The sequence below is a fragment of the Schistocerca americana genome, chromosome 7 (genome assembly GCF_021461395.2).
Source record: "Schistocerca americana isolate TAMUIC-IGC-003095 chromosome 7, iqSchAmer2.1, whole genome shotgun sequence".
NCBI lineage: Eukaryota > Metazoa > Arthropoda > Insecta > Orthoptera > Acrididae > Schistocerca > Schistocerca americana.
In genome coordinates this window covers 401,437,679-401,726,036 of record NC_060125.1, presented here as the reverse complement: position 1 = coordinate 401,726,036, position 288,358 = coordinate 401,437,679, and the positions used below count along the sequence as shown (strand labels likewise).

The window sequence follows — 288,358 nt, the reverse complement described above, 5'->3', positions numbered from 1 at the left end:
TCTGGTCGAGTTGGTTATGCTCTTACTCATTGCCGGCTGGCTGCAGTGTTTTCACTGGAGAGCTGGTCGCCATCTCTTGTACCCTAGAGTATATCTGCTCCTGCTCAGGTGAGTCCTTCGTTATCTGTAGTGACTCCCCGAGCGGTTTACGAGCTATAGAGCAGTGTTTCCCTCGCTCTTGTCTGGTGATAGCTATCCAGGAGTTCGTCAGTACTCTTGCCCGTTGTGGCTGCTCCGTGGTTTTTCTGTGGACCCCGGGTCATGTCGGCATCCCTGGTAATGAACGTGTTGACACGCTGGCCAAACAGGCTGTCAGTACATCAGCCTTGGAGATTGGCCTTTCGGAGTGCGATCTCAGGTCACTTTTGCAGCTGAATGTACTTGGTACCTGGGGTGACGAATGGCGTACCCTGCCTTCAACCAATGAACTTTGGGTCGTCAAGGAGACTACCAGTGCATGGCGATACTCCTTGCGGGTCTCTCGCAAGGACTCTGTTGTCATCTGCCGGCTGCGCGTTGGCCACACCTGGATGGCACACAGTTATTTATTGCGCCTCGAGGACCCACCTCTGTGTCGCTGCGGTTCAGTGTAGACAGTGGTCCACATTTTGTTGGCTTGTACGTTTTTAACTGCGCCCAGGCAGATGTCTGCGCTGCATGAAACGTTCCCTGAACTTTTAACAGATGATGCTGCCATGCCAGGTATAGTTCGGCGCTTTATTCGGGCAGGGGGCTTTTATCGCTCAATCTGAGGGTTTGTTTCTTTTGTGTGTTGCGTCTGGCCTTTGGCCTACGGTTTTAGATCGGCGTTTTTGTGTTTCTCTTGGAGGTTAGGCTTTCCTTTTTGTTTCTGTGGTCGGCCAACCACTGTACTGCTCTATGTGCTTTTATTTCCTTGTTTTCTGGTCTTTGTCTGTGTCTTTCTTGTTCTGTGCCATCCGTTGTTACCTCTTTTACTTGTTTTTATTCCTTACAGGTTTTTATGGTTGTGGAACAAGGGACCGATGGCCTTTGCAGTCTGGTCCCTTCAACCCCCACAAACCAACCAACCAACCAATCAGCATCTCCCCATTGGTAGCAGAGAACCCATCAGTTTAGGAATGGTTTTCACATGAAAACTATATGTACTACAGCCACAATTAAAACCTGATGATAGACATTTATTGTAAGCTTTCCGTTTCAGATATATCGCAAGCATGAATCGAAAATTAGTTTGTCAAGAACACTTCAATACATTTTTATATGATTTAGTAATCTGTTTATACATTGTTGTGGTCACAGACATGACCTACAATGAGAAATATATATAGATATATTAAGTAAAATTTGTGAAGAGCAGCAATTGGCAGCTTCAGAAAAGAAGAAAAATTCAAAGGCTTTTCAAGGGGAACTCCATGTACGGAAAAAAATTTATAGGAAGTAACACTGGTAATTGAACAGGTTGAACATTTCAGCTATTTAGGACGTGACGTCAGATATGACTATGACGAAGTTTAGTAGAACAATAAAAATATATCTACGACATAAAACGAAGAAAGATTGAAATTTTGTTTGAGGATGTGAATCACGGATAGTAAATAAATATCAAGAAATTTGTGTGCACAAGAGCTGATATTTCAAAATTCAGAAATTAGCCAAGAATTGAATATGTTTAATATCCTCTAGAATTAAAAATAGGAGAAACGGTAACGAACACCTCGAAAACGAGGAAAGATTAAATTTCCAGGAAATAAGTCTTAAGCGGCTTCAAAGAAATATCGAAGAAGCGATGGTTACCGCAACAAAAGAAAGGTCTTTAATGCTTGAACTGAGGATGGTGATGATTATTATTGTAGTCCTATTGTAATTCATTCTTAAGACTACTTTGAAATTTACTCTTCTTAGGCTCATGCATTTCATATTGAAGTTTATTGGTACTAGAAACAAATAGAATCAGTTGATTATCGAAACTTACATGATTAAGATGTTCTAATAACGTGAATTAAACCCTTGTTTTCCAAATTATACGTGTCATATTCCATTAGGGCGTAAGAAAATAGTTAGGTATTATTAAATTCTTTGCATGTGTTCTCATTCAACTCATTTTCTGCCATGATTAACAGGCATTGTGGCACTCATGCATACACTTCTCAGTAGTCACATGTATTTAATCAATGCCCTTTTTTTTAAAAAAAGAAAAAAAAACATGGTTGAACAGATGTCGTTGGAACAGAGACGCTTACGGAATGTCACTGGAAAACTTTGGAACGGAGGTGATATCGACTTCGAGAAACCGTTTGAATTAGGGTGTGGATTTTACATGAGACGTCTTTTCGTCTTAAGTGAATTCTGATAAAGCGGGGCAAGGTCAAATTGCATCTGGTACCATAGATTGCGGTGGAAGTAATAGCGCTGCAGTAATTCCTGCGAAAACAACCTTCAGAGTGCAAATACAAGTATGACGGCTGGCATCCCCCAATGAAACCTTCTCCAAGAAGCCGTTGAGGCACATCAGTAACAGTATTAAGACTTCACTCGGAGAGATACCGTGGATACGGCGTCGAGCTCACGCGGCTAATCCAATAAAGAACTCGCAGAGCAAGAAGTTCTGCCTGCGTGGCTATCATCACACGCGCCCGGGGTGGCCATTTCACGCTCCGTCACGAATTACTGAAAGTCGCTTCCTCCAGTCGGAAGGCGCCCACATCACGGACGAAAGAAATCGAAGACATTCGTGTAAAAGCCTCGTGCCTGGATTTTATTTTGCGACATATCACTGGAGGTCGTTAAAGGCCTCAGTACGTCTGTGAATCTTATGGTATTATCCCGTGTGACATGGTTGACAGCGATCTGTCCGTCGGATAGGAAAGTTAGACACGGTAGGTCCCTTTAGTAATATTCGAGAAGAAGATCCACATGCTGGTCTGTTTTCAACCTGTCGTGTCCTGTCCTTTTATCGTGGGAACATGGCGACACAATCCAGCTGCAACCCCGAAACCGTAGGCACCACAGGCAGAATATGTACAGTCTCCTGCAGAATTGCCATAGTGTTTCTGAAATAATCCAGCACGATTTCGCAAGGACGTCATCACATGCTTTGCAAAAATTTCGAGATAAGTTACATAATCGTCTCTGTTTCAACGAAATCTGCTCGCACAATGTAGAAAGAACCAAGGAACTGTTACAACTTTTGTGAGTAGTCAAGAATGTATACACGTTCCAGTCCATAATATGACCACCTTCTATGTTCGAAGAAAACGTGGAATCTTCAAGCACAGACCTCAGGTGACACCACTAGCAGTAAAGGGTAAGTAGTGTCGCACGGATGCGGTAGATGGTGCAGTCGTCATCGGAACGCTGAAACCGAATGATTTGTCTGACGTGCATAAGAAGATGATGATTGGCTTTTGGTGCAGAGACTGAAGTATCTCCGGAACGGTTGAGTTTCTAGTCTGGTTGCGTGCCGCCATGATTAAAGTATACCGCGCAAGACAAAATGGCGCTATCCAAAATCGGTGCCGAGGTACTGTGGTATACCAGGGCCCAAAGATGACGGGTGTGAACGGCGGCTGCGGACATGTGTACGGGAGAACAGACGTGCAACTGTTGAGCAAGTGACCTCCCAGATGAACGAAGAGGCTGCCAACAGCGTAGGGGCCCCGCAGCAGGCGTTTGGTTCATGCACTAGTCTGTTATTCATCGTCAGTGAAGGCCTGAATTTGGACTCCAATACAGCAACTGGACGTCTACCGAGTGGCGACAGTTGACGTTCTCAGATGACTCAGTTTTTATGCTCAGTCGGAAAGATGGTCGTTGGCGTGTAGGGGTTGCGAAGCAACTCAAATCGCTTGATACGGGCAAGTCTTCAGGTTCAGATTGTATACCGATTAGGTTCCTTTCAGATTACGCTGATACAATAGCTCCCTACTTAGCAATCATATACAACCGCTCGCTCACCGATAGATCTGTACCTACAGACTGGAAAATTGCTCAGGTCGCACCAGTGTTTAAGAAGGGTAGTAGGAGTAATCCATCGAACTACAGACCTATATCATTGACGTCGGTTTGCAGTAGGGTTTTGGAGCATATACTGTATTCAAACATTATGAATCACCTCGAAGGGAACGATCTATTGATACGTAATCAGCATGGCTTCAGAAAACATCGTTCTTTTGCAACGCAGCTAGCTCTTTATTCGCACTAATTAATGGCCGCTATCGACAGGGGATCTCAAGTTGATTCCGTATTTCTAGATTTCCGGAAAGCTTTTGACACCGTTCCTCACAAGCGACTTCTAATCAAGCTGCAGGCCTATGGGGTATCGTCTCAGTTGTGCGACTGGATTCGTGATTTCTGTCAGGAAGGTCGCACTTCGTAGTAATAGACGGCAAATCATCAAGTAAAACTGAAGTGATATCAGGTGTTCCCCAGGGAAGCGTCCTGGGACCTCTGCTGTTCCTGATCTATATAAATGACCTGGGTGACAATCTGAGCAGTTCTCTTAGGTTGTTCGCAGATGATGCTGTAATTTACCGTCTAGTAAGGTCATCCGAAGACCAGTATCAGTTGCAAAGCGATTTAGAAAAGATTGCTGTATGGTGTGGCAGGTGGCAGTTGACGCTTAATAACGAAAAGTGTGAGGTGATCCACATGAGTTCCAAAAGAAATCCGTTGGAATTCGATTACTCGATAAATAGTACAATTCTCAAGGCTGTCAATGCAACTAAGTACCTGGGTGTAAAAATTACGAACAACTTCAGTTGGAAAGGCCACATAGATAATATTGTGGGTAAGGCGAGCCAAAGGTTGCGTTTCATTGGGAGGACACTTAGAATATGCAACAAGTCCACTAAAGAGACAGCTTACACTACACTCGTCCGTCCTCTGTTAGAATAATGCTGAGCGGTGTGGGATCCTTACCAGGTGGAATTGACGGAGGACATCGAAAGGGTGCAAAAAAGGGCAGCTCGTTTTGTATTATCACATAATAGGGGTGAGTGTGTGGCAGATATTATACGCGAGTTGGGATGGAAGTCATTAAAGCAAAGACGTTTTTCGTCGCGGCGGGATCTATTTACGAAATTTCAGTCACCAACTTTCTCTTCCGAATGCGAAAATATTTTGTTGAGCCCAACCTACATAGGTAGGAATGATCATCAAAATAAAATAAGAGAAATCAGAGCTCGAACAGAAACGTTTAGGTGTTCGTTTTTCCCGCGCGCTGTTCGGGAGTGGAACCCTCCGCCAAGCACTTAAATGTGAATTGCAGAGTAATCATGTAGATGTAGATGTAAATGTAGCGTGAAACGTCTGAAAACAAATACCGTTCAACCAGGAGGAGGCATTATGGTCTGGGGAATGTTTTCGTGGAATTCCGTAGGCGATCTGCTCGTTCTGGAAGGCGCATTGGTTTAACACATGAATTCATCTATTTTTGAGAACCATGTGCACCTCCACACTTGGCACGAGCCGCGCGCAGTGGCCGCGCGGTTTAGGGCGCCGTGTCACGGGTTACGCCGCCCCTCTCACCAGAGGTTCGATTCCTCTCTCGGGCATGGGTCTGTGTGATGTTCTTTGCATAAGTTAGTTTAAGTGGACCGATGACCTCAGCAGTTTGGTCCCCTAGGAATACATATACATTTTTTTTCCCCTCGGCACGATAGAATCTATCAGCAGAACCGTCCAAACTGTCACACAACTCTTGATGTACGAAGGCGGTCTGAAAAGTAGCATGATGGGTCTACCGTACTCACCTGAGCGCCAAACTCCGCAGATATCAATCCGGTCCAGAATCTGTGTGACCAACTCGATTAGGCTGCTCGCGCCACGGTTCGTCAACCGAGAAACCAAGAGCAGTTGGTCGCGGCAGTGGGGTTGGCATAGCTTCACAACCCTGTCGGTACCTTATAGACTCTCACTGAGTCTCATCCTATACTGGGTGGTTATTCAGGCTTTTGACACGGGGTCACATTAATGCAACTGGACAGTGTACGAGACTGTCACCACACCCTTTAAAAGCGACACAAAAATTTAAAACTGACTGACAACTCGGGCAACAAGATTGCACAACACCAAAACTATTCCCTGAAACCCTACTGGAATTGAGAAAACGAGGAGGTAATACTTGTTCTCAGCTCATAATGATTTAATTTTTGTTTGTCGAATGATTCTGTTTGCTTCTCTGGCAAATAAGCTTCAGCAACAAATATTGAATTTCAATACAGTAAATTTCGAAGAAGTCTTAAAAATGAATTACACCGAGACTAAACTGATGTATAAACAAATTACTAAAACATGAAAAAAATCATTGGAACCTTCTTGGTAAACTAAGTAGAGTTTTCAAAAGAAAGGTTGAAATGTATCTCAGACAGTAAGCTTCAAATAGGAATCTATCATGAGTCGGCTGTGGGATATGGAATTTTAAAGGGAAAACTAAATTCATTTATAACAAAGAAGCAACAGCGCAGTGCACAAGGCTGACAACCGCCTCTCGTACGACGGTTGAAATGTATCTCAGACAGTGAGCTTCAAATAGCTGTGGGATATGGAATTTTAAAGGGAAAACTAAATTAATTTATAACAGAGAAGCAACAGCGCAGTGCACAAGGCTGACAACCGCCTCTCGTACGACACAGTCACGCTCGTGACACACCACAACAAACTGTCCTGGCAATATTCTGTGCCTTTTGAGACAGTCCGCAGCTCGTGGTCGTGCGGTAGCGTTCTCGCTTCCCGCGCCCGGGTTCCCGGGTTCGATTCCCGGCGGGGTCAGGGATTTTCTCTGCTTCGTGATGACTGGGTGTTGTGTGATGTCCTTAGGTTAGTTAGATTTAAATAGTTCTAAGTTCTGGGGTACTGATGACCATAGATGTTAAGTCCCATAGTGCTCAGAGCCATTTGAACCATTTGAGACAGCTTGTTGGAGACGCGTTGGCGTAAACTCCTTAAGATAGCTAGCGGAAAGTTTCGCTTATCAGCCAGTTAAGGCGGAAGTAATAATTATTACGATCGTCCATCTACGCACTGATGAGCCTGAACGCTATGACTACAGTCGACAGCAAGGTGGTGTTATGATCACTTGAAGCGGTGCAGAGACGAATGGGGAATCATTTTAGCGACGGTATGGGTCGCAATTGGGGACGAAAACTGTCGTAAATGATTTCGGTATGACCCGACGCCTAGGAACCAGCATCTCGGAAACGGCATCTATGGAGTATCGATACAGGGCCCGCACTAGGGCCTGAAAGCTCGGACATTTGTCCTGGGCGCCAAAAATTAGGGGAATATTTTGGCTGTAAGTGTGAGAAAAGTATTGACGTGTTAAATATTCGGTAACAGAAAAATATTATTGCCTGTAAACATAACATGTAAGCTTTAATTATAAGAGTGGTAAATTTTTTGAAATTTGTGGTATGGTGTTATGGGACAAAACTGATGAGGTCATCATTCCATAAGCTTACACACTACTTAATCTAACTTAAACTAACGTATGCTAAGGACGAGACACACACCCATGCCCGAGGGAGCACTCGAACCCCCGATGGGGGAGCCTCGTGGACAGTGACAAGACGCTTGAGACCGCGCGGCTACTCTGTGCGGCGTAAGACTGTTTTCCGTCGAGTCGCTTACCTAACTTTTGATTATTATGATGATGTCTTCCGCTACGCGGCCCGTTGCTACGCGATCGAGATCGTCTGTTTGATCTTCGCCGTTCTCTGAGGTGCCGAAAGTTATGTGCCAGCTCCGACACACCGTTGGAACGGTTGTGTGACGTATTGTGGCTGACGGTACGGCTAGCGGCAGCAATGCGCCATTCCTTTAAGAATTCGCCATAAGAATAAAAAGAAAGTTCTCACACGGAGCACGAAACCTGAAAGAAAAATACAAAATACATTTTTTTAAATTTTACTTTCAGTCAAGCACTAAATTCAGTAGATGATACATCTGAACAACTTAGTAAACATACAAATTGTTTTCAATATTTATGTAAAGTAATTGTATGATTTAACTATTATATCGAAAGAAATGCTACCAAAACGCTACAAACATTTAGAACGTACACTATGTGATCAAAAGTATCTGCACGGCCCCAAAAACATACGTTTTTCATGTTAGGAGCATTGTGCTGCCACCTACTGCCAGGTACTCCGTATCAGCGACATCATTAGTCATTAGACACCATGAGAGAGCAGAATGGGACGATCCGCGGGACTCACTGACTTCGAACGTGGTCAGGTGATTGGGAGATACTTGTGTCTTACGTCTGTACGTGAGATTTCCACACTCCTAAACATCCTTGGGTCCACTGTTTCCGATGTGATAGTGAAGCGAAAACGTGGACAAGTATAGCACAAAAGCGTAAAGGCCGACTTCACCTGTTGACTGACAGAGATCGCCGACAGTTGAAGAGGGTCATAATGTATAATAAGCAGACCTGTCCAGACCATCACACAGGAATTCCAAACTGTTTCAGGATCCACTGCAAGTACTATGACAATAAGGCGGGAGGTGATAAAACTGGGATTTCATGGTCGAGCGGCTGCTCATAAGCCACACATCACGCTGGTAAATGCCAAAGGACGCGTCGCTTCGTGTAGGAAGCGTGAAATTGGACGATTGAACTGTGGAAAAACGTTGTGTGGAGTGACGAATCACGGTACACAATGAGACGATCCGATAGCAGGATGTGGGTATGGCGAATGCCTGTGAACGTCGTCTGCCAGCGTGTGTAGTGCCAACAGTAAAATTCAGAAGCGATGGTGTTATGGTGTGGTCGTGTTTTTCATAGAGGGGCTTGCACCCCTTGTTGTATTGCCTGGAACTATCATAGCACAGGCCGACATTGATGGTTTAAGCACTTTCTTGCTTCCCGCTGCTGAAGAGCAATTCTGGGATGGCAACTGCATCTTGCAGCATGATCGAGCGCCTGTTCATAATGCACGGGCTGTGGCCGAGTGGTTGCACTACAATAACATCCCTGTAATGGACTGGCCTGCACAGAGTCCTGACCTGAATCCTTTAGAACACCTTTGAGATGTTTTGGAAGGCCGACTTAGTACCAGCCCTCACAGACGGACATCGATACCTCTCTTCAGTGCAGCACTCCGTGAAGAATAAGCTGCCATTCCTCAAGTATTCTTACAGCACCTGATTGAAAGTATGCCTGCCAGAGTGGAAGCTATCATCAAGGCTAAGGGTGGGCCAACACCATATTGAACTTCAGCATTACTGATGAAGGGCGCCAAGAACTTGTAAGTCATTTTCAGCGAGATGTCCGGATACTTTTGATCAGATAGTGTTTTTAACTGATAGTGGTTTTGGAGACATAGTTGGGATGAATTAGCGGAGGAAACTTCAGCAGTATCAGCGCTTTTGGTCAGAAAAACGTTTAAACAATGCACCGAGTTAAATTACAAAATTAAATTTTACCCAATCGTACTAGTGCTTTAAGAACATTGGTAACAAATAACTGTTACAAATGGCGTTATGTTTTTCTGTAAGTTGAACCTAATTAAAAAACTTTTACTTTGAGTACAGTAAATCCGTCTTGTGGTTTAACCATTTAGGCAAATTGAGAAATTGAGCATGAATCTGCTGATTAAATAATTTTAAAGTATGTAGTATGGAAGTTAACAGAACTGAAAGTAAGGGAAAAACGTCTTCTATGAATTTAGTGTAGTTGATGTTGCCTACTTTTATTTTCAAAATATGGCATTTGAAAATGTAAAAATTATATGGTTAACAATTTTCGGATAGGTGTAGATATTCCTTAACTAACTTCTAGTGATACTGATTCATTGTCAGTGTTATCATATGTTATATATTCCTTTCTGAAAGTACACTTTTATTAAAATTTTAACGTAAAATTATTTGAATTTTATTGGAAATTGTATACATAGGAGGGGCAATTTGTCTATTTGTCCGGAGCGACGTAACCGCTAGAGCGAGTTCTGCATCCACGCCGAAATTGATTGAAAGGAGTTGAAACCTTCAAAAGATGACAAGGTGTCGGCCGTCCCAGCCTCATCACAGAAAGTGGACTTCTGAAGTTCTCCTGCTCTGTAAATCTGAATAGATGACAGTCTGAGGCAGTTCTGATGAAAGAGTACAACACTGGTGGATGCCCAAGAGTTCCGGAACACATCGTCGAGGATGTTGTTAATCATGGGATGAGCTATACCTAGTCCCATGCGGGTCCAGTGTCATCGTCAATTACGATTGCATTGGGCACAGGATCAACGAAATTTGAGCTCAGAGTAATGGAAATGTGTCACCTGATCTGATGAATGAAGTTTATTGTTACGACAGGTAGATGGCCGTATCCAAATACGTTGTTATCCAGGCGAACGGCCTCTCGAAACGTGCACCGCGCCAAGGGAGGAGCTGGTTAGGACAGTAGAATGCTACGGATTTCATTCACCTCGGAATCCGCTAGCGCTGCTTTGCCATGCACGTTGTGCTTTAACCACGGTGTTACGCGCACAGTGTACAGACTTAACTGTTTCGAAATGCTTCTTCGAAAACCAGTGATCATGTCCTTTTGAATATTAGATAAATCACTTAGTGTCTGCATTATGACGACTCCACTGTCATCCGTATCTCCCCGGAGAAGCTTTATACTCGTACACCCTCAACTACTAGTTGTATCGCGTTTCAAGATCTTGTGCTGAAACTGATTGCTGTTATCTTCAAAGTATGAATAATCCGGACTGCCTCTGAAACTAACAGAGGAAGGTTTGTGTGCTCCACTTATTTTTATTCTGCCCACTACGATGTATTTTGCGGCAGTCCTGCGAGCTCACCGAGAAAATTCTTGGGCCAGACAAGAATGATTGGAACGTTGAATTGATCCGCGTAGTCACTTCACGAGCACTTTGTGGCCGTTTTTCTGGTCTCCCGAAATTCTTTCTCTGCCATTCCTGCACATGTTTGTTGTTTATGATGTTGACTCATTCAGGGGAACCTAACATTTATTCAGCTAACAACAGACGCAAAATATTATGTATTTCCTTAAGCGTTCTACAGAAAAATATACCCTGTTAGCAGATTTCATTTTCCGTCGGCTTCCAGCACCACTGAAAAAATTGAGTAATCAACTCCCAGATATTTATATCTATGTTGATAGGTTTCCTCGTGGCACGCTACTGCTCTACAGGATTTCTCAAATCTTTTGGGTCAAATTGAAACAGATGATAGTGGTTCCACAGTTATACTGAGATAGGAAGCAATGGTCGGCTTCCCCCCCCCCCCCCAATCTCTCTCTCTCCCTCTCTCTCTCTCTCTCTCTCTCTCTCTCTCTCTCTCTCTCTCTCTCTCTCTCTCTCTCTTTCGGTCTCAAGGATCCCTGGTGTCCATCATACCAGGAGACAGGCATGTTTGACTCTAGCAAACAGGTCTTAGTCCGTTTCTATGGGGGTTTGATACGTCAACCCTAGGCGAAACATTCTAGAGGTGTGAGGCCCGGTGAGGGTGCTGGCTGTGGGACAGGACCTCACCTCCAAATCCAACGATGAGGCTATGTGTTGTTCAGGTGCTCGTGGACCTTAGCATGGAAGTGGATTGGTGCACTGTCGTGTTAAAACCACATTCTTTTACTAGTAACATGGGTTCAAAAATCGTTCAAATGGCTCTGAGCACTATGGGACTTAACATCTGTGGTCATCAGTCCCCTAGAACTACTTAAACCTAACTAACCTACGGACATCACACACATCCATGCCTGAGGCAGGATTCGAACCTGCGACCGTAGCGGTCACGCAGTTCCAGACTGAAGCGCCTAGAACCGCACGGCCACACCGGCCGGCTGGGAACAGGGGGTACAGTCTTCAAGAAATGTGGCAGCACATCTCGCAGTAACATGGTTTAACGTGGACCATTCGGACGGGGACGCAGTAAATAAGATCCTACTCGGCGACCTTGGATAATGCCTGTCCATACATTGACAGCGCATCGTTTCTGATGGCCACAGATGTCGATGGCATGGGGATTTTCCTCCATCTAGACATGACTTGCTGCTACTGGATACACCATTACGGGTAAATGAGGCCTCATCCGTGAACAATACAAACAGCGCGAAGCTCGACACCACAGCACTGCGGTGGCTAAGCCACAGAGAGAAGTGAACGTGGGGCTCAGAATCCGTTGCTTACCCACGTCACTTATGATAAGGGTGTAATACCTGTTCCACCGGTACTCTCCACATTCTATCCTTCGAAGTGTGCGTCTCACGGACAGGATGGTGGATGCTTATTTCGGGTGGTCGGCCGCACGATCCATCTCAAAGTCAGGTATTCGGACATATCAGGAACCTTGGCCGGCTCTCTGTTGTGAGTACGATCCTGTTTCTAGTAAACTGGTATTTACTTCTTCCAGTTCGGATGACGCCTGCCGGGAAAGCGTTGCTGTACTTTCATGCTGCTTTACGGCAACACGTCCTGCCGCACTGTACATTAAATACACGTCTGCCAAATTTAGTGGCAAATAACGTTCGATCTTTGACTACGCGTCACGCCCTGTATACAGTAATACATCTCAGTATGAACATATCACAAGCTGTCTGATGCAATGGACAGCTGACACCATGGATTATGATGTGAGTGTGGTGTAGGAATGAGCCACTGTGATGCAAACTGTCGTTACGTGACACACGTGGCGTCACTATGAGTTAAGTTGTGTGCAATATGCCTGTTTGGTGGTAAGGGGTAATCGCTGTTTATCTCCCGCTGCCTGTTCCATGTACAACAGACATCTGCGATCTTCGCGAGAGTGCGCCAGAACTGCATGCGCCGTTGCAATACATACACTGAGACAGGCGATCGTCTCGCTGAACAGTTACTATGAGTTATGCTGTTGTTATGCAGTGTGCGCTGAGTGTGTCCATAACACAATAAATATGCAATGCGATCATTGGTTTCCTACCTCAATGTAATAGCATGTGAACCCAAATATCAACTTTTTCAATTTCACCTCAAACGGTTTGAGGTACCATGTAAACAGCAGTTCCTCGCAGTAGCATACGAGTAGCGTTCTTCCTCGCCATTTCTGTCTTGTTTCATTGATTCCTTAATTCTTCTGTTTACAAATATTGTAATCATCGTTCTGTACAGTATACACTGTCTCGTTCTGTGACCATGTACCTTTTTTCCGCTTGGTGCTACGCAACCTAGAAAACAAACCAATAAATAGAAGTGCTGTTGCTTTTCATATCTGTGTACTCCTGTCAGTACAGTTACGACTGGTTGTTGCGAGAATGTGTTGATGGTGTATATTCCTGTGGTCTTTGATAAAAAGGTCAGAATGAAGATCAAACACTGGCAGCTGTGCTTTGGTCGCGTGCAGCGCCACGCGCGTCAGAGTACTGAACCGCGGCGCTGTTACTTAATTACCGCGATAGACCTGTTGTCAGCGATTATAGATTCAAACCCCACTCGTCGCTCACTGATGGGCGAATAGTGTTAGAGGCGACGTGTCACATAAACCGAGCGAGTGGTCTAGAATATCTTATCGAGGGTTCGGTAATGTGATTTGGTAACATCACTTCTACTACAGTGGAGTTGCGCACCGCAGCGATGCAGACGCGCTATGCAACAAGCCACGTGGCCCGCATTTGAATCAACAGTTCTCTGAGCGGATAGAGTACCGGCCGGAGTGTGTGCAGAGTACACAGCTACAGCTCATCATTTGTCCCATGTCACACGGCTTTTTTATGTATCACAAATTCGTTAAGCATTTTAGTTCCATTTCTTTTATTAATTTTATGTTTTGCATTAATTTGACGTACGTTACATCGATCCAACTGTAAAATATTTAGCGACAAACAGTAACAAAAGGACCGCGTCAGTGAATATCTAAGGAAGGAGATGCAGCTAATCAACATTATCGTTTAACTCGTATGTCGACTGAACAAGATGGGAACAAACAACTAACGAAAGTTGTGAAAAATTCTCGTCGCTACCAAGTTAAATTATGCAGGATAACCGAAGTAAGGAAGATATGAAATGTGAATTGGTACATGGGCCAAAGCCTTCCTCGATAAAAGAGACCTACAGGAATCAGATATTGATATGGAAATTATTAGACATCTTTTCTTCCTCTCACCAACTCAAATACAAATCAGTTTGTCCGTCTAGGAAGGGACAAAGCCTTCTTCAATAAAAGAGGCCTACAGGAGTCAGATATTGATATGGAAATTTGTACACATATTTTTTCCTCTCACCAACTCAATTACAAATCAGTTTGTCCGTCTAGGAAGCTGCGAATTAGTCGGTGTCTTTCATTACATCTTTTTCCTGTCTGTAACACTTTAAGGGTTTAAATCTATAAATATGAACTACATTGCTCTCAAAAGCATTAATATTTTGCATACGCCGCCTATATTATCCGTTATTTTCTCACTGTTAATTCATTAGATAGGATTCGCTATGATAAAAATGGCGATGGTAATTCAAAAAATGCGACTTAACACAGTTCCATACAATAGATAGCTGTCTCCTTGCGATTCCGTGATCTTCATATTCCTCATAGCTTGACGCTTGAAAATGAAATCAGTGGCACTGATTGCGACACAAACGAGGTTTCTGAAGGATTGAATAAAAGAAAAAGTGGCTCCTCCCGTCGGAGGTTTGAGTCCTCCATCGGGCATGGGTGTGTGTGTTGTCCTTGGTATAAGGTAGTTTAAATTAGATTAGGTAGTGTGTAAGCTAAGGGACCGGTGACTTCAGCAGTTTGGCCATATATTACTTACCGCAAATTTTTTAAAAGAAAAGGTATCCCAGTACAAGTGAAGATAATCAATGATGTAATTTGCGACAGGGAGAAGCGTGCCATTAGCGGTCTAAAGGCGCTGCAGTCATAGACTGTGCGGCTGGTCCCGGCGGAGGTTCGAGTCCTCCCTCGCGTATGAGCGTGTGTGTTTGTCCTTAGGATAATGTAGATTAAGTAGTGTGTAAGCTTAGGGACTGATGACCTTAGCAGTTAAGTCCCATAAGATTTAAAAAGAAAAAAGTGTGCCATTCAGAAAGAGGAAAAAGTGCCTGAGTGCTGCTCATGCTTGTTAGTTAAACAAAGTCCTTTGGACGAAATTTAGCGATAAACACGGTTGGGGGACACGTAACTCTGTTTCAAACTGTGGCTCCATTTAGTAGAAGGATCGAGCCATTTTTAAATTCCGATCGTTTTAATACTAGCCGAATTAACTTTTACTTAAATTAATCAGAAAACAAAATTCAAGGCAAATTCAACATAACCCGCCCAGACCAAATGCCGGGAACAATGACGAACAAAATGAGTGGGGGTGGGGGGGATGAGGGAAGTCGCTAAAGCACGGTACTGCAGTGACGCTGCACTCGGCGGTGAGCCGGTTTGAATCCTGATGGTGGACGAAATTTTCGCTGCCAGTATTTGGCCGGCAAGGGAGGGTAGGTGGTGGCGTAAGGTTCCTGTTCACCAATTCATGCGCCAGTGTCCTGGGTTCAGTTCCAAACCTATCTGCAGAGTATCATTAAGTGACGGCGTGCGACACTGTTGATGGTGATCCGTCCACCGGATGGGGACGTTAAGCTAGGCGTCCCCCTTGCTGTCATTCACGAGGAATTGGCTATGTGTGGGTTTCGCTCTCTCCCTTCCTTTCATCCATAGCAACACTAGTCCAACGCTATACTGTACACAATACTGATCACAGTCATGCTCACGACGCAGATACACACTTATCTCTGCACATGAGGTCGGAGGAAGGCAAATGCTACCTCCCCCCCCCCCCCCCCCCCCCCCGTCACCCCATAGGACGTTGCCATGAGCGGCGGTTTAGGGTTCCTGCATCTGCTCCCCTATGCACATAGCCTGAGTATGGGACTTCTAGGTTGCACAGAAAAATATAAGAAATGCCATACTGCATTTATTTGTTTTATGACTGTCGAGAGAATGAAGATCTGACACATTTACATAATTAAAATATTTAAAATATGTAATAATGGAAGAAGTAAAAATTTGTAGTATTGTGTAATTATAGCTGTAGTGCTACGCTATCATAAAATATCTAGTTTGTCACGGTCGTATGGATTGTTGTATAATTTCCAGTAATTTTAGTAAGTTCATTGATCTCCTAACTTCTATAGTTCTTGCGGTTATTGTAATGTTAGCAACTTAATAAACGCACCTAAGTGCCGCAGGTATGTTGATATGATTGGAGTGCTATTGAATTATAAGGTATTTCAAATGATCCATTTCTGCCCTGTTGGAAATGCACTGACGCACCAGACCAAGTATGCTGCCGACCTGCGGTTACCTCAACTCCTACTTTCTCTGGAATGACTGGAACAGGCTATTCCCTTCAAACTCTGAGGAACTTACATATGCCTTACACAACAAATTGAATTCCAAACGGGATAGCTAAATTTGTTTACCTAGGCTTACCGATACGATGATTTGACAGTCGTTTCGACTGTAAAGGTACGAATAATTTTTGAAAAGTTATGTTTCTAATGAAAGGGGCGCAAATCTTTCTTATTAAAGTCCTATTTATTTATGTATTTATTTCACCCTCTGATATTTAGGTATTCAGGCTGTCTCTGAGAGTTGACACTGATTGTGCTTAGTACGTAGACTGTTCGTAATTATAATAACTCTAATACTTATAGTAGTGAATATGGATATTACGATAATGTTTGTCCTATTAGCATTGTTATAACTAGTTTTCCATATTATTAAGCTCCTGTCGAATGGAATAGGCGACATTCGAACAGAAATGTAATTCAGCAGTACTACTGTATAACGTAATTTGTGTAGGGAAGAGCGAGAATTTTGCATTGATCCTTGATTAAGACTTCTAGTTGATGGACGTTTCTAAATGTACTCCGTGCAATGAAGATTCTCTCTATGAGTATGGTGACATAATAAGTGTTTGCCCGGATCATGTTTTGTGTAAGCAAAGGTGTGAAAACAGATAGTAGTGAAATGTGTAGAAAACAATGTACACAATCGCAACAGAAAAAGAAAATCCATCAGAGACAGAAAACGGGCGAAACACATGACAAGTTATAAAAAGGATAAAAAGAGATACAAATAAGTCGTTTACGTAAGTAAAGTAATTTCAGAAATAAATCGAGACCCACAGAAGATGGCACATAGTTGCCGAAACACGTTTGGGTAAATAGCAGAAGAAATACATTGTGCTCTGCGTAAGGTGGAGTTTAAAACAAACCCAAACACGGAGAACACGAACTTGCAAACCGAGCAAAATGGTTCTCGGATGTAAATGTTTCTGGTGATGTGTGGAGATACCTGCTAAAGCGTTGAATTGTTGTTTTATGAATAAGAATGCTTTTTCTTGCTGCAAACAAATATTTCTGAACTTGCTGCGGAGGATTGCCACGCAAACAAACTCCTTAAATCATTGATTGGACATTTTGTGTAGCTGAGGTTTCGTTTTAATTTAGAAGTTTTCTAGAGCGAGAAATAATGAAGGTAGCACATGAGGCGGATGAAAAGAACGGAAAATAATATGGATGAAAAGAACGGAAAATAATATGGATGAAAAGAACGGAAAATAATATGGATAAAAAAAAAAACAGAAAATTTTGACATTGTGACGAAAGCAGCGGTTGGCATTTGGTCAGAAGAAAGGTTGTAATAAACTGAGAGGGAAGCCACACCAGTGGCAACAATTAAAACTACATTATCCTCTTGCAAGAAGCGCGGCTTTAAATAACTCAGAGTTTACTGGCTCCTTTGTTCGTCAGTCGTATGATTGAACGCAGAAGGCTGTGCAGAAAGAGTCAGTGCTACGCTCTGGTACAGTTAACAAAGTTCTAGGGGTATCAGGTGTCATATTGCAGTTACGGAACGATGATAGGTACTTGATGTACGAGAATAGGTACTGAGGATAATACGAAATAAGAAATCTGTCAAGAAAATAGCGTGAGAAAATTACATCCCCTCCCCCATCGCATCCACCCAGACCTTAAGAAGAACTGATAGGATCAAATATATATCTTAATATATCATTCACGTTTAGCTCGAATAATCTAGAATTTTCCTATTTGTGCCTTACCCAACAACGTCACAGTACTACAGATTCTTTAGTACCAATGAATGGGCTAGTTTTTGTCTTACTTTAGGCGGAAATATTTCTCTAAATTTTTGTAAGAAATGTCGACTACTGAGACGAAACTTCAACTTTGTTTGCAGGATATACGTTTCAGTTATTTATTGAAATCAAACGTAATATTAAAAGAATCGGGGAAAGAGCTTTTTACCCAAAATTTCAAGCGTGGTGTTATTTATCAGACTGAGGGACCTGAGGTAACAGTTGCTGTTCAGTCCGGATGAAACTTTCGTGAACTTCCAGGAACAGTTGCTCTTCTCGAACAGCGCTAAGAGTTTCGGCGCCTGTGAATTACACTCGGTAAGGGGGCTGCTGTCAGACGCAGGAACCCTACCGCCGTTTGCAGCGGGGTGGAAGAACAAATACTCGGCCGTCGCACAATTGAGTCAGGTTCAAAGTTCGGAATTGTGTGAAATGCCTGTTGTGGGCGCCAAGCGCATTTGTGACGACGGCGAATTCGGACTGGCTTCCTGTGTGGTTAGCGGTTTCCTGCTACCTGCAAAGGACTCCGATGCCGCATATACTGTTCCCCACCATCTGGCGAATACTCGTATACCTTGTAGTTTATGTTTGGAAGCTGAGTCTATTCGCTTTAATTCCTCTCTACCGACAAACTGCAGTCTATTACCCGCATACTGGTTTGTAAACGCATGGTATGGCTTCGTCACCTTATCAGTCTGATGGCTCGTGATGTTGGGAGGCATGATGGAAAACGAAACTGAAAGATAATCGAACTGGTGATCCTTCTGACTTACAAATAATCTTGAATATATATGGTGAGTGAGGAGGAAAGGTACGTGCTTTAAGGGGTTATAGTTTTAGTGATTCTGAACAAAAAACTTCATTTGACATACTCCTTATTCCGAATGGTTTCCGAGCAAAAAAAAATTAATATCACTTTTGCACGTTTTTCTTGAATCTCTAAACGCCTCAGCGAAAACGTGTCACTAAAAAACCAAACAACATTAAATTTTGTACAAAAAAGATCCTGTCATTTTTTCGCGAAGAGAGCGCGAGAATACAGAAAATTTCGCACGACGCGCATGCGCGTTAGCATAGGTGCACTACTCGCCATTAAAATTGCTACACCACGAAGATGACGTGCTACAGATGCGAAATTTAACCAAAGAAGGATGAAGATTCTGTGATATGCAAATGATTAGCTTTTCAGAGTATTCACACAAGGTTGGCGGCGGTGGCGACACCTACAACGTGCTGACATGAGGAAAGTTTACAACCGATTTCTCATACACAAACAGCAGTTGACCGGCGTTGCCTGGTGAAACGTTGTTGTTATGCCTCGTGTAAGGAGGAGAAATGCGTACCATCACATTTACGACTTTGATAAAGGTCGGATTGTAGCCTATCGCGATTGCGGTTTATCGTATCGCGACATTGCTACTCGCGTTGGTCGAGATCCAATAACTGCTTGCAGAATATTGAATCGTTGGGTTCAGGAGGGTAATACGGAACGCCGTGCTGGATCCCAACGGCCTCGTATCACTAGAAGTCGAGATGAGAGGCATCTTATCCGCATGGCTGTAACGGATGCTGCAGCCACTTCTCGATCCCTGAGACAATAGATGGGGACGTTTGCAGGACAACAACCATCTGCACGGACAGTTTGACGACGTTTGCAGCAGCATGGACTATCAACTCGGAGACCATGGCTGCCGCTACCCTTCATGCTGCATCACAGACAGGAGTGCCTGCGATGGTGCACTCAACGACGAACCTAGGGTCTGTTTACAGCATCATGATGGTCGCATCCGTGTTTGACGACATCACGGTGAACGCACATTGGAAACTTGTATTCGTCATCGCCATACTTTCGTATCACCCGGCATCATGGTATGGTGTCCCATTTGTTACACGTCTCGGTCACCTCTTGTTCGCTTTGACGGCACTTTGAACAGTGGACGTTACATTTCAGATGTGTTGCGACCCGTGGCTCTGCCCTTCATTCGATCCCTTCGAAACCCTACATTTCTGTAGGATAATGCACGACCGCATGTAGCAGGTCCTGTACCGGCCTTTCTGGATACAAAAAAGGTTCGACTGCTGCCCTGGCCAGCACAGTCTCCAGATCTCTCACCAATTGAAAACGTCTGGTCAATGGTGGCCGAGGAACTGGCTCGTCACAATAAGCCAGTCTCTACTCTTGATGAACTGTGGTATCGTGTTGAAGCTGCATGGGCAGCTGTACCTGCACACGCCATCCAAGCTCTGTTTGACTCAATGCCCAGGCGTATGAAGGCCGTTATTACGGCCAGAGGTGGTTGTTCTGGGTACACAATTCTCAGGATCTATGCACCCAAATTGCGTGAAAATATAATCACATGTTAGTTCTAGTATAATATATTTGTCCAATGAATTCCCGTTTATCATCTGGATTTCTTCTTAGTGTAGCAATTTTAATGGCCAGTAGTGTAGTTTTTAGGCCAATTTGAAGTAGTTTCCTGACTTGATAGACGACAAGTGTCCTGTATCAAACAGTTCGTCTCATCTTCCTCTACGCTATTGTAGTACGTTGTAAATAATGATAGAGTTCGTAATACCGGTAATAAATGACAGTGTACATAAAAAGTTTTCTATCTCGGAAATCATAGTAGCTTTTTGTTCAGACTCACTAATACTATCAGTTCTCGAAGCATCTACCTTCCCCCCTGACACACCCTGTTTTCTACGCGCTTTGGTGTTGGTATTGGTAAGCATCGCAAGAAGTCTGCGAAGCAGCATCGTAGCAAAAAGCCAGCCACAGTACCTTGCAAATACGACTTAGAAATCATACACTGTCCAACGACATTAGTACGCCCACCCGTCAAAACTCTTAACAGCCACCTTTTGCAGTGTTGACCATTGTGAAAAGTGCAGGGAGGAAGTTAGTGAGGTTCTGGGAGGTACGTACAGGGATGTGGAGCCATGGGACACAAGCGCCGTGAAACGATTCTCGCTTGAGGAGCCATGGCATGTACAGCCCGATGAAGGTGGTCCCACAGACTCTCGATTCGACTTAAATCGGGGAAGTTTGGTGGCCAGAGGAGTTCGGTAGACTCACCCTGCTGCTCGTCGAACGATGGACATACACTGCGAACTGCGTGACGCGTTGCATTGTCCTGCTGATAGATGCCATCTTGCCAATGGAAAAATGATTGCTTGTAGGGATGGAAATGGTCTTCAAGGATAGATGCTTACTTGCATTTTACACTGTGCCTTCCAGATTGACGTGATCATCCAGGTAGTGCCACGAAAACACTCCTCAGATTATAACGCTCTGTCCTCCAGTGTTCACCCTTCCGATGATTGTTGCAGAGAGTTTCATTTCAGACAAATCACACAGTACACGTCAAAGGCCGTCTGTCCGATAGCAATGCTACTGAGCGGTCGTTGGCGAGACAGACTTGGTAGCCACTTGGCTCACCTGGGCGGTCAGTCTCAACACTTGCACATCTATTCGTCCGTAGACGTCTTCTCAACCGTCGTTCAGCGCTATCTGCTATGGCCCGTGGGGGACTAACGTTCCCCACGGTATTGAGTAGTGCCGTTTTGGCATTCACGATATACTTCAACCACGGCGGCACACGAACTGTTTACAAACGTTGCCGTTTTGGGAATGCTTCCACCCCTGGCCCGAAAGCCAATGGTCATGCTCTTTCTAGGCGATACTGTCTGGAACCGCGCGACCGGAGCACCAAAACCAAAGATGACGAAACAACTCTCCGAAGAGACTCAAAAAAGGCCTTTATCAAGACCATCACTAGTGACAACTTTCTGCAATACTGAAGGCTTATCTGTAAATAAAGAAATTTTATTATCTGACATGTGCAAACGAAACAACTGTGATGTTTTAGTGATACAAGAAACACACAGAGCACCAACTAGCCATAGACCAAAAATACAGGGCATGAAATTAGTTCTTGAGAGACCACACGAAAGGTACGGAAGTGCTATATTTGTGAAACCGAAGTTAGACGTATGCTCCTGTGCTCTGACCTGCGAAGAAAATATAGAAATTTTAACTATTGAGCTAGATTCATGTACTGTAACATTTGTGTACAAACCACCCAGTGTGAGGTTCAAATTTACGGAGCCTGGAAATTTCCATTCAAAAAACATTAAAGTTGTACTAGGAGATTTTAACTGTCACGGTCTCGCATGGGGTTATAAAGAGACAAATGACGATGGCGAAATGCTGGAGATCTGGGCAGACCAGGCTAAACTGAAATTGATACATGACCCAAAGTTGCCTGCATCATTTAACAGCGGAAGATGGAAACGAGGATATAATCCAGATAACATCTTTGTCTCCGAAAAGGTATCCCTGCAAACTGTAAAGCAAATCGAGGACCCAATTCCAAGATCGCAACACAGAGCAATAACTTGCTGCATCACTGCAGTAATCAAATCAGATGTAATGCCCTTCAAGAGACGCTTCAATTTCAAAAAAGCTTATTGGAAACTTTTCACAGAAGACCTTGATAAGGAGATCTTGGAAATTAAACCAGAGATACAATCATATGAAACTTTTATAGACCTTGTCAAGAACATCTCTCGACGGCGCATACCTAGAGGGTGCCGCACCCAGTATATCGCTGGACTCAATGGTAGCAGCAAGGAAACTCTGAAAAAGTATGAAGAACTGTACAATAAGGACCCCTTCTCAGAGGAAACGATTCAGGCAGGTGAGGTACTGATGCCTGGTATCTCCGAAGCGAGAAAGGAAAAGTGGTGTAACCTCTTACAAGAGACGGACATGAAGCACAGCAGTAGGAAGGCATGGAAACTGGTCAAAAGTCTCAACAACGACCCAACAGAACCACAACCAACTTACAGTGAAGTTACACCTGACCAGATAGCCCACCAACTACTCATGAACGGAAAAACTAAAAGGAAGATCAGGAATGGCAAAATTAAAAGAAAATTGAACGAGCAGATTAGCTTCCTAGCTCGCCCGTTCTTCATTCAGGAGCTACAAGATGCGATCAACGATTTGAAAAACAATAAGGCCGCTGCCCTCGACCATCTGAGATCTGAGCAAATTAAACATTTTGGACCGGGAGTACAAGCATGGATGCTAGAGCTAATGAATAACTGTATTACAACAATACAAATTCCTAAACTGTGGAGGAAAGCTCGGGTAATTGCGTTACTAAAACCAGGGAAAGACCCAGCAAAAGCTAAAAATTTCCGGCCTGTCTCACTGCTTTGTCATTTATTTAAAGTGCTGGAGCGAATGATCTTCAAACGCATAGCTGATTATGTGGACAAAGCCCTCATTAACGAACAAGCTGGCTTTCGACCAGGAAAATCATGCTCTGGCCAAATCCTTAATCTCACACAGTACATCGAAGACGGCTATCAGAGGAGAAGTAACTGGGGTCGCATTCCTGGATCTCAGTGCTGCATATGACACAGTTAACCATAAGTTGCTTACCCAGAAAGTGTATAATGTCACTAAGGACTACACCCTTTCTATGTTCGTGCAATGCATGCTACAGAACAGACGCTACTATGTAACCTTACAATCTAAACACAGTCAATGGAGGACACAGAAAAATAGACTTGCACAGGGTAGTGTCTTGGCTCCAATATTATTTAACATCTATACCAATGATCTTCCCATCAGCCACCAGACACGAATGTTCATATATGCTGGTGATGCAGCAGTGGCCACACAGGATAAAACCTTTGAACAAGTGGAGGAGAATCTCACAGGAGCCTTAACAGAACTTGCTACCTATTACGACGGCAATAATCTCAAACCAAACCCTAGTAAATCTTAAGTATCCGCCTTCCGCCTTAGGAACAAACAAGCCAAACGGAAACTCCGAGTCATGTGGCAAGGGGAAGAGCTGAAACATACAAACAGCCCAAAATACCTGGGAGTAACATTGGACAGAGCACTTACTTTTAAGCAGCACTGTCACAACACTAAAAAAAAAGGTCTGTGCCAGGAACAACATACTGCGGAAGCTAAAAGGTTCATCGTGGGGAGCTAAACCACATGTTTTGCGCACCAGGAGTCTGGTGCTGAGTATCTCAGCAGCGGAATATGCGGCGCCAGTTTGGAGGAACTCTGCTCACACTAAGCAAGTTGACGTCGCCGTAAACGAAACTGTACGTATTGAGACAGGATGCCTCAAACCAACTCCCACAGACATCATTTATCCCATCATAGGCATAGCACCACCCACTATCCGCAGACAAGTAGCCGCCAAGATCGAAAGATCAAAACAAAAGAATGATCCTCGACACCCGATGCATATGCACCGAAAATAACGTGTCCGGCTGAAATCCCGCAGGAGTTTCATTGAAACTACTGAAGAGCTCGCCACCAAGCCCGTCGCAAGGCGGCTATCTCTTTGGGAAGAAATGGTGCCACACTCCACAATGGAACTACTTGAGGAGGGATCTGCAGGATTTCAACTATCTTTTACAACTTGGAGGTCATTAAACCGGCTGCGCACTGGAGTAACTGGGTGCAAATCAAACCTATTTAAATGGGGTTACAGTGATAGCGATAGGTGTGAATGCGGAGCAATACAGGACTTGGACCACCTACTGATCTGCCCAGATATGTCTATAACATGCACTAAAGATGATATTTTGAAAGTCAATGGCAAAGCAAACTACGCTGCTAATTACTGGGAAGGGAAGATATAATTGGTGCAACCGGATGCGGAAGAAGAGGAAACCGCTACTGTCGCAGGTTCGAATTCTGCCTATGGCATGGATGTGTGTAATGCCCTTTGGTTAGTTAGTTTTAAGTAGTTCTAAGTTATAGAGGACTGATGACCTCAGAAGTTAAGTCCCATAGTACTCAGAGCCATTTCAACCATTTTCATGCTCTTCCGGGCGTCAGATAATTCGCTCCGTTTCCGCATTACGACAACGGCTCTACTGTTTTCCTCCGTCCACTTGACTCGCTTTATACACCCTCCACTACTAGCCTTGCGACCTGCTTGCACGTTGCACGCTGACGTCGAACATAGCCGTGGCCACACTAATGTTTCTGGACATTGTACAACGGTCACAATTAATCTCTTCATAATTCCTGTGGAAAAACAATACAAGGATCGAAACGCATAAATGCAACGTGGAATAATGAAGCAGTAGAACTCTCGGTGTTGTTATACGTGTGATCTGGTACAGAAGCAAGTGCTTAATTTAATAAGTGACCATAATAACAGTAATATGAAATGGAAAATGAAGAAAAATTGCGAAATATATTTTCTTCAACAACAAAGATGGCCATTCGTCGCTAGTATCAAACACAACATTCAATGAGGAATAGATTCCTGAGTATGTACACTTGGAGCACAGATGCGGACACGGAAGTGGTAAATGGTTCAAATGGCTCTGAGCACTATGGGACTTAACATCTATGGTCATCAGTCCCCTAGAACTTAGAACTACTTAAACCTAACTAACCTAAGGACATCACACAACACCCAGCCATCACGAGGCAGAGAAAATCCCTGACCCCGCCGGGAATCTAACCCGGGAACCCGGGCGTGGGAAGCGAGAACGCTACCGCACGACCACGAGATGCGGGCACGGAAGTGGTAAAACCATAGTCTAGTGTACATCGCTGACGTCAAGTTGTTGTAGAATTTTGCTCGTATAGTATGACGTATTTGTAGAATGAATATCTACTGCTTAAGTATCAGTATGGGTTCCGCAAATATAGTTCTCTCCAAAGCTCGCTCAGTTCATCCATGAGATCCAGAGCGCATTAGGCAAATGCTCTCAGATTCAAGTCGTATTTCTTCAGAACTGGAACACATTAGACAGAGCTCCGAAATGTCATTTAATGAACAAAATTCGAGATTACTGAATATCGGACCAGATTCGTGATTGTGTAGAGGATTTCCTTGCATACAGAACCCAACTCGTCGTTCTTAACGGGATAAGATCGACAATTGTAAAGGTAATTTAGGAAGCGTCCCAACGAGTGTTATTGGCCTGCTGCTACTTACAATATTTATATTAATGGTCGACTACAGAGAAGAACAGACCTCAGCTCCTGGGTCGCACGCGGCGCACCATTGATCCAATGGCCATTCGTCCCTCACTGTGTGTTGTAAGTTTTCGGTTTCTTAGGGTTCCATAACTCAGTCAGCTAAAAAGGAACCTTTGTTGTGCGCCTGTCTGTCTTTCTGTCCGATTGTGAAAAACCCTTGTCCTCAGTAACAGGCAGACATCTTAGGTTTAAACATACGTAACCCTTTAAGGTCTACGGCCCTTTGGCAGTGTACAAAAGTGAGGCTTTTAAGTCAGTGCAGTCAAAACATGCTGTCATTTATGTCACGCATTTGGATTCTCGTAAATTTGCGACATTAGAACCTACAGAGTACTTCCCCTTGGACTAGAATCATGAAATTTGGGAACAAGTAAAGTTTAACTGTACAAGTAAAAAATATCCGAAAATTGTCAACTGTATCACACGGTAAAAATCGTCGTTTTTTATCACTGTCTGTCCGTCCTTCCACTAAGTCTGCTTTTGGACTGAGGAAAGGGAAGACCTATCAACCTGCAATTTACGTCACATACTAAAGTCCACGGTCCCTTAGCGGTATAATAAACGTTAGCATCTAAGTAAATGTTAGATTCTAATTCAACGCCATCAAAAGATACGGCTATTTATGTCACATATTTGGATACATGCAGACTCACTAATTAATGTCTGTCAGAGACAGCAGAGGACTTGGAAGAGCAGTTGAATGGAATGGACAGTGTCTTGAAAGGAGGATGTAAGATGAACACCAACAAAAGGGAAACAAGGATAATGGAATGTAGTCGAATTAAGTCGGGTGATGCTGAGGGAATTAGATTAGGAAATGAAACACTTAGAGTAGTAAAGGAGTTTCGCTATTTGAGGAGCAAAATAACTAATGATGGTCGAAGTAGAGAAGATATAAAATGTAGACTGGCAATGGCAAGGAAAGCGTTTCTGAAGAAGAGAAATTTGTTAACATCGAGTATAGGTTTAAGTGTCAGGATGTCGTTTCTGGAAGTATTTGTATGGAGTGTAGCCATGTGTGGATGTGAAATATGGACAATAAATAGTTTGGACAAGAAGAGAATAGAAGCTTTCGAAATGTGGTGCTACAGAAGAATGTTTAAGATTAGGTGGGTAGATCACGTAACTAATGAGGAGGTATTGAATAGGATTGGGGAGAAGAGAAGCTTGTGGCACAACTTGACTAGAAGGAGGGATAGGTTGGTAGGACATGTCCTGAGGCATCAAGGGATCGCAAATTTAGCATTGGAGGGCAGCGTGGCGGGTAAAAATCGTAGAGGGAGACCAAGAGATGAATACACTAAGCTGGTTCAGAAGGATGTAGGTTGCAGTAGATATTGGGAGATGAAGGAGCTTGCACAGGATAGATTAGCATGGAGAGCTGCATCAAACCAGTCTCAGGACTGAAGACCACAACAACAACATGATACTTCCCGCTGGTCTAGGATCAGCAAACTTGACAGTTAGGAAGCTTCCACTATAAAATAAAACGAGAAAATCAGAAAATTGTTAATTTGTAGTTATATCACACGGATAAAGTAGTTATTTTGTCGCTTGTTACCGACTTCAGACTTGAAATTAAAATTTTCTCGAAAGTCTCGAAATCCGTGGGACCGATATCTCGATAGTATCAGTGTCGACAAGCGGCAAAAATCATCGATATTATCGATTTCCGGAGTGTGTGAGCTGTCGATATACCTAATTAAGTTTGTTCGGAGCCCTCGGCACCGTAGTCCTACTCCTACCTGTTCATTTGTTTTTAATTTTGTATCCACTTAGGTGTTGTACAAGCAGAAAACATGTTTCATAACGTGATAGAAGAAGAAACAGGATTCTACAGGGAAGAGATGTGGGCTTCAGTATTAGAATCAGAGTTTAAAAGAGCTTAGGGTGACTTAGACTCAAATAAGGCACAAAAGATACATAACATTCCTTTCGAATTTCTAAAATCATTGGGCGAAGTGTCAACGAATCAACTATTCACGTTCGTGTCTAGAATGTATCAGACTAATGACATATCATTAGATTTTCGGAATAACAGCATCCACACAATTCTGGAGACAGCAAAAGCCCATAGGTGCGAGAATCGTCGTACAGTCATCATGACAGCTGATGTATCCAAGCTGCTGGTAATAATAATATATAGAAGAATGGAAAACAAAATTGAGGTTGTGTTACACGACGATCAGTTTGACTTCCGGAAAGATAAAGGCAGCAGAGAGGCACTTCAGACGTTGCTGTTGATAATTAAAGCAAGACATGTCCATAGGATGCGTTCGACCAAATTTAATGGTGCAACATTCTCGAAGTTCTGAGAAAAATGTGGGTAAGCTATAGGCCAAGATGGGTTATGTACAATATGTACAAGAACCAATAGGGTACAATAACCGTGAAGATTAAGAACTAAGAATTCTGACGAAACAGTGTAGAAAGGAGGCGTGTAGTCATTCGCCCATACTGTTTAATCTATACATGGAAGAAGCAATGACAGAAATAAAGGAAAGGTTCTAGAGTGATTTAAAATCCAATATGAAAGGACACGAGTGTGAAGATTCGCTGATGACATTGCTATTCTTAGTGAAAGTAAAGAATTACAGAATATGATGAAAAGAATTAACAGTCAGATGAGTACAGACTCTGGACGTAGAGTAAATCGAAGAAGAAAAGGAAGTAATGAGAAGTAGCAGAAATGAGAATATTGAGAAACTTCACATCATAATTGGGAATCACGAAGTACGTGAAAAATAACCAATGATGGACGGATCAAGGAGGAGATAGAAAGCAGACTAGAACTGACAAAAAGGGAATTCTTGCCAAGAGCAGTCTGCTAGTACCTAACGTATGTCTTAATATGAGAAAAAAATGTCTGAGAATGTACTTTGCAGCACAGCATTGTATGCTAGCGAAATAGGGACTGTGGGAAAACCGGAAAAGAAGAGAATTAAAGCATTTGACATGTGGTGCTACAGAAGAAGGTTGAAAATTGAGTGGACTGATAACCAAGGAATTAGGAAGTTATCCGCAGAATCGGTGAGAAAAGGGATACATGGAAAACACTGATTAGAGGAAGGGACAGGTCGGTTGGATATCTATCAAAACATCACGAAATAACTTCCATGGTACTATAGGGAGCTTTAGAGGTTAAAAATTGTAGAGGAAGACAGAGGTTCGAATACTGAGGACGTAAGGTGTAAATGCTACTCTGAGATGAAGATGTTGGCACAGGATAGGAATTCGTGGCGGGCCCATCAAGCCAGTGAGAAGACTGACGACGTGAAACAAAAAAAGGGTAAGTCACCATATAAGCATCGTTTTTCAATAAATGTGTGATTAAAAGTAGCAGGTACTGGTCTCATTGTGCAACAAATTCTTCCAATAAATCTTGATGAACAGGCTAGTGTTGAGGTCGGTGGTACTAACTAGCACGTATGTTCATCCCTGAGCTAGTGGATATTGTTTGAGGCTCCGTGAGACTATTCATGGACGATGCTATTCTCTGTAAGAAGGCTGTAATGGCTGAAGACTATAACGACACGCAGATTCGACGATTAGTGCAGAGATTAGAGGTTGACACTGGACGCAAACAATATACCGTACTGCGCATTAACAGGCGATCACTGTCGTTAGAATACACTATCGGCAACTGATCCTTGGAAACAGAACACACAAGACTAATAGTGGCACAGGGTAGCCTCCACCACGCACCGTGCGGTGGTTTGCTTAGTATGTACGTAGATGTAGTTGTAAAGAACGTTAAGGAAATGTAATGCTTCCACGAATGAAGTGACTTACAAAATCGACAGGTTATTACATACTATTTACAGGGAATATTCTACGAAGGTTGGCGAATTTCGTCATTGGTTTGTTTATTTGGCGCGAGAGTGTTACGGGAATGCTCAACAAATTTTATTGGCAGCCGGTGCTGTGGATCTGTTGTGCGTCACAGATACCAGTATTGTAGAAATTTAGAAAGCGCATGGTCGTAGAACAGTCTGACAACATACCGCTTCCTCCCAGATGCGTCCCACGAAATGATCAGGAGAAGAATACCACAGAAACTATGTGTTATACCGAACCCGATCGACAGTGCCATTCGGAATGGAACAGTAATGGAGGGGCACGGTGTGGTACTGAAAATATCCTATACCACAATCTCCATAAGGTAGCTTGCGGAGTATGTCGATTTAGATATAGGAGCAACTTCAGTTGTACAGGCGACTGGAGCGTCAGACTTTAAAGAAATGAAATGTGCACCGAAAGTATTTGAGAAAAGTCTGCGCTTCCCAAATATCATAATACTAGTCTTGATATTTCCTACATTTAAATTTCCTTTGATTAATAAATTAAAAAACGTAAGAAAACGTTTGGTAGACTGCCTTGAGTACATTAGATAGCCAAAGGTAGGTAGCACAACTAGAACCGCCTGTAACTGCAGCCGAATGAAGAATTAAAGAACTTCATATTTACTTTTATCAGAAGGATTCAGTTTACCTTCCCTTGTAGACCTTTATTTTCCATGGTATACTAAAAACTAAAATGCTGACTTAGTTTTGTTGCGGCCCTGATCGTGCCATCAACATGAAGTGTTCACGAGTTCCTCCAAAGAGATAAGTTTAGCGCCACGACAAACGTTCGTGCTTCGTAAGAGGTAGGAAACTTGGCTTATACAGTATCATGGCTAGAACAGGTAATTAATTAGTCTGATGATGTAGGATTAGTGTTGGAAATTGCAACCGCTAGAGAGATTAGTTATGTAGTGGGCTACAAGCACTAGGAAACCGTTGTAAAGCGAGCCGCTTAGGTTGCACATGCTGCTGCACTGTATCACAAATATGATGCCCCTATTTGGAGCACAAAGAACGGCAATTCTGTTCTGATAAAAGTATGTTTATACAAATATATATAAAAAATAATTGTCAGTTTCATTTTTAAGTGTATTCCATATAATGCACACGTTCTCCCGTTACACAAAATTAGAGATAAACGCAAGAAAATTGAACGGTGCAGAGAAGCATACAGCGATCGGAGCTGCACTATCTTAACAAAGTGCATAGATTCACAGAGACGATGCTGATATGAAGAAAGTGCAGGAGATCAATTGTTAACATTCAAGTCTGACAAACTCTTATTGGGAGAGTTGAATAAAAAAAATTCAAGGCGTACTCGACCCAAGTGTAATTAATGAGCTCATCAAATATGGAGGATTGAAACTAAAGCTACGGTTACTGCATCTGCAGTAACTTCTTCTGAGAAAAGGAAAAATACTCAGAAAAGTCATAAGTAGGACCCTTCAATACTTTTCATAAAACGTAAAACATAAAATACGGAACAAAAAAAAATGGCTCTGAGCACTATGGGACTTAACATCTTAGTTCATCAGTCCCATAGACTTAGAACTACTTAAACCTAACTAACCTAAGGACATCACACACATCCATGCCCAAGGCAGGATTCGAACCTGCGACCGTAGCAGCCCCGCGGTTCCGGACTGCAGCGCTAGAACCGCACGGCCACCGCGGCCGGCAATACGGAACATATTCATCAACAAGAAACTGCAACGAATGCCTGCTAGAATTTATTTCGATGAGCAGTTGGATGTTTCGAGAGACAGACAGAAAATAAGGTTAGTTTAATTTAGGGAAGTATGTCACATTTACTCGCTATTAACAAAAGCTTCAGATAAAATTATCAGCTATTTGTCCTTGAAAGTAAAAAGTAAAATAGAATCCTAAATTTTCCACAGAATGAAAAGATAGAGTAGGTCGATCATAGAATGAAACTGAGGACGTACTAACAATTTTAGAGATTCATGTATTTATATTCATGCGTACATTTAAAGTAAAGCTAATAAAAATAATAAAACAAAATTATTAAGATGACATGATATGCCATTATGGGAATATTGTAACGTTCTTTAAAAAAATGATATAATAAACTTCACGATTAAGTTAATGAATTTCTGATCTGTGGAATGAGAACTGAACTCGAATTGTCGTGTTACGTGTTGTAAGTGCAAGTGGTGTGCTTACTATGTGTTATCGTTAGCAAAATTTTACACTGATTTGTTGGGCAATGCAACTCCCAATACCAATAAACAAATACAGTCACTGCAAAATACATTCAGACCTTTAGGCACTGAATCATCTGGCCCTGTTGAAAACTGATAACTTTGGTCCCTGTGCACATAACAAATAAATTAAAATGTCTTACCTCTAAAGCAGCGACGGAGTTACGCGATATATTCTGGTCTCTCATATAATAAAATATGAATGATACAGGCTTAGCAGTGTGCATGCTGGCCGTAATACATGAAATTCTTTTGGCTGATAAACGAGAACATTTAAGAAAATCCAACTTCTTTAAACAGTACATGACCTGGACAGGGAGGCGTTATTGATTATGGTTAATTACTAACACTGAGCTTTCTTTCAGCAAAATTATATTACAAGTTAAGTTTGGATTTTCAAAAACATCTCACAACTGAAGATACATTACTCACAATTGATTCACAAACAATGAAATTTCAACAGCAAGTATTATCTAAACTCATTAAACCAGTATAAATGCAAGTCATCAAATTACGTATAGCTCTGTTACCAAATCTTAGAAGCATTACAAAAGCGAAATATCTAACTAGCCTTTTCATCAACACAGTTTACATACATTCTGGGGTTACTCAACAATTACAAATTATCAGCCAACTCATCTATACTAACGTCCTGGCAAAAACAAAAATCATAATTATTTAACAACTTTACCTTGCTTGCATGAAGTCTCTTGCTTCCAAGTTCAACAGTATTGACAAATACGTAGATGAATCTAACAGTTGGTGGCTTCACACAGCGCACCACAGAAACTGCCACTCCGTCGTCTTTCCTTCGCAGACAGCTACCTACAACTGTGCGCCCAGCGCTCTCTTACTCCAATACTACAGTCTCAGACCAGAAGCAGTACCTTTGGCTCTGCGGTCGCGCGCAGTCAGCGATTCGCTTTATCGAGCCTATCAGAGACGTTCACCGATTATAGTATACTAGTTTCGTTTTAGTTTATAAATATTCTTATCTTATTCTGGTGTCACATACAAGTGTGCCCCAATAGGCTCTTTTCAATATTGGAAAATTTAAAAACTTCATTTAGTGTACTAACAGTATAATGTAGTCAGCTTTTGAGCGTTATTTCTTTGCGCATTTTTCCCACGTTAAATACACCGACTGTGTATCACACCATCAAGAACATTACGATTTGTAAACCAAATTGAACGTAAGTTCATCACGCGGATAAGTATGACACCCTTTTTAGGTATCTCTCCCTCCTGAAATTCACGTTCACGCCATTGTGTTCCCATATCGTGGCGGTAACGTAGTGCATTCTTTAAACCCTAAACACTCGAAAAAGACTTAAAAAACAAACTATTTTTGCAACGAAGAAGTAGTCCAAGTAAATACAGGCGAAGCCGAGAAATTCCATCCTCATTTAGTGTCAACACCAGCTTACCATTATGAAACATGAACAATTATCGATACTGGTAAAAAGAGAATTCGAAAAACCATAATAAAATTGAAGAAGATCAGCAGAAAATGTAGTTTTGTAGATCACATCCGAAACAAGGATATACGACACACATTGTAAGTGAAACGGAAGTGAGTCACGGTGACTACAAAGTATCGAAGAAGGCAGTTTAAATTAAGAACAACATACCGAGCCAATTCGAAAAGAGATGTGGGGAGATTGCACAAGACCCATGGTGCTGGAATCGACTCCAAGCCGGATGAAATATGATGATAATGGTGACAGAAAGAGTAACAAATATTGTGTGATATTTGTCTTGAGGCTGGATGTTCTTGTTAGACAAATTAAACCCATACATTGACGGATTTATAGTGCTTACCTTGCTCTCTCAGGATCGTATGACTGCTGTTACGATGACGTTTCCGTGCCTGAAGAAATATGAGTGACAGAGCAAGAAGATAATGACTAGTTTACGTAGAAAACGCAAACGTCACACACGAGAACAAAACACTTTTGTGAGGAGACTGATGCACTTCTGCGCTGCGACAGTCGTTCGTTACTGCCGTGAAACTAAATAGCACGGAGCTGGCCAGCTAAGCGTGGTATTAGGATCTCATCCATGAAATTGTTCCGACATAGGCGACGTAAAATGGATTGAGAGCTCAATCTAAAGCATTAAATGGCTACAAGTGCCTCCGATATTGCTGCTACATTAGGTCTCCTGAGATTAACAGAGGCGAGTGCCTTGGTTTTTGTGGCGAGACATCGTCAGTCGGGAATAGAGTGCATCTGTTCTCTGCCAGCCACCTAACGGTTTATGGCAGAGAGTGCTTGCGGCAGCACTATCGTTTCCCCCGTTGCCTTGTTACACTCGTGAACGGTGTATACGAAGAACGACTGACGATAAAACCTAGGTGCGAGTTGTAATTTCTCTGATTTTCTTGTCATGGTCAACATAAAGAGAGATGTATGGCAGCAAGTTATAACTTGTCCGATCTCCTTGTATCGTGCTCTCTCGGTGTTTCAACACTGAATATGTCCGTGATTCACAAGGCCTCTCTTGTACATCTCTCCCAATACAAAACTCGCCGCTCTTCTCGTTTTCTATTACTCCATTTGGTAAACTTCGAAAACTGACGTTCGTCACTCAAGAATTAGCATTAGAAGTTTGCAATGACTTACGCTCAACGGAGTAGTCGAACGATAAAGACTCTATAGAAAAGATAAAATAGATACGACAGTTTCTGTCTTTCCCTGTTTAGGGCTTGTAATGTGACAATGGGCATTACTAATAACTGAAACTTCTTATTAGAACTCGTATTGGATATCTACTGTCGTATTACGACTAGTGATGTGTGATGATTATCCTTATTTAGTATGTAATTGTGCTGGAAGTTGAACATCAAACATTCAGAGACATACTGAAGAAGCTGATACATCGTAAGATGGCTGTTAAAAACAAAATATTCTACTTCGATGTTGGAAAAAAAATTAAGCAACTACTTACCACTGTAAATTATTTTTTCATCATTTAAATAAATCTTTTGCTAAGTGTACCTTATAACGACATGAGTGCAGTGGTTAAAGGAGGAAAAGTAGCATTTCGAAGAAAATGTCATTCATCCTTCTGCTCAATTTACTAGCAATAAATTCTATAGAAAAGACTTACAAACTGCTGTAAGAAGAATGGTTGTGATGTGGTCTAAACAAAGCGCAGTTGCAGTGTCAGATCTCAAAATAATTCATGAACTACTTATTAGACGGAATTCAACATTTTAAGTGATAGAAATGTTCTCTGAAGGAACTAACATGGGCTCCGAAAACAAAGATCGTGTGAAACCCAAATCGCTCTGTTCGTCCTCGCGACCCAGATAATCGTGGATACAGGAGTCAAGGTAGTGGCCGTCTTCCTTGACTGCCGGAAGGCATTCCATACAGTTCCGCACGTCCGTCTAATGAACTTAGTAGAAACGTACGGAATATCAGAGCAACTGTGTGACTGGATTTCAGAGTGCCTTGCCAACTGAACAGAGAATATCGCTCCCAGTGGAAACGTCTTCAGGCGTAGAAGTAGCTTTTGGCGTACCTTGATGGAGTGTTATAGGCCGATTATTTTTCGCAATATATATAAATGACACAGTTGACAACACTGAAAGCTAAACAAGTGTTTCGCGGATGATGCTGTTGTATACAGAGAAGCAGCAACGCTAGAAAATTGTGGGGAAATCTAAGAAGATCCCCAGAAGATCGTGACTTTTGATTCTCAGTATAAAGAAATGTGACTTATTGGAATACAAAGACAGGAAGACCCAGTAGTGTATGATTCCAAGAATACAGAAAAACCGCTGGGGGAAGCTGCTTCCGTAAATTTGTAGAGGAATGCGTTTCGGAGCGATTTAAAGTGGAACGATCACATAAAACTAACCGCAGGAAAGGCAGATGTCGGAATAAGATTTATTAGAAGAATCCTAAGAGAACGTAGTCGTCAAACAATGGAGGTATCATTCAAAAACCTCGTTCAGCCATACTTTAGTATTTGCCGTCAATATGTAATCTGAATCAGACAGGACTGATAGAGAAAATAGGAAAGACCCAAAGAATAGCAGCGCATTTCATTCCAGGTCCTTATAGTAGGCGTGAAGGCATTACGGGACGATAAAATAAATCCAGTTGCAGACACTGCAGAACAGGCGTTCTTCATCGCGGTGTGGTTTATTGTTAAAGTTCCCTTAGCATGTGTTCCTAGAAGGGTCGACAAATATATTGCTTGCTCCCAGCATATCTCGCGAAAAGACCTTGTAGGCCAGAGAGATTAGAGTCCACAAGGCGGCTTATCGGCAATCGTTATTCCCGCGAACTGCTCGCGGCTGAAATATGAAAGGGGGGCGGGGGTGAGAAGTGATACTGGTACACAAGGGGGCCTCCACCACACACAGCAAGGTGCCTTGTGAAATAGAGATGCAGATTCAATTGCAGAAAGATTTTTGCGTCTGCTTCCAGTGATTAATATCACCAGTAACTGCCTTACTGCTGGAGCACCACCCATGCTAACAGCTCCAGGTATGAAAGACCTCGCAGATTGTCTTGCTATTCTGCGCTCGACAGAAGTGGCTACTCGATCATTTGCAGAGAACAGCACACTTAAAGCTTTAAAGTAATCCCAGTAAATAGTACGTTGAGTATCTACATCTACATGATTACTCTGCTATTCACAATAAAGTGCCTGGCAGAGGATTCAATGAACCACCTTGAAGCTGCCTCTAGCGTTCCATTCTCGAAGGGCACGCGGGAAAAACGAGCACTTAAATTTTCTGAATTCTCTTTTTTTATTGTGATGATCATTTTCCCTATGTATCTGGGAGCCAATAGAATGTTTCGCAATTGGAGGAGAAAACTGGTGTTGAAATTGCATAAGAAGATCCAGTCAGAACGAAAACCGCCTTTGTTCTAATGATTTCCACTCCAATCCACATATCATGTCTGTGGCAGTATCTACCCTATTTCACGATAATACTTCCGGCCGTCCTTCTTTGAACTTTTTCGTTGTCATCCGTCAGTCCCACCTGATGCGGATCCCACACCGATCTGCAATACTCCAGAATAGGGCGGACAAGTGTAGTGTAAGCAATTTCCTTAGTAAATCTGTGGCTCCTTCTAAGAGTTCTGAAAATGAATCGCAGTATTTTGTTTGCTCTACCCACAACAGTATCCATCTGATCGTTCCAGTTTAGGTTATTTGTAATTGTAATCGCTAGTTATTTAGTTGAAATTACAGCCTTCAGATTTGTGTGACTTATCGCGTAATCGAAATTTAGCGGATTTATTTTAGTACTCATGTGAATAACTCCACACTTTTCTTCATTCAGGGTCAACTGTCACTGTTCACACCATACAGATATCGAAATCATTTTTGCAATCCGTTTTGATCATCTGATGACTTTACAAGACGGTAAATGACAGCATCATCTAAGAGGGCTATTCAGCTTGTCTCCTACATCGTTAATATAGATCAGGAATAATAGAGGGCCTGTAACACTTCCTTGGGGAAAGCTGGATATGTGTTTTACTCGATAACTTCCTGTCTATTACTACGAACTGTGACTTTTCTGGCAGGACATCACGCATCCAGTCGCACAATTGAGGTGATATTCCATAGGCATGCAGTTTGGTTAGAAGACGCTTGTGAGGAACGGTGTCAAAACCCTTCTGGAAATCTATAAATATGGAATTAATTTGACATTCCCTTTCAATATCACTCATTACTTCATGAGGTTAATGAGCTAGATGAATTTCGCAAGAAGGATATTTTCAGAATTCGTGCTGACTAGGTGTCAATAAATGGTTTTCTTCGAGGTACTTCATAATGTTCGAATATAGTGTATGTTCCAAAACCGTACTGCAAATCGACGTTAGTGATATGGGCCTGTAGCTCAGAAATTTTCCAGTCTGTAGGTACGGATCTTTATTGTCAGCTAGCGGTTGTATATAATTGCTAAATATGGAGCTATTGTATTAGCATCCTGTGAGAGGAACCTGACAGACGAGCGACGTGGCACAGTGGGCTAGCACACTGGACTCGCCTTCGGGGGGGCGGGGGGGGGGGGGGGGGGCGGGCGGTCGGCGGTTCAATCCCGTGTCTGTCCATCCTGATTTAGGTTTTCCGTGATGTCCCTAAATCACTCTAGGCAAATGCTGGAATGGTTCCTTCGAAAGGGCACGGCCAACTTCTGTTCCTAATCCGATGAGACCGGTGACCTCGCTGTCTGGTCTCCTCCCCCGAAGCAACCCAACCCAACCTGACAGGTATACAATCTGGATTGGAGGCCTTGCCTTTATTAAGTGATTTAAGATGGTTTGCTATACCGAGGATATCCACTTCTATGTTTCTCATTTTGGCAGTTATTCTTGATTGGAATTCAGGAATATTTACTTCGTCTTCTTTGGTGAAGGAGTTTCGGAAAACCGTGTTTAATAACTTTGCTTCAGTGGCACTATCATCAATAACTTCACCGTTGTTATCGCGCAGTGAAGGTACTGACTGCGTCTTGCCACTGGTGTGCTTTATATATGACCAGAATGTTATTGTGTTTTCTGCCAAATCCGAAACAGAGTTTCACTGTGGAAATTATTAATAGCAATTCTCATTGAAGCACGCGCTGTATTTCGAACTTATGCAAAACTTTGCCAATCGAGGATTTTGCATTCTTTTAATTTGGCATTTTTTTCCGTTGCTTCTGCGACAGAGATCTGACGCATTTTGTGTACCATGGGAGACCAGTACCGTCACTTATTAATTTATGTGGTATACGAGTATATCTCGTAATTGCCGTTGACACTATCTTTTTGAAATCATTCCGCATGTTTTCTACGCTTACGTGATCATATCCGAAGGAATGGAGACTGTCTCTTAAAAAGGCGTTAAGAGCATTTCTATCAGCTTTTTAAATAGATGAACTTTGCGCAGCTTTTTGATGGTTGTGGGTGTCACTACATTCAGTGTAGCAGCAACTGCTTTGTGGTCGCTAATCCCTGTATTCTTCATGATACTCCCTATTTGTCCTGGATTATTTGTTGCTAAGGGGTCAAGTATGCTTTTCGCAACCATTTATGCTTCCAGTGGGCTCATGAACTAATTGTTCAAAATAATTGTCTGAGAAAGCATTCAGTACAATCAAAATACCTGAAATGCAAGCGAGAGAAGCTACTGGAGAGAATCTGAAAAGTAACATCATACCAGATGTCAATCAGCAATTGCTATCAGTTGAACACCTTAACATATTAGGCACATCGATCGTTGATGACTTCGCTCTTTAGCGTTTTACCGCGCTAATCACATCACATATTTACCAAATCAACATTCATCACCCCAGGGTTCAACCATATACTCTTTCAAGATACTTCAGCATGTTCAAAGGCACTAAAGACTATGAAACATTTTCTTTAATCTGTTATAATGGCTGTCAATTAGAACGGGCAACACATCGATAAAGAGGAACAAAATTTAATTATGGAGTGAACGTTATGAAATATCACAAGAAAAGAATAATTGGTCAACTGTAACAGGAACTGTCCAACAGTAGCAGTTCGCTTATTATCTAAAAAGCGCCCCCTAGAGGTTAAACAAGATACATTGGAAGTTTGGAATCACATGATCGGTGTTATTTACCCCAAACTACAAAAAATTGCCTATACACATTTGAGCTGTTCACCCACATCGGCAATATCTGAAGGAGTATTCCGAGAAGCAGTATATGCTCTCTGTCAGCAACGTAACAAATTTGGACGAAATGTTTCGTAAGAAAATGTTATTTATACAGTCTGTGGACAAAAAGTTGTGGAATTTATGTCAAGTATTGCTGAATTTATCGTTTTTTGTATAAGAGATTATATGTGTTTATATGTTGCTTTTTACACCTTCCGGTAAATTTACCATTTAATGTCGATGTTTTAAACATCCATTGTTAAGGTCGTGGTTATCAGGCTTCGATGTGTAGACGTCGATGATGAAATCAACAGTCTTGATTTTTCAGTCCTAATTACGACCAATCAAGGCTTACTGGGCGCACGAGCACAACCATTCACACAGGCACAAAGTAATACTTACCGAGATAGTTGTCGCTGTGATAAAATGTCTACTGACATCGTCGTCGGATGTGTGTGATGTCTTTAGGTTAGTTAGGTTTAAGTAGCTCTACGTTCTATGGGACTGATGACCATAGATGTTAAGTCCCATAGTGCTCAGAGCCATTTGAACCATTTTTTGTCAACGATGAACTTGAACGGGACTCATGGAACATCCGCCCTGAACGAACAATAACGAACAAAATGAGATCAACAAAAAAAAAAAAAAAAAAAAAAAAGGCTAGCGTTGCTGCCTCTGGATCACGTGGTCTCAGGTTCGATTCCCTGCCAGGTTGGTGATTTTGTCTGCCCGGGGAGTGAGTGTTTGTGTTCCTCTCATCATTTCATCATCATCATCATAATCATAATCATCATTCGTGACAGTAGCCAGATTGGGCTGTGTAAAAATTGAGATTTGTACGGGCACTGATTACCGTGCAGTTGAGCTCCTCACATCTACATCTACATCAAAATGGTTACTCTGCAATTCACACTTAAGTGCCTGGCAGAGGGTTCCCACAAACCAAACATCATCATCATCATCATCAACAACAACATAATTTTATAGAGCAGGCGAGCTTCCGAGTACCACGTTTTGAGAAGAGTTGTGGACGTCCAACCATTTAGCGCGTAGAGGTAGTTTCACTGTCTTATCTCTTTCTATAGAAGCTCACGACAGTAGCACGTGAACATTTGACCAGCTTCCACGTTTACGAGATACTCGTTCACAGGCTCTAAATAAAAATAATCTGCCCTTGGTCATAATCGCTTATCTCAATGGATTTCCTCATTTGCAGCCTATATCTTCGCTAGGGTGATCTCCCGTCCACGTCTGCACCGCTTACGTGCTTTTGCCACCAGGCAGCATCCAACGTCACAGTGGGCAGTGGTCATGACCTTTTGGCTGATCCGTGTATATACCATCTTCGCTTTGTCAGTAACGTTTCGCTGTTAACCTATGGTGCTGTTGCAAGCAAATTCCAGTAGCTAATGCAAAAACATAACAATTTTGAAGGCAAAGTCAAATGAACATTAGTCTTTACCTTCATCCGACGACGATGTCAGTAGACATTTTATCACAGCGACAACTATCTCGGTAAGTATTACTTTGTGCCTGTGTGAATGGTTGTGCTCGTGCGCCCAGTAAGCCTTGATTGGTCGTAATTAGGACTGAAAAATCAAGACTGTTGATTTCATCATCGACGTCTACACATCGAAGCCTGATAACCACGACCTTAACAATGGATGTTTAAAACATCGACATTAAATGGTAAATTTACCGGAAGGTGTAAAAAGCAACATATAAACACATATAATCTCTTATATAAAAAACAATAAATTCAGCAATACTTGACATCATAAATTCCACAACTTTTTGTCCACAGACTGTATAAATAACATTTTCTTATGAAAAATTTCGTCCAAATTTGTTACGTTGTTGACAGAGAGCATATACTGCTTCTCGGAATACTCCTTCAGATATTGCCGATGTGGGTGAACAGCTCAAATATGTATAGGCAATTTTTTGTAGTTTGGGGTAAATAACACCGATCATGTGATTCCAAACTTCCAATGTATCTTGTTTAACCTCTAGGGGGCGCTTTTTAGATAATAAGCGAACTGCTACTGTTGGACAGTTCCTGTTACAGTTGACCAATTATTCTTTTCTTGTGATATTTCATAACGTTCACTCCATAATTAAATTTTGTTCCTCTTTATCGATGTGTTGCCCGTTCTAATTGACAGCCATTATAACAGATTAAAGAAAATGTTTCATAGTCTTTAGTGCCTTTGAACATGCTGAAGTATCTTGAAAGAGTATATGGTTGAACCCTGGGGTGATGAATGTTGATTTGGTAAATATGTGATGTGATTTGCGCGGTAAAACGCTAAAGAGCGAAGTCATCAACGATCGATGTGCCTAATATGTTAAGGTGTTCAACTGATAGCAATTGCTGATTGACATCTGGTATGATGTTACTTTTCAGATTCTCTCCAGTAGCTTCTCTCGCTTGCATTTCAGGTATTTTGATTGTACTGAATGCTTTCTCAGACAATTATTTTGAACAATTAGTTCATGAGCCCACTGGAAGCATAAATGGTTGCGAAAAGCATACTTGACCACTTAGCAGCAAATAATCCAGGAAGGATACAGGGATTAGCGACCACAAAGCAGTTGCTGCTACACTGAATGTAGTGACACCCACAACCATCAAAAAGCTGCGCAAAGTTCATCTATTTAAAAAAGCTGATAGAAATGCTCTTAACGCCTTTTTAAGAGACAGTCTCCATTCCTTCGGATATGATCACGTAAGCGTAGAAAACATGCGGAATGATTTCAAAAAGATAGTGTCAACGGCAATTACGAGATTCGAACCTGCGACCGTAGCAATCGCGCGGCTCCGGACTGAGCGCCTAGAACCGCTAGACCACCGCGGCCGGCCTCATCGTTGACCATTCACTCAGGTTTTTTTATTATTACAGAGGGCAGTTAACCCTCCGTCCGAACACGTTAAGCTACCGTACCGGCGTAGTAGGAGAGGTAGTGATCTGTGGCATCTCTGCTGGAAAGCACAATGCTCGTGCACGCGCAAATGTTTTGAAGCACACCGATTTTTTTTGATTTTGACTATTGATCACACGCACCAGTTTGTAATCAGCAAAATGAACTAGCTGGCATAAAAACAGATGGGATGTGGAGATGAAGAGAACCAACTACGAGGTAATCAGTGACTCGTACAACAAACAGGTCCTGAAATTTAGTGTCATCAGATAGTGGTAAAGGCCATCGGGTCGTGTTCTCATCGCGTGTCATAACAGAGGAATATAGAACACTGCATCATACACATATTTATCACATTTTTATTAGATTGCTTTCTTGTCTGTTTGTTCGGTGGAACTTTTGTAGATGATTTGAAAGTAACATCTCAATGAGCTAGAGACGAAATTTTTTAATATAGCTCTGAACTGGATCACAATGTAATATTAACCAGCTTCCTTGACAATCTACTGGGTAGGGGTGATGATATTGGTTTAAAGGGCTGGTAACACCTGAGATCTCGGCTGCCCTACACTATCAGTATGTTGTGTGGGTAATATTGGGATATGTCCCGGCGGTATGCATGCGGATGGGCAAAGCCATGGAGAGAGAGATGGAAAGCAGGAATGGATACCGTTTTCTTGTTTGTTTGGTATATATTTTGCAATCTTCACAACGAACAAACTAGTAATCTTAGACACAGCTCAGAAGTGCACGATAACTCTATATTGATTCGCCTTCTTGTCTGATGCGTGACAGAGGGTAATTTTTCTGCCGTTGTCATTTCCTGATGACTTAGAGACTGGAAATTTTCAACATAGCTTATAACTGGATGACAGTGAAATATTAATTCGCTTTATTGTCTGGGTGTGGCGGAGGGTACTTTTTGTATCACAGCCATTTCCCCCTTTTCCTGTTCCAGTTGCAAGTGGTTGGCGAGAAACATGATTGACGACAAGCCTCCGAGAACATTCAGAACATACCTGATGCATCAATAGTTCACCTCCGTACCTTACACTATTTAGTAACTGTTGCATTAATAATTCACTTCGTCTTTGCATATACACCAGGGTTAGCATTTTACTCTTACAACTATTTTCATAGCTGTTAAAAACTTAAAATCACAAATTTTCTAAATAGATAGGTTTCTGTAGGGGCTTGGAGAAGTTATTTTACACTTTTTAGTCGAATTTCAAAAGTGCTATACTAAAAATTAATTTTTATTTCTATATATATTAATATTGTAAGTCTTCACCCTTAGTTACGTACTACATTTCATGGATATTATCGGTCACAAGTTTCACTCAGATAATCGAAATTTATTTAGCTGTGGCAGAACTTGTTTAACGGTAAAGACTCAAATGTTAAGGGCTGAGGCTATGTGCCTTAAACCGTCACGTGACGTGTTAGATTTAAATACGATTTGATAGTTATTCATTAACAATCTGAATACTCCTAAAGTAAGAAAAACGTGTACATTATATAATAAAGAGTAAGCCATATACATAAATAGACCAACGTTTTCATCTCAACATTACAAGCTCATGCGAGCAAATATTTTTCGGATACCAGCTCCACCATGGTTAATGTGGTTGGAAAAATCTACCCTTTCGCAATTCGCAAGAAATTAGTTTAAAAATCGTATATGGCATATGTCGTTTCTTTATGAATCGCATGAGCTCGATAAGTTTGACAAATTGAGCCACTTTTAACCAGAATATTACATCTACAACATTTTAGACCAGAACTCGTTGAGGGGATCTTCGACCTTGGTGCTAATGATTACACACTAGTCTTGGTCGCCAAAATTTCTTCTTTATTTAACTGCTCATGACGCGTTTTTGGTACCACTGTTGTATAAGAATACGATGTCAGACCAGACTGAGAGAGTTACGTTAAAATAAAGGTGTGAAGCCGAATAAGATACAATTAACATAGATTCGCACCTTTTTAGAATTCTATCAGCTTTCGTAATTAGGTTGACAAATAATAAGAAAAAGTTTTAACAGTTGTGTGTGGTTCTTTACAACAAATGGCTTTTATGCAAGCTGTTCTGAACAATTTTAAGGATACTGAGCACTATGCGACTTAACGTCTGAGGTCATCAGTCGCCTAGAACTTAGAACTAATTAAGTCTAACTAACCTAAGGACATCACACAAATCCATGCCCGAGGCAGGATTCCAACCTGCGACCGTAGCGGTCGCTCGGCTCCAGACTGTAGCGCGTAGAACCGCACAGCCACTCCGGCCGGCAAAATATACTCTGCCTGTGATCCAAAAAAGAAGATGATGAAGCCCTATGTTTGCCATTGTTGCAAGAAGCCAATGTGCCTTGAATACACTACAAAAATTTGCAGTGAGTGCAAAGAAATCGTCTGAGAAGGAAAATAAAACCAAATCAATAGTATCGTAATTTTCATTACTTTTAAGAATTTATTGGAATTGTTTACGTTTTTATTATTACATGTATAATAAACAATAAAATATAGCAAAAAGCAAAATTTAGAGTGCAAGGTATTTGAGTTATTACGGCATTAGCTTATCATGTAATGTTAAGTTTGTGCAGTTTTCTGTTTAAATGTAGTTTTTTTCATTAAAATAATCTCTAAAATTTATTTTAATGTATTTTGTGGGGTATTAATGTGATCTTTTACATTGAAAACTGAACGGTTTCACTGAAACTGGAGAATACAATTTTTATGTTTATTTTAGCGGTACGTCAGACCACACCTAGGACAGCGTGTGACAAAAAAACAAAATCTTCGAAGCCAAAGGTTAGCTTCCTTCCATATTTTATTCGTATATAGATATTAGCCTTTATTGAAAGTAAAGATCAACTTCTTTACGAGATGGGATAATAATGGAAATGGGCAGTATCTTTTGCTCACTGACTTTCCCATTTTGTGACAGTTGTTTGGGGGAACCAATAGATATATCAGACGGCCCACTCCCTGCAATGACTTCCCTTTCCCTTTTGATATCGTCTTTATTTGTGAACATTCCTCTCGAAACTTATGAGATTTGTTATTTTTCCTCTTTGAGAGCAGTCTGTGCCGCGTGGCGGGTATAAACGAGTGGGAAATGGAATTGGCCGGCTCCCTGTGTCTTCCGGCCGGCAGGGATTCCCGCGATAAGGACGCCCAAATGAGCTGCGCCTCACCCCCCCCCCCTTCCCCCTCACCCCCCCCCCCCCTCCATCCACCCCTGTCCGCATTCAGCCCAGGGACGCCTCATTACGCGATCCGCAGCCACAGCCGAGCGAGCGTTTATTTGCGATTCCCGCCAGCCGGTAACAAACTGCGCCGGCGATCATAGTCGGGGAATCTAACCAATTGCGAGCACATAAAATCTCTCTCTGCGGAGAAGCATCTCCTGCACTGACAAGTCAACGCATTTGTTTCAGCCGATCTGGTGTCAAACCGCAGTGCCATTTGTTACTTGAAGCTAATCAATCAGTGGAGAACGTCTTTATTATTTGATATTGGCCTATTTCGTTTGAAAATTTCCGAAGGAGTCAAATATGCCTGATCTTTCGCCGTAGTCATTCTTTACTAGAATTACGAGTAATTTTGTGACTGTAAACGGCTCAAAGATTTTCTTTCAAATCCAATATTACAGTCGCACATTGAGCCAAATGTGATTCCCTCTTAATAAAGCCGATCCATCCTGTGAAGTTTACATTACACGGCGCGTCTTTAAGTTTTACAAGATGTAAATTGCATATTAATGAATACTGTTCTTTAGCGGAAATTTATAATTTTAGAATCCCTTGAAACGAACTATTGAAGAACAACAGGGTTAATTTGCTGCACCACTAGGCGCTCTGTTTGCCTGAATAACAAGGTAGCTACAGACAAAAACAGAACGAATAAATACAGAACATCTTTACCTAGAAGGTCGACGAGATCGCGGAGGCACGTGGAGTCATTATTCTTTAACCGTCCATCACATAATAGCAAATGTCAAAACAACGCCCGAATGAATCGTAGGATTTTAAGTCACAATGAACCTTCTTTCGTAAGTTTTATGTGATTTGACATGTGATAATGATAACAGCTGAAACAACTCAATAATAATTAATAAATTTGTGAATTGATCATGACGTTTTTTTCACAGATCATCCACAGTGATCACGGCCTCGCACAACCAGTATGTTTCCTTTATTAATTTTCTGAAGGTATTTGTCTGGAGTGTATTCTTGCAAGGAAGTGAAACGTGAATAATAAACGGTTCAGACTAAATATGATTAGATACTTGTGAACTATGGTGCTATAGAATAACGCTTGAGATTAGATGAGCAATTAGACTATCTTATGAGGAGACACTGATTCTAATTAGGGAAAAAAGAAATTCGTGTAGCAACCATACTAAAAGAAGGGATCGGTTGATAGGATGCATTCTGAGGTATCAAGATACCGTCAGTTTGGTAATGGAGAGAAGTGTGTGTATGTGTGTGTGTGTGGGGGGGGGGGGGGTTGGAGGGGGGGGGTATTGGGGGTGGGATGAAATTGTAGAGGGAGCCCAAATTGGGGACAGTGAACATGTTGCTAACAGTTTGATTACCGCATTATTGTACCAAAATCAAACATTTCTATGATCGATACGTAACATTTTCTGTCGTAAATTGAGTTGAATATGACACGGCATCATTATCTAAAAAATTTTAGTCGAACTAAAATATGCCAGTAACTTTAAACGATCTTTTGAGGCAGAGGTTTTGTATACTAGGAGGTGGCCGAAAGTTTGTGACAAGAAGTTGTCAAACATCCACCATTTCGCCCAAAGCTTCATGAAACAATGGAAACGCGAGGGCCGACTGCTGTGGTCGAGCGGCTCTAGGCCTTTCAGCCCGGAACCAGGAGGCTGCTACGGTCGCAGGTTCGAATCCTGCCTCGGGCATAGATGTGTGTGACGTCCTTAGGTTAGTTATGTTTAAGCAGTTGTATGGGTAGGGAACTGATGACCTCACATGTTAAGTCGCCTAGTGCTTAGAGCCATTTTTGAAACGCCGGGAAAATTTTAAATCTGTTGAAAAACGGTGTGAAGTGATCTATCGTAGGAGACCTCAGACGTCACCTCACATTTTTATTTATAGAAATATCATTCAAAATTTTTTCATAAGTCATGTTAAATATTATAAGCCTGATGCAAAATGTACAAGCTGTATGACGTATAGCTATGTCAGTAGCAAGATGTATAGGGGAACGCTCCTACACCTCTGTAAGCCTCGCATGGCACTGACGCTGCGCATGTAGCCACACCGTGATGTGATTTGGAATAGGTTGAGAGAGGAAGGGCAGGATGCACTTCACCAGTCGTGCTTACCTGAGCAGACAGGCACTTGAGGGCAGCTGAAAGAGCGATAGCTGGCTTATACACATTCACTCATCATAACAAAACCACTGGTATGTGAGCACATCCACAGGTAGCACTTAGTTGATGTAATATTAATATAAAATACATTTCTCCCCCTGCTAGCTAACTACACAACAGCTGTATTAAAATTTAACAGTGCTACACAGCTTCAAACCTTACAGTATCTGACAGCATACGGACAGTTGTGTCGATATAAAACCTGTGTAGCAACGATATCAAGGGCTCAGTCTAACATTAAAACCAGATAACTTGTGAACGTCATCACTGGCCCACATTATGACGTGTAATTAAGACTATTGTAACATCATTGATGTAATGTTAAAAGTCAAACCTAGGAGGCATCAAAACCAAATCCTGTAGTAAGACTAATGAATAATATGACTGTTATCATATTATGATTGAAAAACATTAATGCATCCTAATCCTTATATGCGATCATTCTTCAGTCATTAAGAACATCAAAACCTTATATGACCTCTGAGACCAGAATTCGTTATCAAATAAAAACATTTGTATCACCTGTGAAGGAAGCAATACATGAAGTAGCCTTCTTCTCTCTGTAATTAACAGAGCAATTACAACTTATCGTATTCAGTTCAAGTTATCAGTGCTAACACAACTAGAAAGAAACTAATTGTTGACAAAGCAAACCAAGTTACACAAAATATTGTAATCTGAAATAGTGTGTACGAACAACTACAGAAACTGAAATTGTGTTGGAAATGTAGTCAGTGTGTAGTAACTGTCATATTATTTCAACAGTGACCTCTCATACGTTTTAACTGTTCAAATGTGTGTGAATTCCTAAGGGACAAAACAGATGGGGTCATCGGTCCCTACTTCTACACACAACTTACATTAACTTATGGTAAGAACAATGCACTCACACCCATGCCCGAGGGAGGACTCGAACCTCTGGGCGAGGGGCCATGCAATCCGTGACGTGGCGCCTCAAACCACGCGGCCACCACCCGTTTTAAGGAAGAATTGCAGTTCATAATAAATACATATGAATTTAACACCAAAAATGTAGTACGTAATCCAGCTGTCTTAGAGGACCAGTTCTTTACACAGCTTTAATACATAAATTGTGTGTTGAACTCATAAATGAATAGTTCCTTTTGTGTCTGCAGTACTCAAAAGAGTGAGAACTACGAATTTTAATCGAAACTGGTACCTTTAGACAGTTTTAATATGTATATTATGTATTGAACTCAAAAATGTAAGAATTTTTGTGTCTTCATTTCTCAAAAGGTAAAATGGAAATGTCGTGTGGCTAGGGCCTCCCGTCGGGTAGACCGTTCGCCTGGTGCAGGTCTTTCGATTTGACGCCACTTCGGCGACCTGCGTGTCGATGGGGATGAAATGATGATGATTAGGACAACACAACACCCAGTCCCTGAGCGGAGAAAATTTCCGACCCAGCCGGGAATCGAACCCGGGCCCGTAGGATTGACAGTCTGTCACGCTGACCACTCAGCTACCGGGGCAACTATTTCTCAAAAGGTTAAGAAGTATCACTTATCATCGAAACTGGTACCAAAACGAAATTATTTATACCAAAATTTGTCGTTGTTTCCAGTATTGTATTGATTTAAGGGTACCGCTATTGACCTGTATCTCGATGACTGGATGGGCATTCTCTCACATACCATCGACGAAAGAGCACTTCATTACCAATGGAGGTCATCTCTCCCGAATGCTAATGTTTATAGCTTTCATGTGTTTCCGATGCACAGGAACAGTCGTCGTAAGTCATGGACTGTTGACCGATCACAAATTTAGATTTAAAATATATCACGTTTGTTGTGAGTCCGTCCAACAACTCCCCCATATGACATCACTGCTCTACCACTCTACCTATATTACTAAATGACTATAACCCAATTCACGGTACACGGTGCGCAGTCACAGTTGCACGGTTCCTATCTAAGGACTTCCACGGTTAACAGAAATTTGATTTTCAGTTCTTCATACAACTGTTGATCGAATTAAAAAAATGAAAATGCTGATTAATAGGTAAAAACTCACTTTATTGTCTTAAAACCATCCTCAGAAGAGACGTGTTTCTCATTACAAAACATGCCAAACGTGGTATCTGTTGCGGTTGCAGCACGCTCTGAAGCGACCTGCCACATCTAACGAAACGCGCTCCTCATCGCGATTTGCTATCACAGCGCTCTCCAGCCGCAGTTCTCGGATGCGCATGCCACGTCAAACACACAGTTTCTTGACGAAAACGGGCGTGCATAAAATGGCTGCCCTAACTCTATCTACCGATTTTGAAAGTAGGGCGGAAAAATCCGCGAAGATTTTAGTTCTTGACTTGTCAAGGGTTTGGACAACGAACTGCTGGTAGAGGAACACTACTGAATGCTGTTCAAGGAAATGATGTACAGAATTACTTGTAGATCTTATTCGGTAACTCAGTTGAATCTGATTTAATTTTCGTTTTAATTTGAATGTAGTTAAATTGTCTAAAGTCAGTTTGCGCAGAACATGCATATTCTTGATTTGTACCGAATGCTATCACTCTGAAGGAACGTACTTCATCGCATAGATTTCAAGATATTAATTCGTTTCCTAATATAATTTGAACAGAAGAAGATATTTTTTTCAAGCTTCTCACTTTCAATGAAAAAGGTATTTCCCAGCACGGTACAAGAATGACACAGTCCATAAAACCAAGAGATAGGTAAGTGTATACATTTTACACGAAGTTGCGCAATAGCGAAAACTTTCAGTCTCTAACTTGTGTTTACTTTCTGACATAGAATGGTAGTCAAAAAATGGTTCAAATGGCTCCGAGCACTATGGGACTTAACATCTGATGTCATTAGTACTCTAGAACTTAGAACTACTTAAACCTAACAAACCTAAAGACTTCACACACATCCATGTCCGAGGCAGGACTCGAACCTGCGACCGTAGCAGTCGCACGGTTCCATCCTGAAGCGCCTAGAACCACTCGGCCACCGTGGCCGGCAGAATGGCAGTCACATTAAGATTTCTGGCCACTGGGAAAACATTCCAGTCACTGGTGTGTACCACGAGAATTGCTACAAATACACTATTTTTAATATATAGGGTGAGTCACTAATTATTGCCACCTACAATAACTGTGAAAGTACCATAGCTGACAAGTTTGTGGGACAAAAGTTGCATTGGACAACGGGGCCATAACATGATGTTGATCGGTGGAGTCGCTTCAGAGATATGAAGGTCAACTTTTTTTTTTTTTTTTTTTTAATGGGAAGCTTTAGTTTGGTACTTATTTTTTGATAGTGCTTATCGAGACGAATCCAATGATGTGAAACAATAAGGTCTCTGAAGGTCAACTAAGTTAAAAAAAAAGTGGCATGATCGTCCATTTACAGAAGGTGTTCCCAGTGACGAGCATCGGTATCAATGCAGTGCTGCCATCTTCTAATCATGTAATGAGTGATTCTTTATCACTTCGGCACTTCGGCACATGATCTGACAGTTCTCTCTCGTATATCGTGCAAATAGTAAATATTCGCCGAATACGGCGTATCCATCCAACGTTCCATTGACATGCAAACACCAGTGAACGTTTTCACAACACATCTCTAATAGAAACAGTAAGACCAGTATCGTCGTATCAAGCGAGTGTAAATGGTGTATTCCTTCGAAATACAAGTCGATATGCTTCTCATTTACGGAGAATGCCAACGAAATTCACTGAGAGCGAGACACTTATATGCTGAAAGATATCCTCATTGTACTCACCCTACACGTCGTACATTTAAATATGTGTATGATAAATTCGAAACAATTGGATCTTTAACTCATCGGAAACATATCCGGCAAAGGAAAGTTACTAACGAGGAAACGGAAATTGGTACTCTTGTCACTGTGGTTCGAGATCCTTGTGTGAGTTTTCGTCATATCGCAAAGGAATCTGGCATAAGCAAGAGTAGTGTTGTTCGCGTTCTGCATCGCCATAAATATCATCCTTAACATATCAGTCTCCAGCAAGAAATAACTGGTACGTATTCTATGCGTCCCGGGTTTTTCTCTGCCTCGTGATGACTGGGTGTTGTGTGATGTCCTTAGGTTAATTAGGTTTAAGTAGTTCTAAGTTCTAGGGGACTGATGACCATAGATGTTAAGTCCCACAGTGCTCAGAGCCATTTGAACCATTTTATTGTATGCGTCGCATTGAATTCTGCCGATGGGCTCAAGTTCAGATTCAGACGGATGACACACTTATTAATTTGATTTGATTTTCTTATGAGGATACATTCACAAACCAAAGAAATGTTAATTTGCATAACATACATTATTGGGCAACTGAAAATTCATGTTGGCTGTGGCAAGTTGCACACCAAAAACCGTGTTCGGTTAAGGTATGGTGTGGGATTCTGGAAGACAGATTATAGGGCCCAATTTCATAGAAGGAAATCTTCATGGCAGGAAGTACACCACATTCCTGCAAGAAAAATTAGGTGTGTTCTAAGAAATACCTTTAGGAACAAGGAACCAAATGTGGTAGCAACACGATGGGTGTCCGGCACATTTTTCGGCGATGGCTATAAATGAGTTGTGTAGACAATTCCCAAATCGTTGGATTGGGCGCGGAGGAGATGGGTCGTGGCCGGCTCGTCCACCAGACTTGACGCCTCTTGATTTTTTCTTGTGGGCATTCGTAAAAGACACTGTTTATAAAGACGTTCCGTGTACATCTGAAGATATGCAAGAGAGAATTCTCAGAGCACGTGCTTCGATAAGTGACGATTTGATAAGGAATACCATTCAGTCCATGATAAGAAAATTGCAGCACTGCATTGATACCAATGGTCATCACTTTGAACACCTTCTGTAAATGGACGTTCATGCCACCTTTTTTACCTTCGTTGATCTTCAAAGACCTTCCTGTTACACATCATTGGATTCATCTCGATAGCCACTACTAGAAAATAAGTACCAAACTACAGCATTCCATTTAAAGAAACAAAGTCGACCTTCATACCTCTGACGCGATCTCACCTCGCAACAAAAAACCGTCATATTATGGCCCTCGTTGTCCCGTGCAACCTCTATCCCAGACACTTTTCAGTTCCTATCACACTTTCGGAGTTATTCTTGGTGGCAATAGTTAGTGACTCACCCTGTATATCATTGGATAAATTGGATAATACTTCCATCAAATTAAAAAGAAAGAGTCAGAAAGACTCACGGAAGGTGAAAAAAAATTAGATGAACCTGGTTGTAAACTTGCTTCCTCCTTCTTGCCGTCTCATGACACTATCATGTACGCTACGGCTTCAACATTGTAGCCACACCTATTTGTAATGGCCGTATCTACAAATGTTACTATCTGATATTTAATTATAACAAAATGTACCCAAAACGATGCGCTTTTGATATATTATGATTGTGCCATAGCACTGAATTAGTACACTTTCATAGCATACAAGTTACATCAGAAAAATCATCAGATGTGGGAAGCATTTAACTAGCGAAATGAGTTTCCTGACATTTTACTATAACAAATCGCAGCTAAATGAAGCGATTTCGACACCTCTTCAGTTTACTCATGCATTTAAACAGCTTATCTTCATATCATGTGGCGTGTAATGAAAAAAGCACTAAATTCGGTGCTTCAATTCATACATTATGGCGGCTCCTAGGTTCCACTAGTGAAAACGTTGTCGCATCTCATTGGTCACGTTGTTCTGCGCGAGGCAAAAATCTGACATACCAGAGTCTTCATTTCGGGCTTTGCAGTGTAGTGGAACGTGAAATTCCGTGCTGTGACGTCACCAGCTCCTTGTCCACGTGCATTTTCACGAGAGGTGAGAGGACGGCTTAACGCAGTAAGACAAATGTTGCAGTTACGAACTGTGTCTGTCTCTTGAGGATGTGTAGCGCGCGGCGCGTAAATTACCGAGACTATTTTCGTCCAGTATTTGAGAATACTAAACCAAACTCCTCCCGAACAGGCCATGAAGACCCAACGGTGCCAACCGGCAGCCGTGTCATCCTCAGACCAAAGGCGTCACTGGATGCGGATATGAAGGGGCATGTGGTCAGCACACTGCAATCCCGAGACCGGAGCCGGTACTTCTCAGTCAAGTAGCTGCTCACTTTGCCTCACAAGTGCAGAGTGCACCCGGCTTGCCGACAGCGCTCGGCAGACCGGATGGTCACCCATCCAAGTGCTAGCCCAACCCGACAGCGCTTAAATTCGGTGATCTGAGGCGAACCGGTGTTACCACTGCGGGAAGGCCGTTGACAGTATTTGAGAATGAGAGGCCTTAGTGCTTCCAAATTTTTCTAACCTTTTCCTTGCTTACAGACTAAACACCAAACATTTAACATATTTATTCATGTTGAAAGTAATCAGACGTTTGAAGCTGTTTTATACATGGTAGTTCAGTTCTGTAAAGAATCGAGGGTTTACTGGTTTCTGTACTATGCGGTGATTGACTCTCTCGATTTCTTTTGTAATTATTATGAACGTGAACCGAGACAATTAGCACGGTGAGGTACCTTAACACCTTAACAGAAATTTAATATCATATGTAGCAGAGCTTAAAGTAAAAAATAACTGCCGTCGTGATGACGTACGGACTGACTCATCGCTTGTGAGTCTCGTAGTTGTGTGCTAACTGTTCTTTCACGTACAGGCGCAGTTATAATTAATTACTTAGCGGATTACTCCAAATAACAAACTTATTCATGAGACATACAGAATCAACCGGCTGCCGCCGTCTGTTATTGGCAGATGTGTTGCAACTCTAATAAATAACAAAACGTCCGTTCTGCGTGTGAGACTGCCGTTGAACATTTCAGATAGGTAATTAATTAAAAGGTAAATTAATATTCGAAAAAATCAAATTTTAAATTAATCAAGTTTTATTGCCGTGTTTGTTAAATTTACGGATAGTGCCCATATGGCCTGACCTCACGAGATGCAACAAGTACAAATAACTGCTGTAAAACTTGCATTGAAAACCAGCAGCTCATTCATGTTTCAAAACATATTTAATGTTTCATGATTTAATGCATAAAGAAATCGAATTCGAGGTGAATAATTGCAGTTGAAATGACAAATGAGTAATTTCCACTTGTGAAAGACTCATTAATTTGCACCAGTCTGATAGCTGGCGCGGCTCCTGTATAATGCACCCAATGATCATAATGTGAGCCGACTGCTGAAATCCAAATCACTAGCGTTACTGTAATTACCACGGCTGGCACAGTAGCCTACATCACAGGACGCTTACAAAGTTAAAAGAAGAGACGGTGCAATATTCACACAGCTGCCTGCAAATAGTACAAAGACTTATAACTCGCTGGCCTCGGTTGTGTAATCCTGTGCTCGTGCGTGTACCTTGGGTTTAGTCGAGGGTCGTTCCGAAAATAGTGCCTTACGTTTTCCAAATAGTCACCCCGATTCACTATACACGTATGCCAACAATACGTCTTGCACGACGCGCTTTTTTTGTTTAAAGAAAGACTATTGTATAACATGTAAGAAGGTGCTACTTTGAAGCCAGCTTCTGAGTTGGTTTCTGCGTTGGTTGGTTGGTTGATTTGGGGGGGGGGGGGGGTAGGGGGTTGAGGGTTGAGGGGAGGGAACCCAACAGCGAGGTCATCGGTCCCATCGGAGACGAAGAAAGACGGCCGTGTCCTTTCAAAGGAACCATCCCGACATTTTCCTGAATTGATTTAGGGAAATCACGGAAAACCTAAATCAGGATGGCTGGACGCGAGTTTGAACCGTCGTCCTAACGAATGAGAGTCCATGTGCTAACCACTGCGCCACATCGCTCGGTGTTGGTTTGTGGACTGAAATGTCCTAATGTGCACGTGCTAATTGAGGACTGTATCATGGATGTGGCAAGACATTGTGTCCAAATTTCGCAAAGAGTTCCAAGGTTCCCAAACTGTTGCTAGTGGAAATTTTGTTTTCCTTGCCGGCATAACTCTGGAGTTTCAGACTTTCAGTGTAGTCAGTGTCGTCTTGTAGCGTTTCCCAATTGACAGTAGTTTCAGGCTCCAAAACTTCGAAAAGAACATCACCCTGCGTGTCCTAGAACATTGTGCAAATCACTCTGCCTTAAGATGGCTGTGTCTTGGACTTCTCCTTCATTGGAGAAGTTGTGATTGGCCCAGGATGGCGGAGCGTCAGTAGTGAGACCCTAATACTTTCGCTGTTCGTTAGAATTCAGTGTGCTGAAGGTACTATAAAATGTCGTGGATGGTCCTCACTCATTTCTTTAGAGATTCACAATGCATTGATTCGAATATGATAACCGTTATCCTGTAACTTTTTCTTAAGATCTCCAAGCTACGTGAAAGTATGTTCACCATTAAATACGACGCTCAGTTTCATCAACATGGTTAAGATGCACAAATCAACAAATGTCTTGCACCGGTCCTTTATTTCAAAATTCATGACACAGAAAATGGAAATAGACACCGCAGCATGCGTGTGCATTCATTCGCAACGAGACCAGATCACCAAATCAAAAAAAAGAAAAAAAAAGACAAACTTTTGTGTACACGATAAAATCGTGTTTCCCATGGTAGTTTTTCCACAGAATATCTGAGAAACGCCAATATTTGGTGAAAAGTCCCCTCCCTCTGATTCAGGCTCCAATCTGTCGTGAGATACCATCGATGAGAGCGCGGTCGAAGTTGTTCCACTCTTCAATGGCGATCCTGCGTTGATCGCCCAGAACAAGTGGTCATCTTCGACGTCCAAAAGCATTTCGTACCAATTCAATTCATCCCACACATTTTCAAATGGTTCTGAGCACTATGGGACTTAACATGTGAGGTCATCAGTCCCATAGAACTTAGAACTACTTAAACCTAACTAACCTAAGCACATCACACACATCCATGCCCGAGGCAGGATTCGATCCTGCGACCGTAGCAGCAGCGCGGTTCCGGACTGAAGCGCCTAGAACCGCTCGGCAACAGCGGCTGGCCCCACACATTTTCGATTCGCTTCCTGCCTTGGAAACAGGAAGGACAACCCAGTCAGGTGATCCAAGCGTGCTGAGGGAACGTGAATGGAGATTGGCTTCATGCAATCGTCTAACAGTCTGATGCGACACTCCTGTAGCCTCTTCGTACGCCGAATTCAGTTCTGGAGTACTCAGCCCACGATTTCACTGACTCGAAAGTCTTAGATATCGAGCATCCTGTGTAGCTGTGGAACATGGATGGTCAGTGTGGTGCAAGGCCTCAACACTAATTGTCAGTTGGAACTGATTTCATGTCCGCACCACATCACTTTGGCTCTAGTGCATACATCGAGCAACTTTCGTGATTGACAAGCCAACTGCACGTAACATGATGATGCAAATGCGGTCATTGGTCACGACTGTCCTTTATCCACAGACATCTCGTGGGCGCCCCTACCGGTGCTTTAATTTTAACTGAAATGCTGCAAGCCATTCGATAGCGACGTTCTATATATAGGTAGCGCTCATAGTAACTGTGAGTATGTTTACGTCATGAGTGACCTTCAAATCAGCACAACAGCAGTTACAATAGCAGCCTATCTGGTATCTGGCTGCTAAGCCCCTGATACTCAATGGGTCGTTATTGGAGCAGGGCTGCTATCTTTATGGTTTGGGAATGAAAAATACCTAAAAAAAATGTCAACGTGAAGTCTACATCGAAGCCTTAAGCTATTAGTTACGGTGGCAGGTCTACACACGACATGTGAAACACTCTCATCGCATGAAGGTATTCATTTGTCATCAAAAGTAAACCCACATACCTCAACAGCTACATGAGGATGTAGAAAATTAGGTGCATTGATAACATAGGAAGTGAGGTTCCCTGGCGAATTTACGAGAAAAGGCTCACATGGTAACCACTGGACAAGAAGGAGGTACAAGATAACAGGATATGCGTCAAGACATTTAAGAATATTTTCCATGGCACTTAAGGTAGCTGTAGAGGTAGGAGTTGTAGACTGGAAACTGGAATAGTCCGAGAAATAATTGAGGACATTTGTGGCGTTCTGCATCAGATAGGTCAGAACAGTATTGAAATAATCAATGTTTACAATAATTCCAGCCGCATGTCTCTAGCACTGTTGTAATGTAAAGAAACGAGGTGGCTACTGGAGGCTCTTTCTATAGTTTGTTTCCTTTCATTTATAAGGGAAGTAGAAGACCAGTAGTCGCGATGAAACAGTGCTGTGGAATGATGTAATATATTTGAAAGAAAGCAAAAACTGTTGGGAAAAATAGAATGCGTTTGTGTCCTGGTAAAATGTAACAAGGTTTATGATGAGGTTTGCAGAGGCACCACACAACGAGTTTCGAGCAAGTATCAGCTTCGGCTCTGTCACTGAGGCACTAAATCAGTTTCGAGCAAGTATATGCTCTTATACTGTCAACCAGCTAGGTAACCATCCAAATAACGGCTTGCTATATTAACAATTGTACTAAATGCTGCAACACAAGGTAACCATGATAAAATGATTTATGCTTAACAGAAGCAGTGGAAGAAAACTCCTGACAATGCCGAAAATGTGGAAAATTATGGATGGGACTTCATCTGTATTCCAGTGAGATGCTGGATACATCATTATGGGGTTGTGAAGTGAATGAAAGTACTCTCGCTATTGTTTTTAGATAAGGGCATTCGTATCATTACAGTTTGATTTGAGTTATTGAGTTGTTCCATTATTACCATGACAAACTTTCAGAAACTAAATTACCACGCAGAATTACGAGATCCACAGGCGGAATGGATCGGGAGTTGTGATGGTTGTGTCTATGAAAGTTCCTGATGCTCTAAACTTGTGAAACGTAACGGGACATAAAACCAGTTCGCTGCTTTCCGTGGACAAATCATTGTCAGAAGAGTAGTGAAACTACCGTGAGCTGCCATAGACGATTATAAGGGAGAGCAGACTACGGCAGTTTTCGGCGTAGCTGTGGTCAATTAAGGTCGTACATGCGTTACCTGTATGTTAAGTGTGTTGCATACCTATGGGGCGTTACGTCATAAGTTGGCTCCTCCGACCCCAGGTAGGTACCTCAAATTGTTCAGTGAAGCATTTCCTATGTCCTGCTACGTTTATGCACGCTCTTACAGAGACACTGTATAGAGGATAATAGCGATTCTATCACACTTTCCTGGGACACCTCAGATGATACTCTTGTTTCTGATGAACGCTCGCCGTAGACTACAACGTACTGCATCCAATTCCGCAAGAACTCTTCGAGCCACCGACGTATTTAGGAACCTATTCGTGTGACTGTACCTTCGTTAAGTTTGTTTTACATTCCACTGACATTTAGTAATGAGTGCAGCAATACAGTTTGTATTCGATGAAGTAGTTAGATGTATCACCTTCCCCAGTAAGGAACGAAGTTTAGTTTGTGTAGTACTGGCGATGGCGAGAAATTATGTAGGGTTTCCAGAGAAGCGACTGCCAAAATGATGCATCTCCTGGGGGTGACTTTCATCTACTGTACTCATGGCATTATGTCTACACTTATTTTACTGTAACACTAATAATCTTTTGCGTAAGTTATTGGCTAAGTACTGCTTAATAATCGTTTGAGGGTGAGCTACAGCAATCACGCCTCTTTTCTGGTCTATACATAATTTAAATGTTACCATCACTGGTAGCGTGGTGTTATTTATTGTTGTTTTGACCAACAGTCTACACACAAGTGTTCTTTGGCTGCATTGTATTAAACACAAATAAATTACCCGCGGTAATTATCTCACCGTACCACGATGAGTTTCCTCCTTCCAGTGCAGCTGCGTCTATGCTGGAGGATTCTACGCTATTGTTGTAATGCAATTTTGCAAATAGACATGTTTGTGATGACCAGATTTTCAATATCGGCCTCGGCGTATCATTCCGCGAGGACGTCATTAGTTCACTGGGTTGAACTAAACAAAATCTTTTTAAAGATGAGTCGGTTGTTAACGTCCGAAAGCATCGCAGGTAAAGAGTGAAAGGAATTTCAAATTTACTTTCGTCTGGACCAAACGAGTAAACAGTAAACACGAGGACTCGCAAACAGTCTGAGATTGTTTGTTCTGGAAAAGCAGGCACGTGAGTGAAACGATGCACTCCTTTCTCTGATTAAAAATGCCCTTCTGGTTGCTGCCGGTAATTTATCGGCATAGAAATGCAGTAATGAACGTCCGTGCTTCTCGCATTTCAGCTCTCCTTTTTCACAGCAGTCGGTGCGTACGTATATGATAACACGTGGCCATACTATACACATATGCGCGTATGCCTGATAGCTTACACGCAACTCATCCATCTAACGGAGAAAGAGAGAAAAGAGAAAGAGAGAGACGGACAGCGGTATGAATGGTAATGCTGGCGCATTACGCAAATGAATTTTTATGAACATCAGCTTTTACTTCATTAGGTCGGTCTCTATATTCACATTTGCGTGCATTTTATGCGCTGCCATTTCAGGCAGGTTCCAGGTTCGCATGTACCTCTCGTCATTTTCAATCCTATGGTTCGTATCTCACATTTACAGCGTTCCTAAATATACTCAATTACTTGTTTCTAATAAGCTCTGCTCTGGTCAGGAGCAGAGAACTGTATCTGGTGGTAGAAACATCTCTTTAGTTTCATACTTTCAGATAAATTTTTAAAATAGGGTAACATTCCGGAATTTCGTCATGTAGCTGCAAAATAATGTGAAATGTTATATGAAACGGTGCATGCAACAAGCAGTTGTGTTACATAATACGAGATCTTAATGTATAGTAAAAAATAAATTTGATGAAATTTCCAGACAGAGTAAAACTATGTGCTAGGCTGAGACTCACTATTGGGACCTTTGCCTTTCGAAGGAAAGCGCTCTACTGGCCTCCTACCAGGTACTGGCCGAAGTACAACTATGAGCTGGTCGTCAGTCGTGCGTGAGTAGCTCAGTCGGCAGAACTCGAAATTGAGTCTCGGTTCGGCATACGCCGCTTCAGAGCGAAAATTCCATTATAATAAATATGATGCCTACAATATGCTATATCTCATTTCTACATGTCCATAGGAAACGAATTAGGCCAAAAACAATGTTTGCATTGCAAAAGAATGTGTTTGACAGTCTACTTGCTTAGTTGTTAGAATATCTTTCCAAAAATAATATCGCCTACATGTGACTCCTGCGGTAATATACGCTTTGTTTGCCGGGTTTCACTTCTTAATTATTTTAGGGCTCTTTGCTTTATCCGATGATGTAACGATAATTTTTGTAGGTATGTTTGTAATGTGCTATCTGCATGAAGAGCCAAGGAAACTGGTACACCTGCCTAATATTGTGTAGGTCCCCCGCGAGCATGCAGAAGTGCCGCAACAGAGCATGGCACGGACTCGACAAATTTTGTGCTGGAGGAACTGACACCACGAATCCTGCAGGGCTGTCCATAAATCCCTAAGACTACGAGGGGGTGTAGATCTCTTCTGAACAGCACGTTGCAAGGCATACCAGATACGCTCAATAATGTTCATGTCTGGGCAGTTTGGTTGCCAGCGGACGTGTTTAAACTCAGAAGAGAGTTCCTGGAGCCACTCTGTAGCAATTCTAGACGTGTGGTATATCGCATATTCCTGCTGGAATTGCCCAAGTCCGTCGAAATGCACAATGTACGTGTCGCTTCAGAGAGTCATACCTAGACATATCAGGGGTCCCATAGCACTCCAACTGCACACGCCCTACAGCATTACAGAGCCTTCACCAGCTTCAACAGTCCCCCTGCTGACACTCGGGTTCCGTGGAGTCACGAGTTTTCTCTATACCCGTACACATCCTTCCGCTCGATACAATTTGAAGCGAGACTCGTCCGACCAGGCAACATGTTTCCAGTCATCAACAGCCCAATGTCGGTGTTGACGGGCCCAGGCGAGGCGTAAAGCTTTGTGTCGTGCAGTCATCAAGAGTAAACGAGTGGGCTTTCGGAACCGAAAGCCCATATCGATTATGTTTCGTTGATTGGTTCGCACGCTGACACTTGTTAATGGCCCAGCATTGAAATCTGCAGCACTTCACGGAAGAGTTGCACTTCTGTCAAGTTGAACGATTCTCTTCAGTCGTCGTTGGTCCTGTTCTTGCATGATATTTTTCCGGCGGCAGCGATATTAAAAATTAGACGTTTTTCCAGATTCCTAGTATTCACGGTACACTCGTGAACTGGTCGTCCGGGAAAATCCCTATTTTATCGCTACCTCGGAGGTGCTGTGGCCCATTTCTCCTGCGCCGACTAAAACACCACGTTCGAACTCACTTAAATTTCATACGCTGCCTTTGAGCATCAAAAACCAATATAACAAATGCGCACACCCTTTTTGTCTTATGTAGGTGCTGTGGACCACAGTGCCGTATTCTGCCTGTTTACATACCTCTCTATCTGAATACGCTTTCGTATGTCAGTTTCTTTGGCGCTCCAGTGTACCTGGTATGGATCCCAGATTGAAGAGCAATAGTCAAGTAATAGTCGAACAAAGGCGTTGTAAGATAGATCCAGTGTGGTGCTTGAATAATGATAGCAAAACCAGAGGCTGTATTTTAATTTAGCGTCGTTTATCCTTTTCAACACATGCTACCAGTTTCGAAACCATATGGTGTTATCTTCAGGCCCCAAGGGTCACCAGCCATCCACAACCGTTTTCATGTACAGTGAACAGAATGGCACGCAGCGGATCAAAATTAACTGCATTCCGTGCCTTCCGTGGCACTAACAAGCCCAGCATGGTGAGACGACAATAGTCGAATACAGTCGCTGGTTTTGTTACCATTATTCAAGTACTTCGTCTCCGGCTGCCGTCCCACTTTCCTTGGTTCAAATGGCTCTGAGCACTATGGGACTTAACATCTATGGTCATCAGTCCCCTAGAACTTTGAACTACTTAAACCTAACTAACCTAAGGACATCACACAACACCCAGCCATCACGAGGCAGAGAAAATCCCTGACCCCGCCGGGAATCGAACCCGGGAACCCGGGCGTGGGAAGCGAGAACGCTACCGCACGACCACGAGATGCGGGCCACTTTCCTTGGTGGATTACCAGAGTTCTCACGTGGTTGGACTACTTTTGTTGGGAATCCTTCCAGTGAATCTTCGCCTGTTTTGTCAACTGCCTTACCTACGATTACTTTTGTGTGAACCTGTTTACTCTCGAGCCCTCGCCGCAACTAGTGGCAATATATGAAGAGTTGAAATAGAAAACGTTCTAAGAGCTAAATATGACATTTGTCCGGAGAATGAAAAAAAAGTATCTTTGTTTACGCGTAACACTTCTGCAACCAATAACTGAGAAGGTATTTTGATACCTCAGAATTATGCTGCTCACAGCATCAGCGCAAAAAATAGTGAAACATATTAGAAAATAAATACTTTATTAAGAACGTCCTAAGTGTCATATCAGGAAACCGACTGGTTCTCAGTAGCAACAAGAAAGTTTTCACAAGTTGATTCTTGCAAAGAATAAAACAGTAACCAGCTACTTTTAATAATCCTATTCACGTGCACAAATAGTGCCGTTACCCGTTTCGAACCGACAGGTCGTTCTTCAGAAGACTTTTGACGTTTATATTGCATTTTTCGTTGTTTACATTAGTTGTTGGTTGTTTCTTTCTAAGAAATAATGCGAATAACTACAAACGTAATATAAACGTAAAGAATCGTCTGATAATGAACCTGTCGGTTGGAAACCGGTAACGACTCTGTTTGTTTAAATAAACAGCATTAGTACCTTTGCTAGTGTGCATAGCCACGGTCTGAAAACATGAGTTTTCAACAAAAAACAAAAAGAAAGTTTTTATTACAAACGCCATTAATACTGAGGCACACCGTTTTACTTGTGATCATACAGGCACAGAAGTGCAGCATCGCGTTTTTAATTAGCAAAGCTGTAATCAACAAAAACAACTTCTAATATGTTTTAAATGTTGAAACACCTAAGAGAAGCACAGCTCGGCAGGAAGACCATGCACCATCGACTAACGTGCTTTTGGGCGACTTTATTCCTGGTTTGTCACCTGGATCAAGTTTGGGGACACGCAAAATGTACAGAGTACGAAATGGCACTACAAATACATTTTGCGAAAAATGGTTGCGCTTCTATTCTTCGTATGGCTGTCATACAAGGCAGAACAACTATTGCGCAACCATATTTACAGGAAAGATCTTATTGCTGGTTTCGTATTTCCGTGGCAGTTTTAACTTTTAATTTCGATACACCCCGAATGTTTGAAGAACTACGTTTCTTGATTCTTTTGGAAGGTGGGCTCTGGGAACTTTTTATAGTGAGCCTTCGCGTAGTTAACAATAATAAACGAGTCCGATCGAAACAGAAAGCTCTCAAACGAATCCTGTAGAAACTATCGTTCCTACGTTGAGATACTTACTATCTCATCAAAAGTATCCAGAAACCTGCTAGTGGACATTAATATGGACTATGTCTAACCTTCTTCTTTATGGTAGTTTGAACTCTCCTGGAGACACTTGTCTGTGGAGGAGTGGCAGCCCAATTTTCCTAAGGATTGGAGACCAGAGAAGGTAGTGAAGTAGGTCGTTGAGGTCTGGATCAGGGTCGACGTTCCAACTCATCCCAAAAGTATTCTGTTGGGTTTTTGTTGGGCCCTGGAAGGCTATTTCAGAAATGTTTTTGTCCACAAACTATTGCCTCACAGGTACTGCTTTTCGACATCTGCGTTTTCATGGTTATAAAGAAAATATCCAGATAAGGAAAAGTAGGATTTTCGCGCCCATGGTTCCGCAGAAACTTAATTGTGTATTTATATCGTTCATCCACCTCGCGAATCGAGAATTATGCATACTTGGCTGTTATCGATACCGATACAGGACAGTTTTGAAAATATATGACATAAATCAGTCTTTTGACTGCACTGACGTTGAATCGCCAATTTTTTTCATCGCCAAGGGACCATAGACTTTAGTATGTGACACAAATTACGACTTGATACATGTACCCATAACTGAGAAAAAGTCTGACAGAGAGACAGACGGACAAGAAACTGATCCTGTAAGGGTTCCATTTTTTTTCGATTGAGATACGGAACACTGACAGTCTTCGTCATCGAACTATTTCTCTTCTGTGTACGCGGTACTCAGTGCTACAAAATATGTTCGTATCTTTCCGCTTTTAGTGATTCCTTAAGCGCCATAAGAGGACCAAATTCTAATCACGAAAAACATTCCGTAATACTGTACCACCTAATCTGCACTTCACTGTTGGCACTACAAATGATGGCATCTAATGTTCTCCAGACATTCGACGAACCCAAAACTTTTTATCGGACTGCTATAGGATATAACGTTACTAATCACTCCAAATCAGTCGTCTCCAGTCATCCACTGTGCACTGGCATCGCTCGACTGTTGCACGGCGTTCTTTTTAACTCTCTACGCACAGTCATTGTACTAGACAGACTGCTGGCAGCACTTTCAAGCTCACGTATGATTTATTTCGCTGATTTTGCGCTATCTTGTACGTCAGTACAAGAGATCTGGCGGGTTTTGGTTGAGCTGTGGTTTTTCACGTTTCCACTTCACAATCAACAATCACATCACCAATAGTCGACTAGTGCAGCTTTACAAGGTAATCTCTGTAAACATCTTCGGCGCAGCAGCGATCACAGCGGAGAGTTATAAAATATTATATAGAACAGTCTCGATGGCATAAACACACTTTTATTTAGAAGTAGTGACCGGTTTCGATCCGAAGTGGGTCATCTTCGGACCATTCTCTGTAATGTAGAGTGCAAAACGAAAGTGGAAAACGTGATAAAATGAATACTAAGGTAAGAACAAATTATACGGGGCTAACCCAGTGGAGATAATGACGCCGGGCAGGGACTGCGGATAACACACACTGATATCGACTGCTGACTATGTGGCGGTGTCATGGAGTTAAACAGCAGATGCCCCGCCGCTTGGCTGTCACCCAGAGTTGTCTATAGCCAATGGGATACATCATGTGCGACTCATGCCACACAGCATGAATGTAAATCTTAACACTATGCTTAGTGATATCCTTACATAAAAAACTTATATGTTATATAGTTAAAATTTACGTAATATAACGCAAAAATATATATCTGAGGAGCCAACAGCACCAGATAACACGTTGGTGGACTGTCCTGTGAGGGACTTGGCGCACACCAAAGATGGGTTGCATGACGCCGCTCGTTGCCTAGGGACGCGGACAGCAATGGCATAGTATCTTTGATTGGTATCGATAAATCGTCCGTGTCGCTAGCCAACCAGCGGCGTCCTGCAGCCCATCTTCGTCGTACGCACAGTCCCACAGAGGTCAATTCACCCAAGTGTTAACTGATTCACATCTCAGTAATAATTATTTGCCTCATAATATGTTACATTTTAACTGTGTACGTATAAATTGTTATTTATGTGTAATTTACGATAATATCCAGCACAGTACTTAGGTTTACATGTCAGGTTTACACGTAGGCCTATGTCACATACCTTGTATCCAGTTGCCTAAAGATGATGTAAGGTAACAGCCAAGCGGCTTGCATGTGCTATTTAACTCCATGCCACCGCCACATAGTCAGCAGTCGATAACAGAGGGTGCTTTCAAATGGTTCAAATGGCTCTGAGCACTATGGGACTTAACATTTAAGGTCATCAGTCCCCTAGAACTTAGAATTACTTAAACCCAACTAACCTAGAGACATCACACACATCCATGCCCGAGGCAGTATTCGAACCTGCGACCGTAGCGCTCCCGCTGTTCAAGACTGTAGCGCCTAGAACCGCTCGGCCATGACGGCCGGCATCAGAGGGTGCTATCCACAGTTCCTGCTCCGTGAAATCACATGTGATAACTGGATTTAACATCGTAAAATTTATTTTTAAGTATTATTTATTGTATTACAGTCTTCCCTCTAATCTGTGTTAGTTTAAGTTACCGAGTACGGAATGAAAAAGCTCCACATCGGGTCGAAACCAGTCACCACTTATGATTAAAGGTGTCCTTCTGGGATCTGTGATCAAGACTGTTTTGTGTCCTATTTTGTTACATTTATAGGGGTTGAAACGTGCCTCATACATTTGATATTCAGGTGACATCCACTGCCTTGACCAGATTCGAAGCCACAAAACTCTCCTGTCCGACCAATTCTACTATTGGAAGATGTCAAATTAAATGCCTTGCAGCCGTCAAATTTCCAACGTTATTTTATTTGGAAACCAGTTCCAGAGTTTTACTACGCCATCTTCAGGCCCCTGACCGACGTGTAGGAAGAATCTACCTCGGTTGTGATCAAAATAAGGCCAGCAATACTGGTATTAGTAGATTTTAGCTGTGGTGATCTCTTCAACCATCACCTGCCGACTATTAGCGCTGCTCGAGGCAGACGAGAAAAACGGACTCCGCATTGAACTTGTGATATAACAGTATTCGGGTTGTACGCAACACTTCGTGTACGCTCGGATCCATGCGGAGACCACGCGAAGCCAATACGTAATTGCAAAGGTACTCACTAAAGATCTCAGCTTTGTCGTATGCATTTAAAGGCGCAGTCGAGAATTATTAAACTCGTCTGAAACAGCTACTCGCTCCCCGCCGGAGACGGTTGCTGGCACTCGTAAGACCCGCAGTGTCACCTGATGTGACTTATGCGCTGCGGCCTGTCTTTCTCGTGGGCCTCGCTGCTACTCTACTGAAAGCACCCCCCACCTTTTACACTGGTGGGTCTGCCTCTAGTGACATTAGTGGCGAATTCTGCGTTACTTAGGATTGCCCGGATACTTCTCATCACTTACTATATGTTTCTGACTCGTTTTAGAACGGGGGTTTCGAAACTTTTTTAGCTGACCTTATCCCTTACATACAGTGTGCGTCAAAAAAATGTATACACACTTTGAAGCGTCATAGAAAATTTATTTCCCGTTCTTCAATGTTAAATTCCTGGGAATGGAAAGTTTAAAGTCCAATTGGAAAAATAAATGTACTTTGCAAATGTGATTAATGTTCAAACTGGTTGCCTTCAGCATCAATATATTTCTGAGCACGAGTCACCACTGATTCTGTACATCGTACCAAAGTGTTAAAAAAAGATTTCTGCGAACACCGCCTGAATCTCATTCCGAAGTGTGTCTTGGTTACTTGGTTTACGTTTGTACACCTCATCTTGCACTGTGCCCCATAAGTAGAAATCCAGCGGCGTGAGGTCTGGAGAGCATACAGGAAACTCGATTGGTCCCCTGCGTCCTATCCACTGGCCTGGCACATTGTGATTCAGGTATGCTCGTACGTCCCTATGACAGTGCGGGGGGGGGGGGGGGGGCATCTTGTTGGAAATAAAACTCATCATTACCGTATAACGCACGAATGGCAGGGAATATGGAGTCAGCAAGCATTTTTAGGTACGTTTCTCCAGTAACAGTACCTTCAAAGCGGAAAGGCCCATTAACTCCCCTTGCAGACAAACCACACCACACATTTACACGAGGCAAATTCACAGCCTTTTCAACTGTAATGTGAGGATTATCTTCAGCCCAGTACACACAATTGTGCCTATTGACAGTTCCATTGAGTTTGAATTGGGCTTCATCCGACCAAACTATGCTACGCATATGTCCTGGTTCACGTCTCATCATCTCCTGAACCCATTCACAAAATTGTAAGCTTCGACCAGGATCGTCGTCACTAAGCTGTTGCACCAGCCTTGGAATGTACACACGAAACTTTCCTTTCTTCAGAATGCGTACCACACTACTAGCACTTACATAACTCTCACGTGCCGTTTGCCTTGAAGATTTTTGAGGCGAACGCTGAAACAGTTCCAAGACTGCAGTTGTGGAATCATCACTTGTAGCTGTACGAGATCGCCCTGATCGACCTATATGCACATCACACACTGTTCCATGAATTTCGAATTTGTCTCGTAGACGCGTAATTGTTAACCTTGAAGGTGGTTCTGTACCATACGCACTTCTCCACTGTCTTCGAACCGCAGCTACATTCTCAAACATCCAGTACCAATTAATTATCTGCTTCCGCGCTTCAAAGCTCAAATGCACGTCCACCATGTTGGAGCTACTTCCTTGCCACTGCTGCCACCCGTTGAAGAAACATAACATTACTTTCTCACAGATACAGGGTGTCCAGAAAAGGGCTCCCTGATTTCAAAATTAAATATCTCGAAAACAAAGATCGATAGAGGAATGCAGTAAACGTTATGTTTATGGTGAAAGGGAGTCAAATCCGGCGAGTATGGAGGCCAATCCATGCCTGCACCAGTAAATTTGGGATATTCCAAAGCAATTACTCGATTCCCGAAGTATTCCTCAAGAAAGCGAAACACTTGTTCGGTCAGATGTGGTTGGGCTCCATCTTGCATAAACCATTCAGTACCTGGTCGATTCTCTAACGCTTGCTGTGTGACGACAAATCGTTCCAAAATTGCAACGTAACGCGCACCAGCGACCGTTTCTCGGATAAAAAAAGGGCCAATAATGCCTCTGCTGCATACTGCAGCCCACACAGTAACTTTAGGAGAATACAGGGGTTTCGCTTTACACCAATATGGCTTTTCGGAACCCCAAAATCGCCAGTTCTGCTTATTCACGTATCCATTCAGGTGGAAGTGTGCTTCATCTGTAAACCAGATGCAGCCAACATCAAATCCTTCACCTTCAATCATTGTGAGCATCTGATTAGCAAAGGAAACCTTTTGTTGCACAGCTCGTACGGGTATGGCCTGGTGCGTTTGAATTTTGAATGGAAATATGTGTAGGCTCTTTCTCAGTATTTTCTGCGTGCTGGAACGCTTCAAACCAGTCTCAGATGCAATTCTACGGACGGATGACATTGGATTTCGCTGAATAATTCCAGAAACTGTGGCGATATTTTCAGGCGTAACTGCGGTTTGCTTGCGGCCAACATTCTCCACTAGATCATCAGTTACGCTGCCTGTTCGTTGAAATTTTGCGAAGAGCGTACGAATGATTTTCGAATCGGGTCCTTTTGGAACATTAAATCGTGCTTGAAAACTTCGCCTTGTTGCCATAGGACTCTCTTCTAACCTGTGGTACTCTAGCACCATAAAAACGCGTTGTTCAATGGAGTACATGGTTTTAATCTCTTCCTTCGGTACGCTAACCTCCTTTCACGTTTCAATAGTGGAACTGATCGCTCTGGGCTTCGGATCACTATTTATACTAGGCATTACGTATGGCGATTACAGCGTCATCTGTTAGCAGCTTTTGTAGCTTTTACTTCAAATTGCTGTATAAACTTCTTACAGCTTTCGCAATAAACATACCGTTTACTGCATTCCTCTATCGATCTTTGTTTTCGAGATATTTAATTTTGAAATCAGGAAGTCCTTTTCTGGACACCCTGTATTTAACCTTGTAGAAGGGGAAATAAATTGTCTATGACAATTCAAAGTGTGTGCACATTTTTTTTAGGCACCCTATAGTTAACGTCATTAAATAAGTTAGTCGAAACAGTATCAATGTGTACGTTGAGGTAGTAGGCCAGACGGGCCTCAGAGTGTTGTGTGTTGGTGGTGCCAACAGGTCGCGGGTGGGCGGAGCGCGCGCGGGCGCATGCGGGCCGGCCGGTCGGTGCGGGCAAGATGACGCATGGCGGGAGCGCTGCTCGTGGTGCAGCTGCGGCTGCTCGCCCTGCTGGTGCTGGCGGCGGCCGCGCCCGACTGGAGCGACTGCCCGTCCGCCTGCCAGTGCAAGTGGACCGGCGGCAAGAAGTCGGCGCTGTGCCGCGCCGCCGGCCTCTCCGCCGTGCCCAACGCGCTCAGCGCCGAGATGCAGCTGCTCGACCTCTCCGACAACCGCATTCCTTACCTGACACGGGACGCCTTCCGTTCCGTGGGGCTCATCAACCTGCAGAAGATATTCGCGCGCCAGGCCGGCGTGCGCGAGGTGCACCGCGACGCCTTCCGGGACCTCATCATACTCGTCGAGGTGAGTCCTCGTAACTCTTTCAACTTATTAGGATATACAAACTTTGCGGCTTCTAGAATGAGATTTTCACTCTGCAGCGGGGTGTGCGCTGATATGAAACTTCCTGGCATATTAAAACTGTGTGCCGGACCGACACTCGAACTCGGGACCTTTGCCTTTCGCGGTCAAGTGCTCTACCAATTGAGCAACCCAAGAACTACTCACGCTCCGTCCTCACAGCTTTACCTCTGCCAGTACCTCGTCTCCTACCTTCCAAACTTTACAGAAGCTCTCCTGCGAACCATGCAGGAGTAGCACTCCTGAAAGAAAGGATATTGCGGAGATATGGGTTAGTCACAGCGTAGAGGATCTGCCAGGAAGTTTCAAATCAGTGCACACTCCGCTGCAGAGTGAAAATCTCATTCTGGAAACATCCCCTAAGCTGTGGCTAAGCCATGTCTTCGCAATATCCTTTCTTTCGGGAGTTCTAGTTCTACAAAGTTCGCAGGAGAGGTTCTGTAAAGTTTGGAAGGTAGGAGACGAGGTGCTGGCGGAAGGAAAGCTGTGAGGACAGGGCGTGAGTCGTGCTTGGGTAGCTCAGTTGGTAGAGCACTTGCCCGTTTTCGGCTTCTATTTCAACGCGTCTCGTAAGGAGTGCTGTCAGCGACAGTGGTGCCATATCGTGGTCATCAGCAGAAATTTTGCCAAGGGCGGCTAGATTCTGACTTTAACTTTTTTCAATAACTGAACTGGTGAGTGTAAAATCGTGTCGGGTTCTAGGGTACGTCTGTCCTGCAGCCCCGTTGATGGCAGGTCGGTACTATCTGCTGGCACATCGCACCTCTCAGCTCGTAGAAAGTCCTGTTGCATTTACGTAGTAGCCTCGCTGCTAGTACATCACTGCTCGCACAGGCATCTCGCTTCTCACTGGGGAACTTACGTTTCTCAAGACAACGCAGACAGAAAACTATTTACCGAAGAGCTACCCGACTTACTAGGAATAATGTTCATTCAGATTGTGTACTGAAGGATTTGCATTGCTGGTAGAGTAGTGTTCTTGTCGTGACTTGTCTTTAAACGCAGGTACTTCTGCGGTGACGTAGGATCATATCACAGACATCAGTCGGCATTACAGTTGCAGACCGTCAACAAGGGCCTGGACAAGGTGAGCAGGACTTTATCCTAACGGTGTTTCGTCAAAGCCATAACATCAGTTCTGGTGCTCTTTACGAGTATCAACGCATTATAGGAATACAGAGAGGTCCACATTATGCACCAGGATTGAATAATATGATTCGGAAGCTAGAATTAACTGGAAATTTGTGGAATGCTTCTGGGATAGGCCGGCAGCCAGCTGCGCCACAGACGGTTGAAGAAGTTACTGTTGCCATGGCTGAGAATGGTGGACAGAACGTGCAATGATGCGGTCACTTGGGTACCCGGCAACTCATTTGGAAAAATCCAATCACTGGCCTATAGTTCCAAACTGCGTGGCCACAAAGATCACCATACTTTATCCAGTGTAATTTTAGGCTGTGTAGTTACGTTGCAGGTTGAAGATGAGCATGCCCAGTTACGTAGCCTACGTCCTACCTGAGATAGTTCTGGCAGCAGTAGAGCGATCTCTACCACGGTTTCTGGATGTCGTGGATGCAGGTGGTTGTTAGATTGAAAACCTCTGTAGCCTGTAAAGTAGGCATGGTATGCGTTTAACAAACATTACCATGTCATATGGAAATAAAAATGTGTGTCTGTCAATAGGTCATTTTTTGTTTTGTTATTTCTCTTCCGTATGTCTTACAAATGATTCCATAAAGTTTAATAGCCCAAACCACTCCTGTTTGATGGGGGCGAAAGTTTAATTATAACCACACCGTAGTTCCACCAGTTCAGACTGTTACAAATGTCGCAACAAATTCCCTTCTTATTTTGAATATTATTGGACTATAATAGTTAAAAATGTGGAGGTGGCACCCAAAATAACTAACGTAATTTCAGTGGAAGAGCGATACGTAGGCCTACTGGTTCTAATTTAATATTTAGTTAGCTTTTATCCACAACTGCGTCAGTGCTACACCTTCCACTTGTGGCTTTTGGCGCTGATTTTCTGTAAGAAAACAGAAAACGAAATAATTAGATGGACAAGGGGAACTAATTTCCGAAAATTATTGCACTTGACGCCACCCACCATAAAGGGCTTGTAATGATATGTATGCCAAGAGTCTCTGGTGGCTTTCCGTTCAAGAAAGGCTGCAATAAATGCCTGGTTAAAATTACAACCTGAAATAATCTCATAAGCTTGCAACAAATAATATCGTCTTTATATGATGGTTTCATTAGTACGATACTGTTAAAATGCAAAGGAAATTGCTTCGAAATCAGCATTTACGCAATTAATGTTTGCAGCAGCCGCACGAAATACGACTATCAAACGATATACAACGAATAAAATGAACGCCAGCACAAATTGTCGCATGTTCGGCAGATACACGAGAGAGTGCCACGGAAATGGAGGAAAACCTTATCTGGCAGATGCATCAAGTGATCGCAAAGAAAAGTTAAACTTATTACAGCTTACACAGAGGCATTTACGATGTTATTTTTTCCCCACTCCACGCATGTATGGATCGGGAAGTAACCTGTCCCAGGCACACAGTGGTTTTCAGAATATGGTTGTGGACGGAGATGTAGATGTACGCAGTGCGAGAAACCGCGCAACGAGCAGCAGCTAAATCCGGTTAGAGTGCTGTTCAAACTGTCAACCACAGCTCCAATTTCAAGACTATTGGCGGTGGTCGCAGCGTGAAATCACGAGCTTGACATCCTTCCTTAGCGAGGATGTGAGCGTTGAGCGCGGTGAGAAGTGATGGTACATGTCAAATGGGCCCGTAAGAGTCAGTGGTCTCCTCTCATTACCACAGAGCTACGCCGGTGAGTAGCGAGGGGCGATGTGGCAGCATAAACACACTGCAAAGGACTAAGTTTGACAAGAGGTAGTTATTGTATCTCGAACAACTATAGTCTTAAAAAAGATTACTTTGATAATTAGTCGGTTTACTCGTTGCTATTGTCAACACCATCTATCTTCACCGACTTCGTAATTAACTAAATCTTCGATTAGGTGTCTCCATCCACAGTGACCCTCAGTCCTTCTTAAGATATTGAGAAGAAGCTGTAATGTTCTTCTCTTGATCCATTCATCTACTTACTGCTGTTCGTCATCGTTTTCTGCCTCCTATTTTGCCTCGCAAGACGATCTTTTTGTAACTGTCCTCTTCTCTCCTCAGAATGTGCCTAGGGAACTGGACGCAAGTTTGGTTGCGACGGGAACATAAACTTGTGAAGATTACAAGTTTTTCTGTAATGGAAGCATTGGTTCCACTTTCTGTCCATACGCGCAACATCTCCTGCCAACATACCATCTCGAAGCCTTCAGTTTGACCCTTGTCACTGCCTATCACGGTCGAGGGATATAAGCCGTGCAAAAACGTAGGGAACTCCTACGAAGGGCACCTTCGTTGTTCTGGATATAGCCTGGTTCTGCTAGACTTTAGTGAGTTCAACTTTTTCGGTGTGGCTAAGGATGATTTGTCGTTTTGTTTCTTTATCACACATACCTGTATCATTGATTAGAGGTTCTCGATATAGTCTATTACTAATCACGTCAGTATCCCTTAGGCAACCTGTGAGTTTCATTTTATCTAAAACTTGGCGAATAATGACCATTAGCTTGCTCTTTACCACGTTTAAGTCTAGACCGAAACATAAACTAATAGTGCTCACCCTGGAGAACGGACAATCACTTTTTTCCTCACTTCTGAGAATGAGGGCAGCGTTGTCTCCAGAGCTAAGATTGTTGATTTTGCTACCGTCACATTGAAATTCACCATCACTGCCATCCAGCATAGATGTTAAACAACCGAGAAGGTAGTCTAAAACATCGTCCTAAGCAATGATCATAGCGGTTTGCTACATACAGATGCCACTTTCTTGATTCAAGATCTGCAGTTGCGCACATTATCCGACAAGTTACGAAATTAAAAGCAGGAAACCCTGAGATCATGCCATAAAGGTCATGCCACAGCCGAGCGTCCGCCACGTCACCTTCATCCACAAATCGGATTTATTATGAAGGGGGGGGGGGGGGGGGTATAGGATTAGTACACTGCACTCCTGGATTGGTCGTTGTCCACGTTTCTACCCAGCCGTTACCTCTAAGTCGAGATACCCCTCGACTTGGAGAAACAGGCAATACAATTTAAAAAATTGCACCATTTTCATGCCTTGTACTTTTTCCCTCCTTAAGGCGATTGAGGTTGATGACATACACGTATAATGTTGCCATGATTATGTTGTGCTCCAAATCCGCTCATGAGGGTGCTGAATCGGCCGCTTCCTACAGCTCGATAAGAGTTTTATGGGGAAGTCTTATAGAAAGTATTGAGAGGACTCTTTTGGAACTCGCCGTAAAGGTACGCATCCATCTTGACTGCAGAATAGCGCCAAAGTTGACGCCTCACGAAGAATCTCCCGTGAACAGCAAGACAACCAGATCAGCAGTGTTAAATGTTCATTTTAATAGGCTCATAGACCATCACTGCTAGACTCTAGGAAGAATTCCGTAATGAATAAAAGTCGTGTGCCCAAATCCTAAGAGGGGGTAAACGGCCCTCTTGACACCCGTTGCGGATGTCTGTCAATGACGGAGCCAATCGTGCCCTTCATACATGTGTGGTTACCTGTAACTTCGAAACTGAGTGCGCCTTTTCCGGCAAGTGGCAATTTCTTGCACTTTCGCTCAAAAATGCCCAAACGCTACCGTTCGTGTGCCTTTATGCCAGGTTAGAGAAATCGTTACTCCCGTTTCACTTGGAATGACTGTATGCAGCCGAGCCACACATGTAATTATGGGCAGTTTGCAGAGGTTGATAAAAAGAGGAGTATGACAGCTATCCGTCTAACGGCATAGCAGACACAATGATTAACCACTTTCTTCACCAAGAATGCACACGAAATCAGAGAACAAGTCAGTATCGCCGTTCTTAGCCGTGACGATTTGTAGGCGGACTGTATTACTGTTTCAGTAATTAGTAAGGCGACAGCAAACGTTACTCTTTAATACAGGGTGTTTCACGATTCCTATTGTAGTCTTCTAGGCGTTGTAGAGGGGCTTACTAGGTAAAGTTATTGGATTAACCCATGTCCAGTAATGTACCGTTTTGATGTCAAATAGTCACACTACTTCCATATCTCGTGCTTACGGTAAACACACACACACACACACACACACACACACACGCACACAACTGCATCTGCAATGCGCTCTGATCTGTGCGCTTTACAGGAGCCCATGTAACGCATAACGTTTCGAGTATTTTACATTAGAAGGCAATACTAAGGCTTCAAAAACCACTAGTAGCTCTCTTATTTCCCATATCATTATTCCTCCATCAACCATACTGCACGAATTGCGTCTGAATGCCATAATCGTATATTATTTTACTATAGTTGCTATTATTGTGTTGTTGATGGAATGTGTGGTTCATTGTAGTATTTTGACAATGGAGTATTAAGTTGTCCCATATAAACATGTACAAAATAATGCCCCTTATAAGTATGATAGTAGCTTCAACTTCTCCTTTACGTCACGAAGGACAGCCTCCAGAAAGTCGAGAGTGGGCGCGTCCGTTGAGCACCACAGTCAACCCTACTTACAGTAGCAAACGTAGCAGTTTTACGCAGTCGTTGTTGCAGTCGGACGAAAATTGTATGCGACGTCATGGTAACAAAAAGGACCGACGACTGTGCTCTCTTTTTAATTTGTGTGCATGGCATGAAGCGGGAGGCTTGAAAGTGAATTTACTTTGTGTCAAAAGAGTAAATTTCTGGACTAGTGTTCCTTATCAAAGCTTTATGTCTCCTCTGCAGCCACTAGAAAACTGTAAAGTAATTGCGAAACATCGTATGTAGAAAACTAATGCAAGAAGACAAATTTCAGTATGAAGGTAGAAATCGATTTAGCTGCTAAATGACCATTGTTGTGCCTGGCCACCGTTTGGGAGTGTGCTGCTACTCACGAACTGAATTCACGATGTAAATGATACACACCGTTCTCCTCTGAAAGCAATTTTTTAACTTAAATTGAAGAACCCATGGCTTTAGTATTCCAAAAGATAACACTTATTTGTTTAGGCAACATGGTCAGGTTCTCGCGGATCGTGTTCTCTCTTGTTACCATCCTTTACTCATCACCGACCGTTACAAAAAAAAAAAAAAAATTTATGGGAGGCAGCTTTTATCTTTCATCAAGTGATCTGAACGAAACGTTGGGACATCACTTCAAGGCATGAAGGGATGTACAATCCAGAACAATTTTATAGAAAATACTCGAGTTCTGAAACCCTCTGGCAGACTGAAACTGTGTGCCGAATCGGTACTCAATCCTTGACTACATCATACAGCGTCTTTTTTCCAAGAATGCTAGTCGCACAAGGTACGCAGGAGCAAGACTGTGAAGTCTGAAGGTTATGAGAGAGATAATTGTGCAAGTAAAGCTATGAGGGCTCGTCGTGAGTCGATCTTGGTTAGCTCAGTTGTAGTACCGTTACCTCGCGAGAAACAAAGGCTTTGAGTCCCAGACTGTATCTGGCCGACGGGTGAATAAAGGGCTCCCTTGCGGCCTTTAGTGACCCCTGATCTGAGACTTCATTTGGATACAACGTTTTACTGCAGTGTATCCCCAGTTTGTTACCATAAGATTTATAGTTCAGTAAAGGGATAGGTGCTATTGTAAAGTTACCTATACATTTAATGAGACGTCATTAGTGAGCTGACTCAGGATGTTCCTCGCCCACAGAAATTGTGGATTAGAGTCCTTTGAAAGAGGAAAGTGTCGATCGTAAAAGACATGGATAGAGAGGGAAAAGTTTAGCAAATGTAGCTTTCGTTGTGGGAGGTTGTTATTGATCTACAGCTGTGCTAATGAGCAAAAGTTATTGGGTCACCTCACTGAACGAGCTATAGCTTCCACTCCTGATAATTGTCTTGCACGTCGTAGAAATAAAAATAGACAATACTTTCGTTCAGGTAAAGGCGACTGACAGTAATATAGAGCAAAAATAGTGTCTGGCCAACACTGAAGGTTGCCTATGACAGCGTGTAAAACACTATTAGGGTCTCTGTTAAGTACGAGTATTTGGAAGTGTGAAGTCTTTGGCACTGTAATCCGTTGGGTGGACTGTATTCCTCATAGATGGAAACAGTTTCCCTACGGATAAATAATAAGGCACTTGTGTTTGTGTGTGTGTGTGTGTGTGTGTGTGTGTGTGTGTGTGTGTAGTTCCTAGTCTTAGTATAAGTTAGTTTAGGTAGTATGTAAGTCTGGGGACCGATAACCTCAGCAGATTGGTCCCTTAGGAATTCACACACATTTGAACATTTTTCTTTTTTTATATTTTCAAGCCCTCCAGTACTAGGTAAACAGTGATAAAATATTTCTACCGAGATCTGAAGCAGCGACGTCTCATGCAGAATCCTCACATCTACATCTACATCTACACTTCGCAGGCCACCTTACGTTGCGTGACAGAGTGTATTTTGTGTACCAGTGTCCGTTTCCCCTTTCCTGTTCCAGTCGCTCTCCCGGATGTTTTACAAAAGTGAGTGCTTCCACTGATTGTTTGGAGTTTTGTAATCATACAATAAAGGGCCTTTCTGTCTGTGTGCTTCCAATACGTTACATTTTTTTTACGTTGCGGTCAATTTCCACTCCTTGCACCAAGCGTCGATCATCCGCAGTTGTTCCTCCATTTCGCTACAATTTAATAGCAACGCGAATACTCTATATACAACAGCATCATCCACGAAAAGCCTCTGAACTTCCAAAGTTATCTGTTGTTGTTGTTGTGGTCTTCAGTCCTGAGACTGGTTTGATGCAGCTCTCCATGCTACTCTATCCAGTGCAAGCTTCTTCATCTCCGAGTACCTACTGCAACCTACATCCTTCTGAATCTGCTTAGTGTATTCATCTCTTGGTCTCCTTCTACGATTTCTACCCTCCACGCTGCCCTCCAATACTAAATTGGTGATGCCTTGATGCCTCAGAACATGTCCTACCAACCGATCCCTTCTTCTGGTCAAGTTGTGCCACAAAGTTCTCTTCCTCCCAATCCTATTCAATACTTCCTCATTAGTTATGTGATCTACCCATCTAATCTTCAGCATTCTTCTGTAGCACCACATTTCGAAAGCTTCTATTCTCTTCTTGTCCAAACTATTTATCGTCCATGTTTAACGTCCATACATGGCTACACTCCATACAAATACTTTCAGAAATGACTTCCTGACACTTAATCTATACTCGATGTTAACGAATTTCTCTTCTTCAGAAACGCTTTCCTTGCCATTGCCAGTCTACATTTTATATCCTCTCTACTTCGACCATCATCAGTTATTTTGCTCCCCAAATAGCAAAACTCCTTTACTACTTTAAGTGTCTCATTTCCTAATCTAATTCCCTCAGCATCACCCGACTTAATTCGACTACATTCCATTATCCTCGTTTTGCTTTTGTTGATGTTCATCTTATATCCTCATTTCAAGACACTGTCCATTCCATTCAACTGCTCTTCCAAGTCCTTCGCTGTCTCTTACAGAATTACAATGTCATCGGCGAACCTCAAAGTTTTTATTTCTTCTCCATGGCTTTTAATACCTACTCCGAATTTTTCTTTTGTTTCCTTTACTGCTTGCTCAATATACAGATTAAATAACATCGGGGAGAGGCTACAAACCTGTCTTACTCCCTTCCCAACCACTGCTTCCCTTTCATGTCCCTCGACTCTTATAACTGCCATCTGGTTTCTGTACAAATTGTAAATAGCCTTTCGCTCCCTGTATTTTACCCCTGCCACCTTTAGAATTTGAAAGAGAATATTGCCAAAAGCCTTCTCTAAGTCTACAAATGCTAGAAACGTAGGTTTGCCTTTCCTTAATCTTTCTTCTAAGATAAGTCGTAAGGTCAGTATTGCCTCACGTGTTCCAGTATTTCTACGGAATCCAAACTGATCTTCCCCGAGGTCCGCTTCTACTAGTTTTTCCATTCGCCTGTAAAGAATTCGTGTTAGTATTTTGCAGCTGTGGCTTATTAAACTGATTGTTCGGTAATTTTCACATCTGTCAACACCTGCTTTCTTTGGGATTGGAATTATTATATTCTTCTTGAAGTCTGAGGGTATTTCGCCTGTTTCATACATCTTGCTCACCAGATGGTAGAGTTTTGTCAGGACTGGCTCTCCCAAGGCCGTCAGTAGTTCCAATGGAATGTTGTCTACTCCGGGGGCCTTGTTTCGACTCAGGTCTTTCAGTGCTCCGTCAAACTCTTCACGCAGTATCGTATCTCCCATTTCATCTTCATCTACATCCTCTTCCATTTCCATAATATTGTCCTCAAGTACATCGCCCTTGTATAGACCCTCTATATACTCCTTCCACCTTTCTACTTTCCCTTCTTTGCTTAGAACTGGGTTTCCACCTGAGCTCTTGATGTTCATACAAGTGGTTCTCTTATCTCCAAAGGTCTCTTTAGTTTTCCTGTAGGCAGTATCTATCTTACCACTAGTGAGATAAACCTCTACATACTTACATTTGTCCTCTAGCCATCCCTGCTTAGCCATTTTGCACTTCCTGTCGATCTCATTTTTGAGACGTTTGTATTCCTTTTTGCCTGCTTCATTTACTGCATTTTTATATTTTCTCCTTTCATCAATTAAATTCAATATTTCTTCTGTTACCCAAGGATTTCTACTAGCCCTCGTCTGTTTACCTACTTGATCCTATGCTGCCTTCATTACTTCATCCCTCAAAGCTAACCATTCTTCTTCTACTGTATTTCTTTCCCCCATTCATGTCAATTGTTCCCGTATGCCCTCAAAACTCTGTACAACCTCTGGTTCTTTCAGTTTATCCAGGTCCCATCTCCTTTTTGCAGTTTCAAAATGGTTCAAATTGCTCTGAGCACTATGGGACTTAACTTCTAAGGTCATCAGTCCCCTAGAACTTAGAACTACTGAAACCTAACTAACCCAAGGACATCACACACATCCATGTCCGAGGCAGGATTCGAACCTGCGACCGTAGCGGTCGCGTGGTTCCAGATTTTTGCAGTTTCTTCAGTTTTAATCTACAGGTCATAACCAATAGATTCTGATCAGAGTCCACATCTGCCCCTCTAAATGTCTTACAATTTCAAACCTGGTTCCTAAATCTCTGTCTTACTATTATGTAATCTATCTGATACCTTTAAGAATCTCCTGGGTTCTTCCATGAATACAACCTTCTTTCGTGATTCTTAAACCAAGTGTTAGCTATGATTAAGTTATACTCTGTGCAAAATTCTACCAGGCGGCTTCCTATTTCATTTCTTAGCCTCAATCCATATTCACCCACTACGTTTCCTTCTCTCCCTTTTCCTACACTCGAATTCCAGTCACCCATGACTATTAAATTTTCGTCTCTGAATAACTTCTTTTCTTTCATCATACATTTCTTCAATTTCTTCGTCATCTGCAGAGCTAGTTATCATATAAACTTGTCCTACTGTAGTAGGTGTGGGTTTCGTAACTATCTTGGCCACAATATTGCGTTCACTATGCTGTTTGTAGTAGCTTACCCGCATTCCTATTCATTATTAAACCTACTCCTGCATTACCCCTATTTGATTTTGTGTTTATAACCCTGTAGTCACCTGACCAGAAGTCTTGTTCCTCCTGCCACCGAACTTCTCTAATTCCCACTATATCTAACTTTAACCTATCCATTTCCCTTGTTAAATTTTCTAACCTACCTGCCCGATTAAGGGATCTGACATTCCACGTAATCTGTTAGGTGGTTTATACATATTGCGAAGAGGAATGGTCCTTTAACACCCACCTGGAACACTCCTAAAGTGGCTTTTACGTCTGAAGTCTTCTCCCGATTGAGTATGACATGAAGTTGAGTTTAACTGGCAACTCTTCAGTCTACCTACGCAGTTCGTCTGACATTCCATACGCTTGTATTTTGTTCATTAGGGTCTGCGCAGAACTGTATCAAACGTCTTTCGGAAATGAAGGTAAGCGGTATCTATCTGGGAGCTTGTATATATTGCTTTCTGTGTCTCGTGGACTAACAGAGAGAACTGGGGGTTTCACACAATCGTTGCTTTCGGAACGTATGTTGGTTCCTACAAAGCATATCTTTCGGTCTCCATAAATATGATAATACGCGAGCGCGCAGCGTGTTAACGGGATGCATCACAAGGTGAGCTAGAGGTAGAAAAGTTGTAGGAATTCTGAAACGTAACCTCTTGGACTCGAACTCTGGATTAGTGATGTAAGCATGTTTGAAGGGTGGACAGGTGAACGCAGCACTTAGGAAGTGCGATAATGAAAATAACATTCTTGGTACGCAACCCAGTAACTTCAAGAACTATTTCGTTGGGTAAAAGTAATGAGATGCCTGTGAAAGTGTTGAAAACTCAAAGATATGTAAATGCACTAAATTTATCTCCATGCTTAGGAAGTTCGATGATGAAAATAACATTCTTGGTACGCAAGCCAGTATTCCGTTGAGTACAAGTAATGAGATGTCTGTGAAAGTGTTGAAAATTCAAAGATATGTAAATGCACTAAATTTATCTCCGTAAGCAGATGAATCCGTGACCTCTGAGGGTTAAATTCCCATGTGAGGCACTATTCGTCGTAGCTTAACAACTGTTCTTCCCGATGTTCCGGCCCCTAATAAAATCTGAAGTTACTACCAATGCACAAGGCATTATTTTTGAAATAGTTGTGTGTGACATCTTAATGGTTCCCTATCTAGATACTATGCCGACCGTACATTCCATCACTAACACAACTAACAATTTCAGTAACATAATTAAAATAATATGCGATTTGACATTCAAACCTCAATTAGTGCAAGGCGGCTTGATATTACAAAAATAGACTGAGAAATGTCAGTGCTACTAGTGGTTTGTGAAGCTTAAGTATTACTAATTAATATAAAATTAACACAGGGGCAGTAGGCTACTTTGAATTTGCCACCAAGGGGTATGCAGAGGAAAACTGAGAGCGCTGCTCTCAAAGTATGACAAGTTTGCTGAGTCGAGGTCTAATTCATTAACACGTAATTATTTTAATTCTTGCCAGTTCTGCTTTAATTACGTCGATGTGTGCTATCTTCTTGACTAATTGACATAAAATATGTAACTCGTCACTTGAAAAATGTATTAATTTTGCGAGTGCGAAATATTTTGGCAACGGGGAATATTCCGATGAGTATAACAGGCGCAGTCGGGCCAGATATGCAATTTATTTTGATTCAGATCGCGTAGCGCTTTGTACACCCTCGCATGACAAATCGTTGTTGAAATGCATTACATTCCGGGAGACATTTATCACCCAATTTGGGTCACTTAGCGCCGTCATTTAATTCACGGTAGCGATTGCATTGCGATCCAGTTTGGAGACTTGCCGAAAAGCGCTACAGTCAAAATAGATTTTGAAACTACAGCAATGCATCAGATCAATGGCTTCAGTAAACTGTCACTGGTGTGGTGCAGAGGTAATGCAGAACCCTCGACAGGGGACTTCAGTGAAGTAGCGAAATGCAGTAAGATCTGCAGTGGATAGGCATTTGGTGCAGGGAGTGGCAACTGACCCTTAACATAGACAAATGTAATGTATTGCGAATACATAGAAAGAAGGATCCTTTATTGTATGATTATATGATAGCGGAACAAACACTGGTAGCAGTAACTTCTGTAAAATATCTGGGAGTATGCGTACGGAACGATTTGAAGTGGAATGATCATATAAAATTAATTGTTGCTAAGGCGGGTACCAGGTTGAGATTCATTGGGAGAGTCCTTAGAAAATGTAGTCCATCAACAAAGGAGGTGGCTTACAAAACACTCGTTCGACCCATACTTGAGTATTGCTCATCAGTGTGGGATCCGTACCAGATCGGGTTGACGGAGGAGATAGGGAAGATCCAAAGAAGAGAGGCGCGTTTCGTCACAGGGTTATTTGGTAACCGTGGTAGCGTTACGGAGATGTTTAGCAAACTCAAGTGGCAGACTCTGCAAGAGAGGCGCTCTGCATCGCGGTGTAGCTTGCTCGCCAGGTTCCGAGAGGGTGCGTTTCTGGATGAGGTATCGAATATATTGCTTCCCCCTACTTATACCTCCAGAGGAGATCACGAATGTAAAATTAGAGAGATTCGAGCGCGCACGGAGGTTTTCTGGCAGTCGTTCGTCCCGCGAACCATACGCGACTGGAACAGAAAAGGGAGGTAATGACAGTGACACGTAAAGTGCCCTCCGCCACACACCGTTGGGTGGCTTGCGGAGTACAAATGTAGATGTAGATGTGAAGGTTTATCCTTCATTGACCCACCGTAGCCAAAGGGTTATTAAATAGTGGGATGGGTTAGTGCATGTTTTATGTGAGACTTTCTAGCTATGCGTGTTTAGCTGTAACAGATTATTCAACCCCATAGTACTCGTATTAAAACCAGTATAATTGATGTGTTGGTAAATGTGCCAACACCTTGTAGATAGAGGCGGCCTAAATGCACGCTATCTAAGGCAGACGGGCGTGAATTCTGGAACAGGATAAGTAGTGAATTCTCATAACTAAACGAAGCAGCTCCTCGAATACTTATCTTTTATTCTTTGATGTGAATTACAGCATTCTTGATGAGACATTTCATACGATAACTATCAAACTATGTAAGGCTAATGGCGCCTTGCTAGGTCGTAGCCATGGACTTAGCTGAAGGCTATTCTAACAGTCTCTCGGCAAATGAGAGAAAGGCTTCGTAAGTGTAGTCGCTAGCAAAGTCGTCGTACAACTGGGGCGAGTGCTATTCCGTATCTCGAGACCTGCCTTGTGGTGGCGCTCGGTCTGCGATCACACAGTGGCGACACGCGGGTCCGACATGTACTAAATGGACCGCGGCCGATTTAAGCTACCACCTAGCAAGTGTGGTGTCTGGCGGTGACACCACAATAATAGTTTCAAATATGCAGTGACGGAAAAAAGTTGCAACTCCAACTTATCTTCGAAGTTTAAGCCACTAATAAAATCTGCAGTTATTATCATCTCTTCAAGGCATTATTTTTTAAATATTTATTTTTGGCATCTGAATGATTCGATGTCTAGATACTATGATGGGCCTTACGTTCCATCACTACCACAACTAACGGGAGTCCGTAGTCGTGTTTTTAAATTTGTAACAAATGCCTATTAAAATTTCACGCCAGTCGCATATAAGAATGCGAATCAGGTTTGTTTCAAGTAAACGCTGTAGTGGTCGTGAGTGTTAGTTACCTTATTGAGTAACGTCGTGAGTTGATGCTAGTCAAGAATGTCATTAAGGCGACAAAAACGCGATGATCAGTACCCTTCTGTGTTCTGACGACGGCGTATAATAGCGCTACTGGAAGCTGTATGTTCTTTGTGCGGTATTTCAAAAAGACTTGGAACGAATGTTGCAACTGTACATGATTGCTGGCGGCACTGGTCACGACAATATACGGTCGCAAAAAGACCGTTCTCTGAACAGCCACATGGCACTACTGACAGGCAAGATCGTCGTTTTCGGTGCGTGGCTCTGTCGCATCGTACTGCATATGTTGCAGCAAATTGAGCAGCTGTTGACACCACAGTGACATAACGAACTGTTACAATCGGTTACTTTAAGGACAGCTCTGAGCCGGACGCCCTGAAGCTTGCATTCCACTGATCGCAAACCACCACCATTTGCGACTTCAGTGATGTCAATTCAGAGGGCAGCGTGGAGGTATGTTGTGTTTTCCGATGAAAGCTGATTCTGCCTCAGTGCCAGTGATGGCCGTGAGTTGGTTAGAAAGATCCCAGTTGAGGGTCTGCAACCATCCTGTTTGCTTGCTAGACACCCTGTTTGCTGGACATACACCAGGAGTTATCGTCTGAGACGCGATTTCTTATGACATAGGTGTACTCTCGTAGTTATCCCGCGAACCCAAACTGCAAATTTGTACGTCAGTCTGGTAATTCGACCTGTTGTGCTGCCATTCATGAACAGCATTCCTGGGGGTATTTTCCAACTGGAAAACCCAGTATTCTCTATACAGTGTCGGCTTTTCCTTCGCCCGTTCGATCACTATAACTGTATCCAATGCATCAGATATGGGACATCATTGGACGATAGCTCCAGCGTCATCAACAACCAGCGTAAGGCGTCTCTGTGTTGACCAACCAAGTGCAACAGACATCCGGCACCTACACAACAAATGCATGCACGTTCGTGTGCTTGCATTCAACATTCTGGATTTTACACGGCTGTATCAGCATTTCACATTTGCAACAGGTTATCTCGCGCTTACATTAACCTACCATCTTGTAATGTTTATCACTTAAATATGTTACCTAAAAAAGTCTTATTTCCGGGATACCAAAACCCTATATCAATTATTTTTGGTGTTACGAACCTTCTTCCGTCAGTTTATTAATGTTCCTTTAGTGAATTATACAAAGATGATCCAAACAATGATCACTGACCATCGCGAGGTTTAACGACAATTGATGGGGTTAGGGAGACATGACCTATTGAGGGGAGTATGTAAGGGGAGCAGAGACAAACACGGAATTATACTGGAGACCATATAAGCCGCAAATGGGGAAATCCGCTAACATAAATGTCAATGACAAAGAGCAGATTGTTTTGGCACGGCGTCTGCGAAAGAGCATCTCCAGACGGTGAAGCTGGTCGGCTGTTAGCATGCACTGTAGTGAGCATCGGTGGATAATGACTGACAATTAGTTGGTAAGGTGGTGAAACTACACGCATCACAGAATGTGCAGGTCGGAGACTGGCCCGTTCCTTAAGGCGGGGTATGTGGCGATCTGTGCCAGATCTGTCGACAAATACAAAATAGGCGAAAGAACAAGTTTTTCGGAGCACTCTGGACAGCGCGCAATGTTGAGCTCCGAAGCAAGCTACGTATACATGTTCCCATGCTGATCCTACGGAGCGACCGCTACGGTCGCAGGTTCGAATTCTGCCTCGGGCATGGATGTGTGTGATGCCTTTAGGTTGGTTAGGGTTAAGTAGTTCTAGGTTCTAGGGGACTGATGACCTCAGAAGTTAAGTCCCATAGAGGTAAGAGCCATTTTGATCCTACGGTATCGAGACAAATACCTGCTCGGAATAAGTATCGCGCCACAACCCTAGGGGAAGCGGGGGGCAGTATTGTGCCATGTCAGACATTCACCTGGATCTGTGTTAATAATGAAGTGACCTTGGTAGCAGTGGACTATGTGAACATGATCACCTGCAGTCCTTCATGCTTGATGTCTTCGCCGATGGCAAGACACCGACAGCAGAATAACTTGCATGTGACAAAGCCAGAATCGTGCTTTGAGGAGTTTGATAGTGAACTCACGTTGATGTCTGAGCCACCATATTTACCCGATCTCTATCCCATGGAACACATTTTGGACGCTATCTGGCGGTAGTTCCATTACCCGCAATATATTAGAATTACATGATCTGTACATAAACGTTTGGTTCACGTCCGGAATCCTAATATGGACTTGTCAATCCATGCCACACAGACTTCGTTCCAACGTAGCAACGACAGGCTATTACTCAGATTGTTATAATGTTTCGTCTCATCTGTGTGTAAGAGATGTGATTCACAAATTGATAACACTATATAAAACACAAAGTAACTCGTCAAACAATGTCAAATTCTGAGTCAGTTGTTGAACTGGAAGGAAATCGGTATGTTTTGCGAATTTTGTCTTTCATACAATCTTTCTTTGTAGGACACTGTTGATACACAGTATTTTTCATACGTCACGCGTAAGAAATAATAAAGAGCGAGTCAGATCAGATAACGACCGTGGGTCCTTTTCAATTACATCGTCACCATGTAAATGTATAATTTAAGATTCGCCTGATCAGCAAGAACATCTATGCTGGAAACTCATCTTGCTATAACCACATTAACAGCCGTGCTGTTAGTGAAACATCTTGCAATTTTGTCAGTACAACTTGAACACATTCAGTGTACTACTACTCTTTTAACTGTTCAAAAAAATAGAGTCTGGTAAGTTCATCATGGATGAGCCCACAGAGTATATTTGTGTTCCAGACCAATAGCCTTCTGATCAGTAGTAAGCTATGTGGAAGATTATCACACCAATCATGAGGTTGAAAGTTTTGATTTACATACTAGGTGCAGAAGGCAGTTCATGACTACAGATCATCTTCGCCTAAGGAGAGTTGGAACGCCCCAACCAGATAATGTTAAATTTAGTAACTTGGCTTCCCTGTATTTCAGCAACCACTGTAGCCATTGACATGAAACTTTTACGTGACATAAAATTGTATGTTCAGAGTCTACTGAACTACAATAATTGCATTTCAGCCACTGATTTCGGAAATACATTTTTTTAACTACACGGTTAAGATTTTGTGTGCTTTTTTGTACGTTGACCTAAATAATTTTAATTATACATAACATTATGTTCTTCTTTTAGTTCTGTAGACTCACGATATGTATATTATTACACCCTGAATATTTGAATATTCTACCCGAAGTGGATTCCGAGATTTAGGGAAAAATGCAACAGAAAATGTAAATTTTCAGGAATGGCTTCTAAAATTCCAAAAGACTGTAACTCAATTCAGCTTAATTTTTTATCTTTAGTCAGTTAGAAGCACCCTGCACCATACTGCATATCATCCTCTTGATCTTTTTCCAAGTTTTTTTTCTTCTTTTATACTTTATGGACTCCTTAATGGCCAACTGTGCTACATACTCTGCTTTATCAATGCGAACCTTGACCATCCCTTTGAGTTCTCTGATGCAGTTTGCTCCCGGATTAATTCCCATATGCTGTAGCAATTTCACCCTACCAATGTTGCCATCATTAAAAGCAATAACAGCATCACTGCCCCGCCCCCTCTTTTGTGTCTTCATTCCAACAAAAATATTTTTTGGCAAGCGAGTCCATATTAGATTATTGAACGACTCATTGGGATTTTGAGTCCGACCATGCAGACACTTCTTCAGTAATTCAGGATTTGCCAGGTCTTTGTAAATAGGTTTTATTATATCCATGACTGCTGCTGGGGTGGAATGTTTAAGGCTGTACTAACTGTTTGAGTACTGGGCATTTCGAATCAGGTCCAGGAGGGCAAAGGTGGTGTACTGGTTTTTCATCAGTTGACAGTCTGTGGAAGAAGGTAGCCCATAGAGCCTGCTTCATTTTCAGCAAATCCACAGTATTATTTCTAATGGCCATCCCATAATACTGCTGTAGTTCATCAATCATTGTGTCTGTCAACCTGCCACTTATGGTTTTACCATCAGAAAGTTTCGTGGTTTTAATTTCAACTCTTTCTGTAGTGCCTGATGAATCTATATGTGATATGGACCTAACAATTATCGTATAGAAATCTCCAGAAGTTACTTCTGCTTGCCTTGCAGTCTCAAAACGATGTGAATGGAAATTAGCTGCGGCAACTACACATGCATTTATAGCCTCTCTGTCACGTTCTCTGACATTTTTGTTGCAATAATTAATGGATGATTGCAGCGACTTGCCTCGAATCGCCAAAAAACTTTTCGTGGCCAACATAGACGATCAGGATCTCTCTCTGCACAGTCCCGATTTACTTCTAGATCATTCTGATGACATCCCGGGAACACCAGAAACATGTCAAAAGCCTCATTCCTAGAATATGCCTTGTTGAGTGTGTAACGTAAGTGTAGCTTAACGTTAAATTTATTTATCACACAACACACAAATATCACAAATATTCCCCGTAGTGACACGTTTTGGGAGTCAAGCTCCTATCATCTGTCTGTCTGCGGTGAATCCTTCACACATACACATTGAAAATTCGTAGAAATAGTCATAAAATAAATTCTGGAGTAGTTTAAATTTATCTTGTGTGCATTTTAGGCGCATGAATTTGTAGGGTGGAATGCAGACGGACAGATGATGGGAGCTTAACTCCCGAAATTTGTAGCTAGGGACAACAAATGGTTCAAATGGCTCTGAGCACTATGGGACTCAACTGCTAAGGTCATTAGTCCCCTAGAACTTAGAACTAGTTAAACCTAACTAACCTAAGGACATCACAAACATCCATGCCCGAGGCAGGATTCGAACCTGCGACCGTAGCGGTCTTGCGGTTCCAGACTGCAGCGCCTTTAACCGCACGGCCACTTCGGCCAGCTAGGGACAACATTTCTCATATTTGTGTGCTGTGTGCTAAAAGACTATAGCGATTATTTTCACAACCACTACAACGTTTGTTTAACGTGGATAACATCAGGACATAAACAAAATTAAAGCCACCAAAGACAACCTTGATTATTAACCACGAAACTTCTCTCGTTAGACTCGAGCAATGGCATTATCAGCGATAAGATTTAAGTTACGCTGTATGCCATCGACAGTTCCTATTGGCTGCCGTTGAGTAACTTGGCGGGGCACCAGGAGGAGTTTTTTATGACAATATCAGCGAAACGGTGCTGCGAGTGGAGCTCTTTTCTCCATCCTAATATTTTACCATGTTCTCTTTCGAAAATCCTTAGTCGAGTTCGACTTCTCCGTTTTACAGAAGCTTACTGGAAAAGTATGGCTCAAGATTCTCTTCACCGTTATCGATTTTCTGCCGCGCAATTTATCGGGAAATAATCGGAAGCAACGTTGCTGAGTCGAACTGTCTGTGATGTGCAGTGCGATTGAAGTAGGAGGAAGTAAGGAAAAACAGGGTACATTAACTTTTAGTTCATACAAATTATTTTCACTGATGAATGAGTGAGATCTGTTATGTATCCCGCAGCATGATACTAGACCACTTTCAGATTAAAGTACACTGTCTCAGCATAACGAAATATTAAGCCAGTTGCATTCCTTCCGTACTGTGGGGCAATTACGAGCAAGATAGGATGCATGTTGAAGATACATGGACTGAGAGCAATATTCCAGCCTGCCTCCAACATAAGAGATACGTTACACCCCGTTAAAGACAACGTAGGTCTCCAAGTTCCTAGCGTGTATGGTGTCCCCTGTGAATGTGGAAGTGTTTACATAAGTCAAACCATTCCAGTGTTGCCGAGCGTTGTGCAGAGCATTCACGACTTAGCAAACAAAGGGAACTTGAGAAATCGTCCGTGGCTGAACATTATCTACAGATAGGACATAAAATACAGCGTGAAAAACTGAGAGTTTTGCCTCGAACATCATCATAGCTTGATTCTGTTATCAAAGAAGCGGGCTAAATTAGAATAAACAGCATTAATTTTAACAGAGACCTGTGGCATACACCTAGTATGGCATGGGGTTGGGTTTTGGACATCGAACGAAAGTATAGAAGTAATGCCTTAGGTTTACGTATATATGGACGCGGAAGCGGCGGTTTGAAACGTGGAGCCAGCCGTTCGCGCCATGTGACGTCACTCTGTACGGTGTGAGGCCTACGAAAAAGACAGGCCGCAACGAGTACGTCGTGAAGGTAGCCCGAGCTCGCTTGCTCGCTCGCTCAGCTCAGCCAACAAGCAGCGTTTCTACACCCGTTAACTCGTAATTGGGTATATATGTACAAACGAGAATTGCATCTTCTGTTGGAATCCACTATTATGGACTTTTATTGTTTAGTTGTACAACAACAATAGGATGTCTTAGGTCTATTAATAATGTTATTTAAGTGCCCCAAATCTGACCGTGAACGGTTGGTCTTTCTGAAGACACTGCTGAGTATGGGCTACCATTTTCCTCAATCAGCTTCTTCTCTTTTGTGTACTAAAGACGTTCGTCTATATAAAGTGATAGTTAACTTCATCAAGAATACTGGTCACAATCTGTAGGTTTTAATGGTGTACGTAAATTATAAATATGTCTTGCTGATGAATATATTTCAGAATTGGTGTGAATTGTAAGCCAAGGCACTTTTAATTATTTTCCAATTCAATTCAATTCAATTCAGTTTTTAAAACATTATGTACAAGCCTGTAACAGTTAAGCCTTTTATTCTTGTAAATATGCATTTCTGTATTTTGTTATTCAATTTGGTGTACATTGTCACTATGTGTTGCCGATGGCTAAATTGAGTACATACTCAAAGGCAAAAAAAAAAATAAAATAAATAAATAAATAAATAAATAAAAATTTAAAAAAATGTTGCTGCTGTAGTGGGATACAATAAAATCAAAATCATGCCAAAATAATTATCAGTAGCATAAGGCACCATATATTGTATGAAATGAGGACTATTACGCAGACGAGACTAAATGCTGCAAAACAAATCCGTTATCATTTGCATCGAGAGTTCATCTTAAATTTTGTTGTATGACTAGTAATCAGTCAGACTTCAAAATAGCAGATTCAAGGAGAAGATGCAATTCTCATTAGCATGTACACACCCAGTCACGAGTTAACAGGTTTGGAAAAGCGTTTTATCTGCTGAGTTGACCGAGTGAGCGCAGGCCTACCTTCGTGACGTACGCGCCGCGGCCTGTCTTTCTCGTAGGCCTCGGTACGGCTGTGGGATGGAGCTGCTAGGAGCTGCCCAACTTGCCTTCCGCTCAATCGCCTCTCCGGCTCTTTCTACCAGGTTCCAGCAGCTGCCATTACATCTGTATAAGCAGAACAACTTGTCAGCCCCGGCATTCTGTGATTTCAACTCTTAATGACGATGGCAGAGACAGCTATGAAGAGCTCGAGTGTTTTATTCGAAATGACGCGGCTTGTAGACCGAGAACTTCAATTTAAGGATGCATGATCCAATACACGAATTGACGGTTCCGCGGTCATATGTGATGATAAAATTCTCTCGAACTTCCAGCCGCTTCAAGTGGCTTAAACTCCACGAGCTTTCGGCTGGGTACTCCTCAGCTATTATCAAGTGGTGACTGTCTCTTGGTTGCCGTTACATTCCATATGCAGCCTCACAGCCTTCCGTGACGTCATAGAAGCTAGTGCTGCTGTGTATGGGCGGTAGCAGCAACCAAAAGACAGTCACCCCTTGATAATGGCCGAGGAGTACGCAGCAGAAAACTCGTGGATTTTAAATCACTTTAAGCGGCTGGAAGTTAAATTTTCAGAATATTAGAGTGATATAGGCAAAGCTTGCATTAATTGGTCCTATTAAAAAAAAACACGTGTTATTAACAACAGAAATCGCATAAAAGTAGTGATTTTCTTCCACTGGAACATTGTTCATGAACCCAGCTATGACAAGATAGACACTGGATCGATCCGTCCTTCTATAATGAGACTTATTAGAAGATATGCATGCATTATGTGATGAGCTCAATTTTTCTGCGCGTACCTAGTCTTTACAATTGACTTTTTTTTGCCTACTTTATAACTTGGGCCATTTGGCTACGCCTCATAGAAAGTTTTCTTTTTGAGTTTTTCTTTTCCTTCAGCTTCAAAATAATTTTTCTACGGAGAGAAGCCGGCCGAAGTGGCCGTGCGGTTAAAGGCGCTGCAGTCTGGAACCGCAAGACCGCTACGGTCGCAGGTTCGAATTCTGCCTCGGGCATGGATGTTTGTGATGTCCTTAGGTTAGTTAGGTTTTACTAGTTCTAAGTTCTAGGGGACTAATGACCTCAGCAGTTGAGTCCCATAGTGCTCAGAGCCATTTGAACCATTTTTCTACGGAGAGAAAATCACTATTAGCGTTTCACCTATTTTCCTACTGCTGATTTTCTTCACACTTTCTTCCGAAACAACCTTAGAGAACACATTGTATTGTATTGCATTGTATTGTATGTTAACCGGAGACCTAGAAACGACGGAGAGGCTCCGTCCCCGCCGCAGCCGCAGTGGTCCACAACCCCAGGATGACTACCGCAGTCCACTTCCCCACACCGAGCCCAAGGTTATTGTGAGGTTCGGCTCCCGGTGGACCCCCCAGGGAACGTCTGACACCAGACGAGTGTAGCCCCTATGTTTTCGTGGTAGAGTAATGGTGGTGTACGCGTACGTGGAGAACTTGTTTGCGCAGCAGTCGCCGACATAGTGCAACTGAGGCGGAATGAGGAGAACCAGCCCGCATTCGCCGAAGCAGATGGAAAACCGCCTAAAACCATCCACAGACTGGCCGGCTCACCGGACCTCGACACAAATCCGCCGGCCGGATTCGTGCCGGGGACCAGGCGCTCCTTCTCGCTCGGAAAGCCGTGCGTTAGACCGCACGGCCAACCAGGCGGGCTAGAGAAGACATTAGTAGTATTTGCGACGCAGAGAAAGACGTTGGTGCTCCAGACGTTGCATGCCCATTAACAGCTAAAAATTCAGCTTATGGTTCTAGAAATTTTTCAATTGTAGAAGATGGAGAATCTTTGTAGTGGAGAACATTGGTTTCAGTGGCGTCATCTTGAATTGTCTCAGCTTCTATAACTTCCGCTTGTGGTATTTTGTCTTGTGGTTCTCTATTATTTCTTTTCTTTTCTTTACAACGCGGCATGGTTTTTTTTTTTTGCTCCACCTGGTGTACTCGGTTTTGGTTCACAGTGCAAAACTGAACAGAACATGTTGAAAAGTTACCATTCACATTATATGCAGCAAACAAAAATTGAAATACATTGAAAAATACGAATAACTGAAATAATTACTTCCCAGGTTTTATCAAGCAATGTTCCAATTAAAAAACTGCTCCAAATAGCGCGAACATCGAAAGGAATATCAGTTGAAACTTTAGAAAGTTCTAGAAGAAAAAGAAAACGTATACGCTGATGACGTTTACCTAAAATTTCCCGACATGGGGGCTGCTAGTAGTTACAAGAGCTATCAGACCAATGGCGGATGTAGTCTCAGAGATATGGAGGCAGCCGGATTGACCTACACAACCGACTTCATCCTAGTCTCCGAGACTTTGCATATGCAAACGTTGTGAAGGTGCAGTGAACGTGCATGTTTGGAGTGTAGCCCTGCAAGGATCCGAAACTTGGATATTACTCAGTTCAGATGAGAAGGCAGTAGATTGTTTGGAAAAGTGTTGGTACAGAAGAATTACAATAATCACATAGTTAGATTAGATAATTAATGAAGAGGTAGTGAATAGAACAGAAGAAAAAAAATCATTGTACCACTTAAATAAGGGCTCATGCAGAAGCATCAAGGTATCGTCAGGTGTGTGTGTGTGTGTGTGTGTGTGTGTGTGTGTGTGTGTGTGTGTGTGATGGGGAGGGGGGAAGTAAAAAATGCAATGGGAAATCGAAGATTGTCTACAGTAAGAAAGTTAAAATGTATGTAGGTTGGGCGAAGATACCTGTCCAGGGTAGACAACGTGGAGGACTGCTTCGAACCAGTCATCCGACAGAGAACCACGACAGCAACAGTGCGAGTCACTTACTTGATACACTTGTTGTAGTAGAGGGAACAGCAATCAGTCGCAAATATTGTTTGCTGCAAATCTAGATTTCGGTCACTGTGTGGCCCTCTCCAGTGCTAAAAGAGATGTAAAGTTACAACACCATAGCATACATGCCTTATTACCTAAGAAGTAAGTGTGTGTCAGTGGTAAAATGGATACCAGTAAATGTAAGTTAACACACTAAAACTACTTTTGTGTAGACATAGTCCCAACTGCACTATTCACGTCAACTACCAAGTCCACTCAGAGGCCGCTGTTTACAATTACAGCACAGCTGGCTTCAATGTACGTCGTACCAGTCTGCAGCGCCCTCTTTATATGTGTGATGTGTTGTCAACCTGTATTAACTTTATTTTACAATTCGTATGTTTTACCTTTTTATTTATTATTTCAAACGTTTGAAAATTATGTACTTGAAACAAAAGGTGGTTGTAACTAATAGAGTTTTACAATTATATAATGTCTACAATTTTGCTTCCGCCGTTTTGCAGTAGATGACAGTAGCGACAAGTGGTGGTGTAGCTGTTAGGTCGTAAGCAACAGACAGTAAGCTTAGGCTTTTATAAACATAACACAATCAAAGTACGAGTATTTATCGATTTGTGATTGCATAATAAAGTTATTCTCGAATAAATACGTCACCTTACGATCCCAGATCTCGTCAACTGCAGGAAGTCTTAATTTTCCGCTTTAATATGAATAAAACTGCGGCTGACGTACGTGAAATGCTGAGTAAGACTATCGTGAGGCACGCATTAGTGTAAGAACTAGCAGACCGACTTTGCAGTGGAAGGGAGCTTTTCGAAGCTATTCAAACCGACGGAAACAATGACAGATGATAGCTATCGAAAGCAACTGAGGCGTCTGAACCGAGTACTGAAAGATAAACGGCCGCAATACAGCGATAGAGATGATTTTGCAACATGACAGTGCTTCACCCATGTCGCAAAACCCGTAAAACCATACTTGGAAACATTGAAATGGGAAGTCCTATCTCACCCACTATATTCTCCATACATTTCTCCCTCAACCACTTTTTTCGATGAATAGTAGAGGTCCTGGCTGCCCAAAACACTAGAAGGAATTGCTTGTCATGAGCCAAAGTTATGGCGACATCAGCAACCTCTCTGACGGTGATTCAGAAATTTTTCGGAACCATTCTCTTTACTTCATTCACATTGCTAGGAAGTCGAGGGGGATCGTTATTTTCGACGTGTTTTCGACCCTCTTTGAAACACTTATACCACTCGCAAACTCTTGCCTTACTCATAGCAGATTCACCGAAAGCCTGTCAACATTTCGAATGCGGTGCTGCACTTTATTCGATTTTTAAAGCTAAATTTTATGTCAAGTCTTCGATTCATCTTTTTCGAAATAAAACTTCGGTGAGTACTCCAAAACACGTATAACCTTTTCGATAGTAAGCAATACACGAAATATTCAAGACAACTGCAAATGCAAAATACATAGGAACGTGGGTACCAACAAGATAGAAGAATTGAAAATCGGATATATAAAGCTGATGAGATTAATTTCCGTTACTTCTTGGTCACACATCGTATGAAGAAATGCAAAATTGGATCGATTTATGGGTCTCCTCAAAAGACGCCCATTTCTTCCGCCGCGTGAATCGTATGCTGCCGGTAAGGTGGGATAAACCAGGACTAGCGAAGTCCAAAACCTTGAATGGTTAATTTTTTGTTCGTTTTTCTGAACAAATTGTCGAACTTCGAGGAAAAGCGGTAGAGGCAACGTTGTAGACGTAACACATACTTGGTGGTAATTATGTGAACTAACCAGTAGCATCGGTTATTGATGTTTACTTTTATTTACTATTAATTCATTTTCAGGAAATACTATTAACTCTCTAAATACCGCGCGACAACAGAGAGTGCCGCAGCACCAGTTCAAATGGTTCAAATGGCTCTGAGCACTATGGGACTTGACTTCTGAGGTCATCAATCCCCTAGAACTTAGAACTACTTAAACCTAAATAACCTAAGGACATCATACATCCATGCCCGAGGCAGGATTCGAACCTGCGATCGTAGCGGTAGCGCGGTTCCAGTCTGTAGCGCCTACAACCGCTCGCCCACCTCGGCCGGCACAGCACCAGTGTTCGTGGAAGTACGTGTTAGTCCCAAGTCCCCTCAATTTCTGTTTAGAAGAATTCCCATGTTCTCCCTTCCCCCCGAGTATTTCACTTGCGTATCTCGTGTTTCCGAGTATAATCAGCGAGAAACTCTTCGTGGAACTGGTAACTTTGCACAGGCGGCTCTCCGTACCAAGCGCGGTCAATCGTGTACCTATTTACTTTGTCGTGTCGCCCTTTGCTTTTAGCGCTGTTTGTGCTAACCGTCGCTGCATATTGCAATAAGTGTAATTAATCCTTTGTTCCATTTTGCTTTTCTAGGAATATACGTTATACGTGGTGAAGTTATACCTCAAATACTTCGTGGGTTGCCTGTGGACGAAGATGAAGTGGTAGAGCCACCAACCAAATTAGCCGATGAAAGTGTACCGGAGGATGAAAGTATGAACAGTAGCGACGCAGAACAATCCGGGGACGAACACTCCTATCCCTTGGATGATATTCAAGCCAATGATTATCGTTTTTTCGTCAGAAAAGATGGGGAAACAGTTTGTACAAGCAATTCATTAGGTCTGTCGAATTAAAGGGAATCAACAAATATTGTAAAAGTATTGCCAGATCCGGCCCGCGCGGGCAGAAATCTTTTCTCGGAATCGAATGCGTTTGTGAGATTCATTTCTACAAATATGCTTGACAAATTTGTTGGTTACACAAACCTATATATTTCAGAACGGAGATATGCTATTCAATATACGAGGGAAAGAGATTCTAGGTTTACTACTTCTTCGGAAATGAAACATACTGACCTAAGTTTCCAGTCTGCACAGACACTTTCTGGACCAGCCCATTGACAGGAAAGTTTCTACCCTCCTATTTCTTTTCGGGACTTTAATTTCAAATAAAAGTGTAAAGTTCCAATCAAAATTATATTGCATAAAGTTTCTCCCACACAACACTTGGAAATTCGCTATTTTCAATTGAAAGCAAGTCTTTCTATTCTAACAGAATATTTAGCAGTTCAGAGGCGACATCTACGGTACGTTTCTACCCGATTGTCTTTCTCCGTGACTAAAAGTACTCAATAAAAGTTTGCAATAAATGTTCAAAATTAATGCTCGCAAAAAAAGTGGAAATAAAGTCACCAATTGCCACGCTGAATTGTAGTTCTCACGGACGGCACACTAACAATTACTTTGGCGAATTCTAAGCGATTGAGGACGGTGTACAGTCCTCGCGAGTTCACTATCCGTTTTGATCGCAAATGCACGATCCGTCATAGCCCGGCTCTGATGTCATCCGAAGCAGACTGAGACTTTTAAAAGACGTGGAGCCTACAGTGTCTGAGTGCGAAGTGAATCTTCCTACTGTCTCTCGGGCAGTATCTATATAGGTGCCGGAGCAGACGGCTAAGGGAACATCTGTTGTCTACGGCTATCTGCATACTGCAGCAGCCTCCGAACGACCGCTCTCTCGGGCACTTAATCTTGAATAACATAGTTACGAATTACTTTAGAAACTTCTTAATTTTTACTTGTATACAGTTAAGCTGTTTGAAACTACCCAAAAAGTTTCAGCTTGCCAGAATGAAAACTTTGCCTTCTAGAATTTTCATAGTGGAACTAACGGTAGATCGTTAACTTTGAACCACACCTTTACTAACACTTATGTCGGCTGTTATTAATACTATAACTCTCAAATTTGGCATAGCTTTATCATTTGGTATGTTTTATCATTAAAATTACAGGTACCTAATCTACGACGATGGGGTATACTTTAGTTACAAACTTTGTTTTTACTTAATCACTCAAAAACTGTAAGAGGTAGCTTAACGTGGTCGGTCAGTTATGATTTTTGTGGTGAACTGAAGCAGAAAACAAATTTTCACGTTTATTATTTAGTGCCTCTGGTTTTTCCTAAAAACGTGGATTCCGGCGTTAATTTTTATTATATGGTTTTGGAAACCTGCACCACTTATTTATGAGCTCTAACTGCACATTCTGACCTAATTCTGGCTTTCTAGCTTTATTATTTAGCGCCACTTTTTTTTCCCTTAAAACTTCATTTTAATGTAAGCAATTAAGTCTATAATATAAAGGCTTGGTATTTGGAACATTATAACACTAAACTACATTTTAACAAAGTTATAAACATAAATTTAAATTTGTAATTTCATACTTCATTGTGGTGCAATACTTGTGCGCTACGCGCAGACGCGTTAAGATGACGTATTGCTACTAGCAGTGAACTGGGGTAAGTCCCGGCATACTCGCTCGCCTCTGTATCTCACACAGGATACAGCGCTTGGTTTGCTTCATGTTGTCACTGCATCACACTTGAAAACAGGGCGCTGTAGACTAGTATGATGCACATTGAAACCAGCCCTGTTGGAAGTGCAAACAGCGGCCTCAGTGTGAACTTAACCTTTGACATTAGTGTCTCTGTTGATCCATTATGGAGGTGGGACAGCGGCTAGTCAAATATTTAACAAAGAAATTCGGCAAACAGCCGCATAAATTGAGAAATTATTTTATTTTCGCTAACAGTTTCGGCAATTCAATATGCCGTCTTCAGGTCCCATATGCACCTCTCAAAAATCATAAATGTTGGCATACCGGAGCCATCTGTATCTAGACGTTGTAAATTCTCAAGTGCTTCATTCGACGATTTGACTGCAAAATTGCAGTCTAGATCTGGAAGGAAGATCTTGAGAATTCACGACATCCAGAAGCAGTTGGCCCAAGTATGGCAGTATCGATAATTTTCGACATATGGATATGAGACATGAAGATGGCATATTGAATTGCCGAAACTGATAGCGAAAATGAAATAAAATAACTTCCCAATCTGCATGGCTGTTTGGCGAATTTCTTTCTTAAATACATACATCAAATAAAGTTTTGCATCACATCGGTTCCCAGAACTCCTGAAGATAGACGTTGACTCTTGATACTGTATCACAGACACAGTACCTTTGACTGTTCAGAGATGTCACTAAACCCGCCCAAAGATGTAAGCAACAATGCATGAGCAGCGCCATTAGCCGGAGGGCGTCCGACAGCCGATCAGTTCCAGTCATTCCACCAGGAAGGAGGTACGCGGCTCATGTTGTCTGTAGTTCAACCATGCCTAGACGGTCAATACAGCGGTTCTATCGCGTCCACATTGTTACTTTGTGCCAGAAAGGTCTCTTAACAAGGGAAGTGCCCAGGCGCATCGGAGTGAACCAAAGCGATGTTGTTCCGACATGGAATTGTGGATGGCATGCCTCGCTCAGGCCACCCAACTGCTACTACTGCAGTGGATGACGGCTACCTACAGATTATGGACCGGAGCAACGCCACCATGTTGAATAATGCTTTTCGTGCAGCAATAGGCTGCGTGATGTGCAACTTCACTCCCGACGTCCATGCAAAGGTCCATCTTTGCAACCATGACACCATGCAGCGCGGTACAGGTGGGCCCAACATCATGACGAATGGGCCTATCAGGATTGGTATCACGTTCTCTTCACCGATGAGTGTCACATATGCCTTCAACCAGACAATCGTCGGAGACGTGTTTGGAGGCAATCTCGTCAGGCTAAACGCGTTAGATACACTGTCCAGCGAGTGCAGCAGGATGGAGGCTCCCTTCTCTTTTGGGGTGGCATAATGTGGAGCCGACGTATGCAGATGGTGGTCACGGAATGCGCTGTAACAGTTGTACAATACGTGAATGTGATCCTCGGACTGACAGTGCAACCTACTTTGTCTCACTGTTTAGAGGCACAAAACGCGTGGGTGTTTTCAGCTCATTACTAAATGCAAATAAGTAGGAGGCCGAGTAGATAGGAGCTGAAGGAGTCCAGGTTGCACTAATATGCCGTACGGCACACTGTTAGAGAGAAGGTTTATTGTTCAAGAAACACATAGTACAATGAAAATTACTTATCTTCTGTAGTTTGTAGGACTGCAGGTACGGCTATAACTAACACAACATTTTCTCAGGGACTAAGCCTGATGGGCCCTCCTCAGAGAATCAATGCAAACTTACAGAACTGGCTGAGGGCCGATTATGAAAGTGTGTCTTCCTAGGTTGAAATCTAGCTAAGAAGTGAACGAGGCACACTCCAGTTCCGTCGAGCTGCACAGCCCGCTAGAGTGTGCTGTGCTCGGCAGACGACAGGCTGCCAACCTTGTGTTGGCGCGGCGTTGTAGTAGTATCTATGGCAATGATACTGAACAACCAATAGGCAGCACATTGTCGAGGCATTCGTCTTCATGGACGACAGGTCGTGCCCACATCGTGCACATTTTGTGAATGACTTCCTTCAGGATAATGACATCGCTTGAGTAGAGTGGTCAGCATGTTCTCCAGTCGCGAACCCTGTCGAACATGCCTGGGATAGAATGAAAAGCGCTGTTTATGGACAACGTGACCCACCAACCACGCTTAGAAATCTACGCCGAATCGCCGTTGAGGAGTGCGACAATCTGGAGCAACAGGGCCATGATGAACTTGTGGATAGTATGCCACGACAAATATACGCTTGCATCAATGCAAGAGGTAGTGCTACTGGGTATTAGAGGTAACAGTATGTACAGCAGTCTGGTCTCACCTCTGAAGGTCTTGCTGTATGGTGGTACAACATGCAATGTGTGGTTTTCTGGGCAGTGAAAAGGGTGAAAATGATGTTTATGTTGATCTCTATCCCAATTTTCTTTACAGGTTCCGCACCTCTGGGAACCATGGTGATGCAAAACCTTTTTTGATGTGCATATTGGAAATGAATAGTCTGGTTGCGACTACGTGTATATACAAGTGGTTTCCATGTTTTAACTTACATGTACTGGTATGTATTTTTATAACTAACTCAGATTTACAGCTTGTACGACTTTATCTAATTATAACTAGTTGTTTATCACGCTTTTAGCACTGAAGATGGCCCCGTAATGGCCGAAATATGTAGATGCAACAAACATTATTAGCGACTGATTGCTGTGACCTTTACTACTTGAAACAAATACAGCCACTGGCACATCTGTTTCCACGTTGAATCAAACCTGATGACACCGCTGTAGTGTTTCTTTCCCTTTAATTCTTGAACATCAGCTCCTACCGCTCGCCGGCCGAAGTCGCCGAGCGGTTCTAGGCACTACAGTCTGGAACCGCGCGACCGCTACGGGCGCAGGTTCGAACCCTGCCTCGGGGATAGATGTGTGTGATGTCCTTAGGTTAGTTAGGTTTAATTAGTTCTGATGACCTCAGCAGTTAAGTCCCATAGTGCTCAGAGCCATTCGAACCATTCATTCTTACTGCTCTCCTATTATAGTACTGATGTGTGGTGGGTGAGGACAGTCGCAGCTGGTGGTGAACAACGGCCGCCTGTCGGTGTCTGCAGGTGGACCTGTCCGGGAACGCGATAGCGGCGCTGCAGCCGGGCACGTTCTCCGGCAACGACCGGCTGCGCATGCTGTCGCTGAGCCACAACCCGCTGTCGGAGCTGGTTGAGGGCCAGTTTCCCGCGCTGCCGCACCTGCGCACGCTGGACCTCTCGCACTGCCGGCTGGCGCGCGTCCACCCGGCCGCCTTCGCCCGCCTTTCGGCGCTCGAGACGCTGCACCTCAACAACAACCGCCTCCAGCAGCTGGACGCCGCCGCGCTCAACGTCGCCGCCGCCACGCTCAAGGCGGTACGTCCAACAACCACTGTACTGCTCGATTCTGCGATCGTGAAGCGCGTTCTGACCAGACGAAACTACAGTCCTCCGGTCACAGCTGTGGATCCTTTGAGTGTTCTGAGACAGCATTCATCCTTAACTAGAACAGATGAAATATTAGTTCACTTTATTACGTAAATGAATAAAAGACTTACTTACCTTTGACACACTTCCTTACAACCGGAGAACTGGGCAATTTCTTACTATCACTGACTATCAAAACACTTCTCAATGCATACAATCAGAAACTCTTCTCTTGAAGCACATCGTTCAACTTTTATGAAATCCAGCGGAAGAATTAACTGTCACTGTCCTAAATGATTATGTTGACTGCTGCAGCTCAGATCTCGAATTACGGGCAGAGCTCGTCCTAACACACCCCTATATTGACCTCGGTACGAGGGCTCTGCAGTACTGAGATGGGAGGCGTGGTCCACAGTCGAACCTCCCATACACAGCTACGAATTGCAGCGATCCCTCGCCAGTGTATGTGATATCAAGTTATCGACTTTGGTGTGGCACCGCGATCTCTGCATGATACCACAAAGGAACTGTCAGGGATAATAGGAAAGGGCAAATGTTTCATTTGATGGAGCGTGATTACGCAGTGTTAATACACTGGATTCGGCATCGAAGTGGATGACAGTTCAAATTCACAATCAGTCAGCCAGCCTCATGCCGTCGGCACAGGCATCGTGCATTCGAACGTCATAATACCGAATTCACATGCTGCTGAACGCTCAGAAACTGCGGCCTGTGGATATGCCACGTGTGTCTCAATGTGGTAGACGCGATTGCAGTGCACTCCAGCGGCAGTTGTCGGCTGTAACTTGCTCGCAGATCACACAGTTTGTGTACGAAAGGGACGGGCATAAAATTCCTAAGTCAGCTCCCTTAAAATGCACATTCCTCGTCCATCTGTTAGTCATATCGTTCTCTCTGCAGTATACATAAATAAAAACTACAATATGCATGAACATGTTACAAGACAAAAGGAAAGTTCCACATTAAAAGAACATAAGCTTACAACAATATCATCAAAAATAGTTCAGTACAAATGTATGATAATTTTCCACATGAGACAAAAATTATTCTATCATCGCAGTCATTAGTAAAACATTGAGGTTATTCTTATTTGATCGCTGTTTCTATTCAGTAGCAGAATCTTTAGATCTTGTAAATACAAGGCTAAACAAGAAACTGCAGAAAATTTTACTGCAAGTAGTGCAAACTCATAGGTAGATGCAGCAAGTCGAGAGAGAGAGTGCACTTGCATTTACATAACATCGAATGTTATATAATATACTCAAATAAAAAATGAAGTCACAGAACCTATTATAAAACGTGAAGGTGAGTTAAAAAGAATATGAAATGCAACACTTGTCTTATCACTTCCTGGCTTCACTATATCGCACTGATTTTCCGCAACACGCGCCTTTCTTTTGTATTTTATTATCATCTGAAGGTTTTAATCGCAGATGTGTTGTTAATTGTCATTTAGGTATTAAAAATTGTACCAAGATGTGTTTTTTATCGATCTTCCATGTACCTTTTCCTTGAAACTGCATACTGTTCTAACGGGCAAGTTGCAAAGCGAAAATTACTAACCACCAGTTTGTCACAACAAATCGTAAAAACAAACAATGTGTTTTCGAGAGACCAATTTCATTTTGCTTAGAAATCTCATATAAGCAGAGGATATAAGTTATAATATGCAATAAAACCCAATATGGCGTATCCAGACTCTCTCCTGAAGAGAGATGGCGAGCATGTGACGTAGGTGGCGTTCTTCCATGTGATTGGTCTACGTTCAAACGCACGTTCAGAACATCTGTCGTGATTAATATTGCTCTACTCGCTTAGAAAGACTCCCCAACATACTTTTTCCACGCTATGGCATCAGAAACTCGACACGCTCAACGTTGACGTTTGAATACGCGGTCCCTGTGTCGACGAATTTTGGTTTCCCCAACCCGACAATGATTAATTCCGAGATGATCTCTTTGACAATGATACAACCATTTCCTTCCAAATTCTTTCCCAACCAGAGTGAGCGCCACGTCCCTAACTACTTCTTCGTCGAAAGTAGGTTAAGCCATTACCTTTTCTATTTTGCCAGTGTATCAGCTCCACCACTGAAAACAATTAATGCAGATTGGCTTTCATAGGGATGCACCAACACTGCTGCTAGTGTGTGCAAGGTCTACTGGTTGTGGGCGCGTAAATGTGTTCTCCTAGGCAACACAACTCTACTAAGAAAACAAAAATCAACTACAATCACAAATTCCTGGTATTACTATACAACAATAATAAAAAATAAAAACAACAATGTTGAAGGAAAATTTCCAGCCAACGAAATGGTTACAAAAAAGCAAGTGGGAGCAACTTATCATGTCATTAAATTCAACAGAAAATCTTATCCACCAGCAATGTAAAATGTAATAAGTGAACTAAGATACGTAATCTTTTAACATGAAACACTGCTGGACAGCACCTAGAACAAATTCCATGCAAGCTTCTATAAAGCAGTGGACTGTCAATTAAAGTGGAATGTTCCACTTTAGTAATCGTAACGGAAGTATGGTACCGGCCGCCACTTGGTCACGCCGCCGCGTTTCGCACCGCCACATGAGGGCGCTGTGATCAACTCTCACGCCACTGCCAGTGATATGCGAACATTCCCCCTCCTGAGCTGCAGCGACGGGGCTACTTACATTCAAGCATCGATGGACAGAGACCACTTTTGTGTGTTTCCATTTCATAAAATTTACAGATTTTCATGGAGGTCAGGGCTCGTCATCTACGGAAGAGTCATTGTATTGAAGACTGATTGGGTTGTAAATCATTGTATCCGTAAATATTTCTGCACTCAAACCTACTCTTAGCAAATACAGTAGACGATGTTATGTATTACTGTTACTGATAGATATTAGATGAAGAACAAATAAATATCTGAATACACTGTCCATGAACTGTATCTGCTTTTCGCTCCTGTATCCATTAGAGAAGCACAAAGAATGCAAAGGAAGTTACAAGAGGAAAAAAGACGAAAGTAATGAGAGGCAGCTGAAAGTGGATTGTCGATGATCGTGACGTCAAAATTGAGCACCATGAAGAAGACGTAGCTAAGGAATTGTTAACGCTTAACACAGACCAAGCAAGAAGGACAAAACTAGCAGATCAGCACATGCAGCGAGGGGATTCCTACCAAAGAGAAGTCTGATCCTTGATCTGAGGAAGAAATTTCTGAAATGTATGTTTGCAACACTGCGTTTAACGGTAGTAGATCATGGACTGTGGATCGTCCAGAAAAGGACAGAATCGGCATATTTGAGATGTGATCTTATGGAAGGAAGTTGAAACTTAGATGGGCTGATAAGATAAGGAATGATGATTTTCTCTGCTGAGTTGGTGAAGAAAGGAAAACTTGGAAAACATTGACAACAAGGATGGACAGGACGGCAGTACATCTACTAATAATCAGGAAATAACTTCATGGTGCTACAGGGAGCTCTAGAAGGTAAAAACTGTAGGGGAAAACCGAGACTGGGACACGTCCAGCACATAAATGTGGTCGTACGATGCAAGTGCTACGCTCAGATGAAGTGGTTGACATATGAGAGGAATTCGTGGCTGGTTGCATCGAACCGATATAAAGAAGAAACCATGAAATATTGTCTTGATGGCCCGGCGGGACACACAGCTCGAAGGTACAAACACTAGTTTTTCAAATGTGTGTGAAATCTTATGATTTAACTGCTGAGGTCATCAGTCCCTAAGCTTACACACTACTTAACCTAAATTATCCTAAGGACAAACACACACACCCATGCCCGAGGGAGGGCTCGAACCTCCGCCGGGACCAGCCGCACAGGCCATGACTGCAGCGCCCTAGACCGCTCGGCTAATCCAACGCCGCGTACAAACACTGCCCATGCACTCCAGCCATAACAATTCTGCAGACATTGGCAACGGAACCAATCGTAAAACAACCATTTGCACTCCTCTGTGGAGTCGCCACCGTGTTGTCGAGACACGACGGCCACCAGGTGGCTCCGTCATTCGCTCGCCCTCACAATACTCTGGCAGCTCCCGAGTGTCTTCCTCGCGCCGCGGCCGAAGCGCAGACGTACAATAATAATGTGGTCGCTGTAGCAACACAAGCCGCGCAGGTTACCATGCGCCGTTACTGTGGCACTCCTTTGATGTAACCGTTTCTGCTGGCGCGACAGTAGACACCAAAGTGGCGAGCGACTTGACTGCTACGCACAGCAATTACAGAAGCGATATCGCAAAGGAATGCAATCCGTTTGTTACATTTAAGGAATACTGCTGCACACGTGACTGGCTCGCCACGCGGCTTACAGCCACGCCATTGGAATCGCACATTAATTCCGTTCGCTGCTTAGATGTCCCGTTAATTCTGCTGCTTCCTGCAAGACTCCGCTCGGTCGCCCCACCTCGTGGTGGATACCTCTGACCCTAGCTGCTGCCCCTTTGATTTCTCCGACGCCATCTCACCCTCAGCCAGATAACTGCCTGCAGGGTTTGACGACTGTTGCTAAGCGTTCCGATTATCACGGCACACCTCTAGTAGGTTTTGGGCAGATAACGTAATATCAAGGTGTATCATAAGCACCGGCGTAAAGCCAAAAATTTCAAAAGACATGATACTAGAAGCAAAAACGTCACAGTAAACATACGCCCAAGAAGGAACGGTGAAACTTGGTAGTCAAGGAAGGCAGGATTCGGTTACGATTGTTGACGGGGCCGTAATCAGTTACTACTGGTTCCCTTAATTCCAGACACAGCAATAAATAAAGATATCACACGTTATTAATGAAGAAATAAACAACTATGTAATTAACAGTGCTTTCAGTGCGTTGCAATTTACCAAACGAGCATAAAATACAGACACAGCAAATAATGTTTTTTTTTTAAAAACAAGCCAATGTGATCCCAATTAGAATTTTAAGGCAAGTAACCACAGTCACGGCTGAAGTCCTTTAACACCAAGAACAGCAGTCATGAAAATATTTAACAAACATACTGTAAATCAGCAATGCAATAGCAAAGGTTAATGTAAAAGGACAGGCAAATTCTCACAAAACAGGTGAGACAAAATGATGGTAAAAATGGTTCCACAGTAATTTAAACCTGCTGTAACGCTAACAAGGGAACCTCCCCATCGCACCCCCCTCAGATTTAGTTATAAGTTGGCACAGTGGATAGGCCTTGAAAAACTGAACACAGATCAATCGAGAAAACAGGAAGAAGTTGTGTGGAGCTATGAGAAAAATAAGCAAAATATACAAACTGAGTACTCCATGTGCAAGATATGCAACATCAAGGACAAAGTGAGTTCAGGAGCGCCGTGGTCCCGTGCTAAGCGTGAGCAGCTGCGGAACGAGAGGTCCTTGGTTCAAGTCTACCCTCGAGTGAAAAGTTTAATTTCTTTATTTTCGCTAAGTTATTATCTGTCCGTTCGTTCATTGACGTCTCTGTTCACTGTAATAAGTTTAGTGTCTGTGTTTTGTGACCGCACCGCAAAACTTTGCGATTATGAGACGAAAGGACGTGCCTCTCCCATGGGAACCGAAAACATTTGATCGCAAGGTCATAGGTCAACCGATTCCTCCACAGGAAAACACGTCTGATATATTCTATACGACACTGGTCACGGCATGTGCGTTACATGACAGGAATATGTTGTCGACCCACCTAACTTGTACACTTGGCGAATGGGTAAAAAGATTCTTCTACCTTGCCCGATTTAGGTTTTCTTGTGGATGTGTTAATCACTCCCAAAAGACGGACAGATAATAATTATCTGAAAATAAAAAATTAAAATTTTCACTCGAGGGTAGACTTGAACCATGGACCCCTCGTTCCGCAGCTGCTCACGCTAACCACGGGACCACGGCGCTCCTGAGCACACATTATCCTAGAGGTTGCCTATCGTGCACATGGACTATTCTGTTTGTAAATGTTGCTTATTTTTATCATAGTTCCATACAACTTCTTCCTGTTTTTTCGATTGATCTGTGTTGTTTTTCAAGGCCTATCCACTGTGCCAACTTATAACTAAATCTGAGGGGGGTGCGATGGGGAGGTTCCCTTGTAAGAATGGCAATTATATACAAAAATTTAGAAACACCAAATAAAACAGCAAATACTAAAATAAAACACAAGGGCCAGTCACAGACGGTGCACCAGAAATCGACCTCTGAGTAGGTCCGGCAAAAAACACTTTCGCGAGCGATGAGATAGGCAGCCAAGAGTTGCATTCGCTTTACAGGGTGATAACTCAGACTAGTGGCAGTCTAGCGAATGACTAATCTTGCTGAAGCTACCTGACATCCAATAAACCAAATGCAAAGATGTAAAGAAATACGCCGAAGCCGGAACCGGTAGTCTGGACTCCACCCGCGGAATACTGTGCTTAGACAGCCGGGAACGAGAAAGGAATCACTATCACCAGAGTAGAAGGATCGCCAACCAACCTACATTCAAGGAAGCTGTCAAAACTACACGCCTCACCGGACAGCAGCGGCCAGGGGAGGAAACGTACACTGCCGTTACATACATTAACCCCCAGGGCAGGTAACTGCAGCATTAGCGGCCACGAGGCAGGAAAAAAACCGCTGATTGAACTTAACAAATAGTAACAAACAGAACGCAATAAATAGTAATTAGAAGTCCAGGAACGCTAATCAGATCCGCCTTCCCTAAGCACTCCACTCTCTGCTCTTCGACTTGACAACACAACGAGCAGCAACACGTACCCAAGTCACTGTAGAATAACAAGATCTCACAATGGTGGAGGTTTCTCTACTTTAATCCATATGCACTCAACTTTAGCTTCCAGGATCCGGTTTACGACGAGGTCGTGCACCCTTGCGACCACAGGCCTTCGATCTGGCAGTCCATGCGCGCCGCCAGCGGACCCGGAGTGTTCTTGCAATGCGCGGACCTGGCTCCTCCAGAGTCCCCAACCAAACTGCACACTGACGCGACCCGGAAGACAAACGACGTCGCCCCGAAGATAGGGCCACACTTACCACATATCGCTAACCGCCGCTGCTGTCACTAACAGACAAGCAACAATTGCGAAACCAAGTGGCGCCAGTTAAGACGAGAAGAAGACAAACAACCGCAACCATGTCAACTAAACGATACAGTCTGGCCTCGAGCAGAGGACGAAAACCTACAAACAGCACCAACGCTAGCCGCAGCACGGCTCAAACCGTACGCGAGATGATTGCGACTTTGTGGTTACCGGCCTCTGTTGGCATGATTCTGTGTGAACACCGCATGCTAGGTCGTCGTGTTATCTTTGCTTACATTTCGGAGTCATAGAGTTGTAAACAGGATGGATAGGACGCACAGTAAGCCATTAAAGTCACATTCTTGTCAGCGGTTCGCGAAGCGACAGTTGTGTTGTACGAGTGTTGGTGGTAACATGAAACATTACAGTGGAGAAGCGTATGCGGATAGGCATTCCATGTATGGCAGAGTTAACGGCAATACACAGAGGCTGCATACTTGTATCAAGAAGCATGCTCTGCCTGAAGGCACCTCGTCAGTCAAACGTTTACAAGCGTACGTCAACGCCTCTAGTAACTGGGAGATTCCCAAATGCCATATGAGGGGTACCCCTGTACGAATCACATCTGTGACTGAAGACATGGTGCTGGAAACAGTCGAACACTCTACACAACTTTGGACAAGAAGACAAAAGGACGATTTTGTGGAATTAGTAGCAGTAGTGAATGGAGAAAAAAGCATTGCAATGCAGTTCACCCGTATCACCTGTAACGAGGTCACTCTTTGTGAGGCGGACTTCGTGTTATGATGACGACGAACGAGTCTTCGCCAATGTTGACTGGTGGCCAATGTGGTTGTACAGGATTCTTCTTGGCTGCATACATATAATTATAAACAGATAGCTATTGAAGCCTCACTTAGGCCAGACGTTACTAAGCTCCTTGTTAGAGGTTGCTTCCTATCAGCTGAAGGCTCTGCTACTTTACTACTTGACGTCCCGAGCAAGAGTGGACTAGAGTTCGCTAGAAACTTGATGCAATCCGCGAAGCGGCGCTAGCGGTGCTGGTCGCGACTCGCGGGTTCAACTATACTAATGCGGACAGCGGTTGATAACTGCAACCCCTAACAAGTGTGGTATCGAACGTTGATACCACACTTTGCTCCTAGACTAACGTTCTGTCGGTGAATGCAATAACGAGTTATAGGCAACCCTATGTTTGATAATAGACTTTTTTTTTTTACTGGTGAAGCACGGTTTACCGGTGGTGATGTTTTCATTTATAACAAATCTGACGTTTGGAGTCGTTTAGGTGCATTTGTCTCCACACCAGCAACGTTTCACCTTCAATGTGTGGTTCGGAGTGCTAGGTGATCGTTTTACTGGGCAGTAAATGTTACCAGGCAAACTAAGTGAATGGAATTACCTTCAGTTTCTGCGAGCGAGGTGGCGCAGTGGTTACACACTGGACTCGCATTCGGGAGGACGACGGTTCAATCCCGCGTCCGGCCATCCTGATTTAGATTTTCCGTGATTTCCCTAAATCGCCCCAGGCAAATGCTGGGATGGTTCCTTTCAAAGGGCACGGCCGACTTCCTTCCCCGTCCTTCCCTAATCCGATGAAATCGATGACCTCGCTGTCTGGTTTCCTTCCCCAAACAACCCAACCCTCGAAGGACTTCTTGAGTATATTCCCTTAGAACAAGGTCGAAAATTGTAGTACATGCATGACGGAGCTCCGGTACATTTTTCTTCTATAATGAGACGAAACTTAACGTGGCGATATGGCCGAAGATGAACTGGGAGAGATTTTGTGGACTGGCAAGACAGCCAGTCCACTAGGACGGGAGGCCGAAGGGCACTCGTTTAAGCTCACACAGGATGGCGTGAGGTCTGGAAAATGACAAGGAATTGAGACTAGCAAAATGATACGTAGCTTCTGGAATACTTAACTTTAATCCATAATTGGTGAACATCGGTCTGACGGTACATGCATCACAAGATAAATAGCAAATGATAATGGCGCCTTGCTAGGTCGTAGCAAATGACGTAGCTGAAAGCTATGCTAACTATAGTCTCCGCAAATGAGAGCGTATTTTGTCAGTGAACCATCGCTAGCAAAGTCGACTGTACAACTGGGGCGAGTGCTAGGAAGTCTCTCTAGACCTGTCGTGTGGCGGCGCTCGGTCTGCAATCACTGAAAGTGGCGACACGCGGGTCCGACGTATACTAACGGACCGCGGCCGATTTAAAGGCTACCACCTAGCAAGTGTGGTGTCTGGCGGTGATACCACATTCCTCCCCCGCAAATCGGCATACGGTTGTGTTATAAGGCTTCCGCCCGCCGTGGGGAGGACCCCATGTTGACGTGTGTGACGAGGTGGGGAGCCTAACAACAGGCGAGGCTGTGCCACCCGCACCCTGCCATTCGGTCCGAGGGGAGCTAGGAAACGCCTGAAAACCTAGTCCAGGGTGCACGCCAACATGCGGTGTACGCGCCCGTAGAGAGACAGGAGGGGCCGAAGGGTCGACCTCCATCGGGTCGGGGCACCCGACGGGCGAAGACGCCATGTGGTCCGGAGCGGGCAAGAGTTCCATGTCTGAAGACAACGGGTCACGGGAAGCGATCGGCGGCGCGTGACCCAGGGAGGCGCCCGGCGGTTGCTGCGACGCGTCCACTGCGGGCTTCGCCGGCGGGAGAACAGGCGGCGGCGGCGGTGGTGGCGCGTCGCCATAGGGCAAAATGGAAGGCAGCGTCGGTAACACCTGGGGCTGAGGCGAGCCAGTAGATGGGTCCCCAGGGCGCTGACCGAACGGCACCGTCGCTGAAAGCAGACGGGGAGCGGCAGATCCCGTGCGAAGACAGAGGCGCAGCTGATTGAGATGCCGACGCACCTCACCAAAGGCCCCAAAACCAGGTACATAGCGTAGCCGAGGCAGCGAAGAATGCGCCCGGCGAGCCAACGCCGTGAACCTCGATAGTGGCGATAATAGACAACGTCGCCCGGAGCAAAAGCAGGTGTCTGCCGCTGCACAGGAACCTGATGCGGCGGATGTAGCAAAGACATTAAGGTTCGATGAGGACGACCGTGGAGCAACTCAGCCGGCGAGCAACCATCTCGGGGCTGAGAGCGATACGAGGACAAAAAGAGCAATAACGCGTCCTCCAGAGAATGCGACTCTCGCAACTTCAACATCTGGGACTTGAAAATCCTGACCAATCGTTCAGCGCCACCGTTTGACTGCGGCGAAAACGGAGCTGACGTCAGATGTTGAATACCATTGGCCTTGGAGAATGACAAATTCTGCAGACATGAATTGTGAGCCATTGTCGGAAACAATAGTCTGTGGAAGACCTTCAATGCAAAAGATAGCGGATAACGCTTGGATGGTGGCAGATGACGTCGTGGAAGACATCCGGACAACAAAAGGAAAATTGCTGAATGAATCTACCACAACCAACCATCGAGCATTCCAGAATGGACCAGCAAAATCGATGTGTAAGCGTTGCCAAGGGGTAGTGGTTTTCGGCCATTCAAAGAATTTCCGCGGTGGTGCGGATTGTTGTTCGGCACACGCCATGCAAGAAGAGCACATATTCGTAATCGCAGCATCGATTCCGAACTAAGTACAGTGCTGACGAGCAAGTTGTTTCGTTCGCACTATACCCCAATGTCCTTGGTGGAGAAGCCGTAAGACAGAGGACTGTAACGAACGTGGGACCACGACCCTGGACTGATCATTATCAGAACGCAACAGCAAAACACCACGTCGAACCAAAAGTCTCTCCTTGTGAGCAAAAAATCTGCGAACCAACGGATCCTCGATCCGTGGCATTGACAAGGGCCATTGCGTAGCAACAAAACGCAGAACGGGAGCAAGGACAGGGTCAGCAGCTGTGGCTGTAGTTACACGACGAAAATCAATCGGAAACGATTCGACCACGTCATCGGTTTCCGAATCAATGAACATGCAAGCAAGTTCGGAAGAATCGAATGCTCTATCCTCAGCAACAGGCAAACGGGACAACGCATCGGCGTTTCCGTGCTTGACAGTGGACCGATACAAGATATCGTAGCGGTACTGCGAAAGGAAAATTGACCAGCGAATGAATTTCTGCGCTGTACGTTGAGGTACAGGCATGGTCGGATGAAAAAGCGATGTAAAAAGTTCGTGATCTGTGATGATGGTAAAGTGACGACCATACAAGAAATCATGAATCTTTGTAACACCAAATACGAGAGCCAATGCTTCTTTCTCGATCTGTGAATAATTTCTTTGCGCAGACGAGAGCAATTTGGACGCAAAGGCAATAGGGTGATCATGCGATCCATCTTTGTGCGCATGCACAGCACCGATCCCGAAATCCGATGCATCCACCATCAACAAATGGGGTTTCTGGGGATCGAATGGCGTAAGGCAAGTATTGGAAAGCAACGCCAATTTCAACTGGCGAAAGGCGCGTTCGCTTTACGTCGTCCAGACGAACGGAACACCTTTACGGCGTTAAGTGATGAAGCGGAGCTGAAATGGAAGAGGCGTGGCGCACATAGCGATGATAATAATTTATTTTTCCCAGCACACTCTGTAGCTGCTTCAAATTCTGCTGCGAAGGCAAGTCTTGTATAGCACGGAGGTGCTCTGGACTGGGATGTATGCCTTGGGCATTGAGGACATGTCCCAGATAGGGTAAGTCCCGAGCAAAAAACACACATTTGTCCTTCCGCAAGCGAAGACCATTTTGGCGCAAGACCTGAAATAATGTTCTGAGATTGCCTAAATGTTCTGCTTCTGTCTTTCTGGAGATCACAGTATCGTCCAGATAGTTCGCTGCAGTAGGGACCGACGCACAAACAGTTTGCAGATATTGCTGAAACAATGCAGGGGCGGATGCACACCCGAATGGCAGTCTTTTGAATCGGTACAAACCAAGATGCGTGTTAACCACCAAAACGCGCTGGGATTCTTCGTCCTCCAGTATTTGCAAGTACGCATCTGCTAGGTCCAACTTCGAAAAATATTTACCCGGGCACAATTTGTCAAAAAGATCTTCCGGGTGGAGTAAAGGAAAAGTTGCAATCACTAGTTGTGGATTCACTGTTGCCTTGAAGTCCACACAGAGTCTCAATTTTCCGGAAGGTTTTTGTAAAATTACTATGGGTGACGCCCAGAGAGAAGCCTGCACACGTTCAATCACACCTTGTGTTTCCAATTCGTGTAATGTTCTTGCGACCTCATCACGCAATGCGTGGGGAGCATTGCGCGCTCTGAAAAATTTCGGTTGCGCGTTTACTTTCAGTTGCAAATGTGCTTTATAGTTCTTAGCGCAACCAAGGCCCAGTGCAAAAATGTCTGCAAACTCTTCACATAGACGAGAAACACTGTCTGAAGGCACATTCTGGTTCACTGATAGGACCTGATTGACTATAGACAAGTTAAACAACTGAAATAAATCGAAACCAATTAAGTTCACTGCAGAAGAAGAACGAAGGACGTACAATGACACAAGTTTTGTTTGTCCCTTGTATGTTGCAAGAAGGCTGCACTGTCCTAACACAGGGTTAGCTTGTCCTGAATAACTACTTAACTTAACATTTGCGGCACGCAACGGAGGTGTACCCAGCTGTTTGTATGTGTCGTGATTGATCAGTGAAACTGCAGCTCCAGTATCGAGCTGGAATGGTATCACGTTGCCGTGAATGTCCAAGTCCACAAAAAGTTAATTGTCCTGCTGACGCCAAGAGCGACTGTCTCGTGCAATGTGAACTGACACTGGTACAGAATCACTTGCGACTTGACGGGATTTCCGGCGATGTCGACGCACACTATTTTTGGGACGAACACAGTCACTGTTAGAGAGAGTGGCACTGGGCGGAGTGGAATGAACTACATGAATTTCCATGGGCGATGGTTCACGAGCCTGATTGTTCTTGGTTCGATTCCGATTCCGGCGCAAAGCAAAGGGCCTGGAATGGTTGTGAGTGTCTGATCCAAGCTTTTTCTGGCAAACACTTTGAACGTGTCCTTTTTTATTACAGAAAAAGCAAATAGCTTGGCGTGACAGGCAATTCTCACGCGAATGTCTAGTAGCACACCGCGGGCATGATTTTATCACTGCATTTGCTCGCTTGCGCGGCCCACGTGGCTGAGAGCTTTGTGGCAAGCTGCGCCGACGGGCGTGAGGGCTGTTTACTGTTCCGTGCAGCGCACCCGGCGGGCCGGTTAATGTGACACACGGCCGGTGAAGTTTCAAATGATTCCTGAGCAAAGTCAAGTGTGTCTTGCCGATCCAATATGTCTATCACTTGTTGAATGGAGGGATTGACTAGTTTCAAAATCTGTTCCTGTATACGAACATCAGAAACGCTCTGTGCAATTGCATCACGTACCATAGTATCTGAATAAGGAAGGCCACATTCACACTCAAAAGCACAGTTTCTAGTAAGGCATTACAAAGTTGCAACCCACTCCCAATTGGTCTGACCGGCCGTACGTTTTGTACGAAAGAAGGTATACCTTTTTGCATCTACATTGACTGATTCTTTGAAATAAGCATCTAATGCAGACAAAATTTCTTCGTAGGACAGAGTTGCTATGTCGCGTCGGGGAAATAATTTCACTATCACATGGTACGTCAGGACGCCTACAGATGCTAACAAAAAAGGCTGCCACTCATTACCTTGAATTCTGTAGGCGGCGAGATGGAATCCAAATTGGCGTGACCACTCCGTCCAGCTTTCCAGTGCAGCATCAAAAGGACGAAAAAGTGGTGCAACTGCGTGTTGTGGATGTGGTAGCGGTGGAGCGGCGGCTGCCACATCGTTTTGCATTGCACGTTGAAATTGGACGAGCTGTCCAAGGACATCCCATAAGGCCTGTGTCTGCTGATTCTACAAGCGATAAAATTCGGACAGTATATCTGGAGATTGTGGCGAAGCCATGACACAAGTAAATCAATATAGGTACGAACGCAGAATTCTCGTCGCCAACTTTTGTGGATTGGCAAGACAGCCAATCCACTAGGACGGGAGGCTGAAGGGCACGCGTTTAAGTTCACACAGGATGGCGTGAGGTCTGGAAAATGACAAGGAATTGAGACTAGCAAAAAAGGTACGTAGCTTCTGGAATACTTAACTTTAATCCATAATTGGTGAACATCGGTCTGACGGTACATGCATCACAAGATAAATAGCAAATGATAATGGCGCCTTGCTAGGTTGTAGCAAATGACGTAGCTGAAAGCTATGCTAACTATAGTCTCGGCAAATGAGAGCGTATTTTGTCAGTGAACCATCGCTAGCAAAGTCGACTGTACAACTGGGGCGAGTGCTAGGAAGTCTCTCTAGACCTGCCGTGTGGCGGCGCTCGGTGTGCAATCACTGAAAGTGGCGACACGCGGGTCCGACGTATACTAACGGACCGCGGCCGATTTAAAGGCTACCACCTAGCAAGTGTGGTGTCTGGCGGTGACACCACAAGAGAAGGACCTATACCACGGCCTCCAAGACCACCTGATCTGAACCGCAGGGATTTCCGTGTTTGCAGTGACATTAAAGGTTGAAGAATTACTGCAGAGACTTGTCACTGCTGGTTCAGAATTTCTAAATGGTCCAGGCATGTCTGGAAGGATTCAAAACTCTTTCCGGCGGTGGTTCGGGCCTGCACCTGGATACAAGAACGACACTTTTAACATCCTCTCAATTACGGTAAAGTCATATGACTGTTGTTATCTTCATTCAAAACACATGCACATCTGTCACAGTACCTTCAACAACTTTTCTTGCTGTTGTACGGTGCTGTAACCAATTCATAAATAAGTCGATATTTACACAGAATCAAGTCGATCGCGCAGACGTACATAAACATGATGAAAGGAAATCGGCCGCAAATGGGAAATGAAATGAACTGAACGGCAACATGTCGCAATTTGTACAGGACGGGGCTCGAACCGGGATTTCCCACTTTACGCGAGTGGTTACCGTAACTGCTTTTGCTATCCGCACACGATTCACATCACCCGAAATTCCCATATTGTCGCACACTACTGACGTTTCGCCCCCTGTCATTCACACTCATTGCTCGCCGCACCCCTTTGTATTTCCGCCAGAGTTCAGGAGAGAGAGAGAAAGAGAGCATCTGCACTAGATGGTTCAAATGGCTCTGAGCACTATGGGACTTAACATCTGAGGTCATAAGTCCCCTAGACTTAGAACTACTTAAAGCTAACTAACCTAAGGACATCACACACATCCATGCCCGAGACAGGATTCGAACTTGCGACCGTAGCAGCAGCGCGGTTCCGGACTGAAGCGCCTAGAGCCGCTCGGCCACAACGGCCGGCAACTGCGCTAGAATGACATTATTGGCCGTCGAGCCGTATATATTTGTATATGTGTTGCGTCTGTTCTTGCAAACATGTCCGAAACGACGAACGTAACACACAAATACATCTATATGGCTTGATGGCTGATAGGATCGTTTCAGTGCGGATGCACTTTCTCTCCCGCACTCTCATCTCGGACGTGAAGGAAATTTGAAATTTGTGGTAACATCCTGTGGGACCAAACTGCTGAGGTCATCGGTCCCTAGGCTCACACATTATTTAAACTAACTTACGCTAAGGACGAAACGCACACACATGCCCGAGGGAGGACTCGAACTTCCGACGAGAGTAGCCGCGCGAATCGTGGCAAGGCGCCTGAGACCGCACGGCTTCCCCGCGCGGCTCGGACATGAAGCATTTATACTTTATTGTCAGTTTAGGTAATGATACAAAGGTATGACTGACCTCGGGAAGTTAGACGTATGTTACAGAACTCGTTACATCTGATCCCTAAATCTATTTTGGAATCAGCGTGTTTCATTAGACGTCTGTAAAGTTTCCAGTATTTTCTTATCAAGCTCTTGCCCAGTGATTTTACTTTCGTGTATAAATGAAATTCTCCCCACGTCTTTTTATAGCCACGATGTTGTACCTCTTCTTTCCTGACCATGTCGCCTACAGTTTAGAATCAAAACTTTTCTTCTCAGCATTCCGTAATGAGAAGGACCAATGTTAATTTCTTTTCATTTGCAACCGTATTCTTGCTATAAGTATAGCTGCGATGCATTTACGTTGCGCTTATCACCTCCAAGATACAATAACTTTTTTGTATTATTCAGAAATGACTTTTTCTGAAGCAACTTCACTAGCACTCACGCAAAAAGTTCGAACAATTCAATACAGAGTTCATAACACTACACCTAATAATACGTTATTGATAATCAACAGCCTATAATCTAACGTAATACCTTATTTCACCATAATTATTCCTTGACACGGACGTTTATGGGTAATTCTCATTTCACAACACTTCCCACAAACGTGACGTCTTTTTGACGTCATCCGTAATATCGACAATCGCATCTATCAGCAGAGACAGTGAAAATTATGAATGTTACTGCTCGTGGATTCACTCGCTGCAATTTAAGCTGACTTCTTAGATTCCTGCCTAACCATACAACCGGAAATCGCCAGACATTTGTGAAAAGACAGAATATGAATTTTATTGTTGCTTAATTCAGTCGCATCAGTTTACTATCATCTTTTTTTCCCGCGTAATATCACACTCGGAAATTGCTGAATATTTATTTCATCCTTTGTTCTAAAATCATAACTAACATTGAATATTGAAGAATATACTTGTATTACATTCATAGGAAAGTCCCAGACTGTGTTAACAACGCTGACATAAAAAATATTTGCGTGTGGTAGCGTGCGAACCTACGCTAGCATTTAATAATGTGATTTATCGTTCCTGTCTTTACTATCATATTTTCTCTTGAAGGCTTATATCATTGATGCGTCATTTAGTAATATTTAATGCTAGTGGTGACGTGTTTGTGATAAATTATCAGTGCTCTGTTACCTCGAAACAGCATACTGAAAATTATAAAACAAGTGTGTTTCATGCTTAGTTTGTAAATTGATGACAATAATAGCCTCTCCTGAGAGAGCACCCTTATACGAAGGCATTAACCGTACATAAATCATTTTGTGACATTTTGTTATAGAAATAATTACACTCCTGGAAATGGAAAAAGAACACATTGACACCGGTGTGTCAGACCCACCATACTTGCTCCGGACACTGCGAGAGGGCTGTACAAGCAACGATCACACGCACGGCACAGCGGACACACCAGGAACCGCGGTGTTGGCCGTCGAATGGCGCTAGCTGCGCAGCATTTGTGCACCGCCGCCGTCAGTGTCAGCCAATTTGCCGTGGCATACGGAGCTCCATCGCAGTCTTTAACACTGGTAGCATGCGGCGACAGCGTGGACGTGAACCGTATGTGCAGTTGACGGACTTTGAGCGAGGGCGTATAGTGGGCATGCGGGAGGCCGGGTGGACGTACCGCCGAATTGCTCAACACGTGGGGCGTGAGGTCTCCACAGTACATCGATGTTGTCGCCAGTGGTCGGCGGAAGGTGCACGTGCCCGTCGACCTGGGACCGGACCGCAGCGACGCACGGATGCACGCCAAGACCGTAGGATCCAACGCAGTGCCCGCACCGCCACTTCCCAGCAAATTAGGGACACTGTTGCTCCTGGGGTATCGGCGAGGACCATTCGCAACCGTCTCCATGAAGCTGGGCTACGGTCCCGCACACCGTTAGGCCGTCTTCCGCTCACGCCCCAACATCGTGCAGCCCGCCTCCAGTGGTGTCGCGACAGGCGTGAATGGAGGGACGAATGGCGACGTGTCGTCTTCAGCGATGAGACTCGCTTCTGCCTTTGTGCCAATGATGGTCGTTTGCGTGTTTGGCGCCGTGCAGGTGAGCGCCACAATCAGGACTGCATACGACCGAGGCACTCAGGGCCAACACCCGGCATCATGGTGTGGGGAGCGATCTCCTACACTGGCTGTACACCACTGGTGATCGTCGAGGGGACACTGAATAGTGCACGGTACATCCAAACCGTCATCGAACCCATCGTTCTACCATTCCTAGACCGGCAAGGGAACTTGCTGTTCCAACAGGACAATGCACGTCCGCATGTATCCCGTGCCACCCAACGTGCTCTAGAAGGTGTAAGTCAACTACCCTGGCCAGCAAGATCTCCGGATCTGTCCCCCATTGAGCATGTTTGGGACTGGATGAAGCGTCGTCTCACGCGGTCTGCACGTCCAGCACGAACGCTGGTCCAAATGAGGCGCCAGGTGGAAATGGCATGGCAAGCCGTTCCACAGGACTACATCCAGCATCTCCACGATCGTCTCCATGGGAGAATAGCAGCCTGCATTGCTGCGAAAGGTGGATATACACTGTACTAGTGCCGACATTGTGCATGCTCTGTTGCCTGTGTCTATGTACCTGTGGTTCTGTCAGTGTGATCATGTGATGTATCTGACCCCAGGAATGTGTCAATAAAGTTTCCCCTTCCTGGGACAATGAATTCACGGTGTTCTTATTTCAATTTCCAGGAGTGTATGATAAATCATTCCAAGAATAACGTGTTGTTTGTAAATCTCCGTTACGCGGGCCGTAAGCTTTGTAAGAGGGCCGTACCGATGCTCACAAGAATCGATAGCCGATTATGCTGCCGTCGATACTGCGTGTGACGTCCGGTGCCAACGAGAAATACAGTCCCTGCAACGAACTTTTGATGTCACGCTACTATGCTTGTCCGCCACACTTCGGGGACGCTCGGCTCCGTGCAAGGCCCAAGGAAAATCAATATTTAACTGAAAGATACCCTTCAAAGGTCTTAGTTTTGTCGTGTGCTATCGAGGACTTGCATGCATTTAAACTCGCAATCAATAATTCTCAAGATCGTCTGAAACAGTTACTCGCTTCCTGCCTGAGACGGCTGCTGGTATTCGTAAGATCTGCAGTATCACGTGTTGTGACGTACGTACATGCTACAGCCTATATTTCTCTTGGGCCTCGTGTTACGTCAAAATGACGTCCCATTTACGGGAACTATTGAGTAACGAGCGTTACCTAACGTTTATGCTCAAGGCAAGTGTAGCTAATTTTATATTTTACAAAACCAAAACTTATAATATTATTATCTGACTTTCTTTCTCATTTCGCGGATTTTTTTATCATTTGTTAGGACGAATTCAGCAAATTTAAATGTCAGCCTATAGCAGACGTCGTACACTTCATCAATGCATTACATATGCTCGGTTAAAGCGACCACTCTTGTAATGTGGATAATCCGAGTTTGAGTCCCGGTCCGTGACAAATTCCGCTTGTCGCCATCGAATTCAGTTGCAGCCTATTTAAGAATTTATTTTCATTGTGAAACTTTGCTGTTTCCAGTGCCGTGTAGTTTCGACTGTAGATACTTACGCCGTTAATTACGATGCACCATGTATGTGAGAAGAAACACGGATTGGGTGCAAGGTTATTTGCATATCTGTTCAGTTGGTCTTGGTTGCAGCCACGCTCCCCTCACCCCACTGACTGTCAGTGTAACGGCGGCAGGTGGCGCTGGACAGCAACCCGTGGCGCTGCGACTGCGGGCTGCGCGCGCTACGCGAGTGGCTGCTGGCGCGCACCCTGCACGGCGCGCTGCCGCCCGCCTGCGCCGCCCCCGCCACCCTCGCCGGCCGCCCCTGGCCCGACGTGCCCGCACACGACTTCGCCTGCGCGCCCGAGGTCAGCCTCGCCGACCACATGATCCAGGCTGAGGTACGGAGCCCTACTCTCCACCATCTTCTCTCTACTTTACACAGTATCAACAGCAACAATAACAATTAAGTTTCTGACAGACTAAAACTGTCTGTCGAATCGCGAATCGAACCTAGGACTTTTACATTTCACAGTCAGTGCTGTACTGGCTGAGCTCTCTGAGCATGACACAAGGTCCGAGCTTCGAGGTTCGAGTCTCGATCTGGCACACAGCTTTAATTTGCCGGGAAGTTTCAAATGAGCAAACACTTCGCTGCAGAATCAAAATTTATAATTGAAGTAAGTGTAGACACATTAACAAGTGGCATAAAATATACGGGACGTAGATAAGGACACACTGAAGTGAATTTGTATTTCTTAATTATTTACAAAAACAATGAAAATCTTCTGATTATTTCACACATTTGATACCTCAATCCATTACACACACACACACACGCACACGCACACGCACACGCACACACACACACACACACACACACACTCACCTGCACACACACAAATTTCTTTCTCACTTGCACCGCTATTACATCTACAACATTTAACACAAACATTCCAAACCGACAAGAAACAGCACAAATACTCTTTAGATGGAAGATGTTAACACATCGCAAGTATATAGGCCTGTGAAGATGGTATCTGTTCTTTCTGATATGTCCGAAAGAACAGATACCACATTCATACATAGTTAAAGCTAACCGGTCATTGACCTCCTTCTTCTGTGCCGATGCACACGCATTGCCCGAACTCTTACGGGACTCGGTAAGATTGTCATCCGCAAGTAATGAGTGTAATGGGCAGGGGTACTACGAATGTAGTATGTGGACATTAATTTGGTAATGTGGGTCTCACGGGGAGTGTGCAAGGTATAAGCCCTTGCAGTCGCTCTGTCCCCTGTGCCCTCGGTGGCTCACATGGTTCAAAATGGCTCTGAGCACTATGGGACTTAACTTCTGAGGTCATCAGTCCCCTAGAGCTTAGAACTATTTAAACCTAACTAACCTAAGGACATCACACACATACATGCCCGAGGCAGGATTCGAACCTGCGACCGTAGCAGTCGTGTGGTTCCAGACTGTAGCGCCTATAACCGCTCGGCCACTCCGGCCGGCTGGCTCACATGGATAGAGCGTCTGCCATGTAAGCAGGAGTTCCCGGGTTCGAGTTAAGGTCGGGGCACACGTTTTCATCTCTCCCTGTTGATGTATATCAACGCCTTTCGATAGCTTAAGGTCTTGATTTAATTATCACATCACAAGTATTGTTGAAAAATCTCGGAGACCCGTGTGGATGTCGTTATGGGATGGCTTTTCGCAAAACCACTCCATACCCTAATTAGTAACCCAGTAATTTTAATAACACGATTAAATGAAGTTTAATCCAAACAAACACATGAGAGTATGCACGTAATTAAATACTAACTGTTACGTAATTCTTTTCTTTCTGTGGCGAGGCGAAATGTGTAATTTGTCTGTCGAGTTCGCTTGCTAATTTTAACAATACTAATGGCTGCAGGGAAGAACGGGAAGTGCGTCTTAAAAAGAGTTGCTGCTGAAAGCCACATCCGCGGCAGGAATGCTCTGTGCTGATCCAGCTGTTTTGGGCCGGTGTTCCGCTCCACGGTGCCGCACATGAACTCTAAGTGATGCAAAGCTGGTTTCAGGAAAACAGTCAAAGGGACGCATTCCAAAAGATCTGCTAAAGAGTGAGGCGTAACACCAATTTACGAGGAGATCATTTTTCGTGTCAAGGTCTTTCTAAGTATTTAATTAATGCTTAAAATTTAGTAAGAGGAGACGCAACTTGTTTACCAAAATAAGATAATGGTTGGAGAACGGGGATCATATGTGCCTAAGTGCACGTTGTCTCGTTGGTACAGACACGTGATGGGCCAGGGAGAGGGAGTAATTAGCTTGCTGCTTCTCAGCTGCTGCAGGCATTTGTGTATGGAAGGAGGAAGCTGGTTCGATAAGAAAGATTCAGTTGGTCAGAGGTCGCAAGATCTGTTGCCACTTGATAGTCTAAAGTACACTCAGGCAAAAAGAGGCAAATATGTTCTAAATATGTTCTAAATAGGGCCCGCAATGTCATGGTACAGATGCTGAGCTGCACTCATATTTTTAACTAACACCGCAGTCAGTCTCTACCTCTGATTGTGCAAAGTGCAGTAAGCATATGCGCCATTGGCGAACGATGTTTCAAGGCGGCCGCAGAGTGCATCGGTTTGAGCTAGATTCCGGTATTCTAAATCAGTTCACACAGACAGCACGTTAAGGCGATCGCTCGCGTAACGCAGGAAATCCGGTTTCGACTATTACTAATTACATTTTTGTGAGGCATGATGCCAAAATTTCGTTTATGACTCAGCTATTTCCGTTTAGCTTCAGATGTCCCATATACACTACTGCCCATTAAAATTGCTACACCACGAAGATGACGTGCTACAGACACGAAATTTAACAGACAGGAAGAAGATACTGTGATATGCAAATTATTAGCTTTTGAGAGCACTCACACAAGGTTGGCGCAGGTGGAGACGCCTACAACGTGCTGACATGAGGAAAGTTTACAACCGATTTCTCATACAAAAACAGCAGTTGACCGGCGTTGCCTGGTGAAACGTTGTTGTGATGCCTCATGTAAGGAGGAGAAATGCGTACCATCACGTTTCCGACTTTGATAAAGGTTTATCGTATCGTAACACTGCTGCTCGCGTTGGTCGAGATCCAGTGACTGTTAGCAGAATTTGGAATCGGTGGGTTCAAGAGGGTAGTACGGAACGCCGCGCTGGATCCCAACGGCCTCGTATCACTAACAGTCGAGATGACAATCATCTTATCCGCATGGCCGTAACGTATCGTGCAGCCACGTCTCGATCCCTGGGTCAACAGATGGGGACGTTTTCAAGACAACTACTATCTGCACGAACAGTTCGACTACGTTTGCAGCAGCATGGACTATCAGTTCTGAGACCATGGCTGCCCTTACCCTTGACATAGCATCACAGACAGGAGCGCCTGCGATGGTGTACTCAACGACGAACCTGGGTGCACGAATGGCAAAAGCTCATATTTTCGGATGAATCCAGGTTCTCTTTACAGCATCATGATGACACTGCGGTGAACGCACATTGGAAGCGTGTATTCGTCATCGCCATACTGCCGTATCACCTGGTGTGATGGTATGGGGTGCCATTGGGTACACGTCTCGGTCACCTCTTGTTTGCATTGACGGCACTTTGAACAGTGGACGTTACATTTCAGTTGTGTTACGACCCATGGCTCTACCCTTCATTCGATCCCTGCGAAACCCTACATTCCAGCAGGATAATGCACGAACGCATGTCGCAGGTCCTGTACTGGCCTTTCTGGATCCAGAAAATATTCGACTGCTGCTCTGGCCAGCACATTCTCCGGATCTCTCACCAATTATAAACGTCTGGGCAATGGTTGCCGAGGAATTAGCTCGTCACAATACGCCAGTCACTACTCTTGATGAACTGTGGAATCGTGTTGAAGCTGCATAGGCAGCTGTACCTGTACATGCCATCCAAGCTCTGTTTGACTCAATGCCGAATCGTATCAAGGCCGTTATTACGGCCAGAGGTGGTTGTTCTGGGTACTGATTTCTCAGGATCTATGCACCCAAACTGTGTGAAAATGTAATCACACGTCAGTTCTAGTATAATATATTTGTACAATGAATACCGGTTTATCATCTGCATTGCTTCTTGGTGTAGCAATTTTAATGGCCAGTAGTGTAGTTATCCAATTCACAACTTTTGTTTTATAAATCACGTGACCTTATTGGGCGCTTACTGTTTATCGCAGCGTTACATGAGTATACTTATAATTGAGTGCTCAAAATATTAGAGGCGTTTGTCACGTTACGATCGATGAACATACATCATAATAACTGAGCGAATAACTATACAAAAACATAGATATTTACATGCCTTTGTAAGAAAGATCTTCGGAAAGAGATAATAATCTGCCATTGTAATTTACTGACAAAGTCACAAAATGGTAGTTAGTGGCATAGCTAAGTTAACCAGCACGCGAGATGAAGTTCCACTTTGTCCCTCCCATCTGTCTGCCAAGCTCCGCATATTTATTGTTTAATTGTCAACGCAGTCTTCTTCACATCCGCCATTTGGTCTTATTGCGTTAGTAACATAAAATCGTAATGAGAATGTTTTTCGTTAAGTTTTGAGTATCTTAGGCTACAGTAGTATAGATACAGGAACTCTGGGATTACCTGTTTCAACGAGAAGTATGCAATATTCCAATTACTAAACGAACCGTCTAAAGTTACAAGTTACAGGTAAATGCAAGTGTCCTGTTTCTTAAATAATTCGAGATAATTAAGTAAAAGTAACATGTTTAAAACTGTTATACAGTACTGCTGAAAATATGGTGAACGTCATCGTAATACAATTTTTTAAACCATTCGCTATATATTAATGCAGTGTCACAATAGGCAAAAATAAAAAAAGAAAAGAAAAGAAAGAAGTAAAGAAGTAAATATACTCTTTACATTTCCGTGTACTGATTTACTTTGCACGACGACAGTGTCTCCAGCTTGCAGCCGAAACGAAGAAAAAATGTGTCTCTGCCAGGTTGATGTAGGTCTAACAAACGGGTGCTCAACACAACTTAATCCAAATCTGCTCGTAGTTTCCTCTGACACATTTCCGTTCCCTTCCACTTTAGAAGATGACAATTTTTCCCTCCTTCTTCGTCCCTTCCTCCGTCTCCTTACCGTCCTCTCTTCCTTCTCCACCTCCTCATCTACTTTTTCCTTCATCTTTCCCTATCACCTTCTCTGTTGCTCTCCCTTGCTGTTTTCATCCGTCACAAAACTGTACCTTTATGTAATCGGTGTCCAGGGGACGTGCTCTGGCTACCACACCACTGCTGGGCACTTTCCTGCTAGTGTCCTGTTTGTAAGTGGTTTGTGCTCTTGTTTCTGTGGTTCAGATGTCGGTCCGTCCAATAGCGGTACCCCTGCGATTGACATGTCTGTTCACGCAGGATTACTTAATGAGTGAAAATTTGTCTTTAAATAGAAATTGAAATTAATCACTGAAAATAAAACTATTAAAATTATCTGGAGCAGCGGTCATTGTTGATGGACGATGCATCTTCCATAGTGGCCAAACTTACTTCTAGAAAAATGCTACAAAGTTTGTAGAAGATTATACCTTTCAATACTACCATGAGCCGCCATTAGTATTGGGGGGCAGGTGTCTGTAATTTACGTGCGAAAGGGATTCATAGCTTCAAGACCGTGGCAAGATCATTTAAGGTTCAGCGCTTGCATTCAAGTTTGCAAAACGTTTCTTAATGAGTGGAAATCAATCTCAGGGACGCTGAAGCAAGTTTCAAATGGATAAATGGCAGAATACTAATTGTGTTTGGCCATTACGGCTCCATGTTACGATTCGTTAAGCTCGTATAGATCGTTGGATGTAACAAAAAAGCATTAAAACATTTCATGTAACATTTATCTGTTAGGAGAACTGTTAAACTGAGAACTCATGAGACCTAACTAATGTATATTAATGTAATTGCAAGTGGTTCTAAAGCTAATACATGAAACTTACATCACCTTTGCGTACTCAAAATAAAGATTAATTATTGATACGCAAGGAATGCAGCCAAAGGCTGACTGCTGCTATGTCTCTGAAGTATTATTTATCAAATAATAAGTACGTTTCACAAAACTAATTTGCGTAACTTATTTAGACCTGAAGTTATTTACAGTAAATAAGAAGATAAGTGCTCCCTGTGGTTTCTGTGGTGCTTTCTGTGGTTTTTGCGAAACAAAGTTTACATGAAATTACTGGGATTTGTCAACGTAAAGCTTCACGCTCTAGGTTGGCAGTACTCAGCTCCACTCGGTGAATAATGGTACATGGTGGCTTCTGTAATAGTTTCCTTGGAAGAGGTTCCCCATCCACATCTACATACACTGTCTGACAAAAAACATGTAGAAGGAAAGGAAAAAACGAAACTAAACTTCACGGTTCGGGAGGGTATGAGATGTTTTGCAGAGATTACAAAATCGATAAATATTTACAAATAAGTTGGCGGTGTAACGGCACTTGTCAGTATGACGTCCCACCACATCTGGCCTCGATGCATGTATTAATTCAGTGGTGGAAGGTGTCGGACAGCCGTTGTATCCGCTCTTGAGAAAAGTTGCCACGCAGCTGTTGTAGCTGGTCACATGACCTATCGGTTACAGATCTGGGGATCTCACTGGGTACAGGACTATCTTAACATCAGGCAGGCTGTTCCTAGAGAGACGACCAATGTGTATACAAGCATTGTATTGTTGAGAAATGGCATCACGCTACTGTCGCATGAGGACATGAGGACGCAGAACGATTGTAACGTGCTGCTGTGCAGTCAGTATTCCATCAGTGACTATGAGTTGTGACCCGCAGTCATCGCTGATGGTTCCTTACATCGTGATGCCAGTAATGAGACCCCTGTGTTGTCCACAGCATCGGAAGAATTGGACCTCTCCTCAAGTCGCCGCCATACTCTCCGACGTTGGTCATCTGGAATAGTGCAAAAGAATACGAGACTCTTCCTCAGCAGTCCATGCTTTCTAGTAGCGGCTACATTCCAAATGATTTGTGTTTCGTGACAACAGTAGTCTACGCATGGGATGGTGGATCACTAGTTCGGCTGGTGCTGGATAACCTGAATGTTGCAGGAAACCCTTTACAAGTTCTCTAATGGCGGATGAAGATTTGAAGGAGTTAATTGATTCACAAGACGCCCATACCACTTATGGTGGTCAGACGTGGTCGACAGGAACGTTGACGACGAATATATCTGTCCGCACATTCCCGAGCAGTCCGACACCGGCCTACCGTCACATCCGAATGCCCCAAAATTCTGTATATTGCATTCTTCGAGCGATCAAGGAATTGGAAACTCACAGTAAGACACCTGTCCCTCGTTGCCTGGTACTGATAACGATGTCTCACAGAAATACATGGCATTTATATGCTGCTAAGTAATCACTCAAATGCTGACGCCGTTCATGAGACTTACATTCAATATTAGGCGTTGTACCAATAGTGGAAATGAACAGTACTAACGCATTCTGATGTCCATTCTACCTGTCACAGGGAACCTTAACTGTAATCACTAACATGCCCGCTATTTCCGACCATGTCTTCTGGGTGATTCCCTTTTCTGACAGGCATTGAATACACACTATAAGATCCTCATATTATAATGGATATTTCGTTATGATCTTTCGTGCTCCAGTCGCAGATATAGTGAGGGAAACATTAGGGCGTTAATGTCTATACACGTTGACAAACTGTCTCCAGTCTTGCACCAAATGAACGCTGTAGGTACCAGAATCGCTTTGTAGCTTTTGCAAACTCTGGATTCATAACCTTCCTCGGTTACTTTTAGCAAAAGGGAGGACTTAGCGTTGCACCTTATCAATACGTAGTTTTCGTACAGTACATAAATGAAGTAGTAACTGCCGGCCGAAGTGGCCGTGCGGTTAAAGGCGCTGCAGTCTGGAACCGCAAGACCGCTACGGTCGCAGGTTCGTATCCTGCCTCGGGCATGGATGTTTGTGATGTCCTTAGGTTAGTTAGGTTTAACTAGTTCTAAGTTCTAGGGGACTAATGACCTCAGCAGTTGAGTCCCATAGTGCTCAGAGCCATTTGAACCATTTGAAGTAGTAACTGGTAGTATTATCGATAATGTTGGTAGCATTTGTAAGGAAATAAAAATGAATGTGCGAGAGAGAAAATGATAACCGAGGACTTCTCTTTGGTTTTTGTTTACTTGTAATGCATATAGTTAGAACAACACATCGTTGAGCGTTAGTCCATTGTGTATTGTATATCCTTAAAAATATAAATTGCGTTTTATGAGTGACAAAAGTCAGTTGACTGAGTAACATCTGGAACCTTATGCACCCAAAGCAATTACTTTTGGTGCAAGCTGTTTACATGAAAAAACATAAAACAAGTCTATGGAATATAGGAGGTTCGCAGGAGAGCTTCTGTAAAGATTGGAAGGTAGGAGACGAGGTACTGGCAGAAGTAAAGCTGTGAGGACGGAGCGTGAGTCGTGCTTGGGTAGCTCAGTTGGTGGAGCTCTTGCTCGCGAAAGACAAAGGACCCGAGTTCGAGTCTCGGTCCGGCACATAGTTTTAATCTGCCAGGAAGTTTCAAACCCATGGAATTATTGTTGTTAGTTTGTACTCAACAGAATGTCCTTCATGATCAACGACAACAGTGCCTTGTTATTCTTTGTAAGTGCAATAGTTGTTCATGAAATACAGAAACATGTTTTATATAAACTCCATCAAATACTGAAACGGTGTTCAAAATGTTTTCGGTTTCCGTTTTTTGATTTTTACTTTCTTTCAGGAAACTGCTTTTTCTAGCTCTATATAATAAATCTATATTATCTACACGTTTACTTCAACGTCCCTCTGTTTCACGTTAAAAATCAACTAATTTCTACAAAACCCGAATTAACCCTTCAATTTGCTATAAGTATTGTTTATTCTTGAATAACAGACAGGAGGATAACTGTCTGACAACACTGTTGCGAGAGTTACGTGTTCCTTTATACAGTTTATCCTCACTCGTTTTCTAGACGGTTCACTGCTTGGAATCTAATAACATACTGATCACAGTTGTGAACAAAAAAATCGAAATGGGGTAACGCCCGATAAGTATGCAACACACCTAATGTACGGATACGACCTTAACTGACGAAGACTGCTAGGAAAACTACCGTAGTCTTCGATTAGTAATGATAGCCTATTGTACTTCTGCAGTTCTAAGAGGGCTTATTCCCTCAAATGTTGACCCTGTAAGCTCGCAGAATACTCCCAAGGCACTGCCAGCTGACCGGAGCCCCGTGCCGTTGCAGCTGGGCGGCAACGTGACGTTCCGGTGCCACGTGACGGGCGACCCGGAGCCGACGCTGGTGTGGCTGGTGAACGGGCGCGCGCTGGGGGCGGGCAACGCCTCTGGCCCGGAGGCGGTGCCGCAGCTGGAGGAGGAGGTGGACGCCGACGGCCGCGGCCGCTGGTACAGCCTCAGCCTCTATAACGTGTCAGAGGCCGACGCCGGGGACTACGCCTGTGTCGCCACCAACATCCGTGGCCGCGCCTCGGGCAACGCGTCACTGCTGCTGCCGCAGGTAGGGCTGCGGCACGGGAAGGTCCGAGCCTTTACGCTAAGGTAAAATGTGCAACGCCAAGAATGAATCAAACACTGTAGATGGAAACATACCGGGTGGTTATAATTAAGCTTACTCTATTTAACACGTTATAGCACGGAAAGAAATTACTATACGAGTACCGAACTCGGTAGCATTAATTTCTCGTGTATGGGGTGCACGATTACCAAGCGTCACAGCGTCACCCTCCAATTCCCACCATGTCCACCAGGTGCCAAGATCAGTCATCGTAATTCATAGTCTCATCCGACCAGTTGCAGTGCACTTTTTGACGTCTCAACATGAGCTTCGACAAAAGGAGCAGGGCATTATTAGTGAAGCTCTATTATCAAAAAACAATAATGCTGCAGCTGCACTTCGAAAATATCGCCCGCTGAAACGGATCGTCTTTCTCCACACGCTGTGCGCAGCATGACGAAGAAGTTGGAATTAGCTGGAAAACTGGGCGTCGCTCCGGAAAAGAGGTCGACTACCGATAGCACCACAGGTGGTTGATGAATTTGCTGTTGCTATGGCATACAGCGCTGCGCGCAGTTCCCGATCGTAAGGCAGTGCGTGTGCTGTGTCAGACAGCTGATTATCCCGTGGTCCTCTGTACGGAAGACGCTTCAAATCATTGTCAAATGGTATCCGTAAAAGATCCAAATCGTACAGCAGCTTGGACCACAGGACGCACAACGACTTGTTGACTTAGCTCTTCACTTTCTCACAAGGATTGAAGTTGAAGAGGGCTGGCCGTGGATCATCCTATGGACAGACGAAATTCATTTTTGTCTGTCGGGTGAGGTGAACGCACAGAATAGCCAAGTGTGGTGATCTTCAGCTCCAGTCACTGTGCATGAAGTTCCTCTGAATGGTGAACGTATCACCATATGGTGTGGCTTCACGGCTACGTTCATTGTTCGCCCATTCTTTTTTGAACATGTTGGCGCTCAAGGACCAAACACATGCAGAGTTACTGGCCGGTGTTACTGCAATATGCTTCGCCAGCATGTCATACACTCCCTAGAACAGAGCCACTCATTGAACTCCACAATTTTCATGCAAGATGGGGCCTCATCCCACACTGCTCTTGAAGTTCACCTGCTTCTCCGAAACACATATGGGAACGATCGAATTATCAGCCACCATCATCATCAGTGTTCTGCGAAAAGGCAGGTTTTCACATGGTAGTTCTCAAGGCTGTCTGGTATTCTGCCATCGTCTTCAGGTCGGCATAATTTCCTCTTCCCTTTACGTCGTCTATCATCTTGTATCTCCTTGCTACTCCCTGTCTTCTCCCTCAAACCAACCCTTCCAAACATCTGCTAGCAAGCACTCCCTTCTCAATGAATGTCAAAACCAGTTCTTTTTTCTTTCTCTTACAAACTTCAGCAGACATCTTCTCTCATCAATACTTTCCAGTACTCTTTCATTACTCACTCTTTCCACCCAGCTTATTCTCTCCATTCTCCTCCATATCCACATCACAAATCCTTCTAACCTTTTTTTCATCCTCTCGTCTCAGCGTCCATGTTTCTGCCCCATATAGTGCGACACACCAGACAAAACATTTTCCAAGCCTTTTCCTCAGACCTTTATATAATTTTCCACACAAGAGTCTCATCTTCCTGTTGAATGCCTCCTTCGCTATGGAAATTCGAGTTTTCACCTCCTGGTGACATCTCAAGCCTTCAGTTATTATGCTTCCCAAATATTTAAATGCACTTACTTGGCTAATGGTAGATTGTCCTATTTTAATATTGGACAGTCTGCGTCTTGTACTGATGACCATACTGTTTGTTTTTGCTGTGTTTATTTGCATCCCATATTCCACACAAGCTTCAATCAGATCTTTCAGCATGTTATTCATTGTACGCTCACTTTCTGGCATTAATACCATGTCATGCGCAAATATTATACATTCTATTCTCTGTCCACCAATACATATTCCTCTTTTCCCATCTAAGCGTCTCGCAAAAATCTCTTCAAGGTATGCGTTAATCAACAGTGGGGAAAGGCAACAACCTTAACACCTCGTCCAATACTGCTTCCTTCTGAAATTTCATTTCCTATCCTTATCCTTACCTTCTGGTGTAAATTTAGATTCTGTATCAGTCGTCTCTATCTCCAATCTACTCTTCTCCTCTTCAAAATATCCATCAACTTGTTCCACTGAACTCTGCAAAAGCCTTTTCTAAATCTACAAAAACAGTAAAGATTTCTCTACCTTTTTCCATAGATCTTTCCCCTATAGTTCTTAACAGGCCAATAGCATATCTTGTTCCTTTTCCTCTTCTAAATCCGAACTGCTCCTCTGCGATCCCTATATCCAGCTTGACATCTAGACTTCTATTCAACACTCTCAGCAGGACTTCAGCTGCATGAGAAATTAGACTGATGGTCCTATGCTCTTCACATTTTTTAGTGTTTCTCTTTTTCTCTATTGGTTTCACAGCTGTTGCAAGGAAGTCCTCAGGCCATTCGCCTTTGTCATATATCTCGGTACAGAGGTAGACTATTTCTTTCTTGCCTTGTTTCCAGGCTCTTCAACAGTTCTGCTGCGAATAATCAATTCCACATGCATTCCTATTCTTCATGCCTTCAGCACCTTTTCTACTTCTGCTTCCAAGATGGTGAATCCCTTTCCATATTCCGGCACATATTGCTCCTCTTCCACCTTAATTTGGCTTTGAATTATCAGCCGATCGTTTCCAAATGCTTGGCCGGCACAATCACCTGATCTGACTCACTGTGATTTCTGGATATGGGCTTACTTGAAGGATAGTGTTTACCAGGGGAACATTCATACATGTGCTGATCTGAAGCGCAGCTTATCAGGAGAGGTATCCAGCATACCTGCGGGCATTCTTCGTTCTACTGTGAAGAATGCAAACCTGCGCTTTCAGCCTCTTCTGGTCACTGATGCCATTTTGCACCCCTTTCTTAGCAGTAATGCTACCGGTATGTGGTGGTATGATGTACCAGAGCAGCACATTAAAAGTGTTTCAATTGAATTGATTCTATATTATTTCTCTGCCTCATGTCTTTGACATTAATGCTACCAAGTTTGGCACTCGTACGGTAATTAGTTTCCATGTTAAATCGTGTGAAATAGGGAAAGTTTAATTGTAACTACCTGTTATTCGGAAACACCAAAACCACAACATGTTACAATACCTAATACTGTAGAGGAAATCCATTATCATTCAAAACAGCTTCCAGCCGTATCAGCATGGATAACCACGGATCTTGTATGGTTTTCAAGGGAATCTTATACCATTCCTCCTATAAATAGTGAAAAGTTCAGGTAATAATAATAATGAGCGTATGGCATTGGTGGGCGGGAGACCTCTCGCGGGGCGGTTCGGCCGCCGCTCCACAAGTTCTTTAACACCACTACGGCGAATTGCGAGTGAATGAGGATGAAATGATGATGAAAGACACACAACACCCAGTCCACTGGAGGCAGAGAAAATCCCCGACCCCGCCGGGAATCGAACCCGGGACCCCATGCGTGGGAAGCGGGAACGCTAGCGCAAGACCACGAGCAGCGGACAAAAGTTCTGGTAACTATGACGGACGTGGATAGCGATCATGCACCCTTCTCTCCAAAGTCTACCACAAATTCCAAGTAGTATTGAGACCTGGTGACTCTGGTGGCCCGTGGAGATGAGAACATTCATCCTCGTGCTTATATAAGCAGTCGTGGACAATACGAGCTGTGTTAACAGGGTCCTGTCGTTTTGGGATACAGCATTACCACTGGCGAACAAATATTGTACGAATGGATGGAAATGATTAGCCAAAATGGTCACGTAATACTCAACAGTAATGCAACCTTACAGAGCCACCATGTGGCCCGTGGTGTACACGATATGGCTACCAAAATTCTTATCGAACCCCCGCCATATTTCACTCTCGGGATGGAGTCAGAAACAAGCCCAGAAGAGTGTGAAACAAAACTCATCCGACCAAGCAATTTTCTTCCATTGCTCCATGTTCCAGGATTTATGGTTTCGGCACCAAGTTTCTCTGTTACGGGCATTTACGTGACTGACGCTTGGTTTTGGAATTTCAGCTCCACCCTGACACTCTCTGCTTATGTACGTCCTTCGTGCTATTTTGGTGGTGACAGAGTACACTAGAGCGGCATTTATCTCTGCAGTAGCTTTTGCAGCTGTCCACTTAAGTTTCGTCACAGTATTCTTCACTAACCGTGTGTCACGATCGCCCGTCACACACGCCCGCGTTGTGACTTAGCGGATGATGTTTCTCCGCTGTCCTTGTGTGCAGTGCAGATTTTTGAGACGGTGCCCCTAGAAACACGAAACCCATCGGCTAGCTTCGTTACGGAAGCATCCACCGTACGAGCGTACAAAACTTTCCCACTTTGGAATTCACTTAGCTCCGACATAGTGCACTCTCAGCTACGCAGATTGGTATTCCGACCACAAATGACATTTGCAATTTATCGAGGACATTGCTCAGGTGCCATTCGTGGTCAAATATAACAGCCAAACATGCACGCTTGGCTAGCATTTGCATCTGTGTTCAAGCATACATATCTCGCGGTCTTTCCATATTTTTGTCCAACCCCTGTGCATAGCAACAAAAATGTACTTACACTATGTGATCAAAGGTATCGGGACACCTCCAAAAACACACGTTTTTCAAATTAAGTGCATTTTGCGGCCACGTACTGCCAGGTACTCCTTATCAGCGACTTCAGAAGTCACTAGACGTCGTGTGAGAGCAGAATGGGACGCTCCGCGGAACTCACGGACTTCGAAGGTGGTCAGGTGATTGGGTGTCACTCGTGCCATACGTCTGTACGAGAGAATTCCACTCTCCTAAACATCCCTAGGTCCACTGTTTCCAATGTGATAGTGAAGTGGAAACGTGACGGCACGTGACTGACAGAGACCGCCGACAGTTGAAGAGAGTCATAATGTGTAATAGGCAGCCATCTATCACACAGGAATTACAAATTACATACGGATCCACTGCAAGTACTATGTCAGTTAGGCAGGAGGTGAGAAAACTTGGATTTCATAGCAGAGCGGCTGCTCATAAGCCACACATTACGCCGGTAAATGCCAAACGACGCCTTGCTCGGTGTAAGGAGCGTAATAGTTGTACAACTGAACAATGGAAAACCGTTGTGTGGAGTGACGAATCACTGTACACAATATGGCGATTCGAAGGCAGGGTGTGGGTACGGCGAATGGACTGTGAATGCCATCTGCCAGCGTGTGTAGTGCCAACAGTAAAATTCGGAGGCGGTGGTATTATGGTGTGGTCATGTTTATCCTGGAGGGGGAGAGCACTTCTTGTTGTTTTGCGTGACATTGTCACAGCACAGGCCTGCATCGATGTTGTAAGCACCTTCTTGTTTCCCAATGTTCGAGAGCAGTTCGGGGATGGTGATTGCATATTTCAAAACGATCAAGCACCTGTTCACAACGCACGGCCTGTGGCGGAGTGGTTACACGACAATAACATCCCTGTAATGTACTGGCCTGCACAGAGTCCTGACCTGAATCCTATAGAACACATTTGGGATGCTTTGGAAGGCCGACTTCGTGCCAGGCCTCACCGATCGACATCGATACCTCTCCTCAGTGCAGCACTCTGTGAAGAAAGGGCTGCTATTCCCCAAGAAACCTTCCAGCACCAGACTGAACGTATTCCGTCGAGTGTGGAAACTGTCATCAAAGTTAAGAGTGGACCAACACTATATTGAATTCCAGCATTACCGATGGTGGACGCCACGAACTTGTAAGTAATTTTCAGCCAGGCGTCCGGATACTTTTGATCACATAGTGCATGTGTGCAAGTTCCACATCTCCTAAACCGCGCCGGCCAGAGCGGCCGAGCGGTTCTAGGCGCTACAGTCTGGAACCGCGTGACCGCTACGGTCGCAGGTTCGAATCCTGCCTCAGGCGTGGATGTGTGTGATGTCCTTAGGTTTAAGTAGTTCTAAGTTCTATGGGACTGATGACCTCAGCAGTTAAGCCCCATAATGCTCAGAGCTCTACCTAAACCGCTGGACCGATTTCAACCAAAAGTGGTACGCATAACCTTTACAGTCCGGCAACAATTGCTTTTAATGTAAGAACTACCTACCTATAACATTTCAGGAGATATCACAAACGACAAGAAGCGTGTAAAATTGCCGACTCAAGCATTACGTTTAAATTTATTACTTATGTCCTGCCTATTGTATTCGCAATAAATATCAAGGAAAATATCCACATATGCCGCACCTACGAAGTTACATCACTATCCAGAAAATATGACGTCATAAAAACTGAGATGCTTGAAATCTGCCGCACTGTGGATGACATTCAAATTTATTCCTCATTTCCACTGACTCTATTCGCAAAATCTTTCGAAGTCAGTACCCACACATGCCGCTGTATGTACCTAAACAAGTACACCATCGTACGCCGTATAGTTCCAGAGATGTGACGCCACAAGCACTGAGATGCGATATAAAATATCGCATCATGCGTGAAGCTTTAATAGGCTTATTCTTTACTCCTAAGACAGTTTTACAGTTGAGTCACCTTAAAAACATCCCTGATCCCCGGCAGCGCTTTTTAGGGCTTTCAACTGCGAAGCGCAAAATGCCGTAGGCGAAAACAATAGCCGTCTATAGAGCTATGAAGAGGCGTTGCCATAGAGACGTTAACAAAACCGCTTTGTAGACACGCGGAGCAGCCGAACCCAGCATGCATAAACTGTCCGAGATACTGCACTTTTCCATCAGCCCTCTAAGCGTACTTCTTTCTGCGACTGTTCCATAATTTCGAAGGTGTTTTCACAACTAAATGGAAATGAATTATTTTCGATATTACACTACAAACACATTTTTTTCGTTTCTAATAGAAATATAGCGAAATGAATCCCTGGGCACTGCCGAGTTTGTTAGCTAGCAATATTATGAAAGTCCTTAAATCATCAACAGTTACAATATTCTCTTACAGATCCGGAAAGTAGTCACGTTGTCAAGTTTTGTAGGATAGAGCAGGAGCAAGATTTTATCTATTTTTCTCTATGTCTTGTCCAGTAAATGGTGGGTCATGAACTCCACCTGGTAATGATCGGTGCCTTCTTGTACCATAGCGGCATCATGTTAGCACTCACCAAATGAGACAACATATAGTCCCACTGTCTCTCTTGATCCACTGTGGATACGCGCCAGTGGCTGATCAAATATTTACCAAGGAGAATCGCCAAAGAGCCGTATGTTTTGACAAGCTACTTTATTCGCACAGAGTATCGGCATCTCAGTAATTTTTTCTTCAGGCCTCTATGCACTCTATGTATAGACAATCCGATATACCGAGACCCACATACTGGAGCCATCAATATTTGGATTTCTTAAATTGGTTTTTGGAGTGTTTACTTCGAAGACTTACGACTGTAGTCGTTGTCAAGTCTCCGACGTAGACACCGCAAAAATGAATTCGAGGAATCCAGATATTGACGGCTCCAGTATACAAATATCAATACATATCTGATTGTCTGTACATAGAGTGCATAGGGCCTTGAAGATGGTACTACAGAAATTCCGAAACTGGCTGACAAAATAAAATTACTCCGCAAACCATACGGCTGTTTATCGATTTTCCTTGGTAAAAAAAAAAAAAATAAAATAAAATAAAAAATAAATGATTCAAATGGCTCTGAGCACTATGGGACTTAACTTCTGAGTTCATCAGTCCCCTAGAACTTAGGACTACTTAAACCTAACTAGCCTAAGGACATCATACACATTCATGCCCGAGGCAGGATTCGAACCTGCGATCGTAGCGGTCGCGCGGTTCCAGACTGTAGCGCACAGAACCGCTCGGCCACTCCGGCCGGGTTTTCCTTGGTAAAGAGAGGGCCACAGCCATGCAAACATATCGGAGCAATGTCTACACCTACACCTATTTTCCGCAAGTGACCTTTCAATATGGGGCTGAAGGTACTTTGACTACCAGTATCCCTTCCCCTTTTCCTTTCCCAGTCGTGTGTGGTTCGCGCGAAGGTAGATTGCTGGTAGGCCTCTGTGTGGGCCTCAGTCCCTAATTTTATCTTCATGGTATTTTTCTGAGCTATACACAGGAGAAAGCAAAATATTGCTTGTTTCTTCTAGGAATGTACGTCGCGAAAATATAACAGTAGACACGATGCAGAATGCCTTTCTTGTAGCGTCTGCTACTGTATTTGGCTGCCGGCCGCGGTGGTCTAACGGTTCTAGGCGTGCAGACCGGAACCGCGCGACTGCTACGGTCGCAGGTTCGAATCCTGCCTCGGGCATGGATGTGTGTGATGTCCTTAGGTTAGTTACGTTTAAGTAGTTCTAAGTCCTTGGGGACTGAAGAGTACAGATGATAAGTCCCATAGAGCTCAGAGCCATTTGAACAATTTTTGTATTTGGCTGACCATCCCCGTGATGCTTTCGCGCTTACTACATGAACCTGTAATGAAACGTTCTGCTTTCCTCTATTTCCTGTATCTGTCCTACCTTGTACGAATTCCGTACTGACGGGCAATATTCAAGTATTGCACGAACGAATGCTTTGTGAACTACCAACTTCGTACCATCAAGAAACGACCAAAGTTCTCCCATTCAAGTAATTGAAATGTGCCTTCGTATTCAGCGTTAGTTCGTCGTTGATAAGTGAATACTATCTGATCCAAAGTATCCGGACACCTGTTAGTGAGTGTTGTAACTGACAATTTGAAAGTTTTTACGACAGAACTTTCCTTGAGTCCACATGGAAATGACTGAGTAACAACAAAGTCACAATCGCAAAGCCAGTAAGAATTTACTACTAGACGCAACAAAGCTAACTTCTAAGTTTCCCACAAGAGTCCGAGGTAACACACATACACTGAATTTCAAGTGGTATTCCGATGGCGAAGACGTAGTCTTCCGTGGAGAAGTCCTTGAGGTCGGTATTCGGCGTGAACTGACGTCCGGTGCTGGTTGTAGCCTTTAAATAGTATGTTGGTGTAGTAATACTTCCTGCAGGCCATCTCGACTCCCTCTGCGGAAGGTCTGTTTGCAAAATAGCCGATGTTTACCATTGCTTACGCCTTTGGCATAGACAACCTCGGTCCTGTGTGGTGTTAGAGGTGTTGCCGGCCCGCAGGGGCTACCTTGGCGACGGCGTAACGGTGGGCATTAATATGGGACTGTTCCAACCATGGCCTTTTTGACGCTTTTAACTCTGCTGGGTGCACGTGCAGAGACATAGCTGAATGTATATGGAGGATTGCCAGACCATTCTTCCTCAACAGCTCAAGTCAGAGAAAGCAGCGATGTTTCAATTCACCCAGTGTCCAATGATGTCGCTCTGCACCCCACCTCTATTCTCGTTCATCAACGACCACAGGATATTATACAAGAATTTGGAAGTTTTTACCAATGAGCGACTGTAGAACACACTTTATTCATTTTTCCAGGTTTTGTAAGCGAGTTAAGATTAGCTGATGACATTCCTATTCTCAGAGGAATTGAAAGAGACTTACTCGACCTGCTGAACGGAATGAATGGTCTAATGAACACATACTGTGGGTTGAGACTAAACGAACACACACTGTGGGTTGAGAGCAAACCTAAGAAAGAGATTATAACGACTACCATCAGAAATAAGATTAGAATAAACTTCTCAAAATTGGTGACCACGAAGAGGATGGAAATAAGAAATTTTATATAGTAAGGTGTTTTGTTACCTTAAAATCAGACCAAAATATCATAGAGGAAACGAAGAAGACGCAATAAGCAGTCCAGAGCAGGTAAATATGGCGTTTCTGGTCAAAAGAAGTCTGCTAGTATCATATTATGCCTCAATTTGAGGAAGATTTTTCTGCAAATTCTCTTCAGAAAATATGGAGATACTGATAAGAAGTAAGGAAAACTTCATAGGACATATGTTAAGCTATCAGGGAATAACTTCTCTTTTGTTCACTCCTAATATGAAAACCAAATCCGTTAACAAAGCCGGATTCGTCTTCAACTGGGCACTGAACAAAAAACAGTAGCGGGAACAAGAAACTCAATACCAATGCACGGTCGTAATACGAATAGCAGAAAGACATGACTGGAAGTAACTAAAGCGATGAACAAAGGGCGTTTAGTAAGTAATGCAATACATTTTTTTTTTCCGGAAGCAGTTTGATATTATTCAGGATTCCAGTATTTACCACTCGTCTGGCTACAAAACCGTATTTCCAATATAATCTCCGTTCAATATGATAGCCAAAAACGACACTTTACTGAGAGGATCTGTATCCCCGCGTTGTATGTCGGAGGCAATGCCTTGCTACAGCAATACGAGTAACCTCCGCATCATCCACGTACTGCTTTCCGCGAAGTGCTTCCTTCATTGGGCCAAACATATGGATATCGGCTCAGGGTGGATGAGGAAGAACAATCCAATGACGTTTCGCGAGCTCCTCTCGGGTGCGCTGGCTTTCGTGAGGCCTGGCGTTGCCATGGAGAAATAGAAGTTCGTTTGCATTATTGCGGCGGCGACCACGTTGAAATCGTTTCTGAGGATTTCGGAATATACTTTACAGTTGATCGCTGTCCTATGAGGGAGGACATCATACAGAATAATCCTTTCAGTGTCTCAGAAGACCATCGCCATGACTACTGGCTGAGGGTTCGACTTGACTTTGAATTTTTTCTTCGGGGTAGGGTGGTGTGGCGCTGTCCAAGGATTGACGTTTCGTTTCGGATTCGAAAAGATAAACCCGTGTTTCATCACCTGTGGTGATGTACGACAAAAAATTGTGACGGTTAGATTCGTAAATCGCAAGCAATTCCGCACAGATGACCCTTCGTTGCTCTTTATGGTAGTGAAATATGTGTGCGACAAAGCGGCACACGGATCGAGCAGGTTTGCTTGAACTTGTTGAAATGATGTCAGATACCTTGCCCAACAACTCACAGTGCTTTTGGTCGCTTTTATGTCTTCGCATACATTCTGCAAGCACCTATGAATATCGGCGGTGCTCTGATTTCCCGCTAAAAGAAACTGAATGACAGCTCTCTGTGCGTCTCCATTACAGACGTCACTCTGAAGGCTACGTGTAGCGACGCCACCTATCGGTACTCCTTGAAAATAGGGGGGCTGAAGGGGGAACATTCCACTGCGTCTCACATCAAATTCCCTATTTTTTCTACCTTAATTTCCCGAGAAAAAACTGTTTCATTATGTATTGAATGCCTCTGTTACTATAGAAGACAGAACTTGCAGCTGCTTGCCTGACACCGTTCTTGCAAGAGCGGGTTGTCCCATATCGTGTGTGGAATGCAGATGCAGTGCCTCTGAGCTGCGATCGATAGTCGCCGATGGCGGAGATATTAAAACATGAATCGTACTAAAGGATGTTGTTGATGGTGAGAACTGTAGTACAGGCAGAGACTGAAATACATTCAACTAGTAGTATGGGAAAATGGAGGCAAGGGCCACTTGGAGACTGAGAGTTTGGCAGAAAAGAGGAATTCGTGAAGTTCCGCACCAAACTCGTTAGAAGACTGATGGCTCATATGTGTAGTTAGTTTAAACGTATTTTGTTGACCGAGGTCTCCTACCGCACAGCGCACCCGTTAGCTAGAGTCCCGTACGGATGACGTCGCAATAAGCGACCCTGGCATAGAGGAAGAACTGAAAAAGTAGAAAACAAATAAGTCGCCAGTTCTGGATGGAATACCATTTCGGTTTTATAAAGAGTACTGTAGGTCATTTGCCCCTTACTTAGTTTGCATTCATCTCGAATCTCTCAACTAGCGCCAAGTGCCGAGCGACCGGAAAAAAGTGCAGGCAACTCCTGTAAGTAAGAATGGTGAAAGAATGGACCCGCAGAATTAAAGCCCAACATCCTTAACAACGGTTTGCTGCAGAATTCTAGAACATACTATGAGTTCAAATACAATAAATTTCCTAGAGATCGAATAGCTCCTGTTCACGAATCAGCACGGGTTTAGAAAGCGTTGCTCGTGCTAAATCCAGCTTGCCCTTTTCTCACATCATATACTACGAACTGCGGTGGCCGAGCGATCCTAGGCGCTTCAGTCCGGAACCGCGCGACTGCTATGGTCGCAGGTTCGAATACTGCCTCGAGTGTGGATGTGTGTGATGTCCTTAGGTTAGTTAGGTTTAAGTATTGCTAAGTTCTAGGGGACTGCTGACGTCAGATGTTAAGTTCCATAGTGCTCAGTGCTATTTGAACCATACTCCGAACTATGGATGACGGCCAACAAGCAGAGTCCGTATTTCAAGATTTCCGAAAAGCATTCCACACGGTACCACACTGCAGACAGTTAACGAAGATACGCGCATTCGGAATAAGCTCCAAGACATGTGACTGGCTCGATTACTCCTTTCGTAATAGAGCCCAGTGTGTTGTCCTCGACGCCGAGTGTTCATCCGAGATAGGGTAATATAAGGAGTGCCCCAGGGAAGTGTGATAGGGCCGTTTCTGTTTTCTGTATATGTAAGTGATCTGGGTGCAGAAATCTGTAATTGTTCGCTTATGACGCTGTGGTGTACAGGAAGATGTCCAAGATAAGTGACTGTAGGTTGATACAAGATGACCTAGACAGAATTGATAGTTGGCGTGATGAACGGAAGCTGGCTCTTAATATAGAAAAATGTAATTTAATGCGGACGAGTTTGAAAAAGAAACCCGTAATCTTCTGGTACAGCATTAATAGTGTCCTGTTTGGCACAGTCACGATGGTTGAATATCTGAGCATAGGGTTGCGAAGTCGTATGTAATGGAACGGGCATGTGAGGGGTTTCATAGCGAAGGCGAATGGTTGACTTTCGTTTATTGGGAGAACTTTAAGAAAGAGTGGTTCATCTGTAAAGGAGACCGCATATGGGAGGCTAGTGCTACCTGTTCTTGAGTACTGCTCGAGTGTTTGGGATCCGCACCTCGTCAAATTGAAAGAGGACATCAAAGCAATTCAGAGGGGAGCTGCTAGATTTGTTACCAGTAGGTTCAATGAGCATGCAAGTGTTACAGATATGCTTCAGGAGCTCAAGTGGGAGAAAATTTGGAGAGCCGGCATTTGAAGCTGACTGCAGAACAATCGTACTGGCGCCAACATGCATTTCGTGTAGGGACCACTGAGCTAAGAAACGATAAATTAGGGCTCACGAGGAGGCATATATACAGTCTTTATTCCCACTGTTTCTGCGAGTGGAACAATAAAGGAAACGTCTAGTTGTGGTACAGGGTACTCTCAGCCACGAACCGAATGGTGGCTTGCGGAGGATGTATGTAGATATAGATGTAGATGTAGCTTGGGGTAGTGTTTAGTGAAACGGAAGGATTTTGCGATGTTTAAATGAAATCATTAAGCTTGATTTGTTCCCACTGACAAAAGTGGTGCTTTTCGTGTGTCTTTTCACCAACTGAATTTGAACTGCTGATCTGCTTGTGGTGGCCGGCCGGAGTGGCCGAGCGGTTCTAAGCGCTATAGTCTGGAACCGCGCGACCGCTACGGTCGCAGTTTCGAATCCTGCCTCGGGCATGGATGTGTCTGATGTCCTTAGATTAGTTAGGTTTAAGTAGTTCTAAGTTCTAGGGGACTGATGACCTCAGAGGTTAAGTCCTATAGTGCTCAGAGCCATTTGAGCCTTCTGCTTGTCGATGTCATATGGGAAGTTGCTAGGAAAGAGATGAAGATGTTTTAACAGCGCTGTACGATTTCCAGTGCTCCGATCGGATAACGGAATATTTCAGAACTGACTTAGATAGCTACGGGTATTAATCGTCGGATTTGTGGCACTGACAGGTTTAACTCCATGACGCAGATCAAAGAGAGTCTGGCAACTCTTATTAAGAATACTCTGTAAGAGTACCGGTGCAGAAAATTGATCCGGCTCTGCCAATAAAAGCTCCGCAGTTCATCTCCGGAACATTAAGTCGCACAATTAGCCTCTCTCGCTAACAACGCTTTAATTGCTGTCGCAGCCGTAAATGGCACGTTAGCATGATGTCACGATCTTTCCCAAGACGACACACAGGAATGTTTTTCTACGTATTTTGTATTTTATCAAGTAGTTTTGTAATTATTGTGTCTGCCACTCAGTGCGGACTGGCTACATCGTACATATAACAAACAAGGATAAAAGAAAAAAAATATAATATTCAAACTTTGTACGGTGGTGTAATTATGTCGCCTAGTGTTATTTGGGTTATCGTGTCATGAAATTGCAGCCTACACAACGAATTACGTTACTGGGGTTGGATGTGTTCAGGATATAGCAACAAGAAATGCAAGTCTGGCTGTGGATTACGAGGGACGTCAGCTGATCTGAGTGACAGTGATTTACTTTAGAGATGAAGTGCGACTATCAGCCAGAATGTGGAGTGTAGAAGCACTCGTCCCACTTTGCGCCCCCACAGTTCTCCAGACCCTGGTAAGTCGTGGACTGCGAGGGCATATTCCTTTGTATTGAGGCACGACGACAAAAACGACACCGGAACTGTGTGTGGCAACGAATTATCTTCGTAGATCGATTTCGTGACACTATGCGAGATCGGTAAAGCTGAATATGAGTAAGATAATGAACACCGTCCGACAGTACTATATTTAAGGCCGATATATGTTAAAAGTAGCCATTGGAAGCCATCAATTACCTCTTTTGTAGGTAGTTTAAATACTCTCCACGGTGAGTTGGGGATGATTTAGGTCCTTCCTTTAAGAAATGTCTTGGTTTCCTTTCCATGTCGAAAAGAACGGGCACTACGCGTTCATATAACTGATTGGTCTCGACGGGCAATGAATCCACAACCTTCAGTGTGGGTGCACATTTCATTCGACCTCCTGCAAGAATCTGAAATTAACGAACATGGCTGCGGGTATGTGGTGATACGTGCGAATGTGTGTCGGCTGGGGGTGTGCCGAGATAGTCCGCACATTTGCTGTGAACACTGTTTGAGGATAGTGCAATGTTTTACGCAACTGCACAGTATGTAGAAGATCCGGGGATCGAGTCCTCGTCCGGCGCATTCTTTCACTCATCGCCGTTGATTCCAAGTCAAGTCCAGACAAGGCTGATAAAATAATTTCATTTCCTTTCTTTTCCTTTCTCCCCCTCCACCTTCAATTTACATAAAACACTGAAGTTAGTTGCAAAGTAATTTGCTACAGATCTTCTGCTATAAGGCGTTACCTACAAGTTTCCGAGAAAGCTCTTCCAAAGAGAGAAAATAAACCCTTAATGATTTGATTCTGCGACTGGGGGAGGCTTTGTTCTCAGCGCGCGAAGCATCCACGATATTCTTGTTACACGCAATTAACATTGCTTCTTTCATCAGACAATTTAACCGTTCGTTTCATAAATAAAAACAACATGCACATTAAATTTACCTGGCCTCTGATTTCTAGTGTGGTATTCTTCATAATCCTTAGTCTAGCATCAATGCAGGAAAATGTTTTGGGCTAAATTTGCCATAGAACTTAAGATCATAAGATTACTGGAGCCGGAGCACAACGTTGAACTCGACAAAAAAAAAAAAAAAAAAAGGAAGAAAGAGGTTTAAATGGCTCTACGCACAATGGGACTTCACATCTGAGGTCATCAGTCCCCTAGACTTAGAACTAACCAAACTAACAGCACACACATTCCTGCCCGATGCAGGATTCGAACCTACGACCGTAGCAGCAGCGCGGTTCCGGACTAAAGCGCCTAGAATCGCTCGGCCACACCGGCCGGCCAAATTCGACGAAGATACTGCCGGGAATTGAGCGTGGCGTTGCTTAAGGTATCACGCTCTTCAGTTCCCTCTCTGTCTCATAAACACACACTATGTAAACATCATGCATAGAAGTTGGTTTAGAACATATACTTCGTTAGGTTGGCAATAAGCAGATAACACGAGAAGGAGGAGGAAAGACGAAATGGAGTCGCAATATTTACGTTGTTAAAAGCACAGTGTCCAGAGAAATAGTTATATTGAGTGGCAAAAGAACAATAGTACATCATAGAAAAGAAGGAGAAACATGTTGTACAGTGGAAAAAGGTCATTTCTCGAAATTGTGCTTATGTGTCGGTGATAAAATCTCGGAGTACTGTCACACAACATTAACATAGAGGGAACAACTAGTTCCATGCTATCCCTCATGTATATACAGCAGTTCGCTAGGACAGAACACTTGTTATCAGAAAATGAGTAATCAGAGCACGGCCAGGGGCATTGCAAGAACACACAGGTTTAAATGCAGTTACAAAGTTTTCTCTAGAACAGAAGCCCACCTAAGTTCAAGTTTCGATGCCACAAGTCTAACATGTAACAGTTCAGAGCCCGCTCTTTGCAGCCACCTTGCGTGAACAGTAGTGTAGCGTACACAAGAATCAGGAGCAACTTGGGCAGAAAACATCCACCCAGTCCGACAGCTAATAGTTCACCCTACATGGTGGAGTGACGCTGCAAGTCAGGCGTTGCCGTCCTGCCGTGTGTCGATGTACTCAGAGACGCCACGCTGTACTAAACGCGAAGAAGTATGTGTCTGAGAGCGGGCACTGCCGGACCTGAATACTACCTACCACGTCCGAAGCCCTTCTCCCCGGCCAGGAAAAATATTCGTACATCGATGATAGCAAGCATCGTCTTCATAACTGAGTCGGGCAGCTCCACAGCTCAAATAAACAGCATCTTTCAGAATGATGATACGTCAGTCGGAAGCGCAGAGCTCATCAATTCAGACATTTAATACTGTGATCGCAGGGGATTGGTCACTTTATCAGACTTCACAGTCTTGGCGTCAAATGTGTTTAAAACAGTAATAACCCGTCTTGCTTTTTAGAGCTATATGAATGTAAAACACCTCACAGGTGCGTCTAGAACATTAGTTATCCTACGGATCGCTTAGAGTAATCTTACCATCACACTTTTACGTATGTGAATTTACGAGTTATAGGACTCTTACACGAGTAAACCTGACTTGTCGAGTCGTACTTATTTAAACATTTAAAAATTGGCTCCACTTTCATTAATGACAACAAGGTAAAAGGAAGAGGCACTTAATCGTCTGACAGCTAGAGTGATAAAACGCGCTGTCTCCTGATCCAGCAACGTATTTCAGATTTTTACATCACTTTCGTGATGGTTAATGGTTAAAAAGAGGCTTATGTCCAGCAAATGGAGTCGTCGCCCCTGTCTTCACCAGCCTATCAGATTGTTCATTACCACTAATCCCTGGATGAGTTGTGACCTGAAGCATTTTTACTCGTTTGCTTTCTCCTAGCCTTGCAAGGAATTCACGGCACTCCGCGACGATCTTTGATGTTGTCGCAAGGGCTGATAGAATTCAGAGCTGCTTGATTCTCTGAATTACTGTAGATGTTACGATCCTTATAGTGCTTTTGTAGATTCTCCTACGCTCACATTCTGATAGCAAGTATCTCCGAACACTGTGGACATCTTCCCTAAAGAGAATGCTCTCTCTCGTCCACGCTGTACCCCATATAACCCGGCCCCAGCACCTTCCTCTGTTTTCGACCCATCAGTAAACAAGACTATGTACCCCGAGCGGAAACGTAGTTCGTTTCTCCACTACTCCATGCTTCCATCTGTAACAATGAGAAGTTTACTGAAGCATTGGAAGTTAGTCAACTGGCATTTGTTGTTTGTTTGTTAATATATTTACCAAATTCATTATATCAGCGCGGGATACTCGATGTCCTAAAGGTTTCCCGTTTTTTTTTCAGTTTTTAACCTGTACGCCCCTGCTCCAGACTCCATTGCCACGGAAAGATTTAATGGGGACATGTTCAGGATGGTCTCTTCCCGCGCAGTGGGTGTGCTGCTAATTCCTCCTATAGTGGCTAGACAAGTCTATCCTTGCTCTTTCCCAAGCTCCTCAGCAGCCACCTTCTGCTTTACTTAACCACACTGTAGCCAAACGAAACATCATTGGTCTTATCAAATGGTGCAAATGGCTCTGAGCACTATGGGACATAACAGCTACGGTCATGAGTCCCCTAGAACTTGGAACTACTTAAACCTAACTAACCTAAGGACATCACACAACACCCAGTCATCACGAGGCAGAGAAAATCCATGACCCCGCCGGGGATCGAACCCGGGAAACCGGGCATAGGAAGCGAGAGCGCTACCGCACGACCACGAGCTGGGACGTGGTCTTATCACTGAGCTGCATATCAAGTACATACTCCTGGGACTTAGACCCCAGTATTTCACTCAGGATTTTCTAATGCATATAAGTATACTTTCGCCTTGTAACTTATATCCCTTACGTGAGGGATCCATTCTAGTTTCGCATCCAGGAATATCCTTACGGACACCCTCTCATGGGGTTGGTCACCATTTTCATATCAGGCAGGTGCAAAGCGCAATTTCCTGAAATTGTAGAGCTTGAAACTTCCTGGCAGATCAAAACTGTGTGACGGACCAAGTCTCGAACTCGGGATATATGCCTTTCGCGGGCAAGTGCTTTATCTGCTAAGCTACACAAGCACGACGGGCGACCCACCCTCACAGCTTTAATTCCACCATTACCTCGTCTCCTACCTGTCGGAATTGAAGCTGCGAGGATGGGTCGCAAGCTGTGCTTGTGTGGCTCAGTCGGTAGAGCACTTTCCTCCAAGAGGTAAGAATCCTGAATTCGAGTCTCGATCCGGCACATAGTCTTAACGTGCCAGGAGGTTCCATATTAGCGCACACTCCGCTGCCGAGGGAACATTTTATTCTAGTGTAGGTTCTAGGCGCTTCAGTCTGGAACCGCGTGACCGCTACGGTCGCAGGTTCGAATCCTGCCTCGGGCATGGGTGTGTGTGATGTCCTTATGTTGGTTAGGTTCAAGTAGTTCTAAGTTCTAGGGGACCGATGACCACAGATGTTAATTTCCATAGTGCTCAGTGCCATTTGAACCATTTTTCTAGTAGGGATTTTTCTCCTTTCCTAACAAGCCGGTGAAGAGTTGATTTTCCTGGTTGATATGTATGTTGGTCTTCTTATAGAGCAATTTATTTTAATCTCCTTTTCCTAACATGCACAGTTACAATTTTCTTTAATAATTTGGAAACAAAGGAGGACAGGTAGACTGACCTTATATTCTTAGCCTTGGAATGACGTTTTCCCTGTAGTCGAAAAGGAAACAGCATTCGCCGCCCTTAAAACATTATAGATCACTCCTGCTGCTTGACTGTTTCCAAACAGTCTGCATAGGAGTCTGGTTAATACCCTTCCTGCTTGTGGCAGTAGGTCCAGGAAAATTCCATCTGGTCCTGATGACCTGAACTGTTGTAACATTCCTACCATCCACTGGATTTTATTGAAGTCAACACGTTTTCTGGCAGATTCCCAGTACTCCCATTGGCTGCCTGTAGCTGTGTCCGTGCGTGTACGTGTGCGTCTGTGTGTGTGTGTGTGAGTGTGTGTGTGTGTGTGTGTGTGTGTGTGTGTGTGAGTCTGTGTGGAGGAGACAGAGATCACATAGTAGGGCCTGAATCTTTTTCTGTATCACCAGTCACCTGTCAAAGTTCATTTAATGAATTGTCTTAAGGAGCATATTCAGCATCTGTTGCGCTGTCTTTGTATACCTACTATACTTCTTGCTTGGTTTGCCTCCTGCATTTCTCGGTACTGATGTCGAGATGTTGTGAAGTCTGGTCACGGCAGCTGTGTCTTTCACCTCCTCACAGAATAACTTCCACGATGATTGTTTCGCTTGATTAATAGTAAGGCTGTATTTGGCAAGGACTTTGCTACATTTGCCCTATTGTCCTTTCTTCTTGTAAGGTTGATCAGTCTTCATACCTGCCTCATCTGCAATTCAAGATTATTGTTACACTATGGTACATTTCTGTCTGTGTACTGAAAATGTCTGTATACTCACGCCTGATAAAAGGTCACTGATTCATTTAGTTCGTTGCTGCACAATAATTTGATTTCAGCAGGTGAAAAAACTCAGCCGGCCGAAGTGGTCGTGCGTTTCTAGGCGCTGCAGTCTGGAACCGCGAGACCGCTACGGTCGCAGGTTCGAATCCTGCCTCGGGCATTGATGTGTGTGATGTCCTTAGGTTAGTTACGTTTAACTAGTTCTAAGTTCTAGGGGACTAATGACCTCAGAAGTTGAGTCCCATAGTCCTCAGAGCCATTTGAACCATTTTTTGAAAAAACTCACCAGAAGTTCGTGGATTAAGAAAAAAGGGGAGGAAATGATATAATACAAGTTTCGATAGCCGGGATGCGCACCAATGCCTGACAGAGTATTTGCCCCAGTGATTTTCAGATAGACTGGAGAGTAAGTTAATATCTGAGGCACCAATGGTGCTGTTCCTCACAGGTGGCTAAGTGTCGAAACCGGGTTTCAAATTCTCCACTGGTTTCAATTCATCCTCTAGATCTCAACGATTGAGCTACATTAAATAATCAGTGTTCACCTGTATACCCACTTCTCACTTTATAACTGAAATGAGGTGGGCAAGGATGAAACTTTTCGATAAAGAAAATCTGAGGAAGGAGCATCAGGTTCTTACCGTATCCTTGACGACCGCTGTGGAATATATGTTCTACTTTTAATTATGGACTCTATGCGGGCGCACTATTTCTAGGAAGATAAAATGAAGGTACTGCAGGTATTCTACATTCTTCGGCGGAATGGACACGTGAAAGACGAATAACGATCATAACCAGGTTTGTCATGTTTCATGTGACAGTTCATACTAATTACGGTGGCACTGTCCTCAGAAGTAACCCCTATCCTGCTCCCACCACAGAAACATCCGCTCCAGTCACATGACCCACTCCATATCTCTGCTTCAGAGATGCTATTCACGGTGGTGCCAACGTTTGGATTATTCTACAAGAAGCTCTTGGGTAAATACGTGTTTATATAACGAAAAATATATTATCCCTACGTAAAATACTCCCAAATTGGTGTCAAATTTGAAGAACGCGTAAATCGTTATAAAAAAAAACATTAAAATAAGGGTGAAGTTATTTACACTACACGTTTCATCCCCAGGAGTTAAATAAAGATTTCCTCACGTTTTCCGATTAACTATACATTTCAGCTGAAAACAGAACCACAGTCAGAGCTGGTTCTAAATATACAATAGTCATAGATGTTGTCAACGGAGGTTTCGAAAGTCACTAACTGGAACTGAATCTGTGCAGGCTGAAATAGCAAAATGGTACAATTTTCATGTAGCCATTATTATAAAATAACGCCGAGCAAGCGTACTGATCAGAAATAAATACCAACTGACCATGTTACGAGTTGTAACAGTTATTACACTGCGCCTGTGCTGTGTAGTAAATTAAAACAAGGTTAATTAGAAGCAATCAACTGAAGCTGCTGCTGGTATACATAAAGCTTTGATTGTGCTGTTAACACTTTTTATGTCACAAAGAGCAAAGGGAATTGAATGATTAATCGGAATAAATTATTTATTCTATATCAAAAGAATTAATAGCTGTAGAAAGCTACCATATGCAAAGGTTCACATTAAATGAAATGAGTGCAGATAATCAAAGTTTAGCTGGAAGTTTCGCAAATGTGTAGCTATGCTGACTTTATTGAACACGGGTTCACAGGTAGATGCCGTGTTTCTTGACTTCCGCAAGGCGTTCGATACAGTTCCCCACAGTCATTTAATGAACAAAGTAAGAGCATATGGACTATCAGACCAATTGTGTGATTGGATTGAGGAGTTCCTAAATAACACGACGCAGCATGTCATTCTCAATGGAGAGAAGTCTTCCGAAGTAAGAGTGATTTCAGGTGTGCCGCAGGGGAGTGTCATAGGACCGTTGCTATCCACAATATACATAAATGACCTTGTGGATGACATCGGAAGTTCACTGAGGCTTTTTGCAGATGATGCTGTGGTGTATCGAGAGGTTGTAACAATGGAAAATTGTACTGAAATGCAGGAGGATCTGCAGCGAATTGACGCATGGTGCAGGGAATGGCAATTGAATCTCAATGTAGACAAGTGTAATGTGCTGCGAATACACAGAAAGATTGATCCTTTATCATTTAGCTACAAAATAGCAGGTCAGCAACTGCAAGCAGTTAATACCATAAATTATCTGGGAGTACGCATTAGGAGTGATTTAAAATGGAATGATCATATAATGTTGATCGTCGGTAAAGCAGATGCCAGACTGAGATTCATTGGAAGAGTCCTAAGGAAATCCAATCCGAAAACAAAGGATGTAGGTTACAGTACGCTTGTTCGCCCACTGCTTGAATACTGCTCAGCAGTGTGGGATCCGTACCAGATAGGGTTGATAGAAGATATAGAGAAGATCCAACGGAGAGCAGCGCGCTTCGTTACAGGATCATTTAGTAATCGCGAAAGCGTTACGGAGATGATAGATAAACTCCAGTGGAAGACTCTGCAGGAGAGACCCTCAGTAGCTCGGTACGGGCTTTCGTCAAAGTTTCGAGAACATACCTTCACCGAAGAGTCAAGCAGTATATTGCTCCCTCCTACGTATATCTCGCGAAGAGACCATGAGGATAAAATCAGATAGATTAGAGCCCACACAGAGGCATACCGACAATCCTTCCTTCCACGAACAATACGAGACTGGAATAGAAGGGAGAACCGATAGAGGTACTCAAGGTACCCTCCGCCACACACCGTCAGGTGGCTTGCGGAGTATGGATGTAGATGTAGATGTAGATGTCCTTCTCTCAAAACGAATTATCTAGCTGTTCGTATATTAATTGTCCATATCAGATGAAAAGGCCGTAGAGAAGGACGGTTATTTACAATACGTAGAAGGAGCAATAGTGTAAAATAGAATACGAAGACCAGTAATCAGTGCGCTGGAAAAGGGGGCAATCAGGCATTCTTTCTCCTCTACTGTGTGAAGCGTGTAAGAAAGAAATGAGGAGTTAATAAATTATAGTGAAATTGAGTATAAATAATGTCGTTGATAATATTTCCTTACAGCATTGCTCTCCTTTGAGGACCCGACAGGTTAGCCGAGAGCGCTAATGCGCTGGTTCCTGGACTCGGGTAGGCGCGCCGGCCGCGGATCGTATCCACCCGGCGGATTAACGACGAGGGCCTTTTTGCCAGCCAGCCTGGATGTGGATTTTAGGTGGTTTCCACATCCCCCTAGGTGAATACCGGGCTGGTCCCCACATTTCGCCACAGTTGCACGACTCGCACACATTTGAAACACATTCGCACCATTTCCGGTTCTACACTAGGCCCAGACAGTTCGGGTACACTGATTCCGTCCCGGGGAGTACGGGGTGACAGCAGGAAGAGCATCCGGCCACACCTGCACACTAACTATGCCAAATCCGATTATAACAATGCCGACCCTGCCGAAATTGCGGGACAAAGGCACAAGTATACTCACTGCTCTGCTTTGAGGAAATAAGGTAGGAATCTGTTGATTGTAATAAAAGATCTACGACCACAGCTTGTAGTTTGAGAATAAACAGAATTAAGACAAGATATGGAGGCGCATCGAAAATGAAACAGAACTTTGCATCAGAATTTGGACTCGCGTAGTAAATGAAGGGATGAGAGTCACCTTCCGTGGTAGCATAATGCATGATGGACGATACAAAGGACCAGATTATCGCAGTCACAGAAAACATCTCGAGAAAAGAAACTATAACGGTCCTTACTCTCTCCAACGGCTGCTACTCCGCAGAACTGGATTTCCTAAGACAGTTATACAAGATTCTTTTAAGTCTGATAGTCACCGACATTAGTCAGAACACATTTTACTTTAACTGTTATATCTAAGCCCAGTACTCTCACCTCATTGTCTGTAGCACACTAATAACTAATGTTCAATGTGTTGTCGCAAACACTTTGCACATAAGAGTACAGTGTGGTAACAACTGCCGGCCGCGGTGGCCGAGCGGTTATAGGCGCTACAGTCTGGAAACGCGTGACCGCTACGGTCGCAGGTTCGAATCCTACCTCGGGCATGGATGATGTCTTTAGGTTAGTTAGGTTTAAGTAGTTCTAAGTTCTAAGGGACTGATAACCTCAGAAGTTAAGTCCCATAGTGTTCAGAGCCATTTGGTAACAACTAAACTTCCTAGATCTAAATTTATTACAAAGTGCTACGCCCCTTTTGGCAGATTCAGCTTAACCCAGGATGCTTGGAAGTGTAATAAAATCACCTACAAAATTGTCTTATGGTTAGCTTTCCCCTTACGTAAATCTGGGATGAGCAAAACAACACGCTCGCATACGCCCATGCACTGCTACAAGTTAATAAATGTATATCTATATACTAACACACACATCCGAAGGTCTATTGTAAAGATAATTACTAAAAGGTTGACTCTTTACTATTGAAAACGGATGTGTTGTCAAGCACACCGATTGTGTCTGGCGTAGTGTTAAGCAAACAGCAAATAAATAGATGTTTGCTAATGATGGATATTGGCTTTTCGGTATTTCGTAAGATATCAAGACAGGAATTAATAACCGAATACTAGCTATTGAAATATCGGTTCTGTATGCAAGTGAAAAGCTTAACAACAGTTAGGTATCATAGTAGAGACTGAGACTTCAGGCAATGAATGACGAAGAACTTCTGAGTAAAATCAGTGATTCCGGATGGCTACGAGGTTTACGTCATTTTCTGTTCTATATTTAACCTCGTTCTTGATATCCTTTCCTGTTATAGCTCTCGTAAGTATTTCGTGCATTTATTTCAGTAATGACAAGACTATCCTACAGTTACAAGTATGATAACAATCTGACACCTCATAAACAATTTCTGAGGCTTACGTCATTCCAGTTACATGGTATGATGGTAAATTCTAGTTGCGAGAATGGTCCATGCTGTACTTAAATCTCTATCAACATTTGCATAATAGTTTATAAAGGTTTCCGCTTTTACACATTGCGGAACAAAAGTGGTGATGGTGTGGAGAAGTCGTTGGGACATTCATATGTCTCACCTTGCGACGTGCTTGCAGTTTTAAAGACCCTTTGATGACATCTTGCTGTTTCTAATTTGAAGATCGTTCCACCGTAATAGGATAGCGCCTGCTATCTTGTCAATCGGGAAATTTCCCCTCTAAAACCAGATAAATTTTAGCAGTCTCGTGGCTGAAAACGTGACTTAAGCTATTCCGAATGGGATGTGGGACTGGATTATCTATAGTTGGTTAATGTGGACATAGCTTTACGTTTAACAATGGAAGGCTTCCTAGTTACGTTTTTTAACAGGCAGATCCTCTGTTTGTTAATTTTCACTCAGAACATTTTAAGCTAGCCCTTACACTGACTAGTTTTTTAGCTTTTGAAAGAGTTTCCCATGCTACAGATGAGACATGTATGTCAGTCTCCACTCGTAGCACAGTTCATAGAAAGCGAAAACTTCACAGGCTCTCTGATGTCCTAAGTAACACATGAAATACCGTGGTATATTGAATGCACAAATAAGGGTACGTTTAATTTTTCATTTGCGTGGTCATACTCTACGTAGTTGCTTTATAATTCTTGCACGATTTTTGTTTTGTTGTTGCAACTACAAAAATTCGTGTTCTTTTTCTTCTTCTCCAGACGCATTTCGCTTTATTAAAGTAAGGCATCATCAGTGATGTGTAATTAAGTTATTTACATAGTGCTTTGCTTTTAGATCGAAAAACGGTTCGTTAAGAGTAAGTTAATTTGTACTTACGGTGATTTTCGGTTGATATCTCGCTTGCAACGGGAAATGCCTTCTGCCAGCACTCCGTCGTTTTCCTGCGTTATACACTGATAATTTTGGGTTAATTGTATTTAATCTGCTAATTATTCCTTCCCTAATCTTCCAGAGTACATAAATACACAGAAACATTATTAAATATAACTACATGCATACAATAATTTAAATAAAAGAAAAGTTGTAGGTCAAAGACAAAGTAGTGAAAAGGTTCTGTTGGCAACACCACAAAACACCAACCACAATACATAGTTATAAGTACAAAATCAGTACAGAATACAGTGTCATGCATGAAAGTGTGTTGTGAAAAGCGTAAGAAAGGCATAGTACTGCTGAACAACTAAAAATTAGACCAAAATTATCGGTGTCTAACGCAAAAAAATGACGATGTCCTACCAACGGCATTTCCCGATGTAAGCGAGAAATCAACCTAAAATCACCGTAAGTACAAATTAACTTACTCTTAATGAACTGTTTTTCGATCTAAAAGCATATCGAAGTGTAAATAACTTAATTACAGTCCACTGACGAAGCTTTACTTCAATAAAGCGAAACGCGTCTGGGGAAGGAAAAAAAGAACACACATTTTTGTAGTTGCAACGACAGAACAAAATACCTTCAAAAATAGGGTACGTTTATTTTCCCTCCGTGCGATACTTTTAAACTGCTGAGTGTAGTAATACACTATTGGCCATTAAAATTGCTACACCACGAAGCTTTTCAGAGCATTCACACAAGGTTAGCGCCGGTGGCGACACATACATCGTGCTGACATGAGGAAAGTTTCCAACCGATTTCGCATACACAAACAAAAGTTGGCCGGCGTTGCATGGTGAAGCGTTGTTGTGATGACTCGTGTAAGGAGGGGAAATGTGTACCATCACGTTTCCGACTTTTAGAAAGGTCGGATTGTAGCCTACCGCGATTGCGGTTTGTCATATCGTGACACTGCTGCTCGCGTTGGTCGAGATCCAATGACTGTTAGCAGAATATGGAATTGGTGGGTTCAGGAGGGTAATACGGAACGCCGTGCTGGATCCCAACGGCCTCGTATCACTAGCAGTCGAGATGACAGGCATCTTATCCGCATTGCTGTAACGGATCGTGCAGCCACGTCTCGATCCCTGAGTCAACTGATGGGAACGTTTGCCAGACAACAACCATCTGTACGATCAGATCGACGACGTTTGCAGCAGTATGGACTATCAGCTCGGAGACCATGGCTGCGGTTACCCTTGACGCTGCATCATAGACAGGAGCGCCTGCGATGATGTACTCAACGACGAACGTCGGTGCACGAATGGCAAAACGTCATTTATCCGGATGAATCCAGATTGTGTTTACAGCATCATGATGGTCGCATCCGTGTTTGGCGACATCGCGGTGAACGCACATTGGAAGCATGTATTCGTCATCGCTATACTGGCGTATCACCCGGCGTGGTGGTATGGGGTGCCGTTGGTTACACGTCTCGGTCATCTCTTGTTCGGATTGACGGCACGTTGAACAATGGACGTTATATTTCAAATGTGTTACGACCCGTGGCTCTACCATTCATTCGATCCCTGCGAAAACCCTACATTTCAGCAGGTTAATGCACGACCGCAAGCTGCAGGTCCTGTACGTTCCTTTCTCGATACAGAAAATGTTTGACAGCTGCCCTGGCCAGCACATTCTCGAGATCTCTCACCAATTGAACACGTTTGGTCAATGGTGGACGAGCAGCTGTCTCGTCACAATACGCCAGTCACTACTCTTGATGAACTGTGATATCGTGTTGAAGCTACATGGGCAGCTGTACCTGTACACGCCATCCAAGCTCTGTTTGACTCAATGCCGAATCGTATCAAGGCTGTTATTGCGGCCAGAGGTGGTTGTTGTGGGTACTGATTTCTCAGGATCTATGCACCCAAATTGGGTGAAAATGTAATCACATGTCAGTTCTGGTATAATATATCTGTCCAATGAATGCCCGTTTATCATCTGCATTTCTTCTTGGTGTAGAAATTTTAATGGCCGGTAGTGTAGTTTCTGCGCTTTGATTTCGTCTGCTTTGGTTCCTTAAAAAAATACATAAAAATAAAAAAATCTTATCTTTTGAAATTCTTTGCCCTTGTTTTTCTTTTATTCAATATCCTTCAACTCCTGCGGTATCCTCCTTCGTGCCTAAATATGAAATTTGTTCTCTTCTCTAAATCTCGGCGAATTATTGCAATAATAGCTAAGTATCAAGTTCCAAAAATTGCTCTGAGCACTATGGGACTTAACATCTTAGGTCATCAGTCCCCTAGAACTTAGAACTATTTAAACCTAACTAACCTAAGGACATCACACACATCCATGCCCGAGGCAGGATTCGAACCTGCGACCGTAGCAGTCTCGCGGTTCCGGACAGCAGCGCCTAGTACCGCACGGCCACCACGGCCGGCCTATCAAGTTCCAGAAATTTCTGAGTTCTTCTCGTCTCTCTACCCAATTACTGCGTTCTCTGTCTTCATATATTGTCTGTGTGATCTTCTTAAGCCCCTCCACTTTCCACAGCTAGTAAAATTGTTCTACTTTCTTCGAAATAATTAATTTTCCTCTAATTAACTGCGTGCTCGTCCGTGTGTGTGAACACATACGTTAGTCCCAATCATGTCTGTCTGCTCTTCTGTACTAACAGTTCTCATCTCCAAATTTCAACTTCCACTCGTTACTATTCATAAAACACCTCCTCACTACAAAATACCACTGATTTCCCACCAATAATCAGATATATCTCCTCTGTCCACGTTAACACTTCTGAGTCCTGCCTTAGACTGATTTATTTCGTTTGTTAATTCCGTGTTGACAAATCTCTACATAGATAAAACGCTCCCTACTCTGCCAAAGATCCAAAATATACAGAGGTTACATATAACTTCATTGAGAGAAGAATATTACAAAATCGTAAACATTTATGTTCCATTCTAATTCAAATAAAACATGAAATGAATTTAGAAAATTTGAAAGATTCATAAAATTCTAATTTACAATACGTTCCTGCTAGATATCAAACTGGTGAGAGGCTGATCTGTAATCAAGAAGAGGCTGAACATATGCCAATTAGCAAACCTGCAACTATGAAATAGATTATTTAAGAAATTTGCGAGAGTGTATGTCTGGAGTATTCCATGGAAGTGAGTTATGCACTGTAAGGGGCCCGGAAAAGTAGAGTGTGGGAACGTTTTAGATGTCTTGGTAGAGAGGAGAAAAATGGAGCGCCTTCACAGAATCGGTGAGGAAAGGAATATACTGAAAACGCTACACCGAGGAGTACCATGGTAGAGCATACGTTCAACAATAACAGAATAATGCCCTTGGCGCAAGAAGGAGCCGTCGACGTTGAACATTGTACACGATGGCAGAGAATAGAATACAAACGGCAAACAATTCATGACCTTGAGCAGATGTGCTGCTCTGAGATATATTACCACAATGGAGCAGATCGTGGTTGGCCATATCAAATCAAGCAGAAGACCGATGACCTGCACAAATAAAGCAACTAAAACAACGGAAAGGCTGTAATAAAATGAGTGTAAACAGACATATCATCTCTCTTTTAAGTTGATTACACCATAAACCTGAAAGTGCAAGACGCATGACAGTTTTATGCTGATAGATGATAACCGACTGAGCAGTACGCTACGTAACTGCATTAATATTGACTTTGAAGCAAGAATAACTATGCCAGAGTATCATCTGTCGCTTCGTGGCAGAAAAACATCACAATTATAAATGGAAAGCACTAAACTTTGAGTATTCTGTAGTACGGTAAAACATCCGCAACTTCGAGCTTTTCATTTATACCACTACAGTACCCTGTTTGTAGCTCCTAGCTCGTTATAGATAATTTATTTTCACCTTAATAGTTGTTGAAGATTATGTATAAGAAAATCGAAGATCATTTTTGTTGAACAAAAAGGTACAATTTGTTCGTCGCAGTTTCATTTGAAGAAGTACCCATTATACGTTAGGTGACTGTTTACCCTTGACCAGACACATGCGACCCATGCCCAGTTTTAATTTACGAATAAATAAGTGTTTAAGATGCTGGTAACAGTAATTTTGGCCACTAGTGCCTACGCTGAGGTGCAGGGTATATGCAGAAAATATCACCTAGTGAATTAGCTTGCATTAGAACAATAATCTCGGTTCTGCTCGCGATGACAAGCTTAAATCCCGTGGTTGGAAACCATTACACTGTATAAATCTCCTAGGAAATTTCGAGCGTTTCTGTGACTTGAAATCTGTAGCTTTTGGGAGAGAAAATATCTTTTAACGATGACAGAGTGGGTTTGTGGAACTGCGGCAAGACATCAGTCATTGCGTCACTTAAGAACCGAAGGATATGGCTCAGAGGTGGATAGAAGCGATAGAGAAATATTGTCCGCGACTGACGACAAGGCGACATCTACTGATGAAACTCCATTAGTCTCCTACTGTGACGGCTCGCATCGCTCCGTCTCGATGACATTTAGAAAGAGATGTCTGGAAATGGCCTCCTGTCACGTTACAGAGACACCACTGTAGAAAACTCCCCCCTTCCCCCCTGTCTCTCTCTCTACCTGTCTGTCTCTCTTTCTGTACGTTACTGTCTTTGAAGATGCTATTCCCCCGTTACACGTGACTATTGCCTCGATCTTTTCTGATTTCTTGGGATGCAGAAAGGAACTTTCTTGTCTAGTCACTCTGTTATACGCCAAGGTGCTGCCTACCTCCATACACTCATTACAGTCGTAATTATGTGTTCCGTTCCAGTCAGACTCTGATCAGTTTTCATCATGTGTCCCCCAGGTAATACCCAGCCTGCATCTTTTCATTACTCCTCTCATTAAACGCTCAGTTTAGTATGGTTTCCGCATCAAACTCCCACGTCTCACCTATCTGATCTATCAAAAACACCCCATAATACATTCTATCTCCTATTTACGTCTTCTCGCGTGTATTTAGTCGTTTTTACGTCTGCTGTGAACACAAAAAACATTTCAACAACCTGTAACTTTCTTCTTAGATTGTACAGTATTATTTTCCAGATTGTAATTTTATATTATTGTAGTCTCATTACGAGGCAATTCCATTTTTCATCCTTCGCTGTTGTGGAATCACTGTCGTTCATACCACACGAACATTTGATTTCGGCAATAAGATATTTTCACTTCTTTTTTCAACATTTCGTAAGTGTCTTTCATTAGTGAAGTTAACGTGCGGTAGAGTCGGACATAGTAGATCCACAAGCACGACGAGAGTGGGAAACGCGGTCCCCTACAGCCCCTTACCGAAACATTTTTCCATTCCGCTGTGACAAGATGGTAGAACAACTGCTTTTGAATTATTTCAGAATAAACAGTCTTGCTTGCAATGTTGTTTATTATCACTATCGCGTTGCCCCCTTTCGGGTCGTTATCAGTCTGTCTATAAAAACAAGAAAAGAAATCTATTAGAAGCGAAGAGAGGAAGGTGCATGGCCTTTCTTATACGACTATGCAGATAATTTACACTAGAACTATTAGAAATTTAAGTAAAAAGGTAGCTGTATATCTAAGGTACCAGCCAAAAAACCATGTAAAATGTAAAATGGTCTTAAAAGTAACTGGATATGTAACCCATCTGTCATAAAAACATATAAAAGGAAAGTGGACTTTGTTAAAAGAAACGAAAACCGCCAGTATATCATCAACGACTATCGCGTGGTACCTCAAGCACACCAGCTGACTATGCCATAGCAGCACAGAATAGGAACTCGCTTACAAAATAAAAGCGGTGTGAGCCGCTCACAGCACAGTGTCTGTTTGGTGCGCATGAAATAATTGCTGTGACGAATCGGGATGCAAACACCGTATATAGTGTGGCAACAGGTGCCCACATGGCACCCATAACCGGCGTATGGCAATGAAATACAAAAACTACGTAAAACATATAAATTCAGGTGCATATATGCAAACCATTACAATCAAATGAAACGAAAAATACGTTAAGCTACATCTGCGTAAAGCAGAAAAAGTAGGCGAATGAGTACATGAAGAATAGCGATTCAAATTGTGTCTGCATAGTAAAACAACTATGTATTCAAGTGCTTGCACAGCGCTTGCATTCAGGACCAAAACACCCAAACATCAGTGTATCAAGATCAGGGGCAGTCATAAATGACCATAAAAATAAGGAAATATAAGTCATAGAATATAAAAAGTGAAGCCACTTTCTATAAAATAAGGCCACTATAAGCCTCCCTTACTATACAGTTCTCCTAACTGCCCTCATAACAAAACGAGCAAGTTAAAAAATAATGCTGTCTAAAAAAGTAAAAGGTGTCATTGCGGCAACAATCTAAACACTGGTAGCGTTGCCTCATAATATACTTGTGGCGCCGGCCGAAGTGGCCGTGCGGTTAAAGGCGCTGCAGTCTGGAACCGCAAGACCGCTACGGTCGAAGGTTCGAATCCTGCCTCGGGCATGGATGTTTGTCATGTCCTTAGGTTAGTTAGGTTTAACTAGTTCTAAGTTCTAGGGGACTAATGACCTCAGCAGTTGAGTCCCATAGTGCTCAGAGCCATTTGAACCATACTTGTGGCGCTGCCTCATAATATACTTGGTTTCTGCTAATCAGTTGATCTTTCAGCAGCCGGCCGCGGCGGACGAGCGGTTCTAGGCGCCTCAGTCCGGAACCGCGCGACCTCTACGGTCGCAGGTTCGAATCCTGCCTCGGGCATGGATGTGTGTGATGTCCTTAGGTTAGTTAGGTTTAAGTAGTTCTAAGTTCTAGGGGACTGATAACCTCAGATGTTAAGTCCCATAGTGATCAGAGCCATTTGAACCATTTTTTTGATCTTTCAGCAATTTATCTTTATCAGCATAGAGATGCTTACCAATTTGCAGCTCTTAGAGCAGATTAAGATTATTCCTCTTCTGAGCGACTGTAGTATCCTCATATTTTCTAGTGTGGCGCACGGGACGTAGTCTTGAACATCCTGCCAGCCTGGTCTACATATGACGTCTCACAATAATTAATGGATTCGTAAGGAGGTCGACGGTTCGTACTCACGTCCGGCCATTTAGATTTAGGTTTCTCGTGATTTCCGTAAATCGTTTCAGGCAAATGCGGGGATGGTTCCTTCGAAAGGGCACGGCCGACCACCTTCCCCATTCTTCCTTAATGACCTCGCTGTTCGGTCGCCTCCCTCCGAATCAACCAACCAACCAATTACTACACTCTAATTTGTATGCGCCCGACGCTACACGATTACCGTTGCTACATTTCGAAGTGTTGTGTTCCTCCTAAATGTGGGAAATAGTTATTCTGTAGTACTGATGTATTGCTAATAGTCCCCATCCAGACGAGGAGCTCTATTGTCGTATGGTCATTGGACAGAAAATGTTTACAAGACGAAAATTATTTCTGTCATCATTATTTACAGTCATAGATCCAAATTATTTCTGTCATGATTATTTACAGTCATATTTAATTTTTAATCGTCATATGTACTCATTATTGAGCTTCAACATCACATATGCTGCTGATGATGAGGTAGTTGTACAAATAAGAGCCGTTCGGGATTAGGCCAGCGGTCTCGGGCGCTGCAGTGATGGACTGTGCGGCTGAACCGGTGGAGGTTCGAGTCCTCCCTCGGGCAGGGGTATGTGTGTTTGTCCTTAGGATAATTTAGGTTAAGTAGTGTGTAAGCTTAGGGACTGATGACCTTAGCAGTTAACTCCCATAAGATTTCACACACATTTGAACATTTTTTATAAATAAGAAAATACGACACGTATTTAGGAATATAATCTGCATCCAATCACACACACACACACACACACACACACACTAAAATGTTCAGTGATCAAACGTTCCCCTTGTTGTTACCAAATGGTTCAAATGGCTCTGAGCACTATGGGACTTAACTTCTGAGGTCATCAGTCCCCTAGGACTTAGAACTACCTAACCCTAAAGACACCACACACATCCATGCCCAAGGCAGGATTCGAACCTGCAACCGTTGTGGTCGTGCGCTTCCAGACTGAATCACCTAAGACCGCTCGGCCACCCCGGCCGGCTATTGTTACCAGCATGCTACTAGACTCAGGAGGCCATCGACTAAAAGTAGATCATTCAGCATATGGAGAAACACACACATACACGTAATGATAAATAATGAAACACGCACATGCATCAACAGACAAAATATTCTTACATCTGCCGCGGTGTCGTGATAGAATTAACACGAAATTATTAAAGATACTTAACTCCGTCTGTGCAAGTACTGTAGACGGGTTTTTATTTCACCATGCTAAATGAATGTTTTAAAGTCAAAGTTCACACAGATGCGGTTATTACAGGTATTGAGGGCGTTTGATAACCTTTTACGTATCTATGAAATAATTTACAGTGAATCAACATTACAATGAATTTTCAGGTACGAACAGTACTTTCAATCTGCTTTACAAAGTGCCGATTTTCCCATTTATATTTCATCTCAAAGCCCAATGTTGAATTGCAAGGTTACCATCTTTCATCAAAAAGAAAAAGAAACATAGAGTATTAAATATTTTACGTTTCGCAAGAGTACTTCTTAATATTTACTTTTACTCATTGTTTTCAAAGGTGAAGTCACGTAGTAATTTTCTTCCTCTGTTTATAAACTGTTCAGTAGCACCTGTATGTTCAGAATGGGTCAGAAAAATATCCACGAACATTAATCACCTCAGTTTCAACAACGTTTTCACAGATGGAAGTTGAGTCATCCAAGTCCATATTTTCATATATTCGAAGTTCAATTCATACAATAGAGAAGGCAGCAATGTGATAACCACCCTTCCTCCTCGTCGCATGACCGCTCTCCTTGATTTGGTTAGCACTAATATAATACCTTCTCTGGATACACCACATTTCAGTAAATGTCACATACTGGTACGGTATTCAGTATACTAGTTTAAAAACACTGTATTTATACACCTATAGATACTGTTTGTACTAACGTATAAAACAGTTGAATTACACACACACACACACACACACACACACACACACAACATGTCACCATCCCCCACCCGCAGCCCCACACACACGCACATAGATAGAAATCGCATCATATTTCGAGCGTTCAGAAAAATATAATTAGCAATAAATATATCTTTCTGTGGCCTGCATCTAAACTAGTGTAAAAAGTATATAGCTGACTGCCTCATTAATGATACAAAAAAAGGGAACTAATGAATCGTAACTTTTCATAGATTCCTTCCGTCGCAGTCTTGGAAGAAACAGAATTTTAAAAGTGCTTTATATGCCTGTATTTCTGTCATTTTCTTACGTTGAGCATATTACTCTCGTGCCGGCCGAAGTGGCCGAGGGGTTAAAGGCGCTGCAGTCTGGAACCGCACGACCGCTACGGTCGCAGGTTCGAATCCTGCCTCGGGCATGGATGTTTGTGATGTCCTTAGGTTAGTTAGGTTTAACTAGTTCTAAGTTCTAGGGGACTAATGACCTCAGCAGTTGAGTCCCATAGTGCTCAGAGCCATTTGAACTATTTGAACCATATTACTCTCGTATTTTATGGTCTCCTCTTCGTTTGTGTAATAAATTTTATTAATTAGATAATTTTGTTAATTGATTGGTACGGTGTTTTATCGTTCTTTTCTTGGAACGGCGTGTTTCACGGTACGAGGGGTCCTCTGGTGGTTACGTTCCTACGACCACTTCTCGCCTCCGCAGCATCCTGGCGGTCACGTTTACAGAGGGCACTGATTTCTTACTAGAGTCTGTTTTCGTTCATTTGGCTTCTTGTATTTTTATATTATTCTGTGTGCTCCGTAAGCTTGTCCTTGTGTATGTTATTATACTTATATCTAAAATTCGCCACTAGAGCGTATTATAATTATTGCCACTTAACTAATTCCATTTTTACAATCAACCTTCGCTCTTGTTTTAATTTATAGCATTTTATTACTGTCATGACTGCTATAGACTTCACCGATTGTATACTTCTCATTATTCTACATTGCACAATTATATAATTGAAAAATGGGTGAACACCTAGAGTAGGACATCTGGCGAACTTGCGACACAAAAGTTTGTCACTACTATACCATAATTTGTTTTGAATAGTAGCGCTCTTAACAAAATGACTCTAGTATGTGCGATGACTCATTTATATGTGACGATACTGAGCTGATTTTGTTTAATCTTTCTACATGTTTTTAAAGTAGGTATGCCTCGTCATGTTTAAAGTTCGTAATTTTCTAAAGTATGCCAGTAATACTTGTCATTATGGCCTATTTTTTTGTTTTAATTTGTAGACAATGCACGAGTGGTATTTGTGTTTCCTTCCCATGTTTTGCTGCAGATCTGAAGATGGTCAGTGCTGACCGAAACTGGTAGTCTAACAACATAGCATTTTCTGATCAAAGACGGAAATAAAGAAATTTATTCCACTACATTCATCGTTGATGCTACCCGCCACTGTAAGTCGCCCAAAGCTGTTCGAAGGGGAACCACGTAAACAAGTCCTTTATTGCCCTCATACAATAAAGTCACACACAGTGACGTGTGGTGGTCTAGGAGGCCAATGGTTCAGTGCTAGATCCGGACTCCACTTGCGGCCGTGTTGAAATGCTACATTCTCGGCTTTTTTTTTTTTTTTTAAGTGTGGAAAAAATCCGGATCTCCTGGATATCCAATTACGTAATAGCTCTAACCGATTTTTCCCCACAAATGACCCGACGCAAAACTCCCAGAAAACGGTGTAGAGCAGATGCATTTTGGAGAGTTTCTCTCGTGTTTGAATACAGAATATTGCTGATGTACTCTCCATATTCTTGCGTAACGGCGATTCATGTTTCCACGTAAATGGAACGTAGCCTCATTACTAAACGTGGAAGGAAGTCATTTGACATCTCCACACCCAGACTAAATTCTTGAAGCTATGATACATTTGTGTTTTTCACTATAATGATGGTCTTGTGTTAAATGAAACACAAACAGCTGAATCACAAACCTTGCTGCAGATAAGTCAGGCAGGCGTGTTTTCACCGCAAATTGACTGATCCATTAAACTTCTGGCGTGCAACCGCCGAAACCCAATTTATACCAATACTTCTACCGTGTCCTTTCGATAAATTCAGACTGAGCCGACGGACTGAAGTATAACATTCGTTTCCTCGCTTGACACTTGCCGAACGTACCACTGCGTATGCGGCCACGCATGCACAGACGCCAGAGACATCATTCGGCCGAAAAGAAGTACGCATAATTTCAGTATGTGGCTACGCGATCGATTCATGCTGGGATGTCGATGTATTATAATGACCCGGACCGTAGAGACTTTGCGAGATTACTGAAGAAAGACGCGCGGGATTAGCTGTGCGGTCTGCGGCGCTGCAGTCATGGACTGTGCGGCTGATCCCGGCGGAGGTTCGAGTCCTCCCTCGGGCATGGGTGTGTATGTTTGTCCTTACGATAATTTAGGTTAAGTAGTGTGTAAGCTTAGGGACTGATGACCTTAGCAGTTAAGTCACATAAGATTTCACACACATTTGAACATTTTTTTACTGAAGAAAGCGCCGGTTTCCATAACTTGTCCAGGCTGCCACTGTCATCTCTAATAATTAAATTCTTCACCAAACAAATTTCTCTGAGGGCACTCAACGTCTGGGAAGGGTGGTGACACCTGTTTACATGTAACTGTAAGTCCATGTGAATCACCTTCAGATAAACTGCTTGTAAGGTTTCATCTTACTTGTGGTGAATCAAAGCATCCTAAAATGGAAGACAACTCTCCCCTTTTAGATTTCCATCGTAAATTGAGTTTTTCTGTCGATGAAATCTAGACAGTTTAAAAATTCCTGTAATTTATCCTCACCATGGGCCAATCCACAAATGTCTCATTAACATGTCTGCAAAATAATGTAGGTTCCAATAAGCTGATTCCAGCCCCTTTTTCTCCTACTCCTCCAAAGAAAGAAAACTAGAGACTATGGCTGGACTACCCACGGAAAAATCATTAGCGTGTTCAAAAATTTGTTATTAAATCGAGGTCTCCATGTGTTTGAACAAAATGGGAACCTCTATACCAAAACTTCTGCAAATAATATATAATGATTCCGAAAGGCGAACGTTCACAAGTAAGGAAACCACATAAAAGCTAATAATCAGCATGTTGCCAGTGAAGTCCTTTGCTTTCTGTGCGTGTCGAGCCCATTTTCCCATTAGAGGTTTCAATAACGAGGCTTGTAACGAGGCGAGTGTTCGGCACGGTCGTTATTTGGAGACCCAGTGTTGCTACTGGTCTGATAGAAACACCTTTCTTATTAATTTCTGGGGCTCCATGAAGCCTTGGAGGAATCGCATCACTTCGTTTCAGTCTTTGCACAACTTCCAGTCACAAGGTGCAGGCGTTCAGAAGCACCACTATCTTCCATACCACTTAGTTAGTGGATGTGCCACCACTCGGAGAGTCTACCCATTTCATCATGATAGACGTCACAACGCTGGCATTACCTTTATCAGCAGTAGAACCACCGGCTGAGTAAAATGGCGAAGTTTACTTAGTGCAAACCTCCGACACGGGGTTGTTGAACTATATAATATTAAATCGTCATAACTTCTGAACGGTTCCCGTTAGAACGTTGACATTGCACGCTTAGTTGCAGGGCATGGTGTGAATTGGAATTACTACGCACATGCTTTTTTCGTTTGATGACAAAGCCCTTTTTCAGTTGGGTGGGTTCGTCAATAAGCAAAATTGACGCATTTGGGGGACTAAGAATCCGCATTTCGCAATGGAGAAGTCTCTTCACCTTCAACGGTTCACTGTGTGTGCAATGTGCAGTCCCGTAATAACCGGTGGGATATTCCTTGATGGCAAGGTGACTACCGAATGGTACGTGAAGATGATTTCACCCCCATTATCCAAAGTGTCTCTGCTTTCGACAAGATGTGGTTTACACATGACGGAGCTCGAGTGCTATGAAGCAGGAGAGTGTTTGATGTAGTAGAAGAGCACTTTGGGGACCGCATTCTGGCTCAAGTGGTACCCAGAGACCACTGGCGTGGGCCTCAATTGGCCGCCATATTCTCAGGATCTCAACACATGCGCCTCGTTTCCGTGGGGCTACATTAAAGGCAAGGTGTACAGCAATAACCCCACAACCATAACTGATCTGAAAACAGGCATTCAGGTTGTCATCGACAGCATCGATGTACCGACACTTCAGCGGGTCATGCAGAATTTCGCTATTTGTCTGCGCCACATCACGCCAAGGATGGCAGGCATATCGAATATGCCATATCCTAGATCCGAATATCTGTAGTAACTCTTACATGTTGAATAAAGTGTGTACACGCCGTAGTTTGTAACTAATTTACGTTTTTTTCATATAGTTCAATAATTGTTACCCAGTATATCATCACTATTTTATAGCTCTACACTTAGAGAAGTAAACTGAGCATCAAGAACGAGCTGTGCGAGATAAACGAAAGTAGGTAGCTGGGATTCTAAATCTGAAAGACGATGTCCATTCAAATTTCGCTTCATTCGCACAATGTTGGCGCTAGCAGTACCACTATGACGATGAAGTCAGGATTGTCTTAAATATACGCTGTAACAGTCCTGAATATTAGCTACCTTTGTGACTGGATGTGGTGAGTTGATATTAGTGAAGAATACCTTTAAGGTGACAAAGACGGCATTATCCTCATTGACTTTGAAAGATGTCGTGTAATAAGGCAACGAGAAGCTGGTTGTTCCTTCCAAGATACTGCAGACAGGCTTGGTAGGAATGTGGCTACTGCACATGATTGTTGGTAGCAGCGGTCACGAGAATGTAAGAAGACCTGACTCAGAAGGGCCACGTGGCACTACCGAGAGGGAAGACTATCATGTTCGGTGTGTGGGTCTGGTGCATCGCAATGCATCTGCAGCGGCAATTTGACCTCCTGTTGGCACCACAGTAACACCAAGAGCTGTTACAGATCGGTCACTTCAAAGACAGCTCCGAGCCAGACGCCCCATGGCATGCCTTCCACTGACGCCTAACCACCGCCATGTGCGACTTCGTGGTGTCAAGCGAGAGCTCATTGGAGGACAGGGTAGAGGTTTGTTGTGTTCTCTGACGAAAGCTGGTTCTACCGCGGTGCAGATGGCCATGTGTTGCTTAGAAGGAGACCAATCGAGGGCTTGCAACCATCTTTTTCCAAAGCTGTTTCACAGAGGAAGACTGCACTGTAGTTCCTTTTCTAGATGGTAGCACAGATGACAGAATGATACATATCGAAATAGATGACACAGGGATAGAAAAACAAAACCGCTCAAAAGAGGAAAGGCCGCTGGACGTGACGGGATACCAGTTTGATTTTACACAGAGTACGCGAAGGAACTTGCCCCCCTTCTTGCAGCGTTGTACCGTTGGTCTCTAGAAGAGCGTAGGGTTCCAAAAGATTGGGAAAGGGCACAAGCCATCCCCGTTTTCAAGAAGGGACGTCGAACACATGTGCAGAACTGTAGACCTATATCTCCAACGTCGATCAGTTGTAGAATTTTGGAACACGTAAGACTCAGAGGGCCATAGACACCGGTTCCCAGGTAGATGCCGTGTTTCTTGACTTCCGCAAGGAGTTTGATACAGTTCCCCACAGTCCTTTAATGAACAAAGTAAGAGCATGTGGACTATCAGACCAATTGTGTAATTGGATTGGAGAGTTCCTAGATAACACAACGCAGCATGTCATTCTCAATGAGAGAGAAGTCTGACGAAGTAAGAGTGATTTCAGGTGTTCTACAGGGGAGTGTCGTAGGACCGTTGCTATTCACAACATATATAAATGACCTCGTGGATAACATCGGAAGCGTACTGAGACTTTCTGCGGATGATGTTGTAGTATATCGAGAGGCTGTAACAATGGAAAATTGTACTGAAAATCAGGAGGATCTGCAACGAATTGACGCGTGGTGCAGGGAATGGCAATATAATCTCAATGTCGACAACTGTAATGTGCTGCGAATAAATAGAAAGAAAGATCCCATATCTTTTAGCTACAATATAGCAGGTCAGGAACTGGAAGCACTTAATTCCATAAATTATCTGGGAATAGGCATTAGGAGTAATTTAAAATGGAATGACCATGTAAAATTAATCGTCGGTAAGGCAGGTGCCAGACTGAGATTCGTTGGAAGAAACCTAAGTAAATGCAATCCGAAAACAAAGGAAGTAGGTTACAGTACACTTGTTCGCCCACTGCTTGAATACTGCTCACTGGTGTGGGATCCGCACCAGATAGGGTTGATAGAAAAGATAGAGAACATCCAATGGAGAGCAGAGCGCTTCGTTACAGGATCATTTAGTAATCGCGAAAGCGTTACGGAGATGATAGATAAACTGCAGTGGAAGACTCTGCAAGAGAGACGCTCAGTAGCTCGTTATGGGCTTATGCTGAAGTTTCGAGGACATACCTTCACCGAGGAGTCAAGCAGCATATTGCTCCCTCCTACGTATATCTCGCGAAGAGACCATGAGGTTAAATCAGAGAGATTAGAGTCCACGCAGAGGCATGCCGACGATCTTTCTTTCCACGAACGATACGAGACTGGAATAGAAGGGAGAACCGATAGAGGTACTCAAAGTACCCTCGGCCACACACCAGGTGGCTTGCGGAGTATGGATGTAGATGTGGATCCTGTCTGCGCGCTAGACACGCTGGGCCTACACCTGGATTTATGGCGTGGGATGCCTTTTCGTATGACAGCATGAGTTCTCTCGTGATTATCCCACGAATCCTGACTACAAATTAGTACGTCAGTGTGGTGGTTCGACCTTTCGTGCTGACTGCCGTTCATGAAAAGCATCTCAGGAGGTATTTTCCAAGAGAGTAACGCTTACCCACATACCATCGTTGTAATGCAACGTGCTCTAGAGAGGGTCGACATGTTACCATGATATGCTCGATCACCAGATTTGTCTGCAGTGGGGCACAGACAGGACATTATCGTACGACAACTCCGGCGTTATCCACAGGCAGCATTAACCGTCTCTGTATTGGCTGACCAAGTGCAACAGGCATAGAACTCCATCCCATGAACTGACATGCGGGACCTACAACATCAAGTATGCACTTTTACCTGCTTGCGTTCAACATTATTAATGTGAGTTCTGAACAGACAGGAACTGGAGAAATTCCTTCATCACTTAAACTCATTACATGAGAACATCAAATTTACGATGGAGATTGAAAAAGAGGGCACTTTACCATTTCTAGACGTGCTAGTACGCCGTAAAAATGATGGGTCATTAGGACATTCTGTGTACAGGAAAGCGACTCACACAGATCTGTATCTCCAGGCGTCAAGCTGCCATCACCCAGCACAAACAGCCGGTGTTCTCAGTACCTTAATACATCGAGCGCATATAATATCGGATGATGAAAACCTCCACGCAGAATTAGAACACTTGGAGAAGGTTTTCAAAGAGAATGGCTACACTTCTCGCCAAATAAGGAAGGCCATGCGCAACTATCATAACAAGAAGCAACGCACTGAGGACGCAGATGATGACTTTAAATCAACTGCGTTCCTTCCATACGCCGGGAATGTGTCGTCGAAAATAGGCCGATTACTGAAGAAAAATAAAATCAAGGTTATCTTCCGTCCACCAGCAAAGAACCGGGCCCTGGTTGGATCCGTTAAAGACGATTTACAACTGAAGAAGGCAGGCGTCTACAAAATTCCCTGTGAATGTGGCGCTGCATATATTGGCCAGACGACAAGAACTGTCCATGAACGATGTATAGAACATGAAAGATACACCCGTCTGCGGCAACCGTCAAAATCGGCAGTAGCAGAGCACTGTATTTCTTTGGGACATTCGATGGAATACAATGTAACAAAATTTTTATCCCCGGTTTCCGGTTTTTGGGATTCCGTAATCAAGGAATCAGTGGAAATACGTCTTGCCAATAATCTTATAAATCGAGACAACGGCTTTCAGCTGGATAAAAATTGGAATCCTGTTATTAAAATTATGCAAACACAGCGGAATCGACAGTGTCATTCGATACTCAATGACTAGATGAACCTTTATTTCCACCACCGAGGGCAGCACGTACAACTCGGCTATGCTGCGCATGTCAACACCTGACGCATGCGCTACTGTAGGATGCCAGTACATTTCACATGCGCGAGATTCGGCATAAATACCGCGACTGCACCTGGACTCTTCAGTAGTTGTGTACTCACCTGATGATGGCCGGACGTCTCTGGGCCGAAATATCGTGGCAGAATGTCGACGGGATCCGGCTGCATACGCGGAAATTATTAGAAGAACATTATTAATGTACGACCCTTTCACATTTGCAACGGCTTATTTCGTGCTTACACTAACCTGTAATTTTACTTTCTTAATCACGCAAATACGTTATTTAGATAAATGTATTCCCGAAATTTCATTACTCTACATTAATTGTTTTCCGAGGTTACGACTTTTTTTCTGTCAATGTATGTAAGAAGGCTAACTCACCTTATTCAAAATGTGATGTGATACATATAAGGCGCCATATCTGTTCGATTTACTTGACATTCATCCATAAGCGAACTGTTCATGCTGGCTGGCCTCTGGCAGTACCTGTCGCCTCAATTGTTACCTCACTGTGCCGAACACGTGCAGCACACCTCTGTGTGGGAGGCCTTGTAACAACAGGGTCAGAGTGCTAAATATCCTGACGAAACAAGCCGCGGGCGCGGCGCAGCGCTCGCAGCATACCTGTGACTCTTTAATTAGAATTCATTCCACTAATTAGCGCAAGCCTCGTTTTCCGCGTCAGTGAACGTTAGCTGAACTAGATAATTGGCAGTTATTCAGCGCAGATCCGCAATTATCACGATTCCAGCGACTCTGTCGCCTGTCGCGCAAATCTGTACTCACAGCGGCTGCATCCGCCTCCAGAAAATCACAAGACTCACAGTTCAACAAATACGGCTACGTTCGATGATTAAAGAGACATACTGAAGTAGAAACGGAACAGTTTGTACGAGTTTCATACTTTTATGATTTCAGGTTGGCATCACTGCGTTGACCTGAGAACTGCTCAAAATATATTTAAAACCTCAATGTTGCAGTTAATGACGACGTGTCCACTAGAAATTTCCGCGTTAACTGAACACCGTTCTGTGATCCGACATTTTTTTAAAACAAGAGGTGAAATATCCGGCTGAAATCTTTTCTCGGGTGATTTTTTAGTATGGTGAAAGTTCAATGCAGGTCGGAAATTCTTATAAGTGAGTAGAAGAGTACGAAAATTATCGAACCTCACTGACGGAGAGCACCATCCTCGCCGGCAGGTTGATGTGTCAACTCCTTCGTTTGAAACCAGCGTTGACGACATTACTTGTGAAGACCGCTGTGCTATTTGAACATTTAGCCTAAACAGTCGCTGCTGTTGTTGCACTATCACTAACGAGGTCAGATACAGAAAAATAAGTGCATGGTTGGCTCCGAAAAAGTTAAAGCAACAACATAGGGGGACAAGACTCATTGTGTGTACAAACTTGTAAAAATGCAATGAAAAGGAAAGTGATCCTTTTCTAAATAAGATTTTAACGTATGATGCAACTTGGGTTCATCGTTTTGCAGCAGAGTCCAAAAGACAAAGCATGGAATAGAAGTACACCAGATCACCTGTTCGAAAAAAATTCATAGCGCAAGCAACAGCGGGAAAAATCAGGTTAACCTTTTGTGATTATTTGGAAGTCAGCGCGGAGCAAAGAGAGCCTACTACTCAGACATATTGACCAACAAAGCAAAGCTAGCAATGAGGGGCAAACTTCGTCATTCTCGCAGAAAGGCGTTATATCCCTACACGATAATGCTCGCACTCAAACCGCCCAGTTGCCCTCGAATTTTAATTTCTTTGGTGCACTCAAAAGGAACTACGTAGAAAATGGTGAAACAATTTGTTGAAAAGTATATCAAATAACAAAACTAAGACTTCTTTGCAATAGGTGTAAAGAACTAGTTCTTCAATGGAACGAATTTGAGGGGATTACATTGAAAAATATTAAAAGTCTCATTTTGTAAAAATACAAAGATTTTCTTACATCAGTTTGTCTCTTTAAATATACAATGTCCCTCGTATATCTGCCACGATCCACTGTACAGCGCATTGTGGAGGGTACATCGTACCAACATCATTGGTGTTCTGTCGTACTCTATTCGCGGGATGACCGAGGGAAAATTATATAATTCTATAAGCCCCCAAATCTCTCTCATCTCAATGTCTTAGCCTTACAACAAGTATACGATGGTGATAGCAGAACGGTCACTGTTGTTCAAACACAGGCGTTCTAAATTATCCATCAAGTTTTTGAAAGTACTACGTCCGCTTTCATTCTAGGATAACGGTACTATTTGACCATTTAAGTTTCCAACGCATTTTTATTACACTTTCTTAAGGGTTATAGTGACGTCTCCCCTATCCCTCCCCCCCCCCCCCCCCCCCAGAAGCTCGAACTATAGAACTAGTTGCACTAGCGTTTTGTACGCCACTTCACTTGCAGATACACTGCATTTTCCCAGAAACCTTGCAACAAATCTGCCTTTTACTTCCCTTCCCTAATACTGAGATTGCGTGGTCGGTTTTCACATCGCTTCTTAATATTACCCCTATATATGCACACCGTATGACGTGCTCAAGAAGTTGAACAATTTTGTGTCCTTGCAGTCTTTCTGCACATGTACATCTACATCTATAATTGCAGGCAAGCTTTCAGTGTGTGGCGAAGGATACTTTGTGTACCAGTCTCACTTCGGCTTTTACTGTGCCCATCGTGAAGGGTTCGCTTGAAGAAGATTGCTGGTAAGCCTCCTTGTGGGATCGAATCTAATTTTCTCTTCGTGGTCTGTAAGTGAGATGAGATGTACGCAGAAGGAAGCAACGTATTAGTTGACTATTCTAAGGGCGTATGTTCTCGGAACTTTAACGTTAAACCACACTGCGATGCAGAATGCGTCTCTTACAGCGTCTGCCACTGGAGTTGGCTGAGCATCTCCGTCACGCTTTCACGCTTACTAAATGAACCTGTGACGAAACGTGCTGCTCTTCTGTGGATCTCCTCTCTTTCCTCTAGCTATCCTACATGCTACGGATCCCAGGCCGTCGAGTAATATTGAAGTATTGAAGTATTGGTCGAATTAGTGTCTTATAAGTTACTTCGTTCATTGATTGACAACATTTCCTGAAGATTCTTCCACTGAATCGCAGTCTGGCATCTGCCTTAGCCGACATTAATTTTATGTTAGCGTTGCACTTCATATCACTCCGCAGACATATTCCTAGATACGATACTGGCCATTAAAATTGCTACACCATGAAGATGACGTGCTACAGACGCGAAATTTAACCGACATTAAGAAGATACTGTGATACGCAAATGATTAGCTTTTCAGAGCATTCACACAAGGTTGGTGCCGGTGGTGACACCTTCAATGTGCTGACATGAGGCAAGTTTCCAACCGATTTCTCATACACAAACAGCAGTTGACCGGAGCTGCCTGGTGAAACGTTGTTCTGATGCCTCGTGTAAGGAGGAGGAATGCCTACCATCACGTTTCCGACTTTGATAATGGTCGGATTGTAGAACACCGCTATTGCGGTTTAATCGTATCGCGACATTGCTGCTCGCATTTGTCGAGATCCAATGACTGTTAGCAGAATATGGAATCGGTAGTTTCAGGAGGGTAATACAGAACGCCGTGCTGGATCTCAACGGCCTGGTATCACTAGCAGTCGAGATGACAGGCATCTTATCCGCATGGCTGTAATGCATCGTGCAGTCACGTCTCGATCCCTGAGTCAACAGATGGGGAAGTTTGCAAGACAACAACTATCTGCACGAACGGTACGACGACGTTTGCAGCAGCATGGACTATCAGCCCGGAGACCATGGCTGCGGTTACGCTTGACATAGCATCACAGACAGGAGCATCTGTGATGGGTGCACGAATGGCAAAATGTCATTTTTTCGGATGAATCCAGGTTCTGTTTACAGCATCGTGATGGTCGCATCCTTGTTTGGCGACACCGCGGTGAGCGCACATTGTCAGCGTGTATTCGTCATCGCCATACTGGCGTATCACCCGGCGCGATGGTATGGGGTGCCATTGGTTACACGTCTCGGTCACCTCTTATTCGCATTGACGGCACTTTGAACAGTGGACATTAAATTTCAGATGTGTTACGACCCGTGGCTCTACCCTTCATTCGATCCCTACGAAACCCTACATTTCAGCAGGATAATGCACGACCGCATGTTGCAGGTCCTGTACGGGTCTTTCTGGATACGAGGAATGTTCGACTGCTGGCCTGGTCAGCACATTCTCCAGATCTCTCACCAATTGAAAACGTCTGGTCAATAGTGGCCGAGCAACTGGCTTGTCACAATACGCCAGTCACTACTCTTGATAAACTGTGGTATCGCGTTGAAGCTGCGTGGACCGCTGTACCTGTACACGCCATCCAAGCTCTGTTTGATTTAATACCCATGTGTATCAAGGCCGTTATTACGGCCAGAGGTGGTTGTTCTGGGTACTGATTCCTCAGGATCTATGCTACCCAAATTGCATGGATATGTAATCACATGTCAGTTCTAGTACAACATATTTGTCCAATGAATACCCGTTTATCATCTGCATTTCTTCTTGGTCTAGCAATTTTAATGGGCAGTAGTGTATATTATGGAAGTAACTGCTTCTCTGTCTTATATGTGTTATGTTTCATTTATCTTACCTCTTGTCCGGTTATTATCTGGTCTTCGGTGAATAGAAGTACGTGTATGTTGGTCGGAAAGAAGATTAGATTCTATCCTTCCTCGTGTGAGAATTAAACGTCCTCTCAATTCTTCCAATTAATCTGAGTCTGTCTTCAACGGAGCTATAGTTAATTGACCTTTACAATTTAAATCTCAGCGTACAAGAAACACTAGCTATTGGCTGGAGTAGTAGAGCAATTTCAAGTTCTGTGGTCTGTTTATGCTGTAAAAATGACATACAGAGCTGCCAGACTTTGCCCCAAACGCTGAGTCTCCGCTAGTCTTTGTATTCCTCAATACGTTTCTGACAATGTCACCTCCATATACATAATTGTGCTCTCTTCCACAACCCGATACAGCAGGCGTACAAATTATCCGCGGCATCATTTGTAGACAATACCCTCGTGTACAGGAAGAAACAGAACACCTGGAAAGATTAGAGTTAGGACATTCATATTCAGAGGACATGTGCATTAGTATGTTCTGCAGAAATGATTAGTATTTGAACCATGTCGACCTGCGAGTACAAGGTCAACGTCGGTATCGCGGGGCAAGACCACCTACATCTAAAATGTGCCTGCGGCTCTCGTTGTCACTACAAACCGACGGTAATGGATCAGTGTGCCTTTGCAGACGTGCAGGATGCCTCACAGACGTTTGCGGGAACCGTACCGTCAAATCAGTGAGCTTGAAAGAGGGCGCATTATTGGCAGGAAAGAATGCGACCCATCCATCGGGGAAAATGCTGCTCGTGTGGGACGAAGTGTTTCGGAAGTGCAGAAAAACGGGTGTATGCAGATTGGTTCACGTAAGACCGTAGAACACTACGAGATGATTCAGGTCGCACCACCCAGACCACCTCCCCCACGAGAAGATCGACACCTCATCCGAATGGCAGTACAGGGCAGATCTGCTTCCTCTTCAGCTCAGTTTGAACAGTGGAACAGTGTAAGATGTCATACTCTATCGGAGGTGATAGTCCGTCGCCATTTATTATAGTATATGTTACGTGATCGTCGTCCACTTCCCTGCCTTCCTTTGACGAATGCGCAGTTACATGCTCCACGACAAAGGTCTATGGAGCGACGTTACTGGGGCAGGAATGGCATCAGATAGAGTTTTCGGTAGAATCCAGGTTCCGTTTTTTTGAAAATGATGGCAACATTTGGTTCGCCGCAGACTGTAGGGGGGGGGGGGGGGGGAGGGGGCGCCATCACAGTGACTGCACTCTCACAAGGCATGTAACAACAACTCAAGACTTTATGGTGTGGAGTGCTATTGTGTACAACCACAAATAACAGTTGGTGCACGTCCAGGGTACTGTGACCAGTGCGATCTGCGTGAATGACATCCTGCTACCCGTAGCCATACCTTTTCTGCAAAGCATGCCAGATGCCATTTTACAGCAAGACAATGCACAATGGTATGTTGCTGCAAGAACACGTGCCTTCTTGGTGTCACAGGGTGTTAGCCTTTTGCCCTGGCCCGCCAGATCACCAGCCTTGTCTCGAGTAGAAAATGTGTAGCATATGGTGAAACAATGGGTGCAGTGTTGTGACCGCAGATGAACGTTGTAACCAGGTGATTGCAGCATGGGTGAATATACCACAGGACACTCTCCGCGCTCTATACGCGCCGATGCCATCACGCATGGAACAACTTACCAGGGCACATGGTGGGCACTCTGCCTACTTGGCAACAGGAGACGTCCTGAACCGAGGTGACTGCAACGCTAATCATTTCTGCCGAACATACTAATGTACATATCCTGTGAATATGAACGTCCTACCTCTATTCGTTCATGGCGTCCTGCTTTTTAACATGATCGTCCACAATGTCTTAGCGACCTGATTTCCCACATCCGGCAGATACTTAAGGAACTGCGTTTTTAGTCGTGAACTGTAGAAATAACGTTTCTTCTTTACCGGTTTCGGTCTCTCAGACCCTGTTATGAGAGTCTGACGGTTAGAACTGCAGCCCCTTACACGAGAGCGAGTTGAAATGCCTACGGAGATTCTATATGAAAAATCTTAAAGCTTTCTACATAAAACAGTTTTATTAGCTTTGCACAACTTTATTCTTCACATTGTAACAAATAAAACATATAAAATAAAATAATTAAATATAATAATAATAATTTGTAATAATAATGATTGTTTGTTTGTTTGGATAAGTAATTGAGGATTAAAATTTTACGCCGTGAATTAATCGAGCTTCGCATGTCCGAAGATGTACGGAACGTAGCCAGGGCTCAATATGTATTTTTTTTTGTAGACAGAGTCTGATATCTGACCTCAGCATCAATCATGAAAATGGAGTGACTAAAACTACTAAAACAAAGAAAAGCATACGATTAAATAAACATATATTCATTTCAACATATACATTACGATATAAATTACACTTACGTAAAATTCTAGATAAATAATGGCAGATCATTCACAAATGAGAGCGACTTATTAATTCTGCGCCTCTTTTCTGCTAATAAATATCAATATGGCTAACTGTGGAGCCGCACAAAATATTAAGTCCTTCTAGGACAACGAATGACATGAGAGTGTTGATGCCTACTGGCTGTGACAAGAGAGCGGTGTTAATTGCTTTATTTTGCATTCTCTTGTCTTAAAAAATCGATACATATAATCTAAGTTAACTAAATTAAATATTGTCTGTGCTCGAGTGCAAATGGTTCCTTAAACTGCCCCCCAAATTGCGAGAGCAAAGGTGTACCACCTGCAGCTGAGCAATTTGTTGACGTATTTTCTTTATTTGTCATGTCATGAACCATAAGTTATTACGTATCTTGTTTCACAGATTCAACATACTTAAAATATCATAAAATGTCATACATCCACAAAAATACATAAATAATATTTACATACAAGATCAATGAAAGTGAAAAGAAAAAATAAAAGTATTCGCTTCCGCGCAGTATTGAACTCGGGAACTCCTGTATCGCAGGCCAGCGAAGTGGCACAGTGCTATCACTGCTACCCTGCATACAGTTCTCAATTTTATGTAACAGTTGTACACAGACAATAACGAATTTCATAGTTCGTATTCACTTGTGCTGTTACTTTGTAAAAATTTTGTTGGGCATATAGTCCGTTGTTCTCTTTCACTTCAAAATGTTATTACACATGTTCATTCAATAAATAAAATTAATTAATGGTTTTGTGTATATTCAGAGATATGTGAACATATTCTCTTTAGAATGTCACTTGTTAGTAAAGTTTTATACTGTGCTAAAGTCTTTGCACTTTAAAATAAATGTCACGTGTCACACGTTTTGTTTACATTAAGACGAAAGTTCTTGAAGAAACAGGTTGGAGATCAAGAATCTCGCAACGAAGCGTGCTTTGGAAGACATAGTTAAAATGTGGTTTCGTCTTGGTAGGAATTCATGGTGTCAGTGGTTCCATACTGACCAGTCCGTGTTACATCTACTCAATAACCTCCATATTTCGTCTTCCAAAAAGCGTATGTCGTCTCCTGGATATTGTGTCGTCGTTTCGTCGAAAAGTGTGCCGTGATTTTGATTCTAATTTGCAATTAATAGTTTCACAGGTTTTTGTCAAGTCATGGATGTGATTGGCATTGTCGCTTTGTCGTAACTCTAAATTTTCGAATTTTTCCGTAAGATCGTCGACCTGTTTGGAAAGACGTGTATTAATTTCATCTACCTTTTGAGTCAGTGTGGCGAAGTCTGATTTTATGTCATTCCTGAAGGCTGCATTGTCTGTCATTAATTGTGAGAATTTTTCGTCATTATCTTGCTTAATATTGGATATGCCTTCCAAAATTGAATTCAGTATAGCGCCAAAATTTTGATTGCAAAATGAGCTTGCCCCCGCCGCGTCATTAGACGTGACGTGGTCTCTCAGGTTTGGTTCTGAATTGCTCCTCTCGGCGTTTATTTGTGTCTGTAGCGGATTATTTTGATGTGTTTGCGTGTCTGTATTAATTTCTGTGTCTGAATGTGTCTGTGTATCCATGTTTGCATTACTTGATTGTTGTTCCATTGTGTACTGGTGTCGAGTTTTTACCATATCGTGAATAAATTGTGTGCAAGAAAAAAATTGTTTAAACGTGTAGTGTGAAAATGTACTGCCTATGTGTGTGTTTAAATGACTGAGAATGATTGAGAGATGACTTTAAAGATCGAAAGTAGCATACGTGTTAATGGTGACTAGCCATGTTGCTTGAATCTTGTACAATGTCGGCCATATTGTGCAATGTAACTTGCGTATTGTTGGATCGGGATGTAATCGTCTGAATAATGAGATTTCGCGGAATTTGGAAAAAATTACTGAATGGAAACTGAATACTGAATTTAATGCTGAGAAAAATAATTTTGAATGAAAAATGTGCTTGGAATCAATTGTGGATGCGCGAGTGCTGCGTCTTACCGTGCATATCGTCTAGATGCGAAGATTGCATTTCCAGTCCAAATTGTCTCCAGATTTTATTCGTTTTCTTCAATATTCTCGTCACCGGTCAGGATGTACATGAAAAAGAACAATTAGTTGTAGTACAGATACAATAATGAGTCCTGGCACATAGTCGCCAGTGTAACAAATAAAACATATAAAATAAAATAATTAAATATAATAATAATAATTTGTAATAATAATGATTGTTTGTTTGTTTGGATAAGTAATTGAGGATTAAAATTTTACGCCGTGAATTAATCGAGCTTCGCACGTCCGAAGATGTACGGAACGTAGCCAGGGCTCAATATGTATTTTTTTTTGTAGACAGAGTCTGATATCTGACCTCAGCATCAATCATGAAAATGGAGTGACTAAAACTACTAAAACAAAGAAAAGCATACGATTAAATAAACATATATTCATTTCAACATATACATTACGATATAAATTACACTTACGTAAAATTCTAGATAAATAATGGCAGATCATTCACAAATGAGAGCGACTTATTAATTCTGCGCCTCTTTTCTGCTAATAAATATCAATATGGCTAACTGTGGAGCCGCACAAAATATTAAGTCCTTCTAGGACAACGAATGACATGAGAGTGTTGATGCCTACTGGCTGTGACAAGAGAGCGGTGTTAATTGCTTTATTTTGCATTCTCTTGTTTTAAAAAATCGATACATATAATCTAAGTTAACTAAATTAAATATTGTCTGTGCTCGAGTGCAAATGGTTCCTTAAAACATCTACAAATTTATTTCTCAACATAGTCACCTTGGCAACGAAAACATTTGTTTCAGCGAGAGACCACTATGTTGATAACGTCACTGTAGAACGTTTTTCCACCAATGAGAGCCTGTGACCATCGTACGGTGGCTGGGGCGCGGCGGCACACACAGAGTGAGCTAACTAATATTGACTTGGTATACATGTACCGTGTATTTGTAAATTTTTTTTATGGGGTCTTGCCGCTGTGTGTGTTGATTTTAGCCTTTGACTATGCCTATTTAGGCAAGCTGTTTTATATTTTGTTCTGAAGAAGGCGTGGTTACCCACGCTGAAACCTAGGTAAACACCAGGTAGTTTGTGCAATTGAGACAGATTTTTCATAATTATTTCCATGGGTGGAGCCTTTGTAAACGCAAGAGTCACGTGTCGTCAATTGTTGCAGAAGAAGTTTCATTTCATATCCTTTCGTACTCCCATTCCACGTGCTTAAGTTTTTTTGTTAGGTGGTGCACTTTAGTATCAAGTATAATAATGTTTCACAGAGACGTCAGAGTGTCACCTAAACGAATTCTTTGCTGAGCTATGTTTACTGGAACGTTTTGCTTCTATTTACACCAGTAGAAAAATGCTCCTAACGAAGCACAAAATCTGCGAATATGTTCCTGTTTGTTTAAAAGACTTCGACTGAAAAGTGAAGTACCATCTGCATCATTCTACCTCCCTCAGCACCTTTAAAAATATCGACAAAAAATTTGACATGCGAACATATGCTTGCTGTTTTTAACATGCAGTTACCTCATATTCTTACAAGCTTCCATAAATGTCTCTCATTCACAAACATTACTCCATGGGTTTAAGACGCTCATACCCATCCACTTCCAACTGCCCTTTCTCACTCACTCATACAGTCCAACTTGCCGTTATCTCTTGGTGTTCCTCTTTCATTGTCGTCTGTGCTACAGTCCCCTTCCTTCTGTGCTACTACTACAGTCTCCTCTCATTGTTACTGTTTTCCTCCTGCTCTCTCTTATCGCTAATACCTCATTGCTTCCTTCCTGTTGCTGCATTCTCTTATCACTGCCATTATATCAACCTTCCTCATTGTCATTACCGTATACTCTATCTGTCGTTATCACTGGCTTTGACCTACTTCCACTTTTTATTTCTCTTTATTCCTTCTCCCTATCTGGCAATGTCTTCTCCACTGTTTCCTAGCTCTTTTCTGTCACTGTCAACTATGTTTCACTGTCACTATGTCCCTCTCTCACCCACACACTGTCATTGTTTCCTTCGCTCTTTCTATAACACAGCTACTGTTTATTATCTTCTAGTATTTACTACTTCTCCGTCTCTTTCCCACAGCCACCGTCTCCTACTCTCTCAGCACAGAAAGCACGAATACGTCCCCATACCAAAATTTTTGGAAAAATTTTTGAAGGTACTGAGGAAGGTAGAATTATGCAGCTCGCACCCCAATTTTCTGTCAGAGTCTTTTACATAAACTTAAACATATTAGCATTTCTTGTGCTTGGACAGGAGCTCATTCCCTTTGGTTCCCTTCTGTAAGCGCAAAACTAGTTCTACGTCCCACAGGTGATTTTATGTGAAAAAAAAAAAATAAATAAATAAATTGCATGCTATACTACTACAACGTGGGGTTCACGGATGATAACGGAGACACTTTACAGCATACTTCTCCGTGCTGTGACACTTTATGAACTACGTTTCCCCTCACACCGAATTTGACACTCCCATTTTACGTGTACAAATAGAGTAACTTTGAACATCTGTATCTTGGAAATGATTAGAGATACCAAGAAAATATTCAAGGTTGTTCGATATTGGGATCATAGGAATATATTGCAAAAATTTAGCCGTTTGCTTTTCATAGACGTCTTGGAATCCTCTGTTTGGTTTTGGTTCGCTGGTGACGGCTAGACTACAGTAAAAAATTTTTGAATTGTTTTCCGTGGAACCGGACATGAACCAATGGTGTCTCCGTAATTACCATCAAGCCCACCACCGACTACATGAAATGCAAAAGAACCAACCGATTTGCTCTATTTGCCTAACGAGGAGGATTTGTGTAATATTCATAGTTTGATCCTGTGCTGCATGACAGTGACACTAACATGATGCTTCTGTTGGTATACAAATGGTCCGTAACCAAAGGGCTTCCCAAAACACAGGATCCTACCTTTTATGACCAGTAAAACCCTACTTAGGAGCACTGAAAAATGACATTTCTATGAGCAGAATTTTAAAATATATTCCGTACACATACTGTCGCATACATACCGACTATCACGCTATTACCACCGTTAACTACGGTACACTCTCTACACTGGTTGCCGTATAGCAGTCTTATTCACACGGCCCTTTCGGATAGCACAGTGGGGATAGGCCGCAATGGTGGCCACTCATCGCTGTGCTCTCGGGACAGGAGCGAGTCTCTTAGAATGAGGTGACAAAAGTCATGGGATACCGACATGCACATATACACGTGGCTTTAGTATCGCGACCCAAAATAAAGGAGGACAGTGCACTGGCGAGACTGTCATTTGGACTCAGGTGAGAACGTTTCCAATGTGATTATGACCGCACGACGGGAATTAACATACTTTTACGCGGCGTGGTAATTGGAGCTAGATGGATGGGACATTTCATTTCGGAAAACGTTAGAGAATCCAGTATTCCGAGATCCACAGAGTCGAGTGAGTGCCGAGAATGCACAATTTCTGGTATTCTTCTCACCAACGCAGTGGCCGACGGCCTTCGCTTCACGACCGAGAGCAGAGGCGTTTGCGTAGAGTTGCTAGTGCTAACACACAAACAACACTGCGAGACATAACCTCAGAAAGCAATGTGAAGCGTACGATGAAAGTAAACGTTAAACAGTAAGGCGAAATTTGGCGTTAATGGGCTGTGAGAGGTGACTAGAGAAGCGAGTGCCTTTGCTGGTCAGATGAGTTCAGATTTCAGTTTGAAGGAGCTGATGTTAGGGATCGAGTGTGGCGCTCACGAATCCGAGGAACCAATTAGTCAACTAGGCACTGTGCGGGTTGGTGGCTCCATAATGGTGTGGGCTGTGTTTAGATGGAACAGACTGGATCCTGTGGTCCAACTGAAGCAATCATTGACTGTATGGTTACATTCGGCTACTGGTAGACGATTTGCGGCTATTCATGTACTTCATGTTCTCAAATAACAATGTGCTAAGTCACTGGGCCGCAGTTGTTCGCAATTGATTTGAAGAACGTTCTGGGCAATACAAGCGAATTACACTACTGGCCATCAAATTGTTACACCACGAAGATGACGTGCTACAGACGCGAAATTTAATCGACAGGTAGAAGATGCTGTGATACGCAAATGATTAGCTTTTCAGGGCATTCACACATGGTTGGCGCCTGTGTCGACACCTACAAAGTGCTGACATGAGGAAAGTTTCCAACTGATTTCTCACACACAAACAGCAGTTGACCGGCGTTGCCTGGTGAAACGTTGTTGTGATGCTTCGTGTAAGGAGGAGAAATGCGTACAATCACGTTTCCGACTTCGATAAAGGTCGGATTGTAGAACACCGCGATTGCGGTTTATAGTATCGCGACATTGCTACTCTCGTTGGTCGAGATCCAATGAATGTTAGCAGAATATGGAATCGGTGGGGATCAGGAGGGTAATACGGAACGCCGTGCTGGATCCCAACGGCCTCGTATCACTAGCAGTCGAGATGACAGGCATCTTATCTGCATGGCTGTAACGGATCGTGCAGCCACGTCGCGATCCCTGAGTCAACAGATGGGGTCGTTTGCAAGACAACAACCATCTGCACAAACAGTTCGACGACGTTTGCAGCAGCACGGACTATCAGCTCGGAGACCATGGCTGCGGTTACCCTCGACGCTGCATCACAGACAGGAGCGCCTGCGATGGTGTACTCAATAACGAACCTGTGCGCACGAATGGTAAAAAGTCATTCTTTCGGATGAATCCAGGTTCTGTTTACAGCATCATGATGGTGGCATCCATGTTTGGCGACATCGCGGTGAACGCACATTGTAAGCGTGTATTCGTCATCGCCATACTGGCATATTACCCGGCGTGATGATGGTATGGTGTGCCATAGATTACACGTCTCGGTCACCTCTTGTTCGCATTGACGGCACTTTGAACAGTGCACGCTACATTTCAGATGTGTTACAACCCGGGAGGACGACGGTTCAATCCCGCGTACGGCCATCCTGATTTAGGTTTTCCGTGATTTCCCTAAATCGCTCCAGGCAAATGCCGGGATGGTTCCTTTGAAAGGGCACGGCCGACTTCCTTCCCCATCCTTCCCTAATCCGATGAGACCGATGACCTCGCTGTCTGGTCTCCTTCCCCGAAACCAACCAACCAACCTGTTACAACCCGTGGCTCTATCCTTCATTCGATCCCTGCGAAACCCTACATTTCAGTAGGATAATGCACGACCGCATTTTGCAGGTCCAGTACAGGCCTTTCTGGATACAGAAAATGTTCGACTGCTGCCCTGGCCAACGCATTCCCCAGATGTCTCACCAATTGAAAACGTCTGATCAATGGTGGCCGAGCAACTGACTCGTCACAATACGCCAGTTATCACTAGTCTAGATGAACTGTGGCATCGTGCTGAAGCTGCATGGGCTGTTATACGTGTACATGCCATCCAAGCTGTGTTTGACTCAATGCCCAGGCATACCAAGGCCGTTATGACGGCCAGAGGTGTTTTTTCTGGGTCCTGATTTCTCAGGAATATGCACCCAAACTGCGTGAAAAAGGAATCACATGCCAGTTCTAGTGTTATATATTTGTCCAATGAAATACTGTTTTATCATCTGTATTTCTTTTTGGTGTATCAATTTTAACGGCCTGCAGTGTATTTAGCCTCCCAGATCGCGTAACATGAATCGAATCGAACATTTGTGGAACATAATCGAGACTTAGTCTGTGCACAAAATCGTGTACCGGCAATACTTTTGCAGTTTCGCACAGCTTTAGAGGTAGCATGGCTCAATACTTCTACAGGGGACTTTCAACGATTTGTTGAGTCAAAGCCACGTGGAGTGGGTACACTACTTGAGGCGAAATGATGTTCGACTCGAAGTTAGGAGGTATCCCGTGACCTCTGTTACTTCAGTGTAATCTGGACGAGAGGAGAGCGGGCCAGTGAACGCCGGCGGGGTGCGGTGTTCTTTGCAGCAGGTGGTGACGGCGACGACGCTGAGCAAGGCGGACGGCTGGCTGGTGTGGGCGGGCGTGGCGGCGGGCGGCGGCGTGGCGCTGGGCGGCGCGCTGCTCGCCGTCGCCTGCAGCGTGTGCGCCGCGTGCCGGCCGGGGCGCGGCCGCCGCCACCGCCACCGCGGCCGCCACAAGCGCCGCAAGCCGGGCTCCGCCGGCCTCAAGGGCAGCGTCAGCTTCACCGACCAGGAGAAGAAGCTGCTCGACGCCAGCATCACCACCACCGAGCGGCCCTCCTGCAGCGAGGGGCTCGCCGGCTCCCAGCCCGACATGGAGCTGCTCGAGCAGCAGGTGAGCGCGCCTTCATTACAGCACCTAGTGCAGCCTGCGGCACCTCTCCTCCACCAGTCCTGCAACAAAGTCGGCCAATACCAGGTGTACAGGTATGAAATGAGCGTTAAGATACAAATGTGTCGGAGGGAACATTTGTTGCGAACGAGCCTTAATTTTTTTTTTGGTTGGTATGACATCTGTCAAAGATATTTAGTATACATCAAGTCATGGAACAAACAACATCATATGTTTTCATCGTGTTAACTATGTCAAATTTTGTACCAGAATGTGGTGATTTGTGTACTGTCTGCCATCGGGTTCCCCTAAATTGCAGGCAGTACAGCATAACGGCCACGCTATGCGGGAAACAAACTAATAGCCAAACAGTCGAAGACATCAGGTAAACACGCCGAAGAATCCAGTCGATTAATAGGAACCTTTCCGTGCAGAGGTCGCCGCGACATATCCGGCCACGGATTCCCACGCCGGGTTTCTATTGGCTTCAGCTCACTACATAGCCCCGGCCGGTCGAAGGCTTTCCAGTCTTCGTCCGCTCCTAATGGCAACTGCTATAGCAGAGTCTCCGAAGCCGCTGTACTGCACCGCCGATAGAAGTACCAGCCGACCTAGAGGAACCACATCTTCCGCTAGATCGACAGACGTCTACATCTATTGTACAGCCAGCTATTGTATTGCAGAAGAAGTTACTTTCAATAAACTGTTAGGGAATACAACAATTTGCGGAAAGCATTAACTTTTTGTTTTCATTTAAAAGAAAAAAATTGCTGCAGAGTCGCATCGAATGCTTGTCGAGGCATATGGTGATCATGCTCTATCAGAAGCAACATGCAAAAGATGGTTTCAACGGTTCACTAATAATGATTTTGATGTAAGAAATGCAGATCGTGGAAGACCAACAAAGAAGTTTGAAGACGCCGAATTGTAAGCAATATTGGATGAAGATGATACTTTGAGTCAGAAGCAAATGGCGGCAATGCTAAATGTTGCACAACAAACAGTTTCTGACCATTTGAAAGCTTCGGGAAAGATACAGAAGTGTGGAAAATGGGTGCCACATGAATTGAATGAAAGATGGAAAACCGAAAAACCATTTGTCAAATTTTTCTTCAAAGACATGATATAAAATCAATTTTGCATCGAATTGTTACTGGCGATGAAAAATGGATTTATTTTAAGGATCCTAAACGGGAAAAATCATGGGCTAATCCGGGACAACCATCAACGTCCACTGCAAAACCATATCGATTCGGTAAGAAGACAATGCTCTGTGTTCGGTAATTGCACGAGGACTCATTTATCTGACGTTCTCGACCTCATTACCTCTGCCTTCCAGTCTACAATCATCAAATTCTCCTGGTAAAGATACGAAAACGTCTTTATACTAACTCTCGCTGTTTAAATCCTGCGTCAGAAATACTACCTGCACTACAGTAAATAAGTATAAATGCAGAGTACCTAAGAAAACTACCAGTTGTACTGGTATGAAATGAGTTTTTTTTGTGAAAATGAAACACTAATTTTCAATTTAATAGTGAAAACATTTTATTCAAAGTACTGACCATTGCTTTCTGTACATTTTGGTCACCTTTCTGGCAATTTTCGACTTCTTCGTAGGAATCTAATTTTTCCTCAGCCAATGCGTGTCCAGTTGATGAAAACAAATGGTAGTCGGAAGGGGCCAAGTCTGGTGAATACGGCGGGTGGGGTAGCAGCTCCCTGCCAAGTGTTCTGATTGTATCCTGAACAAGTTTTGCTTTGTATGCAGGTGCATTTTCGTGTAAAAAACATACTTTGCCACGTCTTATGGTCCATTCTAGTCTTTTTCCCATCAATGCATAGTTCAAATTGATTGTTTGTTGCCTGTAGTGATTAGTATTCACAGTTTCACCGGGTTTTAGAAGCTCATGATCCCACCAAACACAGAGCATTGTCTTCTCGCCGAATCGAGCTAGTTTTGCAGTCGATGTTGATGGTTGTCCCGGATTAACCCATCATTTTTCCCGTTTAGGATTCTTAAAATAAATCAACTTTTCATCGCCAGTAACAATTATATGCAAAATTGATTTTATTTCATGTCTTTGAAGAAAAATTTGACAAATGCTTTTTCGGTTTTCCATCTGTCTTTCATTCAATTCATGTGGCACCCATTTTCCACACTTCTGGATCTTTCCCATAGCTTTCAAACGGTCAGAAATAGTTTTCTGTGCCACATTTAGCATTGCTGCCATTTGCTTCTGACAGTATCATCTTCATTCAATTTTGCTTGCAATTCGGCGTCTTCGAGCTTTTTTGGTTGTCTTCCACGTTCTTTATTTGTTACATCAAAATCATTATTTGTGAACCGTTGAAATCATCTTTTGCATGTTGCCTCTGATAGAGCACGATCACCATATGCTTCGACAAGCATTCGATGCGACTCTGCAGCACTTTTTTTTTTTCAAATGAAAACAAAAAAAAATTAATGCTTTCCGCAAATCATCCATTTCTGGTATAAAATTCGATATTGTTAACATGATGAAAACATATGATGTTGTTTGTTCCATGACTTGATGTATACTAAATATCTTTGACGGATGTCATACAAACCAAATGAAGAAAAATTAAGGCTCGTTCACAACAAATTTTCCGTATTGACACATTTGTATCTTAATGCTCATTTCATACCGGTACACCTGGTATATAATAATTAATTTTTGAATGTTGGGCTCCGTAAGGTTCTCTTTCTGTGCAGTGACCGTGGAATATACAGTTATAAAGAATGCGGCAAAACCAGTCGTGGAATTTATTTATCTTTTTGGAAATCGATTTCGACTGATATCAGTCATCATCGATGCTAAAACAAATACAAGTAACAGGGCTTAACAACACCTGCTTTAACAAACGAAAAAACTGACAGTAAAACATTGTTACATCAATTACGGCATATACAGATGTCTCAAATTAAAATTCAAAGTCATAACGTACCATTTTTCTAACCGATATATGCCATAAGTAGAAGTACTGTCCTTGGCAAATTTCTATCATGAAGTGACACATCATAGGTTAACATTATAACAAGACAACATGAGGTGGCGCCACGTTGCAGTAAGCGCCCTCTGTGTAAAATACAAAAGTAATGTAAAATACGAACAATACGAAATTTATCACATTACAAAAAAGATACAGAGATGGTAATTGATAATACCTATTTCCGTAATTCCAACAAGTCATATGTCCGAAACATTGTTTGTCAGTTGATAATAACAAATTAAAAAAAAATCTAGGAAGAGATGAACTCGCTAAAAATATGATTACATTAGCACAAATTTAGGAAATGAAACTTATATGTCATAATGGCCAAACCTAATGGTGGTATCTATGCGCAAATCCAGAGTTGGCAGTGTTCAGGTAAAAATTACAGAACGAGATAAACAATCGTATTTCTTAAATAATGCGATTAAAAAAGTGTTGCGCATATAAAGAACCATACATGTGGATAACGACTTTAGATCTACAATGCGAGCTATAATCTCATGAACAAATGTACCATGAGCCCTTACGTTTCTCATGAGTATGGTGGTAACCGAAAGAAGGATTGCCATGTCACTGCCAACCACCGGTGGTGAAATAGGTGCTCAACTATCACAAAATCACAAGAGCAGCACACTCAAAATATGTATAACCAACTCTAAAAACCGAAAACGATTTATCATCTATATATAATTAATTTAGGGAGATCCATTCAGTTATACTAATTATTTCTTGAGACTGCACTGAAGAGCCAAAGAAACTGGTACACCTGCCTAATATCGTGTAGGGTCCCCGTGAACAAGCAAAAGCCCCGCAGCATGTTGTAGCGAGGACTCTACAAATTTTTGAAGTAATTCTGGAGAGAACTGACGCCATTAATTCTGCAGGGCCGCGTGGGATTAGCCGAGCGGTCTAAGGCGCTGCAATCATGGACTGTGCGGCTAGTCCCGGCGGAAGTTCGAGTCCTCCCTCGGGCATGGGCGTGTGTGTGTGTGTGTGTGTGTGTGTGTGTGTGTGTGTGTGTGTGTGTGTGTTTGCCCTTAGGATAATTTAGGTTAAGTTGTGTGTAAGCTTAGGAACTGATGACCTTAGCAGCTAAGTCCCATAAGACTTCACACACATTTGAACATTTGAACAATTCTGCAGGACTGTCCATAATTACGTATGAGTGTGAGTGGGTGGAGATCTCTTCTCAACAGCACGTTGGGAGGCATCCGAGATATGCTCAATAATGTTCATGTCTGAGGAGTTTGGTGGCCAGTAGAAGTGTTTAAACACAGAGGGGCGTTCCTGGAGCCACTCTGCAGCAATTCTGGACGTATCAGATTTCTCATTGTCCCGCTGGAATTGCCCAATTCCTGCGGAATGCACAATGGACTTGAAAGGATGCAAGTGATCAGACAGGATGCTTACGTACGTGCCACCTTATCTAGACGTGTCAGGGGTCCCATATCACTCCAAATGCACACGCCCCACACAGTTACAGAGCCTCCACCAGCTTGAACAGCCCCCTGCTGACATGGAGTGTCCGTGGATTCATGAGGTTGCCTCCATACCCTTACACGTCCATCCGCTCGATACAAGTTAAAACGAGACTCATCCGACCAGGCAACACGTTTCCAGACATCAACATTCCAATGTCGGTGTTTTCTGGCCCAGGCGAGGCGTAAATCTTTGTGACGTGCAATCATCAAGGGAACACAAGTGGGCCCTCGGCACCATGATGCTTCATTGAACGGTTCGCACGTTGGCACTTGCTGATGGCCCAGTATTGAAATCTGCACTAATTTGCGGAAGGGTTGCATTTCTGTCATGCTGAATGACTCTCTTCAGTCGTTCTTGGTCCCACTCTTGCAATATCTTCTTCCTGCCGCAGCGAAATCGGAGGTTAGATGTTTTACTGGATTCCTGATATTCATGGTACACTAGTGAAATGGTGGTACGGGAAAATCCCTACTTCATCGCTGCCTCGGAGATGCTGTGTCCCATCGCTCGTGCGACGTTTATAACACCAATTTCAAAGTCACTTGATAACCGGCCATTGTAGCAACAGTAACTTATCTAACAACTGCGGCAGAAAATTGTTGTCTTACATAGGCGTTGCCGACCGTAGCGCCGTATACTGCCTGTTTTCATATCTCTGTATTTGAATACCGGTTTATTTGGCACTTCAGTACACGACCGTTTTGGGGGATTTTAAAATCCCATCTGGTGTATGAAACTGTAACATACAGAAGAGAGGAGGAACAAATATAATTCAACATATCTGTAAGAACTAGAACAGCAGATTACCAAAACAGGGCGACTTACAATTTGTATTTGGTAATACATAATATGCGATCGGGCTAGTCAGTGCAGGAGCTCCAAACCACTGCTCCAAATCACTGTATGTTGACAGAACTAGGAAAAAGGGGAGTGCGTAATAATCAAACTGATCTAAAAATGTAACGTCTGGGCGGATGGGACGGAGGAAACAGAAGCCGAGAACCAACACTGTAGTCAGATTGTCTGCCGCCGTGCCGCCACACTGTAGGAACTCCGACCACAACCGAATGGAGGGCCACGCCTGAGGTCTGCAGGGGCAGCAATGCGCAGCCGCGAAGTGTCTACAGGCAAAAAAAAAAAAAGTGCGTTAAATCTTATGCGACTTAACTGCTAAGGTCATCAGTCCCTAAGCTTACACACTACTTAACCTAAATCATCCCAAGGACAAAGACACATACCCATGCCCGAGGGAGGACTCGAACTTCCGTCGGGACCAGCCGCACAGTCCATGACACAGGCAAGCAAGCTGATCTTATCAGTGAAGGTATAGTAAATGTGAAATAACTGGTCCGAGCGCTTAGAATCTTCATTTAAGAATGTAATACAATATGAGCGAGTTCTTGTATGCCGATAGACTAAATAACTATCAGATATGTGACAACATGTGACCTTTTTAGAAAAAATGTCAATGTCACATAGGTAGCATGAATGAACGGGAGCTAAAAACAGTAACAGTACTGATAAAAGTTAATTGCAGCCCATACCACGTTAAATGGTTCAAATGGCTCTGAGCACTGTGGGACTTAACTTCTGAGGTCATCAGTCCCCTAGAACTTAGAACTACGTAAACCTAACTAACCTGAGGACATCACACAGACCCATTCCCGAGGCAGGATTCGAACCTGCGACCGTAGCGGTCGCGCGGTTCCACACTGTAGTGCCTGTAACTGTTCGGCTACCCAGGGGGCTAGAATGACGAAAGCTGAAATATACAAACACAATCACAAATCTAAAATGTGGGTGTAATAACGTGAGCAGTGAAATAATGAACACACTTGATCAGGTTGGGTGCCGTAAATTATGCAAACCAAATAAAGATATGGGAATATGGCTAAGACATGAGGAACTAAGCGAATGGGAGGAAAATAAGCCTGAGCCGGACGCACTTGTAAAACTGTGTGCCATAACAGGCAACAAGACAATGGTACGTAGAGAAAATGATAAAAAGTGATGGTTAGGTAAACTATACCGACAGACTCATCATGTATGTAGGATACATTATGGGTTCTAGTAATAGTGCAATTTCCGTAGCATACTGTATCCAATTTATTATGAAAAGAGTACATACATACATACTATGAAGAATCATGACGGAATTATGTAATTTTTTTTCGTAACTCGCATAAAAAAACGAAACGTTTGCGAAATTAGTATACAGCCACTCACTGCCCTATTGTGTTATTGCATTATCAGTACTTTGTCCAAACGCCGTTCACCCTAATTACCTCAAAAATTATCTTCGGCTTTGATTTCGTTAGGGTTTCTACACTCATGCTCATAAATTAAGCATAATTTCAGAATGTGGTGCCACACAACGTGGAACTACACAAAACTGGCGCCAGTAGCATAGGCACATAGGGAACACATACGACACAGATCTGTAAGCCCACGGTATTGGTGATAAGTTGAGAAAATCTTTCCGATACACATGTGCTACAAAATGCCACTGTTTCCTGCGCATGTATCCCGATATCAATATGGGATATGATCACCATGCACACATACACAGGCCGCACAACGGATTGGCATACTCCGGATCAGGTGGTCAAGCAGCTGCTGGGGTATAGCCTCCCATTCTTGCATCAGTGCCTGTCGGAGCTTCTGAAGTGTCGTAGGGGTTTGAAGACGTGCAGCGACACGTCGACTGAGAGCATCCCAGACGTGCTCGATGCGGCTTAGGTCTGGAGAACAGGCACGCCACTCCCTTCGTCTGGTATCTTCTCTTTCAAGTTACTCCTCCACGATGGCAGCTCGCTGGGGCCGTGCGTTATCTTCCATCAGGAGGAAGGTGTGTCCCACTGCACCCCTGAAAAGGCGGACACACTGTTGCAAAATGACGTCCCTATACCCCTGACCTGTTACAGTTCCCCTGTCAAAGACACGTAGGGGTGTACGTGCACCAATCGTATTCCCACCTCACACCATCAGACCACGACCTCCATACAGGTCCCTTTCAAAGACATTCAGGGGTTAGTATCTGGTTCCTCGTTCATGCCAGATGAAAACCTGGCGAGAATCACTGTTCTGACTATACCTGGACTCGTCTGTGAACATAACCTGGGACCACTCTTCCAACGATCATGAACTGTGTTCTTGACACAAGGCTTTACGGACTCTCCTGTGACCAGGGGTCAGTGGAATGCACTTCGCAGGTCTCCGGGCGAATATACCATGTCTGTTCAGTCGTCTGCAGATTGTGTGTCTGAAGACAACTGTTCCAGTGGCTGCGGTATGGTCCCGAGCAAGGCTACCTGTAGTACTCCGTGGCCGCCTGCGGCCACTGATGATGAGATACCGGTCTTCTTGTGGTATTGTACACTGTGGACGTCCCGTACTGTAGCGCCTGGACACGTTTCCTGCCAGCTGGAATCGTTGTCGTAATCTTGAGATCACACTTTGTGGCACACGGAGGAGCCGTGTTTCGACCTGCTGTGTTTGACCAGCCTCCAATCGCCCTAGTATTGTACCCCTCATAACGTCATCAATATGTGTTCTTTAAGCCATTTTCAATACACAGTCTCCATTAGCATGTCTGGAAACGTCTGCACACCTACTCGCTGCACCGTACTCTGAGATGCACCAACACACCTCCGCGTACGTGGACTGCCACCAGCGCCACCGTGCGACGACCGCAGGTCAAATGCACCGCATGGTCATACCCCGAGGTGATTTAAACCCGCAAACCGCCCACCAGAGCGGTGTTTCACCATGTATCGGCATTACCCTTAATTTATGAGCGTGAGCGTAATTCTTGCATTGAAACTATCAACCGCTCTTCTGGTGTCGCACTTTTCAGTTCACGTACAACCTCAAACTGCCTTCCATTGCGATAAAAAGGCCTTACAGACATTCTCCGACGATATTCCACATGGTTGGTATCCGGGCTACGTGCAGGCCAGGGCACGATATCGACATCTTTATGTTTAAATTAGTTTCGGCTGTAGCAGAAACATGAACAGATGCATTATGTTGCTCAAACACTGGACTTTCGTTCCCTCGGTCCTCATAACCTCGCGTAGTTATGTCAAGAGTGGCACATGTGCCAACCACTTCATTCTAAGGCAGCACTTGTCCCCACGTCATGAATAACTTCTGGATGTATTCCAATCTCTGTCAGTTTGGCTTTAGGAAAGACAAAGGCATCAGAGAGGCATTACTGACGTTGCGGTTGATACTGGAAGCAGGACTAAAGACAAAAAAATGGCTCGGAGCACTATGGGACTTAACATCTGTGGTCATCAGTCCCCTAGAACCTAGAACTACTTAAACCTAACTAACCTATGGACATCACACACATCCATGCCCGAGGCAGGATTCGAAACTGCGACCGTAGCGGTCGGGTGGTTCCAGACTAAAGCACCTAGAACTGCTCGACCACAGCGGCCGGCTATTTTCTTAGTAAAAAGTAGTACTTTAGCCGTGTATTGTGTAATCCAAATAAGTAATTATCTCATCTTGAGATTGAAATAAATCATGGTTCAAAATTGACTTACTGCGACATTGGCAGTGACGATGTACAAAACAGAGATTCATGTCCAAGGTGTTGAAAACGTCTCCAGATGCTGTGTAGGTATAAGCGAACATGGTGCCTCATAGAGAGAGCTAGTGCAGCAGTCGAGTCGCTTCACTCGTTCTCGTTCTCGGAAGCAGGGGCTGCAAATATACCTTCTGTAATCCTGATACATATTTTTCGTGACTTCCCAAAATCAAATAAGGCTAATGGTTTCCTTTTCAAATGCTACGATCTATTTCCTTCTTCACACTTGGCTTTCTGCGTTTCTTCTCTGTCCCTCGTGCCAAAAAGGGCCACGAACTTCACCATTTCTTATTCCGGCGTGTTATTGGCACTACTACTATGCTGTTCTAGTTACTGGGGACCAGCTGGGTGGTATTCGCTGAGAGTCTGTTACCGAATGAAAACCTTGGTTCACTTATCGAGTGTAACAAACTATCTCACAATTGAGATTTTCACTTAATATAACTTCGCCACATAACATTCTTGCCAACACCGGACGTTCAGTTATTTCTTATTTCTTTTTTTATTGGTGTTCCGTTGGAGCTCTCAGAAGAACCGGACAGTCCCTTTGAATTTCATTAATGATGAATATGTGCTTTGAGTGGCCATTTCTCTTAGTATTCAAGTTTCTTTGACTTGGTCTGTGTTGAAGCTTGTTGTTTTTAAATTCTTTTTCTTTTACATAACTTCCAATAATATTCTTCTGTATGGTCTGATCCAGCTCACATCATTCCCATCAGTTTTTACGTATTCCAATACTCCTTCCAAGAACTGTACTTTAGGTGCACACTCTTTCGACTGTCATCTGCCCCTCACCCTATTTAAATGCTTCTTCCACTTCTTCCTGCTACCTTTGGTGTTGTCACTGATACTTATAATTTTAATCTGTTCTCTGATTATTTTTATCAAATAATGTATATCCTTTGATTGATCCAAAGATATCTCTCCTGTATTTTTCATCCTTTTGGGTAATTATCGATGTTTCACTTCAATAAAATAGTACTGGTAGAGCCATAATTGTATAAAATTAGAATTTTGGGTCTGTCTTCTTTTCTTTGTAGAATACGTCTAATTGTTCTGTTAAGAGCTTAGCTTAGCTCGTCGTTCTTATCACTGACTTTTACTTCCTGAACAGTTGCAGTGATGAACTTTTCCACTGGTTTAGTATCAGATGCTACTTTTTATCTATTTGAACAATGGAAAATCCGGATGGAATGTAACAATACCAGATAAGAAAAGTTGCTACTCACCATAAAGTGGAAATGCTGAGTCGCAATAGGCACAATAAAAAGATTCACACAATTAAAGCTTTCGGCCAATAAGGCCTTTGTCAGCATTAGACACACATACGTACACACGCACACACACACACACAAATGCACACATACACACACACACACACACACACACATATATATATATATATATATATATATATATATATATATATATATATATATATAAACGCGCCTTGCACACACATAGGCAGTCTCAGAGAGCTTCAGGGATTTTCTCTGCCTCGTGATGACTGGGTGTTGTGTGCTGTCCTTAGGTTAGTTAGGTTTAAGTAGTTCTAAGTTCTAGGGGACTGATGACCATAGATGTTGAGTCCCATAGTGCTCAGAGCCATTTGAACCATTTCTCAGAGAGCTGAGACCACACTGCAAACGGCAGCATCAGTGCATGATGGGAGTGGCAATTGGGTGGGGGTAAGAAGGAGGCTGGGGCGGGGATGGGGAGGGATTGTATTGTGGGAGTGGTGGACAGTCAAGTGTTGCAGTTAAGGCGGAGGGCAGGAGAGAAAGTGCGGAGGGGGTAGGGGGTATGTAGCGGAAATGAGAGAAATAAAAGAAATTAAACGACTGTGTGTGGTAGTGAGATGACAGTTGTGTAGTCCTGGAATGGGAACAGGGAGGAGGGGGCTGGATGGGAGAGGACTGTGACTAACGAAGGTTGATGCCAGGAGGGTTACAGGAACGTAGGATGTATTGCAAGGAAAGTTCCCACCTGCGCAATTCAGAAAAGCTGGTGTTGGTGGGAAGGATCAATATGCCACAGGCTGTGAAGCAGTCATTAAGATGAAGGATATCATGTTTGGCCGGCCGGTGTGGACGAGCGGTTCTAGGCGCTTCAGTCTGGAACCGCGTGACTGCTGCAGTCGCAGGTTCGAATCCTGCCTCGGGCATAGATGTGTGTGACGTCCTTAGGTTAGTTACGTTTAAGTAGTTCTAAGTTCTAGGGGACTGATGACCTCAGCTGTTAAGTCCCATAGCGCTCAGAGCCATTTGAACCATCTGATATCATGTTTGGCAGCGTGTTCCGCGACAGGGTGGTCCACTTGTTTCTTGGCCACACTTTGTCGGTGGCCATTCATGCAGACAGACAGCTTGTTGGTTGTCGTGCCTACATGAATGCAGCACAGAGGTTGCAGCTTAGCTTGTAAATCACATGACTAGTTTCACAGGTAGCCCTGCTTTTGATGGGATAGGTGATGTTAGTGACCAGACTCGAGTAGGTTGTGATAGGAGGATGTATGGGACAGGTCTTGCACCTAGGTCTATTACAGGGGTATGAGCCATGAGGTAATGGATTGGGAGCAGGGTTTAAGGATGGACGAGTATATTGTGTAGGTTCAGTGGACGGCGGAATACCACAATAGGAGGGGTGTGAAGGATAGCGGGCAGGACATTTCTCACTTCAGGGCACGGCGAGAGCTAATCGAAACCCTGGCGGAGAATGTAATTCAGTTGCTCCAGTCCCAGATGGTACTGAGTTACGAGGGGAATGCTCCTCCATGGCTGTACTGTGGTACTTTGGGAGGTGGTGGGAGACTGGGAAGAAAAGACACAGGAGATTTGTTTTTGTACAGGGATGGGAGGATAATTACAGTCAGTGAAGGCTTCAGTGGTACCCCCAGTATATTTTGAGAGGGACTGCTCGTCACTGCAGATGCGATGACCATGGGTGGCTAGGCTGTACAGAAGGGACTTCTTGATATGGAATGGGTGGCAGCTGTCGAAGTGGAGGTATTGCTGGTGGTTAGCACGTTTGATATGGATGGAGGTACTAATGTAGCCTTCTCTGAGGTGAAGGTCAACATCCCTGAAGGTGGCTTGTTGGATTGAGTAGGGCCAGATGAAGGAAATGGGAGAGATGTTGTTGAGGTTCTGGAGGAATCTGAATAAGGTGTCCTCACCTTCAATCGAGACAGCAAAAATGTCATCAATGAATCTAAACTAGGTGAGGGGTTTAGGATTCAGGGTTTTTAGGAAGGATTCCTGTAGATGGCCCATAAATAGGTTAGCATAGGATGGTGCCATGTAGGTGCCCATAGCTGTACCATGGATTTGTTTGTAGGTAATGCCTTCAAAGGAGAAGTAATTATGGGTGATGATATAGTTGGTCATGGAGACTAGGAAGGAGGTTGTTGGTTTGGAATCCATAGGGTGTCTGGAAAGGTAGTGTTCAACAGCGGTAAGGCCATGGGCATTAGGAATGTTAGTGTACAGGGAGGTGGCATCAATAGTGAAGAGCAGAGCACCGTGTGGTAAAGGGACAGGAACCGTGGAGAGTCACTCGAGGAAATGGTTGGTATCTTTTATATAGGAGGATAGGTTCTGGGTAATAGTTTGAAAGTGCTGATCTACGGGAGCAGAGGTTCTCTCAGTGGGGGCACAGTAACTGGCCACAATAGGGCGTCCTGGATGGTTGGGTTTATAGACTTTAGGAAGCATGTAGAAGGTGGGAGTACAGGGAGTGGTTGAGGTAAGTATAGAGATGGACTCTGGGAAGAGGTTCGGGGATGGGCCTAAGGATTTGAGTAGTGGCTGGAGATCCTGCTGGATTAGTGGAATGGGATCAATGTGGCATGGGTTGTAGGTGGAAATATCTGACAGCTGATGGAGTCCTTCTGCCATGTAATCATTGCAGTTCAAAACAAAGGTGGTGGAGCCTTTGTCAGCAGGTAGGATTACTAGGTCGGTATCAGTTTTTAGATGGTGGACTGCGGTTGTTTCTGCGGATGTAAGGTTAGTTTGCATGTTGAGGGATTTGGGGAATGATGTTGAGGCAAGGTTCAAGGTTAAGAAATTCTGGTAAGTTAACAGGGGGTGGTTTGGAGGCATTGGGGGTGGATCACAGTAGGATGGAGGAGTGAACAGAGTTAGGCAAGGTTCAATATTGGTCTTTGGTTGAGTCTGATTGGTCGGTTTGGTGACGATATAGTTGGTCATGGAGACTAGGAAGGAGGTTGTTGTTTTGGAATCCATAGGGTGTCTTTAACTAGTCCTGCATGCTAATTACGCCCTCCCCCCTCCGCACCTTCTCTCCTGCCCTCCATCTAAATTGCAACACTTGACTGTCCGCCACTCCCGCCATACTATCCCTCCCCATCCCCGCCCCAGCCTCCTTCTTACCCCCACCCAGTCGCCACTCCCATTATGCACTGATACTGATGCTGCCGTTTGCAGTGTGGTCTCAGCTCTCCGAAACTGCCTACGTTGTGTAAGTTGCGTATATATATATATATATATATATATATATATATTTGTGTGTGTGTGTGTGTGTGTGTCTAATGCTGACAAAGCCCTTAATGGCCGAAAGCTATAATTGATGTGAATCTTTTTACTGTGCCTATTGCAACTCAGCATCTCCGCTATATGATGAGTAACAACTTTCTTTCTCTGGTATTTTTATCTATTTCGGCATATGTGAATTCAATACCAGAAAACTGACTCAGTTGATCCAATCGGGACCGACCGACCGCCGTGTCATCATCTGCCAAGGGCGGCACTTGCATGCAGTATCGAGGGGTGTGGGGTCAGCAAACCGCTCTGCCAGCCATTGTCAACTTTTGACACCTTTGAGCCATTACTTCCCAATCAAGCAGTTCCCCAGTTGCCAACGCGAATCAGCATGCATCCCATTCCAGCCTCCCACCAAAGAAAATCCCCTGACAGTAACTAGAATCGAACCCAGATCTTCTGCATAGCAGCTAGGAACACTGACCAGAAGCTTTGGAGACCGACTTCTTTTTAGTCCAGTTATTCGTAGTCGGAGCAAATCTGAATTAGTTATGGATAGCGAATTCCTGCCTGTGTTGTTTGTCATCTACAACTAAAAAATCGTCACCAATAACAAACATATCACATGGCGTGCTGTCGCCACTTTTTACTCTTTTACGTTTGACCATTTCTTTCCATTACAAGGGATCGTCTAGATATATGAGGTGTGTGAGAAAGGGAATGAGAATGACAACACGGGGAATGACCTGGCAACGCTGTGTTGTTTTACTTGTGTAGACCGGTATGCTCATCCCTTCCAGATGCTGCGTACGAGCATCAACACCGTATAGGCATCAGGCGGTTTTTGAGAGCATCATCAGTGAAGTTGTGTTTTTGTTGTGTGTTACGAAAATGGAGAAACAGAATTCAGAGGAATGCGACCAAGTTTTGTGCTAAACTTGGGGAATCCACAAGTGTGACTTTTGAAAAGTTAAAACATGACAATGGGGAACATTCCTCACCGGGAGCACAAGTTTTTCGCTGGCACAAATTACTTTTGGAAGGCCGAGAACAAGTTGAAGATGAACGTCGTTCGAGTGAACAAATCAAAGATCGAAACATTGCTGATTTCGTTTTTTTTGACACCACGAGTATCGTGCGTAGAGAATTTGTTCCTTCAGCACAAACTGTCAACCAAGTGTCCCTCTTACGGGTACTTAAGTAAAAAATTTAAAGAAAATATCAGCGAGTCATATTGGAGGCGAATGATGAGCTGTTACCAAATTATGCATCTCACAGCTATAATAATCCGAATTTGGTAGATTCGGATAGTAGATTTTACGGGGTGCTCGAAAGGCACAGGAAAAGGATGAATCAAGTGAGACCGGACATTGAGGACAAGTGAATTCTGCATCATGACAACGCTCTGTGTCAAACGGCCTCTTGCATCACGGAATTTTTGACCTCAAACGGCATTCCTGTTATTCCAGAGCCACCATATTCACCAGATGTGAGTCTCTGAAACTTTTATCTTGTCCAGTGATTGAAAAAGTCTTAAAAGGACGACATTTAGGGATTCTGGAGAAGATTCAAAGAATGTGACCAACATATTAAAGGCCCTTCCAGCTGAAGGCTTTCAGCGCTGCTACTTAGACTTGAAACAACGACTCCGCCGCTGTATAGTTGTCGAAGAGAACTACTCTGAAGGGGAATAACATTGTTGTATGAAAAACAAAAAAACTTCGGTAGATAAAAAAGCAGTCTTCTTAGTTTTTTCGTATATATCGTATCTACGAGAATGAAGAAAGATTAAAAATTCGATCACCTCGAGGGAGGTTCATGCATATGCCTATATAGCAGCCAGTTTTCATTTCTGGATGCTCACTGTCATCAGACTGGAGTTCCCATCTCCAGGACAGCTCCTCTAAGTGCCTCCTTATAAACAGCTGCGAGCCACTTCGCCGTAAATCCTCTCCGTGCCTGGTTCCGTCTGGGGCGTTCTTAAGTGTCCGTAGCCCGCTCTCAGAGTTAGCGTGTTGACTGGGCTGGACCGCCGCGCTGTCGTCCGAGTGGTGCTCCAGTAGTCCTCCACTTTCACTTTCACTTTCACTGGCTGCTCGGCTGCTGCTCTCTTCTGTTTGCCGAAGACTTTACTTCCTCCGGCTTCTTTCTCCTCCTAAAGACTCGCTTCGACTACGTCCTCTCCATCACCTCTCTCCTCAATCGCCATCGCCCCTCTTACCTCTACTACCTCTCTCTGTCTCTGCCCTCCCTCCCCTCTCTCCCTCCCTCCCTTGCTTTCGTCTATCTCTCTCAGTATCCCTCCCACCCCCCTCTCTCTTACCTTCTTCCCTCTCTCCCCCATCCCGTCTCTCTCTCTCTCTCTCTCTCTCTCTCTCTCTCTCTCTCTCTCTCTCTGTCTCCCTCCCTCGCCACCCCCCCCTCTCTCTCTCTCTCTCTCCCTCTCCCTCTCTCTCTACACAATTTGATTTTTTTTATTTGTAAAGGTACTTTTTACACCTAAAAAAATAGTGTGCAATGTTTACACTGAAGAATAAACATATGTATACCTCAAGAAGAAAAATTGGCGCACTCGAACTTCCTCACATACCAGCAATACAACAATGTCTGTGACAAAATTTGGTCCTGTGCATATTTACGCCAGTAAATGGATGTTAAAGACTGGCAGTCTGGCAACATTCTAATCAAATGTGGGTTAGCATACAGGAGGTCAGGGCTCGATTCTGGGTCTAGGCGTATTTGTTTTTATTTGATAAATGAAGTGGTACGGTATCTCGTGACTTAACCGTCATAGAGCGATTGCGGTGGGTCTTCTACAAAACATTTGCACTTACACACTACGAACTAAGAAATGAAAGTACAATCGTTTTCACTGTCCGCATTTAATGTAGCCTTTTGCAGGTCATAGACGCGAATTGTTTCACACCACTGCATGTACTAGACTACAGTCGTCTCAACGATTGGTACAAATTATTATTATTGACACGTTCAGGCCTAAACGTTTCCTTATGTCCTTAAGTCACCAGTAGGGCTAGCAACGTGCTTCGCAAATAATTTTCAAACATGTACTAAGTAAACGTCTTGTAATTTATGCTTAAGAAACGGTTTGTGCAATAGTATTATAGGGCAGAATGAGACGCAAATAAACAGAAATACGCCTCGACCCAGAATCGAACCTTCGACCTCCAGCATGCTAACCCAAAACGCTACCCACTGCACCTGCTGCACAACAGTACTCCTATAGTCTGAAAAAGGCAGTAACCGTACAAGTGATGCCAGTGTTGTCAGATCTCCAACCTTTAACGTCCATTTACTGTCGAAAAGATAAACAGGACGAGATTCTGTGAAAGACCTTTTTGCTTTGCTAGCATGAGAGGAATCGCGCTGCGAAACGCGAGTACGTGAATTTTTCTTCACCCTGTGTATATGACATAAATTCTTCATTATGTACATTAGACACTAATTTTGTCTGATATATATCCCTACTACCAGCGATATCTGTGGACACATCTAGGCCAGCAGACACAATCTTTGTTTATTTGCAAGTTCAATGTTGTCTAACGGATGTCGTTGAAGTTGGCTTCTCGTTTGTTTTTCTAGCATTGAAGATAAAATTTCAAGTAAGCATGGGTTGCAAAAAAGACTACTTAAAAGATGAACGAAACAGAAGGTCAGTATGTTTTTTTGGCAAGTAAGTTACAGCCGAAATGAGCGGTCTCTCTTCCGGGTATTTACATAAAAATGAAAAGAAAATTTCAACAAGTCGTATTGGAGACGAATGATGAGCTGTTACCAAATCATTCTCCTCATAGCTATAGTAATCCAAATTCGACGGATTCCGATAGTAGATTTTACGAATCTCCCAAGAAGTTCTGAGCAATATACCAGGGATGATCGGAAAGTGAGGTCCAGTCAGTCGCAAAATGGAAACTACAGTAAAAATCAAAAAATTTTTATTTGCAACAGTTAGCTACACCTTCCAGCTACTTCTCTATATAGTCTCCGCTCCGACTGAGACAATTGCCGTAGCATTGTACTAAATTTCCGATACCTTCGGCACAGAATGCAGCCGCTTTTTCTTTCTACCAAAGCCCTACGCTGATCTGAAGCTTGTCGTTTGTGCCAAAACGTTGTCTTTATAACCAGCGATTCACGTGAGCAGAGATGAAATCTGGAAGGGTCCCAGACCGGGCTGTTTGGTGGGTGATCAAACGTTTTCCATTGAAAATGCTGCAGGAACTTCCTCATTGCCCCTGCAATGTCCGGCCGAGAATTGTCATGAAGAAGGAAATGCGTGACCGTTACGTTTTGTGGGCTGCATGAAAGCGGGCGAAATCTCCCACATCACTCACGCTTGAAGGGAGACACTATTTTCTTGTTATCTCTACATGATCTCTTTGCACTTAGAACTGAAAAGAGTAGTGTGATGTGATCGTTCGGCATACTAGAGACATTTTCTAACAAATCAATGCAAACCGTCATCGGATTTTCACTGTGGTTCCATTTCACTACCGATCAGACTTTAATTCCGAATAGCCTTCGCATAAATCTACAACCACCAAAAGCCTTAGTATCTTCCATTTTGACTGAAAGTGAAAGTACTTTGTCAACTGTTCAACAACAATTACTTTATTGTAGCCCTCCATAATGCTGACAAAACTGTTGTCCATTTTTCAAGAGCAGTGAGCATTATCGTACAGTTCGCTATTCTGAATTAATAACTCGACTTCCGTTCGAATCACCCACAAACATATAATGTCCAGTTTCAGATAATATACTTCAAACAATGCTATTCCATCAATGGTTTAAGTCCCTGCTTATCTCCTAAAGCTAAAAATCGCGAAGCTACAGCAAGTCGTTCTCCTTGGATATGAGTGGATCGGTTTTACAAGCAAGCTTTTCGAAATTAGCTGGTTTTATTATTGAAAATTTGAAAATCGCTCTGGATCCTCAGTACGGAGGTCACACACTGATTGCAGGTACCGAAAGTTTCACGTCTCAAAATTCACTCTAGAACCCGGACAGAACGTTTCTTCTTCTTTTCTAATATCTGTGGAATAATTACACAGCCGGAGATTTTGCGTTTCGATGGTTTCAACATGGCAAGGAGAACGAAACAGATGTACTACACAGGACACAGTTGTATGTCTCATGAAATTTCTGTTAGACGTAACGTATATAAGCGGGCTCCACGTTTGTTACAAATTACAGCATCTCAGAAACTGGCAGATGCATATCCACGGCATTACTTTCTACTGATTTCTGTCAAGGTGTAAACAGTCAAAGCGATTTTCTGTCCCACGCTCGAGATATAAGTATTTTCGGATGAAAGTGTCAGATGTAAACCTACCTTAAGATATGTATATTGACCTCAGGTCAAGGACGCTTCATTTCTGTGTTTCTTCCGTCCCAACCCCCAACGTTCTGCTTACTGTTGAAATCTCTGCAAGCGGTATATAATTCTGTGTCTTAGGGCTGAGTATATGACGAAGATGAGCAGCTAATCTGTGGTATAATGAACGAATTCGTCGTATAATTTTCTTTCAGACTTCATCGCTGGGTGCGATTCCTCAATCCCAAAAAGTTTGACGGTAGAACTGAAAGAGTAGAACAAATTTCCTTAATAGTATATTTATATGTCACAATGATTATAAAAATCGGCTTTGGTATAGCGTTTTTGCTCTTATTTGCACTATACCAGGAATGAATTAAGGTTTATCTCTACATGGATAAAAAATGCAATTCTGTGAACTGCACTTTTTACGCAAAGGCTAACTGAAGTGCGTGTTTTATAGCCCGAATAAATACCGCAACCTACAGAAGCACTCCAGTCAGCCAGTACAAAAGATCAACATAACTCTCGTTATAAATAACAGGCTGGAACGTACAATACACACATATTGTCTGTACTGTTGCATTTGCGGGCCTGATGTCTTTCAACGAATACATCAGTTCAGGTCAGTAAAAAAATGTTTCCTCAAAATCCCTTGCGACTTCATAGTGTAATGGATGGAATAATTAAATACAGCGGTATTAAACTATAAATGTGCCTTTTGGATGCCATTTAGACAGAAAGTTAATAAATTAACATTTCAGTGCCGCTCACATTTCTATACAGACCGCTGCCTACAACACACCTAATACAAGGTAATGGTCTTACCAAAAATATAAATATTCATGAGAGACTTCTACGTAAAGTTTCCATTAAACGCATACTGACAAATTCTGCATTAACACCAGTTTATTGTACTACTGATGTCTTCTGAAGGTGACGTGATAAAAATCTACCAGAAAAATGTAATACTGGGGAAACCCATCCTTCCATTCAGATACAGCCGTTCTTTCCCCAATATGGTGTAAATATTGGTACTTGCTGTTCTGCTGATACAGATGCCTGAAATATCCCATATTTACTTTGTACATCAATATAGCTCGGGAGTGAGTTAATTCTCAAATTGGAGCTATTAGCATTGCATTTACGCATAACTTTCACTGATACGGCGAATTCTGTGTAAACTCTGATACGCTTAAGCTAACGTTTTTATACACTCCTCACTCGAAAATTCCTTCATCGTACCAGCCTTTGCGATGCCATTTTCATTAACAGTCTTTCCAGTTTCTTCACGATACCCACCCGCAGCCGGCGCGGTAGTTCAGCGCGTTCAATCAAGGTGTTGGACATCATGAGTTTTTATCGACAGGCTCTAAGAGGCGTCATGCGACGTCCTGAGAGAACCGGTCTATCCAAAGAATAAAGACGACGAGGAAACAAACAGAAATAGAGCAGAGCGTGGTGAAAGGTCTGCTTCTGGGACACGGAAGGAAGCGGTGGTTCCGGGTCCAACTCGCCTGGCAGATTAACGAAGGGGGTCGATGTGCTCGCCAGCCTGGATATGGTTTTTAGGTGGTTTTCCCACGTCCCGTTCGCTGAATACATAGCTGGTATCCACGTTCAGTCCACACACATGATACGCAAACATATAGGAAACCATCTCACACTGTACTCTAGATATTTTTTTTTTTTTTTTTTCAATCTGTTGGTTGGTTGTAGGTTGATTTGGGGGAAGAGACCAAACAGCGAGGTCATCGGTCTCATCGGATTATGGAAGGATGGGGAAGGTTATCGGCCGTGCTCTGTCCAAGGAACCATCCCGGCATTCGCCTGAAGCGATTTAGGGAAACCACGGAAAACCTTACTTAGTCAGGATGGTCGTACACAGGATTAAACATTTAATCTGTGGATCGCGGCAATTCATGCTCGGGGGATTGTGGTTACAGAAGTGACTTCAATTTAAAGACTGTCAAAAGTGCAACCAGGTTTTACAGCGTGGCCGATAACATATGTTTCATAAGGATCACCTGCTCTGGTAGAAATGTCACATTGAAGTGACAAGGTTTCGTGAAAACACCTTGTAAAATCGCTCACGTTCAGGTGTGGTACTTATTTGTAGTTATGAATATGAATTGAATTTAAACATGTTGAAAGCATCAAATACGCAAAGACGTCCAACACTGGGAAGTGACACGATCTCTATCGAATTCTTCCAACATCTGCGGAACGGAAGAAAGAGCGGCGAGGGTCGCTAAGTCCTGTACAGACTACATTCACAATTCAACTCTAGAGGTTTGTGGGAGGAAGGGAAGGACAACATTAACTTGCAGGAGTAACGGCTGTGCGAGGGCAGAGTGTAGTGCAGTACTGACAACTTACTTTTCGTGACGAACATCTGCTATGGTAAAAAATGTCACTCGGAACTAGAAAAATTCGTGAAAATGCATTTAAAATATGCTCACGTTGAAGTGTGGTACAAAATGACAGCAACAACTACAACAACAACAACTACATCACACACACACACACACACACACACACACACACACACACAGTTCACTTGAAGAGTTTGCACCATTTGCATTTCAGTAACCGCGCTTCGAACCAAAAACCAGAACGCTAGGAATGACAGCAGCAACAGAAAGCACGCAGCACAGCATTTTCTACCGAATGGACCTGGGACTCTTTAGCTCACCTCAGATTGTAGCTCATACACTGCGTGTTTACCTTTCTATTTTCGTATCTCTATGGCTTGTTCGGTATTCCGAGATCATCGTTGACTGTCGCCTGGTTCATTTCTCATTTCCTTCCGGTTGTTATTTGTGTTCGCTATAGGTGAATCATCGTTATTGTGATGAGTTATTTAAAAAATCTCATAAAAACTAGTTCAATAATTTGTAATGACATGTACCAAATATTCTCGCTAGTAATTAAATGTACATGTTGTCTTCTTATGAACTGGGTGGAAGTGAATTAAACGTCCAGTCCGGTGCATACCTGAATACTTGGAGTTTCGTAATAAAAAAACATAGGCCTAAGAAAAGTGAATTTACTGTTTTATTAAAATTACGTAATTCCTTGTTTAACATTAATTCTGAACAGAAGAAAATGTAGACTGTTTTATAATAAACACACCGTGTTAACTACGAATAAATGGTAAACCTGACAACTGTTTTCGGGAATCGATCGATAACTAACTGAACAAGATCCAGTAAGTAACTCTGAGAAATTAAAAAAAAATTATGTATCTACTTCCTTACGAATTGACTATGCAGTGCGACGTCACAAAAGAACATAATTTGCGTCTGAGTCTGCGAAACATTCATTTTGCGAAACGTATTTTTGTGTAGAGATTCACGTAAAAATACGATAATGTGTTCAGTTCCGAAAAATATTAAGACAAGTTATAAAATACTAGTATAATATACAATACTGCACAGCCTTTTTTCAAAATAAAGTTTTCGAAAGATATTTGTCCGTGCCAACTCTTCAAAATGAGTGCTAAAAACAGGGATGTTTAATGAAATAACTCTCTGTGTATTGAGTAATCGGCAGCTTTATTGAGTTTGTGGTAGTTAACGACGACAAATCTAAAGTGGAATTATTAAATAGGTATTTGAGTGCCATAAATTAGTACGAGTCTTCGAAGTTAGGAGAGTTTGCAACGTAGTCACGGAGAATTAGCTACATCATCGGGTAAACCGGAGTGGAGCTACCGGAATCAACAACTACAACGCGACAATTATCGCTGATGCTATAACTGCATTCTGCATTGTCGGCGGCGTTGTCATTGGACGCAGCTTCTACTGTACAAGGTGGAAGGTCATGGAACAGCGGGTGCCTTATTGCCCAATTACGACAGCTGAAGAGATCTGTCTTGGTCCGAAGGTAGTTTTTAAATGGTTAACGGAGGCTAAATGTAATGTACTGAACAGGCTCATACGCGAAACACTGATCGTTCAGCGCTTCAATGTATTACAAAATTACATTGTGCATTTCTCATTGTGCGAATCACTCTTTATAGAATGTGCTCGTTAAGTAAGGTTTGCCGGTACTTTGTTCATCGTAATAATAAGACATACGTAAAAACATGCTATTCATTGTTCCACGGGTTGTGTTATCCTATTGTCATTTACTATCCATGGAGTATGCCATACACTCAAGGGTAGAGTCAATAAAAGTAAAGGTACGATTCAGTGGTTATACGCAAATATACGGCGTTTTTTCGATACAATAGCAATTTGATGATTAACCACTAATGTCTCTCATTTTTGTTGTTTACAATCACAATTGAATCTTATCAGCATTTTATTGTTTCTAACAGTTTTTGTTCGTAAGGTGACACCATCGATATCTGTGAAGGGTTCGACCTAGTCAGATAATAGTAAGCAAGGGTTGTAGGTCCACAATAAATAACAAAAATGTGCATGAGAATACTGTGCTTCTTTATTCAATAGCAATTTCTCAAATCGTGGATCTGTTTTTGAGACACAAACACCCAAATCATTTTCTGATGGAAGCATCTTTCTCTTCTTAGATTTTATGTTCAAGACAACGCTAACCCACAGAGGTACGATGTGGCAAAAGGCGCTAAATATTTCAAAACTTGTCTTGCCAGCTGTGCATATTCTATAAGTGTTTTCATCGAGAAGATGTTAGTCTTTTGCGAATTAAATTCCATTTTAAACAGCAAAATCTACAGAGTGAATCACCTAAAATTCGTACCATAAATATTTCTGAAATGGAAAGTGCTATTGATGTCCAGTTTTCACTGAATGAATTGTACTTTGGTGGTCTGTAGATTTTTTTTTTTTTTTTTTTTTTTTTGTGGGGAAAGCTGAAAGACGCCGTCTACAAGGACAATCAACTACAACTGATGATATGCAACGGCGTATTACTGCAGCCTGCTCGGACATCTCCATTGAAATGCTAGCAAGTGCGCAGCAGTCGTTAAAAGCCGACTGGAAGCACGTACTGCCACGGCCGGTGATCATTTTGCACACAATTTGGGATGATCAACTGCCTCGATACTGGTCAGACTCCACATAACTAGTGTACGCACTTGTGCTGTTCTTTAGTGTAAGCTACCATAGGTATTGTACAAGTTTCGGGGTGGAAACTTCTCAAAATACAATATGTCGCAAACGACTTGCCATTCTGTAATGCACACCACTAACACTCTACTTTACTCTACTTTTAGTTTGTTGATTCAATAGGCATTGTTCCATCTTAAAAAGTGAATGTTTGCACAAACAATACAGTTTGTAAGTATTATTACAATTTGTGTAACGGCTAACAATACGAGTCCCTGACAACCAGTCCATTCTGTGAAAACTGCGTATCAATGACACTTTCTGTTTCCGAAATATTTGCCGCGCAAGTTTAAAGTGATTCACCCAGTGTGTTTCTTTCATCCTTGTGTTCAGATCTCCCAGTTGTACCGACACATCCGAAAAACAATTTAGCGTCTATCTATGTCTGTTGTCAGCTTCCAAGTTCAGTTATGGCAAGTAAACTCATAGTTTCACTTCAATATTATGCAAACTCTGTATCAGACGAAGAATCTGAGAGCTTATTACCACAGACTGGACCGAGCGAGGTGGCGCAGTGGTTAGCACAGTGGACTCGCGTTGAGGAGGACGACGGTTTGATCTCGCATCCGGCCATCCTGATTTAGGTTTACCGTGATCTCCCTAATTCGGTTCAGGCAAATGCCGGTATGGTTCTTTTTGAGCGTCCGTCTTCCTTCCCCATCCTTCCCTAAACAGATGAGACCAATGACCTCGCTTTACTGTCTCTTCCTCCAAATTAACCAACCAACCACAGACTGGTCCATCACAATTTCTTCGAAAATATCTTGAATATGAGGGAAAGATTCAAGCATCACCTTTTGTAGAGCCGTTGACAACAAGTAAAGTTGAACGAGGAATCCTTTGAGTTTACCCTTAGCCGTTGTAATGTCTTCTTTTCTTCCTTGGAGGCTGTTGTTTAAGGTATCTAGGTGGTTAAAAAGATAAAAGAGAAATGCTATTTTTAATATCCAAACAGTGTGAGAAAAATAATACGCATATCAAGGTTTAGAAACTTGTAAGAACAGCTTTTAGTTCCCGAACTCGTGTGACCTAACCTCTGCACGATAAAAAGGATTTTGATGGAGCGAACCCATGTCTTCACAAATAATTGTAAACAGCCGATTCTGCAACGCTTTACCTATAAAGAGTTCAGAACTTAGATCATCTGTTTACGTAATTAAAATCAGAATATAAAACCGTGGCTCCCAGGATTGTCGTTAAAAAAAGCAGGGTGTCCTTGAAACATTGGCCGTTATTGATTTTCATTTCGCAAGGAGTACTTCTTTATTGCCAGTCATAACCCTAGCACGATCAATACAAATGGCGACACATTTTGTCGACTCAGCCACGTAGTTGAGAGTGTTTTTAAAAACAAGCCGTGCCAACACTGGGCAGTAGTGTTCGTAGGAAGTGCTTTCACCTGCTTCACAGCGCGCAAATACCATCACTTGCGCATAGTATGAATCATCAGTACATTCACAAACTCCAAACGCTGCCACATTGTTTATTCTGCATTCTGTGGAATTATCAGAGTGGTATGCATTTTAGCTCGTTTTCCTTCTGCTTACCTAACGTAACTTCGACCATAACCAGGGCTTTTGACAAAATGAGGTTCTCGGGGTCCGTATGCGACTCGGTTTTCTTCACGGTAGCTAGTTAATAACGCTTTCTCGTTGACACTGTATACCTAGAGCGAGATAAAAATTTTGTTAAAATCGGAAAAATAAGTAAATAATGAATAACATAATATTACTTTTAATCAATGAATAACAGTATTATTACCTGAATCATTGTAGTTTGCTGCTGGTTAGCGGTTTTAGTTTCTTCTACTAGAAATCCACCGGTTTTCCAACTTCTTTTGAATGTGTAATTGAGAGGTGACGCATAAGCTTTGATGATTTTATACTTTCAAGCAGTAGTACTTCGCCGCAAATAACGAGTTGAGGTTTATTATTCATGACAGTAAAATCATACTTCAGTAACTGTCGTTATAATGTGTATTTTTTTTTCTATTTCGATTCGCTTCCGACACTGTTACTTTTACCAAACGTCGAAAGCTGCACAGATCTTTTGCGACACTTCTCCATTTTATGCTCGCTCCGAGCGAAGTGCAGACTCAGTAATCACGTTCGCACCCGGTGGCGTACTCGGGCGAGTGACTGAAGGAAGCGAGCCTGCAGAGGACAGCGATTGCCTTGTACAGTGCTCTCGATTTCTCGACCAGTGTAGTATCAATAAAAAGAAAATTGAATATGTTGCCTATTAAATCACTGGCATTTTTTATTATGGTTCTGCGAGTTCGTCAGAATTTCTTTACTTGGAAAGGGATCATATACTTAAAACTGTTGAAAAGCGCCGCTCTAAATATATGTGGGATCACCCCCACAACCCTTTCAACAATGGGAACGTCATAAGGACTTTCGAAAAAGCAAAGAAGAAGGTAATAATTCACAGCGAGAACATGGCAGGAGGACACTACTGCCCAGTGTTTGCGCGGCTTGTTTTTAAAAACACTCGTAACTACCAGACTGATTGGACAAATTGTATCGCCATTTGTACTGATCGTGCTAGGGTTACGACTGGCAATAAAAAAGGGCTCGTTGGGAAACGAAAATCAATAATACTGTACACCGTTATTCTATTCTTCTGTTTAATCGGGTTGACATTTTTGATACAAACAAGGATTAACGATTCTACACTATTCAACATGCCTTCTCTAGAATGCTAGCCGAATTGTATCCACTCACACCAAACGGTGTCCCTGCTACATCGTTTCTAGTCATCAGGCTGTCACAAAGTACAGTATTTCTGTTTCCAGTCCTGGTTTCGGACAGAGAATTCAACAAAAAATTTAAGTTTCAGCATTCGCCGCTTTGTACGATCATACGAGCCAACACTTTCATCAAAGGGTAATCACTTACCAATATTGTCCAGTTGGTGAAGTACACAAAGTATAAAATAATACCAAATTTATTAAGTGCTGTAGAACAGCTTCTATTAGAAGGGCAATAATGAAAATTTTCAAAATATTTGAGTCGAAATGTTTACCAACATCGTATGACGACGCTGTCGCATAACTGGAATTTGGAAACTATCTGCGTGTTTGCTGTCGTGGGATCCTCAACTGATATTCAAGTTAGAGGGCACAATCATACCCAAATCACACCCAAGTGGGTTCACATTGAATCTGCACAAGGTGTGTGACGCAATCTTACAATGGCGCTGATATAAACCCTACGTTCGACAACTATCCTCTCATATAATTTATTCATTAAACAATTGGTGATCATGGAGAAGAATTCTTTTGTGTGAATGTTAACAGGTAAATGTTATCCTACAAATTTACAATAATTACGTCTGTTTTCTTTAAATGGAAAACTGAACTGATCAAGAATTTGTACGAGTAACAATCATGTATGTTAACGTTAACCTGTAAATACTCTTCACTTGATAGAAGTGTTGGCGAGAACCTAGTACAAACGACGCTGCAAGGAATCTAGTGTGCTTCGCTACAACGAGAAGAAGGAACAAAGAGAAAACGTAAATGTAAAGGTCGTGTGACTAGGGCCTCCCGTCGGATAGACCGTTCGCCGGGTGCAAGTCTTTCGATTTGACGCCACTTCGGTGACTTGTGCGTCGATGGGGATCAAATGATGATGATTAGGACAACACAACACCAAATCCCTGAGCGGAGAAAATCTCCGACCCAGCCGGGAATCGAACCCGGGGTATTAGGATTGACAATCTGTCGCGCTGACCATTCACCTACCAAGAGCGGACTAAGAGAACAGGTGAAAGGTATAATCCGATATACAAGGGGGTAATTGGGTGCAGTACCACTATATCGCCTAAGGAGACAAAGTGGCTCTACAGAGGCTGTTGCTGATAAATCAACTGAAAATATATACGCCGGAGCTGCGTAAATTATAGACAGTACGGTGAAAGGCCGCATGCTGCTGACGGCTGATACTCGTGATCAGCCGTTGCATGCAGATGGGACTCGGCCCTGATGACCTATCGAGGCGCGAGAGTGGAAAAAACTGTTTGTCCGGATGGTCGCACAAGTGAAACTGCGAATGAAATTATTCTGCAGCGAGGGCGGCAGAGTACGCGGCCGAATCTTCCAGCGGCCAGGAACGAAGTCTCCTTATCTCCTGCCTCGCGCCCAGAAAACGACCCCTCCTCTTGTGCAAGAACTCGGCCAGACGCCGCCGAGATGTGAAGCTTTCGCAATTATGAACCTAACAATAAATTCGCCTAGACTCCCACTACCTATACTCCATTAACCGAGGCGCCAGTACCATTAATTGCTTGTAATTCCCGATGTTGACTGCAGACGTGTGGTGATGTAACAGTCGAGCAGCCTATAATAGCCTTTGTCAGGACTTTTCAGGGGAATCTTCCTGGCGATGGGTGCCATGGGAATATGATAATTGGGGTGCGATGTGTGGTGCAGTTCTGTCGGTTATCCCGTGGAGCTCGGCAACCATTTCCCCGTAACGTCGCAGACAATAACAAGCTTTGGCGCCAACCTGGTGCGTTCCTGCGCAAAACAGAAGGCTTTAGCGAAAAAACTGCTCCAAGCCATTGTAAAAATTGCGAGTGTCCATCGCTGTGGCCCATGAAGCTCGACATCAAAAGAGAAAGCGGTCAGTCAGGGATCGGGACTCTGCATCTGCAACTCCGAGAGACCATATTTCCCCTCACCTGCTGCTGTTGTGAGCGGTTGGGTTCCTCACAGCCAAAAATTCCAGTTCGTCTCCTATGAGAAATGAACAGAATTAAGATACGCATGCATCCTACTCGCGATCATTTACACGAAGGTACACACAGTAAGAGTATCTACTTTGCATGACAGTGTAATACGATGGCCTACGACATAAATTTGTGTATACGCAAATACAGATTTTACAAATGAAGATAGGCTCGTTTGATGGCCGTTAATAAGTGTATGAAGAGGCCAGAGGATCCGCGATCTTGTAAATTTTTATAGTGAATTTAACAACGTTAGCCAAAACCTACTCTCGCACAGAAAAAGGAGGCTCTGCTGACAAAAATCCCGTAACATTTCTAGAATAAATCCTTAACTCACGGAAAGCCGTTCGTTGTAACGAACCATTCGTAAATTCGAAGAAACCTGTACCAGGGCACGAATCTTAGACTCTGGCTTTTTCTGGAAAATGTTCCTATTACTCTCTAGCAGCCCCACGTGTCTACAATGTCGGTACGGCACAATCTTTCACTGTGTTTCTAGTGTTAACTTTCCAGATACTTCCATATGCATTTTCGGAATGGAAAGAAATAATTTATTCGTTCAACAAAAGTTCTCGACGCGCGAGGAAGTGTCTTAAGAAACAGATTAAATAAAGTCGATATATTAACTTGCTTAATTATCAACTCAGTCTAATCTTAGCTAAGATTCCTCTACTTTTCTCTGTCTTATGCTATGTCTTCTTCGGCTTTCACCACTACATGTTCTTCCTCAACCTGTCATCGTAAGGATGTTTAGGTTTTCCTAGAGATCCCTTTCCCATTAGAAATATTTTCAGTGGATTCTGCCTCCTTATTTAAGTGTGTTGTATCCTACCATCTATGTCCACCTGGCCTTAGTAATTGCTAGTAGATCTGCTTTATTTTATAACTTCCGTATCTCTTTCTCCTACCTCGTCCTATTCTAATAATCTCCATTTCTTCCAGACTGTATGAATTACATCGTTTTCCTCTCCATTTCCTTACTAATTGTCCAAATCTTTGACTCGTGTTAGATGTCTTTGACTCGTGTCGTATTATCGGTTTCCTTAGTAATACACGAATTCTCAATTTTCGTTTTGTAAACAGCACTGTATTACTGTAAATGATATGTAATGCAAACATTTAAAATCTGCAGACTTTCCTCGCGCTACCTGTTCCGCCTCCACATTATTAATTCAAATTTCTATTTCGTCGAGGAACGTGAATGTTCTTGACATTATCAACTTCATATCCTTGACTGTCAAAGTGAGACCTTCTAGCCTCCGCCTTCTTCTATGCCGTTTTTCACTTAATTAAATACTAGTCCAACATGCCTTGCATCACCTGCTTCCACCTATATGCAATTAATCACATTAAACTCCTGGATGGTGTCATCTGCATAGAAATATACTTAGACTGTGGGTGGGGACGCTGTAAAGTATGTAAAGATTCAAAGCTCATGTTATATCAGTACCAGATAAAAGACGATTTTTTTAGAAAGTTGTATGGTGCTGATGTGTAGTTGGTTAGCCCGTCAACAAGATTTTCTGGGAAAGGAGAAGTTAATGAAATTTGCACGCCTCATATACAAAATTCCCTAGAAATTCTAACTTTCGGTACAAAAATCTAAGCAGCAGTATACAGTATCGCAAATTACTAAAATGTTTAAAAGTACTCCATGTCAGTAGGCCGGGGTGAACCAGAAATGTTTCGTACTCTACATTTTGTTTGCAAAATTGCTGAGACCTAGTATTTTCAATTGAAAGGAGTCAAATACACTCATCGTAAAAACGGTACAGTGCTTAAGTTTCATGACAAAATTATCATATAATTTTAAATCGTAGCTGAAAACTGTCAATTGCTTTGAATCCAGAAATGCTGTACAAGCTACCACATCAACATCGGAAGAATTTACACCACTTGAAGTTGTTACCAAATCTATTGGGAAATGTCATTCAGTTTCAGACGAGCTGATACTTAAAATGTTGTAATAGACTGGCATTCGGAGAACTGTTCATTATAATACCAGATATGTAAGTGTTAGCCAAAAGGCAATCATTACAGTTATTCAAAGAACGCTTGTGCCATGAGAAATACACAGAAGTAAGGAGCCAAATTTGCTGTTAATAAGGATTAAGCGCTGTCTCTTAAGGGGATTATTATGATTTTCAAAATCTTGACTTACTGTGTGACTTTCGTAAAGTTGTATAACAACATATCCATACGTTTGAGACCACTTTAGTAGATGCTGTCATCAACACATATGAAACAAATCGACACCTTTTTGTTTTTGGACTGCTGACGTATCGTCACGACACAATCGGGCCAATTACGAGTCCCTGTTCTACGTCTGCTTCTGGCCGTGTGACGCCACTAGTCACCCAGTCTACCAATACAATAATTTACGCAGTTAAAGTAAAGACTGAATGATCCTGGCTTTCAATGTGGAATGATTGCTGTGTTTTATACACGCGTAAATCATGCAGTGACGATAGATATCCCAGTGGTACGGCGGTATGCGACGCACACGGAAACGAAGTTCAGTTATATCTTACTGATTGGCGTTCACATTTTACCGTTACCTAAGTATCAGCCCCTGTTTATTTTGTGTTTTCATCCTGTTGCAACAGAATATAAGAAGTTGTGCCACAGTAATAGTTATGATTAATCACACATTACGGTTATTGATTAAGCAGTGCTTGTCTTTCGCAAGTTATAGCGAAAAAAACAGCAAAATCTATGATTTTCCTTCAAAACCTTTAAGAGATTTCTACCTGACTATACCCTATCTGTCAACAAGTTACTATTTGCACCTCGCAAGGCAGTTATTGTGAGGCTTCATTGCGGAGTAACTTGGCAGGTTATGTCAAATATATTCAGTGAAGAGGTAGCTACTAAAAGAGCGAATTCCACCTGCCACGTTCCCACATTTGTCTTCTTCTTCGCCTTTTTTCTTTTCTTCATTGCTATAGAACCTACAAAAAATGCACGGTGTGGCTGTTCGAACGTTAGTTATAGTATCGTGTAAAAACTTGCATCAAATTGGTGAAGAATTTTCAAGACTTTTGCTAAAAACGAGACCCAAACGAATCGCGCTCTTCCCGTCTCTCTTACGACGCCCCGTGTCTGTCAGTCAGCCTATAACACGAACGAATTTAATCTAAACCGGTGTCAATTATGTAACCAGATTTCGATCACGGGCTTCTTTTCAGCCAACAACTCACCTACATTTTCAGCTACACAGAAGATAAGCTCCATTTTTTTTAATTCTCCAAGAAAACTTCCAAGAAAACTTACTCCGAAATCAGTACTGAAAATAAGGTATTCTATATCTGCATCTACATACACACTCCGCAAGCCATCGTAAGGCGCGTGGCGGAGGGTACCCTGTACCACAACTGGTAATTTCCTTTCCTGTTCCACTCGGAAACAGAGTGAGGGAAAAACAATCCAACACGCCTCCGTACGAGACGTAGTTTCTCTTGTCTTCGTGATCTTTACACGAAATGTATGTTGGAGGCTACAGAATCGTTCCACAGTCAGTTTCAAATGCAGGTTCTCTAAATAGTGTATCACGAAAAGGTGTCGCCTTCCATTGAGGGATTCACTTTTGAGTTCCTGGAGCATTTCTGTAATACTTGTGTGGCGTTCGGACCTACACGTAATAATACTAACAGCCCGCTTCTGAATTTCTCCGATGTCTTTCTTTAATTTTACCTGGTGTGATTCCAAAATACAAAAGCTATACTCAAGATGGATCTTACTAATGTCCTAAGAGCGGTATTGTTTACAAAAAAATGGTTCAGTGGCTCTGAGCAATATGAGACTTAATATCTCAGGTCATCAGGCCCCTAGAACTTAAAACTACTTAAACCTAACTAACCTAAGGACATCACACACATCCACGCCCGAGGCAGGATTCGAACCTTCGACCGTAGCGGTCGCGCGGTTCTGTACTGAAGCACCTAGAACTGCTCGGCCACCGCAGCCGGCTATTGTTTACAGATGAACCATTGTTTGTTGTTGTGGTCTTCAGTCTAGAGACTAGTTTGATGCCGGCAGTTGTGGCCGAGCCGTTCTAATGACTGCTACAGACTTCACCGATTGTATACTTCTCATTATTCTACATCGCACTATTATATGATTGAAGAATATGTGTACACCTACAGTAGGACATCTGACGAACTTGCGACACAAAATTTTGTGGCTACTTTACCACAAATTGTTTAGAACAGTAGCGCTCTTAACAAAATCACTCTAGTATGTGCGGTGCCTCATTTATATGTGACGATACTGAGCTGATTTTGTTTAATCTTTCGACATGTTTTTAAAGCAGGTATGCCTCGTCATGTTTAATGCTCGTAATTTTCGAAAGTATGCCAGTAATACTTTTCATTATGGCCTATTTTATTGTTTTAATTTGTAGACAATGCACGAGTGGTATTTGCGTTTCAGCCGGCTGTGGTGACGGAGCGATTCTAGGCGCTTCAGTCTGGAACTGCGCGACCACTACGGTCACAGGCTCGAATCCTGCCTCGGGCATGGATGTGTGTGATGTGCTTAGGTTAGTTCGGTTTAATTAGTTCTAAGTTTTAGGGGACTGATGACCTCAGATATTAAGTCTCATTGTGCTCAGAGCCATTTCAACCATTTGGAACTAGTTTGATGTAGTTCTCCATGCTACTCTATCCCGTGCAAGCTCTTCATCTCCAAGTAGTTACTGCAACCTACATCCTTCTCAGTCTGCTTATTGACCTCATCTCTTGGTCTGCCTTTACGTCTTTTACCCTCGAGAGTGCCCTCCAGTATTAAACTGGTGATCCCTTGATGCCTCAGAACTTGTCCTACCAACCGATGCCTTCTTCTAGGCAATTTTGGCTACAGATTCCCTTTCCCCCCAATTCTATTCAGTACCAACTCATTAGTTAGGTGATCTACCGATCTAATCTTCAGCATTCTTCGGTAACACCACATTTAGAGATCCTTTTCTCTTCTTGTGCAATTTATTTATCGTCCATGTTTCACTTCCATACATAGCTACACTTCACACAAATGCTCTCAGAAAAGACTTCCTGACACTTAAATATATACTCGACGTTAACAAATTTCTCTTCTTCAGAAACGCTTTTCTTGCCATTGCCAGTCTATGTTTTATATCCGCCCAACATCGACCATCATCAGTTATTTTTCTCCCCAAATAGCAAAACTCATTTACTACTTTAAGTGCCTCATTTCCTAATATAATTCCCTCAGCATCACCTGGTTTAATTTTGCTGCTTTCCAATATCATCGTTTTGCTTTTGTAGATGTTCATCTTATATCCTCCTTTCAAGACACTGCCCATTCCGTTAAGCTGCTCTTCCTGGTCCTTTTCTGTCTCTGATAGAATTAGAATGTCATCGGCGAACCTCAATGTTTTCATTTACTCTCCAAGGGTTTTAATTCCTCTTCCAAATTTTTCTTTGTTTCTTTTACTGCTTGCCCCACACATAGATTGAATAGCAACAGGGATAAGCTACTACCCTGTCTCACTCCCTTCCCTACCACTGCTTCTCTTTCATGCCCCTCGACTCTTATAATTGCTATCTGGTTTACGTACAAATTGCCAGCCGAAGTAGCCGTGCGGTTGAAGGCGCTGCAGTCTGGAACCGCAAGAACGCTACGGTCGCAGGTTCGAATCCTGCCTCTGACATGGATGTTTGTGATGTCTTTAGGTTAGTTAGGTTTAACTAGTTCTAAGTTCTAGGGGACTAATGACCTCAGAAGTTGAGTCCCATAGTGCTCAGAGCCATTTGAACCATTTTTGAACGTACAAATTGTAAATATCCAGTCGCTCCCTGTATTTGACCCCTGTCTACTTCATAATTTGAAAGAGAGTATTCCAGTCAACACTGCCGAAAACTTTCTCTAAGTCTACAAATGGTCGTAGGGTCAGTATTGCCTCACATGTTCCAACGTTTCTAAGGAATCGAAACTGATTTTTCCCAAGGTCGGCTACTACCAGTTTTTGCATTCGGCTGTAAAGAATTCGTGTTAGTATTTTGCAGCCGTGACTTATTAAACTGATAGTTCGGTAATTTTGACACCTGTCAGGACCTGCTTTGTTTGGGATTGGAAATATTACTTTCTTATTTATGTCGGAGGGTATTTCGCCTGTCTCATACATCTTGCTCACCAGATGATACAGTTTTGTCATGGCTGGCTCTCCCAAGGCTATCAGCAGTTCTAAGGAAATGTTGTCTACTCCAAGGGCTTTGTTTCGACTTAGGACTTTCAGTGCTCTGTCAAATTTTTCACGCATTACCATATTTCCCATCTCGTCTTCATCTACATCCTCTTCCATATCCATAATATTGCTCTGAAATACACCGCCCTAATATAGACCTTCTAAATACTTCTTCCACCTTTCTGCCTTCCCTTCATTGCTTACAACCGGTTTTGCATCTGAGTTCTTGATATTCAAACAAGTGGTCCTCTTTTCTCCAAAGCTCTCTTAATTTTTTCTGTAGGCCCTAGTGATATACGCCTCTACATCCTTACATCTGTCCTCTAGCCATCCTTGCTTAGCCATTTTTCGCTTCCTGTCGATCTCATTTTTGAAACGTTTGTATTCCTTTCCGCCTGCTTCATTTACTGCATTTTTATATTTTCTCCTGTCATCAGTTAAATTCTGTATCTCTTCTGCAACGCAAGGATTTCTACTAGCCCTTGTCTTTTTACCTACTTGACCCTCTGCTGCCTTAACCATTTCATCTCTCAAAACTACCTGTTCTTCTTGTACTGTATTTTTTTCTCCCATTTTTGTCAATTGCTCCCTAATGCTCTGTCTGAAACTCTCTACAATTTCTGGTTCTTACAGTTTATCGAGGTCCCATCTCCGTTAAGTTCACACCTTTTTGCACTTTCTTCAGTTTCCATGTACAGTTCGTAACCAATATAATGTGGTCAAAGTCCACATCTGCCCCTGGAAATGTCTTACAATTTGAAACCTGGTTCCTAAATCTCTGTCTTACCATTATATAATATATCTAGAACGAGATTTTCACTCTGCAGTGGAGTGTGCGGTGATATGAAACTTCCTGGCAGATTAAAACTGTGTGCCCGACCGAGACTCGAACTCGGGACCTTTGCCTTTCGCGGGCAAGTGCTCTACCATCTGAGCTACCGAAGCACGAATCACGCCCGGTACTCACAGCTTTACTTCTGCCAGTATCTCGTCTCCTACCTTCCAAACTTTACAGAAGCTCTCCTGCGAACCTTGCAGAACTAGCACTCCTGAAAGAAAGGATACTGCGGAGACATGGCTTAGCCACAGCCTGGGGGATGTTTCCAGAATGAGATTTTCACTCTGCACCGGAGTGTGCGCTGATATGAAACTGTAAAGTTTGGAAGGTACGAGACGAGATACTGGCAGAAGTAAAGCTGTGAGTACCCGCCGTGAGTCGTGCTTCGGTAGCTCAGATGGTAGGGCACTTGCCCTCGAAAGGCAAAGGTCCCGAGTTCGAGTCTTGGTCGGGCATACAGTTTTAATCTGCCAGGAAGTTTCATATAATCTATCTCTGACCTTCCATTGTCTCCTTGCCTCTTCCACGATTACAGCCTTTTTTCATGATTCTTAAACAAAGTTGTAGCTATGATTCTACCAGGCGGCTTTCTGTTTCATTCCATACCGCCATTCCATATTCACCTACTACTTTTCATTCTCTTCCTTTTCCTACTATCGAACTCCAGTCCCCCATGACTGTTAAATTTTTGTCTCCTTTCACTATCTCAATAATTTCTTTGATCTCATCATACATTTCTTCAGTCTCTTCGTCATCAGAGGAGCTAGTTGGCATATAAAATCGTACTCCTGTGGTAGGCGTGGGCTTTGTGTCTATCTTGGTTGCAATAATGGGTTCACTATGCTGTTCGTAGTAGCTTACCGGCGCTCCTATTTCTTATTCTTTATTAAAACCACTACTGCATTGCCCCTATTAGATTTTGTGTTTATATCGCTGTGTTCACCTGACCAGAAATCTTGTTCCTCCTGCCACCGAAGTTCACTAATTCCCACTGTATCTAACTTTATCCATTTCCCTTTTCTAATTTTCTAGCCTACCTGCTCCATTAAGGGGCCTGACATTCCACGCTACGATCCGTAGACTGCCAGTTTTGTTGTGATAACGATGTCGTCCTGAGTAGTTCCCGTCCGGAGATCCGAGGAGGGACTGTTTTACCTCCGGAATATTTTACCGAAGAGGACACCGTAATCACTTACCCATACAGTAAAACTGCATGCCCACGTGATAAATTACGGCTGTAGTTTCCCGTTGCTTTCAGCCGTTCGCAGTACCAGCACAGGAAGGCCGTTTTCGTTAATTTTACTATGCCAGATCAGTCAATCATCCAGACTGTTGCCCCTGCAACTACTGAAAAGGCTACTGCCCCTCTTCAGGAACGACACGTTTGTCTTGCCTCTGAACAGATACCCGGCACGCAGGCCTCCCCACCTACGGCAAGGTCCATAGTTCATGGAACATACTTTCCCATAATGCTCCCAATAAATCGAAGTCGAACATTCGCCTTCTCTACTACACTCCTTACATGTTTGTTCCACTTCATATCGCTTTGCAGTGCTATACCCAGATATTTAAAGGACGTTATTCTGACAAGCAGTACGTTACTAATGTTCTAATGTTACATTCGAGCATTACGGATTTGTTTTTCCTTCTCATCTACATTACCTTACTTTTTCTACATTTAAAGTTAGCTGTCATTCGTTACACCATGAAGAAATGTTCTCTAAATCATCTTGTGTCCTCCAACTGCCCCTCAATGATGACACTTTCCCGTACACCACAGCACCATCAGGAAATAGCTGCACATTGGTATTCACCATGTCTACCAGAACACTTATATGTATATAGTAAATAACAGCGGTTCTATCATCCCTCCTCGGGGCACATGTGACAATACTCTTGACTCTGATGAATACTCGGCGTCGAGGAAACGTTCTGGTTTTTGTTACTCGAGAAGTCTTCGAGTCACTCACGTATCCGGGAATCTAGTCCATATGCCCGTACCCTCATTAACTGTCTACAGTGGAGCACCGTGTAAATTGTTTTTCAGAAATCTAGAAAAATGGGATCTGCCTCTTGCTCTTCATCTATAGTTCATATGACAAAAGGACAAGCTGAGTTTCACACTGGCGATGCTTTCTAAAACAGTGCTGATTCGTGGATAAAAGATTTCCCGTCTCAAGAAAATTTTTATGTTCGAAACAAGAATATGTTCAAAGATTATGCATCAAATCAGTGTTAGGGATATTCGTCTGCAAATTTGCCTTTCATGTACGCAGGAGTCACCTGCGCTTCTTTCGAGTTTCTCTGGGGCTTTCGCTGAGCGAGAGATTCAGGATGAATCCAAGCCAAGGAAGGGGTCAATGCCTTAGAGTACTCTTTGTAAAATTGGATATTCCATCCGGATCTTGTGAAGTATTTGTTTCTAACTCCTTCTTTTGTTCCTCTGTGCCATGGATGCTTATTACTACGTCGCCCGTACGGGAGTCTGCAAGACGGTGAAATAACAGTATGCTCGCCAGATTCTCCTGTGTGACTGGTTACTTAAAGGCGAAATTTAAAACTTCAGGTTACCTTTTGCTATCTTATACTGCCACACCAGACTGTTCAACGACTTGTCATTTTCGTGTTTCGTTTTGAACTGAGTGTGTAACTGCCTTTACTTTCTTAACATCTTGTACCACGGTTGGTATTTCCCGTGATTAATCCAGTTACCTGGTAAATACTTCTCTTAGATTAATAAATTAATAGGTTACTGTAGCTGTCCTTGAGAACTGAAAATCCGAAAATAAATTTTACAGACCACGACGGAAGGCATTCTGTCTTCTAGATAGTCTCAGTGGATAAGAGCATTTACCCTCAAAAGGCTAAGATTCCGGTTTCGATTCGCAGTCTGGAAAACCTTTTCAGTCTGCCGAGAAGCACCGATCAGTACACTCTGCACTGTAGAAAGTAATTTCTTTCTAAAATAACTTGATGTGCATTAAGAAACTCGTGAATTCCCCTATGTTTGAGTACTTCATAGATGTAACCAAGTTATATAGGGAAAAGAAGAGCTTTCCTTAAAAGATGGTAATTATCACACGTTTCAATACGGATAAATGAAATTTTAGTTAAAAAGTATTGTTTTCGATATTCAGTTAGCACTGTAAAAAAGTGTTGAGTTGCCTTGAGGGTGGAATCATTAGAGCACAAAATTCTCAACCTTAATTGCTTTATTTCCCCATATGCGCCAGTCTTTCTTGCCATTTTATATGAAAATTTTTCAGAACACACACAATAAAACGCATGTTTAAAATATCCCTCTATTGACAGTGTATTAAAATTTTAATTTAGTCACAGCACCTCATTTTACGCTAGATTGCCTATCTAAACGTTATTATAAAACAAATTCAATATTAAATTGGTTTTTCGCATGCGGTGCTGTGCTTGGACACATTCTCATTAGTTTTCAGTGTGTAGCGTAAATGTGCATTTTTGAAGAGTTCTGTCACATTTGTGTCTGTATGCGTTGATGATTTTAAGAAACGGCACCGTTCCTGGAGATTGAGTACGCTTGACAACTGCCCGCCTGCTCAACAGCTTGATTCATGCTCATCTGATGCTTCTACCCTGGTCTTCATACCTGTGCATGATTTTCAACACACCTGTTCTACGGTACGGAATGCATTTTTCCAGAATTTGGTCAAAATCATTTCCCGAAACTGTACTTTCCTGTAGTGCGACTGAGCAAGTAAGAATCCCACGAACCTTTAAATATATTTATCTTTTTTCCAAAACCCGCACTAAACGGCGGTTTCATTGCATGGTAGACATCTTGGTTGGTTTATTTATTTGTTCTTATTTGGAGGTGTTATTTGCGTGTTCGGTGTTTGAACTTCTAATAACTTATCTATTCACCCTGGGATCAATGTTTTGGTATTTGGGCGTTAATGATCCTTCATATTCCCACATCGATGCAGCTGAGTGTGCGCTAATGTGAAACATTCTGGAAGACCGCAACTCGAACTCGGAACCTTTGCCTTCCGCGGGCAAATGCTCTACGTCCTGCGCTACCCAAGTACGAGTGACGTCTCGTCCTCACAGTTTCAGTTCCGGCAATACCACGTCTCCTATCTGGCGTAAGTAAAGGTGGAGGACGGGTCATTGCTCGTGCATGGTTAGCTGAGGAGGTAGATCATTTGCCCGCAAAAGGCAGAAATCCCAATTTGGGGTCTCGGTCCGGTACGCAGTTTTAATCTGCCAAGAAGTTTCGTACAATAATTGCTTGATATCTGTTAGTTACAAGGTCGTCCAAGCAATTATTGTGTTTATCAACTTCAGATACTTCCACAGTAAACAATTGAAGTGGTAATGACAAATTGGCAAGTCATTTTCCACAACGAATGAAAAATGCCATAGAAACTACACTGCACCGTTCATGTATGAAAGAAATACCGGTTAAGTGAACGTAAGGTATTCAGTCCCGTGTAGGAGAACAGAAATCTGAAAGCGGACATGTCTGTTGCGAAATTAGTTAGCATCTCCTCTTGGAATCAAACACCCAAGGACTACGCTAAATAATTCACTCTGTGCTCAATTTTGAGTTCCCGAAACAGTTGAACTCCGAGCTAAGCCGGAGTTCGAACTGGGAACGTTATCTTTTGTGAGCAACGTTCTTACCGACTGAGCTGTTCAGGCCCAAGAAAGACTGACATTTCACAGTTTCAGTTCCTCCAGTACCTCTCCCTCTCTTTTTGACGGGCTTACAGTTTTAATGTTCCAGAAGATTTTAAAACACCACATACTTCATTGAAGGGACGAAGATTCATTCTGGAGACATACCAGAACTACGATTAAACCATTTCCCCATTATTACAAACTGCAGACATTTCACAGAGCTGTCTTCTGTACGTCGTCGCTCGATAGAAGAATATTCCCTCTCTGTTTCCAACACGCTATGCCCAAGTACACCACATCATAAGAAACTATGGTTTACGTGCGCTGCAGTACCGCTTGTTCTGTGAATTAAAATTGGACTGTCCGCTAAAGAAAGCCGCTTATGATCTCTGTAAATAATAATGTGCTGACACACAATGCAACTGACATTCCTTCGACTTGCGATGATGCAACCGTTGTAATGTTGAATTACTATAAGCTTTTTCATTGTACTGCCTGTTCAGTGTGTAGGTTTATTGAAATCGAATTAGATTATCCTGAGTTAATCTAGTATTTTAGTTTTTGCTCTAATAGTTTCATTCATTTGTTATTCCATCTATATTGGCATTTATTTTTGGGAATTATAATTATTGTATGCACATATAATATGCAATATTGCATATAAGGTGTTGGATTCACTTCTCAAGTACTAACTTCTTCAGCTGAAGATCGTTAACTGAATGACAATTATGTATTTTCATTGTGTTTCCATTTGTTTATCATCAACTCCAGCAAGAGGACGAGTTGCGTTTCCCGTGGTACCTGAGTTGTGTGCTATTACGTAACAGACAAAGTCAGTTCTATCTTACAGTTTTCAATAAAGTCATGTTTATGTGAATGGTACCCTATTGTATGTCCTTAAGCGGTCTTAAAAACTGGAAATGTTTTACGGAATAAAAGATACAGGACGCTATCCTAGTAATATATATGTTCATAAAGTTACAAGGAATGCAATCACGTAGCTACCCGCGCCCGGGTTCCCGGGCTCGATTCCCGGCGGGGTCAAGGATTTTCTCTGCCTCGTGATGACTGGGTGTTGTGTGATGTCCCTAGGTTAGTTAGGTTTAAGTAGTTCTAATTTCTAGGGGACTGATGACCATAGATGTTTAGTCCCATAGTGCTCAGAGCCATTTGAACCATTTCTGCAATCACAGTGGTTACTGTCACCCTTGTGACTAATCAATATTTAACGTATACATTTTTGCGTTGCTTCTGGACAAAAATTTTCTGATGTAGTTGACACATGTGGGACACCCTGTGTTACAAAATGATAGGTATTAAAATTATTGTAGCAATAGTAACAGAAAAATGATGTCAGAAGTGATACTGCGTGTGTGCACGCTGTAGGTGTCAAACGTTTTGTTAGAGTTATGTGAATGCACTTTGATTCTTAAAAATTTAGAATAACTAATTTGTGTTAGGTTACTTCTTGATTAAAGTATTGATTTATCAAGCAGGTTACAACAAACCAATTAAAACATGCGACGGTGAGTACGCAATTCTGAAAGAAAAATGACAGAAACATTACACAGAACGAGGTTATGAATTACAAGTATTATCATCGACAGTATGTATTTAAATTCAAAATAAGCCTAAACAGTATGAAAAAATCTTTAGGTTCAACAAAAATATATTTAATGGTTCCTCATAGAGGAAGTTTTTTTTATGGTGTCTCTTAAAGGCCAGTGTAGGTGTAGCGTATGTGAGAGTCAGAGTGCCTGGGACTCTGGTAACGGCAGAGTATGGACAGGATGCTGGTGGCTAACATTAGAAGGCTACGATCTAGAAGTAGGACCATCTAATCATGCATCTCTTCTCGACACCTCTTTGACTCCGGAAAGAGCACTCTGCAGTCTTTCGTCCAAGGCTCCAGCTGACCTGTACTTTTATCGTTTGTAGTTGAGTGAGTTATTCGAATTAGTGTCTGAGGTTGAGAAAGGTTTGCATTTATTTTGCTATTTTGATTTAAATTCCTTCCAGATTCTATTTGTTCCAGCTACATAAACTGTGTTTGCTACTTGCAGGCAATGACTTCATATACCATACGTAAGATTGTCGTCGGGACCTTGGTTACAAGGAATCTCCCTGTCAACAAGAAATGTGCGGGCAGCATTTATATTACAACGGGCAAACGATTGTCACCAAGCCACGGTATAAGGGTGCATTGATTCGAAATAAGTATGACGAATATGTCGTCTTCCTTTGTAAGGTAGGAGACGAGGTACTGGCAGAAGTCAGAAGTAAAGCTGTGAGGACGGGGAGTGAGTCGTGCTTGGGTAGCTCAGTTCAAGACCGAGTTACGGGAGCATGGAGGTGACTCGGAGAATGTTCCTTGACCTACGTCACGTCAGATGAGGGAGAAACCCTATGAAATTAGACATGTAGCACGCGGCGTGGAAGTAGAGGTCGGAAAAGTGGCGCCAGCAACGGACCAACGAGCAATCGACGAACACAGTGAGGCAAGAGAGGGCAGGGCACGCAAACAGCGATCGCCGAAGCCTCGCAAAAAGGGTCGCCATAGTTCGGGTGGCAAGCCCCCCCCCCCCCCCGTAGCCTAGGAGACACGGACGTTATCCTCGCCGAAGAACTGTCTGACACGGGACACGTGCCTTTAGAGGACGCTGACAGGATTTCGCCAGATAGTGACCGGATGTTCTGCCTTTCAGACGGTCCCTCTTCATTGACACCGACTGACCCAGCGCTGCCGACGAAGGAGTCAGGGACGCCAATGTCCAGGCAGCCACATCGAAATACATCAGAGGACGTTTCTCGGATTGATGACCACTGGGACTGGGCGGAGCCAGACGAAGACATACAGGAATTGCCACCCCCAAATGATGACAGCTCACTTACAGGATGCACACCACGGAACGACAACAACGGAGGGCAACCCGTTGGCGGGCACCCCTCTGAGCACGAATAGTGGACTAAAGCCCTTGGAGTTCTCAATGACACGACACGAGCATGACAACGACAACGGGCCAAGCATATAAGGTGGACACAGTGAACATTAACACCGCACGTTCGCTTGCAAAGATTCAACTTCTCCGGGACATGATTTACGCCACAGTCGTTGATATTCTGCTGATGCAGGAAACCTGCAATGCTGCTGTTCCCGACGTGCATGGATACAACACTTATCTAGAGCCGACTCGAGATGGAGGACGTGGCATAGCGATAATAGTCCGGGAAGGGATTCCAATGTGTGACCTCGATTACCTTCCTTCGGCTCGGGCTTTGGCTATGACCGTGAACGGCATTCGTATCGTCAACATCTGTGCACCCTCCTGATCTGACAATCGACAGGCGCGTGCACGATTCTACTCGAAGGAGATTGCCCCCCTATTCCATGGGAGATATGACCACTTCTTGGTAGGGAGAGATTTTAAGTGTGTACTCGCACCGAAGGATCAAACTCCTAATTTCAGCTCCTGCCACGCTTTGAACACGATCTGCCGGGACATGGCCCTAATGGACACGTGGGAAAAGATCCATCGGCGGCGAGAGGGTTACACGTAGTTTACTACCCACTCGGCGAGCAGGCTGGATCGGATTTATGTTTCTGACAGATTACGGGATCACGTGCTGGCTGCTGAACGTTGGCCCACAGCTTTTACGGATCACCTTGCATATTTATGCACGTTAACCCTCCCACGACAGCGGGTCTGGCGGAGTCGTAGTTCCTGGAAACTTAATTCCTCCTTATTAGTGGATCTCGAATGTCGCCAGCGGATCGAAGAAACATGGCAGACATGCAGTCGCCGTCTGCCGCTGCACCATACGGTTCTTTCGTGGTGGCTACAATGTGCAAAACCGGCGATACGAAGAGCTCTCATAACGTATGGCAAGGAAAAAGCGAAGCCGGCCGCTGTGGCCGAGCGGTTCTAGGCGCTTCAGTCTGGAACCGCGCGACCGGTACGAATCCTGCCTCGGGCATGGATGGATGTGTGTGATGTCCTTAGGTTAGTTAGGTTTACGTAGTTCTAAGTTCTAGGGGGCTGATGACCTCAGATGTTGACTCCGATAGTGCTCAGAACCATTTGAACCTCCTGAATTTGAAAAAGCGAAATGACTCCGAGATACACTTGATTATTACTACATGGTGCTCCGCGACCTGTCCTCAAAGGCCCCATCGCCCGAGCGTCAAGCGGAAGTCCATCGCATTCAGGCCTGCATTTTATCGGTCACGAGACGTCGACTGGAGGGACTTTCGATCCGTGTTCGGTGCTTGGACAACGTCGATGGAGAACGTATTAGCATGCATCATGTGTCCAAGGGACATGCGCGTAATCGCCTATCCCTGATCACAGTGCTCCATGATGACGATGGTCGGCCCTTGACGTCACAACAGGACATTGCTGCTGACTTTCTGGAGCATTACCACCTCCTTTTCACTGGGACGCCGACGGACAATCGGACAGGAGAAGGAGTTTTGCGACAGATGCAAACGGAGGTGGATGGTCCGGATGCAGAGGCGCTATTGGAACCCCTAACGGAAGATGACACCCGGGACGCACTCACGAAGGGTGCAATGCATAAATCCCCTGGGCCAGATGGATTGACACTCGAATTTTATCGCGCATTTGCGGATTTAAAGATGTCCCACTTGGTATTGATGTATAATGAGATATTGAGCCCTGACACGGACGTTCCGTCGCATTTCACGAAAGGACTGCTTATACCAATACCGAAATCGACAGCGAGTGTCAGCGCCCATCAATTTAGACCACTCACGATGCTCAATACTGACTATAAGATCTTTGCGCGAATGTTGGCGGCAAGGCTCAAGACTGTAATATCCAAGACAATACCACCAGACCAGGCTTGTCTAGGGTTTCGGAGAAACATACATTCTATCCTAGGCGAATACCATGACGTAATTTCCCTGACGGAAGCTTGTCGCATGCGAGCGGCGCTCGTATCGGTGGATTTGGATCGTGCCTTTGACAGGATCAACCATGATTTCCTTGACTCGACCAGGTGACGCACAGCGATACCACAGGATTTTATTACCGTCCTCATGCGCCTCCTTCGCGGCGCTTCTTCCACGGTGAGAGTCAATGGCAGGGAGGTAGGTACGATTCCTATTTGCAGCTCTGTTAGGCAAGGATGTCCCTTGCCCATGATACTGTTTACAATAGCGCTCGAACCATTGATGCATACTCTTAGACGGACTCTAACAGGCGTCCGACTCCGTGCGAGCTCCTTCACGTGTCGTGCATATGCCGACGACTTAATGATACTCGTCCGGTCGGAGAACGAAGTAAGTAAGATGGTTACCGTTCTTACTACGTACGGAGTAGCTGCGGGAAGCAGGGTCAACATGAGTAAAACCAGGATCGTGCATATCGGTCGAGGGGTGGACGCTCTGCACTGTCCGTTTACGACGGTGGACATCTTGAAATGTTTGGGTGTATTATTCACCCGATCGCTACGGCAATCAGCGGCGGCGAGCTATCGACGTCTCCTCCAGCACGTCCGACTGCACATACGCAACAATTCACTCCGGACGCACGACCTGCTCCAAAGGGTGGACTACACTAATGTTCACCTGGCCTCGCGACTGCCGCAACTGGCACAGGTGCTACCAATGCCACATGGTATTGCTGACGGATTAATGGCGGCCTTTGGATACTATGTCAGCCAAGGAATGTTGTTTAAGATCAAATACGAGACTTTAACTCCCCCACACCATTCCGGAGGACTTAACCTCACGGATGTGCGGAAAAAGGCTCTAGCTCTATATCTGCGAGCGACGCTACGAACTTGGAACAAACGGCAACTCGCCATCACATCGGCCATCCGAGATGTGCTTCTTCCCACGTCCTTTGAAGCGCCGGTGGCAGTTGGCGCAATTTCGCCCTCTTTTCCTCACGTCGCGCGATTCTTTGTTGATTTTAGTTATGTTCAGTTACAGATACCTTCTATAAGAATCCCCACTACCCATGAGATATATCGGTACTTGCGGCGTCATCATGGCAGCAATGTCGTCGAACTTAAATACCCAACGCGAGACTAGCGACAGTTTTGGCGAGCTGTCCATACGCCTCTCCTCAGCATGGCAGCGAGATCGTCATGGTATACATTCATCAACCGCAAGACAGTCTACCGCCAACGATTGTACGACATTCGCACGGTAGATTCCCCACTCTGCCTTATATGTGGCATGCAGGGCACCGACAAACATTCCCTGCAGTGCGGTGGGGCAAAGGATGTTTGGCGGCTGACGCAACGCATCATGGCCCTCCTCCGACGGACCGACGAATCCACGATCACGACGGACGCTTTATTTTTCCCTGACGCTGTCTTTTACCCCTCACAAAAAACATCGGTAATCCGATGGATTGAAGGACACGCATCGCCCTATGTGCTCTCGCGGATCTTGCCCATTGGCATTATTTACTAGAACAACACGAAATCATTGGACGCCACTCTAAATATAAAACGCATTTTGCGAACTTTCTAGGCAGCGTGTTTCATAACCCCCCGAAGCGGTGGGGAGTACCGGGTTTACGTTGTCACTTCGTCCCTATATTTCTTTCCTTTCTTTTTCATATATGATTTTTCGTTTGGGACATTAAAATTAAATGAATAAATCAAATATTATTGTTACTAATAAGAAAATTACATACATGTACAATGTTTCCTTTCCGCTGCCTCTCCCTCATCCTGTCAGGAGACGGGGACACCGTCGCTAGGCCTCCAAGTAAGACCCCTGCCCACTCTGCTCCCTGACCTACTAATCCTTTAAAAAAAAAAAAAAAAAAAAAAAAGTTGTTAGAGTACTTGCCCGCGAAAGGCAAAGGTCCAGAGTTCGACTCTCGAACCGGCACACAGTTTTAATCTGCCAGGAAGTTTCATATCAGTAAAGTTGTTATTCTGCAGCAAAATAATGTAAGCCGCGCGGTGCAAGACGAAACCTGGAAAAAAGTAATGAAAGGGTGGGAAGTATTGCATCGCCCACTGTATTTGCCCGATATTGCACAAAGGGGTTTCCATTTATTTTGGTCACTACAACATTTTTTAAGTGCCAAAAAATTTGACAATTTTGTACGGTGTTCAAAATGTCATGTTCAGACATTTTGGTAAAAAACTAGTTGATTTTTATTGATACGGCATTGAAAGCTTCGATACTAGATACAAAAGGTTGTTGATAACGAGGATTATCAAAAATGAAATCTTGTTAAAAATTTCTATCACCAAGATCACATGAATTCTTCCTCAAAAAAATTTTGAAAATTCAGGAGGTGACGCATCTGTCGAAAGAAATGGAGCACATTACACAAGAGTGCTACATTTTATCGGCCATAGTGACAACACAATTTGACGTTCTAACTCACAATGAAAACGTTTTGTAACAAGAAATTCTTTTGAAGACCAGAAATTACTGTTATATGTGTAGGAAGGGGTTGTGTAAAATAAACAAGAATTTACGCTAAAAAGTTTTTTTCCAAGTATACAGATTGCTTTATCTGAGTACTTAACTTGAGAAAATTCAGTCAAAAACATGCTAACAATTTATCTGTCTACATTAATTGTAAAAAAGGGACATTGCTTTCAGGCCTCCTAAGATTTTGTGGCGGCAGGAGGTGATTAGTGTTAAACATCCCGACGCCAACAGGGTCATTAAAGACGGAGCACAAGCTCGGATTAGGGAAGGATGGAGAAGGGAAGTAACTGTGCCCCTTCGAAGGAACCATTCCAGCATTTGCCACAATCAACTTAGGAAAATCGCTGAGTTTTGTGAGAAAGATTGTGATGAATACCTGTGTCACTATGAGTAAGTATGGGAATGAAAGGGATAGGGAAAATATTCCTTAAGGAAGCGGCCATTAATTAGGAACAGCACTGAGGCGACACCTCACCTGACGGATCGATCACCATCAACAGTGTCAGATGTTATTCCTAAATGGGATTTTATGGAGATTTTTCTCACATAATTCAAACTACTGATTCAGTGTCTATGACGAGTTACGTTTTTCACTTCCTGTCCGTGCACCGCCGGCGACGGTGGTCTCGCGGTGCTAGGCGCGCAGTCCGGAACCGTGCGACTGCTACGGTCGCAGGTTCGAATCCTGCCTCGGGCATGGATGCGTGTGATCTCCTTAGGTTAGTTAGGTTTAAGTAGTTCTAAGTTCTAGGGCCCCCCCATGAACCATGGACCTTGCCGTTGGTGGGGAGGCTTGCGTGCCTCAGCGATACAGATAGCCGTACCGTAGGTGCAACCACAACGGAGGGGTATCTGTTGAGAGGCCAGACAAACGTGTGGTTCCTGAAGAGGGGCAGCAGCCTTTTCAGTAGTTGCAAGGGCAACAGTCTGGATGATTGACTGATCTGGCCTTGTAACAATAACCAAAACGGCCTTGCTGTGCTGGTACTGCGAACGGCTGAAAGCAAGGGGAAACTACAGCCGTAATTTTTCCCGAGGGCATGCAGCTTTACTGTATGATTACATGATGATGGCGTCCTCTTGGGTAAAATATTCCGGAGGTAAAATAGTCCCCCATTCGGATCTCCGGGCGGGGACTACTCAAGAGGATGTCGTTATCAGGAGAAAGAAAACTGGCGTTCTACGGATCGGAGCGTGGAATGACAGATCCCTTAATCGGGCAGGTAGGTTAGAAAATTTAAAAAGGGAAATGGATAGGTTGAAGTTAGATATAGTTGGAATTAGTGAAGTTCGGTGGCAGGAGGAACAAGACTTCTGGTCAGGTGACTACAGGGTTATAAACACAAAATCAAATAGGGGGAATGCAGGAGTAGGTTTAATAATGAATAGGAAAATAGGAATGCGGGTAAGCTACTACAAACAGCATAGTGAACGCATTATTGTGGCCAAGATAGATACGAAGCCCACACCTACTACAGTAGTACAAGTTTATATGCCAACTAGCCCTGCAGATGACGAAGAAATTGAAGAAATGTATGATGAAATATAAGAAATTATTCAGATTGTGAAGGGAGACGAAAATTTAATAGTCATGGGTGACTGGAATTCGAGTGTAGGAAAAGGGAGAGAAGGAAACATAGTAGGTGAATATGGATTGGGGGACAGAAATGAAAGAGGAAGCCGCCTGGTAGAATTTTGCACAGAGCACAACATAATCATAACTAACACTTGGTTTAAGAATCATGAAAGAAGGTTGTATACATGGAAGAACCCTGGAGATACTAAAAGGTATCAGATAGATTATGTAATGGTAAGACAGAGGTTTAGGAACCAGGTTTTAAATTGTAAGACATTTCCAGGGGCAGATGTGGACTCTGACCACAATCTATTGGTTATGACCTGTAGATTAAAACTGAAGAAAATGCAAAAAGGTGGGAATTTAAGGAGATGGGACCTGGATAAACTGAAAGAACCAGAGGTTGTACAGAGATTCAGGGAGAGCATAAGGGAGCAATTGACAGGAATGGGGGAAATAAATACAGTAGAAGAAGAATGGGTAGCTTTGAGGGATGAAGTAGTGAAGGCAGCAGAGGATCAAGTAGGTAAAAAGACGAGGGCTAGTAGAAATCCTTGGGTAACAGAAGAAATATTGAATTTAATTGATGAAAGGAGAAAATATAAAAATGCAGTAAGTGAAACAGGCAAAAAGGAATACAAACGTCTCAAAAATGAGATCGACAGGAAGTGCAAAATGGCTAAGCAGGGATGGCTAGAGGACAAATGTAAGGATGTAGAGGCCTATCTCACTAGGGGTAAGATAGCTACCGCCTACAGGAAAATTAAAGAGACCTTTGGAGATAAGAGAACGACTGGTATGAATATCAAGAGCTCAGATGGAAACCCAGTTCTAAGCAAAGAAGGGAAAGCAGAAAGGTGGAAGGAGTATATAGAGGGTCTATACAAGGGCGATGTACTTGAGGACAATATTATGGAAATGGAAGAGGATGTAGATGAAGATGAAATGGGAGATACGATACTGCGTGAAGAGTTTGACAGAGCACTGAAAGACCTGAGTCGAAACAAGGCCCACGGAGTAGACAATATTCCATTGGAACTACTGACGGCCGTGGGAGAGCCAGTCCTGACAAAACTCTACCATCTGGTGAGCAAGATGTATGAAACAGGCGAAATACCCTCAGACTTCAAGAAGAATATAATAATTCCAATCCCAAAGAAAGCAGGTGTTGACAGATGTGAAAATTACCGAACTATCAGCTTAATAAGTCACAGCTGCAAAATACTAACACGAATTCTTTACAGACGAATGGAAAAACTAGTAGAAGCCAACCTCGGGGAAGATCAGTTTGGGTTCCGTAGAAACACTGGAACACGTGAGGCAATACTGACCTTACGACTTATCTTAGAAGAAAGATTAAGGAAAGGCAAACCTACGTTTCTAGCATTTGTAGACTTAGAGAAAGCTTTTGACAATGTTGACTGGAATACTCTCTTTCAAATTCTGAAGGTGGCAGGGGTAAAATACAGGGAGCGAAAGGCTATTTACAATTTGTACAGAAACCAGATGGCAGTTATAAGAGTCGAGGGACATGAAAGGGAAGCAGTGGTTGGGAAGGGAGTAAGACAGGGTTGTAGCCTCTCCCCGATGTTGTTCAATCTGTATATTGAGCAAGCAGTAAAGGAAACAAAAGAAAAATTCGGGGTAGGTATTAAAATTCATGGAGAAGAAATAAAAACTTTGAGGTTCGCCGATGACATTGTAATTCTGTCAGAGACAGCAAAGGACTTGGAAGAGCAGTTGAATGGAATGGACAGTGTCTTGAAAGGAGGATATAAGATGAACATCAACAAAAGCAAAACAAGGATAATGGAATGTAGTCTAATTAAGTCGGGTGATGCTGAGGGAATTAGATTAGGAAATGAGGCACTTAAAGTAGTAAAGGAGTTTTGCTATTTGGGGAGCAAAATAACTGATGATGGTCGAAGTAGAGAGGATATAAAATGTAGGCTGGCAATGGCAAGGAAAGTGTTTCTGAAGAAGAGAAATTTGTTAACATCCAGTATTGATTTAAGTGTCAGGAAGTCATTTCTGAAAGTATTCATATGGAGTGTAGCCATGTATGGAAGTGAAACATGGACGATAAATAGTTTGGACAAGAAGAGAATAGAAGCTTTCGAAATGTGGTGCTACAGAAGAATGCTGAAGATTAGATGGGTAGATCACATAACTAATGAGGAAGTATGGAATAGGATTGGGGAGAAGAGAAGTTTGTGGCACAACTTGACCAGAAGAAGGGATCGGTTGGTAGGACATGTTCTGAGGCATCAAGGGATCACCAATTTAGTATTGGAGGGCAGCGTGGAGGGTAAAAATCGTAGAGGGAGACCAAGAGATGAATACACTAAGCAGATTCAGAAGGATGTAGGTTGCAGTAGGTACTGGGAGATGAAAAAGCTTGCACAGGATAGAGTGGCATGGAGAGCTGCATCAAACCAGTCTCAGGACTGAAGACCACAACAACAACAACAAGTTCTAGGGGACTGATGACCACGGCTGTTAAGTCCCATAGTGCTCAGAGCCATTTGAACCATTTTTTTGTCCGTGAACCAATCGCCGAGACGCAGTGGTAAAGAGACTGGATAGGTATTAGAATGATGGCGGTCGCCGAAGATGGGCCGGCTCAATTTCTCTGCGGATGCTGACAATAGGCGCCTGTAAGCGGACATAAAGCGTATCTCATGCTGCCGAAGATTCGTCATCTTAGGGGTGAGATGTCCAAGAGGACACAAAGCAACTGTGAAAAAAAATTGCGCTATATTCTTGTAAGTAACTAGTATTAATAACTGAAAGTCTTATCGATATGGTAATAGAGTGATAAAATTTCTGCATCCATCGTTGGAGAGTACGACCAGTTCACACTGTTTAGTCATATTCACAATATAAAGTTACGTTCTGTGCTCGGCGACTAGGTGCCGTTAAGCGAAGCAGTGCGAGTTATCTTTAATTAGCTACCTCGAATTTGGACTAAATAGGCGACAATGAAAGAATTTAAGTAATGGTTTTTATTAAATATTTCCTAACAGTTTGTAAGTGTTTCGGTAATCAGTCAATTGGTTTTCTTTCAATTTTTGTCGCCGCGTGGGATTAGCCGAGCGGTCTAAGGCGCTGCAGTCATGGACTGCGTGGTTGATCCCGGCGGAGGTTCGAGTCCTCCCTCGGGCATGGGTGTGTGTGTTCGTCATTAGGATAATTTAGGTTAATTAGTGTGTAAGCTTAGGGACTGATGACCTTAGCAGTTGAGTCCCATAAGATTTCACACACATTTGAACATTTTTTTTCAATTTTTGTATTTTCCCAGACTATATTTCTACTTTTATCCTCCATGATCCCAAATACAATTTTTTCGGCTTCCGATGCCAAAATATTCTTAAAAATAAAAAGACATTGACTACATTGTCACTTATTTAAATGTGTTTAGTATTTACCAGCTACTGCCCATTCATGGGAACTGCCCGTGGCATAACGAAGGGAACTAGTGCCATTGATTGGGCCGATACCACATGTCACTATTTTTCAAATATTGCGTTAAAAGAGAATGTGTATGACTTATGTGCTTATAATAATAAATATATATTGAAAATATATTTTTTTACAATATCTGAGTGTGGTATTAGAAATATTCTTTAGGTGACCCATCCATAATAACGTTCAGTGGTCCGTCGACAACGGTAACACGGTGCAACAATCAACACATCGTTAGTGGGGTACATGAGTGTGAGTTACATGTGCGGTGCCCGATGACAGCAGGTGGCGTGCGGCGGCATGGAGGCGGTGCCGCCGCCGGTGCACATCACCATCGAGAGCCACCCCAGCCTGCCGGGGGCAGGCGAGCCGGGGGCGTGCGCGGGGGCGGCTGGGGGCGGCGCCTACCCGGGGGCGCTCTCAGTCTTCCCGCCGCCGCCCGCAGAGTTTTCCACCAGCGTGCTGCCCGCCGGCGCCTTCGGCAACATCTTCATCTCCGTCTCGGTAAGCCACGCTACCCATCGCTTTAAGCCCCTATTTTCCCGAATTTTACTTTCTCATTCCACTCAAGTGATAAAATGATGGGTTATCTCTCTTAATATCGTGTTGAGCCTCCTTTTACCAGGCATAATGCAGAGGCTTAACGTGGCATGGACTCAATAACTCGCTGCAAGTCCCCTGCAGACATATAGAGCAATGTTGTCGCTGTAGCCGTCCGTAGTTACGAAATTGTAGCCAGTGCAGGATTTTGCGCACAAACTGACCTCACGATTATGTCCCATGAACGTTCGATGCGATTCATGTCACGCGGTCTGGGTGATCAGATCATTTTCTCGAATTGTCCAGAATGTTCTTCAAACCAGTAGCCAAAGTTGTGGCCCGGTGACTTGTCGAATCGTTATTTGAGAATACGAAGTCCATGAAAGGCTGAAAATGTTCTCAAAGCAGCTGAACTTAACCAGAACCTAGTTCATTTCATAAACACAGCACTCGTCATTATGGAGGCACCACCAGATTGCACAGAGTCTTGCTGACGACTTGGATCCATGGCTTCGTGTGGTTTGTGCCACACTCGAACCCTGTCATCAGCTCTTACCGACTGAAATAAGGAGTCATCCGATCAGGCTACGGTTCTCCAGTCGCCTAGGGTCCAACCGATTTGGTCACGAGCCCAGGGGCGGCGTTGCAGGCGATGTCGTGATGTTAACAAATGTTATAGTATTGGGCAAGGTAAAGGAGGAGTCATGGCTGAAGCCTATGAGCATGTTAAAGTGATTGCATCATGAAGTCCATTTCTTTCTGTGCTGTGCTCCTTCAACAACTTAGTAGTGACTAATGTCGATTGCATTCAATGTGCCGTTACATCTGAACTCTGTATTATTTTACTCAGTCATGTGCAGAGGTGCCAGAGGTAGTTGGCAACAGATTGCCAATAACCGTAATTGGCGATTACCACAATATCAGTAACGTGATGGCCATCATCATCACTGCTCTTCATAGTAGAGATTCTTCTGAGATCGAAACAACATACATAGTCATTTATGTTGAAGTATGAAGACCATGAACAGAAGTAGGAGACTGGATAATGGAAAGTACAAAGAAGTAGCAAAGGTAAGGTAGTGGAACAAGAGCATTTCTACCTATGTCAACATTAATTTATCTGATGAGAGAAGGTAAAGTATCGTAATGAAATTACAGACAGGATGAAGCAACAGTGCTTATCACCAGAATGAATAGGCAAAAGGTAAATTGAAATCTGAATAAGAGAACATCAATAATTGTGGCATGAGGCTGCGAATTACACATAAAATAACCAAACATTACAGAGAACATCACTGGTTCATAATATTACACAGTGTCTCTCAATGGCCTTGTATATGCATTATTGTGCTATAATTACATAAGAAACGTAACAGGACAATCAGGAATTGTTTGGCTCCAGGTGGCCTTGTACTCAGAATACGTGCAAATCTTAATAATTAAAACAATTGAATAGAAAGAAGTCAGTCAGAGGCGCCAAGACGCATTTCTACATACATAAATTCTGATCTTAGTAGCTATAAAATGATTTGGGCTCCTAGTGCCCCAGTTTTACATGAAGTAATAGCTGGCCTTAATAACTAAAAAGTGACAAAATTCTTCTCTGAGGCTGACAGTGGCCTCTTTTTACACGAAACAAATGCTGACCTTAATAACTAAAAGGTGACAGGAAACATGTTTGCGGCTCAAGGTGGCGTAGTTTTACGTAGCATAAACATCAAAGCTGAGAAAGTATCATAAAACATCATTTACCTATAACTTTATATGGCACTCAGAGGCCTATGAATAGTTCATAATAAGAATACGTAACTCGAGTGAAATAAAGTGCATAAATAGCAATATTATATAAAAGTACAGCTCTGTAGGGCCTATATGAATACTTATTAGACAAATAGAATCATAGAATCAAATTATGGTACCATGTGAGTAAAGACACAATATTTATGGGTCGTACAGCACCCTCAGGGATTCATAAAACTATCTATTAAATGACCTATATCACTAACAGTGCGCATACCTTCAGGGTAGGATATGGGAATGATCGACAAGGGCAGTGCACTTGGTCTGTAAAGAAAATAATTAACAGTTAATCGTTATTCGTCTGAGTCAAGAACTGCTATGGCCAATGCAAAGAAAAAATGTGATTGTAGTATATGCAAGCATAAAGACAGGAGTGCTAAGATCAATATACCTCATTTACTTGATAAAGGTAACGTATTCCAAGAAATCACGAGATAAATATACAAAGATTAGGGTGAACAGCAGAAATAATGGGACCTGTAAATTTGATTACTAACCTGGAAACAAAAAAAAAAAAAGGTAGTCATGCATGCTAACATAAGAAGGCAGTATCTTAAGCAATCTTAAAGGAATGATGAAAAAAATTTGTTTTTCGGTGTAAAGCTTCTATGACAGTCTCCCACGAAAACCTCCTATTATGTGTCACAAGGCTAGATAGATTTTCCTAGAAAGGACACAGTATACACAAAATAACGTCATAGAATACCTTTATAGAAAAATCATCAATAGCAATACAGTCCTCATTATTGGAGTGTAGCTTATGTCGTAACACTCATTAAACATCAACATGCCATCATTACTCAAAAAATTGGTACAGCTCAGGGCATGAACACTAAATAAATAATTTAACAATACTCTTACATCCAACAAAAAATTTAAAAAAAAATCTTTAATCCTAAATTTTTATAGGCAATCTGCCTAATTTACCTAGTACACTAACATGAAAATGTTTATAAAAGGTATGCCAGTAAACAGTGTGATTAGGGCCAATGGTGTTCCGTATTCCATATAAGTTGTTTGTGTCATGCTCTATGTACTGCATTTCCTGCACTTTCACGTGCTTCTATTTATGAGCATAATGTCTCGTTTGAATACAATGGGACTTTGGTGCATTGGTTCTGTAAAATGTAGTACATGTTGTGGACATGAGTTACAGTGTACATTGATTTCGTAAATCCAAATAGGTAAAGCAAGTAAACTAGTGACATCATCAAGTACAAGAGAAATATAGCAAAACAGAGAAAAAGACTGGGCATAAATCGTACAGGATAACATTATAAAGTGCAAACAGTGACTAACCTTACAAAAAAAGTACTGATAATTCATTAGACATTAGCATAAATCTCAGTAGTAATACTATCTTGGCTAAGGTGTGCATTATTGGCAAAGTGGAGTAGCATAGCATCAAAAAATGGCACATTACATCGTACCAGTAAAGACAAAATAGCATCAGAAATAAATGAACATTAGATATAGAGAGGCAATATACAAAAGTACACAGATACTTATTATGAAAAAGGGTTGAGTTACAGTTTGCAGCGCTCAGACCACCCAAGGCATGTGATCCGCTGGATACATGTCAAAATAAATGGTGTCTCTTTCAGTTGTTTTCACGCAGATGCGTATGAAAACAGAAAAATGTACAAGGCCAAGGCTTATGGTAAGACAAGGGATCTGGAAGATTCTCCCTACAGGGCACGTCGCCCCCTAATGAGATGCTGAATAATCAAGAAAACGTGAAAACCGGGTACTAACAGAATTTTAATAAGCGTAGGAAATGCGTCAGGTAAAAAGATCTGGGTTGCGTCATGTTATTATATACAGTCATATGTAAATCAGAATAAGCATATATAAAAGCTGGCAATATAAATACGCACATCTGTAAAAAATATGGCAAATGTACTGAAAAATAGCAAAAAAATTTATACAATACTGAACGGCCAAAAAATAAAGAGTTATGGTACCGGTATGTCATCATCAAGAATTCTATCTATCTACGTGAAATGAACCAAAGTAAAATTTATTCTATAAAATACTTCACGTTGCTGATGTGATGATTGGCTCGCGATTTTCTCGTTCGTAAAGTTTCAGTGTGAACCACACTTTGATGAGGAATATTACATATTCTAAAAGGTCCAGAATATAAAAGTTCAAATTTACGGCAATGACGCTCTCCTCTATTGGATTGGTAGTGAGTACGTATCAATACTTTTTGTCATATACGAAGTTCCTGGAGGTTACTCACCTGTTGTTGTTGCCGTTTGCCGAGCTATGCTGCACGCTTTATATTGTCAAGTGCCATGTTAAAAAAAAAATGGTTCAAATGGTTCTGAGCACTATGGGACTCAACTGCTGAGGTCATTAGTCCAATAGAACTTAGAACTAGTTAAACCTAACTAACCTAATGACATCACAAACATCCATGCCCGAGGCAGGATTCGAACCTGCGACCGTAGCGGTCCCGCGGTTCCAGGCTGCAGCGCCTTTAACCGCACGGCCACTTCGGCCGGCTCAAATGCCATGTCTATAATTTCATGGTGACGTAATCTTCTTGTAGTAGGAAATTGATCAATTTCACGAATTTTATTAAGTGGATCTATATTTTTCAACACAAGATGCGGGGGCCGTCCGGTGTGGCCGTGCGGTTTTAGGCGCCTCAGTCTGGAACCGCGTGACCGCTACGGTCGCAGGTTCGAATCCTGCCTCGGGCATGGATGTGTGTGATGTCCTTAGGTTCGTTATGTTTAAGTAGTTCTAAGTTCTAGGGGACTGATGAACACAGATGTTAAGTATCATAGTGCTCAGAGCCATTTTGAACCAAGATGCGGGGAAGGCTTGGTGGAGTCGTTTGGTATTTAATTGATGAGCTCCTGAAAATCTGAAATGTGCTTGTCCCAAACAATACGTTTTTTGTGACAGTAGATACGACTAAGTTTTCAAATCTCTTTCATGAAGCGCTTTGATGCGTTGGAAGAAGCATGCTATCTGGAAATAAAAATGGGTGTAATGTTTCTAGCTTGCAATGTGCGTTTCCATCTTACTGATCGACATTGCTGTCGATTGTTGGAGATTACTCTCTGAATATGTGCAACATAAGGCAAAAAATTTTTAGTAAAAGCATTAGAAACAGTTGTAGCAGTGGCTTTTCGTAACGGAGTGAGGTTAGTTCCACAGCAACAAAAATATAACAGAAACCTTCATTAGTTCATGGAATGCGTCCAAATAGATCAAAAGCTGCCATATGTCTTAATTTCATAGGTATAATGGGGTTAGAGGGGCAATGTGAGATATTGTAGAAGATTCAGCTTCTTCACAAATTTAGCAAGTCGCCAAGACACGTCGAATACGCTTTTCCGTGTTGCAACAGTTCTGTCGTAGTATCAAAAAGCATTTTCGAGCACCATATGCAGAGAGTGCAATTACCGGCGTCGGGTCGAGCGCGGCGAAAGAGAATATGTCTTTTTCTCACAACCGTTTACGTACATTCTGAGGTTACTCAATAATTACAAATTATCAACCAACTCATCTATACTAACGCGCTGGCAAAAACAGAAGTCATAAGTATTTGAATCTTCACCTTGCTTACATGAAGACTTCTGCTCCATGTTCAACAATATTGACGTACCTAAATTAAATTAACTATTGGTGACTTCAAACAGCACACCACAAAAACTGCCAACCCCATCGTCTTTTCCTCACACACAGTTACCTACAACTGTGCGCCAAGCGCTCTCTTACTCCAATAAAGCAGTATCTTTTGCTCTGCGATCGCGCAGTCAGCGATCCGTATTATCGAGCCTATCAGAGACATTTATCTTTTATAGTATACTAGTTTCATTGTAATTTATCAATATTCTAATCTTACTGTTGCGCCACATACAAGTGTGTCCCAGTAGCGCCTTTCAATTCTACCAAAATCGATGTCGGTTTTACTGTAGGTATAGTTAGTTACTCCTCTCTTCAGAGTTGTAGTGAAGGTTCAAAGACGTACCTTCATGCTGTGTGTTGGGAGTCACGACACCGTTCTATGCCCCGGACTATAAAATGGTTCAAATGGTTCTGAGCACTATGGGACTTAACATCTGTGGTCATCAGTCCCCTAGAACTCAGAACTACCTAAACCTAACTAACCTAAGGACGTCTCACACATCCATGCCCAAGGCAGGATCCGAACCTGCGACCGTAGCAGTCGCGCGGACTATAAAAGATGGCAGCCGACCACAATGGCGAATCTCTTCTCGTTATTTTGTGATTAATGACGAATGGAATTCTAGTTTTAACGTTATACACAATAAGGACGTCTACTGTGTTCTTCCAGTGATGCTTCAGATTTTGTAGCAAAAAGAAGTTATGGGGTAGAAATTTTAAGTTCGAAATACAGACGACACCATATGTATGTACACAAGGTGTACATGTCCACTCTCAGTTTATACCTGCACGATGTCCACGGCTATTCAGTCTTCCGTTACAAGTAAAACCTGAGGATGGCCCTCACAATTTTGTTCGCAGTATCACTCTACTGCTTCCGGGGTCGTAATAATTAACCGTTTCTCTTCTGATGTCCACAACAGAACTGAATGTAACGGTTTGTGCCCGCATCTCGTGGTCGTGCGGTAGCGTTCTCGCTTCCCACGCCCGGGTTCCCGGGTTCGATTCCCGGCGGGGTCAGGGATTTTCTCTGCCTCGTGATGGCTGGGTGTTGTGTGCTGTCCTTAGGTTAGTTAGGTTTAAGTAGTTCTAAGTTCTAGGGGACTTATGACCACAGCAGTTGAGTCCCATAGTGCTCAGAGCCATTTTTTTGTAACGGTTTGTCTTGGAACTCCCACTTAAACAAAGTCCTACAGATGTTGTTAATGTGCTCTACTGGGCGATCCCGTTACATTAAATACACATTTGATCCGTTTGCAGCTTACATTACGTATCCTACAGTCAGTAATTTTCTCGAATACAGACAATGTACAGAATAAAATTTCTGCTGTTTCTTGTCAGTTTCATAGCAATATAGAAAGTACTCTCAATAATAAAATGATAGTTTCATGAAGTTCCGATATGTGATGGGCCATGCGTAGCCTTCGAAACGAAGGTCAGTATCCAGGAGAGAGCTGACGGAAAACCAGAGTATCATAGATATTCACAGGCACTTGCAGAATGCCTGCGGAGACATGTTAGTCAACAAAAGCACTGAGAGTTGTCGGGCGAGGTAACTGTCATCGTCGCCACAACGTCTCGCGTACCTGTCCGATGTCCGGCGTGCCGATAACCGCACACAGCTGTAACTCCTGCAAAACTGGAAAGTGTGGATACTATCATTCGCGGTGATCGACGAATAACAATCAGACAACTCGCTGCTCAACTGGACGGCTCTGTTCGTAGTGCTGACACACTCGTGCACCAGTTGGGGTACTGAAACTTGTGTGCTCGTTGGTTTCCTCACCGCCTAAACATGAAGGGCAACGGGGGACCATCTGTGACGAATTTCCTCCGCGCTACGCGGCAGATCGGGACGATTTTGTGTGAACATCGTCAGACATGGTGAAACATGGGCTCACCGGTTCGGACCGGAAACAAAACCGCAATCTATAAGTGGCGCCGTACCACCTCTCCTCCGAATAAAAATTTCAAAGCCGCACCGTCAGTTGCTAAAGTCGTGGCAACGGTCTTTTGGGACACTGAAGTGGCTATTCTGTTTGATATACCCCCTAATTGTGCAACGATCAACTCTGAAATGTATTGTGCTTCTGTCAGAAAATTGAAGAAATGACTTCAGCGTGTTCGATGCCACAAAAATGCAAACGAATTTCTTCTCATCCATGACAACGCAAGGCTTCACACAAGTCTGCGCGACAGAGAGGAGCTCAGAAAACTTCACTGGACTGTTCCTCCTCATGAAACCTACAGCCCGGATCTCGCACCTTCCGACCACCATTGACCCAATGAAGGAGCACTCCGCGAGAAGCAGTACGTGGGTGATGTGGAGGTTATTGATGGAGCAAGACGTTGGCCCCGACGTCGGCCAATACAGTGGTACCACGCGGGCATCCAGGACCCCTCTGGTCAAAAGAGTGGGGAATGTTATACTGTACTGGAATCTTGAGTAAAACCAATCTGCTCTCAGAAAAAAAAGTGTTGCATTACTTACTGAACGCCGACCGGTGTGGCCGTGCGGTTCTAAGCGCGTCAGTTTGGAACCGCGTGACCGCTACGGTCGCAGGTTCGAATCCTGCCTCGGGCATGGATGTGTGTGATGTCCTTAGGTTAGTTAGGTTTAAGTAGTTCTAAGTTATAGGGGACTGATGACCTCAGTAGTTAAGTCCCATAGTGCTCAGTGCCATTTTTGAACTTACTGAACGCTGCTTGTTCATATGCAAACAACACGCTAAGTAAACGCAAACGGACATAAATTTCTTATGTTACACAGTTTTCAAATGAACGGTAGTACATTAATTTTTAAGATAAAAATTTTTAATTTATTCAAAATGAGCTCCATTTGATTTACATAATTATATGCTAAAAGCTGTGTTATCCAAGTGGCGTCATTTCTTGAATACAGCTTTCAACTCTCTGTCTGAGGTTACTCATAAGTTCCACCAATAGGTATTATTTTTCAATCAACCGAATTTGTCTCTGATGGCAGCTTTCAACTCTGTTAAACTTTGACGATTGTTAATGTAGGTATGCTTTTCGAAACACTCCCACAGTTAGTTATCACAGGTGGATAAATCTGGTGATCTTGGTGGCCGGGGCACTTCATCGGAACACGATATGAACCGTGCAATGAAAATGTTCCCCACAACGGGAATGCTTCTGACTTGTGCAATGTTACTTCATCCAGTCGGAAAAAAATGCTGCTCGTGTTTACCTGTCGTCTTCAAACCTGTGAACCCGTAGTACGTGTTCATCATGTGTAATTAACGTTCGAGCTTTGCTGTCACTGGTTACGTTGATCTCCTCGAAACATTAACGCTTCCGTATTCCAGCAGCAGTTAGCAGCAAACCTCACAGTCACACGTGGCGTGTGAAGGTGGTGAACTACCCAGTGATCTTCAGGATCCCAGAGCCGATATTTTTAACAGATCAATTTAAGTGAAAATGTGCCCCATCGCTCATAAACACTCTTGCACTCGAATCGCGTGCACACATCAACTGAATACGCACAGTGAAGTCTGCTTGTAGTTGGAAGCTCCTATCTTTAATCTGCTGAATCACCAGTATTCTATACGGAAGGAATTTTAAATCCAAACATCTGAAAGCGGCATGTTTTCTCACAGCCATGCAGCCTATTTAATTAGTCATAATGATCATATCATTTCAATCATTGTATCAGCAGGAGTTCCGACTCCTGGGGAGATGGGTGGGTTTATTTGTTTATATATTATACACTACTATACATTGATCTTGCCAAAAGCCGAGAAGCGATTCTTCTTGGTGTTTTAGCTCTCTGGGGCACTCTGAGATGCTCTCTGGGGCACTCTGGGATGAACTCTGGTTGACTCTCTGATGATCTCTTAGTTCGTATATAATATATTTCCTTTAAGAAGGAGGAAGGAAAGAAGGAAGGAAGGAATGAAGACAGGAAGGGAGATTACGGTTTACAGACCCACAGAAAATTCAGTGAGACAGAATAGCTTCTGTGTACAAATTGGCACGTACGTAGGACGCAACATTCGTGCAGTGCTCAGTTTGCCCTTATCTCACACGATATCCTGCTTACCCTGAACGAAAGGCAAGAGGCTGAGTTTATATTCCTAGATTTCCGGAATGCATTTGACAAAGCACCACGCTGCAGTCTGTTGGTGAAAGATCGACCATGCGGAATAAGTCCTCAGATATATGAGCGGCTGGAAGACTTTTTAAGTAACAGAACACAGTACGTTTCCTGGACGTCGGGTGTACATCACAGGCAAGGGTATCGATGTAAGGACCCAGGGCTGTGTGGCAGGACCGTTCTTCTTTTGTATTTACACAAAACATCTCACGGATAGGGGAGCAGCAGTCTGTAAATGTTCGCTGATAATGATGTGTTGTATGGGAAGAGTTGTCGTTAAATGACTGCATGATAATTGAAGACTTCGACAGAATTCACATTTCGTGCGAAGAATAGAAGCTTGCTGTAAGAATGGGAAAATGGGAGTTGTTGGAGATGCGCAGAGAAGTAATATTGTAATGTTCGCTCACAGTATTAATGCTGAGCTGCTTGACACAGTAATGCAGATTAAATATCTTAATGTAACGTTGCAAAGATACATGAAATGTACATTAAGTTTGATTTTAAGGAAGTCGAATGGTCGACTTCGGTTTAATGGGAGAATTGTAGATAGGTGTAGCTATCTATAAATCACACCTCGGTAGAGGAAAGTTTGCGACTCATTTCTTGAGTATTGCTGTAATATTTGTGATCGCCACCAGTTTAAAGGAAGACGTGGAAGAAAATTAGAGGTGTTCCGCTATATTGGTCACGGGTAGGTTCAATCAGCACGCGAATAATATATAAATACTCATTGATATCAAGTGTGAATCCCTGGAATGAAGAGAACGTCCTTTCTGCGAAACAATAATGGGATATTTCACTGGAATTTCTGGCAAAAGTAAATCTCCCGTAAGGACGGCGAAGACAAGATGAAATAAATCAGGACTGGTACGAAAGCATGCAGACGTGCCCGAAAGAACAGAAACCAAACAGTCATCTACAGGCAGTCGCTTTTCCTTCTCTCCATTTGCGAGTGTAACACGAAAGGAAATGACTAGTTGCGGCAAAACGTACCCTCTGCTGAGCGCTTCATGGTGGCTTGCGAAGTATGATGTCATGTAGATGTATATGAAATTTTTTCTCGCGGTTTCACTGGTCATCCTTAGGCGGTGTTCGTGTTTACGTGCGAATGGTCTCGGAGACCTACACATTGCATCTCTCACAAGGGCGATGTTTTCCGTTGTCCTAGCCTTTTTATCAAAACCTAGAGGCTTATTTTTAGTAAAGGTTTCTTTTCCTGTGAAAGCTGAATACACACCAAGATCGTATACGCCTCGGAGATGTGCGATTAAAACGGCGACGATGTATCCCGGGTTGCAACCACAAACCCAGGAGAAAGGTTTCGTACTCGATCACGGGGAACGGTCACTGGTCTTTTATTACTACTGTAATGGCAGACGGTCCTAAAGTGAATGCCTCATGTCTCCTCTGTCTCTCTCACCACTGACAGCGGTGCATTATCCAATCTAAAAGCGTCAGTTTGCCATATGTCAACCTGTATTTGCAAATCTTGAATGAAGATATAGAAGAGAGCAATGAATATGCACTACCCTGTGTGACTAAAATTCATAGCTTTTGACAAATTCTTTGGCTCAGTTTGAGTGAATAACGAACTGACACATTTTTTAACTCAGTTTGAGTGAATAATGAACTGTCCCGGAATCAGGAAGAGGGGTCAACAAATCTTAGGATACTATGCTGAAGAATATTATTGCCAGTATTACAATTTCCATTAAATTTCATCAGGATAGTGAAAAATTGAAAATTTGAATGTGGAATCGGACATGGAGGTTCCATAACGTCAAAATTATTCCCAGCGAAAATGAGGGAAGTTATGAGATACTTAATCGAGGCCAACAACTTATCGATTTTTTTAAATGTAGCTTACCTCAACCACTTTGATTTTGATGAATACTTTATTGCTTACCCCTAAAGTAAACAAACTGTAGCAGTGTACAGAAGAGCTTTGTACAGTACATCAAATCTGGCAAAAGTCAACGATATAAGATTAATAATAACGAATGTAAAATATTCTCTGCAAGAACGGACAGGATGTTATCACGTGTGTTACGGCGTCAGGGAATAGCTTGCATTTTACTCGAGGAAGCTATAGACGGTAGAAACTGTAGGGGAAGACAGAGATTAGAGATTCAACAAATAACTGAGTACGTTTGTTTACATAGGAGACAAGTTCGTAACAGGTCCATCAAACCTGTCGGAAATCACGTGAAAAAAAAATTAGAATGACACCCGTACACTGTTGAAGCGGAAACAAGATTGCTACACGAGGCTTGTTCTGCAGTTTGTTTCGTTTCAATTATAGGAAAGTGAGCGAGCAAAACTCCTGATGAAATTGCGTTCGAACGAATACAATGCGTTCGACAGAGTGGAAAAGTGTAACAGATTTTGTAAAGAAATCCACATGGAACTAAAGCTCACAGGCGTAACAGCCGTAATAGAGGCATTAAATAACGAAGTTGGAGCAAGTACAAGATTTGCTACTTTCGAATAATTGCATAATGATGCAAATAAATGGTTGTGATATGCTAACATTTGTACTAGTGCTGCAACACAAGCTAAGCCTGATAAAAATAATATAAGCTGAAAACGAACAGCAAAAAAAGCTACTTCTCTGAAACGTGGGGGAGGGCAGTATTCAGCCAGTCTGAAGACTTACAAAATAATAAAAAAGAAGAGTAAATCTGCACTTAACTGTTGTCGGAATTAATTATACGTGCATCGTATATGTGACATCTTTGCCAGTAAATGTTAACCTTCCATTCCCTGCTTTTATGTTGAGTCTTATTCCAAAATTATATCCGGGTTTTTATTTGTTGGAACTTGGTGGGACTCTAGGAGGCACAACCGCTGAGGTCATATGCACCCGCTCTTAATATCATTTCGAAATACTTGTTGTTGTCTTCAGTCGGACACTGGTTTGATGCAGCTCTCCACGCTACTCTATCCTGTGCAAGCCACATCATCTCCGAATTAGCACTGCAACTTACATCCTTCCGTATCGTCTTACTGTACTCTTTTTCTTTGGTCCCCTTACTGCTTTTACTGATCCTCTGTTAGTAACACAGTATTTCCCGTCTCCTTCTACATAGGCAGGTCCGTATCTAGTGACATGTACTGTTCAGTTCCGCATTATATACGGTTTATGGATATATTGGTCACATACACAAATTTTCAGATTAGCTATGGATATTACTGTATTTTACCATATCTGCAATAATGCGGAGAGGAGGAAGCAACCATTTCTGACAGTTGTATGACTTACTCGCAACCTGTGATTAGGGCTTTATGACAGGTAACTCTTGCCCCAACATTAGCAGTTGTTTTTAATACACGATACTTCTAAATTTTGTTGTTTAAGTTTTTTGACTGAATTCAAGCGCATAATGTTTCTCCAGTTCTAAGATACCACTCCATTACCGGAAAAAAATTTTTTGAGCCTTGAGAGACGGCACGTGCGCGTTTCGGTTATAGTTCAGGAAAGTGGAGCCATTGTTGTCACCGATATCTTACGCTCTGTGGAAAGCGGCATCTAACGTGTAATAGTCTTTCGTGGCAGAGCCATAGCTGCTAAAGTGACTTCCTAATAGCCACTTCACAATTTGTCACACAGGAAGGCTACAAAACCCCTCTATTGTTATTGTTTTACATACATTCATCAGTATTTGTCGTTTTATATTTTCTCTACATTCGTTTTCCTCATGGCTGTAAGAGATATTGATTGTAATTTCTGCACTACGATCTTTCTCTCACAGGAGGAGTTCCCTACCTTGCCTTTTACCGTACTTAAGTGCGTCGATGAGAGCACTCGATAAGCAAACAAATATTCATATATCCTGTATCTATCATTTGTGTTCACCCAACCTCTCTGTGTTTAGGTAATAGTCTGAACTTCAATAATTCTGATATTATTTAGAATTTTAGACTAGTTCTCATCAATCTAATGCTGGAAAAACGAATTTTGAATTTGAGCCGTTATATTCATTAGTTGTATTTGTTTATTTTTGTAGTCCTGTTTTCCATATGTTAGCGGTATCTGCGTTTAATACACCCTTTAGTCACTGTGTCATAATGTCTACCGCGAATTTTACTGCTCTAATATCTAAATAGTCAAGGCAGCGTAGTTTATGCATATGTATGGGTCGATTTTGCGTACGATACTGCTGTGTGTTTTCGTTAAATATTTTCCTGTGTCTCTCATAGAAATAATTTGGTTGCCGTATTTTGTTTACGTTATTACGTCCGCTTGGGTTAGTCTGCATTCGTCCGGTTGACAGGAGGTTGTTTACTCGCATGTGTTTTGTGATCTTAAAAGCATGCTATGTATTTCACTGTAAGTCTTTGTGTGTATGAGAGCGTTTTGGGTCGTTGAGTTAAATACCTGTTTGCAACGAGGAAATATTATTTTCTAAGGCCGTAAATTAACGCTTTGTCAGGGCTGGTAACAGTGACGTAGCTTTGACTGCCTTTGTTGTTAATATTTCGTGATTATTTATGTATTTCAGTGCGGAAGGTTTAATTTTAAAGCTTTATTAAGCACGGAGCATTAAATTATCACGTATCAAAGGATTTTTGCCTGGTCCGTAACGTAGGTACCAGTAATTTGACTCAATAAAGGAACTCAATTCTGCGAAAAATCAAGGTCCGATAGTGTGCTCAGATGCCAAAAACTACGTACCAGCAATAAGACTAATAGCAAATAGACACACACGAACACACAAACTAGTTCCTGCTAATGTTTAATCATATGAGCTCGACAGATGCTGTTACCAGAACAATACTGTAAATTATACTTGTGAGATGGTTACTACATACACTGCCGGAAAAAATTTGCAGTATTGGAGAGACAACGTCGATTTTGATCAGATATCGGCATATGCCACCTGGGGGATAGTAGATGTAGTGATGATGGTTTCAACGTCGTCCACGAACAGATAGCGTGGGGGCACAGCCACCAGAGCGCCCACCGTGTTCAAATGGCTGTGAGCACTATGGGACTTAACATCTGAGGTCATCAGTCCCCTAAAACTTAGAACTACTTAAACATAACTAACCTAAAGACATCACACACATCCACTCCCGAGGCAGCATGCGAACATGCTACCTTAGCTGTCGCACGGTTCCAGAATGAAGCGCCTAGAACCACTCGGCCACTCCGGCCGGCAGCCTAACATGTTTACCCTTTAATAGGAAATGCTCACAGGCTGGAGGCTTAGTGTGGTGCAAACGTGTGAAGTAAGCAGGGAACCATGCCACGGAGACACATTCCTGCTCCCTACAGTCAACTGATTCGGTTCGACAGGGGTCTGATTACGTCCTTGTGAGTGGCGGGATGGTCCTTTCGGACAATGCCACCCAAGTTGGACCTGATGCGTCAGTTATGCCACGATGCTGGTATCAGTGAAGCATTCTCAACCCGTAGACGATGTTCTGGACTCCCACGCGGCACAGACGCCTGCCAGGATCGTCGTATTGTAAGGGCAGCAGTGGCAGATCTTGCAGCTACCGCTGCACCGACAAGAGGGCTTGTAGGCCCAGACGTGACAACACGAACTGTTGCGAACTGGTTGATAGCAGTGGGAGTACGGGCACGCACACCTCTAGCCTGTCTTCCACTCACACCACAGTATCGACATGCACAGCTCGACTGATGCCGTCGGAGGGTCATTGGAAGGTGGAATGACGCGCCGTGATCTCCAGCGATGATAGCAGACTCTGCCTGAACGCAAATGATGGTCGTTTGCACGTACGACACATGCCTCATGAGCACTGTCGCTGCATTCGTGCAAGACACACTAGTCCCATCCCAGGCTTAATGGTCTGGGGTCCGATAAGCTATAACCCTAGTTCACCTTTAATGTTCCTGGAGGGAACGCTAACCAGCAACTGGTACATGCAGAATATTGTTATATCCATTCTGCTGCCGTTCTTACAGCAGGAGGGTGATGTGTTGTCCCAACAGGATAATGATCGCCCACAACACTGCCCTAGAAATTCAATGTGCTCTGAAGACGTATAGCAACTTCCCCGACCTGCATGATCTCCAGTCTTGTATCCATTAGAGCATGTGATGGGAAGAGAAGTGACTCGTATGACTGGTCAGCCAACGTCTTTTACAGAGCTATGTGAACAGGTCGACAGGCTTGCCGTAACGTATCCCTGCGCAGTATGCGACATTTGTACGATAGATTGGATGCCAGAGTCAGCACCAGCATTGCTGCCCGTGGAGGCTACACCACGTACTAACATGGGTGTCTCAACATAGTTCGATACCTGGTATTTGTATTGTATCTTAACCGGGGACCTAGAAACGACGGAGAGGCTCCGTCCACGCCGCAGCCGCAGTGGTCCACAACCCCACGACGACTACCGCAGTCCACTTCACCCCTCCGCCGCCCCACACCGGACACAGGGTTATTGTGCGGTTCGGCCCCGGGTGGACCCCCCAGGGAACGTCTCACACCAGACGAGTGCAACCCCTATGTTTGCGTGGTAGAGTAATGGTGGTGTACGCGTATGTGGAGAACTTGTTCGCGCAGCAATCGCCGACATAGTGTAACTGAGGAGGAATGAGGGGAACCAGGCCACATTCGCCGAGGCAGATGGAAAACCGCCTAAAAACCATCCACAGACTGGCCGGTTCACCGTACCTCGGCACAAATCCGCCGAGCGGATTCGTGCCGGGGACCAGGCGCTCCTTCCTGCCCGGAAAGCCGTGCGTTAGACCGCACGACCAACCGGGCGGTCGTGATACCTGGTAACTCAGAACTGCCTGAGCTATTGATCTGTAAATGTAATCAGTCATGTACGCTATACACACTGTTGCAACAATAAATCTTAAGTGAATTGGAAACCTCTAAAAGGGCGTACTAATTTTTGTTCCGGTAATGAATTTCACGAGATGTGATAACAACCAGTCATTTGCAGAGACACTAAGCTAAATGTTGTGTTCCAACCAAAAATAAACTTTAGCTGGTAGCTAGGACATAACAGGGCGTTCACAGGCACTAGGACAAGAAACACTTCAGTATCATTGACCTCCGTACACTTCGCTTTTTGCTGAATCACGTCTAAAAATGGGGATAGCTCTTTTCTGTGTTGCGTGAGATCATACTCCATCGGTCCACGAGAAACTTTCCTCTGTATGCAGATTGATGTGTAATCATTCAATCGATACAGATAACAAATATCAGTCAAGAGACTTGCTTGTTAGATCTACGTCTGGACATTTACAAAACCGCAGGATAATTCCTTCTCTTTATGGTGAGCGCTATTTTCCTTGAATCGATGAAGGAAGGAAGATTATGTATGTAACATCCCATCGATAGCGCGATCATTAGAGATGGAACACAATCTCGGAATACGAAACGATGGGGAAGGTAATCGGTCGCGCACGATTTAAGGAAATCATGGAAAAACTAAATATGTGTTTTTGGATGGGGGTTTGAACCGTCGTTCTCCCGAATGCCAGTTCACTGTTCTAAACACTGCACCGCGTCATTCGCTATGATTTATCGAAATTTATGCTAATCGTTACCGTTTATCATTATGCACTGAAGAGGAAAATAAACTGGTACACCTGCCTAATATCGTGCAGGGCCCTTGCGACCACGCAGAATTGCCGCAACACGACGTGGCATGGACTCAACTAATGTTTAAGTAGTGCTGGAGTAAACTGACTCCATGAATCCTATAAGGCTGACCATAAATCAGTAAGAGTACGAGAGGGTGGAGATCTCTTCTGAACAGCACTTCGCAAGGCATGCCACATATACTCAACAATGTATTTGGGTGGGAAATTTGGTGGCCAGAGGAAGTATTTAAACTCAGAAGAGTGTTCCTGGAGCCACTCTGTAGCAATTCTGGACGTGTGGTGTGTCGCATTGTCTTCCTGGAATTACCCGAGTCCCTCGGATTGCACAATGAACATGAATGGTAGCAGGTTATCAGACAGGATGCTTACGTACGTTTCACTTGTCACAGTCGTATCTGTACGTATCAGGGGACCCATATCACTCCAGCTGAACATGACCCACACCATTATAGAGCGTCCATCAGCTTGGACAGCCCCCTGTTGACTTGCAGGATCCATATATTCGTGAGGTGGTCTCCATAACCGTACACGTCCATCCACTCGATACAATTTGAAAGGTGACTCGTCCGACCAGACAGTATATTTCCTGGCTTTTCCGGCGAGATCTTGACATGTGGAATAATTGGGTCTACTGCCGGATGTTTGTGCCGCCCTGGCACAATAAATACTGGACAAGATCCTCCAATGCGGCAGGCTCAGGTAGCACCTGAAGAAGGCAACGAGTTTCGTGGCCGAAATATTGTGGCAGAGCGACACAAACATCCGGCAGTAGACCCGATTATTCCACATGTCAAGATCTCGGTGGGAAAGCCTGAAGAGTTACATCAGAAGACTCTACAAGGAGGAGCTGTACCTTAATATCAAGAAACTGGATAAGCTTCGACAGAGGAAGGGGAGGATACTGAGTTCTCTCAGTTTCCTTCTGAGATGCCGAGAGGGGGATGTAGTTCCTGTCTTCGCCAGGTTCAAGCATCATATTAACACCAGAACGGCGAACAGAATCAAACACCGAGCTACCCACGCACTGGTAAAAGAAAGAGTGCATGACTGGTGCCACCGCCTAGATATCACGTCCAGGGATTTACTCTATCTCCACCTTTCCGTAGCAGCTACCCTGACCCGAGAAGACTCGGACCATGTTGATGGTGCCTTCTGGTCCTTGGCTGAATGCACCATGATGGAATCAACAGCATGTCAACAGGCCAAGTTTGAGGGCCTTAATAAGAAGGTACAACAGGATGGGGACACACGGACAGTGGTCTACCTGAGTGACAAGCAGCTCAATGAGGCCACCTCAAAAGCACTGAGCAAGGGCCTCAATTTTGCAGTGACTCCCAGAAGCATACCTGTTGCAGCCTTCATCAGTTTAGTTGAGCAAGTCGTCAACACACTACCTTCCCATGTGTCTGAAGAGATCCGCAGGGAGACCTGCAAAGCACTCACCAGGGCAAAGCCCCCAAAATCCAACATCTCGAATGAGGAGAGGGTGCCACTAATGCAGATATGGGAGGATGACAGCGTTGTAGTTCTGCCAGCTGATAAGGGTAACTCCACGGTCATCTTAAATAAGTTGGAGTATGATAGGAAGGTGCAACAACTTCTGGAAGACACTGCTTACAAACCACTAGATGGCGACCCCACTGGCAATGCGGACAAGAAGACCCAGAAGATGCTGAAGGAGACAGGTCTACCTGAACAGGTCATCAAGAAGCTTCATCCCAATGCACCTGTACCACCCAGACACTTTGGACTCCCCAAGGTCCGCAAGGAGGGGGTCCCTCTTCAATCTATTGTCAGTAACATTGGCTCAGCGACATACCTCACTGCACAATACCTGAAGAAGAAATTGGCACCATATGTGGGCTAAATGTGCACACCACATTCGGAACTCGGAGGACTTCCTACAATGGCTAAGGCAGCTACACACCGTGGACTCTGACATCATGGTCAGTTTCGATGTGGTGTCGCTCTTCACACGAGTGCCACTCACCGATTCACTCAATATCATTGGAGAGAAGTTCGATGGTGCCCTGCTTGACCTGTTCAAGCATGTACTGACCTCAACAATTTTTCTTTATGGAGGTCAATTTTATGACCAAACAGAAGGAGTGGCAATGGGCAGCCCTTAATCACCAGTGGTAGCCAACCTTTTCATGGAAAGGTATGAAGTGGAGGCACTTGCATCAGCAACTTACCAACCCAAGTGCATTCTTAGGTACGTCGATGAAACTTTTCTCATTTGGCCCTGTGGCAGGGAGAAGCTAGAGGACTTTTTGGAACATCTAAATTCACACCACCAAAGTATAAAATTTACTGTGGAGCTAGAGAAGGATAAACAGCTCCCATTCTTGGATGTCCTGGTCAAGAGGAAGGCAGATGGCACTCTGGCGCACAGTGTGTATCGTAAGCCCACCCACACTGACTTATACCTTCAAGCCAGTAGCTGTCACCACACGGCACAGAAGAATGGAGTCATGAAATCATTAGTTCACAGGGCTTGGGTTCTGTCACATACAGAATGTCAGACCACGGAGATAGAACATCTACAGCTGGTGTTCAGCAGAAATGGATACTCCTCCACAGACATCCAAAGGGCACTTTGTGCTACCAGCCAACCACAGGGTATAGAAGTGGAGCCAGAGGAGGCCAAGAAGGTGGCATACCTGCCATATTCCGGAACCTATTTCTGCAAAGATCAGCAGAATTCTTTCACAATATGATATAAAGAGTATCATCTGCCCACCCTCCAAAATTGGGACAATGTTATGGAGTGTGAAGGACGACCTGGGGCTACATAAACCAAGCATTTACAACAACCTTTGCCAGTGTGGAAATTCATACATTGACCAGACAACCAGGACGGTGGACATCAGGTGCAAACACCAGAGGCACACCAGACCCGGACAGGCAACCAAATCTGCCACAGCAGAGCACTGTCTGGAGCTCGGTCACTCAATGGACTACAACAACACCAAAATTGTGACACAGACGACAAGATTATGGGACAGTGTCATAAAGGAGGCCATCGAGACCAAGGTCACCTAATAAACCGATACAGCGGTTACCGGCTCAGCTCGGCGTGGAGTCTGGCTCTGGAGCTTATCAGGGCCCAACGAAAGGAACCAAGAAACTGCTCAAGAAGTAGTAACACCGCAGGAGCAGCGCCAGGAGGGCGCGGACCGCGAACTCATCTCCCGACGCGGGACGGGCCTCTGACAGCTGCCACGACCGCAGATGATGGACGAGCCTTGCGCGGACGCCCATCGGAGCACCAGGAACGTGCCAAAACCTCAGGAGCAGCGAAAAGTGGGCGCGGACCGCGAACGGAGCGCCCGACGCGAGAGGAGCCTCAGACAGCTGCCACAACTGCAGATGGTGGACGAGGCAGGCACGGACGTCTGTGGGAGCACCATGGAAGGGCCAAAACCTCAGGAGCAGCTCCAGGCGGGCGCGGACCACGAACGGAGCGCCGGACAAAGGACAGGCCTCATAGAGCTGCCACAGATGGAGACCCAGTCGGGCGCGGACGTCCAATGGAGCACTGGGGGAAGAGACAACATTACAAGCAGCGCCAGGCGGACGCGGACGGCAGAGAGAGCACCCAGCGCCCTCTGGGCATAAATACTGGACAAGATCCTCCAATACGGCAGTCTCAGGTAGCACCTGAAGAACGCAACGAGTTACGTGGCCGAAATATTGTGCCAGAGCGACACAAACATCCGGCAGTAGACCCAATTATTCCACAAGTCAACATATTTCCAGTCATCAACAGTCCAATGTCAGTGTTGACGGGCCCAGGCGAGGCATAATACTGTGTGTCGTGCACTAATCAAAGGTACACGAGTGGACCTTCGCCTCTGAATGCTTATTTCGATGATGTTTCGTTGAATGGTTCACACGCTGGCACTTGAAAGTAGCCCAGCATTGAAATCGGCAGCAATATGCAGAGGGGCGGCACTTCTGTAACGTTGAACGATTATCTTCAGTCGTCATTGGTCCCGTACCTGCCGAATCTTATTTCGGCCGCAGTGATGTCGGAGATTTGATATTTTATCGGATTTCTGATATTCACGGTACACTCGTGATATGGTCATACGGGAAATTCCCCACTTCATCTCTACCTCGGGGACGCTATGTCCATCGCTCTTGCCCCAACTATAATACCACGTTCAAACTCACTTGAATATTGATAACCTGCCATTGTAGCAGCAGTAAGCGATCAAACAATTACACCAGACACTTGTTGTCCTATATAGGCGTTGCCGACAGCAGTGTCGTATTCTGGCTGTTTACATATCTCAGCATTTTAATACGCATGCGTATACCAGTTTCTTTAGCGCTTCAGTGCACTTTCGCAATTGATTCACGATATACAAAAACTAACATCCAACGTTTTGATAACAGAAACATACCTTCCTCACTGAAGACCAGAAGTAAATCATCTAATAAGACAATCTGCATCTGATGATGGACCAATAGAGTCCGAAATGTAAAGTGTTATTTAATAAACACGAAAAAAAAAAAAAATTCACTGAAGAAATCCTTGTTACTTTTAATTTTTCATAACGAAGCGTACTGATAGCAAAAGTTATTCTATTCAACTTGATAGTGGCCATGGAAAGTACATATGTGTAAGTTCCTTAGATATTGCAGAATGCTGCTCTATACGTGTGTGGAGTGACATTTCTCTTAACAATTGGGTCAGTTGAGGATAAGGTAGTGGTTCTTGACCGGTCCGACTTGTTTCTTATGTAAATCTCGTGCGATACTGGTACTATAATGGTGACGGGTATTCTCTGAGAGTCAATTAATTTTGCTCGTGAAGCCCTGATCATATCCGCAAGTTGCATACGTGCACAGGAGATCTTGCCTAATCTTGCCTGGCATCTTCTGGACAAGTACGTTGCTTTGAAAAAAGTTTCTCCATACCAGTGCAGAAACGAGCTGCAGTACCATTTGATTGCTGTGAAGTAGAATTGACGAAGAGAGATAGTGGTCTGAATGTGATGGGTCCTATTAGAGCAATTTTCGCAGTGAACTACATGTTACGTATTCTCCCTTACTATGTGATCTTATTTTCAAGAAAAGAATTGGTCTTAAGCCATATCTTATGTACACAGCTACTCTAGGGAAAACTTTTGTTTTCTTCATGTTTAATAATTATAATCTTTTGCTCCATGAAGTAAAATGACTTTTATTCCATTGGGTTCAGGTACAAAACTCAGTTTCTCGTAAGATGTATATTTTTTAGTTATGTTATAAGTTATCTGCCATTCGACTGTTCTCTTCCTGTGCTATCTTAATATTTTCGTATACATATTCACGCTGTACAGAAGATCCTCACAATATGTAATACATAAATTAATGTACTCTTCGCATAAAATTTTTTCTTGGAGTGCCAAACTAACTAATCGTAGATGCTTTAATAAACATAATAACTCCTTGGCGATTAGTCTGGCAATGGCTTTCCCGTAGACGTTGTACCTCATTCTATCACTCTGTCATCTCGAATTACACTATGCGATCAAAAGTATACGGACACCCCCCCCCCCAAAAAAAAACATACGTTTTTTTATATTAGGTACATCGGGTTGCCTCCTACTGCCAGGTACTACATATCAGCGACCGCAGTAGTCATCAGATATCTTGAGAAAGCAGGATGGGGCGCTCCGCGGAACTCGCAGAGTTCGAACGTGGTCAGGTACAAATGGTTCTGAGCACTATGGGACTTAACATCTGTGGTCATCAGTCCCCTAGAACTTAGAACTACTTAAACCTAACTAACCTAAGGACATCACACACATCCATGCCCGAGGCAGGATTCGAACCTGCGACCGTAGCAGTAGCGCGTTTCCGGACTGCGCGCCTAGAACCGCTAGACCACCGCGGCCGGCGTGGTCAGGTGATTGGGTGTCACATGTATCATACGTTTATACGCGAGATTTGCACACTCCTAAACATCCCAAGGTCCCCTTCTTCCTATATGATACTGAAGTGGGAACGTGAAGGGACACGTGCAGCTCAAAAGCGTACAGGCCGACCTCGTCTGTTCACTAACAGAGACCGCCGACAGTTGAAGAGGGCCGTAATGTGTAATAGGCAGACGTCTGTCCAGACCATCACACAGGAATTCCTAACTGCACCAGTATTCGCTGCAAGTAGTACGACAGTCAGGCGGAAGATGAGAAAACTTGGGTTTCATGGTCGAGTGGCTGCTCATAAGCCACACATCAAGCTGGTAAATGCCAAATGACGCCTCGCTTGGTGTAAGGAGCGTAAACATTGGACGACTGAACAGTGAAAAAATCTCGTGTGGAGTGACGAATCACGGTACAGAATGTACCAGGTTATGGGTATGGCGAATGCCCGGTGAACGTCACCTGCCAGCGTGTGTAGTGGCAACAGTAAATTTCGGAGGCGGTGATGTTATGGTGTGGTCATGTTTTTCATGGAGGGGCATGGCACCCCTTGTTGTTTTGCATGGCACTATCATAGCACAGATCCACATTGATGTTTTAAGCACCTTCTAGCTTCCCACCATTCAAAAGCAATTAGGGGATGGTGATTGCATCTTTCAACACGATCGGGCACCTGTTCATAATGCACGGACTGTGGCGGAGAGATTACACGACAGTAACATCACTGTAATGGACTGACCTGCACACATTCTTGACCTGAATCGTATAGGAACTCTTTGGGATGTTTTGGATCGCCGACTTCGTGCCAAGTCTCACCGACCAACGTCGATACCTCTCTCCACTGCTACACTCCGTGAATAATGGGCTGCCATTCCCCAAGGAACCTTCCAGCACCTGACTGAACGTATGCCTGCGAGAGTAGAAGCTGACATCAAGGCTAAGGGTGGGCTCACACCATACTGAATTTTAGCATTACCGATGGAGGCCGCCACGAACGTGCAAGTCATTTTCAGCCAGGTGTCTATATACTTTTGATGACATTTTATAGATTTGGACATTCCACCTACTTATACTTTTTCTTTCTTCAATTTCTTTACACTGCACAAGTCCTAAAATACTCCTCTCCATCGATAAAGGTGTTCGATTCTGTTTATTTTTCTTTCCATGAAGAGTGCGGAGCTCAGAATTATTCTCAGCTCTCTTATGTTTGCATTCTAGTAAATTTTGTCGCAGTAATCATTCTAGTACCGTTAAATGCTGGAGTGAATGGCCTATATATATCACAATTTTCCGTCTCCTTCTTCCTATTGACCCAAGAAAATAATCATCCTGACATTATGCTAGTAACTCTGAGATTATCTCGTCCACTGAGAGTTAGAGACCAGATCACTACATTGCGTATCTGTTTCACGTAATCACCTTTTGCGTTTTATTTAGTTATTCCCAAATACATGTCACGATTCAAAGAGAAATATCACAACGTGTAAGGGGTGAAGTGGGTTGAGTAGGAGAGCACATTCTAGGAGATAAACTTTAGTTAATATCACACTTTTACGGGAAACGTTGCTACGGCAGAATGCACGCAGACTTCATATGGAGAGCCACATGGCTGCTTCGCATTTTACCACCAGGGTACGGTGCTGTCGAAGCGATACCTGGCTGACTCGCAGCCGGTGACCGTTTGCACTGTTTTGGCGGCTAACTGACCGTATCCACGCTGCTATGTAGAGTAGTAGGAGCTCCATTAACACTGGCGGCTTCGCATATTCAGGTAGGGCACGACAGTCTTTGGGAGTGGCTCAGTATGGAGTTCACTTCATTCGACCCATTTTTATTTGTCTTTTTTTCTGCAAGCGTACACATTGCCTTTGAAATAGAGTCTGGATCACTAATTTACTTAGTATACGAACGGCCAGTTTTGTGTGATAAGACTACGGAAAACTGCTTGGATCAGATTAATGAAGAACATGCATGGATCTACAGTCATCAAGCATTACAGTGAACTGATGTTCTACGGCCTTTGTTCCTCAGACAAAACGTCAGTGGTGTAATTTAAATATTTTATCTTCTCTCTGAACTTAAATTCCTCTTCTCAATTCCACTTCGATATCCTGTACCACTTGCTCTATGCATAGACTTAATGGAAGGTGCCTATAGACCACAGCCAAGTCTCATTTCCTTTTCAGTTGTTGCCTGCCTGAAGTGCATTTCGACTTTCACAACTGCTGTCAAGTATTTGTACAGCATGTAGCCTATCTCTCGCTGTGTTTCGTCCTGCTGAATTCAAAATTTCTTAAAATACAGAATGTATTCATATGAAAACGATACAAATAGCAAAAAACGTAATCGTCTTCCTTTATCCCACTGTGAGACAAGACGATTAACGTCTTCATGAGAAAATATTTACGCTTGTCTAGAGAACCATGGCTTTGCCCTGGCGTGCATTTCTTCGGGCGTAGCAAATCGATGCCCACGACTGTCTTTCTTAAAGGCTCCAAAATTGTAGATATCGCGTAGGGAGAGATCGGAACTATATGGAGGATGTGTAAGGGCTTCCCAGCGAAATTTCTGCAGCGTAACTGTAACAGGTTTGGCAACATGTGGCGCCCTTTCATCTCCTCCACACAGCCCCGGTCTCTCCCCATACGATTTCCGTATTTTTGGAGCCCTGAAGGGACACTGGTGGCCGTCGATTTACTTCGAACAAAGTGGTACGTGGCTGGGTACAATCATGGTTATGTAGGCAATGGCAAACATTTTTGCCATGAATGCATTGACGATCTTGTCTAAAAGTGGGGTAAATGTATTAACAATTAGGGCAATTACTTTTGAAATGATAAACAGTTTACTTTTTTTATCTGCCTCGTTTACATTTGACTGCCGTTTATGTTTTATAGTCAGTAACACGGAATTGTTTATTCTAAATTTACAAATGCTATAGATGTGGGTTTGCCTACATTCCACTTACATTATGTCGTTAAGTCTTTATTTCCTAGTCAGCTCATTGGAAACTACTATAAGAATTTCTCAGCATCGCCGTAGTGCTCTTAAAAGCGTGAAACTGTTCAAGATTATCGTATGGTTTCACTGTAACCAATTTCCCCGCCTTTTAAACAATAATAAACCGAAATCCCGACTAGCACAGGATTATTCAAGTGTACAACGGGCGATCAAAAGGTTTCCGTTTGAGGACGTTGCTGCATACGGAACATAGTGCGACTCTTATTTGGGTACAAAAACACCGACACGTACGCAAGAAACCAGTGATGCATTCCTGTCTTTCCGACGTGGTTGCGGTAAATACGGGAACGTGAACTACTCTAACGTTGTTACGAAATGCATCCGAAGAGGACCAACGTGCTGTTATCCCCTCTGCCGAAGGACAAACACCAGGAGACATCCATCAGAGGATGAAGAATGTGTATAGATCAGCATGTCTGTCGAAAACCATCGTTGCGGAATAGCACGCTAAATTCCGTTCTGGTCGCGATTCGACGTCCCCATATCGCAAATGTCGTAACGCAGCAGGTACGCCGGCTCGAGTGGGTGACACTCGAGTACCCGCCCTGTAGTCCTGACCTATCCCGAACCGTCCCTTAAAACTGGTCTTGAAGGGTTGACGACTCCTATCGGATGAGAATGTGTTGCAGGCAGTTACTAACTTCTTCCCGCAGCTGCACACAATGTTTAACTACTCAGTTATCTTCAACTTGCTGCGCTGATGGCACCATTATCCAAAGTTCACGGTAATTTTCTCTGATCGGCATACCGATTCTAGACTGTACGGCTTCCGAAAGCCTTTTATCACCCCTTATCGCTCTGGGGTTTTAGAAGAAGACTGTACGAAAACTAAAAGACAAAGAGAAAAAATAACATATCAGCGCTGAGATAATACCTCCAAGCATCGAATCACAGTCAGATTCACCGAAGACCGTCTCCAACAGTTTAACGGCTGAGGCTGCGGCTTTGAACTTTTTCTTTGGAAGAGAGGTAAAATGGAAAATGTGTTTGGCTTCATTGGTCGGGAGGCCCCTTGCGGGGCAGGTCCGGCCGCCTTGATGCATGTCTTATTACATTTGACGCCACATCGGGAGACTTGCGCGTCGGATGGGGATGAAATGATGATGAAGACAACACAACACTCTGTCCCTGAGCGGTGAAAAATCTCCGACGAAAGGGGGGAATCAAACCCGGGCCCGTAGGATGGCAATCCGTCACGCTGACCACTTTTTTAAATTTTTTGGTATTTTTTATTATTTTTTTGGTTAATAAAAATAAAAACGCGGTTCCTCCGCTTTATGGTCCAGCAACACGACCACTAATTCCTCTTTTCTTTTTGTTTTTTTTGGAACAGGAAGGCAGGGTAAACAAGCAATCTTTATTCGTACAATTGTGCTGTCCTAGGGATAAGAAAAGTATCGAGACAGCAAAAACAATATGGAAACCGTAAAATCAACAAAAAGGCCGCCCTCTTATTTTTTTTTAACATGAATGAAGTAAATGATAATCCTAGTCACGGGCGGGAGTGAAAATGAAGTTATCATCTGCATCACAATGCCTGCAGCACGCGGTGTCGCATCATAAATCTGGCAGAAAACAATATAATCTTGACCATTTCTGCCACTGTGTGTGGCATGTATTTCTTCTGCGTCGACCATTCGAAGGACTATTATCTGAGGCGGTTTAGGTGTTTACTATCGTTGTGTGTTTTTCTTTTTCATGTTAACATAATCCAGTCATGACTGGCGCCAACAGGTAGGGGCCAGTTTTCTTCTCAGTGTGCAATATGCCAATATAATTGAACCGCGTAGTATTGTCTCTAGTCGTTCTGCTGCAGCAGTCTTCTCATTTCTGGCCCAGCTGTCGGGCGGATTGTGAAAAACACTCCCTAAAAAATTGGAAAAGTAAGTCCTGTATTTCGTATGACTCCGTATGAGCTCGTGTTGTTCTTGTAAATACATCCAATAATCCATCAGGGACTTATTATCGTACGAATACAAATATTTCGCCGCATGTCCAGCGATCCACAGTTTGTGCAAAGAGGAGAATCGACCAAATGAATTGTATGTAATCGACTCCTGGTCACAAGTTTGCGGTTTGTAAGAATATACCACATCGATCTCGCTGCTGTTGACAGTAATGGAGTATGCACTGCACACCAAATGTGGTTCCACGTTCTCGACGGGTATTTTAATTCCATTTGTTGCGGTGATCTATCAAGCACCTATAGATATCCCGAGTTGTGGGTACTCTCGTCGAAGGTACTTTCAGACGAACACAATTGTAATCAACACCACTGAGTTGGACTGGAAGAGAGGTGGCGTCACACCATTCCATGGATGGGCGTTTTGTTTCCGGTCCGAAGTGATGAGTTTATGTTTCTTCGGCTGTGTCGATGTTTGACAAAAAACTGTCACGATCAGCCTCGTGACGCGTAAGCAGTTCCGCACAGGTGGTCCTTTATGATCTTCTGTCAGGCGGCGAGGAACCCAGACGACATACACATTTGAGTGTGTAAGTACTACCTACAGAGACGTCTGGCTGAGCAGCGAGGTGTCTGATATTCATGCCTCTATCACAACGTACGAGACTGTCCGCACGTTCCAACATTACAGGAGACGCAGCTGTGAGTGGCTGGCCTATACGCGGGAAATCGCCTAACGGTTTACCGTCATTTTAATCACTACCACGTTTCCATAGACATTATGCAAGCCGTTGTGAATATCTGCGATACTCTGGTTTGACGCCAAAGAAACTGAACGACAGCTCTCTGTTTGGAACCCAACTTTGATACACACGCCATTTTGAAGGCTACTGAAGGCTACATATAGCCCCTCCATACATGGGAACTTTGTGAAACTATAGGCGTGAAGCGGGAATATTCCACTTGTTCCACAACAAAGTGTCGCATTGAGTACGTTCGCACCTGCAGAGCTCAATGAACAGATTTCAAAATGGTTCAAATGGCTCTGAGCAGTATGGGACTTAACTTCTAAGGTCATCAGTCTCCTAGAACTTAGAACTACTTAAACCGAACTAGCCTAAGGACATCACACACATCCATGCTCGAGGCAGGATTCGAACCTGCGACCTTAGCGGTCGCGCGGTTCTAGACTGTAGCACCTAGAGCCGCTCGGCCATCCCGGCCGGCAGATTTCAAAAGGCGGCTGCTGTCGTGGTGCCGTCCTGGACAGCAGAAGCAGCTTCAGTCAACTACAGGCATATACTGATGTTTTCTGCGTCATAGACGGTACCCGTCTTGAGCACGTATTATGTGAGTTTAGAACTTGGAAAGATTGTCTATCTACCGGTATGCGTATATTCACTGTATGACTAGCACTTTTGGCGCAGTCATCTTCTGAAACTCTGAAGGTACTTATGAATAGATTGTGAAAAAATCTGGGTTGCACGTAGCTGTACAGGGTGTTTCAATAAGCATATACGTTTTTCGAACGCATGTATTTAATAAATTGGGAGACACACATCTACGAAACTTGAGAAACGTATTTACGAGTCTTCAAGTTTAGATTATAAATGCTCGATACGTTCTCCACCAACGACACGAACACTCTCACATCGATACTCGGGTTCCCCCAACACTGGAGTAACCATGTCCATCGCCAATGATGTCATGGCAGTACGATTCTTCTACTTTTCCAGTTACCGTTGTAGTTATGTGCATAACTGTTGTCCTTAATGAAACCCAACAAGAACAAGTCACAGGGCGTTATATCCCATGACTGTGGAGGCCAGCTAAGAAGAGCTTAGTCGCCAGCTGTTTAACGATCAATCCAAGCTCTTAGTAGTTTTATTCATATATTCGCACGCGTAGCGATTCTTGTTGAAGAATGAAGTCGTTCTTGTTCAGCTTCGGAAGCAACCAGATTTGTAAGATCGTAAGATACTGTTGACTGTTGTTGTGTTTCTATCAAAGAAAAATGCGCCGCAAACAGGTCAGTGGGATAGCGCACTCACCACTTCGACCTTCTGTGAACTTCGTACATATTGAGTGTCTGCACGTGGATTATGTAGGCCCCAAATTTGAACATTGTGTTGGTTTATTTTTTCACTAAGGTGGAAAATCGCTTCATCACTCAACACGATGTGTAGTTCGAAAGTGTTATCATTGTCAACAGTTTTCTGAAGCTCCTCAGAAAATGCCACACTTTTGCGTTTGGCGTTACGACGTAGATCCTGTAACAGCTATACCTCGTACTGCTTCATAACCAACCGACGTCTCCCAAACACGGAAAAATTACTGTTGTGGACACTTGGAAAACCCGACTCGCACTACTAGTTGATTTTGTAGGACTGCTTTGCAAAACGGTTTGAATTCGTGCGAGGTTTTCGTCGGGGACACAAGGGCGGGAAGGACACTTTAGTTTATATACACATTCTGTGTCTTCAAACTGTCGATACCATCTGCGTAAGTTCCATCTATTCGGAGGATCAGTTTAGTGCCTCAATCTGATACGCCTCTGCAATGCAATTATGGAATTATCTTCGCAAACGCGAGAACACAAAATCATTTCTGATGCGGAGTGCTGATTTTGCAACATGTGATGGTAACCAAACAAACAGAATGCAACTGACATATAGCGACAATGGGTATAAACTAGACTATGACTTCGTTCCTCCAGTAACCGAGTCGACAGTTTTGACATCATCATTCTGACACTTTTTGAAACAACTTGTATTAATAATTTTTTGCACTGATCATGAATAGACCATCTTCAGCTGTACTGTGACACCGTAATCTGATGTGTGCCAAAAAAATGTGACAAGCCAAAATGAATAACCCTTTATACTAAGACCTACCTCGATCAGAGTGTACTCAGAGAATGGGAAGAAAGGAATGGAGATGCAGCCGAATGTGATGTGTCGTGCCGTGCACAACAGCTTGAGATATGTGCGATCACCACAGTGATTTGGTACACTGCTTCACCAACGCTAAGGAAGAACTAATACTGAGGAACAACTAGAAACTGCTGCGGAAGTAGCAATTGCAACGGAACGCCCGACCGATGACAGTAAAAGGGAATGTGGAGAGCGGGACATCTAAGCTACAGCGAAGCATGTCCACAAATGCTCTGCATGCATTCGACAGTTCATGCCGCATGGTGTCTGAGAAGAATTGTTGTGGAATCTATCGGTGCGACATTCCGTGTGCTACGGCATGATGTCTGCAAGGCAACATTTGAGTGCTTACGATCGTGGACGAGCAATTCGATAAAACTGTCACCATTGTGGTCACTGTTAAGGCTGTGTCAAATAATGTCGTTTCGCGATTAAAAAAGACCGCCGAAGTTGAAAATACTGTGCAAAAACATACTGGTGGTCGCAGACTGATTCTCACTCCTAGGCACATCGCTGACCCTGCCGGTACATGTGTCTGCCAGAACAATTTCGCAACGATTAAATCAGGCTGGTTTGTGTGCTAGGAAGCCTTTTAAATGCATAGCACTTCCACCACGCTAACGTCGAGAAAGCGGCCGTTGATGGGAGCATGTTCGTTTGAGTCAGTAGCAGTGGTTCAGAGTGATGGTCTCCGACGAATCCCGCATCACCGTGGCAAGCGAGTCTGGCCACCAGTGAGTGTGTAGAGACAGAGTAATGCGTTACACACCACAGAATGTTCCTGAACGTCATCGGTACGGTGTACGAGTTATGATGTAGGCGGGCATTATGCACAATGGCCGAAGACCGCCGCTTGCGTCAGGTGTCGTTAGAGCACAGCGGTGTAGCAGGGAGATCATTCTGGGTCATGTCTGTCTGTTGAAGGGTGCGGTAAAATTCGACTTTCTGTTTGTGAATGAAAATTACCGCTCACACCGTACCGCTATTTGTCGTAAAAACTGAAAAATACAGGTATTGAATCTATGGAATGGCCTTCGTTCTCTCCGGACCTAAACGCTATACAAAGTGCGTTGGACGCTCTTGGCAGACTTGTTTCTCTACGAACACCTCTTCCGTGGTTCGTAGAACAACTGAAAACCACTTTGAGAGAGGAGTGCGAAAATATCCCCCAAAGACACCTCAACTGTCTGATAGGCAGCACGAATAACACGTGCAAAATGTGCATTAATGTGTGAGAAGGGCATATTCCTTACTGAAAGTCCCATATCGACCTTGATTTTGGGAGTCTGATCTGCGTCAAATATGAATGTTTTTTATATCTGTTATCTTGCTTTCTCATTTGGTAAAATCTGCACCATTTTTCGTTATAAATACGCAACATCTAGAAGGAATTGTGCTACATAAACGAAAGTTGGTAGGCGTGTTTCTACATCTGAAAGATAATGTCTGTTCAAATTTCAGGCCTTCGTATAATAATGGCGCTAGTAGCGCCAGTACGAATACGCAAATCAGGTTTGCTTTAAATACAGACTTTAACGGTCGTGTATGTTAGTTACCTTTGAGATTGCCGGGGGTGAGTTGATGTTAGTCAAGCATGTCAACATCTCACTGAGTTTGAATGAGGTCATGAAATAGTGCTTCGAGAAACTGGCTATTCCTTCGGCAATACTGCAGGAAGACTTGTCAGGAATGTACCCATAGTAAACGACTGCTGCCACTCGTGGTCACGAGAATGTGCGAGCACAAGAAGACTGGGCTCCGTACGGCTACCGACAGGGAAAACCATCCTACTCCATGTTCCATGTTTCGTTCTGGCGTATCGTACGTACTGCACCTGCAGCAGGTGGCACGACAGTGAGACAACAGACTGTTAAAAATCGGTTACTTCAAAGGCAGCTCCGAGCCAGACGACCTGTTGCATGCATTCCACTGACCCCAAACCACCGTCGTTTGCGAATTCAGTGCTGTAGTGCGAGAACTCATTGGAGGCCAGGGCGGAGGTGTGTTGTGTTTTCTCATGAAAGGTGGTTCTGCCTCAATGCCAGTGAAGACCGTGTGTTAACTAGGTCACTTGAGGACCTGCAACCAACCTATCTGTGTACTAGACACTATGGACCTACATCTGCAGTTACGGTATGGGGTGCGATTTTCTATGACAACATAAACAATCTCGTTATCCCACGCAATTTGTAGGTCAGGTTGGCAATTCTCCCTCTCGTGCTGTCATTCATGAATAGCATTCCAGCGGGATAACGCCCGTATACCGAACTTGTAACCCAACATCACCTACAGAGTGTCGAGTGTTGCCTTCGTCTACTAGATCAGCAGATCTGTGTCCAATCAAGGTCTTATGGGGCATCGTCTGACGACAACTCCAGCAACATCCACAACTACCAATAATCATTTCTGTATTGATAGGTCAGCTGCAACAGACATGGTGTTCCATCCCACAGGCTGAGATCCTGCACCTGTACAACTCAATGCATTCAATATTCTGACGGTTATGCTCGTTATTAATGTATCATTATTTCACATTTGTAATGGTTTATCTCGCGCTTCCATTAACCTGTGATCATATGCTGTTAATTACCTAAGTATGTCACCTAGACAAATATATTTCCAAAATACCAGAGATGGTACTGTTCTTAAGAGGTGTAGGACATCAAACGGGCCGACTTGGAGCAGGAGAGGCACCACAGCACATTTTAATTTCCACTGTCTATACTTTTGCAAATGAATTCATAAAACATTATCGGCATGACCAGGAAGGATTCAGGATTCACTCTCGTAGCAGTGGAAGTTCAAAACCAAAGCAAATAAATTTTTGTATACGTGAAGTTGCATAATTTTTTCACTTACTGCTGGCTGCATTTGTTGCTGTAGGTACACTCTTCTACGTAAGTAAGACAGATTCTTTGATGAATTTTGCACAGCATGCAAACAATACTTACAGGTGTATGAAACTCTAGAATTTTCCAGATCTATTAAAAACTGGTAATAATTGAGATAATTAACAATAAAATTTGAATTTTTTCAAAACATGAAGTTTAAAATGTAACACCCCATTCATTTTTCCATAAATTAAATAAATTCTCGAGTTTCAGACACCTGTAAGTATGGTTTTGTATGCTGTGCAAAATTCTTCGAAGAATCTCTCTTACTTATGAAGAAAAGTGTACATACAGCAACAAATGCAGCCAATAGTAAGTGAAAAAATTATGAAATTTCACATGTAAAAAAAAATTATTTTGTTGTGTTTCTGAACTTCCACTGCTATGAGGATCAATCCTGAATCCTTCCTGGTCATACAGACAAAGTTTTATGAATTTATTTTATTTTGCTTTGGTTTTGAACTTCCACTGCTACGAGAGTGAATCCTGAATCCTTCCTGGTCATGCCGATAAAGTTTTATGAATTCATTTGTAAAAGTATAGACAGTGGAAATTAAAATGTCCTGTGGTGCCTCTCCTGCTCCAAGTCGGCCCGTTTGACGTCCTACCGCCTTAAGCCACTGTAGAGCAGTGTGTTTTTTACACGGCTACCACACAAGTGTGACACGGGCTCTCGATTGCAGGTGAGTCAGCCTGTGGAACCCGAGCAGCGCTACCCGGACCTGCTGGACATCCCGCACCGCTCGGGCCCGCTGCCGCCGCCGGGCCACGCCGCCCCCGCTGCCCCCGGAGGCGGCAAGGCGGCCAGCGTGAGCGTGGCTGCGGGGCCCGACGCGCCCTTCTACGTGCCGCGCGTGCTGGCCACCCACGCGTACGCGACGCTACCCAGGGCGCGGCCGGGCGCCACCCAGCGCAAGGAGGAGGTGGTGCCGCCGCCGCCGCTGGCGCAGCCGGCGCCCCCGCACGGGCAGCCGCACTACGACAACATGGGCCCGCGCGTCACCGCCGGCGGCAGCTCCACGCTGTCGCTGCCCGACGCGCTACCCCCGGACAGCGAGGCCGACGCCGACGCCGACGCCCCCGACGACATCCCGCCGCCCCCGCTGCCCCCCATGTGCTCCCCTCTGCCGGCCGAGTACGTCGCCCTCTGAGGCCCGCTCACCATCAACGTCGATCTGAAGCTTTACCTCGACCGCAGGACGACGCCAGAGGACGATCGTGTCTTTGCTACTCCTCTGAGTGTGGCAGTTTGGCGTAGTGGAGTAGGTAACGCCTCTGAGCTTTGTCACTATTAATTGGACTTAATTGTCGTGCTGTGGTATCCTCGCTTACACCAGAAGAAACCACCACAAGGACATATAGAGGCCAAATCATATAACGCATGACACTCCTGTTGCCCATCACACGTGGGAAAACTAAATTGAAGACAAGACGAGGCCTCATTCTTGCACAGTTACAATCGATGCACAATTACCATCAGCAATACCCGAGTTCGCTTCATAAATCGTCAGAAAGGTTCAACTTATTGTGGTTGATTTCTAATATACCCAGTTGAAATTAGGAGTGTTCGTAACGGAATTTCAGTTCAGATCCGTGGGTCATAGCACACCATTGGAACACGTGGTGTTGTCCCATTATTCACCTCAAAGCTTCAACTTGATGGTAGCATCCTTTAAATATTATATACAGGGTGCAACCAACAAAAAAATCGACAAACTTTAGGGACAGGTTCCTTACACCAAAATAAGAAAAAAAGTCCAGTAAACGAGGGCTCTAAAGCTCATATCTTAAGAGATATGAGCACTTGTTCATCTTCGATAGTAAGAAAAACCTCTTCTACTATGGACGAAAACAAGAAAAATATGTCTGGTTAACACGGGATCTAAAATACATACCTTAGGAGCTGCGGGCACTCGTTCAGCAGAAGAAATGTGTTCACACTAGCGACGATGAACGAGTGATCATAACTTTCGAAGTATGTAATCTTGAGCCTTTGTTCACGAGACATTTTTTCTTATTGGGGTCAATACTTTCTCCATCCAAAATTTGGAAAGCAAAAACCTTGCAGTAGAAGAGATCTGTTTCATAGTGTATAAGATGAACAGGTGCCCATACCTCTTAAGGTATGCATTTTAGAGCCCATGTCTACTAGGTATTTAATGGGTATAGGTTCAGATATTTTTATTTGTGACTCAGGATGGTGTACTGAGTAGTATAACGTCAGTATTTTATGATTTTCGTACTAATAATTGTAGCTATTACAAGTCGTATGTTTTAGTGTTAACACCGGTTCTCGTCAGATCTCCGAAGTTAAGCGCTGTCGGGCTGGGCTAGTATTTGGAAGGGGTACCGCCCGGTCTGCCGAGCGCTGTTGGTTAGCGGGGTTCACTCAGCCCTTGCGAGGCAAAACTGAGGAGCTGCTTGACTGAGAGGTAGCTCGTCCGGTCAGGAAAACTGACGACGGGCGGGAGAGCGGTGTGCTGACCACATACCCCTCCGTATCCTCAGCCAGTGACGCACCTGGGCTGAGAGAATGACACGGCAGCTGGTCGTCACTATTGGGCCTTCCGACGTCTGTTCGGACGGAGTATATTTAATTTAGTTCCTGCAAGTACACATGGCCCAAGGCAACCACTAATGTTCATTATCCCCACTTCAGCAGGTTAGACATTGCAGTGTGGATGTATGGACGCATAAAAGAAAGTCTATACTGCCAGGCATCGTTCACTTCGTGCTACAGAAACATAAGAGCGTGATATTTGTGACTTTTTTGTGGGAAGTGTGTTCGATGCAGTAGAAAAACAGCCGACATATTAATGTATGTACATGTTAAGATACCCATATAAAAATATTTGCAGTTATACCAGTTACATCCTGCATAAACCTGGGAGAATTTCATTTTGGATTCGTGGCGAGTACTCTACCACTAGAGACACCCGAGCTTACCTCATCTATAACCTTGGATCTTCGCCTTGCTCTTGGCTTTCTCCCGACACTTCCGACTGGAATTCCACTTCGGACGAATTTGGTAGATAAAGTATGGCTTTCCCAGCTCCGTTTTGTCGGAGGTAGACAAAAGTGGAAAAACATGGTGACGGTTCCATGGGGAAGGATCTACCATTAGAAACTCTCGATCGTATTTGTCAGATAACCCAAAAGTTTCCGTTTGTGCGTTGCTCTTCTCCGACAGACACAAATGAAATTAAATTTAGGAAGTGATACTGACGGGCAGAACGGTGGCACTCCCGTCTCCCTTGCATGGATGATAAATACGCAGAGATGAATCCACTGGCAGAACTCAACTATTAAAAATCTCAAGCTTGCCTTTTTTCACTAGACATTTTTTTCTTATTGGGGTCAATACTTTCTCCACCCAAAATTTGGAAAGCAAAAACTGAACTTCCCTCGTGGCTCGTTTCTAAAACCCCTAGTTAAAAGCCTACATTTGAAAGAAATTCCAGAGGCAAAGCAACAGGTTTCCGAGAACTACAACTACAGACACATGAGTGAATAAACGCTAAGATCAATGACAGATCCAAGCTGCAGAAATGAGAATCCTTCGTGTACTTAAGGGTTGCTCCGAATGATGTAACAAAGGAAACCATAGAATTGTAAAATTTGTAAACACGCTGTAGCAGACAAAATTAACGAACACGTATAAAACGTATGCTGAGCATGATTGCAAATCAAATCCCAACATTTGCTCTACGTTACACCCCTCAGAAAGACGCAGTATGGGAAGTCTCAGAGAAAAATGGTCTGTTAAATCTAGGAAGCTAACGGAAAGCTAACGTCTTGGGTCGACACGTGGAGCCTGCTCGGGTGTTGCAAAAGGTTCAGAATAATATGAAAAAGAAACTTAACTGGACTCCATAGGACACATAGTTCGAACTTATAACATACATGGTGCTTTAGCTGCCCCTACCACTGGGTTTCATACAACCCACAACACCTTGAAATACGAAGCACAATATTTTCATATTCTCTAGCTCGCTACATGTAAATCAGTAGTTCAACAGAAAAACTGAACAGGACCTCTTTGTAGGAAATTTGATGTAGTAAAATTTTGTACTGGGATACGTTTCCGCTACAGGCTGTAGTTCTCGATTTGATCAAGGAAAATGTACAGAAGTCAGCTTCAAACGCCTTTTCCTGGAATGCTCGAAAACCGTGGCCTCCAGCGGAAACGTTTCCCAATACAAAGTTTAACTGCATTAAATTTTGTACGAAATGCTCCTTTAATTTTTCTGTATGACTAATGATTTGCGTGTAACAAGTGAGAGAATATCAGAATCTTGTGCACGGTATTTGAAAATGTTGTAGGTTGGGTAAAATCCAGTGGTAAAGCAGCTGAATCACGCAGTATACACCACGCTGTAAGTTCTTTCCAAACTATAAAATTATTCATATATCTGTTAATTTTCCACCTCGAAGCATAAGGAGACTTCCTTTGCATTTTAGATGCTAGTTGAAACGAATTTAATACTTTCACAGCTCTTTATTGGTATATACACTCAATTTCAAATATCAAGTGGCTTTCGTTTAAGATGTATGGTAACTGAAGATAATTTTCTGTGGGAAAGGTACCGGGTACCGTGGCATCACAGATTTTACTTGTCCACAAGCGTCTTCCTTATAACAACAGACTATCTGATAATATCTCAGTTGTCTCCAAAATCAAAATTTACTTATATACTAATTAATCTACATCTATGAACTCTTTTTCTTTTGATAGTTATGAGTCTCCAAAAAGTTGCAGAGAGCCCCATTATAAATCAAAGTCCACCTGGCGCTTACCTGGTAGTAAGCTGAGAAAAGAAAAATACTTCCTTTCTTCTTAGACCTGCCCTTTGCAATGGATGTAGAATCCTAATATTCATACCTGTAATGGTTACTACAAGTGCTAGTTTACACATTACAACAATTGATGAACTGATTCCGTACTGTTTTTAACTGAAGCAACTAAAGTGGTTGCAATTTCCAATTCAATTCTCTCTCAACAATCTATGAAGAAATAGCTTATTGAACAAAACATCACAAATGAATCAAAATCTTCTGCTTGCCATTATGGGTGTGATTTAAAACATACTACAAATTTCATTTTCAAATCGGGTTTTAATTCAGCTTCCATAGCTTGTTATTTTTTATTTCTTCATGCCTAACACTCAGCACACACTAGTGAAAATTAAACGGATTGTTGCAGTCGGTATGAACTGTAAAAAATCTTGCTTTGTTCTATATTTTTAGCTGCTCCACATTTGGAGCATACTATCACACTTATTCTGATGGGTATCTGCGTTATTCTTCGAGTGAACAGTTCACACATACACACACGCGCGCGCGCGCACACACACACACACACACACACACACACACACACACACACACACACACACACACACACACACACACACGCGCGCGCGAGCGCGCGCGAGCGCGCGCGCGCGAGCGCGCGCGAGCGCGCGCGCGCGAGCGCGCGCGCGCGAGCGCGCGCGCGCGCGAGCGCGCGCGCGCGAGCGCGCGCGAGCGCGCGCGCGCGCGAGCGCGCGCGCGCGAGCGCGCGCTAGCGCGCGCGCGCGAGCGCGCGCGCGCGAGCGCGCGCGAGCGCGAGCGCGCGCGCGCGAGCGCGCGCGAGCGCGCGCGCGCGAGCGCGCGCGCGCGAGCGCGCGCGCGCGAGCGCGCACACACCAAATACGGCGTATTTCAGTGACACAACACCTCAAGATAAATCCTTCCCTTTTTAAAAAAAGAAAGGTCCTTTTTACCAAACTTGATTATGAAAGCTCAGAACTGAATCGTTTACAGATTTGTAGGACTGGTGACTATAAAAGCGCAGTCTGCATGAAGATCGGCACAGCAGAACAGACATTGCAAAGGCCGTCGACTCTGTTTATGACTCTAATGACTCAGGACCTCTTTTGTGTCCTATCAGGGACTATGAATATAGATGCATATTCGGTCGAGTGGAGGTACTTGAGAATAAGTGCATAGTGTTCTATTTCAGTGACTTACGGCTACTTTTTCAGACAGTGAATGTGTGGGCATCTTATTGTTGCAATCACAGAAGTGTGCAATTCATATCTCAGGAAGTGGACAAGCGATGTGACACTTCTCTGCTTCAGTGTGATTGTTAAAACGGCTGCCAAGGTTTTGAGATATAGAGCGATGAGGTACTCCACCTGGAACGAGTTAGCGCCGAAATGAAACTAACTGTAATATTATGTGTATCTTGTATTCTTAGGTGTATATATGACGGAGGTGTCAGAACAACCAATGCTTTTTTATGGTGTTAGTAATTTGTGAACCAGTGCTGAAAGCAGGCCTATTAACAGGTGAGTGTCCAAGTAAGACAAAAACAAGAATCCCTTTCCAATGAGTAGTCTGTTGATCGTCTAGTTTTAAATGTAAAAGAGTGGAGACTGACAAAATAAATTAAGAGAATTTATTATCGTAACGGTTAACTTGATTATTTTACTAATCACTTACGAAAAGAAAATTTTATATTCCACTACTTTCGACTACTAGTCTATATGCAACTAACTCAGACTCCTGTCAATATTATTCCACGTAAGTACTGTAATAACCTCCTGTCTCCTTAGAGCACTCATGTTTTCATCAAACAAGACAATTTTCTCCCTAAATGCTTAAACAGTAACAGTTTATTTCAGAGACCGTTGGCTCTAGGACGGAAAAATATTGTGTTAAATCCTGTACTGTTGTATTCTTCTATGACCACTTACCACCTTTAAAAGTTCTCACCTGAGCAGCTGATAGCTGAATGCTTTGTAAATATCGATTCAGTGTTTCCGTTACAGTAACCTTGTATATAATGTGTTTCAGCGTGTTTGCTTTATGGCGAAGTGCAGAGAATGTGTAAATATTTCAGACTTTTTTTTAAAAAACCACGTAAAAAACGATATTTCTACGAAAGTCATATTTTTTCTACGTTAGTTCATTTAAGACACAGAAGACAGTTATTCTTCCTGCAAATTTTCCCATGTTTGTCTTATATGAAGTGATATAATACAATTAATCTACTTCACTTATTTATTAAACAGCACAGAATCATTCAGCACTTATTGTATTGTTTGGAGAAAGCTGTACAACATTTTCCCTATCAACAGGGAATGTTGATTGACTATCTTATTAAATGTTTGGGAACATCACTGTAATCGCATGGAAATGACTTTCAAATGCTGTCTTATAGGTTTTCTTATTTTCTACGTCCGAGGCCATTTTAATACGTCATTCTGCTTCTTCACTTAATGAGCTCCCTGTATAATATATTTTGACAAAACGTCAGACAGAATCCAGATAAAAAATTTTAAAAGTAACGTTTTAGTTCAAACATCGTCCATTCCTTTTTAACACCAACAGAATGTAAGAATTAAGAAACACATTTTACTTGTTAGAAACTTCGGAATAAAGAAGAAAGAATAGATATAATTCGACGGATATGTTACTTTTTAGACGTATCTCGAGAGTTCTTTTAAAGGTGTAAATGGTCATATTACAAATAATGTTTATATTACTTTATACAATAGAGTAGAATTGATGCAATATAGAACACTGTCAATTACACGTCACTGTATTCCTTAATTATGTATGTAATCTAGTTTCAGTTGTACTAATTTCATGTAACGAAGAAAAATAACCATATACAAATAATTTAACGCTGCATGTACATCCGCAGCAGTTTTCTATTATGTTAACGTGCTCTTAAAACTGGTCAAATTTCAGTACTAAAATTAAGCGGAATGTAATTATTATTATGTGTTTGTAAGAACAATATTTGATTCTCCTGTGCATACAGAGAGAAGATTCTCAATAGTTACTGCATTGAATTCTATTTTGAATTTGTAAATTTAGAAACAAATCAGAATAAATTGAATAATTACATGATTCAGAAAGTACCACATTACCAGTGAAAACGTAAGAAAAGATAAATACCAACCCAATTCGTTTCTCGCCAATTCAGCTGTGCTACCCACATTAGGTGCCAATGCACAACCATATTTCATCCAATTAGTGAAGAGAATATTCGTTTTACCTATGTGACAACATTTTCTGTTGTACATCAGTGTCAAATCAATGAAGTCATATCTCCAGCTATGAGCACGAGTTATGTAAGTTCTACTACTCTACATAAATTATTGTGCAGTTCTCTCGGGAATTTCAAAGAGGCAAAGGAATAAAATTATTAACCTTGGACAAGTGCTTGATGACAAAGATAAACAAATTACAGGGAATTAACTAACATACTATAACACTTTTGCCACTGCATTATAACACGTAAGGATAAAAATAAATTACACGATATTAATTGATGCACCACAATGTCGCAAGTACACCAAGATAAATAAATGTCGGTCGACTGTAAAGTATACGTTACTCTCAATGTATTCTCCGTACCAAAATGATAAGAAATTCCAAACTTTCGATGGTATCCTTCGTTCTCTTTACCCCGAAGAAACTGGTTCTGAAGAGATGAGGGCATTTCATCGGTAGAAGATTCGTAAAGGTGCCACCAGCGACTTCCACATAAACTATGTATTGAATTGCAGTCACCTGCCCCAACGTGCCGGCCAAACGTCCTCGGACACTGTGACCGCAATGTTGTAATTAGGCAACAAGCTAATTGTGTCTGGAAATGAGCGCTGTCGCTGAACGGAAAACGTAATAAGCACGCTGGTACACAGAGATAGCCACCCGAAGGAGCCGTCACTTAAATGCTGTATAATACCATCGTTGCTCTTGATAATAGCCCCAATTCGGCGAGACCTAGGATCAGCAAGTTTCAGCGCGGCGCCATATTCAGCTGAAGACTCTTGTATAGCGTGTTTCACCATTCATGTTACTTGCTTCTACAGGCTATAACGCTGACTTAGTAGATGAAGTTTTACATGGGAACCCCGTCCGGATACGTCATACAACGACGCTAGAGAGTGTCAAAGTTATAGGCGCAGGTGCCTGTAAATGTAGACAGGGTGATTTAGTGATGTTACAAGCGTTCTAGGATGATGGAAGAGGATAAATGTATCAATTTGGGGCTAGGATTCCTGTATGGGAAACGAACGATTCGAAAGTTATAAACGAAAAGCGTTATGAAACCTCAGACATATCTACAAGGAAGGTAACTGCAGTAAATAAGTACTTCAGTTTACCGACGAAAGATGTAGGTACAGAAATGTTCAGGGTAATACAGAAATACACAAATACAGGTCACTTGACTCAAGATGGTATACTCAGTGATGAAACAAAGCAGGAGGATTTGCCAGAAATATTGACCCTTAGACAATGTGTCTAATAGTTTATTTTAAATGCGACAGTATGTCTTCTTAGGCACTGTATAACGCTTAAAACACTTGATAATGGCACTTTTAATCCGAAATCATGATTGTGTAAGTGTAAATGTAACACTGTAAATAAACAACAGTCAAATAGCAGTACTGACTTTAAAGAAATATGTTATGACTGTGGCCCCGCATTATGAAAAATAGTTATTAAACGCCTACAACCGTTTGCAAACACCACTACACAAAATTTCTGCTTCTTGGTTAACTTTAAGTTGAGAGTTTGAATAACTTAATAGGAACGGTAACGGAAATATGGTGTTGCTGTGAGAAACAAAGTTAAGAATTTTGTATAACTACAACATTTATTTAAAGAAAATAATGAAAATATTTCTTAATCACTCAATTTACTTAATAGTGCGATTATATGGAATGCTGGCCCATCATCAGTAGCACAAAATAAAAATAGCAATTTTATCCAACCTGACTATCTCTCCTAGCTAAGATGACTGTAGGAGCCATCACGTAGAGCGTCTGTGCTCACCAGAGTCTCACCAGGGAATGCCTGATCGTCTCCCCTCGTCCAGGGTCCACACACGGTGGAAAACACTGACAAGAAGAAGGGACAGGATGATAGAACATATGTTAAGACATTAGATAATAACTTCCGTCGTACTAGAAGATGCTGTGGATGCTAAAACCTCGAGAGGAAGACAGAAATTGGAATGCATTCAGCAAATAATTATGGATGAAGGTTGCAATTGCTATTCTGAGTTGAAATGTTGGGCACAGGAGAGGAATTTGTGGCGGTCCATATCAAACTAGTCAAAAGTGTAATGACCAAAAATAAAAGTATATCCACATTTCTGAAGAACAGCGAAGTGGTTTCAGAACTGGTGCTAGAATGGGGAATATTTGTCATCCTTTTTTTTCTCCCTAATGTTTGGGTGCTGTCCATGATTTGAAAAAAATAAATTCTGTTTGATTTCAACTCGTCAATTACAATGACATGTAAAACAACGCCATGAGATGCTGCAAAAATCACTTACTTAGTCATTGTGTTACCTGCAAACGTAATTCACACTTACTGCTAAAACCAAGTGAGTCGTACATTGTCTGGTGGCCCCTTCAATTAATTTCTGTACCCCTGTAAGCAGCATATATTCCTTACAATAAAGCTTCGATACAAAGAAACTGTAAAAGTGCTCCCAAAGCAGAAATAGTGCTGGTATTATCTGAGGGCAGATATTAATCGCAGTACAACAATAACAATTATCTTCTGTTATTGGGCTCTGAAATGATTCCC

At 43.2% G+C, this 288,358-nt stretch overlaps 1 protein-coding gene across 1 annotated transcript; it reads left to right on the top strand.

The window, feature by feature from the left end:
• Window positions 1-70,766: 70,766 nt before the first annotated feature.
• Window positions 70,767-279,458, top strand: LOC124622974 (leucine-rich repeat-containing protein 24-like). The gene is made up of 7 exons (XM_047148762.1): window positions 70,767-71,105; window positions 102,986-103,276; window positions 122,827-123,033; window positions 131,961-132,233; window positions 190,147-190,473; window positions 243,677-243,898; window positions 278,443-279,458. The coding sequence occupies exons 1-7, from the start codon at window positions 70,767-70,769 to the stop codon at window positions 278,908-278,910; spliced, it is 2,127 nt and encodes a 708-aa protein (XP_047004718.1). The 3' UTR covers window positions 278,911-279,458.
• The last annotated feature ends 8,900 nt before the right edge of the window (window positions 279,459-288,358 follow it).

Coding starts and splice junctions, on each gene's coding strand:
- LOC124622974 (XM_047148762.1), top strand. CDS start 70,767: ATGGCGGGAGCGCTGCTCGTGGTGCAGCTGCGGCTGCTCGCCCTGCTG. Junction 132,234..190,146: donor CGTCACTGCTGCTGCCGCAG/GTAGGGCTGCGG, acceptor TCTTTGCAGCAG/GTGGTGACGGCGACGACGCT. Junction 243,899..278,442: donor ACATCTTCATCTCCGTCTCG/GTAAGCCACGCT, acceptor TCTCGATTGCAG/GTGAGTCAGCCTGTGGAACC.